Source organism: Diospyros lotus, chromosome 7 (assembly GCF_014633365.1).
Source record: "Diospyros lotus cultivar Yz01 chromosome 7, ASM1463336v1, whole genome shotgun sequence".
Lineage (NCBI taxonomy): Eukaryota > Viridiplantae > Streptophyta > Magnoliopsida > Ericales > Ebenaceae > Diospyros > Diospyros lotus.
The window spans coordinates 20,010,922-20,299,279 of NC_068344.1; the positions used below are offsets into that span (position 1 = coordinate 20,010,922).

A 288,358-nucleotide genomic window follows, 5' to 3' on the forward strand; every position below is an offset into this window, starting at 1 on the left:
CCAACACTTGCAGAGACGTGGCTTTAATCTTGCAGGGTGTGGGTTAAAGGTTGCAGGGCATGGGTATTTTGCAGAGGGATGGCTCACGCACGCACGAGATGTATATATATATATAACTATTATATAATACCCCAACATATAAGGAAAATTAAACTTTTAATCCCATAATTCATCTAATATCACCTGGGTAATTTTCTTATTGCAACCATGCCCTCAAACACTGAATTAATTTGCATTTTAATACCGAAAACGCAAAATTAATAACTTTAAAGTTACTCAAAAATGTTGATTTTGCCCTAGTGTCCTCACCGGGCTATCGTTTAATCCTGAAACTACTGAAGGGTTGTTCATTAAGAAAAACTAGAGCCCCCTCAGACTTCCGTTGACTTCCCAGGAGTCCCCTACAATGATTCGATTTTGCAGCCTAAATGGCAACTGCATTTTAGCTGTACCGAAAATTGTTCCTAATTTGATTTCTTTCGATATCATAAATCCTATCTCAGAACGCTCATCGAGACCATATCATTTTTCTTAGATAATTTCACTCTAAGACACTCTCTGTAGTCGATTCAGTACTTATAACTACTATTAAGCCAATTTTTCGGTATCCTAAACTCGTCGAAATTACGTGGTAACCTCATACGAACATGGGATATTACACAAGCCCTCTAGTAAATCTAAGTAACAAAAGCCCCTACTTTGACAAGTAGGTCCTCTAACTATACAAGCTAGGAACACAAGAAATGATACAAGAGATTAGTTTGCCCACTTAGTTACAATGTAATCAAGAATAAATACAAGACTAAAAATTATGCTTTGAAACAAATAAAATACAAGCCTTAAGAGCAAGAGTCTTAGGGCACAATTAAAGCACAATTGACGAGCACTTGGGAGCTTGTTGATGGATTTCCTTGGTGATTTGAAATCTTCAAATGACTTGTATTTATAGCCTCTTGAAAGCCCATATTTGAATAAGGCCATTGTTAGTGGAGAGAGCACTTGAGTGCAAAAGATGAACTAGCCGTTACGTGTCTCTATGAAGCAAACGGTCGACAGATGCAAGGGATTAGTCGACAAATTAGTAAAAATTCAAAATCTGATCGACAAATCATTTGAGACTGTTGACAGTTCCTTGTGCAAGCATTCTGCCAGTCGACAGATGCATAGGCATTGGTTGACCGATGGCTTGCTCACATTAGAAGCATCAAGGATTGGCATTCTGCTAGTCGACAGATACAAGAGCATCGGTCGACAATTCCTTTGGAAGGTATATGATCGGTCGACAGATGTTTGAACATCAGTCAACAAATGAAGCCGTCCTTAGAAGACCTATACAACGACAGATTCATAGGAATCAGCCGACAGATGAAAGTCAGTACAAAGGATCGATCGAAAGATAACAAGTAGTCTGTCGACAGATGAAGGTCTTTCAATTTACAATCATACTGTCGGTCAACAGATGGAAAACCATCGATCAACAGGTGATCCAATATTTGAAAAATGGTCGACAGGCCATATTGACCAGTCGACAGATGGTGTAATACCCAATATTTAATGTAAGAGAATTTTTGAAAATTATGAGGTCAAAAATGGAATTTGCAATAGTTCGGGCCTAAGTGCAATACTCAAAGCATAAACAGAAGATGAGGGACTATGTCAAGCGAGCCTATAAAGTTCAAAATTGTCCAAACAAGCGACATTCGACAAAATCAAGGGATTTTTGAAGGTTTGAAGTCAAAAACACACAAATAAGGGTGTTCGGGCAAAAGTGCAGATTTTACAAAGTATCCGAGGGAGGTCGAAACAACAAATTTTTCAGAAATTTCTTAAGGAAATGAAAAATATAGAACTTATGGGCAATAGTGAAAGTGTTAGAAAGTTTAGGGGTATCTAAGAATGGGAGAAAATGTAATTGAAAGTTGGCTGGGGGGCTAAAATGCAATTTTCCAAAATTGCTTGGTGTGAAACCGACCGGCCGCCGGTGGACGCCTCTAAGGCGTCAGGCAAGTCGCCCGGAGGCTCTAGGGTAGCCTCCAGGCGATGATGAGGCCAATAGGAGTTTCCATTGGCCGGAAAATAGCTTGATGTGATCGGAAATAATGGCCAAAAGATTTCTGATTTGGCCGAATTTTTTGAGGGTTCTAGCTCTCGATTTGGTGCTTCTCGATTGATTAGAAAGCTAGATCTAGCGTTAAGGGGATAAGAGCAACCGATTCGTGGTGGAAAATAGGGTCGAGATGGGGTATAAATAGACACACGAGGTCGAGGGTTTTTCAAAAAAATCGAGTGAAGTTAAGGGAATTTTGGCTTGAATCGAGGCGCAAGAATAAGGGGATTTTGTTCTTTGTGCTTTAAGGATAGTTTCTAGAGAATTTGGGATCATTTGGTATAGAAATAACGAGGTTTCAGTGAGTTGGCCGGAAAATCGAAGCTCGCCGAACCGCGACCTGTAATCAGGTTTTAAACCCACTTCCGGTGGCTTTTTCTGATGTTTCAAGGCACCATTGAGGTCGTCTCATCAAGGTCTTCAAGGCCCCATAGTCATTTGGAGCATAGGAAGTCGCCGGAGCCGGAGAAGACGACTGCACCGACCGCGCGTTGGCTTCACTCGCCGAACCCCTGGGTGGTGTGTGAGGGTGCGTGAGGTAGGATTTTTCTTTGATTTTAATTCTGTAATTTTTGTAAAATTATTTTAGGAATTATCATGGAAAAATATTTGGTGAAACTTGATGTTAGGTATTTTTTATGAATTTTCGAAGGTAAGAAAGGTTTAAAAATAAAGAAAAATAGAGAAAATTGAGGAAAAATAGAAATATTGATTTCTATGGTCCTAATGGTGAATAGGAGATGATTGGTGAGTTGGAAAGAAGAATTGCACGTTTTTCGAGACACAACATATTTTTCGAGACAAAATCTGAATTTTTCCGATTTGAGGTGAGTGGTTTGACTCTAGTTTTATCTCATCTTAAATATAATTTGAAGTATGTATAGAGGGTTCTGGTGAGTGGTTTTACCCTCCCGAGCTTAGCATCCACGTGACTGGACCGGTTCTAATGAGCGGTTATACCCTCCTAAACCCCAGGTCGTTTTGCAAAGGCATTTCACTTATGTATATTGTGGCGTCATATGCATATCTAACATGTGATATATTGTATCAACTATTTTTTTTTATTCTTTAAACAAGTCTGTGCATGGCATGTATTTTCATAACATCGGAGTGTTGATTTTCGTGTCATTGTTGGGTCCACATGGGACGGGATGGGGTCTTCTTGAGAATGGGGCAAGGTTAATCCTGGTAAACGAGTGACACGATAGGGCACTTGAGAGATTAAGTATGTCGCGGCAAGGTCAACCCCAACGGTGTGTGAAATGGTTCTTCCACGAGAGGTTGAGTATGTCAGGGAGATTTCTCAAGTTAGACATGTTGCATGTTGTCATTTTCTGTATACGCCATGCTCATATGTTGTTCATGCATTGTATAAACTGTTTTATGCCATCACTTAGATGTTTTATCATCTAACCTGAGTTATACCCCTGAAACATTCAACGTTCCAGCCAGGGATTTCAGCAAGGTCGAGGAGATGGCCGGTGGGGCCAACGGTGCTTAAGTCGATAATCGTTATCACCATTTTGAAGATGTTAGAAGTTATTTTGATATATGTACGAACGGTCATATGATACTGCTGATATCATTTTGTAATATTGCAACTTGTATTTCGAAGTAGGTTTGGCTAGTATGAAAATCGTGGTAGGCCACAACATTTTGTTATATTTATTCCGTTGTATTGATTTTATAACTCGTTTAGCTTTAAGTCCTTTGATCTTGTTAAATAAACGAGTAAGACTGGAATTCTCGGGGTTTTCATCTACCTGTGAAGATTGTTCTTGGAATCACCGCGGGCGTCGGCCATTGTATGTGACGAATGTTTCATCTGCATATGAAGATTGTATCCATGACGCCGCGCGTGTCAGACCTTCTTTTTAAAAAAAAAAAGATTTTCGGGAATTTCCTTATAGTGACGCGCCCGTGTAAGGCAGGGTGTTACAGATGGCCTTTTGAAATTTGAAACACAAGCTTCTTTTTGGAACGAAATGCCTAACGACTTTTACAATCTTTTGAAAAATATTATGCTTTGAAGATATTTTGATTTAATCGCTTTTAATAGAAGAGATTTTGCAAAAGCAAGAGATGTCATCATTAAAACTAAAATCTTTATATTTGAATCATAGATCTATCATGTGATTTATCAGTGAATCAATAGCTTTTCCCTTCTTTAAATGTTCTAAAGCACTTGGTTCATGTAAAGATAAAGAAAATCCCAAAGAAGCACTACTAGTCAATAAAGGCACTTACTTAGGTTATAAATTTGACATTTTGGCTGTAATTTCTCCTTTAACTTTTTTTTTAATTTTAACCATAATTTCAGGACTCACATTTTTACAAAAAGCAATCCATTACCCATTGATAATTAATATATGAGCCCTAACTCCTATGTATGTCCCAATTTTTTGTAAACCACAAAAGTTGCATGCCTACTTCCAACTACCCATTCCTTCCCCCATTTTCTCAATGTTAATCACATATTTCCATAAGGGATTATTTTTTTCATCCCTATTTTTTTTTTCTTTTTTTTTGCAATACTACTGCTTGATCTTGAACTTGAAGTTGAATGAGACATACGACCTATGTAAGGGGGACAGAAACAAAGGCAGCCTAAAATTAACAACCCTAAGCAAGAAAAACCATCACTTTGAATGAAAGATTATAACAACACAATTAAAATATCACAATGAAAGAAAAAGCATTAGCTTGCAAACAAGAATCACCGAATCAGAGTGAGAAATCGATGATAAGACAAAGCAATCGATGGTAAGAGAGAGCACGACTGTTGGACAGAGCAATCTGTTAGTGTTAGTGCTATAATACTATATTTACATTTCATCAGATATATGTAATCAACACTAATGATGCAATCTTGTTAAATAAAATTTCATATCTTCATTCATACTCTCCTCTTGTCATTATGAAAGAGTCCTTAGATTTTTTGGTATAGCTCTTATTCTTAAGTGTTAAGATCTTCAGTTCATGATTTCTTAAAGATATTCTCGGTTCTTAGATTTATCAGAAGAGAAATATGATTTATAAATCATGGATCAACATATGGGCTACTACCATTGATTAACATGAGATAATAATAATGGATGATGAGTCACATGCCATATTGCATGAGATGCAGATAGTAGATATGTGGGTAGGTGTTAGTTAAACACCTACTGAATGTGATACCTGTAATAGATCACATAGCTATCAAGATTAATGATCTGTTACTAGTTCTCGATTGTGTATTTGATCCTTTGACCAGAAGCAATAGAGTTGTCTTTTGCATTGGTGTCCAGGATTTATCGTTGAGCGGAATCATCCGGTGTGACGTGGGGATGCTCTTTGTGTGGTCTCTGTATAGTGGTGTATGGAGGCAGATGTTACGTGATGGGATCCATTGTCCTCCATCGGATAAGGGTGAACATCCTATGTGATCTCAATTGGTTGTGGTTAGAAAACCCCTAGCTAGAGTAAGATCGATCAGAAAGGAGTTTCTGATGTCGGAAAGAGTTTAAGATGCTATCTCAATCACTTTTTACTAGATTTGGCATAGTTACTGAGTCTTATGAGTTTAATCAGTCCATGAATCTCACTCGGTTGAGATCTTGGTCAATGGAAGGATTAAAGTGCACGATAGTTGAAGAGTCTTAATAGGTTCATCCAATGTATAGACTTTATTGCCATTAGGATCATCTTGAGTCCTGACTAGAGGATACTCAGGATCTTTTAGGTTGCTTTGGGGAGCTTGAGAGATCCTCTTAGTAGGTCGAAGTGTTCGACCAACATTAAAGAGTTTACGTGTCCTGATTGCTACATGGATGTGAACCTAGAAAGTCACACGCACACTGAGTAATGTATCGATTAGTGAACCTTTGTTGTTATTGTGTTCCACATCATTAAGTGTTAATCATGTCAGTTGCAGTTAAGAGTTAACTTAATGGATCAACATGTTTGGGAGACCGTTAAGAGTTAACGAGGGCCTTGGTTCCATTAAGAGTTAATAGCGGGGCCTAAGTGCAATATTATAGAGGTAACGGATTCAAGCACAAACGGTCGATAAATGCTCGAGGCGGTTGACAGTTTCCTTTGTGAGACAAAGAAATAGTCAATCGATCTTCATGAATTGTTAACAGTTTTGAGAGCGAGATTAATCCCACGTTCTTTTGATATCTGTCGCTTCGTCGCATGCATTTAATGCTCTAATGCTGTTATCATGAGTGATGAGAAAAGAAAGAGTGGGGAGGAGTAGAAGAGAAGAAAAGAAATTGAAAAAGAAAGAGAAGCAATTGAAAGAAAAATATAGGCTCTCTCGAATTCTTAGCCCCCTATCTGGTTTTCTCCATTTTCTTCTTCCTCTTTTCTTCTCACCAACTTGGTCTTCTTCTTCTTCTTACTCCAAGAAGTTAGCCATCTCCCTTTCTTGCCTCCTTTGTTGATCCTCGGTTGTGAGATAGCCATTTGCAACCGAAAAGATCCACAACAGCTTCGGTTCACCTTCATCAAGAGGGTCCTAGTATGGTTCTACTAAAGGGTTCCGATGCACCTTAGGCATGGATAGACTAGGTCCTCCACATTTGGGAAGTCAGGTTGGTCCCTTAGGCATTGTAGGAACAAGAGTAGATCTGGACAGCTTGGAGGAAGTTGGGAGCTTGCTTTTAAAGCGCGTTGGACAACTAGCAACAACCACCATCCATTGAGGTATATCTCTCAAACACCCTATGGTTGGTTGATTTTTTTTTATTTGCATATGGATGATTAATACTGAATCTTGCAAGGGTTTGTTTTTATTTTTGTTAATGTTATGCATTTGTTTTGGTTTTGAAAATATTTTAAAATCGATATATCCTTGCATAAATCCACCAAGCGTTGGCTTTTTTTGCTTTAAGCATTTATCTTTCACAATAAACACCGGCACTGAGGATGAACTTGTGAATTGATTCGTGTAGGAAGGAAACAATAGCACCGAGCACGGAAACCTCAATTTGTATTACTGATAGTCTGATGCAATATTGTGTAATTGAGCAATCGACAATGAAAGGGAATTGAGCAATCAGAGTTAGAAACCCAACCTCGCAAGCAATTGAACACCGAGAAATCGAGTAATCAAAGTTGTGAATCGACAACAACATCAACCATCAGCACCGAGCAATTGTCTAGCTGGGGGAACAATGATAAAAGGGACGGTTAGTCTGAAAGTCAAGAGTCAAGAGTTGAGAGGATTGAGTCGAGATGATTTAAAGGAATTAGGGATAGGGCGTGAGACGAGAAGAAATAAGAAATTGATAATATATGTGCTACTTAAAGATGGAAGAAATTCTATCTCTTACCAGCGTTTGGTGTCAGAAACGCATTTATGATATTTTGAGTTTATTACAAAATAGGCCCCGAAATGTTTCTGAAATTACAAAAACAATTCAAAAACGCTTTCGGACATTTTTGAAGTTTTCAAAATGGGAAACGTCTCAAACGAGCCATTTTCGTGCATTAGAGATCAATACTATCAGAGATTTTAATAAGACCTTTACCTACAACAGGTGAAACGACCATTGGTTATTCTTATCTTTTCACTACCAGAACAAATAGTATATGAATCAAATAGATTGGATAAACTAGTCATATGATTAGATGCCCCTAAATCAATGATCCATGGGAAGTTTTCAAAGAACTAGATAGGGCTAAAGGATTTCTACCTGAATGGGCCAATGAACAATTGGGTATACCAGGTAATGGATTAGACTTTAGGAATTTCAAGAGTTGATTGTTGGTTTTCCATAGATTAACCAGCAAGTTTCTTGAGTGTGGCTTGGTTTGTTACAGTAGTCACACCAAACATGAGGTTTATCTTCTTCTTTTCGCTAATTAGAGATATTCCATTCACCAGCATTAGCTTCAACAGTAACCAGTGCAACATTCTCAATCAAACCACCTGTGCCACTACTTTTCCTATCTAGCATGACAAGTCTTCATTTTTCCTCACATCATAATTCTTAAAAAGCTTCATTAATTGAAGATAGAGGATTTCTTCCAATGATCCTACCTCAGACCTCATCGAATTCAACATTAAGCCTAGCAAGGAATTTGAATACCTAATTAGCATCAACCATTTTTTGATAATGTTTGCAATCATTAGAGTTGTTCCACTCATAATTCTTGAAGAGGTTTTTTTGCCATATATACTTCAAGGAGTTGAAATATGTTGTGATGATGTCATTCGCTTGCTGAATCTCACCAAGCTTTAGGTTGCATTTGTATATTTGGGATTGATTACCCAAATCAGAGTATATTATAGTGACTTCGTCCCAAAGCTCTGTAGCTGTAGCAAAGCACATGTAGTTCAAACTGCTATCTTCCAGTAATACTCGGTATTAAATAATAAGAGAATTTTTGAAGATATGGGTCAAAATGATATTTAGCAAAGTTTCGGGCCTAAGTGCAATATTCAAAACTTAAACGAAAGACGAATGACTAGGTTAAGATGAGCCAATTGAGGAGAAATGGCACAATTGGGCGATATTTGCTAAAAATCAAGAGATCTCGAAGGGTTGAAGTCAAAAGCACGCAATTAGGAGAGTTCGGGCAAAAGTGCAGATTTTGCAAAATATCAGTGGGAGGTCGAATCGACGAATTTTTCAGAAATTCCAAAAGGAAATGGAAAATATAGAACTTGAGGGTCGTTGTGGTATATTTAGAAAGATCAGGGACTCAAAGGAAAGGGCTTAAATGTCAAATGAAGAAAATAGGGGGGTGAAAATACAATTTTGTAAAACTTGCATAGTGGGAACGCGACCACCGCACATGGCCACCGGCAGCCACCTCTGGAGGCGTCGGGAAGGTCGCCTAGAGGGTGCTAGGGTAGCTTCAGGTGATGATGAAGCTGCTAAGGCTTGCCATTGGCCGGAAATGGCCTTGATACGATCTGATTTAATGGCAGAAGTGACCGCCGATTCAACCGAAATTTTTAAGGTCCAAATCTCATGATTTAGGGCTATTTGATCGATTTAGAAGCTAGATTTGGGGATAAGGAGATAAGACCAAGCAAGATTTGGTGGGTTTTGGCGTCGAAAACGGGTATAAATAGCCAACCAAGGCCGAGGGTTTCAAAAAGAATCAAGAGAAATTCAGGGCGTTTGGGCTTGAATCGAGGCGCAAGGATAAGGGGCTTTTGTTCTTAGTGTTCTAAGGATTGATTCTGGAAAATTTGGGAGCGTTTGGTATAGATTTGGAGGGGTTTTGCAAAGTCGAACCGCCGTCGCCGCGACCTGCAACTGGGTTTTAAACCCACCTCCGGCCACTTTTTCCGACGATTTAAGGTTCCATTGGGGTCGCCTTGAAGAGCTCTACAAGCCCCTATAAGAATTTAGGGCATTGGACGTCGCCGGAATCGGGGAAGACGACTGGAGAAGACAACCAGACGGCGGCGCGTGGCTCCCACTCGCAAGACCTCTGGGTGGCGCGTGAGGGCGCGTGAGGTAGGGTTTTTGTGTGTTTTTAATTTCAGAATTTAGGTAGAAATATTTTAGGAATTATCATGGAAGAATATTTTGTAAAAATTGATGTTTGGTATTTTTAATGAATTTCCAAAGGTATAGATGTTTGAAAAATAAATAAAAATAGAAAATAATTGTGGAAAAATAGAAACGTTGATTCCAAAGGTCTTAAATGGTGAAATAGGAGTCAATTGGGTCGTTGGAAGAAGGATTACGCGATTTTCAAGGAGTGGCACGTTTTTCGAGGTGAAATCCAGACTTTTTCGAATTGAGGTGAGTGGTTTGATTCTAGATTTACCTTGTCTTGAAAATGTTTTTAAGTGCACTTGGTGAGTTCTAGTGAGCAATTATACCCTCCTAGACTTAGCTTATATTACAAGGTTTTTGCTTATGGTCATTGTGTCGACATTCGCTACATTGCATTAACTGATTTACTTTAAAATGTTAGTGCATGGCGTGTGAATTTTCATATCATTTGGGGTCTAGTTTCATTACATCGTTGGGTTCATATGGGGCGGGACGGGGTCTTCTTGAAAATGGGACACGGTTAATCTTGGCGATCGGGTGACACGGTAGGGCACCCGGGGCCGGTACTGGTGATCGGGTGACACGGTAGGGCATCCGAGACTGGTAACCGAGTGACACGGTAGGGCACACGGGGATTAAGTATGTCAAGGAAATTTCTCAAGTTTGACGTGTCTTGCATGTTGTCGTTTAGTATGCCATGCTCATGTGTCTTTCATGCATTATATAAACTGTTTCACGCCTTCACTTAGATGTTTCATCATCTAACCTGGGTTATGCCCCTGGAATATTCAACGTTCCAGTTAGGGACAGTTGCGAGGTCAAGGACGAGGCCGGAGAGCCAATGGTGTTTATGTGATAGTCATTGTATCATTTGATAGCATAGGAACTTATTTTTCTCTATGTATGAACAATCGTACGTCGGTGTTGTAAACATTTAGTAACGATGTTATATGTATGTTGGTAGGGAACATCTTGTGTAACACGTGGCAGGCCACGTTATTTTGATGGTTAAGTATTCCGTTGTATTTGAAATGTTTCGTTCAGTTGTGATTATGCTAATGTTAACTAAACGAGTAAGACTGGAACTCTCGGGGTATATATCTGCATGTGGAGATTGTTCTCGAGATCACCGCGGGTGCCGGCTGTAGTTTTGCGACAAGTGTTTCATCTGCATGTGAAGATTGTGCTCACAGGCACCGCAAGTAACAGACTTGGAGAAAAAAAAAAAAAAAGAAACCCCGGGAATTTCCTTATAGTGACACACCTGTATAGGGCAGGGTGTTACACTTCCTCCATAGAGTTTGAAAGGAATGCACCAATGCTTAGTGTATCATGCAAGGGAGTCACTATGGATTTCAAAACTTTTTCAAAAACACACACACGTAGCAGAAAAGATACAAAATAACCTTTGCAAGACTAGGTATGGATAACCATATGCAAATATAAATGCATCAAACAAAATACGGAAGTAACTTTTACCTCATTCCTTCGAGATGTAGCTAGTTGCATTTGTGATGCATTTGGACCCAAACTCCTTCAGTTATGAACAGCTTCCGCTAAGCTGATCTGTTTTGTACTTGTTTCCTTGGCTGACCAAGCCAACCCCCACAAACGTAGAGGACCAAGTTGGTCCACACCTAGGCTACGTCGGAACCTTTCATCTCATCCACATGCTAGATAAGCAAGAACAAAGGTGACTTCGAGTTGAGCTCAGTTTTCCTCGGATGAATCGGTCGTCTCACAACTTTTGGACCAATAGAAATACGGAGCAAACGAGAGGAGAACGATGGAGAAAAAGGAAGAAAAAGATAAACAGTGGCTTGGATGTCCTTCTACTCTTTCTCTCAAAAGAAACAGACAAAATAGAGGGAGAGAAATGTTGGAGGCATATCTCACACGCTTGCATCTCTTCTCTTTTCTTCTTCTTTTTAATTTCTTCTCTCTCTCTCTCTCTCTCTCTCTCTCTCTCTCTCTCTATTAATGCACCTGAGACGCAAATGATGACTTTGGTGGAGCATTTAATGCTCTATCGACTGAAACAACAGAAGAAAAGTATGCAAGATGTAATTCCACTTAGCGAAATTGTCAACCGTTCAAGCTGAACTGTCGAGAGTTCTAAACCTATCGACTGTTTCATGCCTTTCTCTCAAAGTTTTCCCAGATTTCATCAAGGCCCACCATTAACTCTTAATGACACTTTCACTAACTCTTAATGGTACCAAGACCCCTGTTAACTCTTAACAACATGCCTTATTAACTCTTAATATCTTATTGATCCATTTGTTAACTCCTAACAACCCATCCATCATCATCATTAAGTCTTAATGATGATTGAGAACACATAACAATAAAGAATCACTAATCCAATGCGTTACCCAATATGTCTGTGACCTTCTAGGTTCACCACCATATAGCAATCAGGACACACCAAACTCTTTGACACTGACCAAATAAAGGGTTCACCACCATATAGCAATCAGGACACACCAAACTCTTTGACACTGACCAAACAAAGTGTTGTGGGGTGCCCTAAAATTTTCTTGAGTCTTAAGAAATTTCCCGATAAATCCTTCTCCGAAGAGCCTCTGGGATGATAGCCTTCTGGACCCCTGATGGATCCTCCAGGATTAGTCCAGCCCAATTCATTTTGCATAAGTCCAAAAACCCTTCAGGGTCTCCTGGTGGCCTCGAAGCCCTCTTCAAGACCATCTAGAGATAGCCATCAGGGTCTCGCCCCAAAGATGTCTCCAAGCCCTCTGGTCTCTCTATGCATGCATCTTTCTGGAATAGTCTTTTGGCTCGACCGTGGGTCCCATATGTTCTCCTATAAATATTAGCCTCTTCGAAGGCAAATGGATCCTTTGGATCTTTTTGGACCTCTCTCCCAAGAACTCATCCAGAACATCCTTAACTACCTTTCAGGACACCCAGAAGACACCACATGCATACATACATTGGACACTTACATACTTATACATTTCTCATACTTCTTAGACTATTGTCTGAAGTAGGCATCGGAGGGCCTACGTGGGGAAGTCTTCCACATGCCTTTCTGATGTCTTTTGTGTCCGTAGGCTAAGGGATAGCCATGATCTCCAGGGCTCCTTTCCCCAAAGACTCTTCAAGGCATCCCTTCATCGTCGCCCCAAAGACCCCATCCGGGCAAGCTATTCAGAAGACCCCTTCACTACAAGAAAACAACAGTTTAGAGACGGATTTTTCTGTCTCAAATTAGAAATGGATTTTGAGAAGGATTTTGAGACAAAAAATTCGTCTCAAATTTGAGAGGGATTTAGAGATGGAAAAAAATTCGTCTCAAAATAAAGACGGATTTAGAGATTGAAACAAATTAGTCTCAAATTAAAAACAGATTTAGAGACGAAAAAAATCTGTCTCTCCATTTTGAGACGGATTGTTTTTCGTCTCTAATTACATACTGACCTACCTCTAAATCTGTCTCTGATTTGAGACGAACAAAATCCATCTCATAATCCATCTCAAATTTGAGAGAATGTTTTTTTTGTCTCAAAATTCGTCACTAATTGAGACGAATTTAGAGACGAAAAAAAATCCGTCTCTAATTAGAGATGGTAAAAAATCTGTCTCAAAATCCATTTTGGATTTGAGATAGATTTTTTTACCGTCTCTAAATTTGTCTCTATTTTGAGACAGATTTTTTTTTCATCTCAAAATCCGTCTCTAATTAGAGATTAAATATAATTATTTAATTTAAAGTCTATTGAAAGTTTATTTAAATATATAAATAATAAAATAAAAAATATAATGAAAAATATATTAGAAAATATAAACTAAATATAAAATTTTATAAAACGCACACTCCATTTTAATTAGTAATACACTACATTTTAATATTATAAAACTTTATAAATAAAATATATACTAAACATACACTACATTTTAAATTTTAAGGACATAAAATGGGGGAATCAAATATTAAAAAATAATTAAATTAAAAGTTAATCAATCTAAGACTTAAGATGATTAAATAATTAAAATACCTTTAAATCAATTCAAAAAAATGTTAAATAAAAATATTATAGACATGCAATAATAAATATATAAATAATTTTCTTATATGAATCAACAAAAAAAAAAAAATGGTGCTACCTATGCGACTCGTGTCACATTCAGTAGATGTTCAATTAACATTTATTCAGGGGCGGAGCTAGGATTTTTTAACCAGGGGGGCTTTAAATATTTTTTTTTTTTTTCAATCTTGAGCTTCACCAATAATTTTTTTTTTTTTTCAATAGCAGCAATCAAGGGGAAATTTAGAATTTTAACAAAATCTAGGAAAGAAAATGAGGAGGAGGGAAGAGCTGGGCTGGGTGAGCTTGGGTTTGGGAGGGGGCTTGTAATAAAAAATTATTATTTTTTAGTGTTCAAAATCTACTTTTTAAAAAAATTGGGGGGCTTCAGCCCCCCGCCTCCGCCACTGCATTTATTCACATATCTACTATATTCATCTCATGAATATTGGCATTTGACTCATTATTCTTTAATATTAATATTTCATACTAATTAAAAGTAATAGTCCATGTGTCAGTTTATAATCAATTTATCATATTTTTCTCTTCTGAGAAATCTAAGGACTGTTCATTTATATAAGGATGATAGGTTAAAGACATGTTCAATTTAGCCCTTAAAGATTTCGACAAGCATTTAGACTTGTTCTGATAAACTAATTTGTCACAATAGATATAAAAATTCTGACAACATACTTATTGTAACGAAATGACATTACAATAAAACAACAGTTTAGACAGGAATTTTTGAGACGAATTTTGAGACAAATTTAAAGATGGAAGAAACGGGAGAAAATCTTGATCTAAATAATAACAATAATATCTATATTAAAAAAAGAGATATATATACATATATCTATATTAAAAAAAGATAAGGCAGGCGGACTGGGTCAGATCCGCCTACTAAAAGGGAAGGTCGACCCGTGCCGATCGGGTTAGATATAAATAGGATGGGGTCAATGGTGGGTGCTGAAAGTTCCCCCACCAATTTTGCTCTCTCTCTCTCTCTCTCTGTGTCAATTTTCTCTTAAGAACACCTTTCTAAATCACTGATTTATGCCATGTATATATTCAGTCGTTCGATCATCAATCCGACAACGTTTTCATTGTGAAAGTGAACTCGATGTACAAGTAGGTAAGTCTTTCAGTTAGGGGTGTTCATGGTTCTGTTTGGCCGGTTTTAAACCGGTTTAAAACACCAAACCGCAAAGTCAGTTTTGCACCAAATCAAACCGATCAGTTTGATTTGGTGCGGAAAACCGAACCAAACCAAACCGCAGTTTGCGGTTCGGTTCGGTTCGGTTTCCGCGGGTTCATATTTATTCATTTGGCTCGGTCCGGGCCGGGTTGGTCCGGTTCGAGCCGGTTCGAACCGAACCGATACTAAATTCTCTGTTTTTGCTGCATTCCCTGTTTACACTGATCTGACTTAATTTAATTCATATGGTCAACGTGAGTACCTTATAATGCAGTTAAAAATAGAATTTAACTCATAATTTAATCCCTGTTTACCAACAACAAATTCCTAATTTATAAACACCACTATTCAATATTCATACCAGGCTACCAGCAACAAAATGGACAACTCATTCTATTCTAACACCAGGTTTTGATACATCAGTCCATAAGTACGCATAGGACCACCATAACTTACGTATGGTTCGGTATTATCCAACAAATCTCCACTGGGCCAACATCATCAATAAGTGCAGCTGAATCTATTGCAACCTGCAAAAGCAAATTGCCAGTAAGATAGGGGAATAGAAAATGGCAATGCCATTCATTAATTAATGGAGAAGACAAATATTATAAGAAGTTTTATATCTGGAACATTTACAAAAGGATGAAAAAGACCTAGTTTTGGCTACTGTATTGCCTAAATCTTCAAGTTATCAAATAGCCTCCAGCCTAGTATCAAAAATGAAAGTGCTTGTTCCAGCCTAGTATTAATACCATGAGGATTGGGTTAGATCTATGAAAATGTAAACTATGGATGCCAAATTATACACCATATGGGGTCTCAAAGAAATCATGATTTCCTTTGACAGTATGTCAAAGAGGTAATGGAAACTTTTGAAAGGTTTGAAGCTTGAAAATATGACAAATAAAAATTGAAACTTTCCCTCTCCAACTATCTGAATAATTAAAAAGACCCTAAAAAACACACCCCTAACCCTCCCAAAGAAAATCAAGATAGAATCCCATAGTCAATTCCTCCAAGGAGTTCTATTATCAACAATAAAATCCAGATGACTAACAACAATAATAAACCATATATCAATACCTGCTCCAAAGTCTTCAACTTCATCACTAATCAAGGCTGAGAAAATTTTTTGTGATAACGAACTTATCTGCAATATTAAGGAGAACAATAAAATTAGAAAATTAAAATGTTAAAGTTAATAGTTAATACAAATAAAATAATAAACATGTTTGATGAGTAGATAAAAAATTACCAGATTCAGCAAATTCATAAGTAGCATGCTCTTCTAATACTGGGCTCATATCCAATGGTAAAGATGTAGCTCTCAACCAATTCTGGCAACAAATCAACGCTTCTGCCATAGATGGACTCAACGAACTTCGAAAGCAATCAAGCACCCTACCTCCAGTGCTAAAAGCTGACTCAGAAGCTACTGTTGACACTTGAATGGAAAGAACATCTCTAGCAAGCAGTGATAGGACATGGAACTTTGTCGAAGATACCTTCCACTATGCCAATATATCAAAAGTTTTGTTTCTTATATCCTCATTTGGCTCAGCTAGGTACCTTTCAAGCTCATTTTTCATTTCAGTAGCATTATCTTGAAAACATTCTTTCTAAAACCGGATTTAAACATGTTAACAGTATCATCCTCATCAGGATCCACAACTGGAAACCTTGGTCTAGAAGTTGTCCCACCTTGTTCATCTGATTCAATTGATGCATAAAAATTCACTAACTTCCCTAGAGTGCTCTTGATAGAATCCATAATGGTTTGAACTTCATCTTCAGAATAAAGTTTGTGCAAACAAAATGCCACATATTTCATTTTGTACCTAGGATCAAGTACAACTGCCACATAAAGAATCATATTTTGATTTTCAATGTTGCCCCAATACTTATCAAATTTTCTCTTCATGCTAGAAGCCATATCTTTCAAGATTGATTCGTAACATAAACTCCATTTGTTTAGTCTACCAAGCACATTACAAATTTCATGGAAATAATTATTTGCAGTAACATTCAAGGAAGCACTAAACGTGAGGGTAGCATCATAAAAAGTCTTCAAAAACTTACAAAATATTGCACAATTCTCCCAATCTGTAGAATTTGGTGGCCCAATATGTTTTTTTCCATTTCTATCCTCTTCACAAAAATATTGAGAATAAAACAAATCTTCTTCTTCCAACAAGTTAAATGCATCAACATATTTTAGTGCATGATCCAACATTAAATAGGTGGAGTTCCACCTTGTTGGCACATCCAAACACACAAGAGCCTTCTCTTCTTTACATGTATTCTTCACACAAGTTTTGAATCTTTCCAATCTTGAAGGAGAAGCTCTAACATACCTAACTGCATTACGTACAGCCATAATAGAGTAATCCAATTCCTTTAAGCCATCACCCACTATCAAATTCAAAATATGAGCCGAACACCTCATGTGTAAAAATTCCCCATCACAAACAGCACTCTTCCAAATCTGTAATCTTCTTCTCATGTGCCCAATAGCCCCATTGTTAGAAGCAGCATTGTCAACTGTGATTGTAAAAACCTTCTCAATCCCCCATTCTTTCAAACATGCCTCAATTGTTTTACCAATTGTCTCTCCCTTATGATTTGAAATTTGACAAAAATTCAATATTCTTTTTTGCATTTTCCATTCAGAATCTATAAAATGAGCTATAAGCACCATATAATTAACATTTTGAATGGAAGTCCATGTATCAGTGGTAAGAGAGACTCTTTGTGAATTCTTAACAAAAAATGACTTCAATTTTTTCTTCTCTTCATTGTAGAGACTAATTATATCCCTAGCAATTGTAATGCGTGAAGGAGGATCAAACTTAGGGCATGCAGTACTACAAAATGATCTAAACCCTTCCTGCTCCACAAACCGAAATGGCAATTCATCAATGACAATCATTTTGGCACATGCCATCCTACAAGCTGCCTGACTAAATCCTGTAGCTACAAGATTACTACCTGATCCACTTCCATCCTCACTGTCACTCTTCTTTAGAAAATGTAAAATCTTTTGCTTCTTATCTTCTAATTTGTAAGGATTCTTCTTACACTGATTGTTTATATGGTTCCAAAGAGTACTTGTCCCATTTCTTCTAGTATCACTTGCATAATCTTTGCCACAGTAGTTGCACACAGCTCTAGGCTCAGAATAATCATCCTCATTTTTAGTAAAATGTTCCCATATTTCATATTGTTGCCTAGGTTTCCTTTTTACAGCTTTGTCCTTAGGTGGCAACGGAGGTTTAGAGCCACTACTTGATTCAATCGTCGTATTAGTCATTTGATTTTCATTGATGTTTCTCACACATTCAGGATCGGTATTACTAGCTGATTCCATCTGCCATTAAAGCAATCAAAAATTTGAGATATTTTCTTGAAAATTAATTATTTGGAATTCACATTAACTAAACCCTAGCTAGGTACAAGTCAACTAAGCAACTTGGATTCATTAATCAACTAAGCAACTCTTCAAACTCAACTATTAGAGACAAAGGAACAATTGAGATAAGTAGATAAGTCTATGTTGATCTCATGAGAGTAGAGACTTCTTCTTACTAGGGTATGCATGTATTCAAAAATCAAGAACTTAAGAGAAAATTAGTTACGCTGGAAATTGAATTTAAACAAGGTACTAGACATTCAACACAGCAACATGCAGCTTCATAAAGGATTTGCAAGGATTATTTATATAGGGAAATGATAAGTTTACAGAATACCTATAGAAAAAAAAGTGATGTTATTGAATAATGGAATGGAGACATTCTATAATTATGGAACATTCTGATCATAAGTGTGATTTTTTTTTTTTTTTAATGTAAAGTGATGTTCTACAAATAGAAAATTCAACCAAATTAAAGTTTATATTAGAATAAGATTATCTATTTGGATGCTATTAATTAATCTGAAACAAATTTGGCTAAATATATACATTCTACACAATCTCATTTCACATTATTTTGATGATATATATATTATTTGAAAAATTATAAATCAGATGAAAATCAGTTTTATTAATGCAAATATAGGCTATAATAATAATAATAATACAAATATAGGCATGTGTCAACATGACCATATTATTGCAGACTGTACACCAAATTAAGGATAAGAATTCTGTAATCGATATATTAAAGCTACTAATTAATTATGGAACTCCCTCATACTGCAAAACATCCATTCAAGTCGGGTAATTAACATTTTTTCCTGCGCCTTCAGGTCAGGTCCTCAATCTAGCTCTATTAATATAATTACAGTCAAGAAATGTAATTAAGAAGTCGAAATTGGTTGTGTAAGAAATGTAATTAAGAAGTCGAAATTGGCTGTGTAATATACACAAGTGTTTGACAATCTCTAAAGTCATAACACCTATATAAAATTCATCCTAAAGCATTTAAAGTACATTAATTAGATTAAATTAAAATTACACTAGAATTATTTACATTATTAAATATATGAATTAAAATTACACTAAAATTAGTTGTTATTGAAACATAATAGCCATCTCCCCTAGTTCTGGTCTTGGACAAAGATGGTTTCTATTCTGTTCAACCCAACTTATTCTGCCGGCCCAAGACTTATGAACAATCCTCTAGCAACCTGAATACTAATCATTTAATCTACCTAAAACATTCAATATAATGTGGAGAGAGTCTACCTCAACCGGCAAATCGGCGATCGAAAAGGGGGAAGAAGGCGACGGGACTGCTGCAAGGCAACGACGGTGTCAAGAGGTGATACCAGCAACCGGCGAATCGGCTATCGGAAACGATGGGGGAAGAAGGAGATGGGATGCTCAGAGTCGAACTGTTGTGAGGCAACGGTGGCGACGTCAAGATGAGCGTCTGGTCTGCTGCGAAGTGCAACCAGAGCCTGCGACGTGGGGGTCGCCACTCGCTGGTAGGTTGGCGCCGATCACTGGCGATCCGAAGGTCCAAAGGGAGAGAGACTGCGGTGGGAGGGTGGGCTCGGGTTAGGGTTTGGGGGAAAGGGGAGAGAAAGATGAGAGGAAGGAAGGACCCTAGCCATTTTATATTTTTATTTTTTATTTTTTTAATTATATTATATATATACTCGGGCGGTTCAGTTTTAAACCGAACTGCCGGTCTGCCAAACCGCGCGGTTTGCAGTTTGGCAGATTTCCAAACCGAACCGAACCACACATTCAAAAAACCGGCCGATTCGGTCCGGTTCGGTTCGGTTCGGCCGGAAACCGCGGTCCAGCGGATTTTTTGAACACCCCTACTTTCAGTTTCATCAGCACGTTTTTTTCAATATATATCCATGATATTATATTGGTCTTAGGAGGGTGAATTGGAAAATCAAATAAGAATAAATTTTGAAAAGACGACCTTTGATTGTTTGACCGACCTTCTGTTCCGTGTGAGAACCATTTCACCATCGTTTATCAGCCATAGAAGAAAGATTACATAACCTTTCTTCATTGTCACCGCCCTCAAATCCTATGGATCATTAGGAGGATCCGTTATTGTCATGGATAGATATTACATTGTATTATTTTTATTGTTCATGGACAATATGTCTTATTAATATTGTATGGATTTCTTATATGAAATTAATATTATATGGATTTAATATTGTGTATATCAGGTTTATATATTTATGCATGATTTATATTGTGTATATCAGGTTTATATATAAAATTTTGTAGGAATATTAATTATTTTTTTAATTAAATTTATAATTGAGATAGAAAAAATCCATCTCTAAATTTGTCTCAAAATCACACCAGATTAGTCTCAAAATTTGTTTCTAAATCCGTCTCTAAATATAGACGAAAAAAATTCGTCTCTAAATCTATCTCAAACAGAGACGAAAAAAATCGTCTCTAAATCCGTCTCAAAAATCATCTATAAATCCGTCTCTAAATCTGTCTCAAATAGAGGTTAAAAAAATCTGTCTCTAAATCCATCTCAAATAGAGACGAAAAATCATCTCTAAATCTGTCTGAAAATCGGTCTCAAAATTCGTCTCTAATCCGTCTCTAAATCTATCTCAAACAAAGACGGAAAAATGTCTACATCCGTCTCAAAAACCATATGAAAATCTATTGTCTCTAAATCCGTCTCAAATCTACCGACGGGGGTTTTTGCGACAGCCAAAATCTGTCTCAAAATTCGTCTCAAACAGAAAATTCGTCTCAAAATCTATCTCAAATTGACTGTTTTCTTATAGTGATTCTGAGCTCTAGTTGTTTTGGCTTTCTAAGATTGTAGCTCCAACCCGGTTCAGACCTGATTGACCTCATCAGTGACATCTCAAACCCTCAACTCTGGTAAAGGACTCTACTTTAACTGATCCTAGACAAATAAATTTAATTGTTATAGTTTGGTAATAACTTGGTCTACTATGTGAAACTCTCCATGTCCTTACAACACCCTGAAAGGTCCTGAGTGACCTCTAACATAATATTAGGACAATCCTAATGGCAATAAAGTCAATACTTCAATGAACCTATTAGGGATCTCGATTACCATGCACTATAATCTTTCCACTAACATCTCAACTTAGTGAGAGTCATGGACTGATTAAACTCACAAGACTCGATAACTTTGCTAAAATCCAGTACGGTGTGGTCTAGATGACACATCAAAACTCCTTTTGACATCGAAAACTCTTTCCAATCATGCCACCTTGGCTAAGGGTTTACCAACTATGACTATATAGGATGTTCACCCCCATAATAAAGGTCAATGGATCCCATTGGTGAGCATCTGCCTCCATAAAACACGACACATAGAGCATTCCCACCTCTCACACTAGATGGTTTCGCTCAACGACAAATCTCCGATACCAATACTCAAGACAACAATGAGTCATACGTGGATGACATGATTGTTAAAAGACTTACTAGGAAACACAATGGAGGCATATGTGGATAACATGATTGTTAAAAGTAAAAATAATGAGTCACATGTGGAACAATTAACACGAGTTTTTGAGGTACTTCAAAAATATAACATCAACTCAACCCGAATAAGTGTTCATTTAGAATACAATCTAGAAATTTCTTGGGATACATGATAACACAATGGAACATTGGAGCTAATCTAGAGAAAATACAAACAATACTAGATAGGAAGCCTCCAACCTCTATCAAAGCAGTTTAATGGTTAATTGGGAGAGTAGTTGCTCTAAATGGATTCTTATCAACATTAGTAGAAAGAAGTTTGTCATTTTTCCAAACCTTAAGAGTAGTCAAGAGTTTTAAGTGGACAGATAATTGTTAAAAAGTATTTAAAGCTTTGAAAGAATATTTGAAGAAAGTCCCTTTGTTGACAAGACTTGAAATTGGGAGCCTTTATTTATGTACCTAGGAGTAAGCGACATTGTAGTCAGTGTTATTTTATTACAAAAGAATGAACAAAAAGTTCAACCTATGTATTACATTAGTAAAGTTCTTTAAGAAGTTGAAACACGATATCCTCATATTGAAAGGGTTATGTTGGCATTAATAATAGTTTCAAGAAAGTTACAACCTAATTTTCAAGCTTATCCTATCACAATCCTTACTAATCAACCATTAAATCAAGTATTAAAAAAACCAAAATGATCTTAAAGACTCACTAAATGGGTAATAGAGTTGGGTGAATATGATATTAATTTTCAATCAAGACAAGCAATCAAAGGTCAAGTCTTCTTAGCATATTTTGAAAAGTTTGCACCAACACTTAGTGTATCATGCAAGTAGTTAGGTTGGTTTCAAAACATTTTCAAAAATTCATATAATATCGCATAAAATGGAAGCAAAAACCACTCATAAGACCCATTGTAGACAACCAAACCATCCATCAAATATGGAAAGCGGTAACAACTACCTCTTCAGATGAAAATGTTGTCGTCAGTTGCTTCCAATGCACCTCAGTCTAAGCTTCTCCAGTCTCTCATCGAGCACCCGTGAACCACCTTCACAAACAACCATGATCCACCTCTGATTCCTCATGAACCTGTACCTTAGCTAACCATACCACCCCCACATGTGTAGGGGACCAAGTCCATCGCCACCTAAGCTACCACCAAAACCCTTCGCCAAACCTTAGTACTAGCTAGTCTCGAGCGAAGGTGATGAATGGTTGTTGTGCGGTTCTAGACAAAGGATATGGAGGATTATCTCATGGTCTTGAGATAACAAGGGATGAAGAAAAAGAAGGAAATAGATGGAGCAAGCTATGGAGGAAGTAGAACAGTACAAGAAGAAGAGGAAGACAAGAGCTTCTCTCGCACACTCAAAAATCAATTGTCTTCCCATTACTAGAGTCGATTCTTCTTTTTTTCCTCCCTTTGGTTTCCTGTTTCTCTCACTGCATTAATTGCTCTAAAAAGAGCATTAAATGCACCTGCAACATAACATTAATGGCTTTGTTTCCAAAAGGAACGAGTGAATGGTCACGGATTCAAAATCCCACCTAAGGAAATTGTCAACTGGTATAGAGAACTAGTGATTGTTTCGGTCACTTGACCAAGATGGTTGATAGTTCCAAAAGAATCGATCAACTATTTTTGTTCTCCCATCTCAAGTTTCAGCATGTGGCATCTTATAGCTAAGTAGTAATCATGACATGTTAACTCTTTAACTTTGGTCGAACATTTTGATCTACTATGAGAGTCTTTCCATCTCCTCATAGCATCCCAAAAGATCTTAAGTGACAACTAACATTATGTTAGAACAATGCTATCAACAATAAAGTCGATACTTTTAAATTATCCTATTTAAGTCATTCAATTACGGTGTACTATAATCCTGTAATTGAATAACATCCTGACCGAGTGAGAGTCATGGACTGATCAAACTCACAAGACTCAATAACTATGCTAAGATCTAGTATGGTGTAATCGAGATGACACATTGAAACTCCTTTCAACATCGAAACATGTTGACCACTCCAATATTAGTAGTTGACTACATTTATCAATCAAACAAATTGGATGTCAAGAAGTGGTTTAGCAAACATGGCTTATACAAACTTGTTCAACAACAGGCTCATGTTTACTTGTTTAATAGCAGCAAACTTGTTCAACAGCTTGGAAAACTCCTAATCCAGGATTCTAGTTAACAACATTTTTATTTTAATAGATCTCCTTAATTTTAGCATTCAATCTTTATCATGTTAGTTTCTTGAAATGGTGCAACCCCTTACTATAAATAGGAGAACAATTTTAAATAAAGTATCCAAGAAAATTATCTCCTACAAAGTTTCCAAAGCTTTTTGGTAGCAATTAACCCAAAATAGCTCACATTTTCTTCACAATTTGCGAACTTAGTAGGATAAGACTTCATTTTCATAACAGAAATTTGGTATTAGAGCCATGAGTTCCCACCCACCTTCCAACTCTCAAAACCCACCCACTTCTCATACCTCCACCAACCCATCCACTTCTATACCCCTACCAAGCAAGAGATGTTTCTGTTGGTATTTAACTTTAAGAAAGAAGTTGAAAAAAAACTTGAGAACTGATGATTTATTACTCAATCAAAATACGAAGTCATACATTTCTGTTTTATCACTAGCTCTTTATATAGCAGAGCAGAATAACAAGAAAATAACCAAAACAGAAAACAGAATACATAAAACAAGCCTAAAATAAAGATAGAGATAAGCAAGGAGGTTGAAGAAAAAAATGGAACACAAACTGAAGACTCGGTTCTGCAGTTTATTGAGTGGACTTGGTCTTAAAAAAATATCTTTTTGATTTGTTATTTCCAACATTCCCCTTCAAATCAAAAAGCCTTCATCCCAAGTAGTGATCTTAATCTGATAAAGACTTCTGATGATAGTGGCTTAGTGAAGATATCTGCTACTTGTTCCTCTGTATGACAATACACTAGCTCAACTGTCTTTTGCTTTACATGATCTCTGAGAAAATGAAAACGAGTATCAATATGCTTGCTTCTTCCATGCTGGGTGGGATTCTTTGACAGTTTAATTGCTAACATGTTGTCAACACGTATCAATGTAGATCCTTCCTAAGTGTGATTTAGACTTGTCAAAAGATTTCTTAACCATATGGCTTCACATACAGTAAATGAAACTGCCACATATTCAGCCTCACATGATGATAAAGCCACAATTGGTTGTTTCTTGCATGCCCAAGTAAATGCTGTTGAGCCAAGGTAAAAAACATAACCTGTTGTGCTTTTCCTTTCTTCAGGATCTCGACCCCAGTCACTATCAAAATACCCAACAAGTTTCGTACTTTCTCTATAAGCATAAAAAAATGCCAAGATTAAGTGTGCCTTTCACATACCTCAAAATTCCTTTTGCAGCTTGCCAGTGAGATTCTCTTGGCACTTCCATGTAGAAACTCAATAGGCTAACTCCATAGACAATGTCTAGCCTTGTCATAGTTAAATATCTAAGACTTCCAATCAAGCTTTCGAATAATGTTGATTCAATAAGCTTACCTTCTCCTTCTTTTGTCAACCGAGTATCTGTAGCGATAAGAGTTGCAACAATACTGCAATCACTCATTTTGAATTTTCTCAGCAATTCATCTGTGTATTTTTGTTGGAACACAAATATTCCATCCTTGTCTTGTTGAATCTCCAACCCTAAGAAGAAAGACATCAACCCATTATCTGTCATTTCAAACTCATCAAACATATTTTGTTTGAACTTTGTGAATAATCTTTCATTATTCCCTGTAAACAAAAGATCATCCACATATAAATAGATAACTAGAAATTCACCATCAATATTTTTTTTCACATAAACACAAGGTTCATATGGGCATTGATTGAAACCAATTTGACAAAGATAATCATCAATGCGAGAATTCCATGCACGTGGGGCTTGTTTCAGACCATACAACGCCTTTTTTAATTTGTAAACCTTGTGTTCCTTACCTCTTGTTTCAAACCCTTCAAGCTAATGAACATATACTTCTTCTGTGAGAATTCCATTGAGAAAGGACGACTTAACATTGAGTTGGTATATTTTCCACCTATGAGATGCTGCAAGAGAAATCAGTAGTCTTACCATATCAAATCGAACCAAATCGAACCACTGGAGCAAACACTTCGTCATAGTCAATTCCATATTTTTGCTTGTACCCTTTTGCTACTAGTCTTGCTTTGTAGCGAGCAATGCTACCATCAGCATTTCGCTTAATTTTGTATACCCATTCGACTCCAATGCTTGTTGATTTGGTGGAAGTGTGGTTAATTCCCATGTGTCATTTTTGTTGATAGACATCATTTCTTCCTCCATGGCAAACTTCCAGCAATCTTTCGTTACGGCATCTTTGAAATTGATGGGCTCATGGTCAACATACAAACAAAACATATTTGCAGCTTCCTCTTCAATTTGTTGCATGTTCTTGTAAATGTCTTGTAGGCTTCTAAATTTGACTGGAGAGGAACTATCACTTGAAGAACTTGAATTTGAGTTGGGATGGCTATTATTGCTTTCATGAAAATTGCTATTACTCGCTTGAGAATCTGCATGAAAAATGCTGCTACTTACATGAGAACTTGCAGCTGATGTTGACTGTGTTGTAGGCGTAATTGTGACTGATTGACTCCCACCTATAGATTGATTTGCTGCTGCATCTTCATGAATCATTGTTGCATCCTCAACAATATTTTTTCCTTTATCTTTGTCACTGTTCAAGTCCTACATTGTTGCCTCATGAAAAACAACATCTCTACTCACCATTAATTTTTTTGTTAATGGATTGTAGAGCTTATATGCCTTTGACTCTTCACTATAGCCCACAAAGATACATTTTTCACCATGATCATCCAACTTCTTTCTCTTGCTTTCAGGTATTTGAGCATATGTGATACACCCAAAAATCCTCAAATGACCAACGCTGGGCTTATATCTACTCCATGCTTCTTGCGGTGTTATATTTCGAACACTTTTCATTGGACAACAATTGAGAAGATACACCGAACAAACCACTGCTTCAGCCCAAAACTGTTTAGGCAATTTTTTCTCATTGAGCAGTGTTCTTGTCATGTCAAGTATGGTGCGATTCTTTCGTTCTGCAATTCCATTTTGCTGTGGGGTGTATGAAGTTGTGAGCTAATAACGTATACCATGTTCCTTGCAAAACTCTTGGAAAGCATTTGAAGTATACTCTCCACCTCTATCAAATCTTATGGTCACAATCTTACGCTTCCTTTCATTTTCTACAAGCGATTTGCACTGTTTAAACACAGTTAATGTAGCACTTTTTCCTTTCAAAAAATAAACCCATACCTTTCAGCTGAAATCATCAATAAAACTTATGAAATATTTGTTGCCACCAAAAGAATGAGGTTCGATTGGTCTGCAAATATTTGTGTGTACACGCTGTAAGAATGCATGTGCTGTCCATGATGACATACTGGGAAAAGGAAGACAAGTTTGCTTACTAAGTACACACCCTTTGTAATACCCAAGAAATTGTTAAGAGTATAAATGATATTTAATGAAGGGTATAACTGGAATTATCGAAAGAATAAGGCTATATGACACACTAACGCAGTTTTAGATGATTAAATCAGTCGGAGGGAGTAACTCAGACCTTAGATAGCTAAAGAAAATTGTACAGTATCGACAAGTGATTCGAATTATGATTTTTAGTGATAAAAGAAGTGGGATCGGGAACAGTTTTCGGTACAACTGTCGACCGGGCTGAGAAAACCGAATCGACGTAGGAAACATCCAGAAGATCAACGGAGCGCGTCAAGGACTAGTATTTAACGTGTAGAACAACTCTTAAGTGATTTCAGGTTGAATCAAATGGATTTAGGGTCAATCTGACCAGTCAGGCCTAAGCGTAGTTTTCTAATTTTGCCCGAAGGAGGTCAAAACGGTAATTTTTCAGGAGTTTCGAGAGTCAAATGAGATGTACTAAACTTTTGAAACTTAGTGGTATATTTGGATTTATCAGGGGTGTTGTGAAAAGGGCAGAATTGTTATTTGAAGAAAACAGGAGTGAAAGTGCAATAAAATGAAAATTCATAGTGTGAACACAAGGGAGAATTCGACCGCCACACTGCCACGCACATGGCCACCGTTTCCGGCGATGGGACGGCCGAGGGATGACTGGGGGAGGTTGCAACTGGCAGTAGGAAGCTTGGGGACCAAGCTTGGCCGGCGATTGGTCGAAAAATGGCTGGGTTTTGGCTATAAAAAAACGGCCGAAACTTGAAGAATTTTAGCGTCGAATTGATCAATTTTGGGAAAGAATCGAAGGCAAAGGATAGAGGACTTTTGCTCCTTGGGGTATGGGCATCGTTTCTGGAGAATTTGGGAAGCAATGGTGTGCGTTTAATGGCCATTCGAAGCACGGTCGGAAAACCCTAGGCGGACCGTCGCGAGCCACCTGCAACTGGCCGTTTGGGCCACTTTTCGGTGGCCTTTCAGCCTGAAATTAGTGCCGTTGTGATCGACTTGCAAAGGGCTTCAAGGGGGTGCCCTTATTTCGTCCATCGGAGCGACCGCCGGAGACTGGTTCAACTAGGAAGAAGGTGGTGCGTGCAGTCACGCGCCAGCCTCCACACACACCCAAGCGCCAGGCGCGTGAGGGCACGTGAAATGGGCATTTTGGGAAGTATTGTGGCTCGAGGTTGAGTATAAGTTCAAGCATTTGGGATTTGGCACGCAAACCGAGGTGTTACACGAGGATCGAGGCGATCTGAATACATTCGAGGTGAGTGGTCTGATCCTATCTTTACCTTATCTTGAAAACATGTTGGAAGGTGTGTAGTGGGTTCAGGTGGGCGGTGTTACCCTCCCGAACTTAGGTTACACGCAAATGGGACCAGTTCTAGTGAGCAGTTTTACCCTCCGGAACTTGGGTTGTACTGCGAAAGCATTTCATTTATGTATTTATGTCATCATTTTCATATTGTACATGTGATATATTACATCAACTATTTTTACTTACAAAAGAGTCGGTGCATGGCGTGTGATTTTCATATCATCGGGGTATTGATATTCGTGTCAATGTTATTTTCTGTGTTGGACGGGTTGGGGTCTACTTGAGAAAGGGACAATGTTAATCCAGGTGAACGAGTGTCACATTGGGGCACTCGAGGGAACAATGTTAAACCAGGTGAACGGGTGTCACGACGGTGCACTCGAGGGATTAACATTAGACCAGGTGAACGGGTGTTACAGTGGGGCATTCGAGGGATTAAGTATGTCAGGGGAGTTTCTCAGGTTAGACGTGTTTTGCATGTTACCGTTTGTCTGAATATGCCATGCTCGTGTGTTTCTCATGCATTGTATAATCTGTCTCAATACCGTCACTTAGATGTTTTATCATCTAACCTGTGCTATGCCCCTGGAACGTTTAATGTTCCAGCCAGGGACTGCTGCGAGGGCAAGGATGTGGCCGGTTGAGGGCCAATGGTGCTTAGTTTGTTAAGTCGTTGTAACGCTTGGAGGCTTTAATATGCATTTTAAGTTGTAAATGAACAATTGTATAATAGCAATTTTACCATTTGATCTATATTACGTATTTTGCTATGGAAATACAAAGTAAAAACTATGGTGTTTTAGTATTAATGTATCCGCTGCGTTGTATTAAGACTCGTTTAGTTTAAGATTATTGATCTTGATAGTTAAACGGGCAAGGCTGGGGTTCGCGGGGTATTGTATCTGCATGTGAAGATTGTTCTTGATATACCGCACGTGTTGAACTGGAAGAGAAAAAAAAAAAAAAAATCCTGGGAATACCCTTATAGTGACACGCCTGGCGAGACGGGGTGTTACACCCTTCACAAACACGATCTGATAGTTCAATACTTGGCAGTCCATGCACCATACCAGTTGAAGATAACAATCTCAGTCCATTGAAATGAAGATGCCCAAATCGCAAATGCCATTTTTCTGACTCACTTTCAATTATTCCAAGAAAACAAGATGTATTCATGGTATTTAAGGGTAGAGGAAACATACGATTTTTTGACATTTGTATTCGAGAAATTAGTTGCCCATTTGCATCTCTTAGCTGGAGTTGTTTCTTTTCCATATGAATAATATCTCTTTTCTCAAGCAGCTGACCAAGACTAAGAATATTGCTCTTCATCTTGGGAATATAATAGACATCAGTAATATAAATGATATCACCATTGTTTTTATACACCTGGATCTTTCCTTTCCCTGCAACCAGCAACTTTGAGCCATCTCCAAGACTTACTAGTCCACCAGATTCTTCTTTCAGATCCACGAAACATTCCTTTCGACCACACATATGATTAGACGCTCTGGAGTCAAGATATCAGACATTAGTTTGTTCAACAGATTCTTTATGCACTATCAGCAAAGTTGGTTCTTCATCAATGTCATTGGAGGCTTCAACTAAGTTGGCATGATCTTCAAATTTGCTAGAACATTCAAAAGAGTAATATCCAAATTTATGGCAATTAAAACATTGAACATTTGCTTTACCTCTTCCATATCCTCCGTGACCTCTACCTCGTCCACGATAAGTTGCTCTTCCATGTTGAGAAGTTTGTCCTTGAACATGTTCACTGTTTGAATTATCAAAAGTGAGTTTTGACACCAAAGCTTGATCTGTTGAGTTTGACTGAGAATGCTTCTTTATACGTAGTTCATGAACTCTCAGAGAACCTAAAAGTTCTCCAATACTCATTGTTTCCAGATTCTTTGACTCCTCTATAGTTGTTATTACATGCTCAAAATTATGAGTAAGAGACCTTAGTATCTTCTCCATTACTCAAACATCTTCAAGCTTTTCTCCATTTCTCTTCATTTGATTGACAATTGCAATAAGTCGTGAGTAATAATCTGAGACTAATTCCCCTTCTGTTATGTGAACTGCTTCAAACTCACTTCTGAGAGTCTGCAATCTCACCTTCTTCACTCTTTCAACTCCTTTATAAATTGTGCTCAGGTTGTCCCAGACCTCCTTGTTGCTTGTTGCTTCAGAAATTTTCTCAAACGTATCATCCTCCAATCCTTGGTACAGCAAAAAGAGTGTCTTCTTATCTTTTTTTCGTTGGTCTCTTAGAGTATTCTTCTGGTCGACAGTGTAGAGAGCTTTAGCTTCTGAACTTGGTTCAACATAACCATTTGAAACTACCTCCCACAACTCTTGTGAACCGAACAGTGCTTTGAAATGGATACACCACCTTTCATAGTTTTCTTTTGTCAACTTAGGAACTTGAAGCTGGACCAAGTTTGATGCCATGAGAAAAAAAACAAGAAACAAGAAAGAGAACCTACAGCTCTGATACCAGTTTGTTGGTATTTAACTTTAAGAAAGAAGTTAAGAAAGAACTTGAGAACTAATGATTTTTTACTCAATCAAAATACGAAGTTATACATTTCTGTTTTATCACTAGCTCTTTATATAGCAGAGCAGAATAACAAGAAAATAACTGAAACAAAAAACGAAATACATAAAACAAGCCTAAAATAAAGATAGAGATAAGCAGGGAGGTTGGAGAAAAAAATGGAGCAGAAACTGAAGACTTGGTTCTGTAGTTTATTGAGTGGACTTGGTCTTAAAAAAATATCTTTTTGATTTGTTATTTCCAACAGTTTCAACAATTCAAAGACCACATGTTACGACATATGCAACAAATGGTCACTACTATCACCAACTCTATCAATCAAAGACCCGATGAAGAGTCTTCCAATTGATAATGTTGACATCCAGATGAAGTTCCATGACGTCCTCCTTTAGACTACACCAACCACATCAAAACCATCAAACTCGAATTTCCCAAATTTGACTGGATAAAAGACCCCATATTTGGATTGGATGTGTCAAACAATTCTTTCAATACCATCAAATACTAGATATGGAGTGGGTTGAGATAGCTTCATACCATCTCAATGAGGAGGCATACCTGTGGTTCCAAATCAACTATGACAATGACGAACCAATGACATGGGAGGAAATAAAGGACAAACTCAGTGAACGTTATGGTCTTACACAGCATGAAGACTTCTACAGCCAACTCACCAAACATACTCAAACTGGGATTGTCAATAAGTATGTTTGAAAATTTGAACAGCTATTAGCTCGAGTGTGTTATCTATCCATAAGATAACAAGTTAGTTTCTTTATGAGTACGCAAAAGGAAAACATCTAAGCTAATGTCCAAGCTAATAATCCTCTCACACTTTCATCTGCGATTAGGCTTGTTAGATTTTTTGAAGCTAAAAATCAATTCCAACGTAGGACATCAACATCTACCTATAGTGAAGTATGTTGCAGCCACTTTCAGGGTTGCCACAGTAGCACCTAATGTGCGGACTAATCAGTCCATAGTCGAGATGGGGGAGATTGCGAGGGTCCCTATCAAGAGACTCACTCCTCTAGAAATACAAGAACAAAGGGGTAAAGGTTTGTGTTTTAATAGCAACGAGCCCTTTCACATGGATCCCAAATGCAAGCAATTGTTTTTTTCTCAACGGGAGCAACACCGAAAGTAACGAAGATGAGTTAGAGAAAGAACCTTTCGTAGAAAAGCCTAAAATGGAGGAATCCCCGGAAATATCACTTCAAGCAATTTTTGGTTCCATTACGCCACAATCAATGAAGGTTACTATAACATCTCAGTATTTTGGGAAATAAATTTCTAAATTTAAGATGATTTATTTATGATTTATTGGTGATTTGTGGGCTTGCAAAATTTGATGGGAGAAATTAAAATTATTGTGTTTTTGAATAGGGAGTTGATCAATAGTTTTTGAAAACTAGGAGCTAGATTGGTATGAAATTAATTGTTGAATATATATAAGTGAGAATGGCTTGCAGCCTGGTGGTCGTGCGCACGTGTGAGGGTCCCAATAGAAGGTCGCGGGTTCAAGTCACGAGGGGAGGCAATAGCTTATTTTTTTGGATGCAACAACTTTTGGGTGAAACGAGGTTGTTTGGGACCCCACAATGGTGGCCACACATTTCTTCCTATGCACTACATGTCAGTTACTAAGATGTAGTATGTGGTTTCTAGCTGTTAATGAATTAGAGTGGCACATGGAAGAGGATTTGAGTTACCTGCAATCAGAATGTACATGGAATGGGATTAGAATTTAATTTGATTAAATTGCTCTTGCAAAGTGAATTATAAAAGCACGTGGAAGAGGGTTAAAATCTACTATGATATTTTTGAGATAAGAAACCCAAGTCTTGGGCAGCAACTAAAAACCTCTATATAAAGCGCCTCCATAGAAAGGGAAGTGCATAAGAAATAGGAATTTGACAAAGGTTGGGCAAGGCAGAAGGTTGATCCAAGGTACGAGCAAAAACAAAAGGTCCAAGATTGGATTTAAAAAAATGGTTTAAGCAATACTTAGCTAAATAGTTTTTTTAACCTATTATGTTTAATTTTTGTTAGAAGAATTTTGAGATGTGGCATCAACATTATCAACATTTTGGAGGAATTTTTCCAAGGGACTATTAAAGCATCAAAAACAAATTGTAAGGGTTAATATATTTTTTTGTGCAAATTACATGATAATAACTTGCATGTGATGACAGGGAAATGCCTAGGCATGGGGCTATGAATTTGGGACTGAATAGAACTTGTGTTGGGGACCAGGGAAAAATCTATAGGGCCACCAAGAGTCGGAAAGGGATGAGGTGGATGGGCCTACATGCATGATTTATTTCATGTTTTCCTTTCCATGTTTGTTATGAACTACAGTTTTTCATTTTATATATATATTATCTTTATTGAGTCTTAAGACTCACCCCTTATCTTTAACTAACCATACAAATAGCTTAGGCCCTAGCAAAGGGAAGGCGGTGTTGGAGGAAGGATCGCCAATGGACGCGATCAATGAACCATGAGAACATTTTTGTTTATTGGTGGTCATTTTAATTATGGTTCTGTGGTTTGTAATAAGTGTGTGAGATGAATGGGATTTTGAGTATTTTATTGAAAACTATTTTATCCGAGGTAAAAAGGCACTAAACATATAATTGGGATTTCTTATAGCTATTTTCTAAAAAATAAATGGTTTCATATAAGTTTTTTTTATAACCTCATCATGTCTCTGTAACAACTCTAAAATTTTAGCGTGTGGCTCGACTGAGATTCGAGTACCCTTCGCTGCCTATTTTTCTTTTAGGACTGGAGTTCTCAATGAGCGAAGGAGCTGAAACCTAGATGCTCCCTAGGGCGCCCAAGCTTGTGAAGGCATAGCCGACCTTCTTTTCGACAAAAGGTTGTGGTTGTAATCGTGGGTTACGATAGCACCCTAGAGGTGGGGCCGAGGCGCCACAATTACTGCATGGATTAAGGGACAACCTTTTTCCAACTTGGTTAATACTGGGAGCACACATCATTTTCTAAGTGCCTCTATTGGGAAATGATTTGGTATACATGGAAGCTTGGATAGCACTCTCAAGGTTGTCATAGAAAACAACGAGAAGATAATGAATAAAGGTGAGTGTAAGGGGGTAGAAGTGATGCAAGGAGGTCACACCTTTATAGTAGACTTTTATCTTCTTCCCTTAGGAGGAAGTGAGGCTGTGTTGGGGGTGTAATGGTTGCAAACACTCGAACCCATTTTATGGGATTTTGAGAGGATGCAAATGAGCTTCAAAGTCTCTAGGAAGGAAATATTTTTATAGGGTCTTAGTGGAGTCCAATCCAAGGAGGAAACTTGGGTAAAATTTCAAAAAACTTTTCAGAAAAATGGTGGCTACGGTCACTACTACAGATCTTCGCGGCTAATGGCCAAGAGTAGAGTCTATCCAAGGAGGACTCGATGCAACAGAAAAGCTAGGAACACCTTTTCAACGAATTCAAAGACTTTTTCCAAAAGCCCACGAGTCTTTCCCCAGCTCATACAACTGATCATGCCATCGTATTGGAACTAGGTACCAAACCAATTTGTGGTAGACCTTACCGATATCCTCGGTACCAAAATACTGAGATCGAAAGGTTAGTCATGGAAATGCTTAAAGCAATTATTCAAGTTAGTAAAAGTCCTTACTCATCACTAGTATTGTTGGTCAAAAAGAAAGATGGGAGTGAGAGATTCTGTGTAGATTATAGAGCTCTAAACCTTGTCACTATTAAAGACAAATTTCCTATACCTGTCATTGATGAGTTACTAGATGAATTACATGGCACCAAGTTTTTTCCTAAGCTCGATCTTCAATCCAGATACCATCAAGTAAGGATGAAACCTGAAGATATTGAGAAAACAACCTTCCAGACACACCATGGCCATTACAAGTTCTTGGTAATGCTGTTCGACCTCTCTAATGCTCCATCAACATTTCAAGCTCTCATAAATGAGGTATTTCATCCATACTTGAGTTAATTTATTTTAGTATTTTTTTTTATGACATTCTAATCTATAGTCGTAGTTGGGAAGAACATCTTCACCATGTCACCATGGTGTTCTCCATTTTGCAAAGCCATCGCTTATATGTCAAAAGGGAATAATGTTGCTTTAGCCAACAAAAGATCCAGTCCCTAGGCCATATTATTATTGAAACTGGAGTTCGAGTTGATCCTTTTAAGGTTGCAGCAATTCTAAAATGGCCAATTCCATCAACAACGAAGGCTTTGCAAGATTTTTTAGGGCTCATAGGTTATTACCAAAAATTCATACAAAATTGCGGGTCTATTGCAACCAGGGTCGGCCCAAGGTTTAATGAGACCCTAGGCCATAATAAATATTGTGGCCCTCCACATTTATTGCGTGGGATTGTAGCGACACTCTACTTGCACATCTTGGTAAGGGTGGCTGCTGACCTATATTTTTTGGAGCCCCAACCAACAATTGCTATATCTTTTGGGGGCCCAAAAAATTGGAGGCCCTAGGCATAGGCCTCAGTGGCCTATGCCTTGGGCCGACCCTAATTGCAACTCCCCTCACTAGTCTCTTAAAGAAGGATTCCTTCTATGGAATGAAACCATCGGCATTGCCTTTGAAAATCTCAATAAGGCCTTAACTAGTGCTCCCGTTCTCGTCCTTCTGGATTTCTCCAAGCCTTTTGGTGTTAAATGTGATGTTTCAGGAATGGGAGTAGATGCAGTATTGATGCAAAACTAGTAGCCCTTGGCATACTTTAGTCTTGCTCTGCATGGCCGGCAGTTGACACTATCTACATATGAGAAGGAAAGCCACTTGATCATTTGCAACTATACCACTTGAATTTACGTAGACCTAGGCTGGTTACAAGATATAACAAAAGTTAATCGACTAAAAATTAATTTTAATTGAATATTATTCTTTGTGGTCGAGTAACAAACTTACATAGTTGAGTGATGACATCTTTCTGCAAATCTTAATCAAATAAAATTGTTTAATAGTCAAGTAATGAATCATTTAATTGATTAAATGCTAAAAATTTAAAAAAAATATACCTATTGAAATTGAAATTAATGCTACTGTAACTACTTTTAATGTTGTAAGACAACTTTCTCTTGAATACATGATTGATTTAATTAAAATTACATATCCTAACCATATGTATTGTGCAAAAAGAATATTCTTCGCGTATACACAGACAAAAAGCTGATTTGACCCAAAAAACCTTTTGTTAAAGAGCTGTTAGAGGTTGTAGGTGTCTTCAAATTCAAATTCAAGCATCTATAAATGCCCAAGAGATGCACGAAATATAAGTGTGACGCATCTGATGGAAAAATCTTCTTGAGGAGAATGAAAAAGAAGAGAAAAGAAAAGGCTGATCTGAAAGCTTCAATATTTTTGTAAAAAGTATTCCAACAATATTTTTGTGCAATGCTTACTACTAAGTACATTAAGTTCGAATCAAATGAAAGCTAACAAGTAGGAGAAAAATCTTACGAAAATTCTGCATATAACAAGAATTAAACTTTTGAACTTGAGGATTGTAGGACCTCTGCCTTGCGGTCGAACCAAGGCTTCATTTGCAGCTTTGTTTCTTCAAACCATGCCATTTGTTTCTTTGCTAATTTAATAGCTACATTTACAAGAAGGGGGAAAAGTCCGCAGCTTTACTCCAGATCCATATTCGAGTTAACACTATGTTAGCCTTCTTACCCCCATTGTACAACTACACATAAACAGCAGGATTAGTCTTCAAAACCAACGATGGGGTATGTTCACCTCTAGGCTCTTCACCAAGTGGCTTCAAGCCACAGCCAGGTTACATAGCTTCTGAAAATCGCAATTCCGCAGGTCCTGGGCCTAAAATCCCCTTCTGCTCAGTAATCTTCGCCAGACTTGTCGATGGTTCTGCTTGTCCATTCTTCTCGTTATCCCTCCAACTGGTACCAGCTTGCCACTCTCTCTGCAACAACAGACAACAAAAAATCAAAGGAGGTCACGAGAAAGACAAAAACTCAACTTTCAATTGAATTATTACATGTTGATTAGGAACTCTGAATCATACGTTATGTAATTAGGCTGCATCAACTTATGGTGCACCAGATAAGTAAGTTCGAAGTCCTAGAAGATTAAGCAAGAAGATTATTGAACCCCCTCTCAACTGTGGCTGTTCATTATTAAACAGGTTTTTCCACGTAAGAAATGCATGTGAACTTGACCTAATTGAACTACTACTGCTCATCTTTAATTGGTCAACATCACCATCATTGAAAAGTATCTGCTCACAACAGAAACTTTTCAAGTTCAAGCAAATCTTTAGGTACTAGATAGCTTCTTCTGGTCATTTACTTTTGATGATTGTGCATTCTTGAATAATTCACAGAAGTATTCACGGAAGTATGCAATTCATACATCAGCCTTATGGAAAGAAATAAGTCAGCCTTTCTAAAAATCAGCTTTCTAAAATCAGCCCCGATCCTATCCTCCATATTTAGAAAGCTGTTCAATTTTAGAGATTTCCTAATGTTGTGGTTTTCTAATTTTGTGTTGTATCTTTGGTTTCCTTGTACAGTGTATAGTGCATCTTTCCATTCTTTGTTGCTTTCCTAAAGTGTAACTCTCACCCCTATTAATAGGGAATGTAATACCATGCATAGATATGAAAGTAAGAAAATTATTCTCGATTATTCTACATTCATCAGCCTACTTTCTACATGGTATCAAAGCCTAAAACCTTTGATTATTAGTGTGCCTTCATTGCACCAATTTTTCCCTCTTGTGAGCCTTCATAGCCGCGATCCCTCATCTGTTTTTCCCTTGTTTTTCTGGTGCCATATCTCCTTTGTCATGTCGGAGATATCTGAAACTGCTTCTCCCATGTCAACAAGAGAAGCAATGCCTGTTGAACAGGCTGCTGATGGAGCTCCAACCAGCGAACTACCGAGAATGCACCACTCCTACAGATTGGATGGTGGAAACTATCTTTAGTGGTCTCAATTGGTGAGGATTTTTCTGAAGGGCTGAGGGAAGATTGCCCATCTCACCGGACGAGCCCCTAAGGCGACGGATCCAAGCTTTGTTGCCTGGGATGTGGAAGATTCGATGTTGATGTCTTGGTTGTGGAGTGTCAGGCTTCCAAAGATAAGTAAAAACTATATGTTTTTATCTACCACTAGAGAAATCTGAGAAATCGTGAAGATGACCTATTCTAAGGTGCATGATGCATCGGTTGTGTATGAGATTAAAACTAAAATCAATAGTACAAAGCAAGGGGCTCAAATTGTAACTGAATATTACAACCAGATGAATGGTTTTTGGCTAGAATTAGATCACTATCAAGATATAAAAATGGTGCGTAGTGAGGATGCCATTATCTTAACTTCTATGTTGGAAAGAGATAGGAGAGTGGAATTTTTAGGTCTCAACCCTGAGTTTGATAAGGTAAGGGCTCAAATAATTAGCATGGAAAAAATGCCATCACTAAATGAGGTTTTTTGTATAGTGAGAAGTGAAGAACATAGAAGGGCAGCCATGTTTTCTCATCATGGCATGGAGGGATCGGCTATGGTAACTAATAAGATGCAAGGGGCATGGATGAAGCCTCTGCAAGGCAAATAGCAATCCTCATCAAAGCAGGCCAATGAGGGGCTTTGGTGCTCATTCTGCAAAAAGCCTAGACATACAAGAGATACATGTTTTAAATTACATGGTAAGGAGGCAGTAGTACTAAGCAAACTTGGAGGGTTCAGAAATTTGGAGCCAAAGAATCAGGGAAGAGCCTATCTCTCCACTAAAGAAACAAAGGAGACAACTGAAAAGGTTGACTCTACAGCCTCCTCAGACCTAGGAGAACTGAATGCAAAAGAGATTGGGAAGCTGAAATCTTTCCTTAAAACTCTCCAAGGTGAATGTTCCTTAACTCAAGCAGGTATGTGCCTTAATTTTGAGCTTTCACTTGCCTCATATGCAGCTAGGGGTGAACTATGGATTTTAGATTTTGGAGTAACTGACCACATGTTACCTAATTTGAAATTTTTTGAAACCTATGAACCAATAACCGGCTCCAGGAAAATCACTGTTGCTAATGGCCAACTATTCCTATAGTTGCGCAAAGAAATGTTTGTTTGAACCCATCTCTACCTGCCCAACATGTCCTGTATGTACCAAGCCTTTCCACCAATCTACTTTCTGTTGACAAGCTTACCCAAAGCCTTAATTGCAGTGTGAATTTCTCACCTTATGATTGTATGTTACAAGATCTAACAACAAGGAAGATGATTCGTGCTGCTAAGGCATTGAATGGATTGTTCTACCTACAAAGAAGCAAAGAGCTACCTGCAGGAGACCATTCCAGCCTTACTCATTCCTCTATGCTCAACTCTACTCACTCCGATGTATGGCTTCGGCATTTTAGATTAAGGCACCCACCTTTTACTTTATTAAAGACCATGTTCCAAATCTATTTAAAGGGGTTGAAGTCAATTCTTTTCATCGTGATGTGTGTGAGCTATCTAAACCCCATCGAGTTCTTTATGCTGTTAGCAATAAACTTTTTTTGTTTCCTTTTTCTTTAGTACATTTTTATGTATGGGGGCTTTCTAGAATTCCCAATCGTTCTAGGGCTAAGTGATTTGTATCATTTGTTGATGATTGCACTAGGATGACATGGGTATATTTACTCAAAGACAAAGCAACCATTAGCACCATCCTACCTTTGTTTCATAGGATGATTTTCACTCAATTTGGGGTCTCTATCAAAAAATTCAGAATTGATAATGCAAGAGACTATTTTAATCATCACCTCAATCACTTTTTCTAACAAGAGAGAATTATTCATAAATCCTCTTGTGTTGAAACCTCTCAGCAAAATAGAGTTGCTGAGAGGGAGATAAGGCATCTCTTGAATGTTGCTAGGGCACTCTTGCATCAACATTCAATCCCTAAATCTTTCTGGGGAGAGGTCGTGTTGACTGCAACCTACTTAATCAATAAGGTTCCCTAAGAGTCTTAAACCAACTTACCCCATTTCAGTGTCTTTCTTCCTACTTCCCAGAAATTGATCTTCATACCTCCCTCCCTCCTAAGGTATTCGGGTGCGTAGCTTTTGTTCATGTCTCTAAATAGCATGTAGATAAGTTTGATCCCCGAGCCCTTAGATGTGTCTTTTTGGGGCATTCTCCCACCCAAAAAGGGTACAAGTGTACCACCCTCCTACTCGAAAAATTCTTATGTCTAAGGATGTCACCTTTGTGGAGAATCAGTCTTTTTTCCAATCTTCTACTTCTAGTCCTAAGCGGGAGATTACAGCTATTGGTGATCACAATTTGCCTATCATGGAAGTGTCTCAGCCATATCAACCACATTCTCCTCCTAATCTCTCAACTTTACCTACTCCTAATTCAAAGACAACAGAAATAGGAGACCAACAAACTTCTCCTGATTCTCCACCCTCTGTTCAAACCAAAAGGTCTCCTGTCAGGTTCAAGGGCTCACCATTCATATACAAGAAAAAGGAACAACCCAATCCATGTGCTAAGTAGGGCCCATCATCTCTTCCTCAGTCAGGTATGGAACTCACTCAGCCATCTGATGGTTCTCAATCCATTAATTGTTCCAATCCTATACATTCTGATTTGGATCTGCCTATTGGTATTAGAAAAGGGGTTAGGAGATGCACACAACACCCTATTACCCAATTCATTTCCTATCACAGGTTGTCCCCTGACCACAAGAGTTTTATGACCTCTCTTGACTCCATAGCTATTCCTAAAATTGTAGAAGAGGCATTACAAGATCAGAATTGGGTACAAGCTACGCATGAGGAGATGAGGGCTTTGGAAAAGAATAAAACTTGGGAAATGGTGCCTAAACCAAAGGGAGTTCAACCGGTAGGGTGCAGATGGGCATTCAATGTGAAATATAATGCTGATGGAACATTGGAAAGATACAAAGCCTGATTGGTAGCCAAGGGCTACACTCAAACTTACGATATAGATTATTTGGAAATTTTTGCACCTATGACTAAGATGACTACAGTGATGATTCTACTCTCTTTGGCTAGCTATTACGAATGGGAATTGATGCAGCTAGATGTCAAAAATGCCTTCTTGGGTTTTTATGGAACCCCCACCAGGTTTTACTGATGGAGTTGATGCAAGTTATGTTTCCAGATTAAAGAGAGCCCTTTATGGGCTAAAGCAGTCTCTCTAAGGGACTGGTTTGATCGGTTCTCAAGAGCTATGAAAGAAATGGGGTATTGGCAAAGTCGAGGGGATCACACTCTATTCATCAAGCATTCCAAGAAAGGTACTCTTTAACAACCTTACTTGTGTATGTAGATAACATAATTATCATTGAAAATGACTGTGGTGAACAGAAGTTACTAAAGGAGCATTTGGCCCGTGTGTTTGACATCAAGGATCTTGGCAGACTTGGGTATTTCTTGGGGATAAAGGTTACCTACTCTAAGGAAGTTCTATTTCTTTCCCAAAGAAAATACACCATGGATCTATTGGAAGAGATCGGAATGCTTGGTGGCAGAGCAGCTAGCACACCTTTGGAACCTAACCTGAAGTTAGGTTACAATGATAGTCCAATGATAGATCAGAGGAGATACCAAAGTGTTGAATATAGTGAAGCATCAACTTAAAAATGTTGTCGTTTTGAACCAGGGATGGAAGGCCAAGTGGCAACCACACACTGGCTACTCCAAAACGCTGTCGTTTTGGAGCCCGTGTGCTTGGATGGCCAAAACGGCAACCTCCCTCGTCGTTTTAGTTTGTGGCACATATGATGCTCTAGTAACATTTTGTCATTTTGTCTGCTCCTACGGAAGCCATTGATCTGATCCCCAGTGCCTATCTCCACCGTTGCTTTGCCTCATACCCTACCTATTTGTATCCTTCTATTTCTCGAGATTTGTGCAAGCAAGAAAGAAAAGAAGTCGAGGTGTTTAGGGTTTCCTCTCTTTTTCTATACATGTTCTTCATTTCCTCTGGTTCCTTAAGTATGCCTTTTGATTTGTTTGTAATCTTTGGGCATTTTTGTTAGAAAACCAGTGTGTGTATAGTGAGGGTGAAAGTTTGTACAATGAGGGTGTAAACATTTTTCCGACTAGTGCAATGAGCTCTTCTCGTCGGAACTCAACGTGGATATAGCCCTATTTTTTAGGGTGAACCACGGTAAAATCTTACTGTGTTCGTTTTTTGCTTTCTTTACTATTTTATGTATGCGTATATTTGTGCTTTCTGCCTTCGAATATTTGTTTCAGATTCGTTTGGGTCTAAGTGTTAGAGGTGGTTGAGCCTATTGCTCGTCCCAACACAAAGGTTAGTAGGTAGGTTAATCTACCTATCTCACACTCGGCCTGACATAGCATTTGCTGTCAGCCTTGTGAGTCAATTCATGCATCATCCTACTAAAGAACACATGCTGGTTGTTAGAAGAATTCTATGTTATCTTAAAGCAACTCCGGGAAAGGGTTTATTATTCAAGTCAGGGAAGGAACTGGAGGTCCTACGCTACACTGATGCTGATTATGGCGACTCCCTTACAAATAGAAGATCCACTATAGGTTACTGTGTATTTTTGGAATGAAATTTAGTGTCTTGGAGAAGTAAAAAATAGGGTGTAGTAGCCAGGTCTAGTGTTGAGGCAAAGTTTCGGGCAATGGCACTTGGCTTATGTGAATTACTATGGTTGAAGATTGTGCTAAGATGATCTAAAGGTTGCTATCAATGGTCCTATGCAATTACTTTGTGACAATCAATCAACAATCAACATTGCACACAATCCGGTGCAACATAATCGCACTAAACATGTTGAGATTGATCGGCATTTTATCAAGGAAAAGATAGAAGCTAAGGTGATTTGTATGCCTTTTTGTCTCTTCAGAAAATCAGCTAGCTAATTTACTAACAAAAGGATTGCCTATCAAAAGATTTGAACAAATGATGGATATTCATTCACCAGCTTGAGGGAGAATGTTGAATAATTCACAAAAGTATACAATTCATACATCAGCCTTATGGAAAAAAATAAGTCAGCCTTTCTAAAAATCAGCTTTCTAAAATCAGCCCTGATCCTATCCTCCATATTTAGAAAGCTGTTCAGTTTTAGAGATTTCCTAATGTTGTGGTTTCCTAATTTTGTGTTGTATCTTTTGTTTCCTTATGCAGTATATAGTGTATCTTTCCATTCTTTGTTGCTTTCCTAAAGTGTAACTCTCATCTCTATTAATAGGGAATGTAATACCATGCATGGATATGAAAGTAAGAAAATTATTCTCAATTATTCTGCATTCATCAGCCTACTTTCTACATGCATTTCTACTACCAGTCAATAAATTAGAAATTGTATAACTCAGAAATGAACTAATTGTTAAGAGGTGTGTCCAAAAGAGGACTTAGCCCTTGGGTAGCACAATGATATGGAGGAGGATATGTCTACCTTGCAGGCTAACGCAACAGGGATCTTGTTCCTCTCCCTCCAGGAAAGTCTACTGTTGGTACAACATGAGGTAACAAGACTTTAATTTCTCAAGTTTACTATCTTTAAGTGGGGAACTCATTTGTGCAGGCTACAGAATAAAATAGGGTTAAGAAAGCAAATAAAGTAAAGAAGAAACAGAAAATTATAGAAGAAATGACTGAGTTTGAATCATTACCAAATAGAACTTTCCTCTAAAAGCACCAAAACAGTACAGTACGGGAAATATGGTCTTTAACATAGGTTTTACTTCTCTAATCCAAGAAAAATTATCTGCTTAAGAGAGAAGGCATGCCTTGTACCAAGTAACATGCTTGGTAGAAGCAGAATTCCCATTTATTTTCCTGGTTTCCCATTAGACATCAATAATAATTGCTATTCTAATTGGCACCGGTTTCTTATTTAGGAATAAACTTATTTAGCCTCAAATTTGACCTTGAAACTTTTATGGCTTTTGTAAATTTCAATAAAGCCTTCCAAGGGAAAAAGTGTCAAAGCAAAAGTATGGTCAAGCAAGCAACAGAATATCACTAGAAAAGACTGGATCAAAGCCATGAGTAAAAAACAAAACTTTTCCCACAACCATCAACCATAGCAATAGGATAGGACGTGCTTTGTAGTTTAGCTTTTACTGTTTTAATCCAAGGGATGATTAATTGGTTGTGGCAGAATAATTACTATAAGCACAGCAACAAACATTCAACACTAGCCTCTACTGTTATGACTTGCCTCATCATACTTGTGACATCCAGGTTGAACAAAAGGAGTCATCAAAGGAGGAGCAACATCTGGGTCAGGTTTTTGAAATACAAATGTGGTATAGAGACCTGCAGAAAGAGAAGATAACTAGAGATAAAATGGTGATATTCTCAAGTTTACAGAGGTCCATGCAGAATAATAACAATGGTAGTGTGTTAACCTAAGACATCATATGATCTAGGCAGTAGTCTTCCTCTTGGATCCACGAGATTTGGAGCAGCATCAAGTAGCATGCCTGCAAATGGTGCTCTTGGAAGCCAGAAAATTAGGAAACAAAAGTCAGTACTTGCAACTTATATGATGTTATAATAAAGTATTTTGGTCATTAAACAATTTTAACAATAGACCCCTTGATGCTCTTTAGATAGGTTCAAGTTTCTGTACCATTGACAAGTTACAAAAATTAAAAAAATAGAACTCTCTAAACCCTCAAAAGCTCTTTTATTTCTTACATGCCATATTAGCCAGAAAACAGAAAAGAAATAAGTAAAGTCCAACTTGCACACTGTCTAACAGACAGGCTCCACCTCAAAGCACACAAAAACTCCAATATGGGGGTGGTATAATCCACTGTACAACCATGATCATAAACACCCACTGCAAACTGTATTCCCAAGATCAAAAAACACAAAGCTCCACACTTCTCTAGTGGAAAAACAATGCAGAGAAGATAATCTGCAGACATGCAACTTTTTTGCCAGTTACATGCCAATCAATGACACCCTTTTTTACTTCCTAAGTTGTCAAAAGCAAGAATAGAAATTAGTGCAACATCTGATTGGAGAAGGCAACTCTGAGATGAGTAGAAGTACTCTAAATAACTTTCCAAGGAAAGCTCATCTCCCATTAGACAGAAATCATTATAGAAGGAACAGAAGTAAAGTTCCCATTTCTAGAGGGCACCAAATGCATCCATCCTTCCCTTGACCAATCAAGGAATAGTCATTCAGTAAATTGCAAAAAGCAGTTATAGGGTCAATTTCCCAGTCCTGAAGGCTCCATCTAATGTGCAAGGACCAGAAAATATGCTCAAAAGAGATGGGAAAGCACTCCTAAGAGATAGTCTTCACAGAGGTAACAGAAAACAAATTAGGAAAAGACTCCCTAGTGAACTCCCCCCACATAAATTCTCTTCCAAAAAAACTCACCCTTGTCCCATCACCTACAACAAAAAGGATCGGGTTAGAAAACTCAATCTGGACTATCATGATAGCTCTAGAAAGGCCAACCTCATAAGGAAAATTGATCATAGTAGTATGCCAACCCCCACCCCACAACACACCCATACTTGCCGCCACTCTTCTCCATAAACAACCATTATCCTTAGAAAACTACCAAAAGCATCTACCAAGTAAAGCTTTATTGAAGGTACTCAATTTCCTAAATCCAAAGCCCCTTCCCAACGTGCTCCCAATTGACAGGGTGGTTACTTAAACTCTGTCATCACATAGCCTACCCAACAAAAAGTCTCTTTGAAAACTTTCAATCCTGCAAATAAATAATAACCAAAATAGGAGCCTGAAAAAAAGATAAAAGTATACATTGGAAGGCTCAATAAGGAACATTCAATAAGAATACTCTACCTCCCTTGGAGAGGTATTGAGGTTTCTAAGATGTTAATCTTTTCTTAGAATGTTCCATGGTCTAATCCAAACTGCCTTAGATTTGAAGGGGGCACCTAAAGGGAGACCAAGATATTATGAAGCAAACTGCCCACCTTAAGAAGTAAGGAAGCAGCTAAGTCTCAAGGTCTGGAACCTCCCCTACCACTAGAATCTCACTTTCAGCCAAGTTGACCTTCAAACCTAAAATGACTTCGAAATGAAGGCAGGCACCTCTCAAAAAGCTCTTGACTCTCTCTCAACCACTCCATAAGGCTAGGTTTGAAATAAAAGGGAGAGCCTGACATACTTTTGATCCCAAAACCCTTGACCCATTAGAAACTTTCCAACCCCTATAACACAAGAGTCAAAGCCTCCACGTCTAAGATAAATAGGAAAACAGAATTAAATCACCCTATCTAAGACTTCTAGAACTACCAAAGAATCCTTTCACAACCCCATTACCAGCATAGAAAACTTAACTGTAGAGATACAAAAACCAATCTATCTGTAGCATTGCCTAGAAATAAGTTCTATCTTGTTTGGAAGGAAAAGGAGAAGAATCCAATTTCAATGACCAAAGGCTTTGTCAAAAGTACCGGGAAAAAAACCAATCTCCTTCCTCAAGGGTTACAAGATTATATACAGTTGGTAAAGGAGAACTAGCTAATCTTAGTCTTCTACATTAGGCAGTTTCCTAATCTAGCTCCTACTGAAATTAAAAAAGATTTATAAGATACAGTCAAGATAGAGTCTCCTAGGTAAAGGAATAGACAGGAAATATGGAAATACAAATCAAGCAAATAAATCCTTGAATATAAATGAGAATCTTGGTATTTTCCAACACTCCCCCTCAAGATTGTGAATGAATGTCTTGCATTCCAATCTTGCTCAATAACCTTCAATACACATGGCTAGGCAGACCTTTTGTAAGAATATCTACAAGTTGATCAACGGTAGATGCAAAGGGTGTGCAAATTAGGCCACCATCTAGCTTTTCTTTTATGAAATGTCTATCCACTTCAACATGCTTTGTCCGGTCAAGTTGTACCAAATTATAAACAATGCTAATAGCAGATTTATTGTCACAGTTGAGCCTCATAGGTGTTGGCCACTTAGTCCTTAAGTCTTCCAATAGTATCTTGAGCCAAAGCAGTTCACATATTCCCAGGGCCATTGATTTGAACTTCACTTTAGCACTTGATGAGACTACAACACTTTGTTTCTTGCTTCTCCAAGTCACAAGATTACCCCTTTAAAATGTGCAATACCCTGATGTTGACCTTCTATCGACCACTGGCCCTACATAGTTAGCATCGATATAGGCTTCAAGAGATAGTTCTTCCCCCTTCTTGAACAATATACCTTTACCTAGTGTCCCCTTTAAATAATGTAGGATCCTATACACTGCTTTTAGGTGAGTTTCCTTAGGATTATGCATGAATTGACTAGCCACACTCACTGCATAAGCAATGTCCGACAGAGTATGTGAGAGATAAATAAGCCTTCCCAGTAGCCTCTAATAAGAGCCTTTATCCACGGCAACATCTTCTAGAACATTTCCTAGCATGTGATCAGTTTCAATTGGTGTGTCAACAACCCTACTTCCCAACATCCTAGTTTCATTCAACAAGTTAAGTACGTATTTGTGTTGAGAGATAAAGATTCCTTACTTAGAATGAGCCACCTCAATACCCAAAAAGTATTTCAATCTGCCCAGCTCCTTAATCTCAAATTTCTTGACCAAACAGCCTCTCAACATTTCCATTCCTACCATATCATTACTCGTTATTATGATATCATCCACATAAACAAGTAATGCAGTCACTCCCCTTGTGGCCGAGTGATATATAAACAGGGTGTGATCACCCTAACTTTGTTTGTATCCCATACCAAGCATGACTTTGGTGAACCGGCCAAACCATGCCTTTGGTGATTATTTCAATCCATACAAAGCCTTTTCAATCTACATATTACATTTTCTCCTGTCTTTGGTCCAAACCCAAGTGGTACTTCCATATAGATCTCTTCCTCTAAGTCCCATGTAAGAATGCATTTTTGACATCAAATTGCTACATTCCAACCTAGGTTAGCAACTAAGGATAATAGCACCCTCGTGGTGTTCATTTTTGCTACCAAAGCAAATGTTTCCAGATAGTCTACCCCATATGTTTGTGCATATCCCTTAGCAACTAACCTTGCTTTGTACCTTTCTAAGGAATCATTTGATCTATATTTCATAATGTACACCCATTTGCATCCCATCGGGTTCTTTCCCCTTGGTAATTTCACCAACTCCTAAGTTTGATTCTTTTCCAGTGCTGGCATCTCTACTTCCATGGCACTCTTTCAATTCTCATTGCCTATTGCTTCAGAGAAGGTCCTTGGTATAGGGATTGTGTTTAGGCTGGTAAGAAAAGCTTTGTGCTTAGAAGACATGTTAGAATAGGACAAAAACAAATACAAAGGGTGTTTGGTACAGGTCCTTGTTCCCTTCCTGATAGCAATATGAAGGTCAAGGTCATTGCGATCAGGTTTGTCATAGTCACTTGGGTCAGGATTAATTGCAGGTTTAGTGGCAAGTTCTAGTCCGGGAATAGGATTACCAGGGTCAAGACTTGGTTTAGATGATGGAACTTGCATAGGTGGAAGAGCTGGTGCTTTTCTCCTTAAATATACCTGTAGTGGACAAAAAGAATTGGGTAACTACTCCCTCGATATCATGTCATGTAAGTCCTTCGCATTAGAGACCAAAGGAGAAGAAGGATTTAGAGAATAAGAGAAATCAAGAAGAAATAGATCCATGTCTTTGTCTTCCAAGAAGGCAATCCCCCCTGAAGATAAGGACGATCAAAATAGGGAGTATCTTCCACAAAAGTAACATCAGGTGAGATAAAAACCTTCTTGGTAGGGGAATGATAGCACTTATAGCCCTTTTGAGTAGAAGAATACCCAACAAAGATACATTTTAGGGCATGAGGATCAAGTTTCCCACGATAAGGAGTATGAATATGAACAAAGGATAGGAATCCAAAGACTTTAAGAGTAAGGCCACTAGAGGCATTGACCCCAGACAGAATGTTGCAAGAAGATGAATTGGACTATGGGAGTCAAGATTTCTTGAGGGTAGCCTATTAATGACATATGGTTGTCAAGACTGATTCTCCCCAATATTGTTTTGGAACATTATTTTGAAAGAGAAGAGCTCTTGTAATAGCCAAAAGATGACCATTCTTTCTCTCAATCACCCCATTTTACTGAGGAGTATGGACAAAACAAGATTCATGGATTATGCCCTTTTCATGGAAAAAATAAGATACAAACTGATTGAAGTAGTCCTTGGCTTTGTTAAACTGAAACCTCTTTATTTCAACACCAAATTGAGTTTTGACCATATTATAGAAGATTGGAAAAACAGTGCATACTTCAGATTTAGCTTTCAAAAGATATAACCAAACCACACGAGTACAATCATCAACAAAGGAAATAAACCATTAAGCTCCTAAAATGTTAGGAATAGTGGAGGGACCCCATATATCACTTTGAACTACTGTGAATATTAGTAAGAGGAAATGAGACTTTCTTATGTTTTGCGAATTCACACATCACAATGAAAATCCTCAATGTCTAATCCTTTGAACAATAAAGGAAACAGCAATTTAAGGACCCTAAAGAGGGATGACCAAAATGAAAGTGATGAAGCCATAGCTTATCTTTATTGGACTTAACTAGGAATGATAAAGGAGAAACTCCTTTTTTCTGAACCTATCCACTAAGGTCTTTGAGGTAGTATAGTCCATCTCTTTCCCTAGCACGCCCAATCATCCTCCTTGTGTTATGTTCTTGAAATTCACAAAAATGAGAGATAAAAAATGACATTATAATTAGAATCTGTAGTAAGCTTCTAGATGGACACAAGGTTTGTGAAAAGTTTAGGAACATGAAGGACATTTTTAAGGGTGAGATGACTATTAATGAGAACATCTCCTTGGCCAGCCACAGTTGTCAATGACCCATCTGTCATAGTTATTTTCCTTGTGCTAGGGCATGATATATAAGTTATAAACTGGTGGGAGAAACAAGTCATATGATTTGTGGCTCCAAAGTCAAGAATCCATGTATCTAAAAGAGTTGTATCCGAAGCACGAAATACAAGATGAATTAGACATCTTTGTTAATTACTTTTGATGAATTAGACACCTTCCTTTTCTCCCTAGGCTGCTTTTCTAAGCTGGAACCCTTTACCATCACAAGTGTTTAACTATTTGTAGATGAAGTATCAAGCATCACTCCTCTCCGTCCTTCTTCCACAAGCACAATTAAGATTGTCTCATAGAGATGACAGACCCTCCTTTCCAAGGATCTGAACACTAACTACATCAAACTCTAAGTTAAGCCCAGCAAGAAGATCATAGAATCTCTCATTTTCAACAAGCCTTTTTTGTAAAGCTACATCATCATTGCACTTCATCTGGATACATTGATAATGATCCAACTTTTGCCACAAAGTCTGCAAGAGGTTGGCATACTCGGTGATTGACTAAGATCCTTGCTTGGTGGCTACCACCTTTGTCCTTATCTCATAAATCTAAGCAGCATCATGGACTTTAGTGTATGTGAGCTTCATAGCATCCCAAATCTCCTTAGTAGAGTTTAGAAACATTATCGTGTCACTGATCTCCAGTAGCATGGAATTCCAAAGCTAAGACATGACCAATGAATCTTCTTCGTCCCAGGCTGCATATGTAGGATCATCCTTCTTAGGCCCAGTCCCAAGTAGATGACTCAGCTTCCCTTTACCCCTCAAAAACGTTCAGATTAACTAGGACCACTTCAAATAGTTCCTGCCATTCAGTCTATAAGCAACCTGAATATTCTACAATTCCCCACTTGAAGTAATACCATTATTTCCCAAAAAAAGGTACCTCCATTGTACCACTGGATTTCGTTGAATCTGTAATGGTTGTAGGGTTTTGATAGCTATGTCTTGATAGCTATGAAAGTGGATTGGATAACAATATCGGCTACAACCAACCAAGAATATGAACCTAGAGCTCTAATACCATGTCAACAGTAGCCAAGAAAAAAAACCAATCTCCTTCCTCATTGTAGGGTTACAAGTTGATATACAATTGGTAAAGGAGAACTAGCTAATCACTATCTTCTACATTAGGCAGTTTCCTAATTTAGTTCCTACTGAAATTAAGAAAGATTTACAAGATACAGCCAAGATAGAATCTCCTAGGTAAAGGAATAGACAGGAAATATGGAATCACACTTAAGGTGTCATCAATCCTTTTTAGGAAACGATGATATCCCAAAATTGGTCAAACTTAAGAGTTTTTAGTCCCTCGTGACTGAAAAATGAGTAATAGGTGACACAAATTAGGTAAAAACTGTCGTGTGTCACTTTATTCGAGAAGTCAAGAATATATATATATATATATATACATAATTGGAGAGGAATGGGAAATCTATTCCCTAAAAATAGGAAACTGACTCCTCCACTAACTTCCCCTAAAATAGGCACTAGTCTTTGACTTCCTAAAACAAGGGGATAAAGAGATAAGAAAAAGATAAGAGATGAAGAAAATATCCAAACCACCATATTAGGAACATGGATATTCAAAAATCCAAAAATCTTCAGAACTAGTCTCTCTTGATACTCCCCCTCAAGTTAGAGAATGGATGTATTTCATTCCAAGCCTGCTAGTTATCCTCTGAAACGCAGAACTAGGCAGTCCCTTTGTAAGTATATCTGCAAGTTGTTGTCTAGTAGATACAAATAAAGTACAAATCAAGCCACTATCTAACTTTTCCTCTATAAAATGTCTATCAACTTCCACATGCTTAGTTCAGTTAAGCTGCCCTGGATTGTGTGCAATATTAATGACTGATTGGTTATCATAGTAGAGCCTCATTGGATCTTCCCATTTAATTTTCAGATCTTCCAAAATTATTTTTAACCATAACAACTAACAAATTCCAAAAGCCATTGATCTAAATTCAACCTCTACACTAGACTTTGTCACAACATTTTGCTTCTTACTCCTCCAAGTTACAAGATTTCCTCCTAGGAATATACAGCACCCGGATGTAGATCTTTCATCAATTACTGATCCTACATAGTTTGCATTGGTATAGGCTTCAAGTGTTAATTCTTACAATAGGAGTCTATATCTTGCTCAGACAGCACTAGATAACTATGAGGCAGATTTACCAACTCATCAATGGTCAGGATCCTCTTATGAACAGGATGCCAAACAAAGGCTATCCTCAGAGGACCATCCAACAATATCCAGGACCACAACTGGGCATCACCAATATTCCCAAACAATGACATTGATGAAATATCACCCAAAACTTTCCATCTGAAGAAGGTAGCTAGGTTACCCTATAACTATGCAAGACTGGAGGGGTGGCTGAAAATCACCAAGACTCCAATCAAGCAGAAGTCTCTTCAAAGAACATTCAGCACCGACACCTGACCTGCTTATCAACCAACAAGAGAACAAGAAAGGCTAGTTTCTTCTGCCCTAGAGGTTATGAACCATCTACAATGCCAAAATTTCCAACAATGTCCATCTAAGCCCATGAAATTGGCCCTAAATCCCACACTTGTAGAGCAAAGTCAAATCTGGAGGCAATCACAGCAAGCAGAATCATAATTCAGCAAACTTTTCCTCTATAACATATCCCTTCACATGCAAACCTACAAATCCACTTATAATCAGTAATCACTGCAAGCAAACTTATAATTCACCAAAATGTTTCTGTATTACATATCCCTTTTCAGCATTAAAACCTAAAAATTCACTTCCCTAGACGAGCTTTGTTGGCATCTCCAATTTTTGCCCCTAAACTCCCCTCCCCCCCTAAAAGGTCCTTGAAATAAGTTCTCGTTTCAATACATGGATTTTTTACATGAAGCCTTCAGTGAAGAAATTCATGGCACCTAGATGGTCTTAGTCCATTCTCAATTTCCCTTCTAGGAAAGGTACTATTGACTAATAAATTCAATTGGACACAAATCCATATCTATATACACAAAGTGAAACTTAATCCATAAACAAAATTATAGTATATATACTACAGCATGAAATTGAAGAAGAACCAATTCCAAGAACCAAATAAAAGACAATTTATAATTGGATGGAAAGCTTTTTACCTGTTGTCATCGTAAAAGTCAGTTAAATTTTGTATCTCCATATACTCAAGACCAGCCTCCCTAGCCAACCTGAAAAACATATTGTGCAAGTTAATTATCAGATCATTTAAGAATGAAAATAAAACCAACAAACATGAAGAATTTTGTTTACCAAAGAAGTAGTAGAATATTGTAAAGGTATTCAAAATGGAAAGACAAGACAACCTAATAATTTTGTCTTCACATACAGTAATCCTCAATTTCTACACTAGCTACTTATAGCCCTGAACTAGATAAAATGATATGATACACTTCTAAGGCTGCACCTCAGATTGCTGGATATGTGTCATCTGCTCCTACTTGGAAAAAATTACTCACTCAAGTTCCCAGAAAGCATCAGTTACAAGTTGATCTTGACTTCACGTGAAAAGTTTTTATCAATTTCATCAACCTCAATATGTTTAATATTCCCATGGAACAGTTGGATTGAAAGCAATACGAACAACTGCCTAAGTATCACATAATAACTCTATAAATTAAGGATGCCAAACATTCAAGTTTGCCTAGAATGTTCTTCAACTAATTCAACTAACAAGATGTGTGCACATAACTTTATGCTCAGACTTAGCACTAGACAAAGATACCAGTGCCTCCTCTTTACTTATCTAGGAAACCAAACTGTCTCCAATAAATATACAATACCTTGGACTGGATCTACTGTCTAATAGTGACCCAATGTGTTTGGAGGAAAAGAAAAGTGATGAATATTTTGTTCATAACTAGGTGTATATATATATATATACACAGGTCTACAAAGTACAACTAAGGGAAACAAGTAACTACATACAATAGTATAAAGTTAATACTCCCCCTCAAGCAAGGGCATATACATCATACGTGCCTAGCTTGGTAGAAATGCAGTTAAGCCGTGGACCCCATAATACCTTTATAAGACGATCATTAGAGTCAAGAAATGAGGTACTAATCTCTCCAAAAATCAACTTATGTCTCACAAAGTGACAATCTATCTCTATGTGTTTAGTCCACTCATGAAACACTGGATTAGAGACAATATGAAAAGTTGTCTAATTATCACAAATAAGCTACATAGGCCCTAAATCTCCAAATCTCAACTCCTTAAGAAATTGTTTTATCCAAACAAACTCACATGTGACTAAAGCCATGGCCCGATACTCTACTTCTACGCTAGATCTAGCCACAACATTTTGCTTCTTACTCTTCCAAGACACTAAATTACCTCCAATCAAGATACAATAGCCAAAGGTAAAGCGCGTATCTACAAGACAACTAGCCAATCTCCATTGGTATATCCAACAACCTATTTTGCCAATCTACATTGAACAACTGTCCTTTGTTCTCAAACAACAAGACTTTACCAAAAGCACTATTAATGTATCTCAAGATACGAACTAAAGCATTCTAGTGGCTATCACAAGAGGTGTCCAAGAACTAACTCACCATACTAACAACAAAAGAGATGTTGAGTTGTATAACATGAGGTAATTAAGCCTCCCAACTAGTCTCCTATATCGCTAAGGATCCTCCAATGGCTCCCCCTATCCTAGTTTAAAATTAGGGTCTATAAGGGTATCTATAAGTTGGGAATCAAGCATACCAATCTCCCCCAAATATCCAAAGCATACTTCCCTTGAGAGATGCACACATCATGTACAGATTGAGCCACCTCAATGCCAAGGAAACACTTCAACCTGACCAAATCCTTTGTCTAAAAATGAGAATGCAAATGAGTCTTGAACTACCTAATACCAACCTCATCATCACCTATAATAACGATATCATCTACATACACCATAAACAATATTACTCCGCCAATAAAATGGTGATTGTAAACAACCGAATAAAATCTTCCTTAATTCATATGTACACATACATGTCTTCTTATAGAAGAGAGGATACAACATAAGAAAGACAACTTCCCCCCCCCCCCCCGGGGGGGGGGGGAGAGACTATTATGACAACATCTGATTGTTGCCCACATGCTCTAAACACATCTAGAAACAATGGTAGTTTATGCACCAACTTGACTCCTTAGTAGATTGGACCTACTTTACTTTGTATTTTATTTAATTATTGGGGGATTAGGCATGTATTTGTATTTTTTTGCTAGACAAGAACTTGAATATCTTGGTTGTTTTCTATGAAATGCTTTCTCATGTCGTTGCATACAATATAATCATGATACAATTAACTTCAAAGTAAGTATTGGATCATTTAATAAAATGCATAATTATTGCTTCTTTTGTTTTGGTAAAATACACTTGGTACCCCTGAGGTTTAGACTAGAAACAGACAATACCCTTGGCATTTGAGAAAATCCAACGAATACCCTTGCCAAGCAAGCATTATGTCAAATCAGAAAACTCAAGAGAGAGAAACCCTAGTTGAAGGAAATTTCATTCCTCATCAAACATATAGATTGTACACCTATATATACAAATACTAAATGGGTCATGACATAAGGCATTACATAAGCTAAACCTCACACATTACAATTTCCCCTTGTTGTTAGTTAACCTCAATTAAATATTTGAAAATGGCCAAAATTCCTTGCATTTTAAAATTCACAACATCGAGGTTTATACTAGTGGATCACACAACTTATTGAACAATAGGTCATTCTACAAGGGCATTCTGATCATACTTTGTTCACTAAACATGTTGCAGATTAAAGAAGTCATTGTATGGGCTGAAACTGTCCCATAAGGCATGGTTTAAAAGGTTTAGCACAACCTTAAAACCAATTAGGGTATCAACAGGGGCATTTTGATCATACTTTGTTCACTAAACATATTGCTAATGGCTTGAAAACTATTTTAATAGTTTATGTGGATGATATTATTATCATAGGTGACAATCAACAGGAAATAAAGACTCTAAAAGGTCAATTACAACAAGCATTTGAGGTCAAAGACCTTGGAGGTAGCAAGGAGTAGGGAGGGCATTTGCATCTCTCAAAGGAAGTATACATTGGATCTACTAAAGGAGACAGGTAAGTTGGGCTGTAAACCAGCTAGCACTCCCTTGGAACCTAACTGGAAAGCTAAGGAGGATGAGACAGAAACTACAATGGAGATATGTAGATAGGAAAGGTTAGTGGGCAAACTAACTTATTTATCTGTTACACAATCCGATATTACATATGCGGTAAGTGCAGTGAATCAATTTATGCATTCACCCACTAATAAACACTTTAATCTGCCTATCATATCCTAAGATATTTGAAAGGAACTCCTGGAATGGGAATCTTATTCAGAAATAATGAAGACCGAGGGATTCAATGTTTTGTAGATGTTGAATGGGCAAGCTCTTTAGAAGACAGTAAATCCACTTTGGGGTTTTGCACTAAGTTATGGGGAAACTTGGTGACATGGATGAGCAAGAAACAGTGTGTAATGGCTAGAAGCAATGCTGAGGCAGAATACCGAGCCATAACTCAAGGCATATGTGAGGTAATATGGCTGGAAAAATTTATGGAAGACTTGAAGATACCAAATTCCACTCCTACAAGGCTATATTGTGACAACAAATCTGCCATAACTATAGTAAATAATCTGGTCCAACATGACCAAATGAAACATGTGAGAATTGATACAGTTCATCAAGCAAGAGATTGAAGATGATGGTATCAATCTGGTATATGTTCCTACAGGTGTATAAGAAGTTGATATCCTCACAATGAACAAACAAGGGTTTGAGCTAATTAGAGGCAAGCTGGGAATGAAAAACATTTATTCACCAGGTTGAGGGGGAGTGTTGAGAAGGAATTCACGATGGAAAGAAGATAAAATCAGAAAAAAGAGGAAGAAGACCAGATTGAATAAAAGAAGATAAAGCCCCACTCACTCCTAAGAAATAGGAAAAGATGAAGCTTCAGCTATTCCTAAGAAGTACAAGAAAATTTCAGAGAAAATTCTCTCCTTATCTATTGTTGTATTTGTAATTTAAATTCCTAGATTTTAGGTAGATTTTTTGTATTTAAAGAAGCAGCACATAACATAGTAAGATATGAAGCTGATAATTCCATTCACCCTTTTTTGCTTAGAGTTTTATTCTCAATTCCTCTAGACTTGTTCAATTTCTGATGACAACTTATTTGGCAGCTTTGTCAGCAGTAGTGACTCTTTCAATAAGATACTTCTATTGAAACAGGTATTTACACACTGACAATGTATTAGCAATCATTGCTAAAAACTATGTATTTGCTCTGTTGAATAGCACCCATGACCATTAAATACGTGGAACCTATATATGTGGACAATTATTAAGGACTAAGATATTCTGATACCATGAAAACATATTGTGGAAAAAGACTCAACCAGCAAAAATAAAAAAATAAAAAGGAACAACTCAAAAACCTACTAGGCTTATCTCCACTTGTACCTATACCTTACCAAATATTTACATTTCTAGCTAAATGAAGAAGTATATCATAAATCATTAACAATAATAAATATGTGGAAGGAGGATATTATTTCAGTGCTGCAAGACCACATCTTATGTACCAATAAAATTTCTTAGTGATGATTCGCATGTTGAAGAGAGCAATAATTTGACATCTACAAAAAATTAAAATGAAATCAAAATATTGCAAGTAATTTCAAAAACAAAAGTTTCAAATTGGGACACATTGGAAAAAGTAAGCACATGAGATAAAACTAATACTAGGCCTCCAAACTGTTGGCACTAATTGAAGCAACCATTAATAGTATTGAACCATTGAATAGCAAGTTTGGAGATAGAAATATGACCTGAGCAAACTTGGGAAATGAACCAAGCAATGTGTTTCAGCAGAACTATCTCCAGCAAATTTCAACTGATATTTCTTCCCAAAAAATGGGAACCTGGAAATAGTTGCACGTTTGATGGAATAAGCTCAAACAAGTTCAGGTCAATTTAGGGGGGAAAAAAAGCATCTCAGTAACAAAATTGTTTATACTTCTCTTCCTCGACTTCAAAAGTGATCATGTAGCTCTCAGATCTAATGCAATTTGGGACGAGGCCAGGTTTCATGCTACTGCTCTTGTTGTGATATGCTTCAACATTCTTCTGGTACTTTGCCCTACAAATGTCTAATGGCAGTGGCACATCACATTAACAAGAAGAAAAAATGCTAACAACTGGAACTTTGGCAGAAAGACAAGTCTGTCATTGACCTGATGTGCAGGACAAATGGAGAAATGCTAATAAGTAAGCAGTTAGTTCAAGGACATTCATACAACCTTCATGACAGTTTGTCTAAAGTATTTCATGAGGTACCATGCTTGCTAACAAGTAGAGAATCACATTAAATCTCCAGACCCGAAGGTGGATACAGCCAGGTCACAATTAATGTAGACATCTACTACTTCCAATATCCAAACTATCAGGTGGCTAATTAATTAAGACTAATTTTCTATCAAACAACCTAAACCAATTGCAAAAGGCAATATACACAGAAAACAAAAGAGATTTCATCAATGGTTAAAGCAAAAGTGAACAGCTGGGTAACCAGAACATAGTGTTGAGATAAATGCAACTCCAAGGGAATAAAAGGGGTACTAGAATATTAGCACTAAGTTGCCAACTCAGTGACCACACCCCTTTAGGCCATGTCATGGCCCAAAAAGAGGCACATGACTAGCACATGACCGTTGATGAACCCTTGGCTTACCAGGGTCAAATAAGTATTAATTATCCAATTCATCATTATTATTCAATCACAAATTCTAAAGCTTGGATTGTGACCACAGCTCTTTAGGCCATGTCACAATTTCTAATGGGATTAGGGCTTGGGACTGTTTTTTTTTTTTTTTTTTTTTTTTGGGGGGGGGGGGGGGGGGGGCATACGACAATGAAAGAGGTTCAGGCACATGGAAATTGTCCTTGGCCAATAGAGAAACCCATTGATTTCGCTTCTCTGGTAATGATTAAACTATGATAAGAAACTTATAGAGTCATTGTGGTTGAAAGGTTTGATTAGTGAGCTCCTAGGAAATAATGTGAAGGTTATTCTAAAGTGTGATAGCCAAAGTACTATACACTTGGCTAAAAATCAAAGCCACCATGAGAGGACTAAACACATTGACATTAGGTACCATTTTATAAGAGAAATTCTCGAGAAGAAGGAGATTAATCTAATTAAAGTTGCAGGAAATGATAATGTAGCTGACATGTTCACTAAAGTTGTTCCCATGTCCAAACTACATCATTGTTTAAGGTTGTTACAATTTTATGTTGTTTGATTGATCATTTTTCAGGGGTTCCAGGGAGAGCAAAACAAGAATGATAAAGCTCCAGGTTACTCAAGGCAAAATGTTGTGGATTTGTTGTTATTTTGCTCGAGTTTAGTATGCTGGAAGTTAAGAAGAAATCAGAGGAGTTCATAATGGTGATCGAGTGGCAGTAGTGTGCAGGATATTTCTGTAAATATCTATATTTACTAGGGGTAGAATAGACATTTTATGGTCGGTTATGTCCCTAGGATAATCTGCCCTATAGTCTATAAATATGAGGGCAGGGGATCAGTTGTGCGATCATCAATCATTCATACTATATCTCTTATACGAGTACAGTGAAAAGAGAGAGAGCTTTGAGAATGATAGTTCTTGAATTCTTTGAGAGGATTGTACTAGGTCGTATGAGAGGGAGACGGATTCCATTGTACTGATTTCTATTCGTTCTTAGTGAATTGTTTTCTCGCTGGTGATTGCTGGATGTAGTGCCATTTTCGTGGCATGAACCAGGGTAAAAATCGGTGTGCCGCAATTATGGTTTGATCTTCTTTACTTATTTCCTTCTGTCTTTATTTTACTTTCTGATTCGTGCTTGTCTTGTGAGTGATTTTGGTGAGTATTTGAGTGAATTATTGAGTATTAACAATACTCAATTTCAACATGATCAACTAATACAATTTTAAGCTCAAGAAGCAATCGCTTTAGCCACATTCCTTCGCATATTCCATGAGCCATTGCTCGAAATTTGGCTTCCACACTACTTCAAGCCACAGTTGTTTGCTTCTTGCTACACCAAGTTACCAAGTTTCCCCATACATAAGTAGAATATCCAGAAGTTGACATGTGATCAATAATAAAACTAGCTCAATCTGCATTAGTGAATACCTCAGTATTCCTCTTCTTAGTCTTCTTAGGTAGTGTTTGTTAAAATGAGTAAGATAAGACTCTATCAAGATAATGTAGAAGCATCCGTCAAGACCAAATTCCTAATGCCTACAGAGTTTGATTTGAAGGGGAGTGTGGAAGCACCTAATGTCTTGTTGTGATTGTTATGGTGTTGTATTACATTTGACTGTGTGTTTAGTTGTTATTGTTAGTTAGTAGCCAGTAGCCTTGCATTAGTACTTAAGTTGTGAGGCGGTTCTTTTATGTTATGTTTTGAGCAGTATATATATCAACTTATTGCTCTTGTAATCTTTATCTTTTGATTCTTGATTCTTAATACATTTACTCGAGGTATTCTTCTTGTCCTCGTGTTCTGTTTGTTCTCTATACCTAGGGTTTATTACATGGTATCAGAGCTTTTCATTCATTCTGATGGCCTCGAATCAAGATCACAACTCGTTCTCCTCTCCCTCTCCTCGTTCTTCCTCATCCTTATCCTCTGCTTCTCAGGTCGATTTTGCAGCAGTAGTGAAGGCCTTCAGCTTTATTCTTATAAAGCTTGACTCCAGTAATTACATATTCTGGAAGGCTCAAATACTCACCTTAGTGAGGGCGCTCGACCTGGTCTCATTTCTCAATAAGGTGCCACCTCCACCAAAGAGTTTGCCTGATTCGGATGGAGGCGATGCATTCGGATCAGCTCTTGCTCGGATGGTTGTTCTCTACAATTGGCAAAGAGGTTTTAGCGTAGGTGATTCACTGTGAATCATTTGCCGAGGTATGGCTTTCTTTAGAGAATCTTTATGCTCGCCAAACGATAGCTAAATCCTTTCAATTGAAACAAAACTTACGTTCAATTAAGAAGGATGATCTTTCTATAAATTATTATATCCTTAAGATAAAGACAATCAGTCATGCTCTGGCAGCAATAGGCGAGCCACTAACTGATAAGGACTTACTACTTGCCATATTAAATGGACTAGATCAGGAATACGAGACTGTTATGAGCCTAGTGAGTTATCAAATGGACAAGATTGATTTGGAAAAAGTTCAATACTTACTCTTAATATGAGCAAAGGTTGTATGTTAAGAATTCATCTTCATCATCTATGACTACTTTTGATTCACTGAATTCTGGTATGCATGCACATGTTGCAAATATTGCTAATGTTCCTACACGAAATAGTATTGGCTTTGGTAATAGCAGTAGATGAAATAATACTATGAGAGGGACAAGTTATATGAATAAAGGAGGACGAGGTCAAGGACGCGCATCTAATAGGCATGTTTATTGTCAGCTCTGTGGGAAACCGGGACACTTTGTGGATAAATGTTACCATCGGTTTGACAGAAACTTTCAGCTATTTCCTAACTAGAGCTTTAGTGATTTTGGTTGGTCCAATGGTGATAATCAACTTAATTCAAGGGCTTACATGGCTGCCTTTAGTGACTAATGGTGCCTACATGAGTGAGGCTGGTTCTATGTTAGGTTCTCCCTATGGACATCCTCCTAAACCTTCTTCTGATAATCTTGTTGCTCAGTCTTCCTTTTTAGATCCCTCCTGGTTTGTTGACTCCAGGGGCAACCAATCATATCACCTCTAATCTGAGCAACTTGTCTCTGCATACTCTGTATAATGGTGGGGACAGAGTTACTGTAGGCAAATGGTAAGAAGCTGCCTATTACTCATGTTGGTACTAGTCATTTATGTACTCATCTTAAACCTGCTACCTTTCTGTCCATTCCTAATGTTCTCCATGTACCTAATATGAAGAAAAATTTACTTAGTGTCTCTCAATTAACTCGAGACCATAATACTATGGCTGAATTTCAGTCGGATGTTTGCTTGATTAAGGACAAGTGCTGCTCCGGGGACACCTTAAGGATGGGCTCTATCAGCTACTACCAGCATCTTGGCCTGCTAACAATGTTTTAGCCCAACCTCTAGTGTCCTTACCTGTTTCTTCCTCTGTGTTTCCTTTCAATAGATGTAATACTAGAACAACACGTAATTAACAGAACTCATTTAGTCATGAGCTGTCCAATGTTATAAACGTAGCTCAAAGCACCAATGTTTGTCAGGAATGGCATAATAAATTGGGTCATCCTTCTTTCCCTGTTCTAAATCGTGTGTTGAATAAAATTGGTGTATCATGTTCTTCTGATTTGGTCTTTTGTGATTCTTATAAGATTGGCAAGCTTAGCCAACTTCCTTTCTCCAATCATGATATCACAGTTACTACACCATTAGAATTGGTTTATTCTAATCTTTAGGGGCCTACACCTGTTGTTTATGCTCAAGGGTTTAGGTACTACATTCTCTTTGTGGATGCATACATTAGATACACTTGGATTTATCCCTTAAAACTCAAATCTGATGCTCTATCTATTTTCACTACCTTTCATAAATTTGCCTGAAATTCAATTTCATTCTAAGCTTAGAGCCTTACAAACTGATAATGGAGGTGAATTTAAAGCCTTCCTGCCTTATCTTCATGCTAACAACATTCAGCCTAGGTTTACCTGCCCTCACACTCATCAACAAAATGGTGTGGTCAAGTGAAAACATAGACACGTGGGGATTAACCTTGTCATCTCATGCACAAATGCCCTTGAAATTCTGGGTAGAAGCCTTTCAGACTTCTGTTCACTTGATAAATCTGCTACCAGTTGCTTCAATTAAGTTTTCAGTTCCATTTGAGTTTCTTTTTCACAAGACACCTAACTATCAGACCCTGCAACCCTTTGGTTGTGCTTGCTTTCCTTACCTTCGTCTTACAACAAGCTCAAATCTACCACGTGTGTCTTCATTGGTTATACCCAAACTGGCTACAAGTGTTTACATCCATCAAGGAGAGTGTATGTATCTCGTCATGTAAAGTTCAATGCCAATGACTTTCCATTTCCTCTATTGTTTCCTACTCCTACCATGTCTAAGTCTCTATGTCTTTCCTTGGGTTCTTCTACTGGTTTTCTTCACTCTGCAGTTTCTGCTTCTGCTTCTTCTTCACAGTGTCCTCTGACAGTACGACCTTCTGTAGTTCCAACATTGACTGACTCTCAGTCACGGTCTTCAGACTCTTCAGTCACACCTATGTCCCCACCTTCTTCAGTTCCACCTTCTGCAGGTTATGGTCCAGTTTCCAACCTTCCTAAGCCTAAAGCTACCCCAACTCCTTCTATCCATCCTATGTTTACCCGATCAAAGGCCAAACAGCTTGTGACCTCTTCCCCTCATGTCCTAGTGAGTAACCTAGAACCTAGCTCAGTTCATGAGGCACTCTTAGATTCACGATGGGTTAAGGCCATGGAAGAGGAGTTCACTGCCCTACAACGGAATCATACTTGGACCTTGGTTCCCTTTTCATCGCACATGAATTTAGTAGGCTGCAAGTGGGTTTACCGAGTTAAATATAACGTTGATGGCTCTATCCTAAAATATAAGGCTCAGTTGGTGGCCAAGGGGTTTCATCAAACCCCTGGTGTGGACTATGAAGAAACCTTCAGTCCAGTGATTAAGGCACCCACAATTCGTGTCATATTCTCCTTAGTCGTTACCTATGGTTGGGACATTCAACAGATGGATGTAAATAATGCCTTTCTTAATGGGGACCTAACCGAAACAATACACATGGCTCAGCCTGAGGGCTTTATTGATCAGAGGTTTCCTCATCATGTTTGTCGACTAAATAAGTCTCTTTATGGGCTCAAGCAAGCCCCTAGGGCCTGGTACTCTAAGTTGAGAACAGCCTTACAGAATTAGGATTTCATACGATCTACTTCTGATGCCTCCTTGTTTATTAAACGGACATCCAGTTATGTGCTTTTTGTTCTGGTTTATGTTGATGATATCCACCTCACAAGCTTAGATTCCACCGCTCTCACCTCTTGCATTCATAATTTGGACACTCAATTTGCTCTTAAAACTCTAGGCTCAATGAATTATTTCCTAGGGTTTGAAGCCTATAGAGATAACCAGTCGTTTGTATCTCACTCAGTCCAAATATGTGGTTGATCTGTTGAAGAAGGCTGCCATGTCAGATTGCAAGCCGTATAGCACCCCTATGGCTGCTGGTATTTCATTAACTGATGATGGGGAGTCCTTTTCTAATCCTACTCTCTATCGGACTTTAGTTGGATCCCTACAATATCTTACATACACACACCCAGACATAGCTTTTACAGTCAATAAACTAAGTCAGTTTTTGTCTAATCCTAAGACCCAACACTGGTTGGCTTGTAAAAGGCTGTTGCGTTGCCTCAAAGGTATTGTTGGTATGGGGATGGTTTTTACACCCTCACTAGATGACTTGACTCTAGCAATGTTCACCGACGCTAATCATGCTGGTTACAAGGTCACTAGACACTCCACCAGTGGGTTTTGTGTTTACTTTGGCCGGAATCTTATTGTTTGGGGGTCCAAGAAGCAATCGATTGTTGCTCTCTCAGTTGGTGAGGCAAAATATCGAGTTGTTGCTCTTGGAATAACTAAACTCATGTGGCTGAAATCTCTATTCTCTGAGTTGGGGTATCTTTGTTTGTCTACTCCTATTGTTTGGAGTAATAATCATGCTATCAAGAGCATGGCTGGAAATCCGATTTTCCATTCCAGAACTAAACATGTGGAGATTGATGTTCACTTTGTGCGTGAAAAGGTTGAAAAACGTGACATGGATATTAGATATGTTCCTACCTCCGATCAAGTGGTTGACATTCTCACTAAAGGGCTACCTAAGACTCAGTTTGAGTTCTTATGTGTTAAGCTTGGTATTTGGATGTCCCCTATATGTACCAGTTCCTCTAAGGCTACTTTGGCATTTGTGGAGTCTGCTTTGAAGAGGCGTGTAGAAGCATTCGCCAAGACCAAATCCCTAATGCCTACAGAGTCTGATTTGAAGGGGAGCGTGGAAGCACCTAATGTCTTGTTGTGATTGTTATGGTGTTGTATTACATTTGATTGTGTGTTTAGTAGTTATTGTTAATTGGTAGCTGGTAGCCTTGCATTAGTACTTAAGTTATGAGGCGATTCTTTTATGTTATGTTTTTAGTAGTATATATATCAACTTACTGCTCTTGTAATCTTTGTCTTTTGATTCTTGATTATTAATACATTTACTTGAGGTATTCTTCTTCTCCTCGTGTTCTGTTTGTTCTTTGTACCTAGGGTTTATTACAAATAACTTATCTGTAAAGTTCAAGATAAGTTATCCGAAATGGGGAAAGAGATAAATTTATCTTGAAACTTCAAGATAAGAAGTTATGTGACTTCTTTCCAGAAAATTTAACAAACACAATAGAAAGCACTTTTGTTCAGGATGCTTTCCATATCTCACCTTTTTCGGTCTATATCTTAGTTAACAAACACTATCTTAAAGTATAAACCTTTCCTAGGAGTTTTCTTTAGGTATCTCAAAATGTGATACAATCGGTTCATGGGCTCTTCAATGAGATTGTTTATAAATTGACTGGCTACACTTACTGCAGAACCAATATCAAGTCTTGTATGTGACAGATAGATAAGTCTTCCAACCAGTCTCTGATATCTTTCTTTGACAGCAAAAGCATTTTTCCTTTCCTCTCCATCTTTAGTTACAATCTCCATTGGAGTATATGAAGGTTTGCATCCAAGCATTCTAGTTTCCTTAGGTAGATCAAGAACATACTTTGTAGAAGAAAACTAACAACATGGTATTTATTACACTTCCTCTTCAAAAAGAATCGTTAGAATATATATAGGAGAAAGAAATCAATCAAATCCCTATAACTAAGGAAAAAGGGAATCCTAATTACATCAATTACTAATTTACATCAATCAATCAATCACAACAATTAAGTGTCAAATCTCTATTTTGACAAGGGATTCTCCAGCAATTCAGAATGAATTGCGTGAGAATTGTGAACCAAAAGAGAAGGAAATACAAAAGAAGAAAGAGAGAGAGTCAAGAGAGAATATGAGAGGAAATACAATTCAATTGTATTCAAAAAACATGATGCTCCAGCAGCATGTGTTGGCTTATATACCCTCCTCAAGGAATGGCACCAATATTTGACATACATGCGGCCAACTACCAATCTTCTACATACTTCTATCCTTCTAACTGCTTGTCTCCTTTATTACAATATTACCCCTTCTACTAATAGGCTATTACACGGTTACCCTCACCTACTCTTATCACATGACATTAAGATTGATTATAATCAATCCCATAGATTGTGGGATAATTGGGATTGATAATCAATCCGATAGATTTAGGGATCTAATTTTCCAACAAAATCAATCAACAAGAATCAATCAATCAACACTCCCGCTCAAGCTGGTGAATGAATATCTTTCATTCCTAGCTTGCTTACAAGTGCTTCAAACCGCTTGAAAGGTAAACCTTTGGTGAGCAAATCAACAAGTTGATCTTCTGAAGGGACAAAAGACAAACAAATCTCTCCAGCTTCTACCTTTTCTTTGATGAAATGCCAATCAATCTCAATATGCTTAGTGCAGTCATGTTGCACCGAATTGTGTGCAATGTTGATTGTTGATTGATTGTCACACATCAATTTCATAGGACAATGATCAAGAATTTTCAAATCACTTAGCACAATTTTCAGCCAAAGTGACTCACACAAGCCAAGGGCCATTGCCCTAAACACTGCTTCAGCACTAGACTTGGCCACAACCCCTTGTTTTTGCTTCTCCATGACACTAAATTTACCCCCAAAAAACACACAATAGCCAGTAGTCAACCTCTTATCAACAAGTGAACCTCTGTAGTCAGCATTAGTGTATCCCCTGACTTCCAACTTCTTCCCTAACTTAAACAATAGACATTTTCTAGGTGTTAACTTCAGATAGCACAAAATCCTCCAGACAACTTGCATATGCTCTTCAGTAGGGCTATGCATGAACTAACTCACCAAGCTAACAACAAAAGCAATGTCAGGTCTGGTGTGGGATAGGTAAATCAACCTTCCTACTAGCCTCTAGTACCTCCCCCTATCAACCAATGGACTATCACTTGGTCCTAATTTTAGGTTAGGATCTAAGGGAGTATTTGTTGGCCTGCCACCTAGCAATCCAGTCTCTTCCAATAAGTCCATGGTATATTTCCTTTGGGAAAGAAATATACCCTCCTTAGAGTATGCCACCTCTATTCTCAAGACATACTTGAGCCTACCAAGATCTTTGATGTCAAATTCACGATCCAAATTTCCCTTTAACAATTTCTACTCATCCTCATCATTACCAATAACAATGTATTAGGAACCAGCCAACCGTGTAGCTTTGATTCTGCCTTCTTTGATCCGTAAAGTTGCAAGCGCAAACTCCTCCAAGTCGGTCCACACGATTGACCCTTTTCCACGATGCCTCGAGTAGTACTAGCAAACCCTAGGTGCCTCCAAGAGAGATCCGAACTTTTCCTCTTCTTTTTTCAGCTTCTTAAGTGGCCTTTTTATAGAGTAAAAACCCTAATTATGCCTTTGAAAAACCCTAAACGATTTAGATCTGACCCATAATCATATTGGGCCATATCTCTCTTTTAAATTATGGAACGGGCTCGACCTAAGTGTGTAACCCCTTAGGTCCACCATTGGGCTAAATATAAGTCAACTCTATTGGGCTATATGAAGGCCCAACTCATTAGATTAATTAAACTCTTTAATTAAACTTATGGGCTTCTTAATTAGCACATCTTATGGGCTTCTTAATTAAACTCTTTAATTAATAGTTTTAGAATTAATCAAATTAATTCTAAAACCCTACATATCATGGTTAACGTCTAGCAACATGCCATGAATACCTAGCCAACGATGAAAAAACACGAACCTTTTCAATTGCAAATACCGTGCAGTAAAATCCTTTCATCAATCTATGTCCCGATTGAATTTAGGGTATGGTTTTATGACGAAACCCTAATCATTCAATAACTATGTATCCATTCCAGATTTATGACTTGATAGGTGAAATCAAAACACCTTTTGATTTCCACCTTACCTTAGCCAAGGATTTCCTCAATCATGAAATCATCAGAATACACAGGACATCTTCTCGTCTTATCGATAAGTGATGAATTCTATTTCGACATCCACAAGCCTTCATATGTGATAAGGTTACGCCCAGTGATAATTTGTTAATTACTCCATTGGAATCCAAAAAAAACCAAAGCGTAACCAGTCAAATATAAGACTACCATGATGTCTCAAGTCTAAGGACCAATCTGCACTATTGCAACACAGAAATTCCAATTCGACAATAAACAATTACCATTAGGAATTCTGTAGCTGGTCAGTTCAGTGTACTTATTCTTGTAATAAGCACCCACATATATGCACTAGTGTCCACACACCAATGTCTATGAAACAAGACATTCTCCTAATTGAGCATGCATCATATATGCTAGTCTATCCGAGTTATTAGTGTCCAATCCTAATAACTCTATGACTAGGAACATTTAAGATCAAGGCTTATAAGGAATATGTTTTATGATCGTCATCTCTATGCACGACCATATTCCATGAGCCTATTTGATCTATGGACTTTGTCAAGAATGGAAATAATAAAGACAACCATCAATGACAAATAAAACATAATGCCTTACAATAATAATTGATTGAAGATAAAGAGTCACAATGAAAAAAATATGATCAATTACATGTAAATACAATTGGCTTGTGGGGCATAACTCTAACACAATGATGTCATCAACTTAAACAAGTAGGGCTGTTAGAGTACCTTTCTTTGAATGCTTTATGAATAGAGCATGATCCCCTCTACTTTGCCAATACCCCATTGCCTTCAGAGCCCTTGAGAATTGATTGAACCAAGCTCTTGGGGATTGCTTTAATCCATAGAGAGCCTTCTTTAATCTACAAACATAACTTGCAACTTCATTAGGAAAACTAGGTAGGGGGTCCATAAATACCTCTTCCTCCAAGTCACCATGTAAGAAAGCATTTTTTACATCTAGCTACATCAACTCGCAGCCATAAAAACTAGCCAAAGATAGGAGAACCCTCACTGTAGTCATTTTTGCCATGGGTGCAAATGTCTCCAAGTAATCTATGCCATATGTTTGAGTATAGCCCTTCGCCACTAATCGGGCTTTGTATCTTTCCAATGTGTCATCAGCATTGTATTTCACATTAAACACCCATCTACACCCTACCGGTTGAACCTCCTTCGGTCTAGACACCATTTCCTAGGTATTATTCTTTTCTAAGGCCCTCATTTCTTCCTGCATAGCTTGCACTCAATTCTGATTCTGTAATGTCTCTTCTACAGTCTTAGGAATAGCTATGGAATCAATGGAGGACAAAAAACTTTTGTGTTTCAAGGACAATCTGTGATAAGAAACAAATTTAGCTATAGGGTGTTGTGTACAACTCCTCACACCTTTTCTAATAGCAATAGGCAAATCCAGGCCTGAGTTTTCAGGGTTAGAACAATTAGTAGGGTTAGGCAAATCAAAATGCTCAGTGAGTTCCAAACCTGACCGAGGAGTAGATGATGGATCCTACTTAGAACTTGGGTTAGGTTGTTCTTTCCTCTTATACACATATGGTGAGCCTTTGAACCACACAGGAGATATGGTTGAACAGAGATTGGAGGATCAAAAGAAGGTTCCAAATCTCCTGAACCTTCTGTCTTAGGATTAGAATAAATAAGAGAATCAAAAGAGTTAGGATCCAAAGAAGAATCAGGCTAATAGGGTTGAAACTCTTCTAGAATAGGAAGATCATGGTCGACAGAAACACTCTCCCCTTAAGGACCAGAAGTAGGGACCTTGAAAAAGGACTGATTTTCAACAAAAGTTACATCTTTAGATACAAGGACCTTTTGAGTAAGAGGATGATAGTACTTGTACCCCTTTTGAGTAGAAGAATAGCCAAGAAATACACACCTAAGGGCTCGGGCATCAAATTTATCCCTATGATGTTTAGATACATGGACAAAAGCCACACAACCAAATATCTTAAGAGGGAGAGAAGCATGCAAACCAATTTCTAGAAAGTGAGTAGAGACATTGAAATGGGGAAAGTTGATTTAGAACTTTAAATAGGTTGTTGTCAACACTACTTCACCCCAAAAGGTTACCCTATTGATTAAATAGGTTGTTGTCAACACTGCTTCACCCCAAAAGGTTATCCTATTGATTAAATAGGTTGTTGTCAACACTGCTTCACCCCAAAAGGTTTTAGGAACTGAATGATGGTGCAAGAGAGCCCTAGCAACATTTATGAGATGTCTCATCTTTCTCTCAACAACTCCATTCTGCCGAGGAGTTTCCACACAAGAGGATTCATGAACAATCCCCTTTTGTTGGAAAAAATGATTAAGATAATGGTTGAAATAGTCCTTTGCATTATCAGTCCTAAACCTATTAATAGAAACCCCAAATTAAGTGAGAATCATTCTATGAAACAAGGGTAGAATGTTGTTGATGGCTGCTTTGTCTTTGAGTAAGTAAACTCATGCCATCCTAGTGCAGTCATCTATAAAGGATACAAACAATTTGGCCCCAAAACAGTTAGGGACTCTAGAAGGCCCCCACACATTAGAATGTACTAAAGAAAAATGAGACAAGGAAAGTTTGTTGCTCATAGCATAAGGCACCCGATGGTGTTTGGACAATTCACACACATCACAATGAAATATACTGATATCTACCCTTTTAAACAAGTTTGGAAACATAGATTTTAACAAAAGAAAATGAGGATGACCTAATCTAAAATGTTGAAGCCAAATATTGGACTAAGTAGAAGTATGTAGAGAAGAGGAGTGACCTAAGCTAGGTTGATCTCCTGTAGGTGGCTTGCTGCTTCCTTGTAGGTAGTACAGCCCATTAAGTGCCTTAGCAGCACCAATCGCACCAATCATCTTCCCTGTGACTAGGTCTCGAAACACACAACCATGAGGTGAGAAAATTACACAGCAATTGAGGCTTTGGACAAGCTTGTGAACTAAAAGTAGGTAGGTAGAGAGGCTGGGCACATAAAGTACTTGTTGGGCAGGTAGAGATGGGTTCAAACATACATTTCCTTGCCCAACTGTAGAGATAGCTTGGCCATTAGCAACTATAATTTTTCTGGAGCTAGATATTGGTTCAAAGGTCTCAAAACATTTTAGGTTAGATTAGGTGTCATGTGATTGGTGGCTCCAGAATCTAGGACCCAAAGATTATTCCTAGTTGTATATGAGGCATTAAAGGATTCAGAATTAAGGCACATACCTACTTGAGCCAAAGAGCAGTCACCTTGAAAAGTCCTTAAGAAGGATTTTACTTTCCCAATTTCTTCTACATTCAACATCTTGTCAGAACATAAGGCAGAGACGATAGGACAGCAAACTAATTAACCCTGCTAGTAGCACGAAGAAATGTCACAAGTGGGGAGCCTTCTCAGATCTGGAAAAACTACTCACAGCAAGGTGAGTTTGAGAGAGTTCGGATAGATTTTTTCGCAAAAACTAGTCACTGACAGACTGGTTATTGATGGCGAGGGCAGCTATTGGGGGAAGAGGAGGCCCTGCAGTTCTCTTTGATGAGAAGTAGCGACGAACAGCTTGTTTCCAGCACCAAGAGTAGCGTTAGAAAGGTTTCTGGCAAACCTGCAATGCAGCAGCAGCAGCAGCAAACGATGCTGTTCCCCTTGGCTTGCAACGGTGCAAGGAGTCGGATGGCTGTTGGCGGCAGTGAGAACAGTGGCAGCTGTAGCAGGGTGTGGTTGTTGGACACTCGCCGGAGATGTCAAGGCGAACAACAACAACAAGGAAGACCAAACAGCAGCCCGAGGGAGGTAAGGCAGTGGCGAGGGTGCCGAAAATAGTAGCAGCAGCTGCACCTCCTCAATCTGGGTCAGTGATGCCAGAGATCAGAGATGGGCAACGAGAAAAGTAGTGCCACTGAAGGCCGATGAAAAGAACCCTAGGGATGATGGAAAAGAACCCTAGGAACTTGGCAGCGATGGACCATCGATGAAGACAAAAGGGACAATCCCGAGAACGACTGGCAGCAACAATGGAAGCCAACAGGGAAGAATCGACAGGGAAGAACCGGCAGCAGTAGCTATGAAGGCTGACTGGGAAGAACCCCAGGGATGGTGATTAAGCATTGGCGATGAAGGCCAAAGAATGGCTATGTAGGCTGACGAAACAGAGGGTCTTGAAAATAGACGGCAATGAAAGCCAGAAAAACAAAACTCCCTTAGGCAAGAACAGGCTCTGATACCATGTAGAAGAAAACTAAAAACTTGGTATTTCTTACACTTCCTCTTCACAAGGAATGGTTACAATATATATAAGAGAAAGAAATCAATCAAATCCCTATAACTAAGGAAAAAATGAATCCTAATTACATCAATTACTAATTTACATCAATCAATCAATCCCAATAATTAAGATTGATTATAATCAATCCCAAAAATTGTGAGATAATTGGAATTGATAATAAATCTCATAGATTGAGGGATCTGATTTTCCAACAAAATCAATCAATCAACATACTTATGTTGAGAAACTACAATACCTGTCTTGAATCTTGCAATTTTCATCCCAATAAAATATTTCAGATTCCCCAAGTCTCTAACTTCAAATTCATTTGCAAGAAACCTCTTGAGTTTGCTAATCTCCTCTTCATGATTTCTTGTTAGGATTAGATCATCCACATACGCAATAATAATGGATATTCTTCCACTATGAGAACTGTTTATAAACAAAATATGATCAGACTGACATTGTGAACAACCAAAACTTTACTACCTTAGTATATCTGTCAAACCAAGCTCTAGAAGACTGACTGAGACCATAAAGTGATTTCTTAAACTTACAAACTTTGTTTGAGTTTGTTTGATCCTCAAGACTTGTAGGTATCTCCATGTACACCTCCTTTTCTAAATCTCCATTGAGAAAAGCATTCTTGATATCTAATTGATGTAATTTCCAGTCATGATTCACTACAAGAGATAAAAGTACTCAAATCATATTTAATTTAGCAATAGGAGCAAAAGTCTCTTGATAGTCAATACCATAAGCTTATGTGAAACCTTTAGCAACTAATCGGGCTTTGAACCTTTCAACACTTCCATCTACTTTGTGCTTAATGGTAAAAATCCATTTACATCCAATTGGATTCTTTCCAAGAGGCAAATTGACTACATCCCAAGTTCCATTCTTTTCAAGTGCTCTAATTTCTTCATTTACAACTTGCTTCCATTCAAGTATCAGTAGAGCTTCTTGTATATTATTAGGAACCTGAATATATGTGACTTTAGTAGTAAAAGTATAGTATTTTAGGGACAACCTCTTGTAAGATAGGAAATTGCAGATGAGATACTTTGTGCAAGACCTTGCACCTTTTCTTTGGGCAATATTAGATTAAGATCATCTAAATTCACCTCTTCAAAATTAGAAACAATGTTACCTTTTTGTGTCTCTTTTGGAATTGAATTTGGTCCAGCTTCATGGTTTGTAGTGAGTTCTTAATCTTTCTTCCTTCTATAATAGACAATTAACTCTTTGTTGTTAACAGTTGAAGGAATATTCAAAGGCTATAACTGTTGTAACAAAACACACTGTAAATTTAACTGATTTTCAGTGACATGAGACTTCGGACTAGGAGTAGAAGGAAGGACACTAGTAGGAGATTATTCAAAATCACAAAACCAAATTCTTCTGAATGCTCACTCTCCCCCTGAATGTTAGTTCTGGAATAATAGGGTTGTTTTTTTAGGAAAGTAACATCCATAGAATGATAGAATTTCTTTGTGAGAGGAGAATAACACTTATATCCCTTCTAATTTAGTTGGAGTATAACAAAGGAAGATACATTTGATGACTCTAGGGTCAAATTTATCTAGATTTCGATGAGGAATATGGACAAAAGAAGTACAACCAAACACTTTAAGAGGTATAGATGAGATGAGACGACTAGTAGGATATGCCTTTAGAAAGACTTGACATGGAGTCTGAAATTTGAGAACCCAAGAAGGAATTCGATTAACATCTAACAAATGCATGTTTTTTCTTTTAGCAATCCCTTTTTTTTTAGGGGTATTAGGACAATAACTTTGATGGACTATACCTTCTTCAACTAGGTATGCTTAGAATTAAAATAATCTTTGGCATTATCAATACGGAGAATTTGAATTTTGGCATTGAATTGAGTTTGAACCATAATGTGGAAGTTTTTGAATAATTGACCTACCTCGGACTTTTCTTTCAGGATAAATACCCATGAGAGACGAGTGTGGTCATTGATGAATGAAACAAACCAACTTGCCCCGATTACACTTTTAATTTTAGAAGGTCCCCAAACATCACTGTAAATTAATGAGAAGGGATGAGATTCTTGATAAGTTTGATATGGATTAGAATTGTGAACATGCTTAGATAAATGACAGATTTCACATGAAACATCAATTGAATTTTTATTAAATAAGGATGGAAAGAGTGTTTTGAGATACAAGAGACTAGAATGACCCAAATGATAATGCCACAACATAATTTCACTATTACTAGACCTAAGAGTTGAAAAAGAACATTTCCCATCAACTGTCTACTGAGTTTGTCTTCTAGAGGACTCAGTCACCTTGAACATATAGAGTCCTGAATACAACTCAACACTGCCAATCATCTTTCCCAAATTCAAATCCTGAAAAACACAAAGATTTGGGAAAAATGTAGCAACACAATTCTTTTCCCGAGCAAGCTGACTAATAAATAGTATATTACAATCCAACTTTGGAACCAAGAAAACTAATTCAAGTGTAAGGTTCTTGGAAAGGATAACAAAACTTGCACCAAACACTTTTGATATGGAGCCATTAGCAATACGCACAATGTAATTTTTAGAACGAGATTGGAAATCTTGGATTGGAAATATGTCATTAGTCTATGATCAAAATCTCCAAAATCAACTATCCAAATGCCATTGTTGTCCACCTTTTTAACCTTAAATGCAATCAGAAAATTAGGGTTTGTTCTCTTTATTGTTTTCATGCTGTTTTGAGTTTTCAATTTAACAAAACACTAAAAACTTGTTTACTTTCATATTTTCAAAAACGCATTTTCGAAAACAAGAAAAAAATTTGTAAAGAAAACTCAAAACAACAAAAAGTTGTTAGTGTTTTTAGCAAAAACACTCCCAAAATCTGAAAATGTGGAAAACGATCTTCAGCACTCCTCTCCAACCCGAGCATCCATCTCACAACCTCTCCATGGCAGCAACCTTTCATTCTCTCTCAAGAACACCTCTATAACTCACTAATTTTGTGAAATCCAACCGTCTTATCTTGAATCCGACCGTATTTTCACCATGAAAGTGGCCCCGATCCACAAAGAGGTGTCTTTTAGTCTTATCAACAATTATTTTCAGCACAAATCCATGATATATATGTATGTACACACACGATTTGTGTCTAGCCAGAGGTTTAAGCTTAGATCTATGGAGATTCGGCCGTTGGATCTTGCTGATTTTTGGATATGTTGGTCGATGGGGATAAGGGTATCAAGTGGTTGTCTTTGATCACCGGAAACCACCAGTCACGATGGCCAGTGGTAACTGCCAATCAGATTTATGAAAATCCAACCGTTAAATTTGGCACATTTTTTGTGTATGTTAACCCCCTTGGCTTGGCGTTTCTAATGGTAGGCTCTGATTGTGGGAATCTCTAACCGATAGTGGTCACCAACGATCGCTGGTGGCGGCGATTATGGTTGCTCTAGGCTATTTTGGGGGTTGGCCAAGTTGGCAACGCCCAACTGGTTCATGGGCCAATCCAATGTGTTTGGGGTTGGGTTACCTTGGTTTCCCCTGTTTGAACAATGAACTTCCTGCCATTACTTGGAAGCCAGAGTTTTTATTAGTGGCTTGACTTCTATTAATGGCCATGTCCTTGACAGGTTCCTTGCACTTGCAATTCATTTGTTCATTTCTCTCTATGAACTGGTTGTTGTAAGAGGGGTTTATAGTTCGCAAGTCTTTGTTTGACAAGAGCAAATTTTATTTGAAATCTTGCAAAGAAGATGCTCAATAGCGCAAGTCCTTTGTTCTTGCTCTCTTATCTAGTTTTTTTTTTTTTTTCCAAGTAGAGCGGGGAAGGATACATTGCCTTCGTAAAAAGATGATTAAGTATAATGAATATTGTGAAGAGCATGTTCTACTAAACATGCTTCCCTAGTTATGTTTATGATTGGGAAAACTATATGTTCAAATAATGTGAAACTTCCCATGTTCTGGAGTGTTTCGTTGCATCCAAACAAATAGTTCCAATTGAACAATTGTATTTGGTGATTAATCTCTTTCTTCCCACCCCTTCTCAAAGCATGCCATGACTAGAGTTTTTATCTTTTCAAGAAGGGGTACAAGTAAAAAGGGAAGGTTGCTGCTAAGTGATCTATCAGAGAATATGGTATTTCAAGATATGCCGGAGTCAAGTCAAGATCAAGAAGTCATACATTTTGATGTTAGTCAAATAGCTCAAATGGGATGAGTCAGGGGACAAATTGCTACACAAATGTGGAATGACTACTCAAGGAGTCATACATGATTCTGTGGATTTATTTTATTGTTTAGTGTCCGAACTATGCTTATTTCTGCCATGACAATTTAAACCTGTAATCGTAGTCCACTTGCTACTGAATTGTTTGATGTAATCCTATTTATCATGAACAATCACATTTCTTCATTCTCATTGAGCTTATCTTTAATTTTTATTTCTATATTTCCTATTTTTTGCCAAAGTTAATTTATTTTTTGTTTGAATTTTATTTTTGTAAAGGAAAGAAAAATATTGCAAGATTCACCAACTTCAAAATGTATATATTATTTAATAATATACTAGCATTAAACTATTCCAATTTACTAAATAATCAAATTCATTAAATAAAATATCATAAAATAATTTTTCTCAAAATTCCAAAGTAAAAGCGTTTTCTAGTTTTCTGTTTTGAGAAACAATTTTTCAGAATGACAAAAAGAACGCGTTTTCAACAATCTCAAAACACACTCAAAATACAAAACTGAAAATAAATTCAAACATCAAAACTAAAAAATAAAAACTGAAACACGAAGAGAACACCACCTAACCTTTTTGGGCTACTGTAGCTGTTTTTGATTGCGCAATGGTTGGAGTGATTGATGTCTGTTGAGCTTGGGAAATTAATTGTTAAAGAATTTCCAATTGTTCTTTGCTAAATTAACCATTCGAAATTGCAATAGAACTCTCCTTTGTTGTAGTGTGGTGTCCATGACTTTCTTTCTTAGTTCTTGATTTCCAATCAACGGGTTTGCCATGGATATTCTAGCAAGTATCTCGGGTGTGTCCAACCTTTTTGTAGTCGCCAAGGTCTTCCTTTCTTGGTGTGGTGAGCATCCATTCCCCAACAAAGCATAGCAGAAACGTCAATAATTAGTGGTTGAATTACAATGCCCATTGATAACCTTCTTTCTACTTTCCTCAAGTTGCACTTCTAAGACAACTCCACACAGATTTAGTAGAGGTTTGATAGCCAATATCCGCCCCCAGACTTCATCTAAATTCTTGTTGAGACCCGGCAAAAACTTATAAATTCGCTTCTTCTTATCAATCTTCTTGACTTTCCAGCATCATTTTGACATTCCCATGCTGTTGTCACATACATATCAAGTTGTTGACAATATCTTGTCGGTCGACTAAAATATTAGGTGACGATGAGATCCCCTCAACAGAAATCATGGAGAATTCCTTCAATTTCAAAGGCTTCTACTACATCTTCCGTGTCGGAGTATGTCTCCTTGGCGGCTGTCTAGTAGAGAATAAAGTTTTCACTAACTTCATTCGTCATGGAGTTGATAAGCCATGACATGACCATATTATTCTCTATCTTCCACACCTTGTACATTAGATCATTGATCTTCGATTTAGGGGCAGCACCGGTGAGATAATTATCCTTTCCTTGGCCACAAATGAACATCATGACTGAATGAGACCATTGCAAATAATTATGGTCATTTAGTTTATGTCTGGTAATAAGAAGAATAGAGGAATCAAATCCTCCTGTTGGGGTCAGAACTGAGGGAATTTGAGAGAAACAAGAAACTTCGACAGTGGATCCCATTGCAAATGAAAAACACAAGAGAAACAAGACCCAAATTTTTGGCGGAATAGAAATGGAATCAGGTACAGATTTGAGAATAACAAACCGAAGTTATCAGGTGCAGATTTGTAATGAAATCAATCGCAGATTTGGAATGAACAGATCGGTGCTAGGACTGCTTTGATACCATGTAGTTTTTAACAGAAAAACAACATAGCTTCATTCAAAATTGACAAAGTCATATGTATGGTACAGATGTAACCACTCCATAGGAGTCGTTTATGTCTTAGAAACTGCTCCATAGCAGTCAGTTATGTCTTAGAAACTGTCAAACAAGACAGTTGGAAAAGAAATATATCCTAGGGATAAAATTATAACAAACTGTACACTCGAATAAAATATTTAAAACTGAATAAGTATATATTTTCTACAGATTTCATAGATATATTTTAGCATTTTTGCAAATGGCATACAATTTAAATCAACTACTTTAGGCAAACCAAAAAATGTGAATCAATCCATAAAAAACATAAAACAATCGACGCACAAACAAATTTGTACCCACTTAAGAAGGGCAAGATAAGAACAAGACAAAGTCAAGATGAGGACCAACTGAGGGGAAAGATATCCTCTGGAAATCATTCCATACCATATAGTAGAGGAGTCTGGACAAATACCAAAGAAATAACCCCCAGGTTTTAGCAATGATGCCACATTATGTAAAAGCATCCTTCCTTTCTCTTCAGTTTCAAAACAGAACTGCAAATAGACATTAAAGTATAATTTAACCTTCTTCTTCAAAGGAATGCAAGTGAAGATGAAGAAAACTTAAAGAACCACTTGGAACCTGCAAATGCTGCATACAGCAAACTATGTCAGCCATATTGCCCTTCTCCTGCAAGTATGGTTCTATATCCTCCTGCCAAAAAATATCCACTGTGAAGTCTAGAAGAAAAAATTACAAAAATTCAAATTAAAGCAGACATAACTCCTACTTCTAGTACAAACATGCTTTTTAAAGTAGCCATTTACCAAATTATCCTTTTCTTATACACCTGGCACCTTAAGTTCCCACATTAGTAACACGTAACCATAAAAGATGGGTAACAAAGATTAAAAAGAAACTCTTTTTGAAATATCCATGTAATCATGTTATTATAGCTTGTACAAGAATATTTTTAATACTTCCTGCACATCATGGTTTTCAGCAAAAACTCCTCCAAATGGATGAATAAAGAAACCTAAACTATATATGTATACACATAAATATATATTATAAATTTTAGATAATATATGAAGTTAGAGTAAATAGAAATGCACAATAGAGCTATAATTTCAGTTGACTTAACATAAAACCGAAAATTCTCAATCGGAGAGCTCTCTTTAACATTTTTGTGTCTGTCAGTCCACTTATACTTCCTAAAAGGAACTCACCAATATGACTGCAGATAATCAAAATGGAACCATTTCTGAGAAGTTCTGTATCTTCTAAATTCAACATATGAATAACTATTACATGACATACAGTGCAAATTATGAGCAAGTCCAAGTTTGTTTCCTAAAATAATTTGGCACAATAAAATTTGTTCGTTCACATTTTCTGGGAGTTGAAAGATAACCTAGAAATTTTTAGCGATGTTATTTTCATTCATGACATTTTGTGTCATCTCAATCAGAGAGGGCAGAAGCATATAACATTTCACATAACTTTCAAGTCCACATTAGAGCACTAATCATCAAAAATCTTCAGTACAATAGATACTAATAAGCTAATACTGTATTACATGGAATGTTCCCTCCCTCTTCCTTACAACATGAGTATAGAATATGCATTTCACCCTCACCTTCAAAATGCATTCTATTCATGTGATCAACATCATCACAAGCATTATTCCACCAGGCGGGATTAGCTATATGAATTCTAGCTCTCTAATCATCTCTATCCACGTATCTTCGATAAAACCATTGTATGTCATGTCATTGTCATGAACCTAGGGTTCATGACGGGCTGAAATTGGCATTCGGAGGGATCCAAGAGACTTAGGATTAGGCACAGAAAGTTTAAAGGGATATTTGGACATAAATGGGGGAAGGATGTAGAGAGAAATGAGGGAGAGATAGAAGAACAGAAGAGAGAGGAAGAAGAACGAGAGAGGAAGAATGGTAGAGAGAAGAAATTAGAATTTCAATTCCATAATTTTCAGCATACCCCAACAAACCAATAGCAGTAGCCTTATATAGGCATTACAAGCTCAATAGCGGCCTAGCACATACACCCCATGTGCTTCTAAAATATCTCCTAACTATTATTATAATACTATTACTATATTGCCCTTTAATTATTACTTGGGTCATGACAATTCCCCCCTCCTTGAGAAAGTTCTTGTCCCCAAGAACTTACAACAATTTAGCCATTGCTCCTCAACCAATACCAACTCTCTCTAGCTTGGTTGCTCTTTCTTTTATCATTCCCTTTCTAGGCCGGTTCTTCTTTGTTCTTGAATACTCCTCAGCTGAAACAAAAATGAGAATCAGTGCAATCAAAGTTGCATCTTCCTCCAAGGAGTGGCATACCATTTCCCATGGGTTAGTGATAGCTACCAAATTAAGATAGCTTGTACCCATAGATTGAGGATCCAATATGATGCCAAATCCAGTCAATATATCCTCATCTATTGCTTCCATTGAATTTTGTTGCTTCTGGTCACAGGCAACAGCTGAAACTTGCAGTCCTTCAGCCTTCAATTGATGTTGCTCCTCAACCTCAAAATTTACAGCAACATTGTGGAACATTTTAGGATCAGTTCTACACACCTTCACAACATTGGAAGATATTTCAGCTACAAGTAGGCCATCTTCATAGCAGTTCTCATCATCAATCTGATTTGTAGACTGATTCTCAACACAATTTTTAGCTTCTTTCTCTTGCAAAATTTGGCCTAAACTGATGTCTTTATAACCTCTCTTTGCTTCTTCAGAATCATTAGTTACCCTTGACAAGTTTTCTTCAGTTCCAGCCAATGGTTCTTTAGTCCCAACATGATTTATCACTTGTTTAATAACTGAATTTTCATCCACCTGAGGAGACAAATTTCCAACATGAAGCTTGGTAGCTTGCAAATCTCCATTATCAACTGATCCAGGCCTCCCATCTGGTTTAAAATCATCTGGCAGCTCATCATTTCGGTTGGATGGGGCAGAATATTCACTGCGGTGTTCACCACGCTCCTGGTTCCGCCTTTCCTTCATTTCTGATTCATGCTCCAACTCTTCCATAAAATGATCAATGCTCCTTACTTCCTTGTTTGCTTTTTCTTTCAGTTTCCCCTCCTGCTGCTCCATTTTTAGGAATTCCTCTTTGTTAAAACTTTCGTGATAATCATCAAAGTATTCCGTTGGAAAGTTGTAATAATACTTCTTAATCAATATCATTGCAAACTCTTGTAACTTCTCGCGGAACATTCGACTAAATTCCTTGCACTCTTCATGTATTAGACTTCTTGTTTCCTTGTCAACTTGGGCGATCTCCATCTCTTGTTCCCTGTTGTTGCCAACTGAAAATGCAGCCTCATTCGGCTACAATTGAGACCCCTTTTGTTTCATGTGTGCCCTGCTTCCCATGGTCGACATCTCACGGACATGACACTTGGAAGACCAAGGGATAGGGGTTCTATACATACCGCTCTTCTTCAAACAAGTTAACCAAAATTCCAAACCGAAATTAACCTTTGTTTCCCTTTGCTCACAGCCTCAAGCACCAACAATCAACGAGCTGGATGAGCTGGGAGCATCCACTTCTCACACGGAATCTACGGCTTATGGCTAGTGAGCCCCACCTCACCCACTGCTTCAAGAAGTCGCCCAAACTTAATCCGCCTCAAACAGAATCCCGCCAAGAGCTGGGTCCGCCTCGCCTTCAATTCTGGACTCAATTAAATCAAGCAAAAGGAGTTTGCGGCCAAGGAACTGCTCTCACCTGGTATTTCCGAAATCTGGTAGCAACTACAATGGGTTCAAGAAGTCGCCCAGATCCGCTTCTTACCGTCGGGGTCGAAATCACTGACCTAACAAGCGACAACACCCCATAGAACTCTAGTCGGAATTCTCGATCAAAACTGCAACACCGAGCCTCGCTTACAGGAAGCTTATCGATCTGGTCGGACTAGACTTCCGGTTTGGTTGCAACTCTCTGGGTCGTCTGCTTCACCTGTGACGGAATCACGCTTGCCTTGGACAGAATGGAAATCAGAAGGATCCGTTCGTCAACATCTTGCCTCGCCCATTCCGAATCTATTGCTGGATCTCCTTTGTAAATCACTGTTGGAGATTAATATCTCCAAACATCAACCACCTTCTAGGTCACCAGAGTCACCAGGCCTAATCACCGACCTATCAAGCAGCAACACCAGCAATGCACCAGTCGATCACTCCAGTCGTAACCCTCCTGGCTGTCTGCATCACCACCTTCGACGAACTCCCACACCAATCGTGAATGCTCCTTAGTTCGCGTCGCCTCTGGTGTTGCCCGCGTCGCCAACTTCAGTGGATCTCCGATTCCGAACAAGATTACCGAAGTTAGGGTTGGCAATTTTGGACACGACCCGATTACCCGACACGACACAACACGGAGTTAAGCGGGTTAGGGTTGGGGTTAATCGAGTTCAAGTCATAAACGGGTCAACCCGTTTATGACACGATTATTTTCGTATCTTAGGCGGGTCAACCCGTTTAGACACGTAATGACCCGTTTAATTAAACGTGTTAATGGGTTGACCTAAACACGTTAACACGATTATATACGAAATGACATGTTTAATTAAAAGGGTTAATGGGTTGATCTGAACACGTTAACACGATTATACACGAAATAACACGTTTAAAACTAAATAACACGTTTAACAGGTGACACAGCACAACCCGTTTAAATTAAACGGGTTAAACAAGTTAACAGGTGACATGACACGACATGTTTAGTTAAACGGGTCATGTCGTGTTACACGTTTAATAAACATGTCGTGTTCAGGTTTAAGGAATTTGACACGATTATTAAACGGGTCGTGTTAGGGTTAGCCTGATATGTGTTATATGTGTATCTCAACATGACACGATTACGACCCGCCAACCCGTATTGCCACCCCTAACTAGAGTCTAAGCCGCGAGCCAATCCCCTACTTCTCCTTCAGATCCGAGCCAACACTCCCTTCCTCGTGCATTGGAATCAATTCTGAGATTCAATGGCCATGGATCATAGGCTCAGTTTAGCCTCCAAACAATTGGTTCCAAATCCGCCTAAGCTGCTATCAACGCCTCCAAGAAAATCGAACTCCTCTTCCAGATCACAAGTCGTGACCACCTGTAGCTCAGCTTACCCAATCGCTTCATGTAACTCGACCGGCTCTGCAAACTATCCTCCAAAGTAGCCTCAATCAATTCCAAGGAATGCCTCGCTTGGTGACGATCTGTCCTTGGTTCCTTAGGAATCGAATCAGAATTGCTGGTCGATCGGTTATGTTGAAGCTCCTCAACAGTTCGCCCATATCACTATTTCTGCCTCAATTCCGTCTAGAATAGATTGACATCACAGGCGAGGAACCTGGCTCTGATAGCATTTGTCATGAACTTAGGGTTCATGACGGGCTGAAATTGTCATTCGGAGGGATCCAAGAGACTTACAATTAGGGACAGAAAGTTTAAAGTGATATTTTGACAGAAATGGGGGAAGGATGTAGAGAGAAATAAGGGAGAGATAGAAGAACAGAAGAGAGAGGAAGAAGAACGAGAGAAGAAATTAGAATTTCAATTCCATAATTTTCAGCATACCCCAACAAACCAATAGCAGTAGCCTTATATAGGCATTACAAGCTCAATAGCGGCCTAGCACATGCACCCCATGTGCTTCTAAAATATCTCCTAACTATTATTATAATACTATTACTATATCGCCCTTTAATTACTACTTGGGTCATGACAGTCATGTTTAAGGGTTTTCCACAAATTTTTATGTGGCCTTTGTGCACTTCTACCACAAACTTCTTCCATTCCACTCATTCGCCTCATAGATTGTGTCTATTGGTCTTCTTCTCATTTATCCAAACCATCTTAATTAAGTTTCAAGCATCTTATCTTCAGTAGGCACCATTCTAACCTTATTACAGATCCCACTTCTAATTATGCCTTTTTCTATAGGTCTGTGATATCCTCACTTCAATTATGCTCGTATTATTTGCATGTTGGTACTTAATAGCATAACATTTTGAATCATAAGACAAAAATGGTCTCATAGTTGTCCGACAAAACTTTCTTTTTAAATTTAAAGGGATTTTGTCTTTCATGTGTCTAAACCATCTTAATTATCTGATGACACATTCCTAGTTTGGATTGTTTCATTGATCTCCATATTGGCCCATAACCAAATTGTTGAAGACACTAAGGTAGCCGATCAATTATAGTTGTCTTGATATTGTTTATCATTCTGTATGTTGTGTTTGTAATTGGTTGAGTGTATTATTAGGCTGTGGTTTTGGTTGTAGAGGATTGCTAGCTAGTTATATTTGTAGTTGCGGTAGTCAAGGCTATATATAAGGTAGAATTCTATTGTAATTGTGTTGAGAATTATTCTGATCTTCTCAATCTAAGTTTGGACAAGGTTCTATTTTTCTCTCTTGAGTTTTCTCTCTCGAACTTCCATTTACGTTCTATTACATGGTGTCAGAGCCATCATGACTAGCGTCCATGGCCTCTCGTGATTCAACCTTGTCTGCTTCCTCCTTGTCTTCTACCGCTTTATCGGATTTTGCTTCTGTCGCTAAGGTCTTCAGTTTCATCCCTACGAAACTAGATTCGAATAATTACCTATATTGGAAGGCACAGGTCATAACCACAGTTAGGGCTTTTGATCTGCTACCGTTCCTAAACAAGACAAATCTGCAGCCAAAATATGTTCAATCAGAAGGGAATGAGCCGATTGTCAATCCTGAGTTTCTGAATTGGATGCGATCAGATCAACTTCTGCTAGGGTGGCCATTTTCGACCATAGACAAGGAGGTAATTGGTCAAGTTATACATTGTGAGTCTACAGCAGAGGTATGGCCTACACTTGATAGCTTATTTTCTCGCCAAACAGTTTCTTGTTCATTTCAATTAAAACAGCAACTTAGATCTATTAAGAAAGGTGATATGACTGTGAATGACTATGTTTTACAAGTCAAAACCATTAATCATGCACTGACAGCGATAGGAGAGCCATTAAATGATCAAGATCTATTAATGACGATTCTGCAGAATTAGATGAGGAATATGACACGGTTGTTGGTTTAATTACATATCAAATGGATGAAATTGATCTTGAAAAAGTTCAGTATCTTTTAATGATGCATGAACAGCGATTAGCTACAAAGAATATGAATATGTCTAGTACAGTGCATAAATTTGATTCTACTGCTGCTATGAATGTTAGCTATGCTCCACAACAAGGTCGAAATAACACTATGAATAATGGTAGAGGTGGTTTTCCAAATAGAGGTGGTCGAGAAATGGTTTTAGAGGAGGAAGAGGCAGAGGTCGTTCTTATGGCAGGAAGTTTTATTGTCAATTGTGTGGAAAACCAGGACATCTAGCTGATAGATGTTATCATCGATTTGACAGCAACTTTCAACGACCTTCTTTTGGAAAAGGTGGTAATGAGTCTAATTCTCAGGCATTTGTGGCGTCTAATGAGGCTAATGGAGCTTTCTTGACAGATTTAGGGTTTGCACCTGAGGCTCATCATGGTTTATCCTCTCAGTCTTTGAATGAACAATATCAACCTTCTTCATCCTCCTCTTTTCAGCTCGGAGATACCTCTTGGTGTGTAGACTCTGGTGCTACAAACCATATCACTTCTAGCCTTAATAACCTTTCTCTTCATACTCCTTATGGTGACAGTGACAAAGTAGCAGTAGGAAATGGTAAGACTCTTCCTATTACTAATGTTGGACTTAGTCACATACTTACTCAAACTAATCCTCCATCAGTTCTTTCCTTGTCTCAAGTTCTCATGTTCCATGTATGAAAAAGAATTTAATGAGTGTTTCTCAGCTTACCAATAATCATAATGTCATTGCTGAATTTCACTCTCATTTTTGTTTAATTAAGGACAAAGTTTCGAGCAAGGTACTACTTCGAGGAACTCTTAAAAATGGCCTCTATTAGCTGGATCCAGCATTTGTTCCTGTTGAATCACCAGCTGTTCATCACTCTCCTACTACAGTTTCTTCTACAAAGTCGTCAAGGCCTTCTATTTCATCTGTTTTCTATTTAGAAGGTTGTAATCCTAGTCAGGAAAATTGTAATTGTTGAAGACCCTAGAAGCAGCACTGCAGAATACTTTCAGGAGGTCTAAATTGAAAGGGAATGTTGAAGACACTAAAGCAGTCAATTAGTTGTAGTTGTCTTGATATTGTTTATCATTCTGTATGTTGTGTTTGTAATTGGTTGAGTGTATTATTAGGCTGTGGTTTTGGTTGTAGAGGATTGCTAGCTAGTTATATTTGTAGTTGCGGTAGTCAAGGCTATATATAAGGTAGCCTTTCTATTGTAATTGTGTTGAGAATTATTCTGATCTTCTCAATCTAAGTTTGGACGAGGTTCTATTTTTCTCTCTTGAGTTTTCTCTCTCGAACTTCCATTTACATTCTGTTACAGTAATAAGTCTTGCATGCAAGTCTCTTGTACTGATAAAATTTGTCAACAGTGGTATGCTCGTTTGGATCATCCCTCTTTTTCTATATTGAAACAAATTCTAAATAAAATCAGTATTCCTTGTTCTTCTACTGATTTGTCATTTTGTGATTCATGCAAGTTAGGTAAATTGCATCAATTACCTTTTGCACAATGTCCAATTATAGCAACACATCCCTTGGAGTTAATCTATTCAGATCTCCGAGGGCCTACTCCTATGTTGTCTGTTAAGGGTTATAGGTATTATATTGTCTTTGTTGATGCCTATACTCGTTATACATGGTTGTATCCAATGAAACTCAAGTTTGAAGCGTTATCCATTTTCAAAACCTTTCATAAGTTTGTTGAATTACAATATCAGTTTAAACTCAAAGCTCTTCAAACTGATAATGGTGGAGAGTTTAAAGCCTTTTTACCCTATCTTCATACCTATGGTATTCAATCTCGTTTTTCTTGTCCCTACACACACCAACAAAATGGTGTGGTTGAGAGAAAACATAGGCACATTGCTGAAATGGGACTTACTCTGTTAGCCCATGCTAATATGCCTCTGAAATATTGGGTGGAAGCTTTTCAGACAGCTATCTACATTATCAATTTACTTCCAGCCTCACCACTTCGATTTCTTACTCCCTTTGAGAAATTATATCACAAGCAGCCTAAGTACATGCATTTACAGCCATTTGGTTGTGCTTGTTTTCCTTATCTTCGGCCTTATAGCAAGCACAAGTTTAATTTTCATTCCTCAACGTGTGTATTTCTTGGTTACAGCCATGTTCAAGCTAGGTATAAATGTCTACATTCTTCAAGTAGAATTTATATTACCAGACATGTACTCTTTAATCCTGAGGAGTTTCCATTTCCAAATTTGTTTCCTTCTTCATCCATTACTCCTCAGTTTGTATCCAGTGCAGGCTTATCTACTGCCATTTTGCATTCCTGTTCTTCTTTTTCTTCTTGTCATTCTCCTCTGGTAGCACCGCAACCTGATTCACCTGGTCTCTTAATTTATAGTCCTGTCACTACTATTAGTCCTGATGTTCTTGGTCAGTCTTCTTCTTCTCTTGTTCCACCTATTGTTCCTTCATCTAAAAAGGCTTCAGCACTTCCTACTCATCCTATGATTACTCATGCAAAAGCCAAACAACTTTCTCTCACTTCACCTTATGCCTTAGTGAGTTCTCTAGAGCCCAATTCTGCTCGAGAAGCTCCCTTAGACACAAATTGGACTAAAGCCATGGAGGAAGAGTATTCAGCTTTGCTGAGAAATAAGACTTGGGATCTTGTTCTGTTCCCCTCTGATATGAACCTCATAGGCTGCAAATGGGTTTTTTCGTATTAAATACAATCCTAATGGCTCTCTTCTCAAGTACAAAGCTCGTCTTGTTGCTAAGGGATTTCTCCAAACACCTGGTATAGATTTTGCTGAAACCTTTAGTCCAGTTGTCAAGGCACCAACTATTAGAGTTTTATTTTCGTTGGTTGTTACATATGGTTGGGATATTCAGCAAGTTGATGTGAATAATGCATTTTTAAATGGAGATCTTAATGAGGCAGTGTTCATGGCACAACCTAAGGGGCTTTCTTGATCAGTCACGTCCTTCCTATGTTTATCGGTTGAAGAAATCGCTCTATGGTCTTAAACAAACTCCAAGAGCTTGGTATACTAAACTTCGAACAGCACTTCAAAGCTGGGGATTTGTGAGATCAGTTTCAGATGTATCTCTCTTTATTAAGAGGACATATGAGTTTGTTTTATTTGTGCTTGTTTATGTTGATATCTTAATAACAAGGTAAAACTCTACTGCCTTGCAGGCTTTTATTGGTGATTTAGATAAAAAAATTTGCCCTGAAGACACTTGGTTCAGTCAACTATTTTCTTGGATTTGAGGCTTATAGGGACTTCACTGGTCTTTATCTCACACAGTCCAAATATACCCTAGATTTACTCAAAAAGACTGCTATGGTTGATTGTAAACCTTGTGTTGTTCCTTTAAGTTATGCCACCTCGTTGACTGATGAAGGGGATTTGTTTTCTGATCCATCTCTATATAGGACCATTGTGGGCTCTCTTCAATATCTTACATATACCAGGCCAGACGTTGCATTTGTAGTAAACAAGCTAAGTCAGTTTTTAAGCTATCCTAAGGACCAACATTGGCAAGTTTGTAAGAGATTACTTCGATACCTTAAAGGGACAATTGGCTTAGGTCTGGTGTTCACTCCATCCTCTCCTGATTTGCCTCTTAGTGTTTACACGGATGTTGATCATGCTGGTTGCAAGATCACAAGGAGATCTACTAGTGGCTGGTGTGTTTTTCTTGGGAATAATCTTCTTGTTTGGGGTTCTAAGAAGCAAATGGTGGTTGCAAGGTCGGTTGGAGAGGCTAAATATCGGGCTATTGCCCAAGGGGTTACTGAAATACTATGGTTAAAGTCTCTCTTTCATGAGCTTGATTTTTCATGTTCTAATACTCCTATACTGTGGTGTGATAATTGGGCAGCAAAGTCTATCTCTAAAAATCCAATTTTTCATTCAAGAACTAAACACATAGAGATTGATGTTCATTTTGTTCGAGAAAAGGTTGAATGTGGTGCTGTTGAAATTCATTATGTTCCTACAATGTATCAAGTTGCTGATATTTTTACTAAAGCTCTGCCTAAGGATAGATTTCTATTCTTGTGTGGTAAGCTTGGACTTCAAATGACTCCTGTGTATCAGCATTTACCTGCTGCAGAAGCAGCACTGCAGAATACTTTCAGGAGGTCTAAATTGAAGGGGAATGTTGAAGACCCTAGAAGCAGCACTGCAAAATACTTTCAGGAGGTCTAAATTGAAGGGGAATGTTGAAGACACTAAGGCAGCCAATCAGTTGTAGTTGTCTTGATATTGTTTATCATTCTGTATGTTGTGTTTGTAATTGATTGAGTGTATTATTAGGCTGTGGTTTTGGTTGTAGAGGATTGCTAGCTAGTTATATTTGTAGTTGCAGTAGTCAAGGCTATATATAAGGTAGCCTTTCTATTGTAATTGTGTTGAGAATTATTCTGATCTTCTCAATCTAAGTTTGGACGAGATTCTATTTTTCTCTCTTGAGTTTTCTCCCTCGAACTTCCATTTACGTTCTGTTACACAAATTACATGCACCCATATCAAAATATTTGGTGCTATTTTTGTGAACTTTAAGACCTTCAATATATTATTATTCTAGTACAAACATTTGATTCACTTTTCATTAAAATTATGTATCCCCCAAAAGTAACTGGAAACATTCTGACTGCTCATCCTGTTTCTTTATCTTGAATCTCAAAACTACAATTCCAACCTTCACTTATTTCCCATTTCCAACCAAACGAGGTAGATGACAACCGAGAAAACAACTATCAGAGTGGAACTAGGGAACACCAAGAGAATGAAAGATAAGTACGCAGTTATCACTAGTCTCCTAAAATAGAAGAGACAAATTCCCAACACAATAAACAAAAAGAAAAGACAAATTCCTTAAAATTTTATTAGAATATAATCACTAGAAGTAGAACACTGGAACACAAGATAAGGATGATAGATTCAAAATTATCCTTCATATCCCAAGCAAAATTTATAGATATAACAAGAATATGTTATTTGTCTCTTGCCACCAAAAACAAATGCTAGCCAGAAACATGTTCCATATGCAGAAACTACTACTCTTCTATGGCGAAAACTCATAAGCCTTTCAATAACTAGAATAAATAAGGGAGTCAAGTCTCTTTTCAGATTTGTGTAGATAAAATAAAAAGGAGAAAAACTTTATCTGTATTTACCTAGATTGGATAGTCAAGGACTCTTCTCCTTTTTTCTTTTTCTTTTTTTGTGATAAGCGCGTCACGGACACCCATTTCAATATTTATTATTCTCATAGAATTTGGGCAATAGATGAATTTAATTGGAAACAAGAAGCTTTTGAGTTCAATATCTGTGTTTGTCAAAAGCTTACTAATAAATAATAAAATTACATGGGCAATTGATGCATTCCAATTTCAATTTTAGATAAACATGCTTGACTTTAATGAAAAACTGTAAATCCAATAACTAAGATTTGAGAAAGGAAAGATTCATTCATTTCAGTCAATGGGCTTGGTATTGATTATTGGGTGGGCCAAAGGGTACATAACATACGGATTAGCAACTAGTCAGGAATAATATACTTCTGTTATTATTTTCTTCCATTGAGGCAGTCTCTATCTTATATGCCAACTGAAGTTTAGATGTGAATGGACCAAATGTTGCACCACAACATATAGAATTTTAGTTGTCTTGTCCATAGGGAGAATAGACCTACAGATCTTAAAGAGGTTTTAGGGACTAGCTTACTAAGGGTGCTCACAAAGAACAAGACAATGGAGCCAGCGTGCAAGTATCAACAATTTCCAGTGTTTACTCAATTTAATATCAATTGTCCTTGAGAGTTCTCAATAAGTTTCATTAGGAAGTCTAGTTAGACTGCTACATGAAGCCAAGTTCAGCACAATAAACATTTCATTGAATCATAAACCAATATTACAATAAAAGTTTATATGAAGAATGCTTGTAGAAATTCAATACATGTGCACACCCATTATATGACAGATGTATAAGCCACATACAAAGGAATATAAAGAGAGCCATGGGCTTACAATGCAGGGATCAAGCTCAAAGAACTTAGAAGTGTAAGCCTTTCGCTGACTTTCCCATGCTTCTCGAACTTGACTTACTCCAGATTGCGCAACATCTACGAAGTTTCATCCACAGTCCAAAGTGATCAAAGCACATATTAATAAAAAATAAAAAAGCAAAAAAAAATATAAATCTTCATTTCATTTTCTGAAAATGAACCTCTAAAGGACTAGTAAAAAGTAATACACTTATACTAGAGGAAACATACATGGACTGTGTGCATGTTAAGTGCAGAATATGTGCTGATTATTTTTTCTTTTTCTTTAATTTGTTACAATTCTCCTTTTAAATGTGAAAAAATTGGAAATAAAGTACAAATCAGTTGAAGATCTCCTCCCTCCCACATTCTAAATAATTAAAAAATTGTGAAATCCTGAAATAGAGTTATCATATGATCACTTCCATGTTTTCAACAAGACAAAATAAGACGAAATCGATTAGGACTGTAAATAGCTAAAGTTCTTATTAGTATAAGATAGCACAGATTATATAAATACAGATTGGTGTTCCTCTCATTTCGAAATTGCACCTCTATTTTAGGTTATGCTGCTAAAGATTTTTAAATTATTTATTGACAATCCAATCAACTTACATTAATTTTAAACATATAAAGATGACTGCTTCTTTTTTCAACTAAACCCTAACCAACTCACAATGTGGGGAGAGAGAGAGGGGGGGGGGGGGGTTCATAATCACACCTTACCAATTGATTTTTACCCTGCTTTAACACATTTTTATCTAAGAAAAGTGAAAAATTAAGGAAGAAAAAGGCATGATCAGTCACACATTCTATCACATTGATATTTATAGAATGACATATTGAATTATTGATATAAACACGTACCAATTCCAATGTAGTGACCAATTTGGGCTTCGTCCCACTTGCTCTCATCTGGCACTCCGCCGCAGTACAAATCACACACCTTCACAGCAAAGCAAGCAACACTTCCTACTCACTCAACACATAGAGATATCAATTCGAAATAGGAGAAAGCAGAGGCGGAAAGGAATGCGGAAACAGACAGAGGCGTAAGGAGAGAGGAAAATCTTGATTAGAGCAGTTCGAGAGAACTCAAAGAGGCGCTGGTGAGTCGACTCGGCCGGCCTGTGAGCCATGCTGTGTCTGTGCTGTCTTGCCTTTTTCGTTCTCAACCCGAGTAGAAGCGGCGCTGGACAAGTGGGCTGGGAATCCTGAATCCGGATGTCCGGTTACGGTATACGGAGAACATTACAATTACTATCCCTTGTTAATGCCCTTAATTGTAGATATTATTACTTTTTATATTTTAAAAATAATAATAATTTTCTTTATCATTAAAAATTAAAATAAAAAGTCCAAAATATGCTACTTTTTCTCTCTCCTCTCTTAATTTAAGAAAAATAAAAATAACTAGTGAAGGTTTGTCGCTAGCAACTACCATGGATGAAACCTAAACCACTACCTAGATTTGATTATTGAGACTTAACCCACCTGATTCGGTAGGAAAGAATGATGAGAGAGCAAAAAGAAAAGGAGGGAAAGAAAGATAGAGAATGATGGATCTATTGTTGGGTTTCAAACAACATAACAAAGTAGAAATTTAAAATTTTTTGACTAATCAAATCTTTAGTTGATCATGAAATCCAAAAAGATCGAATTTAATTTGCGAATATATAATATTTTATGAATAGAAACTAAAGAACGAAAAATCAAGCTTTTGGTTATCTGACGCGAGAAAGATTGAATTTTTATATCATAAGTGTCTCCTACCCTCTATAAATTATCCGCATCAAAAAAAAGCTTTATAATGAATGTCACGAGCATGCCCATTTGGTCTCCTTGCACCAAGAACGCAAGATCTACGATCTGACTTTTCTCAAAAGTTGCTTATCTCTTTAACTTTTCTCAAAAATTATTATTAATTTTTCTAAAGAGGCAAAGGCTAATCAAGGCTTTATACAGGGGAGAAGACCAAACCCTAATCATACTAGGGTTGGAAACCAAATCCCAGCACGTTCTACATGTGTTGGCTGCAGCAAGCCTATTATTGGGCTAGTCGCATGCACTGGATACACTATGGATTGAGCAGGCGCACGGGTTACGAAAAGTCACATGCTAGGCCTCGCGTGGGAAAGCTTTGGGCCATGCATAGGCCCATCCCAAGCCACGCCACATGTTGTCCCTTGCCAATTTTCATCTCGTCTTCTTTCTTGCTCATTTTTGACATCCCGTGGACTTTTCCACAAGTGTTAGCTTGCCCCAAAAATTCACGAATTCATTCGGGCCAAAACATCTTTTGATCCCATTGAATTTGCCATAAAATTTCTATTTGTTTATGTATGACCTTATAGGTTCACTATAAAGATGGTAAAGAGCAATTAAAGAAGCCTTGTGACGATTCGATTTTTTTTTTTTCAATTTTTAACTACAATTTAACTAAATACATAGGCTGGGGTTCTGCCCCAAAATAATACAACGGCGGAAACCAAATAAATATAAAACACACCACTCAGGGGCTTAATCATACATAACAACATCACATCCAATCAAATCAAACAAACCACAGTGTCGAGCCCCCGATCACATTTCACACCTCACAGACTTTTTAGTGGGGATTGCCCTGTACACATAGCTATCTACGACTAACACGCCAAACAGTCTAGCCACTGTGTCAGCTCCCACACCTAGAATGATGGTAAAAACAAAATGAGCCACAAGACTCAACAAGCATAATAAAAGAATGGAGGTAAGGCTAGGCACAGATCTCCCACGCTAGAACACATCTCACTATCAACAGGTAAGACATACCAAAACCAGAAATAGCCATACTAGACATAGGCCTCACTAGACAAAGTTATTCAGAAATAAACCACAATCGGAATACATCTCGCAACATAACAATGACAATGTTAGAAATACATCCCTCACCCAGAATACTCCCGCATAAAGTGCAATGCTGCATATGAAAATGCCATGTCATATAATGCAATAGAAAATCCAGTACTCCGCATAAATATAATAATGCACATAACAGTCCTTGGGGCCCACATAAGAAATGCACATCCTGGCACCCAAGTCCCAACATATAAACCTGCCACAGCCATGAACTAGCTGACATAAAGCCCATGAGTCCGAGGCTCTCACAACATGATCCACACGAGCCCGAGTCTCTCATCACAGTCACATACTGGAGTCCTCGTGTCATAGCTATCTAGAGCCCAACTCACACTCATAACTATCGAGGGTCAACTCCATACCACAAACCACAATCATATATCAAATCAAACGGTAACCTCGCAATGCAACAGATAATAAATGCAATGGCTCTTGCAGCATTAACGTGATGGCAAAGCCCCCATAAGCCAAGCATCAGGCCATGCTACGCCCATATAAGAACCCACACAGGCAAAATGATCTAAATGCACATGTTTGCCTATCGTACCCAAATTGGCACTCAACAGGCCAACCGGGTTATGCCAATGAGCACACTTTCCCCGTACATACAAAGCATGACCCCCAATGAATGTAAGCTCATTCCCATGCACTGTAATGTCACTCAATATGCCACATAATGGCAAAGTCGATCGATAGTAATCAAGTACAGGTCAACAATCTGTGACTAGGAACAACCAATCAACAGCCGCCATCGGCCTGATGACTGTTCGCTCTAGTGTCACCAAACAGTCAACATGTTACCTCACCGAACGATAGCTCACGCAGCCTGTGATTACCACTCATGCCCACATGAAACCACAACCACATCATGATACGCGCAACACCAATAGTGGGTGTCCGGCGATACCAGCTTGCCTGACCCATCTATAGTATCTCGTAACAGCTGATAACCAGCGCCCATGCATCCAGCCATCAACTGTCACGACCCAACAATCTACGGTCAGTAGCTGTGTATCCCACACCCTACGACTCACACAATAAAATCCCAAGACTTTGGTTACAATAGCTCACCCTAGAAGGTACCCACAACCATAACTAGCTCACTAGGAACCTAGCCCAACCAGGTTCGGCATCATTCCTAAGGAAGTAGGGGCGATACAATATCTCGTAAGCATTTGCAGAATTAAACCCCGAAAGTCTTATACTTAATTTAATTTAATAAAATTCCCATAATAATTAACTATAACGTTCACAATTAATTTCTATAACCAAATCGAGTTGAGGGAAGACATAGAATTCATAAATCGAATGAGAATCACGAAGGGAGTAAAAAACTTGCCTTGAATTAACTGATTTTGGCATTTATACGCCCACACGTCACTAAATTAATATACGCTGCATAACAATAGTATATTCAATCAAAATTAATAAAATCGTGCCCTAAATTAAATTCCAACCGTACAGATTTACTTACACAATTTACCCTACTTACCTGAATAATTAAACTTTAATTAAATTGGATTTATCTAAGATTTTTACCGAATTTTCCCCCTTATTTCCACTTTTGTGCGCTGCTTCTTCTCTAAAATGTTCTTCACTGCTCACTGTTAATTCTCCACCCCAATTACACACACAATTATTACACACACAATTATAGGTTTAAAAAGGAAAAGAAGACAACTTCAGAGACTGCTGCGTGGCAGCCAATGCACGACTGCCTCTAGGACACGAAACAACGCCGTTTCTCCCCAGTGCACGCCTGCCCCGCGGTTCGATCCCTCGCCCAGCCCATGGGTCTCTCGCGGGCATGCCACTCGCGCTACTAGCCATCCTCAACCATTAAACACCTTCATTTTAGTTTAAGGTGAAACCGCCACAGTTTCTGGAAATAGCATTTAACCCCACAACTTTCAAAAATTGCTACAAACACCCCTACTTAATATTAACTCTTATACCCCAAATTTTCAATAATTAATTACCCATCTCCTTAATACAAAAATAAATTACTAATTCCTTTAAACCCACAAATATTCAATAATCACCGTAAATACAATAATTAATACTAATTAACCATTCATATTTAAATTGATAAATATTACCTATTTCTGATTAAATTAATAATTATTAACTATTCCCAATCAAATTAATAATCATTAATTATTCCCGAATTATCAGGATGTTACAAGCCTACTCCTAATCAAACTCTTTGATTATGATTCGTAATTTATGTCATCACATGACCAAAATTACCATCTTGCTCTTAGATTAAGATTAATGTCTAGTAATATATCATAGTCTCCATATCATAATGAAATGCAAACAACAATTCAGATGAACCTTTCTACAATGAGTTCCAGTGCTATTCGATCCCTCTAGCACCATAATGTCTCGATATGGTCTAGAAATATGGTGAAATGTCATACCTCTAATAACCAACACTATGTGTACGAATGCTAAGTCCACAACTCATATAGTTGAATTAATAACTCTTATTAATTCTCAACTATCTGCGTTAGTTAACAACTTCTTGAGTTGTGACTTCATTATTCACATTATGACATATACGTTTTAAGATTCTTATAAAGGTTGATAGATCACATCTTGCGTACTCAACTACCTTCATATGATTCAGATCATACGCAATAACCACTTTATTAAAGACTCATCTTCTTGGACCCCGTACAGTGGCATCAAAGCATAACGCTCCTTGCACAAGATAACAGTGGTACCTCAGGACAAAAGATTACTAGAACGTGTCACCACAAAGAACTCTCAATTGACATTTAGTAAGAGTTACCATTTGGGTGTTCTCAAGTAAGGTTATTCAGTGAACTCATTTATCAATGAGCACCTACACACTTGCATTAGTGTCACCACATAAATAGTCAATGAGATCAACTACTCTTCTTACGAGCATGTATACTGTATATCAGTCTTGACGGTACTATAGAGGCTTTACTCTATAGTCCTACGATCATGAATAGTTTAAGAATGAAGCACAAGTCATTCGATCTCATTAGTATAATCTCATCATAACCCGATTGATGTTGCTATACTCTTATGGCTTCATCTAAATAGGAAAACATAAAGAAAAATACTTTTATTAATCAAAATATGTCTGAAATTTATAAGAAATGCAGCCAATTCACAACTCTTATGATTGGCTCCAAGGTTACAACTCTATCATCTATCTTTATTGTGTTGTCATTGTCATTATTGTCAAAGAAGTTGGCATTGTTACCAATACCATTTCTTTCTTTATCATCTCTATTTATTATTTCTCAACAATATTGGATTGAACAAGGTTACCATCAGAACCTAACTCGGTGGAGTTTCCCTGTCACTACAACAAACCCAAACCCTATCAAAGCCCAACTAAGTCAATCTAACACCGACAATAAACAATAAATAGATAGATCGATAGATAGAAAAAAAAGATATGGGGGAAGACAAGAGGGATAATGTTTTTGCATCTAAACCTAACTAAAAGATTTTTACATCTTATATACACAAAACTCTTATGTTGCTCGTATCAGGTAACATAAGATTTGCCTAATGCGAGCAAATTGAGAGAGAAAAGGGGCCCAACGCGAGCAACAGATCATTCCTTCTTATATACAATAAACCTCAACAATTCAACTACTTTGGATTTTGCATTTCACAATATTGGTTGATACTTCTAAACACATAGGTACATAGAGAGTTTACCTATGCAATAATTGTCATGGAAGATATGAGAGAAAGAAAGCTGAAAGAAAAATATTGGAGAGAAATAAATAGAAAAAATGTAAAAAAATCTAACAAGTGATGAGTTAATGGCAAAAAAGAAACTACGATATTGTATTAAAGAACAAGTATAACCATTGATTGTATTTTCTCAAACGTAAAATACAGAGTTATCCCAATCATTAGAGGTACCACAAGTATTTTTCCCATATATATATTGCTTACTTTATTTATATTGTTAATAATATTTAGCCAATGTAAAAATATTTTTCATATATGTTAGATTAATTTTATAATAAAAAATAAAAATGGGGCATAATATACTACATGACATAAGAGGGTTCTATTAAATTATTTGTCATTGTATATAATTTTTGCATACTAAGATTACAATGATTTACTCTTTTATCAGAACCCACAATTGTCACCAATTAGAACATAATTACTATGTATGAGTTTGCCACATAATGCAATTATTAGTAAATAATGACATAAATTGCAACATAAATTAAAAATAACAAATGAAATCATCATACAACAACTGTTCATGTCCCAATACATTTAACATAAAATCAGAAAGTGATAACCACTTATTTTGGTTTGCCTGCCAATCTAAAAAATTGTGCTCAAGGTGCCCAAGTCCAACTTTCCAAAATTACTTTCTAAATTTTTCCATATTTTTCTTCATTTTTTTTTTATTTCCCCCTATTTTCTTACCTTCTCATGTGTCATCTCACACACCTAGCTATTGTCACACACGCCCCACGTGCTGCACCTTCCCAGCTTCAGTCATCTTCTCGAACATGTTGCTTATCGTTTGATTGACAAAAAATCAAACTTTCTTATAATCTAATTGTTATGAAATTAAATTTAGTATAAACTACGATCAAATTTCGTAGCAAATTGCTGGTATTAGAGTCATTGAATCAAATTATCAAAGTTTGACAGATCTCATCCGTTGGATCTACATCATCATCATTATTTTCCTTAGGTGGTTTCAGGTTGCCCAGCACAGTTCCTGTTGTTGTTGTCGATCGTGCTCCCTTGCCACAGCCATCACGACAGTAAGCCACCATCGACTACCCTTATCATCTGACCCCCACCACCGCTGTCAAGCAACAATTGCTTCATCTTCCTTTTCGCGACCATGATATCACAACAACTGATCGCCAAATAGCCATCGTTGATCGCCTTTAGCCACAGTCGTCGTTCAAATCACGACCTTCATTGCCTTCGCAATAGCCGCCTCAGTAGTGCCTTTGTTTTCTCATGACCTCCGGCCTTCTCCACCACCATCCAGACACTGTTGGATGCCACTATATTTTGGGTCAATCACCATAGAATGACCAATCTCGTTGCGACCGTAGTTGACCTCCAACCTTAACCTCAGCCTTCTACGCCACCATCGGCCATATTCTCCAATTGACGGTCACCAACATTCCTTCCTCACTATCTGCCATTGAAGAACCTTCAAGCTTCACCCATATCTAGTCCAGATCCAAATCCGACCCGACCCATTAGTCCATACCAAACCCGTTTCAAATTTGGTCAGCCTACAATTGACCCATTAGGGCAAATCAAGTTTGTTTTTTTTTTTTGTGGTAAATTATATGAAACCTCCCTGTACTTAGGGTCATGAGCAATTTACCCCCATGTGCTTTCGATTGCATCAAAAAACCTCCTTACACTTTCAAAATATTGCAATCAGTCACCATTTGTTGTTATTTTACATAATTTTGTATAATAATCTACATATAAAATACATAATTTCAATATATCAAAAAAATACAAAATTTTGTATTAATTAACTAGTAGATTATAAAATACATAATTCTACATACATAATTTCAATATATCAAAAAAAATACAAAATTTTGTATTAATTAACCAGTAAATTGCACAAAATTATGTAAAATAACAACAAATCATGGCTAATTGCAACATTTTGAAAGTGTAAGGGGTTTTTTTGATGCAATCGAAAGTACAGGAGGGTAAGTTGCACATGACCCTAAGTGCATGGGGGATTCATATAATTTAGCCCATTTTTTTTGTCTTGGATTTGATTTTTTTGGTCGATTTTTAATTTGGTTTCTTATTTATCAATTATTTGATATTATTTAGGATTATTTAATGGTTACGTTGAAGTACAATATTCTTTTGTTAGATCAGAATATTAGATTTTCGCCATAACATGTTAAGATACGTGCAATTTTGGCACATATAGATTTAGATGATGCATTTTTGGCCTTTGAAAAAATGCCACAATTATAGAGTATCGAGAAAAAACAACTTATGGATCGTAAGGCCTTGCCTTAAATACATCTATATTTATTGAATCAAAATTTGCAGGATATTTTTTAAAAAAAAATCATTGCCTCTCTATGGTTAAAATTAGAATAATTGTGTATGACAAAGAGCTTAACCAGTAAGTTACATGTTGGGATAAATGTTGAGCCAACTTGCTCATATTAATTAAGTTTTGATAATTAATAAAAATATTTTTATGATATAAATGTATTTTTTTCTCATATAAAAAAATAAATTTATTTTGAATTAAAAGTAGGCATAAAGAGTAAATTTATTTTAAATTAAAGGTAGATTGTCTTTAAATATGTTTCATTCTTTTGATAATTTATATCTCAAAAGTTTATGTTTGAATTTTCATTTATTGATAAATATTTTTATTACTTATGCAAAAAGTATATTTATTTTGAATTAAATGAGAATTACTTTTAGACATGTTTTCTCTTTCTCATACAAAAAGTAAATTTATTTTGAATTAAAGAGAATTGGTCTTAGACATGTTTTCTCTTACTCATGTAAAAAGTAAATTTATTTTAAATTAAAGAAGATTGCTTTAGACATGTTTTATTGTTTTAATCATTTATGTCTCAAAAGCTTATATTTGAATTTTCAAATCTTGCTTTCTTATACAAAAGATAAATTTATTTTGAATTAAAGGTGAGACATGTTTTTTTATTGTTTGAAAAAGCCTAAATATTTTTTGAATTTCAAACTTTATATTAACCTTTTTTTTAGTGGCTAAAATGCTTATAAATATCACCTAAACTCATTTTGTGAGTATCCATTGCACATATTGCACATCTAAAACTCCCAAAAGCTCTCAAGCTAATTTCCAAACATTCAAAGTCTCTTAAAGATTCATTGTTCATCTACTGAAAAGTCATAAGGTAAGAGGAGAAAAAGCGATCGCAAAGCCGAATCCAATCTTCTCCATTTAAACTGAAGTCACCGTTTATTTATTATTTAAATATTATTATCTTGTATAATTTGTTCTTAATTGTTTATTTGTGTTCGAGTGTAGACAAATTATTTGTAATATTTAAATTACTATTGTGGATTGTATAGGTTTCCTAGAACCGTTAAAATCTAGGTGAATCTAGTTTCAATGTAAGATAGGGAGAAAACTTTAGTGTTGATAGTTTTCCTAAAACCCATTGTAATATAGGAGTGTATCTAGTTTCTAATGTGAGCTAGTGTGAAAATTTTGGTGAAATTAATAGAACCCCAATAGTAGTTGAGATCTTGGGAGAGTGGAGTAGGTGTGTGTGGAGACACCTAACCATTATAAATTGTCTTGTACCTCACTTATTTATTTTTGCTATATCTTGTGACTTGCAATTTATTAATCTCAAATTTACATATACATAGTTATAAATTCTAAATTTGTTTAAAATTAAATAAAAATAATTTAATTAAAAGAAAATAATTTATATATATTCTTAGAGAAAATAACTAATCAATAATATTTATTAAAAAGGAAAAAAAAATTAAACACTCAATTCACCCCCCTCTTGAGTGGCCATGCCTTAAGGAACCAACAATAAATTTCATAGGCTATTGTCTAAATTGTATCGACCATTCTTGTGTTTTCAAAAATAATAATAGCATTCCTCAAACGTTTAGAAACCAAATCAAATGACCATTTTATTCTTATATTTAATATATTTTTCTCACATTTTCCCTTTCTTTTTTCTTTCTTTCTCTTTCCATTTTGTCACATCAACAGCAGTTAGCAGATCAAAAAATCTAATTTGGTTCGAGATCGAATAAATTCAATTTAGTCTTCGATTCAAAGAATTTGAAAATTCAATTTTTGATTTGATCCTATTTGATCTTAATTTTGAATCAAAGACCAAATAGATTTCTATATACATATGAAAGATTGCTCTCTCTGTATATACACCCAAAAACTGCACCCATACATATATATAATTAAGGCAACCACTGTATTATTTTAATAGGATTTAATAAGGTCTAACCAAACCAAATTGATCCAATCTCGCCCTTATTCAATTTTGTTGCCCAGATAAATACTTAAGATGGGGTGAATTGGATTTTTCGAAAATATTTTCTTTGACTCTTTGTTAAAAAATCTTTTTAATGTGATCTTTTAACTTGAGATTACAATAAATATGGAAATAGATAAAGCATGCAAGCACAAGACACAAAATAATTTTATAGAGGTTCAGCTTTATAAATAGCCTAATCTTCTTTCTCAAAACTAAGTTTGAAGTTCCAGCAAGAAGAAAATAACTCTAACTTTTAAGTGAAACTAGAACCAATAAAAAATTCCTTGCCTAAATAATAATAAACACTAGCTTATCACTAGCATATACAATCCCCTCACATACAAGTGAGTAAATGACAAACTTACAACCACGAGCTTCAATCAAACAAATAAATCATCAACGACAGCAAATTGTTCACCAGCATTTGAACTCTTTTGTTTGAATGCTCTTCAAAGTTTGTTCAGCATGTGTCTTTTCATAAACAGTTGACTCTTTTTATATAATGACCATTTAAAAAAATATAGTTACAAACACAAAGAGATGAGGAAATATCTGAAGACTTTTAATTACTTCAGCTTTTCAACTTCATCTTCAAATTTTCAGTAGTTGTTGGGATCAACATAAACATAAGAGTACTTTGTACACAAGGTCAAATTGACAAAGATAAGGGGACAACTTGAAGCATAATTGAGCATAAACTTTATGGAAACAAAAAGTAGCATATGTGTTAGAGTAAATTAGAATCTTAAAAAAGCTAACCAAAAGTAGCTTTCTTTCAGAAGAGAGTTTTATTGTTATGCATGGGAATGTTAGGTCTGAGTAATAGGGTACAAAGAAAAAAATGACCATGGAATATACCTCTTGGTGTGCCCCAAAAAAAAAGGATACGAAGAAGAAATCAGAGATGATCATTTAACTTTAATCGGCTGAAGTTACATCTTCAGTTGACCGAAGATCAAATGTCAACGATCTGATTGCCTTAAGTCGACTAAAGATAATTCTTTGGTTGACTTAAGTTATCCAGTGACTTTAGGCAAAACGTTCAGTTGACTTATTAGTCGATTGGAGATGGAAGCCAAACTGGTCGACTTAAGTTATCCAGTGACTCTAGGCAAAAGGTTAGGTTGACTTATTAATCGACTAGAGATGGAAGCCAAATATTTTGGTCAATTTTAGTCGACTAAAAATATTCTTCGATCGACCTAAGTTACATATAGACAAACACACATTTTCTGCCCTGCTTCGATCAACTGACACGCAGGTTCAATCGACCAAATATACTTGGACATGAAAGAAATATAGAGCATGCATACACAAATGTATACAACACCTTTGAGCATAAATTTTATAGGAATCAAAATCATTTTTGTAATTTTTGGAAAAATAAATTTTTGTAAGCATCAAAATCATTTTATTTTAACACCCTTGAGTATAACAAATTTGATATTTTGTTTGAATTTTTTTCCAATTTTAATTTTGGTATAGTCTAGAGAAATTAAACATTCCTATATCTCTCTTTATCTATTTTTTTTTTCTCTCTCTCTCTTTCTACACACGCTTGTTTCACCATCGGTGAGGTTTTTCTATCTTCTTCGATATCAAACAATTGTTTTGATATTTATCTCTCTCTCTCTCTCTTGCTTAAACCAAAACATAATCTAGGTTAATTAAAATCGAAATTACATTTTGATTTCTCAATGAAATCTTGACATCGTGGGTTTTAGATTTGTTTTGATTTTTAAATATTTTTTAATTTTTGATGAGAGAAAGTATAAAGAGAAAAAAATATTTTAAATTTTTTAAAAAATAACTATTATTGTTTGATAGCAACAAGGTATGTGTTATATTATCGTTAATTTCAAAAGAGATCGATACTATTTTTGAAAATACAAAAGTGATCAATATAGTTTAGGTAAATCCCTAGAGGTGATATATGAAATATACCCATATATATTTTATTTAATATTTTTACAAAAATCCATAAGCATTCTAAATGTTTTACATAATATATAATACAAAGAGAAAAATGAATGACAAGTAAGTTAAATTAATTTTGAATACTGAAATTAAAATAATTTTTTTAAAAATAAAAGAAATCTAAAGATTATATTTTATTATTTTTTAAAGAAAACTGTATATCTATATAAGAAATAGAATAAAAAATAAATATAATTTAAAACTATTCAAAAATAAGAAATTGTTGAGTTTCTCTAAAGAAAATAGTAAAAAAAAAAAAAAAAAAGAAGTTGAAATGGCAATTGGAAGGGGCTTCGATTCAAATCCCTAAATCCCATCTTCGTTGTGAGTTTGGGTTTGGCTCCATTACTTTCGTTCAAATCAAAGCATGAGCGAGCCTGAGACTTTGGTGGAAGCGGCTCTGCGAGTTCTGAACACGCCGGATCCAGTTGAGAAGGCACGTCTAGGCGACGAAGTGGCAACCAAATGGCTACAAAATCGCATCACGCAACCCTACGATCCTGACCGAGACTTCATGGTACCCGATCGTCCGGCCAGGCTTGCCACTGTAAGCCAAACTCATCGTAAACTTCTGTTGCACTCCAGCTGTTTGATTAAATGATTCGTTCTGGAGGAGAGGGAAAAAGAAGGGAAATTATGGAGAGATGGAAAGGGAGAGAGTTATTATATTAATGTTTTGATCTTTATTGAAGAACATAAAGAGAATCTCTCTTTCTTTATTTGATAGTTTAAGTGAAAATAAAAGGAAATAAAAGAGTTTAATATTACACTGTTAATATAAATTTGTATTTTATATTTTACTGCATGGGGGAAAGAACAAGAAAGTTAAAAGAATAAATTTTTAATTAAAAAAATTCACATATCTTCTCATACCATTGATTTGGGAGAAAGGAGAGGGATGAAGGGGATTGGATCCTCTTTTTTCTTAAATATTTTCTAAATGGAGGGATGGTTTCCTCTTCCCTCTCTAATACTTTCTTTCCCTTCCCTCTCCATTCCCCCAATCCAAAAATAGTCTTAGAAGCTTGTATGGATTGAAATTATCTTTATTTAAAGGTAAATTGTACATGGTTCCTTGTAGTTTAGGTTATTTATAAAGAGTCACTCTATGGTTTAAAAATATCTGTACATGTCTTTGTGATTTACTTTGGATTTGTGACATAATTCTTTTACTCAAATATTTGACCCGGGCACGTTTTTAAACTAATAGAGGAGTATTTAACCAAAAATAAAAAGTAAATTATAATAATTTTTAGAGATATTTTTAATTCACAAGAGATGTTAACGCAAATGACCTAAACAACATCATAGGTCAGAGTCCAATTTATTCTGTTATTTATATCTGTTAGTTTATGTGCGTGTGATTCCGCTGAATGTATAGGTCGAGTTGGTGCCACCCGGGCTCATGCCGAAGCTCGGGAAAGCTGGAAGCTTGCAGAGCAGGCAGGCCATTCTGCACAGCCTTGTCCACACTGAGAGCTGGGCTATTGACTTGTCTTGGGTAATTTTTCAACTTTCTATACTGCTTCAATCAAATGCTCATAACAGAGATATTGTGCGTCAAAGCTATTTGATGTTAGAATAAATTTTTTTTACCACTTTTGGAAGTGATGAATTGCTTTGAGTTTGGCATGGATGGTGAAAGTGACTCTCATGCGGTTATTAAAGGCGCGCCTTGATACCAGGCCCAAGCCTGGCGTCTAGCAACAAATCAGGTGGGCGAGATTTGCCCAGGTGCACCTGGGCGCACCCTAGGCTCTCAGGCACAGCCTTGGGCTTAGATGTGCCAAGGCTGAGCCTCGTTTATTTTAGTTTAATTTTAGTATTAGTTTTCAGATTTTAAGAAAATATTAAATTTGAACTGATTTCTTGCTATATTTTAATCAAATCTAATCCTAATTCAAATTATGCTTAAATAAACCAGCTGCTATTCTTGGTTCCAGCCTCCCCTCTTCTCGGTTCCAGCATGTATACATTACAACATATTTACATGTCTACATTTTCTTTAATTTATATTTTACCTTCCATTTACTTTAATACATAAATGTAAATGAGAAAATACCTTCTATTTGGATTCAATAAAAATATTTAAAAAATCAAAATCTATAACAATAAGAAAATAGAATTTTGGTTTTAGTACAAACTCGGGATTTAGCGATTTTACCACCCCCAAAATACATACCTACTATTTCTTGAAAAATTTATTACAAAACATTTTAACAACAATAAATATTATCTATCAAAATACCGGGAGATAGTTTTTCAAAATGAAAGCATTTTCTTATATGTCTCCTTATAATGCGCTAATCTTCTAGACTTAGAAAAATAACATTTTTTAAAATGAAATCATTTTTTTGATTGTGGACTTGTAGTGTTTATTGATTGTGAACTTGTAGTGTTTATGTGTTTGTTTAGAACTTTGTATGATGATTGATACTTGTTTAAGTTTGAGTATTATCTCTTTGTTTTTCTTAAGATGGTCTCTAGAGTGGTATTGTTGTTGAGATGTTGTGAATCTTGCAGAATCAAAAATTTAAAATGTCATCCAGCACTATTGATCCTAATCCTGTTAGTGGCTTTGCTAGTGAAGAAAAGATCCATGAAAATATCATAGTTAACATATGTTAAATTTTATATATTTTTTATAATATGCTTGTTAAAATATTATTAGAAATTATGACCTATTTTATACCTTTTTCTTCAACTAGGACATATTTTTATTTTATTTTATTTTATTAACTTGCGCCTAGTTCTACCAAGCTCGCGCCTCAAGCTCTAAGACCCTTGTGTGCCTTAGGGCCTTTAATAACACTGGATCATGATGTCAAATTTTATTGCTCTTATGTAACAAGCTCGTTTAGTCTTTTTTTTTTGACAGAGATATAATCAACAAAGGAAATACAATACTTGAAGCAAATCACATTAGTTACACCCACCCCTTCTATGTTGATACATGTATGACTAATAGTCTATGATTGGGATCCATCCATGCCTCGATTTTGTATTTTCTAAATATATTTACTTGGTACTTGGCTCAACTCAAGACTTTTTTAACTAGAAGTACATGGAGTTCATTGCTCAAATCAGGCTCTTTCATTGAGTTGTAGTAGTTTGAGTCGTGTGGTTTTGTAAATTGAACATTATTAGTGCTTCTTTTGATTGCCTCGAACAACTTTTCGCCATCTTAAGAAGAGTGACTAGTAGCACTCCTTTTAATTTTCTCATGTATGTGATGTCTCTTCCTCTATCCCTATTCTTAGCTGTCACCGGACTTGAGAAGTTGAGAATGGCTTTCCTTTGAGGGGCATGAAAAGAGTTTAAAGACTTGACATCTCAATTGGGAAATAATTTGCTCAACACTCTTGAGGGGACAAGCTAGGTATTAGGAACCTTGGGCACGCTTTTCTTGAGAAGTGGTTGGGAAGTTTGCTCCCAAGTGTGTTTGTCTGTGGAAGAGGTGGTTGTTGGGAAGTATGGTTTAGTTATAGAGGGATATCATACTAATTTGAATTGAGTTTCTTAAGCGCATCTAATTTCAAGTAAGTGATGAGCAAAGACTGAGACTCTAATTACCTTGTGCAGTCATAGCTCTCTTTGTTGGAGTTAGGTCTTTCTAAGATCCTTATTGCAAATTGGCCAAGGATAAGGAGTATCTTCGGGAAAATGCTTTGATACTTGTCTAGATAGCGTTGTTTGGTCCTCATTGTTAAAATGTAGATTAGAAAATAGATTTTGTGATCGCACCAAACTCACTCCACCGTGGACAAGTCCATCAAGAGGAGAAATGTTGCGTGGAAAATGAGGGCTTCTCCCAAGGTGGCCTTTTTTGTCCTAACCTGTCTCTCAAATTTCTGATTCCAGTTCTTAGTTGGTTGTAGGATATAATTGCTCGTTTTGGTAAGCAAGAGGCGATGCCAAGTGAATTCTTCACTGATTTTGTCAAGGTTGCTCAAGACGAAGGTCGACACTTCAGCCTCCTTGCGGCACAACTTGAGGAGCTGGGTTCCTTCTATGGTGCATTGCCAGCTCATGATGGTCTCTGGGACTCTGCCACTGCAACATCTCAGGACCTTTTGGCACGTTTGGCAATTGAACATTGTGTTCACGAGGTGGGCTTAAATCTCTCAATACTTTTTGGTTAAATTTGTGAATACACGCTGTATAGAGATAAAAAGCAATCCAGTTTACATTCGTAGCATTTGAGTGCTTTGATCAAATGCAAAGTCATTTCAGGTTTCTTACCATCTAACCGTGAACAGAAAAATTTGAAACAAATAAAATTAAATAAATGACATCTTTGGTATTCCATAATTAATTGCATTGGAGTTTGCTTAATTTGAAGTTCAGAAACCATAGTCAGATGACAAATGTGACAGATACGGAGCCTAATAAGCAAGCTGGTATCTTTATTTTTGTACAAAATTTATAGTTTAATATGACTAAACTGTGACTAAACACAGGCTCGGGGGCTTGATGTGCTGCCCACCACTATCTTACGTTTCCGCAATGGAGGTGATAATGAAACAGCTGATTTACTGGAGAAGGTGGTTTACCCAGAAGAGATTACCCATTGTGCTGCCGGAGTAAAATGGTTCAAGTATCTTTGCTTCAGGTCTGGAAGCATCTCAGGCGGCAACAGGTGGTCCTCTCAAGAAGTAGTTGGAGCCGGTGAAAATAACGATGATGTGATTAACAAGTTCCATCAGACGGTAAGAGCATATTTCAAGGGGCCGCTGAAACCTCCTTTCAATGAGGCGGCTAGAAGAGCTGCGGGTTTCGGTCCACGATGGTACGAGCCTCTTGCAACCAAAGGGGCCAAACCATAACGACAAGGCACAACGTAACTTCAATCTATGATTCCCAGTCAGTTGAGTTTCCGCATCCTACTCTTTAAGAGGTGCATTTCTTCTGAATTTTGAAGTGTGAGTTTCGGATGTAGTTTGAGGAAGATGGCATCCAGAAACGTGAGGATCTTTTCTGCTTTTGAACATCGTTAATTTGCTACAAGGTGCCATGTACCTGTAATTTTGTCAGGTTATGGTGCATCTTCACCATCTTTGCTAACTAGAAGTAGAGATTTTTGGCGACAGTCAAAACTAAATCAGAAGGCCCTGTGCAACCCCACCTATTTATTAGAAATGTAGAACTTCAGTCCCTCTTCTAGGATTCAAAGATTTTGAATGCTCCACATCGTTACAAGTGGTGTGGGGACTGCCTTCCATCCATTGAGCTTCTTAATTATGGAGCGAAACGAACAACAAAAACATGTTCAGGTCGAATTCACTGCAGCTATCTCAACTGAAATCCATCAAATGGCTAAAGGGCTTTGCACCACAACACACTGATTGACCAATGATCATATCCATTGAATTAGGGGCGAAGCAAATGTGCTTATTTTTTTTTATATAAAGAGTAGATGTCTAATAGACATAGAGTGAGGTTGCCGTCAAGAAAATTAGAAAACACAATGAAGGTTTGACCCAATGAATAGCAGTTTATTGAGAAAAGATTCTTCAGGTACTGCCGTACATTATTTCGTTGCAACATAGTCTTTCGGGCAAGGAAATCACGATCCCTACCTAGGCTTTCTTGGAACGTTATTTCTTACACAACGCTCATCGAAAGCAGCAGCATGTTCTCTTGGAAGAAGATACAGGAAAATCAAATGAAATGACACCCAAATCACCAAAACCTTTCCAATAGGTATCCTAAAGTTTGTTCCCATCTTCAAACAGGTGGGGCACAATATAATTGATGCCGAAAGAAAACAAAAAAGTCGATAAAAAGTTGAGCCAAAATGCCGGCGACAAAAATGCTCAAGCTTGGAGGAAACCTGATTGGGTCTGAAGACGCGCACTTCATTGCGAATCTTCTCCAGAGATACCGTGTACAAATTTGAGGGAGTTTCTCGTTCGTTACAAAAGAAGTCTTGCAATGTCACTGAAGTTTGAACGTAGAGCAGAGACAAAAGCACCTGGAAAACAAAAGTTATATTGAACTTAGCAGAAACTTTAAAAAAGCCTAAGCTCTGAATGGTGAGCCATACCCGGGGGTCTGCAGACAATGTGTGAAGGAGGGCAGATAAGTAAAGAATGCCAGTATTAAAATGGATAAAGCAAACAAAGAAAAAGGGAAAAAAAAAACTTTTATTCAGCTTTTCACATAATTAGAAAAAGGCAGGACGAAGAAATGTTTAAAAATATCCAAGTGATGCGGCCATTCATGAAAAACCATATCGCTGTAGAAGTAGTGGATACACTTCCTCTTTGTCTGAGTAATAAAGGGAGGGGGGGGGGGGGGGGGAAGGAGGGAAAGTAAGATTTCATTGGAGGAAGGGAAATGGGGGAGTATATTATTCTTATTTGAATTTGAAAATAGTATAGCTAGAATCCAGTTTGGGAGGTCAAAACTAGAGTTCACTTTGGCAATTGCTCCCTTTTCACTTTCCCAACAAAGCCTACCAGTTTGAAGAAAAACCAAAAGTGAAGTCAAAAGAGATTCAATCATCCCACTGAACCATACATCAACTAACTAAATACATATTATTTACTTCAGCAGCAACCCCCCAAAACCCAAAAAAAGTGTTGGCTAAACTAAATTAGGATCCTGATACCAGTCAGTCTACAACATATGCATTCCACACTAGTGATGTTAAAAATCATCACAGAAAAAAGTGGGGGGGCAAAAAACAAAAATCTATTTAAGTTTTATCATAGTGAATAGTTTCTTTGCCCCTTCAGATGTACTAATAACATCCATGTTTTTGTGTCCACAGGAAATAGGAGGTCTGTTTACTGAGAGTTCAAAACTTCCCAAAATATTTACTTCACAAGACAATGAAGGGGCACAACACTGATTGTCCACATGTCACCTATGAATTGTCAACTCAACAGATGATTTTCAATAACATGTTGTACATAAAGATTTGCATCTCACACGGTCAACAAAGAGTTTCAGTTTTGGAATAAAATTGAAGCCTTGTTTACCTCCAACTTTGCCATCAAAAACACGATGATCAGCAGATAATGCCAATTTCATTTTTGTGACGACTGCAGGCCTCTCAATTCCTGGACAAGGAGTAAATCAAGTCATAAAAGAAATCTTTTCAGTTATACAGCAGTTGGGTATGATGGACAAGGTTGCAGTTACCATCACTTCCAACTACAGGTTCAACAACTTCAAGTCCCCGACCAACAGCAAGAATACAAGCCTGCAGATAATGATTGACAAAGTAACATATCCAAAGCACATGCATAACTTGAAAAGATTAGTAAAATGAATGTTATCAATGAGTGAATATGTGCATTTGTGTGTACAAGCACAATAAGACACACACACACACACACAGGGAGCGAGGGAGAGTACCTGTGGGGGGTTTATTATCGCACAAAAATGGTCCACCGGGAACATTCCTAGGTTTGAAATGCTGCAACAAATTGTGGAAGACTCAAGATGACTTCTTTTCCCAGGAAGAAATACACTGGGTGACAGCTAGCATACTCCTCAGAGAGAGAGAGAGAGAGAGAGAGAGAGAGAGGGTGATGACAAGAAGGATGAATTTTACAGTGAATTCACCTGAAAGTGCCACCTTGAAATTCATTGGGAGCAAGCTTCCCTGCTCGTGCCTTCGCAGCTAGTTCCTTGACCTTGATTGAATAGATTATCCAAGGATCAGAAATTATCATGGACTCAAGCTCAGAACAAGATTTTCCTAAAATGTAAATCACTCAATAAACAAATGAAAAGCTGGGAGGGTAACTTTCAAGCCCAAAAAGAATAACCAAAATGAAAACTTCTATTATTTGACTTGTTCTGAGCTTGCTAGTCACTTCTGGACAAGACAGTCTGATGTAGCCTGGGGTACAATAATAGTAAGATTTTGTGGTTTGGGGGGGGGGAATCACATGAGAAACAAAGTAGTAAGCACATAGCAGATAATAGGGCAGCAGCAAGGGATAATTGAAGAAACTGAGAATAGAGAGGAACTTGTAGACAAAGATAGAAAAACACAGGGTAGAGGAGATGAGAAAAGAAGCGAGAATAGCAAAGATATGTAAAACACGAAGGCATTACAGAGGAGAGGAATAAGCAATAGAAGCTTTAGAACCAAGAAGAAAGAGGAGTTCAGAAGTTAGATAACCTCTGGCATGAGAGAGAGAGAGAGAGATCAGCAAAAAAATGCAGTGGAGAAAACGGAACCACTGATTTCATTCACTTAATTCGTATAAAGCCATCCAAGTCCTCTTATAGAGATGAGGATTATACAACATAGGAAAGAGAAAAACAAAGGAAAGAACTGACTATACACAAATAAGAAATTTCCTAAACCAGAATAGGAAAGTTCCCTAATCCTGAATTTAGAAATCTCCAAAAAGATAATCAGCCAAATTAGGATACTTTGACTAATCACTCTCTTTGAGAGTCTAGCCAAAAGAATCCTTTAACTCCACTGAATTTATCACTCCCCCTCAAACTGATGAATGGATATCAATCATTCCCAGTTTGCACACCAATTCTTCAAATCGCTTAGTGGGCAGACCTTTTGTCAAAAGATCAGTTAGCTGCTTTTCTGATGGTACAAAGGGAATGCAAAAGAAACACACCAAAAAAACTCTTAAAGAAAGAGGAGTATGGAGACCAACCTCTGGAAAATAGAAAGATAAACATTGAACAGGGCTTTGATGATTTAAGAGTTTAGAAGGGACACAATTGATCAAGTGGGCAGCAGTTAAAACTGCTTCACCCCAAAAACTTTTAGGAACATAATGGTGAAGCAGAAGGGCCCTAGTGACATTGAGTAAACGCCTCATTTTCCTCTTTGCTACTCCATTCTGTTGTGGAGTATCTATACATGATGACTCAGGGACTGTCAAAGAGCCCTACCTTGTACTACTTATTTTCATTTTAATGTCAAAAATCACAGATGCATCTTGCACCTTAGAGCAAGTGTGCTTTGTAATGTCCCAAATCTCCTTAGTAGTAGATAAGAACATACAATTTTTACTCGCCTCGGGTTGCATTGAACTCCAAAGCCAAGACATTATCATAGAGTCCTCGACTTCCCATGCAGAAAAACCTTGATCTTGAACATTTGGAACCAACTTAGTTAAATGAGCTATCTTCCCTCGTCCCTTCAAAAATGGCCACACAAGTTGAGCCCATTGTAGATAGTTCTTCCCATCAAGTCGATAGGAATGATGTATCCCTGGTAGGTCACTGGTTGGAGTACTCCCCATAGGCGGATCAAATGGGACACCATCTCATTGGAGTAGTAGCTTCTGAAATTTCTGACATGGTAGAAAAGAGGAAAAAATGGCTGATAGACTAGGGTTAGATTCGAACACTGCTGTGGCAATGAAGGCATATAGCAATAAAAAGAATGAACGAAAGGGACAGACTGTCTATGGCTTTGAAACCATGAAGAAAATGGAACCACTGATTTCATTCACTTAATTCGCATAAAGCTTTCCAAGTCCTCTTATAGAGATAAGGATTATACAATATAGGAAAGAGAAAAACAAAGGAAAGAATTGACCATACACAAATAGGAAATTTCCTAAACCAGAATAGGAAAGTTCCCTAATCCTGAATTTAGAAATCTCCAAAAAGATGATCGGCCAAATTAGGATACTTTGACTAATCACTCTCTTTGAGAATCTAGCCAAAATAATCCTTTTAACTCCATGGAATTTATCATGCAGAAGCAGACATAAAGAACAGCAGAGAAGAGGGAAGAAAGATGAGGGAGAGAGAGCTCTACCTCTTCCAAATTATAGGTTGTGTTTGGATAGAATTATTTATCCTTGTCATTTGGGATTTGAAATTTTCAAATCCCTTGTTTGGATATATTATTGTTGGAGTCATTTGAATTTAGGTTCAAATTCACTTTCGATTTGGGTCCAGGAAATATAAGGATTTGAAATGATATAATCTGAAATCCCTCTATCAAAATGCAAAAAAAAATAAGAATCATTAATTTTCAAAATTCATAATTTTGGAATACATCAATAAGTTATATGATGCTGGACAGAAAAGGATAGCTGAAAATAGAAGAAGAGGGGGAAGATCAGGGAGAGAAGAAGAAGAATAACCTGGGATGGGGGAAGCAAAGGAGACAGAGACTTAAGAAGGAGATTAGAGGTGAGAGAACAACAACGTATCAATAATAACTTTTTATAGGCTAAGGTCCTATCAGAAAAGGAATTCAAATCCAAACTACAAATTTAAACAAAATATACTAAAATCTCATTAATAAAAGATATCAGATCTAAATTATAAAATTCAGAACAAAATATAATTCTAACATGATAAACTAAAATTTAACAGTTCCAAATTTCTTATCATCATATCTATAGGCTTGATAGATCTTTTAAAAGTAATACCATCTAAGATAGTAACATAATACCAATTAAATTCTACCATGTGATACACCAAAAGTCCTAATAAAATTAAGATAAAATCACTCTCCTAATGGCATAAAACGAACGACTTCATTAGCTATCTTGTGGGTACCAACCATCTTTAGTGTATCATAGTCAGGTTATGTTCACTGTTTTTCTCTTAACAGATGATGGTATATGTAATTCCATAGTTTCACGTATCAGTGGCAGCAATTGATACCAACTTAATTCCGGATGCACTGATGGCGTTCAAGAATGCCGCTGCTGTTTGACAACAAATATATGTCTGCAAGTATGCTGCAACAAGCAACCTGAATATAAACCCAAGTTTTTTTAGCCCATTATAGTATTTGGTGTCCTTGTTCTAGGACTTGGGATAATTTTCTTCAGTTGGAGGTGAGTTGCGTTTGGGCCAGGACAGAGGCCTCAGCAGCCCGGGTTAACCATGACCAAAGGACAAAAAATAGTTATATATAAGTAGGTATATCCTATAACATACTATTTTTATATCAGTGGATAAATACAGGATTTTTCTTTTTCTTTTCAGACAAAGATTTTGATATTAGAGACTGCATCTGAAGCCTAAACAAAATGATAGAAGTTTTGAAACTATGATTACCTATCCAGCCCACCCCTATTCTCACTATAGAATCAGCCACTGGATTGGCTCCCATCTCCATACACACAGAAAGCTCAGTGCAACTTCAGAGGGCACATGGTATCGTATAGGATCACTATCCCTTGTGAGTTTGACCCAGTATGCCTCAGGCTTGATGTATCCTTGGAATCATTAGCTAAGCTCCAAGTTTCAGATCACACCATCACATTGTTATCGGGCATAACCCAAACCTTGCACATCTATTTTGTTAAGTCTAGATATGTGATAATTACAACAGGCCAACACGCTTATTTCTCTTTCTCCTAGCACGCTGTAGCATTCTTAAGTTTTGTGCAAGAAAAGCTATACTAAGGAGACTAATCATAAATTTCCAAAAGGGATAAAAATCAGAACTGGATGGATCATACCCAACTGTATCCTAATTAAGCAGATTTCTTGACACCATATATTTGTAGATCCATGATGACTGCTCAAACAGTTGATGTTTCCTTATTCTAGTTAGATAATGCTTAGGAGTCATACATTGGACAGTAAGCAAGGTGGATTTATTATTGGGCCATGTGGCACTTGCCTTTGTGAAAGTCCTATTGCACCTAGCAAGTCCAGGTACACCTCATGCTGGGGTTCTTCAGATGGTTAGCAAATTGACCTAATTGAGTAATGAAGTACAAAAAACATTAATTTGTATGCTCTTTTAAGAAAATGAATTTTTTAGATTTGACTTTTGCTTCTGAAGTGGTGGCAACCATTACAAGTGACTGTAACTCACAATTCTGCAGACTCCACATCCCACTGTATTGAAACAAAAAAGAAAACATAAAAACTTCACCACACAAACTGTTCAAACTCTCCCAACTGTCTGCCTTGAGAGAGAGAGAGATAGAGAGAGAGAGTGCCAACTACCTCAGAGGAGATTGATGATATGGTTTTCTGATCTGCATTTCTCACAATTGGAGTCATCAAGCCCTGTCATTCCAATTAATTATGACAAGATCAGGTGATGTCAGAAGCCTTTATAAAGATCAAGAATCAAGATATAGTACCTTCTCAGTGGCAACTGCAATTGATATGTCAACAGAATCCAATAGAACAATTTCACCTTTCTCGTCATCCCAGTAACCTGTATTGATATCACAAATTTTCAGTATCTGAATTTTTACAAATAAAGGGAAGTATCAAAGCAACACCAGACAAAAGGTAAAGTAGTAAATATTAGCTAAGATGCATGGAGATTTCTGAAATGTATGACAAATTTGAACAAAATAACTTGAGTTTAGAAGAAAAGTAACCGAAACATAACGTAAGACTTCCAAATCGTACTTCATGTTTTTTCAAAGGTCTAGAATACAAAGCATCCTAATTATGTGTAGATAAAGATAAACAACATTACACAGAGATATTATAAGTTTTTGTTCCCATCTTTTCAACTATGAAGAACACAGAAAATAATTTATTACTTTTTTATATGAAACAGCAATGTATATATATATGTAATATGATAAAATGAAGAAATACACATCATTTCAACTACATAAGAAACTACATATATATTTTTGCTAATGTGTCCTTACTGTTTTATATCCTCATCTTTTAAAAATTACCATTGGTCAATCTGCTTTGTGGATTACCCATTCCTAAGATATAATTATGCGAACATAAATATTCATGCTAACAAGAACAGTAATCAAATAACAGCAAAATACCATCATGCTTTAAGCATAACAGAAGTACACAAGGGAAAAAAAAAAACTCCATAGCGCCTTAAAGTTATATTACGAAATGGCAAGGCATCACTTAGTCACATTAAATACCATGCTCTTTTGAAACCCATCATGCTTTAAGCATAACAATGGCATAACATGTTACAAGCCCAAGATCGAACATGAACTAGAATAGGAACTCATGCTGCTAATCTTAATTCTCATCAGAAAGACAATTTCACTCACAGTTTGGATCTATTTTACACGCACAACACACATACATGTCTGAACAGAATCACGCTGGATGGAATCACCACAATTGAATCACAGAGCAACAATCTTAGAAAGGAGAAAGTGCTAGTCGTGAAAAATCAGTAATTAATGGATAGAAATTTCCATGGACCATCATCTTCACATCTCAAGTTTCAGTGAGAAGGTTAAGAAACAGTTGATTATGTCAAAGAATTTACAACAAATAACATCCACTGTTGTGCAAAACTGAGTGTGTAATCTTTCAGTAATGTATGTATACAGTATCAAATTCTGTACACACACTCTCTCTTTCTTCCAAGCGCATATATGTAAATCACCGATTTTGTGAAATCCAACCGTTCAATCTTAGATCCGACCACATTTTCACCGTGAGAGCAACCCCGATCTACAAGAAAGTAAGACTTTTAGTTTCATCAGTCCTATTTTCAGCATAGATTCGTGATATATATATATATGTATATACGCTCAGTTGGGTTTGGCTAAAAGTTTAAGCTTAGATCTATGAAAATTTGGCCATTGGATCTTCCTAGTTTTTGGATATGTTGGTCGATGGGAGTAAGGGTGTTAGGTGGTTGCCACTGATCGCTGTGGCTGGTGCCGACTGATAGTGTTTTTTTCGTTTTGATCGAAAATTAAAAACCAGATCTATGACAATCTAGCCGTTAGATTTGGCTCATTTTTTGGATATATTGTGAGAAAACAATTATGAGAGAAAAGCTTAAGAGATTAGTCTCTTAGTGTGTTATTTATAATAGGCACAACGGACCTAATAATCTACGGGCTTAGCTTATGGACTTAGCCTAATTACACATAATTATAACAAATAAATAAATAAATAAAAACACTAACAATAATATGCAATATATCTAATTATACTAATAATTCTAATACTCCCCCTCAAGCAGGAACATAGATATCATATACACCAAGCTTGTTACAGATATATTCTATCTAATGACTGTTTAGAGACTTAGTGAAGACATCGGCAAGTTGATCACTGAAGTTAACAAACTCTGTAACAATAACACCTTCAACAAACTTTTCTCTAATAAAGCGACAGTCGATTTCAATATACTTAGTCCGCTTATGGAACACTGAATTGGAAGCAATGTGCAAGGCAGCCTGATTATCACAAACAAGCTTCATAAGGGGATACTTCACAAAACTTGAGTTCCTCCAGGAGTTGCTTAAGCCAGATGAGCTCACAAGTTGCATTAGCCATAGCCTGATACTCTGCCTTTGCATTGGATCTAGCTATTACATTATGTTTCTTAGTTTTCTAAAAAATCAGATTTCCTCCCACAAGAACACAATATCCAGAGGTCGACCGACGATTAGAAGGAGAGCCGGCCCAATCTACATCTGCATAACAATAAATATCTGTGTGCCCCTTATCCTCATAGAGTAGCCCTTTACCTGGTGCTTGTTTAATATATCTCAGAATCCGGATAAAAGCATCCCAGTGAGAATCACATGGAGAATTGAGAAACTGACTCACCACACTCACAACAAAAACAATGTCGGGACGAGTGATTGTGAGACAGTTCAGTTTGTCTACCAACCTTCTATACCTTCCAGGATTTGACTAAGACTCCCCTGTCCCGACAAGAGTTTGACATTTGGGTCCATTGGGGTATCAATCGGTTTGCAGTTCACTACCAGTTTCTTCTAAGATGTCAAGTGTATACTTCTCTGAGAGATTGAGATCCCATCTCTTGATTGAACAACTTCAATACCCAAGAAATACTAGAGTTTGTCTAAGTCTTTAGTCTGAAAGTGTTGATGGAGATGTTCCTTCAGATTTTGTATACCTACCTGATCGTTCCCTATGATAACAATGTCACCTACATAAACAACGAGGTAGATACATAAAGAAGAAGAATATTGATAGAAAATTGAAGGATCAGCTTCACTTCGAGTGAGACCAAAGGCTTGAACCACAGTGCTGAACCTGCCGAACCACGCTCGTGGAGATTGTTTCAGGCTATAGAGAGACTTCTTGAGTTTGCAGACTACATTGGACTCCCCTTGAGCAACAAAACCAGGTGGTTGCTCCATATAAACATCATCTTGCAAATCATCGTGAAGAAAGGCATTCTTAATGTCCAATTGATAGAGTGGCCAATGACGCGTGGCAGCCATAGACAGAAATAGGCGAAATAGAGGCCATTTTAGCAACTGGAGAGAAGGCATCACTGTGATCCAACCCATAGATCTGTGTAAAGCCTTTGGCAACCAAGCGAGCTTTAAGACGTTCCATCTGTCCATCGGGGCTTACTTTAGGGGTGAACACCCACCGATAACTAATGGGAGTCTTTCTGGTGGCACAGGCACCAAATCCCAAGTGCCAGTAGAATGCAAAGCACCCATCTCATCTAACATAGCCTGGCGCCAACAAGGATGGGACATGGCTTCACCTGTGGTTTTAAGAATAGAAACAAAAGAAAGGCTCGAAACAAAAGCACTATAAGTAGGTGACAAACGGTCATAACACAAAAAATTATAATGAGGATGTGAATTGCGAGTAGACCGTGTACCTTTGCGGAGTGTAATAGGAAGGCTATCGGGCTGAGGATCCATGGTAGGAGTGACCACTGACGGAGAGAGTGAGTCAGGAGAGTCGCAGCCAAGAGGAATGCCGGTGCCAGGAGCAGGATGAGGACGATAGTAATAAGTAAGAAGTGGAGGAGTCGGGGAGTGTGGACAGGAAAATGGAAGTGAAGGGGTCCACTGAGGAGATAGACGGATCTGATAAGGGCAACGAAAGAGAAGGAATATGCCATACCTGGTCAAGACGCTATGAATCAGGCTAAACAACCGAGAAGAAAGACTGTTGTTCAAAGAATGTGACATCATCAAATAAGATAGTGGTTCAACTCAAGAGAGTAACACTTATAGCCTTTCTGCAACCGGGAGTAACCAAGGAAAATACACTTAAGGGATTTGGCAGTAAGTTTATCCTATCTCAGTGAAAAGGAATGCACAAAACAGATACATCCAAATACACGAAGGGGAACAGAATAAAGGGGCTGGGAGGGGAACAAAAGAGAGTGAGGAATGTTGTCCTTTAACACTGAAGATGGCGTGTGATTGATTAGATAACAAGTAGAAAGAACAGCATCTCCCCAGAATTTGGTGGGAAGATTGGCATGTAAAAGTAGTGTTTGTGCAATTTCAATAAGATAATGATTTTTACACTTGGCAACACCATTTTGTTGAGGTGTATAAGGACAAGAAGATTGATGCAAAATGCCACGAGTAGTCATAAAAGTAGTAAAATGAGAAGAAAAGTATTTAGGGGCATTATCACTACGTAAAACACGTATAGAAACTCTAAACTGTGTTTTTATTTCAGCAGTGAATGTCTGAAAGACAGAAAACAACTCAGACTGACTCTTCATGAGAAACAACCAAGTACAGTGAGAAAACTCATCAATGAAAGTAACAAAATATGAGAAACCAAGAGTAGAAGTGACACGACTGGCCCCTCATACATTAGAGTGCACAAGAGAAAAGGGAACCTTAGCCCTATTATTGACACGATTGGAAAAAGAACTATGTGCATGTTTACCACGCTGACATGACTCACAATAAAAAATAGACAACGATGACAAACTAGGAACTAATTTCTTCAATTTGGAGAGGCTGGGATGACCAAGACGAGAGTGGAGAAGATCTGGGGAAGTAGCACTGGTGCAAGCCATCGGCACAGTAAGATGATAGTGACCCTATGACTTACGCCCGACGCCAATCGTTTGCCCCGTACCCTGGTCCTGTACATAAACAGAGGTAGGAGTGAAAGTGACTGAGCAATTAAGGGTTTTAGTAAGCTGGCTAACTGAAATCAAATTGAAAGGACTCTCAGGGACATATAAAATCGAATTTAAAGATAAAGATGAAGTGGATGTGGTTTGCCCTATCCCTTTAACTGCAGTTTTGGTGCCATCAGCCAGGGTAACTGTAGGCAAGGTATCAGAATAAGTAAGTGAAGAGAAAAGAAGTTCATTACCACACATATAATCACTGGTGCCAGAATCTATAATCCAAGGACCAAGAGATGGGCTTTTAGCAACGGGATTACTAGGATGAGACTGCTGGGTGGATTGAAACTTCAAAAAAACATCATACTCAGTTGCAGACATAGGTATCAACTGTGAACCCAGTGCAGATTGGGCAAAACTAGGATCACTCTGGAATGCATGAGCTGTACTGGGAGCTGATGTAGGCGGAGCAGCGAGCCGACCATGTTTCTTCCAACACCTGTCCTCAAGACGACCCAGTTTCTTATAAAAAGTACACTGTGGACGTGTCCGATTATTATTACGGCCTCTATTTCCTCCTGAGTGAGAAGCCTGAGACACAAGGGCTGAAGATTCAGCTGGAGAAACAACATGAGAAGAAGAGAACATACCATGTGCATCGGTCATGTTCAACATCCTTTTAAAAGAGTCATTCACGGTAGGATTAGTAGAGTTGGTCAAGATTTGATGCCTGATGGCGTCAAATTCTGGGTTTAAACAGGAAAGAGCAATAACCATAAAAAACTTATTTCTTTGAGCAACCTGTTCAGTCTTGGTCATAGTAATGGGAAGAAGAGCATCAAATTCTTGCATGAGAGCCCGAATCTGTCCCAAATAAGATTCCATGGACGACTCTTGCTTAAGATTCTTAATATTAAAGACTACAATGTACAAATGCTGGATGTCATTTGTATAACATTCTTCAGCTTCCTTCCACACGTCAATACAAGTTTCAAATGGTCGAAAGAGCTGCATGATGGATGGATCAATGGACTGCCATAGGAGACTGCATAATTGGGCATCAACTTGTTCCCATCTAGCCTGATTGGCTTCCGGCACACTTTCAGACTTTGTGGTAAGATGATAGACTTGGCCTTGCCCTTTGAACCACATTTTGACAGATGCTGCCCATGAGAGATAATTGGCATATCCTATCAACTTGACAGTGGTGATATTCGCTGTTCCAAGATTGGAGACAGTAAAGGACTGAGAAGCAGCAAAGGCAACAGGTGCAGTTGCGGAAGTAGCACCAACAGAAATTGTGTCACTGAGGTTAGACATAGCAAGGATTTGACACCGGAAATAGGCCTAGGGGAGGGAGGCTAGCTGATCTGGAAAAGCTAGGAGAAAATGACCGGCGGACGTGCCTTCATGCACTAGCGCTTGGGGGCGGATGACTGTGCATGGCGGGGGCGCGTGGGAGCTTCGACAATTGCGATTTTCCGGTAGCAACTTGACCTGAAGGCGACGAACCCTCGGGTGGGGTCGGTTCTAGCAAACGATGGCCAGGCAGTGATGTTCCTGGCGTGAACAGTGACGGTGAAGAAAGAAAACTGGGTTTTTAGGCCGCTAGAAAAAGATACACAACGGTGGCTAGGGTTTTTCTCACTGGTGACTTTGATGCCATGTGAGAAAACAATTATGAGAGAAAAACCTAAGAGATTAGTCTCTTAGTGTGTTATTTATAATAAGCACAACGAACCCAATAACCTACGGGCTTAACTTATGGACTTAGTCTAATTATACATAGTTATAACAAATAAATAAATAAATAAAAACACTAACAATAATATGCAATATATCTAATTATACTAATAATTCTAATATATATTATCCTCCTTGGCTTGGTGTTTCAAACGGTAGGATTTGATCGTGGAAATTGCCGACTCGCAGTGGTCGTCGGCAGCTGCCAGTGGCGGCGGATGTGGCTGGTATTGGTTGTTTTTCTTGGATATAAAATATTAATCATTGATTGTTTATGCAATTCTTGTTTAGTTTGTAGGAAGACATGCAGAGATATTTTAAAAGAAAGTCTCTATTTTCAATTGAAGAAAATGGTGGGGTAAAGAAAATAAGTGTTGAGGTAACTGATATTGAAGAGAATGATGATGCAAAGAAAGCAAGTATTGAAGAAAATTGTAAAGCAAAGAAAACAAGTATGGAGGAAATTCATATTGAAGAAAATGAACAAGTTAACAAAGCAACGATTGAGCAAATTGATGTTGCACAACTTCCTACGAATCTCGGGCTAAAAAAAATTAATTCGTCTTGCTGAGTATTATCTTGAAGATTTTTCAAGAGTAGAGCTCATAGCACTTAATGATCAGCTTCAAACTTATATTTTTGATATGCATTCCAACAAAGAGTTTGAAAAATTACGGAGACTCAGTGAACTTGCATAGAAGTTGGTTGTGAGGAAAAAAAAAATATAATGTACCCATTAGTTTACAAGTTTGTGACTTTGGCATTAACTCTTCCAGTTGCTACTGCTACAGTTGAAAGAATATTTTCTACAATGAACATTGTGAATAATCGATTGCGTAATAAGATTAGAAACCAATGAATGAATGATAGTTTAGTTGTTTATATTGAAAATGATGTATTTAATAAAATTGATAATGAAGTCATTATGCGGTGTTATTAAAATATGAAAAGCTGTAAGGAATAATTGTAAAAAGTTTTTGCATTTTAATATTATTATTATTGTCTTATTTTTGAAATTATATTTTTTGTATTTAAGTTTGCCCCCACTGAATCAAAATCTTAACTCCGCCCCTGTATCCAACAAGTCCTATCCCACATTTCTACTCAATGATACATGTTCTTAATGACTTGTACATGAGTAATTTGAAGTCCTCTCTTTGCTAAATTCTTACACAAATCTTCTCTAGGGAATCTATCATAAGTTTTTCCCCCTAAATTTATAAATACCCATTATAAATCCTCCTATTTATCTAAAGTCTAGATCTTTTCATTATACACTGCAGTAAGTAGCTAACTTTCATTGTTGACCCAATAGAAAATAAAATTGGTTTTTAGAGATCTAAGTTTTTCTTCTTACCTCCTCCTCAATTGCCTTCTCTCAAAGTTCCATAATATGACTAGCTTGATCCTTCTATAATTTTCATGACTTCAAACATCTCTTTTATTTTTGTAAATAGTTACTAAAGTGTTTTTCCCCACCCAAAAGACCTCTTCGATTTAAGTATTACGTTAAATAATTTTGTTAACCATAAAATACCCTATTTTTCCATCCTTTTTCATTCTTCTACAATTATATTGTCTGGTTGAGTGCTTTATCATTTTCAGTCTTTTTCATAGCTTGTTTTACTTCATTTGGACAAGTAAAACGTGTAAATTTTATCTACTTAAGATGCCAAAACATCTCACCATTTGCTTCTGGGACATTTTTCAGAGCAACTGCAACAGCTTTAATGACAATATCATTAACTGAAACTTTGACATCGTGCTTCTCTGTAAATTGAACAAGTACGAAAGAGTGAATCCGCAAAATTACAAATAACTCAAAAGTTGCAGTTGGAAATTCAAACACATACCTTTGAGCTGCTTCCTGAAAGATAAAAGTGGATCCAATATAACATCTGATATAAAAAGATAAAAGTACTGCAGATCACAAACTGATTGGCAATAAAAAACTAAATACTTCTCAAAAAGAAAAGGTAAAACGCAACCAACTTTAAGTACTTTATGGAGGATTAAAACCTGAGGACAAATATAAATGAGGTGTATTTTGCTTGGATTCCAACAACCGCTTAGCTATCACCTGCAAAACAACATATAAAAATGGGTCATGCATGTAATTACAGGGCATCCATCACTTGCTGCAACTCTAAATTCTTTAACTACTTCATAGGCATTGCTAAATCCATCTGATTTGATATGGTACATGAATAATAACAAGTCAGAAGAATATTTGAAGGAAAAGCACAAGTGCAAAGGAGAATATTCTACCCTTAGCATCATTGAATGGTTTTTAAAAGATAATATACCAATTTAAATTTTATTGTTGTTGCGCATTTAACATTCAGGGTAACAGTGTCAGCTCAATGGGATGGTTAACATTGATTAAGGATGCTAAATGCAGCATAAGAGCAATGTAGAACACAAAAGCTATTATCCTCTCACAAAGGAAGAACTAAAATGTAAAGAAGGAAAAACAATTTTGATAAGCATTTTAGAAGCTAATTGACCAGGAAATCTACCAAAGAAAGGAAATGGGTAAAAAGTTGTCACTGAAGCGATAAGAATGAATATGAATTCACTATTCAAACTTTTATCCTATAGAAGAGAGATTCAGTTGCTCAATGGGCTTCTCCCTTTGTCTTTGCTCTGTTTTTTCATTTTCCACCCTAACAAATTTCATCTTTTAAGCCTAATATTAACATTATAATGTTCTTATTCCTGCTTGGCATAAAAAAAAAATTAATCCTAATAGTAAATTGCAAAAAAAGAGCAACAATCATTTTCAATTGATATACTTAAAGATGTGGAATTCTATCTAAAAGTTTAATCGGTTGTTTAGATATTGTCAACGATTGAGAAGCTGATTTTGTCCTCACTCTCGGGCAAAATCAGATCATTTTGATTGATTTCTTGATTACCGTTTCTTTCTAAATAGAATGTGTATTTTCTAGAAGCTGTAACTTTCTAAATCTTGTTGTATCCTAAATTGTACAGGTTTCCAAATCTGAGTTTGGAAACTTTCCTAGTTTGTTTTTTAGAAACTTCCTAATTTGATAGGAAGTCTTGTATATAATCTCATCTATCCCTTCAAAGGGAAATAAGATTGAAAGTAATTTTCCACGTCTTTCTTGACATGGTATTAGAGCCATAGAATCTTAGTAACTGCTCTTGGGGACTATTGTGGCCTTCATTAATCTTCTTTAATGTCCAATACCCATAACCCTATGCCGGATTCAATATAGCAGTTGGGGTTTCCGACAGTACCAGCAGTTGTGACGACAAGAGTTGTCGTCGATACAACGGTTGGGGTTTCTAACGAGCTCCCGATAGCTGTTCAACAAGAGTTGTCGGTGGTGGATTTACAACCGCAAGCCCTTTGTGATATCCCGCTTCAAGTCCATGTGATGGACAACCTCTTTTGGAGGAACAATCCCAGTTCTCATTCACCTTCGTTGAGATGGTCCTAGCACGAGTCTAGCAGAGGGTTCAAGGGCAGCCTATGGGTGGACTAACTTGGTCAGCCAAGGACAAGTACCGGAGCGGACAGCTCAACTGGAAGCAAGTTGGTGAGTCGGTATGCGATGGGATTGTGACAGCTCAACCTGGGAGACTGAAGAGTTCAAGTCAGACACGCAACGAAAGCAATCGGCATGCTCTTTGAGTCTGAGGTATCATTTACCGTTTATCGCATTTTCAAATTGTATGGTTATGTTTGACATGCATATGGCTGCTATATTGTGTCATGCAAGAAATGGTTCGCTTTCATTGTTTGTTTATTTGGTTTTTGAAATTTTTTAAAAACTAGTTTGTCTTCTTGCATCTTCCGCTAAACGTTAGCGCATGCAACCAGTTGGTTGCCTTTCAATATGATCCCATGGCCACGTAGATATTCTCGAAAGGCAGCATCCTTATATTTGAGGCCATTATCACTTTTGAGGATCTGAATTTTTTCATCAAATTGGGTAGTCACCATCTTGTGAAAGGTCCAAAAACAACTATCAGCCTCACTTTTATGTGTCATGAGATAGACCCAAGTAGTTCAATTAAAAAACAGTCTATAAAAGTTATAAACCACCTGTATCCAATAAGAGTTTTAACCCTACAAGGTCCCCAAACATCTGAGTGTATAATCACAAAAGGTTTAGGACTCTTTTTATTAATAGCAGGGTAAGTACTCCTTGTGTGTCACAAGCTTCACAATATACATCTAGATTACGGCGATGTTTAGACAAACTAGGAATAATCCTTCCTATCACAGAAAAAGAGGGATGACCTAATCTTTGATGCCACTGCACTAACTCCTACTCAGCTGAGGCTAGTTGGTTAACTCTTAGGGCTTGTTCTTCAAGCTGAGAGAATGACTTATCCAGCAGGTACAAACCATCAACCAATCTACTAGAGCCAACTCATTTTCCTGTGCTCACTTCTTGAAAAACACAATGGGTAGAGAAAAAGGTAATTTTACCCTTTAGATCCTTTGTGATAGAACTCATGGATAACAAGTTGTTTGCAAAATTAGGAACATGAAGAGCATATGACAATTTATGGTTTCTATTGCAGGTAATAGCCCTTTTTTCCAGAAATAGAAGAAAGGGTACCATCCGCAATTCTAACCTTATCTCTACCGGAGCATGGAGTATATGTCAGGTAGGATTTAGATAATCCAGTCATATGGCCTGAAGCCACAGAGTCTATGATCCAAGTTGGTTTTTCTATAGAATTTGAAGAGTAGAAAGCAGTAACAGTACCTTGACCAGGAGCAGTACCAGCTTGGGCATAATGTGATGAAGGAGTGGAGGAGAGAATGGGATATTTGATTCCATCTCCATCTGTGTCATCAGCTACTGTAGGAAAACTAATTCTTCCCTTGAAAGACCAGTTTTTCCTGTTTCTGCATGTGGCTCTTCTTCTATCTAAGCAGTTTCTGATGGTGGCAATTCCGCCAAGATCTCTTTGTTAGTTGGGGGAGGAGGGCTTGAAGACGTCCCTCCTGCCTTTTTTCACTTCCCCCTAGTAGGTTTGCCTTGTAAAGACCAACAAGTTTCCTTTGTATGTCTAGATTTCCACAATAATCACACCTCAGCAGATCTTTACTGATATTCCCTTGGCTAGTAGAAAATATGTCAGGTGAGGGTTTTACCATCATAGCAGATTTGCTTGTTGTAGCAGGCTGGAGCATAACACTCTTCCTGCTCTCTTCGCAGTGAACATGAGAGTAAGTCTCTTTTAAAATGCGAAAAGGCTCTCCACCTAAGATCTAAACCCTGACTTGGTCAAATTCTACACTCAACCTTGCTAGAAAATCAAATACTCTTTCTTTGTCTATCATTTTTTGAACTTTTGAGGCATCTTTAGGGCATTCAGCCTGAAAATCTTGATAATAATCTAACTCTTGCCATAAATTATTTAATTCAGCATGGTACTGAGAAACTGACCACTCACCCTGTTTAGTTTCATGTACCTTTTTTCAGATCTCATATATTTGTTCATCATTTCCGATTTGAGAGTAGGTTTGGGATGTAGCATTCTAGGTCTTCCATGTTGTATTGAGCAATAGATACCCCTTGGCAATGTTTGGTTGCATTGAGTTAATTAGCCAAGACATCACCAAGGAGTTCTCTATCTCCCATTGTCGAGTATGTATGTCTCCTGTGGTAGGCTTTTGACACTTCATACCAGTGATGTAGTCCTCCAATCCTTGGGCTTTGATGAAAAGTTTGCAATGGCATGGCCAGACAAGGTAATTATTCCCATCTAGTTTTATTGTGCTAATCAACAAGGATGGATTTTTAGAGGGTATTGCAGTCTTATAGTTTTACCATGCTAATCAACAAGGATGGATTTTCAGAGGGTACTGCAGTCTTAGGCCCTTCACTAGGCACTGCAATCCCGGTAACACTGGATGATCTAACCTCCTCTCGGGACATTCTTGCTGAAAAAAGCGTCTTTTCTATACCTAGCCTAATTGTGGCTCTGATACTATGTTAAAAACAGCAGGCAATTAGGCTTTTGAAATGGTAGACAAAGACACCTACCTCTTCAGCTTTCCCTTTATTTATAACTCTAGAATTTACAGTTTAGAAATCTAGAAAAGGAAAGAATATAACATTCTCCTAATCACAGCTTATATACAATAACTGCCACTTAGATTGATAGCTATTCTCCTTTTTGTCTTCCCTGATTTATGCCATAGAATCTGCCATTTACAGCCTTGCACCACCAAGTCAACCTTTCTATAATAGCCACATACTCACAGCTGTACCAGTTGTTTACCCAAGAACCCAACATAAACTTCATCAATTGCTATCAGTTTTACATAGAGAAAGGAATGTATTTACAAGGAAAGAAAGAGACAAAGAAAATAGAATAAAATTATAACAATGTAAAGAACAGGTGTTCTTAGAGAATGTAAACAAATGTCCATTAAAATGCTTCTTGTAGTTATATAGCCAAAAAAATGCTCCTTGTTTTTTACCATCAACTTCCAACATTTCCAAAACACTTTCCACTGTTCACCTCAGGTTGGCAAGTCCCTGTGCATAATGAAGTTGATTAACCCCACTAGGGCATCCTAGTGCACGAGGCTCCTTGCTTTGCAAGAGTCAAAGTAGCACTTCTAAATAGTTATTTTCACAATTGAACCTGAGACCTTCCAATCATAAGGAGCAACCTTATTGTTTTTCTTTTTTGCTAAATGGAGCAACCTTATCGTTGCTACCAATGAAGTTGACCCACCTACTAAAAAAAACCCTAGAAAGGAATTGAATAGTCCAATTTTGACATCCCCACGCTTTGTTTAGGGATATAAAGAAGAAAAGTCAAGGAAGGTGGTGACAATCGACTCTGGCATTGATTGTCTATGTGTAGAAGTGACAACGACCATCAGTCAACTATGAGGATTGATTGTGTGAAGGATCAATTGACCGAAGACAATAGTCGACGTGGCAGTTAACTATTGGCTTAACTGTTGATTGTCAAGTTGATTGTTGAAGCCAGTGAATTAATCTAGGGAAGCAGCTGAAAAAATTAGCCACTCTTTCCATTCACTAGCCCAAGTGCAAGTGAGAAGCTCTTGAGGGAGCAGAGGGTTAGTGGGAAAAAGTGATGAGACAATCAAGAAAGAGTGAGGCAAGGTTGGAGAAGTAAAGAGGGCTTGTTGAAAAGCCAAGGGTGGGCATAAAGAAGCTAAGATTTAGCTTGAAATAAGTGCACGGTTGTGGTGTTTATATATTGGTATTTGCATGAACTACTTTATAGCAGCTTGTTACGCATTATAACATTATGTGTATGGGTATTCCAAGCATGCTGCATAATAGGGTTGAGTCAAGCATGCTTTGGTGTGTGTGGGACTCCTCATGCTACAAGAATGTGTCAAATGCCAAGGGGGAGCTTCTGGCCCCTAGTGCAATAGTAAAGCCCCCTAGTGTTGTGTGATGTGATAATGCCAATGGTGAGTGAGGGCTTGAACCTTCAGGTACACCCAATGGAAAATTATTTTCAGAACCTAGAGGTGGCTCATGTAGTTGTTTATGATGCACATTGTACATGTATGTATTCCACACAATGATTAACAAAGATGTACTCTCATGCATATACATTTTACATAGTCCATACCTTGCAAAAGGCTGGAAATGATGACCAGCCAGGGGCTAGGTGACAAAAAGGAAAGCAAGTATGATAAGTTGTATGACACAGCAACATGTTAGTGTTACCATTGATGTATAAGGTAGAAGGAATGTGTATGATGATGTTACATTTATATTTTATTCAAAACCAACATGTCATAATGTATAATTGTTAGCCTATGAATTGATTTGGATTTAGTGGAATATAGACTTGTTATCGACAAATTAAGGGAGGACAATTGACTTGTGGACAAGACAATCAACTGTTGCATATTGTGGGAAGGAAAAACCACCAAAGGCCAGTTGTAGGAAGGAACAGTTGATATTAAGGTCAACTGGCTCTTGAAGGATTGATTGTGAAGAGGAACAATCAACCGTGGCCCACAAAATTGCCGAGAGATAAGAAGATATCAGAATCAAGAGTCTGCATGAATTCCAACCACCCACTTTTATTGAGTTACAGTTAAGAGTTTAACTTGTAGCCATTTAAATTAATAATAAAACCACTAAAACTCATTTAAAAATGCATTACTTTTAGCTTCCACCAATTATGATGGATATATGTTTGTAGACTGGAGCCCAACCCCATTTATTACAGGCACGCTTCAGAAAGTTCACAGATTTAAGTCCAAATTGTCAGGTATACTATTTATCAACTTGCTTGTGAATAGGCTCTTTTAGAATAGATATTAGAACTTATTCACACCTTCTGAATATTAGAATGTGTTCTTATTTTTATATGCACTTATAATCAGAAAAATGAAGACATAGTTTACATCTTGGTGTAGTACATTTCAACATATGTTTATTGACATATTTCTAGCATATATCGTTGACATACTTCTAGCACATTGTGTTCCCAAATTTTTGAAAACTATATGTCATCGTGTCCACATGGTATTATGTCATTCTCCTTTGTCCAGATCTATACTGCTTACACTGTAACCTAAACCTATGTTGACAAAACAAACATGCTATATGAATTGTCTCATAATACTTCATTATGGACATATCTATGACTTAAAGAGGCGGACTTATCTTTTCTAACATTGATTGAACTGAATTTTGATCTAACCCTTTACAGTCCATTTAACTTGACATCCCAAGCCTTAATCCCACTAGGTGGGGTCAGCTAAATAAATTCTGACTCTCCAATCAGCTCTCTCTGATGGTTATATCTTTTGTAAGGACATTATATCCAACATTTGTATAACAGTTTCTCATGAAATTCTCTTTGGTCTTTCTCTCCCTTTTTTGTGATAAGCTTCCTCCATCCCGTCCAATCATCCCATAGGTACATTTGTTGGCCTTCTCACTTGTTTAAACTATCTAAATCACATCTCATGCATCTTATCTGTTTTTGCATCTTAGTTATAATCGCAGTCCACTTAAACAGCAACAATGGAGTAAGCCTTAATCCCACCAGGTGGGATATGATACATAAATTCTAGCTCACCAATCAGTTCTATCTATGGCCATTATCTTCTATAAGGGCCTTATAACTCCCATCATGCCTAAGAGTCTTTCACCATGTTTTTCTTGCTTTTCTCTACCTTTTTTTAACTAAAGATTTGTTTCATTCCATCCACTCTCCTCACATGAACCTCTCTTAGTCTTCTTTTCACATCATCAAACCATTTTAATCGTGTATCACATATATTACCTTCAATAAAAATTAGTCCGTGTAGAAGAGAATGTTGACTTAAAGTAGCTGTTATCATTTCACTTTGTGTATTGTGTTGGTTAGTCGTTGGTTGTATTATTCTGTTATGCTTATAGCTGTAGCTGATTGTATCTCAAGTGCTGTTGTATTAGCTGTGTGAGGAGCGGTTAGAGTTAGTATATAATCTAGCTCTATTTCTGTTTTGTGTTAAGAGGTTGTAATCATTTTAATCGAGGTCTTAGAATTCTTTTCCTCCTCTGTTTTTTGTTCGACTTTTATCTTCTGTTTCAGTCCGACATTATTACAAATAACCTTATTTCTAACTTTATCTTTTTTATGTATATAGTTGCACATCTATCATAACATCCTCATCTCTATTACACTCATATTTTACACACATTGCTTTATCACCCCAACATTATGTGTTATATAACAAAATTGGTCTTATACCTCAACTAAACACAATCCACTTAAACAAAATCAATTAACCACAACCTCTGTTCCTCATTTCACCAGTGTAACTTATCAACAATTATCCACAGTACCTTATTTTTAGAAAACATAACTTCTAAAAGATGCCTTTATCTTTTATTGCATCCTCATTATATCACCACTCCATATCTCAGTACAGACATATTAGCTTATATTAATTAACTGGACAACATTATTTTATGTGAGCATATGGTTGGTCTAATAGTTTGCCTTAAAAGCAGTTCAACTTCAGTAAGCATTAATGAATCGAATAAACAATAGCAAAAGCTTAACAAGAAAATGAAAGGGGTTCTGTAACTTCTGTGTGCAACATCTTCAAACCTAATGAATAATTAACAGAATAAAGGTAAGATAAACTTGTAAATGGTAAAAACCGTGCAATATTATCCATTATTTCAATTGAAGATACCTTGCGAATTTGACTATTTGGCAAGTCCTCATAAGAATCTGGCTGTTTTACTTGAGATTTTGATTCAGGTGAAGTTGGAAGAGAAGTCCGAGAATGAACTTGAGGTGAGTGAGATATCTTCTCCTTTGAAGAAGTTTTTGGAGATCCTGTCCCTGATTTTAATGCAGCTAAAACATCTCCCTTTAACATAGTACCACGAGGACCTGATGCTATTACAGATGATGCATCCAATCCATGTTCTATTAATAGCATCTTTGCTGACGGACTAATCCTTTTAAAACTTGCTTTCCCCACTCTTTCTTCCGCTTGGGTATCATGATGGGTCGGCTTTTCCTCTTTGGCCTCCAAACCCTCAACAAAGGAAGCCTTAACAGTTTCAATATCATTTTGATCCTCAACCTACCAAAACAGACAGTATTAGTCTTCTCATCTAGCTTTAGTTCCTACACATTTATAAGATAGTATAGATAAAACCAGGGCAAGGAAGAAACTATCTAAGGTCCTCAGGTTAAGTAGTATACAAAAATGAGCCTTGTACTTCACAAGAAGAACAAAAGCAAGGTATAAACATGTTTAAGCATTATAAAAACTTACAGTCACTACAATGGGTCGTCCCACTGGGACATCTTTTGAATCTTCAGGGACCAATATCTTAGCAAGAAACCTGCAGCCAACAGTCCACCAAAAATATAATCAACTGAGTTCAATTGGCAGAGTTTTCAAATTGCAGCATCCATTACTTTTTTTTTTTTAAACTTCCACATCGAATTAACTGTCATAAAAAGCAGATGTTTTGCAGGAATGCTCATCAGGATCAGAGTTATCAGAAGGTCAAAGGAAACTAGACGGGATATAACATCATGTAGGAACCAGAAGCCATCTCTTATAAATTACTATATAGAATTGGTTATCGGTGATTTAGTACCATGCACGAGGAAGTGCTGGGACTTCCTTCTCCCATGTCAAACAAGCAGCAAAAACTTAGTGACAGAAAGGTATAACTGTCACCGTATGAGCATCTCTAAAAATTTCCCAAACACAACTTGTTATGGGGATCAATTAGCAATTACTCCAAGAATTTAACCATTCAAATGGTTATAATGAATAAAAATGATAAATGGGATCTGGACTACACTATTCTGTTCAATAACGTGATCTCTAATAAGTAAACTCCAACATGGAAAGAACGTTACCCCTCTTCAAGACTTTCAAATTCAAGAGTAGCTTTGTCGGTCTCTATCTCGCATAATACATCACCCACTTCTATCTGTCAGATAAAGTGAATGATAAAAAAAAGGGGAAGGCAGAAGCAATAGTTTAGCATTCACCCAATCAGAGGGATGAAGTAATGCAATTGCAGATTTGAAACATTATATAGAACATGACAAACCTTGTCACCTTCTTTTTTCCTCCACTTAGCAATGTTACCCTGGCTCTGCATAGTTAAGAAAAAAACTAACAATCTTAAGCTCCAACGACAGAAAAGATCTCGGCAAAATTTCATGAACAGAAACTCCCAACTTAAATCATGGACAAGCTATGATACCATTGTAGGTGATAATGCAGGCATCTCAAGAATGATATGAGGAGGAAGTTCAGATGCATTGATCTTAGTAGAATTTGTCTCCTGTTCTTTAACTTCATTTGGTGGAGTTAATTTTTCTGCTTTGACCCCTGACCCACCAGATATAGTAGCAGGGACAGGGACATTTTGGATATCATCTTGATCTTCAACCTTGTGAAACAATACATGTTAGCATTTGCAACCCTGAAGAGTTAATGCTTCAACAGAAAACGCTTATAGAGCAGCTGCATAAAGTACAAGTATCAATGTTACAGCATAAAACAAGAAGACAGTTCTAATATGGACATGTATGCTGAAATAGTTTCACTCCAAAAACAGTAACTCATGAAGAATTAAAAAGAGAACAAAAAAAAAAAGAAGAGGCAAAAGGAAAGAAAGAACTCAATTAAGTTAAAACTACAAAATGCATGAAAACAAGAATATATTTCTATCCACACTAATTCCCGAAAGTCAAATAAAAGAAATAATCAAGATGACATAAACAAATACAAATCAAGAGCTAAAATAAAATAAAACAGAAATGCAATAAATGTTTGAAAATACTTACCAACAAGAACATTTAAATAGATAAATTCCTTCTCAACAAAAAGAAAAACTATATGCACTAGTTCCTGAAGATTAAATAAAATAGTTTGTAATTGTTAGCATATCTTGAGAATATCTTATAGATTTTTACATTTCTTTATAATCTTTCCACAGTTGTTTATCACCTTTTTAGGTTAGTCAAAGACCTTATACATACCCACTGTGTACCTTCTACAGTACAATACAAGCATACTCTTCTCTTACTTTAACATGGTATCAAAGCCTCGCTAATCTACGAGTCTCATGTTTGAAAACATGAGAACAGTTATGTGCATACACAATCTCTAGTTGCTCTAATTAGTCTTCTTTTTGATTGTCTTGTTTCAATCCATCTTGTTTTAGTTGTTCCTTAGTGTCTCCATTTTGTTCCAATCAAGTTTATAGTTTCAATTTTCATTTCCATAAAATTTTCAACACCACACAATTCTGATATAATTGTCTGTCAAACCCACTAGTGAAAAAAGGTCCACTCGGTTAGCTTCCATCTATAAATCTGCCCTGTAGAGCCAGCTCCATATATCCACCTCAAAATCAGCAGCGACCTCTGAGAAAGAGCACCTCACATAACCTAACTCTCACTGATTGTGCTCTCAACCAATCATTCTCCTTGTTGTGCAGCACAAGTTGCACAACATAACTCTAGATTGCGATCATGCGATGCACACAATTCAACAATCAAGATCCTCCTTCAGCCAGAGCCGCCATTGTCATGATATCTACATCAGTCTGTAGGCGTTTTCATAAGTTGGTATCCAACTCAAGTTAGGTAACTTCTTAGCTTCTTGAGCTTGAGGGGGGATGTTAGAATATCTTTGAGAATATTTTATAGATCTTTCATATATTCTTTGTAATCTTTCCACAATTTGTTTGTTACCTTTTTAGGTTAGTCTTTATTAGCTTCTTAGGTTAGTCAAAGACCTTCTATGGTACAATATAAAGTAATTTCCAAATGAAAGGAGATAAACCCAAACAAATTTTGAGGATTATCATAGTCTACCGTAATTGCAATAGCTTGTCCCACAGGCACATCCTTTGACCCTTCAGGTACCAATATCTTTGCCAGATACCTGAAAATAACATCCCACAAAGCACCACGTCAGAGATATCAAAAAGGCGAATAGCATTAAATACACTAGAAATTGAACTTGTTAACCAAAAAATTGTGAATAACAAAAAAAAAAGGTACCACAATTGCATGGGAAATTGCAACTGTGATGCACAATGACAAAGTGCTTAAAGAAAAAGGAAATCACAGCAGAATATGCATGTCTGTCAAGATATAATATATGTAGGCAGAAACTTATAAGAAAACTATTTTTTGCAGAAGAAAAAACGAAAAAGAAATTCTGAGGAAAGATATTTGAAGAAAACATTCTTCTTGTTAATGTATGGAAAGCTTCCAAGGAAAGGAAGTTGCTAGACAGTGTGTCATTTCAATGACCGACCACTATTTAACACTAGTGAGAAAAAGATAGGATTACCCCTCTTCAAGACTTTCAAACTCAAGGGTAGCTTTGTCTGTCTCTATTTCACATATCACATCACCAAAGCCTATCTGCTTGATCAATCAATAGTTAGAAAACAGAAAAGAAAATACTCAATGATCAACAACCAGGCATCTGCTTTTCCAAGAGGAAAGCTTCATTTTCTCCAATTAATTATTATATTAAATCTGAAAAATTGATCCAACAACTAATATTATATCAATCTTTGCTCAAGCTGACCTCATCTCCTTCTTTTTTTCTCCATTTTGCAATATTACCTTGACTCTGCACAAGAGACAAGCATAACAATTATTTTATTCCAAATGAAGGAAGAAGCTTGAACAAGAGAAACTATGTCTTAAATGACTAGGGATTAATTCTTTCCCCCCATAAAATTTACCATTGTTGGTGACAAAGCTGGCATTCTAATTACAGTATGCGGAGGACCTTCTGCAATTGGAAAAATGCATTTAGCATTAGGAATTTGAGTTACATGGAAAAATTAAAAAGAAGAAAGAAAAAGGGAAAAAGCACCCAATTTTTACATGCATGGATGAATATGCCTGCATGCAAAAATAAGCAGTACAGTACTCATAAAGAAAAAGAAAGGTATAATAATTCACATTTTGAATCAGTTTTTTTACAGGGTCTAACAATTTTGTAACATAGGAATATCATATATCACGAAATTTAGACAAAAAGAAGATGGTTAGGATTGGATTTGAGAAGTGGAAATATGGTTATGGATCTTAAAAGCCTGAAACCAGATGAAACCTGAACTAGGATAACATGAAAACCTACCTGAGACCTAGCATGCAACAAGCTTGCATCATCCTGAGACCAAGTGAAGATTGAATTGCAGAAATAAAAACATATAGCAATATCATATTGTAACTCGAGGATTTCTGGCATCTACATTGCTTAAGTACTTATTCTCGCAAATATATATATATATATATATATAAGATCTCACATAATCTAACCAAACATATTGGTTGAACTTTATGATGGCAATATAAAACAAAAGAAAGGCCTCATATATATAGATATAATTACTTACCATTCCGCCCACAAATGAAAAAGTTGAGAGTCCAACTACTACTATGATTTGAAATGGTAAATCAAGATTTTACTGACCAATATACAGATTAGGCGGCCTTAAAAGTAGATGAGTAGTTATCAGCCCCTACTAGATCAGTAATGTCAACCAGCTTGAACCCAGTCTAGCTCAATGCCAAGGGGCAGAAAAGAGGTCTTGAACCTAGGGGTGCATCTGATGAATGAGTCTCGAAACCATATGGGCAGCCTTCATGAAATGCACGATGTTATCATTAAGTATGTGAATTGCATGGCATACGCTATGCCTTATTGAGAATGCATTCTCTTGCATTGCATTTTAAATATTCCAGACCATGGAAGGGAGAGGAAAGAAGACCAGCCTAGAGCTAGATGAGGGGAGCAAAGGATGCATAAGTTATTTACATATTTTTTTGGAGCACAGTGTATAATGTTCATGTATTAAAGTCAACTATAAATGATGGAAGATGTTTATGCATATGCTTAAATCCATGTTTAAGTTATTTTCCCTTATGCCATCAGTTTGTGTGACGTGGGATGAGAATTATGTATAAGCTTAAGAGTGGAGGGTAGCAGGCACAAGGCAGTAGTCGACTGGAATGTGGCTGCAGTAGGACAGTTGACTTCTAGTCTACTGTCCAATTGACCATGAAAAACATAAAAAAACACAGGCTTCAAGAGCTCGGCTGGAGGCTAGACGAGTCTAATACTGAAGGGGGAGTTGATTGGTAGACATTATTAAGCAAGCTCACATTGTAAATTAGATACTAGATATTAGAACACAATGGCAGAATTTGTACCTGTAGATGAGAAGCATCTGATGCTGGTTAACTGCAAAATCACAAGAGTCATTACAGAAAGATGTGTTAAGAAAGAACAAATAGTACTTTACCCTAAAGACTTACCTTCAGGTTAGGAGTAAGATGAACTCCAACCAAAGTTGAGAAAGGAGAGGGCCTGAAAAACATCATCAATAGTGAAAGGCAAGGAGAAACCAAAGTTTAGCACATTGAGTTAGTTCCAATCAGTATATGAGCAAACAACCAACAAGCCCCACCTTGCTTGATCACTGGAATATTTTTTCTGCTACTATAAAGGTTTCAAAGTAACAAGGCATGATCAATGGGAGGGGTCTGCCCTACAGCATAAGGACCTTGATTGGAGTTTGATTGTTTTCTAACATTGTGCTGGTTTTTAATGAAGGAAAAATATTGATGAGCTAAAGTCTCATATGTAGAACTCATAAATTTCAGAAACCATTAAGGGCCCATTTATTTATTTTGGCAATAGCCTTAATTTTCATGAATAGCTCCATCTTCAACTAGGGCTGTCAACTGAACCAAACAGCTTGACTTTGGCTCATCCAGATCTTGTTTGTATATTATTTATTACACTTCAAAATAACATAGGGGATTGTGCTCTCTCAAGACAGTTGAGTTGAGAATGAAATGGATACTAATAAGTCAAGCATCAAATCAATGCTTCCAACCAATCAAGAATGAAAAAGAAAAATGTACAATATTGAACTCAAGCTGGAGCCAAGCAATAAATACTAAATATTAACCAACCCAAGCATGAACAGGTTACATTTGGCCATCCTGGCCCATTTTGGAATCAGTTTGAATCAGCAACTCCTGAATTTGTTGATTTGCAATTTGCAATGACTTAATTCGAGTTTGTATAGAAATGAGACAGAACTAATCTTAGATCTCCTAATTTTTGATTAAGTAGCTCTATGAATGGGGAAAAGAACTATAACTTTATTGCTTCACAAAGATACAAAAACACTTTTGTAAATTTTAAGTTGAATTATTTCTTCTAGCAGCTGGACACAAGTAATCATCCAATCTGCAAATAGGCTAGTTCTCTGATTGTTTCATTCACTTACTTGGGACAGAAAAGTAGGATCAAAATCAAGGTAACCTTGTTTCAAGAGCAAAATCAGAAAACCGCTACACCATGGCTAGGATTTGAGTAACTAATGGTTTCAAGCTACTAAGCAAGGCCAGGTTGGTTGAGTGAGCCAATTTGATATACCTGCCAAGATTCTTTACAAACTGATTTCCCATCCTATTTACAAATTGATTCCCATAGATTTAAGATAAGATGGTCAAAATGAAAAAGTGCATCTCACGTTTTATGTGATAGTAGGATTGTTTTAAAGCTAAAAGAAAAATTTATAAGAGGTTACAAGACCAGCATTTTTGTATAACATAAAATATTGGACACTAAAAAACCATCATGTGCAAAATATGAACATATCAGGGATGGTGTTACGATCGATATGAGGTCATACAAGAAAAGATAAAATTAAAAATGAGGTCATTCATAATAAAGTTGGAGTGACTACTAAAGATAAGATGCCTGAAGCATGATAAAAATGGCTTCATCATGCAAGAAGAAGACCAATAGAGGCTCTTGTGAGAAAAGAAGAACGGAATGAAACAAGTCTTTAGCAAAATAGGTAGGGGAGGACCAAGAAAAAATTTAGTGGAAGACCCTTAGGTATGATATAAGGGCCTTACAAAAGATAAGGCCATCGATAGAATTATAGAAATGACTAATGAGTTAGAATTCATGTAATTGACCTACAAAGTGGTGATTAAGCCTTGATACGCTGTTGCTACAAACACAAGTAACCTATTCAAGTTACCATATTAACAAAAATGAAAAAAAAAAAAAAAAAAGTTGCAACAGTTAAATGAGGGGGAGGGGGAAACTCTACTTCATAAATATAAATAGAAGTTAGGGAGAATTACAGAAGAATAACCTTAGGGCCAAAAAGTATTCACATTAACAGATAAAGCAGATAAATAGGTGACTGATATCATGTCAGCCAGTTACTACAAATGAGAAGGCTATGGAAGCAAACCTTAATAGTGCAGCATCAGCATTAACAAAAGATTGTTGCAAACTGCATGTGCTGCAGCAAGAAGTTCATATTGAACAAGGAAGTTAATATGAATACACAAAAATATAAACACACCATGTTGACACAAAAATATATTTTAATATACAACAAATGAATAAAGGAGCAACAGCTGTTATCTTATCATAAAAGAAGAACCAAAAAAAGAAGAAGCAACCAAAGCTTATTGTTAGAATTATTAGTATAATTGTATATATTGTAATTATTATATGTATGTGTTTTATTTTTAATTAGATTAAGCCCGTAGGTGTTTAAAGCTCGTTATGCTTATTATAAATAACAACTTAAGCGAGGCTAATGTCTTAGGTTTTTCTCTCATAATTATTTTCTCACAAGATATCAGAGCCACCGGTGAGAAAAATCGTAGCTATCGCTGTATATCTTTTTCCAGCACCTTCAAACCCTAGCCATCACCGTCACTGCCCATACCAAAACCCCATTGTCGGCCAGCTGCTCCACCTGCATCATCTACTAGTGTAGCTCATATATTTCAGAGTGATTCTAGTCCTGCTCAATCTTCACCAGGTTCGCAATTGGTACCTATGTCTGCAGTTGAGTATGATGTCTTCCTGAAGTTTCAGGCCACCTAGCAGTTTCATCTTGGTAATCCCGTTGCTTGTGTTGCTCAAGGCTCATCTATTGGTCCTTAGATTATAGATTCTGGCGCCACAGTGTGGTAATGAACTTCTTTTCTCCTCACTTACCTATGAATGTCTTAAGGCCCACTTGGTTGCCAAAGGATGTACACAGATCTATGGGCTGGATTACAACAATATCTTCTCTCCTGTTGCAAAAATGGCCTCTGTTTGCCTCTCTCTCTCTCTGGCTGCCACGCATCATTGGCCACTCTATCAGCTCGATATTAAAAATGCCTTTCTTCATGGTGATTTACAAGAAGAGGTATATATGGAGCAATCAACTAGTTTTGTTGCTCAGGAGGAGTCCAATGTAGTCTGCAAACTCAAGAAATCTCCCTATGGTCTAAAACAATCTCCACAGACATGGTTTAGCAGGTTCAACACTATGGTTCAAACCTTTGGTCTCACTCAAAGTGAAGCTGATCATTCGATTTTCTATCGCCATTCTTCTTCCTTATGTATCTACCATGTTGTTTATCAAGATGACATTGTTATCACAAGGAGTGATCAAGTTGGAATACAGAAACTGAAGGAACGTCTACATCAGCATTTTCAGACCAAAGACCTAGGCCCACTTCAGTATTTCGGAATGGCGGAAGGCGATCGATGAATCACTTCGAGTCTGGTGATGATTCGAAATTGAACGTTGTTCCAATGATTCGGAAATTGAAGCGAACGTAGGGAGCGAATGTTGTTGTTCGGACGATACGGAAATTGAAGCGTACTGAAGGGACTCTTGACAACAAGGAACGTGACTAAAAGAGACAAGGTGTGAAAGCAGACCAGGTGAGTCCTTCGACTAACTTTTGGTGGACTTGAAGGCACGAAAAAGGTCTGGGCGAGCGCGGAACCCCAATGATTTCGATTGAGATTCCAGTGAGTAAGGAAGGCGGTCGATTATAGATTAGTTGTAAGTGGCGAAGCCAAGCAAAGCAATTTTGGCTCGGAATTGGAGACGAAGTAGCTAGGTGAGTTCCGACAGTGACTCTGAGAGAATCTGAAGGTAGTTCAGGGTGGTGTGGTTGGAAGTGGACGCAGGCTTGGGCGATTACAAGCGATTACCATAAGAATCCAGGCGATGCTAGAATCTGCAATGAATCTGATATAGAACATGAGGATCGTGATCTGCATGCGGCCATAGGCTATTGCTCTCAGTGACGGAATCAAATCAGGTAAGGAGGAGTTACGCAACGGAAGTTGCTTCAAAAGCAAGACGGTGGATGGTGATTGAGTGCCGACTTTGCTGGGGCTAGCCTTAAATCAGTTTGATTCCAGCAAACTCGCTACATGTGGTTGAGGCAAAAGGCAGGAGCAATTGGGAACGGAATTTCAGATCTAAGTTGCTGCATGTGAAGGGCGAGTCAATGAAATTGAGAGCTGGCAGCTTGAATTCTGAACTCGAACTCAGGGGGAAGTTGATTGTTTGTTGGCTGGAACTCAGGCAGACATCTGTTGAGACAAAATTCTCAGGCGAACTGTAGAAGCCTACCATTTCTTGAAAACTGATCGAAGCTGTTAGGTCAGAGATTTTCGGAAGTAAGTGTGCAACATAAGTTCAATTTCAGTGTTGCACTACGAAAGTGATTGCGAGGGGGAAGTGTGGGGTTCAAAAGTTACGTGGCAGGTTTCCGAAATGGCTTAGAACGGGTTGTCTGAAACCGTTCAGAGCTAGTAGATTGTTTGAGGTGGACTCGGCAATGGATTTGGAGGCTGTTGATCATTTTAAGAGGCTGAATTCGGAAGCTAAGGAATCCAAGGTAATGCAGGAGGCAATGACCCATGGCCTGAAGGACAATGCAGCCAGCAGAGAAAACATGAGGGAGGATATAGCTGCCTCTCAAGAAGGAATGCGGAGAGACTTGGAGAGGCATCGGGAGGTGATGGAGCAACATGTCCAGCGGATCAACAACATGTTTAACATGCTGTCTTCGCCACCTCAATTCCGGTTATCACCGAAGTTTCCTCCCCAAGTAGTAGCTGATCCAATTCTGCCCAGCCAAGGCACCTTTCCTATGACCTATGGCTTGCAAGAGGCAAAGGAACTACCGGGCTTGAAATCGGAAATTCAGGTAAGATGTTCATCTTCCCACACTTCCAATCATACTCCAATGTCTAGGCAAGGGGAGATTAGGTGGACTGATCTTGCTGGAAATTTACATGACCAATTTGGGATGAAGAAGAACATGATTAAGGTGACTGAGGAGTTCAACAAATTAAGTCAGGAGAGATCGGTGACAGATTATTAGGATAGATTTGAGGAGTTAAGGTCTCTATTGTAGAGTGATCAGCTAGCTCTGACGGAGCACTATTTTGTATCAAGATTTGTTAGTGGTTTGAAGGACAAACTGAGGTTAATGGTCAGGATGATAATGCCAACAACTGTGAAAGAGGCAGCCGAGAGAGCAAGGCTACAAGAACTCGCCTTGGAAGCCATTTTTAGAAAGCAAGAGTTGCAGCCTAACAGTTATATTAAGGGCAGCCAACTGATTGAGGGAGTTTCTAAGGCTGCAAATTATGACCAGCAGGAATTTGAGGAAAATTTGGAGCTGGACCGGCCAATTATAACTGAAAACTCCAGCAATAAAGAGAGATCAAACATGAATATTAGCGAAAATCACAGCTTATATTTGTAGGAAGCTGATGGAGTGGCTTCGGAAGATGAGGATGACATTGCTGATAGGTTCCATGCCAATGATGAAAGACAGCCACACAACAAGGACTTGGACCAATGGAAGAAGCAGGAGGCTGAGGACTTGCACAATCCTGCAGCGGCTATGAGTGATAGTCTTGTTGTTACTTCAAAGGATGTGGATCATTTACAGGTATTAATTCTAGTAGAAAAGGAGCAATTAAAACTAACTAAGCAGGAGAACAACCATGTGGTTCAAAGGATGAGGGAAAAGGAGGCTGCTGCCACGCGGTTCAGAAGTTTGGATATTGGAGAAGGGATAGTTGACATGGAGGTCCAGGAAGTCTCTATTGAAGATAAGGAAGGAGAAGAGGTTGTGAAGAAGAAAGAGGATATGACTACACTAATCTCGGAGTTTGAAGATTACAACGAAATTTTTGTCGAGGGGAACAAAACTCTTGTTGTTTTGATTATTCCTCTTTCAGTTGGAGAGCTACAATGCCAAATCAGATTTTGGCCTGCAACGAAGTTGGAATTCCTTTCTATGATTGGAAATGATATGGTTGTAGCTATAACGGATCAATTGGAACCATTCTCAATGGAAATCAGAATGAGAGGGATGGTTGGACTTGCTGTTGCATCAAGTCATAGTACTGATGTTTTTGAAGAAAAAGACACAAAAAGGCAAAAGAAAAGGAAGATACGAGATAAGCACAAGAAAAGGCAAACAAAAAATTAGATTGCTAAGGCTGGAATCGGCTGAGTAATGGGGTCAACAACTATCAATTCTTGGGGACAAGAATTGTTTGAAGGGGTGGAGATTATCATGACCCCAAGGAACCCCAATGATATATTAGTAATACATGTCATGTGTTTTCCTTATTGGTTGCATTAGTTGCATTTTATGTTGTTGTTGTTAGCATCTTCAATTGTAAGCCTATAAATAGGCTTGAGTAGTTAGAGAAAGGGGTTTTAATGAATGATTTGAATCTCAATTCCCTCTCTCAATACTCTCCCACGGCTTCTCTCTCTCTCCCTCAATTCTGTTCTGTACTTCCTTTCCCTCCCTTTCTGCTCTTCCTTCCTCTAATTCTTATCCAAATTCCTTCCTAGACCTTAGCTAAACCCTAGGGTCATGACAGCAATCACTTGTCTCGACATTGCTTTTGATGTGAATGTAGTCAGTCAGTTTCTCAATTCTCCATGTGATTCTCACTAGGATGCTGTTATCCAAATTCTGAGATATATCAAAAGAGCGTCAGGTAAAGGGCTACTCTATGAGAATAAGGGACACATAGATATTTGTTCTTATGCAGATACAGATTGGGCAGGATCTTTTTTTTATTGTCGATCAACCTCTGGGTATTGTGTTCTTGTGGCAGGAAATCTAATTTCTTGGAAAAATAAGAAACAAAATGTAGTAGCTAGATCTAGTGTAGAGGCAAAGTATCGGGCTATGGCTAATGCAACTTGTGAGTTCATTTGGCTTAAACAACTCCTGCAAGAACTCAAGTTTTGTGAAATGTCTCCTATGAAGCTTGTTTGTGATAATCAGGTTGCCTTACACATTGCTTCCAATTCAGTGTTCCGTGAGCGAACTAAGCATATTGAAATCGACTGTCACTTTATTAGAAAAAAACTGATTGAAGGTGTTATTATTACAGAGTTTATTAACTCCAATGATCAACTTGCAAATGTTTTCACGAAGTCTCTAAAGGATCCTCGAGTGGAATATATTTGTAACAAACTTTGTGCATATTTTATCTATGCTCCAGCTTGAGGGGAAGTGTTAGAATTATTAGTATAATTGTATATACTGTAATTATTATATGTGTTTGTTTTATTTGAAATTAGATTAAGCCCATAGGATAAGTCCGTAGGTGTTTAAGGCCCGTTATATTTATTATAAATAAGAAACAAACTAAGAGAGACTAATCTCTTAGGTTTTTCTCTCATAATTATTTTCTCATACTTATATCTTAGGTGATCATATACTTGGAAAAGAATGCAGGTGCCTAATTGTAACCTCTTAGCCATAGTTACTGGGTTTTCTCCTATCCCCCCGGAACAACAATCTGGATCGAGCGTTCTAGATTGTGGTTCTTTTTGCATCCTACGATCCCAAGGAACATGATCCAGGTCCCCGAGAATGGGGATCCCGAGCAGTACATAAGTCAGTTAAAACAATTTAAAACTAGGGAAGAAACTCTAAGTCAGAGAAAAGAAAGACTGTCTGCCTCACTTATTGCATTTGAATTATATTCAAACCTGACCTTGTTTCCATGGTAACAAAACCTTGTCATAAAAAGGAACAAAACAAAAACCAGCTTCCATAAAAACAAAGTATCAATCCAACTAATTTTGACCCAAGTACAACTATAAAGCATACCATGACCCAAAATAACAAACCAGTTAAGCCTATGCCCTTCATATCACAAAATAAGCATACTAATGTACCCCATACGTAGCACGACTCAGAACATACCGCATTCTTGGTAACTATGCTCTTAACCATGAAGGCAGCTTCACTGAAACAGAAAAAAGACTGTGGATGCATAAGTTAAACAGAGAACAATTAGGCTAGGCTACCCTCCAACTAAACTAGCATTAGTCGAGCTTCAAGGCAAGCACTCTACAACCAGCTCACCACAGAGGAATTTTGCTGAATTGACAATCATAGAGGCCATGTTTTGGAAATACCACCAGTCCGCAGAACTCAATTCACCATGCCATACAACAAAACCTTTACAAGTGATCTACTTAATTAAACTCTTTTTGCAGGCTACTTTATGTTCCCTGTAATAGTTTGCTGCTGGGCTATCATATTTAGGTTCTACTTAGAGAAGCAAACAATAAATTGCTAAATGAGGTTTTTGGATATATAATAGACATGTTTTAGGGCTTCATTATGTGTTATGAGCCAGATTGGTAGATTTGTAAAGAAGTCCACCAAATTGGATTGAATGGTTTACAGGATTGGGCCACATGGCTGGCAAGCCAAAGTCCTACACACTTCATTTATTTAGCTTTGCATTGGAACAGTCAGAAAATTTGTTTAATGGGGATGGGTAAGATAGTTTCTCTTCGGCATGAGTACCTAAAAACTGAGGTGAGGTCTGCCCGCCTAAGTTTCACACACATACTCTCATCCTCTCCTTATCTCACTCATCTTTCTAATTTCTATTTCTAGATAAATGAAGATGTTATCCATAGAATTAAGGTAGGGTGGTTAAAATGGAAAAGTGTGCCTAATGTTTTATATGATTGTAAAATTTTGTTAAATCTAAAAGGAAAATTTTATAGGACAATTACAAGAGTAGCTTCGTTGTGTGGCATGAAATGATGAGCAATAAAGCACCAACATGAGCAAAATATGAGCATAATGGAGAATGTTACGATGGATGTACAACCATACAAGGGAGGATAGAATTAAAAATGAGATTATTTGCAATAACCTTTTTTGTGACTCATATTGAAGACACAATATGATTTGATCATGTGAGAAGAAGAGTGATGGAGGCTCATGTGAGGAGAGTGGACAGAATGAAAGAAGTCTTTAGCAAAAAAGATAGAGAAAGACCAAGAAAAAGTTAGTAGACTCTTAGGTATGATATAAAATTTATAGAAGATATGGTCAAAAAGAGAGATGATTAGCAAGTTAGAATTCATGTAGCCAACCCCACCTAGTGGGATCGAGACTTGATATGTTATTGTTAATTTTCTAATGTCTATTTCTTATATTTCACTATGGAAGCACTTTTTGTCCTCTTGCTAGCCAAAAGGTTTCTAAAAGCTGCATGGCCACATTTCCTTATAGAAACCTATTCTTTTACAAACCTGGTAAAATGTTTATATTAGTCCTTCCAACATGTTATCCTTCAAGTTAAGCTTATACATAGTGCTCATATGTTTAATCCTTCAATGTAGATAACTTTTATAAGCAAACCAAGGTTTTAAACAGTATCCCCTGAGGCCTTGCAAGCCTAAGTGGCACAATATGGGAATGTGTAAAGTAACAATCAAGTTTGTCAGTTCCAATGGTCTGATTCAAATCTAACCAATTAGTGAACATGTCAAATGGTCTTACTCAAATCTAAGTCCCACCCATTTTAATCTTTTAACTCAATCACGGACATGCCAAATGGAATACACTCAAGAATTAGGATGAATTAATTACTGGGACAACTACACTTGCGTAATGAGGTTATGACAATCTATAAATTATCTTTAACTTAACCTTGCTTAAAAGAATTGGAATTAGATTATTTCACACAATGTTTGCACTGATTATTAGTCAATTGTAGTTGGACATGGCATAATGCCCATGTTGATTGAAAATTAAGAAATGTCACATGTATTCCTTTAAATTGCTATTAAGGATATCTATATTATTATACATGTTGTAATCATTTACCACCACATTTTCACTCTATTGAGATACAGATTGCTGAATGTGCTTGATGTGGATATGAGACACAGATTTATAACGTTTTGGATATGAGATAGACATCGAGCAAGTAGGTATTGTTTCTCTTTTAGGCGAAAGATCCTAAACCTTTGTATTTGACAAAATAATTTTAATGTTTGTAAAAGTCTGTAGCCACCTAGTGGGATTAGGGCTTGCTGTGTTGTTGTTTATTAAGGCTTGTAGGTTATTTTTGAGGCAAAGAAGAAATCATCCAAAAAAATAGGGCAGCTCAACAGCATGTTATGCAAGGGTGATTGATGTTTTTGACACAAATTATAACCTTGGAAATGGTTAAATTATATGCAGTTATAGCAAATTTACCCATTTGATACATTTACACAATCTATCTCAGTACCTAACACTAGGAAAGCAGATGCAAGATGTAGGATTGCAGACATAGGGTTTGCTGACATTACCTAGCACTTGATTATTTGTGCAGGCCAGTTATTAGCATAACTATCTGTCAGATCCTAGATCTGACTTGGGTAATTCTCTGCTATTTGAGAGAGAATTAGGCGGGAATTTGAGGGGGAAGGGTGAGAATTAGAGAAATGAGGGGGAAAATCAGAGAAAAAGGAGCGAGAAAGAGAGAATTTGAGGAGGGAAATTGACTGATCTGTATTATTTCCGTGACTTCAAATGGCTGGGTCAGACTCTTTTTATACTGCCTCAGCTTGGATTGGCGCCAAAAACAGTTGCCAATCTTCTAGAATCAGTACAACTTGCACTACTAGAACATTCCTCCAGTATGCTAATTCCCTTTACAAAAATAAAGACATATCAGCCTAAGTACGTGACAACTTCCCCCTCCTTCAGCAATTTCTTGTCCTCAAGAAAAGTGTAATAGGCTAAACGAGTTGAGAAACTGCCTTAGGAGATCTAGGAGATATTCCCAAGTGTTGTTGTCCGAGTGAGGTGACAACCATTTGACCAGCACCTGGGTGATGGGGGCTCCTTGCTTGTAGATGATCCGCCTATCCAGGATGGCAGTAGGTGTTACCAAATCTGCTTCCTCCCTAAGGTTAGGAGGAAGGGATGGGCTGGCCACTTGTGTTCCAACACCCTCCTTGAGTAGGGAGATGTGGAATACCGGGTGTATTTGAGATCCCTCCGATAACTGCAAATGGTAGGCCGATTATCCTACCCTTGCAAGCACTAGGAAGGCCCATAAAACTTGGGGCTCAACTTAGACACTAGTTGCCAAGATAGGGCTTTGAGGTGTGGATGGCTCAACTTCAGGTATACTTCCTCTCCTTCTGTAATTCCCTTTCACTACGCCTGCTATCTGCCATTTGTTTCATCCTATTTTGTGCCTTAGCCAAATCCGTTTTCAACAGTGTTAGGATGTCTTGTCTCTGTTGCATATATGTCTCAACAACTGCCACTGTAGTATGTTCCCCAATAGCTAGTAGAAGGGCTAGTTTGTATCTATATAAGGCTTCAAAGGGAGTCATCTTAATTGAATTGTGGTGGCTGGAATTATACCACCACTGAGCTATGGATAACCTCTTGTACCACTCTTTTAGTTGTAGGAAACATAGGCATCTTAAGTATGATTCTAGGCACTAATTGACCCTCTCTGATTGTCTACCTGTCCCTGTATGATAGGCAATAGACATGCATAACTTAGTGCCCATGGATCATAATAATTCCCTCCAAAACAAACTAGTAAATACCTTATCTCTATCAGATATGATGGACTGTGGAACCCCATGCAACTTTACCACATTATCCAAGAAAACTCTAGCAACATCTTTGTCATGACCCCGAGGATCCCCAAGGATAGAGTAGGAAATATAATAGTATTTAGCTTACATGCATTACTATACTTTGTAATTTCCTCTCTTCTTTTTGTTATATCTAATTGTTTTGGCTATAGGCAGTTATAGTCATTGTCGTGACTGCACATGGGTGCATGTGCAATGCTGTGAGGCTATATAAGCCACAGCTAGAGAGGATGGAAGGATGGTTAATTTGAATGAATGAAACTCTCATTTCTCTCGCTAAGATTTCTCCCCAATCTCCCTCTAGTTTCTCCCCCCTTTCTCTCAATATCTCTCCCTCTTTCTACTAATTTCCCCCCTTCTTCAATTCTGATTTCTCTCATAATTCCTATCACCATCCTAACTAACCGTAGGAATGTGACAATCTTGAGCTGTAAAGGGGTGAGATAAACCAAGTGACTGAATTTTGTAAACCGATCGACCACCACCAAAATACAGTCTCTACCCTCAGACTTTGATAACCCCTCAATGAAATCCATGGTCACATTAATCCATGCTTTCTCCAGAATGGCTATAGGCTATAGTAGGCTAGGTTGAGCCACTATCTTGTGTTTACATTTCTTACAAACATCACAATTCATCACATACACCATCACAAACTTCTTAAGCTACAGCCAATAGAAGACTTGCTTAACCCTTCGGTATGTATTTTGTATATCGGAGTGTACCCCCAGTGGGGATCCATGTAATAACTAAAGAATCTGGTTCTTTAGTGCCTCACACTCCCCACTCACCAGCCTGCCTTTGTACCTTATCAACTCGTTGGTTAGGACATAGCCCAGTTTACTATCTCCACTAACGCTAAGCTGCTCTAGTAGTTCCTTTGCCCATGTATCCTTCTGATAACTCTTGTCACTTCTTGAAACCAATCAAGAACTACTAGGGTGATAGCAGCTATCATACTTTCCTCTTAGCAGCGAAATAAGGCATCTACAGCCACATTGTCCTTGCCCCTTTTGAATTGTATTACATAGTCTAGTCCCATTAATTCGGCCATCCCATTCTTTTATAGGTGTGAATGTAAACTCTGTTGCAATAGAAACTTGAGGCTTCCGCAGTCTGTTTTGATAATGAATTGTCCTCTAAGTAGTGTCTCCACTTATCCAAAACCATTAACATTGCCAAAAACTCCTTATCATAAATGTTGAGCCCTTGATGCCTTAAAGCTAGAGCCTAGCTAACGAAAGCTAATGGTCTACCCTCTTGAGATAAGACTGCCCCTATCCTCACATTACTAGCATCCGTCTCAAGAGTGAAAGTCTTGCTAAAATTTGGTAGCCCAAGCACTAGCACTTCACTCATGGCCTTCTTAAGTTGCTCAAATGCCTTCTCTACCCTTTGATCCCATTTGAATCCATCCTTGTTCAATTGTTTTGTTAATGGTTTGGCAAGTTTGTTGATCAACCCATAATTCTTCACAAATTTTCTATAGTACCCGATGATCCCCAAGAATAACCTTAATGCTCCGATGTTAGTGGGCTTCGGCCATGCTGTTATTGCCTCAATTTTCTTAGGACCCGTGCCAAGTCCAACACTGGATATAATATGTCCCAAGTACTCAATTTGAGTTTGTGCAAAGACACATTTAGACCTCTTGAGGTACAACCAGTTGAATCGCAGGACCTCAAAAGTAGTCCTAAGATGCTTTGGGTGTTGGTTGAAGGAGGAGCTATATATCAAGATGTCGTAAAAAAAGACCAGCATGAATTTTTTGAGATAAGGTTCAAAAATATGGTTCATAAGGGCTTGAAACATTGCCGAGGCGTTAGTAAGGCCAAAAGGCATCACGGTAAATTCATAATGACCACAGTGTGTTTTAAAAGCGATCTTTGGGATATCGATCGGGTTCATTCTTATATGTTGGTAGCCTGACCATAGGTCAAGTTTAGAGAATATGGAGGCGTGTTTGAGTTCATCAAGCAGGTCTTCTATGATAGGAATTGGGAATTTATCCTTGATGGTAATAGCGTTTGGTTGTCTATAATGAACACAAAAGCGTCAAGTGCCATCATTTTTTTTTTTACCAAAATGACGGGTGAGGCAAAAGCACTATGGCTGGGTCTAATCATTGATTGAGACATGTCCCTAACCAGTCTTTCAATTTCTGTTTTAAGTTTGGGAGGGTATCTATAGGATTTGATATTGACTGATTCAATGATTGGTTGAAGGGGTATAGAATGGTCCAATGGTCTCTCGGGTGGAAGAGACTTAGGCTCTACAAAAAGGTCCTGATATTCAACCAGTAATAGATCAAGTAGGGTCAATTCATGTGCCTACCATGAGGCTTGAGGCTGTCTATGGCTAGTCATTGAGCTTTTCCCCTCCAAGTCTCCATAGCTTTCTAGTTCCTCCCTTGTTTCAATTGAGAATAGTTGTGCCACTGACATCCTTTTCCGAAACAACTGTTACAGCCTTGGAGAACTACCCTCTTTCCCTCATTTTCAAGGGACACTGTCATCTTATTGAAATTGAAATTGATTGGACTCACTCCCTTCATCCAATCTACTCCCTACACTACATGTGTAACACCCCAAAATAAAATAAAGTAATTTTGGAATTTTTAGGAATTTTTCAAGTGATTATGAAGCAATTCAAAGAACTGGAAGTCAGTTTAATAAGCCGAATCCACTGAAGGGATGTCATGATCCATGTAGCAAGAGGGGGTGATATAGTAATTAAATGTAATAGGAAGGGAGAAATAGCAAATTAGTAGAATATGCTATAGGGGGGTACAAAGTTTGTTGTTGCTTTGGGCAGATTGTACATTCCCCTGCTGTAAGTAGTTACTCACACATGGGGAAGAGAATCCAGCTATATATACAGCTAGTTCCTTCCACTGACGGATATGCAATTTATTCCAACAAATTCTAAACATTCTCTCTCCTATTCTATCTCTCTCTCCTTCGAACAGCTTGTTGAATGAAGGAATTACGGGTTAGATCCTTGGGAGTTGACATTTTGGTATTAGAGCGGCGTCTTGGGAAATGCTTGGAGCTGTGGTGTAACCTCGCAATGGCGGATGGAATGAGGATGAAACAAATGGAGAACCAGCTACAGCAAGTTGCGACATCCATGGCTGAAATGCAAACCAGAATGGGTACTCTCGAATCCTTAGTAGGAGTAGGGGTGGATAATTGAATTACCCAAGCAATGGAAAGATGGCGAGAAGAAAACCGGGAGCAGAGTGCTCTGTTGAGGGGACAATTGATGGAACAGATGCAACAATTTGTAAGGATGTTCGCATCTCAGCAACCAGTGAGGCTTTCAACGAAGTTTCCTCCCAAGGATAGAACAGAACCGATCCTTCTTGGGGTAGGGATGGAGCCTCCGCATGCTGGAATGTTGGAATTTGAATTAGAACCGAAGATGATGGAGGAAAGCACGATGGGGAGGAGGCCCGGAGCTCAGGCTCGTCGGAATTAGCCGAACTTCCCTGTGCCTAAATTGGACATTCCATTATTTGATGGAGAGAACTCGAGATGGTGGATAAGGAGGTGCGAAAGAATGTTTATGCTATACCAAGTTCAAGAACAACAAAAAGTCATTCTGGCATCTGCTTACCTGTACCTGAATGAGGCGGGGGACGCCTAGTTCCAAGGATGGCTTGCGACCAAAAAGGGGAGCCCATGGAATGTATTTGCAAGAAACCTCTGTACGAGGTTTGGAGACAAGAGTTTGAGGGACGTGATCAAGGAATTTAATAAGCTCAAGCAAGAGGGAACAGTGCAGGCCTATTAGCTCAAATTTGAGGAGCTGAGGTCTTTGATGGTGGTGCATCAACCCCACTTGTCGGAAGAATATTTTGTGTCGAGTTTTATCAATGGTTTAGGGGATGAGGTGAGACCAATGGTTAAAATGATGCAACCAGGGACAGTGGAACAAGTCGCTAATAGTGCAAGGCTGCAAGAAATGACAATTGAGGCACTGATGAAGAAACAAAGGAGCCAAGTTAAAAGGGTAATCACTGGCGGATGGTAGGCAAGAAACAAAGTCACTGGAAGGGATACGGGGCAAGGTGGCAAGGGAGTCTTGGCCTTGCCTCCGACAGTTACCAACCCTGCTAATGAGGGAAGATTGACGGAGCAAAGGCGTTAGGCGAGTCTCTGCTATAAGTGCGGAGATAAATACTTTTTTGGGCATAAGTGCAAGAGGCAGCTGTTGATATTAGAAGCAGAAGAGGAAGAGGTAGAGGTAACCCCAGAAGCTGATGAAGAAGATAAATGGGAGATTTTTCTACACGCCCTTAAAGGATCAGTCAACAGCAAGATAATTAAGGTGGAGGGAAGAGCCCACAATGTTCCAGTGATGGTACTTATAGACAATGGGAGTACCCACAGCTTCTTGGACGAAGCCATGGCCCAGAAATTAGAGTGTGAGATCTCCAGTGTTATAATCACTTGTATTATATTAGCTTGGGTTATCTCGGGAGAGTTTTCTTTAGCTGTTAGCATTTGTACATCACTTGTTTCAGTCTAGAAGGATTGTTTCTAGAAGGGTTAGTTAGCAGATTTGTTAATTCGGTTAGTTGTTTGTAACTTCTGATATTTTCTAGATAACTTTTTGTTACTGCCTCTATGCTGTATAAATAGAGGTTGGGTGTGAGTTTTTAGTGCCAACTTTATTCTATCTTGGGATGAGAGGGAGAGAGGAGTATGCGCAGGTTCTTCTTGAGTACTAAGAGGGTATTGTCACATAGCTAGCAAGATAGAGGGGTAGAAAGGTCCATCCTATTTTGTAACACCTTGGATGAGCCTCGGTAGGGTAGTTATGGCATGCTGAGTCACAACATGCCTTCTAGAAGGATTCTCTAACAGCCTATAAAGCTGATTGTATTGGAGCCATGCTTCCAATGATTAATGAGAATATTTTGTACTTTCTCTCTCCTTTCTGTTATCTCTCTCTTCCTTCACATTCTCTCTCTCCCTCTCTTCCCGAGTCACCGGAATTCTCTCAAATTCTACCCTCAACCTTATCAGTCTCAGCGATGCTGACAATTGGTATCAGAGACCACGGTCCAGGATCAACGAGCTGCAACCAACGACTATGGCGAAAGGTACCCGCATGAAACAAATGGAAGCTCGCTTAGACGCCATAGACGAAGGAGTGCGACAAGGCCAGGAGCTGGTGGAGGAAAGGCTGGAATGATAGAAGCGGGTATTAGAAATACCCACGAAGACATAAGCAGGATGAGGTCAGATGTTATCGAAATGGAGCGAAATTTGAGGGATGACTTCGCTCATCTCCAAGTGGAGTTTACGGGATTAAGCCAGCAGCTGAACGCTGCACTGGCCATTTTTCTCAACAACCGAACACGACCTTACCAGTGGATTTTCCACCAAGAATGGCTACTGCTCCCATCTTCCAAGGAGCACAGGGTCGTCAAGAAAGAGACGAGAGGATGGAGCCCACAGGAGAGGCGACCATGAGAGGAGGCTTAGGTGCTACAAATAACATTCCTGTCCCAAAGATGGAGATACCAGTGTTTTAAGGAGTGAAGCCTCGTTGGTGGATAAGAAGGTGCAAACGCTTCTTCTATCACTACCGGGTGATGGAAGAAAACAAGGTCAACATGGCTGTTGCATACTTGAATGATGTAGCAGATTCATGGTTTCAAAGATGGAGTGCTAAACGTCAGGAATGGAGGTGGCCAGAGTTTGTAGAGGAATTCTGTGCCAGGTTCGGTGAAAGCAGCTTGACGAATGTGGTGGAACAGTTTAATAAGCTAAGGCAAGATGGGACAGTGGAGGAGTATCAAACACGATTTGAGGAGCTGAAATCGAGGTTAGGACACGCCCACCCACTGCTAGACGAGCAGTATTTTGTGTCTAGCTTTCTTAGTGGACTGAATGATGAGCTTAGACCCATGGTGAAAATGCTACAACCGGCAACAATCAGGCAAGCGGCTGAGAAGGCTCGCCTGCATGAGTTGTCCTTGGAGGCCTTTGTTCGAAAGCACAGACTCTTACAAAAAGGGTCTGGAGTGGGGTGGCAAGGCTCGGCAAGGGAGAGTCAGAAGGTTGGCAATTCCCAAATGCAAAAGGGAAGCTACCCACCAAAGGCCCCGATTGCAACCAATCCCCTACGGTCCCTTACATGGGATCAGAAACGACAAACGGGCTTGTGTTTTAAATGTGGGGAGAAATATATAGTGGGGCACCAGTGCAAAAAAGCACTAATGCAAATGGAAGGGGAAGACGACGAAGGTGGAGATGATATGCCTGACGAGGAAACCAGGAAGCAAATGAAAGAAGAGCAGGAAGGAGGGCAGATTTCACTTCACGCCTTGGAGGGCCACATTTCGAAGAAAACGATCAAAATCAGAGGTAATGTTGGGAAAAGGAAACTTCTAATATTAATAGATAGTGGGAACTCGCATAGTTTCTTGGACGAAAGCATAGCCAAGGAACTACTATGCGTTCTCCAACCCACCATTCCTCTATATGTCACGGTTGCTAATGGTCACAAGATGATCAGCCAATATAAGTGCCAAGGGTTTACATGGAGGATGCAAGGCCATGAGTTTTCTGCCGAATTGAGGATTTTACAGCTAGGTGGATGTCAAGTAGTTTTGGGAGTAGATTGGATGAAGACAGTCAACCCTCTCATATTTAACTTCAACACGCTAGAGGTGACTTTTGATAAAGGAGGAAGAAGGGTAACATTAACCGGGAGTGGGGATGGAGGAGAGTGTAGGGCAATCTCAGGCAGCCACCTGCAAAAGCTCATTGAGCAGGATGAAGGAACCATTGCACAGCTCCATTCGATCTATGCCGTTGAGGTTGGGAGGGAAGGTTGATAGATGACACAATGGGCAGTCAGTGGTTCAAGTTACAGGCATTAGCCAATGCCCCGAGTGAGGTACCATTTACTGACTCTTTACATTCTCTATTGGTTGAATTTGAGGAACTATTCTTGGAACCCACTTCCTTACCTCCAGACCATTTTTTAGAACATACCATTCATCTTAAGCCAAACGCCGAACCCATCAATGTCCACTCTTATTGTTATTCTCCGTTTCAAAAGGCTGAGATTGAATGTCTAGTAAAAGAAATGCTGTCAAAAAAGGTCATTCGGCCAAGTCAAAGCCCATTTGCCTCCCCTGTTCTCTTGGTTAAGAAAAAATATGGTAGTTGGAGGTTTTGTGTTGACTATAAATAGCTAAACACCTACATCATCAAAAACAAGTTCCCCATTCCTATCATAGACGACCTTCTTGACGAATTATCAGAAGCTACAATTTTTTCTACGCTAGACCTCAGATTTGGTTATCACCAAATCCGAATGAATGCCTCGAACATCCCCAAAACCGCCTTTCGCACCCACCAAGACCTCTATGAGTTCCTAGTAATGCTATTCAGCCTAACCAATGCTCTCGCAACATTTCAGGCCCTCATAAATCACATTTTCTGCCCCCATCTCAATAAAATTTATCCTCGTTTTCTTCGATGATATCTTAGTTTACAGCCCAACCATGGAACAACATCTAACCCACCTCAAAACCACATTCCAAGTCCTCAAATCTAACCAATTGTATGTCAAAAAGTCTAAATGTATCTTCACAGAGGGAAAGGTGGAATACCTTGGGCACATAATCACCGAAGAGGGCGTGCTTACTGATCCCAAAAAAATTACTGCCATGGTGAAGTGGCCAACCCCTAAGACTGTGAAGGAACTGAAGGGTTTTCTGGGGCTAACTGACTATTACAGGAAGTTCATTAAGGGGTATGGGATAATCAGCAAGCCATTGACTGAATTGCTCAAGAAGAATGGTTTTGAACGGGGGGAGAAGGTAGCAGCCGCCTTCGGTTCTTTAAAGGAGGCTATGACTCAAGCTCCAATTCTAGCTCTACCAAATTTTTCCAAGCCTTTCATATTGGAAACAGATGCATGTGACACAGGAGTGGGAGCAGTGTTGGTGCAGGATGATAGGCCGATAGCTTTCCTTAGCCAGGCTTTAGCTCCCAAACACTTGGGGCTAAGTATCTATGATAAGGAATTAATAGCGGTGCTAATGGCAGTAGACAAATGGAGGTGTTATTTGGAGGGAAACTCATTTGTTATCAAGACCAACCATGAAAGCCTCAAGTTCTTAAGAGAACAAAGGTTACACATGCAATTACAAAGAAAAGGGGTAACCAAGCTGCTAGGATTGGATTACAACATCCAGTACCGCAAGGGCAAAGAAAATACAATGGTTGATGCATTGTCAAGAAGGGAAGAAAATGGGGAGTGCCGAGCAATCTCTGTACTTGTCCCCGATTGGATCAAAGAGGTGTCACGCAGCTATGAGGGGACACCCTGGGCTCAAGAACTCATGACCAGTCTCACAGCCGGTGGGGGTGAACAAAAAGGGTACACATTGAAGGCGAGGCTATTAAGGTATCGAGGGTGGATGGTGATTGGGGAAGACCCTGAACTACGGACCCAAATCCTACAAGCCTTGCATACATCCCCCATTGGAGGACACTCCGACCTAAATGTTACCTACAACAAAGTGAGATAGTTGTTCTATTGGCCGGGAATGAAGAAGGAAGTGGCGGCCTATGTATTAGCCTGCTCCGTCTGCCAAAAATGCAAACATGAGCAAGTTCCCTACCTTGGTTTACTTCAGCCATTGGAGATACCAAACCAAGCGTGGCAAAGAATTTCCATGGATTTTGTGGAAGGACTACCCCGATCCGATGGGAAGAGCACTATACTCGTAGTGGTGGATAGGCTGACTAAATTTGATTATTTCCTCAGCCTAGCTCACCCCTTCACAGCTTCTGATATGGCTAGGATATTGCTAGATTCGGTGGTTAAGATACATGGCTTGCCCTTGTCCATCACCTCAAACAAGGACAAGATATTTACTAGCAACTTTTGGAGAGAATTGTTCAAACAACTAGGAGTTGGCTTACATATGTCTACAGCCTATCATCCGGAGACGGATGGACAAACTAAAAGAGTAAATTAGTGCTTGGAACCTTACCTACGGTGTGTGTGTGTTTCACTAGACCGAAAAGATGGAATCAATGGTTGCCCTTAGCTCAATGGTGCTACAACTCGAGCTTCCACAGCTCACTCAAGCGATCGCCTTTCGAGGCACTCTTTGGGTACAAACCGCCGCTCATTCCAACAGTGATGCACTACTCCAATGTGGAAAGGGATGTGGATAGATACTTGAGGCAAAGACAGGAAGCCCCTCCAAATCATTAAACAAGAATTAATGGTGGCACAAAATCGAATGAAGCAAATGGCAGACCGGAGCAGAACTGAAAGGAATTTTGAAGAAGGAGATTTTGTTTACTTAAAGGTCAGGAGATTTCAGCAGCAGTTGTCACGGGTAAGCCCCCTTCTAAGCTGGGACCTAAATACTTCGGCCCTTTCCAAATAACGGCTAAGGTTGGACGTTCTGCATATAGATTACAGCTACCAGACGGAGTGGGCATCTATCCAGTGTTCCATGTATCTTTACTCAAGAAATCTGTAGGGTCACATGAAGTGGTAAGTGCTAAACCACCAAACTTGGAGGAGGAGAACCTAGGGGAATCTGAACCTATGGCAATTGTTGACAGGAAGGTCATCTACCAAGGGTCCTTGCCCTTGATTCAAGTGCAGGTACAATGGAGCAATCAGCCTCCGGATGACACAACTTGGGAGTACCTTCCGGAGTTACTCAAACAGTTCCCTCATATGGTTGGACTCTTGTAATTTCTTGAGGACAAGAAATATTTTAAGGAGGGGGGAATTTGTCACGTAACTAGCAAAATAGAGGGGTAGAAAGGTCCATCCTATTTTGTAACACCTTGGATGAGCCTCGGCAGGGTAGTTACGGCATGCTGAGTCATAGCATGCCTTCTAGAAGGATTCTCTAACAGCCTATAGAGCTGATTGTATTGGAGCCATGCTCCCAATGATTAATGAGAATATTTTATACTTTCTCTCTCATTTCTATTATCTCTCTCTCTCTCTTCCTTCACATTCTCTCTCTCCCTCTCTTCCCGAGTCACCGGAATTCTCTCGAATTCCACCCTCAGCCTTGTCAGTCCCAGCGGTGCTAACAGGTATATCTTTGTATTTTTGGGTAGAGAAACTCTCAGCAATTCTGGGTATAAGGCTGGTGAGGTTATTGGTGCATGTAATCCTTCAAGTTTCATTCAAGATAGTGAAGATAAAGTGCCTAGGGCAGTCTGGATGTAGGTCTTATTAAAATACCAAACCAAGATAAATTTCTTGGTGTTCTTACTTCTCGGTTTGTGCTCTTATTTTCTATTTTTAGGTCAATCTTGTGTGTCGTTAAGGTGAGTGAATTCTAAGAGAGATTTTCATTGTGAAGAGGAGTGTTATTGAGAGTTAGAAAGCTGGGGGATTATTCCAACATCCAGCTCACACCCTCTATCAGTAATAGTAGCAAATGGTAATAAGGTTTTGAGTTAGTCCTCCTGTGTGGGGTTTTGCTGGGAAATGAACGGTGAAGAATTTGTGGCTGATTTGAGACTACTTAAGCTAGGGGGTTGTGATGTGGTGCTTGGGGTAGATTGGATGAAGGGAGTTAGCCTTATCAGTTTCGATTTCAACAAAATGGAGGTAACTTTTGAGAGGGATGGGAAGAAAAAGACCCTAACAAGCAGTCAGGAGCCAAGAGTGTGTAAAATGATCTTAGGAAAGAGGTTGCAAAGGATGTTTAAGAGCAAACTCTCCCAGGTGGCCCAACTCTTCTCCATACATGCCCTGGAATTCACCCAAGAGCAAGAGGAGCAGGAGGGGGAGTTGCAGTGACGGTGAATAGCGCTCACATGAACCTTGGAAGGTACAAGAAATCAACTCTCTTAACATGCTTTTAATTGAATTTAGGGACTTTTTTTCCGAGCCATCTGCCTTACCACCCAAAAGGTCACTTGATCACACCATTAACCTAAAACCCAATGCCGAGCCTGTTAACCTAAGGTCCTACCGATACCCACCTAGACAGAAGACTGAAATTGAAAAACTCATTAAGGATATGTTACAAAAATCCATCATACAACCAAACCATAGCCCATTTGTATCTCCCGTGCTACTTGTCAAAAAGAAAGATGGTTCATGAATTCATAGTAATGCCCTTTGGCCTCACCTGTTAACCTAGATCTCACCCTTTTATATGATCACTCAATCACTCAAACTCACCCAACGAATTCTCTCTAATTTGCAAATGAATAGCAATCATAATACAATCAAGAACTGCACAACACACACAAGATTTACCCTGGTTCGGTCTCAATGAAAGACCTACATCCAGCTTGGCTCTCGCCCCTGCTTTCTCTACTATCTTGAATATCAATACAAGATTACAAGTGCACTCAAAACCAACTCTCAACTAGCCCATAAACTTGAAAGCTATATAGAGGTGTATGCCAGAAAGATATTCACTCTTCCTCACTGCACAATCTTGCCCCAAGACAGCTTGTAAACCCACAATAGAAAGCCCGCATTTACCTAACTCTCAGCCCCTATTTATAAGCCATAGAGGGCGGGAGAGCTACCTGACCGACTGCCCAAAATAGGAAGTTACAACTTCTCGGTCAGACCTAACTTCTAGAAGAAAATAACCGAAAAATACACCATAATATTTCCCCCACATTACAAACACCAATCTAGTACAAATGAACTCTAACATCACCAATGCTCCAGCAACCTTCCAAGCTTTAATGAACTAGATCTTTGAACCTTATTTGCGCAAATTTATATTGGTTTTCTTTAATGACATTTTGATCTACAACCCCACCTTTGCCCAACACTTAGTCCACCTGAAGACTACCCTTGAGGTCCTTAGATTCAATAAATTGTATGTTAAGGAGTCGAAATGTGCCTTTGCACAAAAGCATGTGGAATATCTAGGGCACATTATATCAAAAACAGGGGTGAGCACTGACCCCAGCGAGGTGGCAACAATGATTGCTTGGCCTAGACCTCATAATGTCAAGGGCTTGAGAAGATTTTTGGGGTTAACCGGCTACTACTGCCGGTTTGTAAAAAGATACGGTGTCATCAGCCGACCTCCCACCAACCTCTTTAAGAAAAACAGATTTCAGTGGGACTCCAAGGCAAAAGAAGCTTTCAGTGAGCTTAAACAAGCCATGAGTGAGGTACCAACCTTAGGCCTACCAGATTTCAGCAAGCCTTTTGTTTTGGAAATAGATGCGAGTGCTAAGGGTATTGGGACAGTGCTGGTTCAAGAAGGGAGATCGATAGCGTTCCTAAGCCAAGCTTTATCACCTAGACACCTTGGGCTAAGTATCTATGAGAAGGAGTTGTTGGCGGTATTAATAGCAGTGGAGAAATGGCGTCATTATCTGGAAAGAGGAAGATTTGTGATTAAAACAGACCACGAGAGTCTGAAATTCTTACTGCAGCAGAAGCTGCACACTCAACTGCAAAGGAAGGGGATGACAAAGCTAATGGGATTGGATTATGTAATCCAATATAAGAAGGGAAAGGAAAACCTAGCAACAGATGCGCTGTCTAGGTGTTTTGAGGGGGGAAGTTTGGTTGCAATCACCACCATCGTTCCCGATTGGTGCCAAGAGGTAGTTGACAGTTACGAAGCAACTGGAAGGACCAAGGAACTTCTTCAGCAGCTGGTGGTAAACCCATCATCAAGACCAGGTTACACTTTGAGCAATGGCCTAATCCGGTATCAAGGGAAGCTGGTGATAGGAGAGGATGAGGAGCTGAGGAGGAAAATAATAGAAGCATTGCATGCTTCCCTTATAGGGGGACATTCGGGTATTGAGAACACCTATCACAAGGTCAAACAATTATTCCAATGTCCAGGAATGAAAAGGCATGTCAAGGATTTTGTGTTAAGATGTGATACTTGCAAGAGATGCAAGTCCGTGAATGTAGCCAAGCCAGGGTTACTACAGCCATTGACTATACCCGGGGGACCATAGGAGAGTATCTCAATGGACTTCATTGAGGGACTTCCCAAATCAAAAGGAAAGGACTGCATCTTAGTGATAGTAGACAGGTTCACCAAGTATGGTCACTTCATCGGATTAGTTCACCCCTACACTGTTCAAGAGGTAGTGAAGGTGTTCTTGGCTCAGGTCATTAAGCTACAAGGCGCACCTAAGGCTATAGTATATGATCGCGACAAGATTTTTAATAGTTTGTTGTGGAAAGAGTTGATGGGACTACTAGGTGTTAAGCTTCATAAGTCAACTGCTTACCACCCTGAATCGGATGGTCAAACCGAAAGGGTGAATCAATGTTTGGAGATGTATCTAAGATGTTCCTGCTTCCTATAGCCAAGAACTTGGCACAAGTGGCTTCCTATGGCCAATGGTGGTACAACTCTAGCCACCATAGCTCCATAAAGAGGTTTCCTTTCGAAGCACTCTATGGCTATAAACTGCCACTTCTACCATCCCTAGGAGACTCCTCTACAGTAGCAGCTTTGGATGTTTACCTCTAGCAAAGGCCAATTCTCAGAACTGAATGAAGCAGTTCGCAGATAGGAGAAGGAGTGAGAGGGAATTCCAAGTTGGTGAATCGGTAGATCTGAAGTTTATGCCAGGTCACCTAAGGGCTTTACTGTAATACCCCAACTCCAAGTTGAACCCAAGATTCTATGGCCCATTTCCCATCACTGCAAAGGTGGGAAATGTAGCATACCGGCTGTAACTACCAGAAGGCTCCAACATCCACCCGGTATTCCATGTGGCACTCCTAAAAAAATCAGTGGGGACACAACCAACGAGTCCTACCCTACCTCGTCTCCCAAGTGCCAATGACAGTACTAAGGAACCTATAGTTGTGCTGGATAGGAGGGTGATCTACAAGCACGAGGCTCCTATCCCTCAAGTTCTCATCAAGTGGTCTCATCTCCACTCGGATAACAACACATGGGAATACCTCCCAGACATTGCCAATTCCCGAGAGTAGCTAACCTCCTCCACATTTCTTGAGGACAAGAAAATCTTGTAGGGAGTTATAATTATCATGATCCATGTAGCAAGAGGGGGTGATATAGTAATTAAATGTAATAAGAAGGGAGGAATAGCAAATTAGTAGAATATGCTATAAGGGGGTACAAAGTTTGTTGCTGCTTTGGGCAGGTTGTACATTCCCCTGCTGTAAGCGGTTACCCGCACATGGGGAAGAAAATCCAGCTATATATACAGCTAGTTCCTTCCACTAACGAATATGCAATTTATTCCAACAAATTCTAAACATTCTCTCTCCTATTCTCTCTACCTCTCTGTTTCTCTCTTCCCCTAATTTCTCTCTCTATCATTTCTCCTTCGAACAGCTTGTTGAACAAAGGAATTACGGGTCAGATCCTTGGGAGCTGACAAGGGTGTAACCTAGAACTTAGATACTTAGATGAGGGACATGATATTCACGAGCGTCTCAGACGAGATTTATGACGCTAAAAGAAATTAAAATGGAGACAATTTTTGATACAGCTAAAATACAGCCTAGAAAACTGAATGATTGTAAGGGACGTCTGGAAAGTCAACAAAACCCTGAGGGGGCTCTGATTTTATGTAAGGATCAACCCTGGAATGGTTTTAAAACAAAACGATGGTCCTGTAAGGACATGAGGACATAAACGTACTTTTGAGTAATTATAAACAAGTAATTTTAGACTTTAAACATTCAGTGTTAAAGGTTTATATAATACAAGATCTTGTAACTTGTTTCGTTAAATGGAAAATATATTATGTGATAATATGGTAATGAATTATATAATATGCCTATATATATATATATGCGTGATCATAGCAGAGGAATTGAAATGGAATGTCAAATGGCCAAATTAGTGGGTATATGAAATCAGGGGGTAAGTGAAATTAGTGGGAAAGGTGAGAAAATCAGTGGGAATAGCTGTGATGCCCAAGTCTCCTATTCCTATATAAATGGGTGAATGAACATGGTAGGGGAAAGAAGAAACAAAGAAATGGAGGGGCCTAGAGCACCAAAGGAGAGAGGGAGAGAGGAAATGCTCGCAGGTGACTGTCTAGGAAAGGTCGGTGGCGACCGAAGGCGGCCGCAACAATGGAAGTTTCCAATGGCCAAAGGCGGCCAAAACGACCATGGCAGCAAGTAACGACCGACGGTAGCAGTGCGAAGGTGTGCGCTGGAGGGAGAAAAAGGAGGAAGGAGAAGAGAAGAAAAAGAAAAGAAAGAAAAATAAAGGGAAATACGGAAAAATGAGGGGGAAAATGGAGAAAAATAGGAAAAGTTTTTGAAAATTTTCAAAAAATTCGAGGAATTAATGTGGGGCTAAAGGAGCATGCTCGAAGTCAAGAAATTATCTAGGCACACATTTTGAGGTCAGAGCATGTATAATGAGGAAGCCTGAGAGGCTAAGTCAAGGGAACATTGAGGCTCAGAATTTAGCATTTAAAAGCCTGACACGAAAGTCAAGGTTGAGCACGAATTTTGAGGCATTCTGAATTGTATTCAAGGTGAGTGGTTCTACCAAAAAATTGGTTTTATTGCATGTGAATGGTTTAACTTGTGAATGGTTGTTTTCATGTGGATGGTTCATCCAAAGTGGTTATTTACATGTGCATTTAATTTTGTGCTTTAAATTATATGCACGAAAATATTGGTTTTAAATGATGCATCGAATCATGGTATGTGGCATTGGCATGTTTATGTGTTGTCCATGTGGGATATGGGATGTCAACTTGCGTTGTGGCACTCGAGTGATAGCACTAGGGAAGCGTGCCAAGGAATAAGGCCCACTTGTGGCGGGGGCTGAGAATGGACACCACCCCGACAAGTCCACAAGTGGCGGGGCTAAGAATGGACACTACCTCGGATTGGCTCAAGTGGCGGGACTGAGAGTGGACACCACCCCAGGTTTCTTTAAGCAATAGCATTATTGCCGAGGTGGACGTGGATTACCAAGGTTAATATTGATCCTCTTGTGGCCAGGGTTAGTGTTGACGTGGTCCAAAATGCTTTTGAGTGGGAGCGTAATGCTTGGCATGATAATGAGGTGATACTCAGGTTCATGTGTTGAGGTTGTCCCTCTTAAACAGGATTGTGTTATGCTAATGTATCAATGTGGTTAAGTTGCCTTCAAAGAGATTTTTTTCCCCAGGGTACGAGTTAAGCGCTGTGTGGGATTCTCTTGAGCAGGGACAGGTCAGGATATGTTGATTTGGTTCATGGTCTTACAAATATTCATGAAAATGTTTTTGAACTCTCATTTAAATGATTCAACATCTAATTTGGATTATGTCCCTGAAATATTCAAACGTTTTAGGTGAAAGTAGTGGCGCTAAGGGAAATGAGGTTATCGAGATGTAGTCGTTGATTACATTGGAGACATTTAACATATATTTTGGATTATGTTTGAGGTGTTTAGTTGTGTTGTTGAGGGATTAATCTCTATGTATTTTGTTTTGAAGATGTCATGTCAAACAATGGTACGATTTCTATATTATGAATAAATGACCTACGGTTATGTATCGTTTGAGGTTTCGATCTTACTTCCGCTGATGTGATGATATTACCTGTTGTTATTTCATTTGTATTAGATTAGAAGATAGTTTGTGTATGCTGGTATTTGTATACTTCCTCTTTGCGTTTTCCGGTTAGAATAAGTATAATTCTAGAAGGTATGTTTCTAGAATGGTGGTTGACCGTTTCAATTAGTTAGTTAAATTCGGTCAACTGGTCAGTTAGTTAAGTCATTGTATCTCACGCCCCTATAATCTATAAATAGGGATCGTGGGGCAAGGCAGTGGCGTGTGTGTGTGCTTCATTACGGAAAGGTTTTCTATTTCTATCTTGTGGGTTGGGATTAATCGAGAGATTGAGAGAGAAAGGCTGGGTATAAGTCTTGTATTCTCGAGAATCCATTTAGCTTTTAGGGTATATGGGCTGGGTGTGGATTCGTGTACTCTTGTAATCCATCCTAAAGGTTGTTTCAAGATAGTGAAATGGAGCGCAAAACAACAGTCTAGACGTAGGTCTATTTTGAGACTAAACCAGGATAAATTTTCTTGTGTTCTTATTGTTTCTTATTGATTCTTGCTTGTGCTATCTATATTGTTAGTGTTCTCGAGTGTGGAAGTGCCTAGGGTGAGCTATTTGAGTTGAGAGAATCTATAGGAGTGTTGCAATATACTCTAACACCTATCTTGGCTTATTGATTATTAAGTTTGATATGCTGCGAAGGTAGAATGGGATCGTTGGGGAATGATTTATGTTAAGTGTATATTAGAAAAAAATATATTCCCAAAATCCTGGGTTAACGCCGAACTTAGGAAAAGCGGAGTGTTACAATGTGGCACCCCCTAAGTTTCAAAAGCCTCAAATCAGCTTCAAAGAGTTCTCACTACATCTCCCAACAGAATCCCAAACAAGCAAACTTACTTATCACCTTGTTTCCATTAGCCATGGTTACTGATAGTGGCTGTGTATTCAACAATTGGCACTTCATCTTCTTAGCAGTCCCCTCATCAATGAAACTGTGGGTACTCTCACTATCGATCAAAACCATCAGAGTGCTTTCTTACACCTACCTTCCACCTTAATTATCTTTGCTACTAGCCATTCCCTTGATGGCATGTAATGATATTACCCCATTGTCTTCTTCCCTCGATTCTTCCACTATTGCCAGGCCTTCCTTTTCATCCTCCCCTTCTCTTTCTAACAGAACTAACTGCTTCTTACACTGATGCCCTGGTGAGTATTTATCTCCACATTTAAAACACAACCCCACCTGTCTCCTCTACTCTATGAGCTTGTCTCTTGGCTGTAAAACTTAGGTGGATGATGGGGCTACTTGGTATCTAACTCCTGCTCCGGCCTTCAAGGGTTCCCTCCCTTGTATCCTCCCACCGTATTGTATTAACCCTTGAGTTCCTCCTTTATTCTATCCCCTTTGTTTTCTCATTAGTGCTTCTATTGTTAGCTCCTGCAAAAAGGCCCAATCTGCTGCCTCCTGCATTGTTTTTGGTTTCAACATCTTCACGGTTGATCTCAGCTCATCACTCAATTCCCCCACAAAACTAGATACAAAATACTCCTCTATCATGTAAGGATTCTGAATCAACATGAGAGACTTCAACTCTTCAAATTTCATTTGGTACTCTAGCACCGTTGCCTCCTGTCTCAATCGGTCAAATTCCTCTACTATGTCCATCATGCCTCTTTCATCAAACCTCTCACACAACCCCTTAGTAAAATCATCCCAATTATACGAATCTCTAACTTTAGACCACCCTTGGAACCACATGTCACCAACATCATTGAGATAGGCTGACGCCAGGGCCACTCTTTGATTCTCAACCACTTGGTGGATACCAAACAATTTTTCACATAGCCTTATCCACCATCGAGGCTTCTATCCCTCGAATACAAGCAATTCAAGTTTCAGTACTGGAAAACCGAATTGGTGTGGAAGAGTTTGAATCACCTGCCTCCTTTCCAACACATTCTCCCCACCGTAGCTAGATCCACTTTAAACTCCAATGATCTGGCATTTTGGTTATTGGTTCCAATTCCCGATAGAATGGGCTCCAACCTATCCTTAGGAGGGAAATCAAGAGAGATTCTTACTTGATTTTGACTAGAAAACATAAGCTTAAATTTTTGTAGTTGATCGAGCAGCAAATTACCTTGCTCCTGTATCTCTTCCCTTACGTGATCGCACATATCCCCACGTAGCCTCTCCGCAACCACCTCCAATTTTCGATCTACCACTGATTCCATATTCTCCTCTATTGATCCCACATGGTTCTGAATTTCCGCTACTGATGTTGTCACTTGATGTAACTGTGTCTCCATTTGCCTCATTCAGGTACCATTAGCCATGGTCTAATCGCTCCAAGATCGCCAACTAGGAACTTGCTCTGATACCAAAATGTCATATCCTAGATCTGACTTGGGTAATTCTCTGCTATTTGGGAGAGAATTAGGTGGGAATTTGAGAGGGAAGGGTGAGAATTAGAGAAATGAGGGGGAAAATCAAAGAGAAAGGAGAGAGAGAGAATTTGAGAAGGGAAATTGATTGATCCGTATTATTTCTGTGCCTTCAAATGGCTGGGTCAGTCTCTTTTTATACTGCTTCAACTTGGATTGGCGCCAAAAACGGTTGCCAATCTTCTAGAATCAGTATAACTTGCACTACTAGAACATTCCTCCAATATGCTAATACCCTTTACAAAAATAAAGACATATCAGCCTAAGTACGCAACACTATCCTAACAGTACTTGATTATTGTTTATGTAGCATGCATTCATTATTGGAGAGTTCCACACTACTGGCACAAAAACCTTGCTCCTGGTATATCTTGCCGTAGACTGCCCACTGGAGGGAACAAGATTCACTTGCACTAGATGAAGTCCTCAAGGTGAAAAGGATAGTATATATTTGTGTTATTCTCAACTCATTATTCAAATATAAAAAAACTTTGGAACTAAAATCAAAAGAATACAGCCAGTTAACAATTTTTTATGCATGCAAATGAGTGTTCCACCAGATAATCCATGTCCTTCATCAGGAACATGCTTAAATGTATGAAGTCACCATTCCATAGTCATATATAATTGTCCAACACCACTGTTAGCCTGTATAATTTGCACCCACTGTTCTTATTAACAAGAAAAAGGTTGCGTGTTCCTACGCTTTCTCTGAATTTATCTTTCTTCACGCTACAAAAATCAGAAGAATCCCAAGAACTTGTAATTGTTAAATACATAAGGGAGGGGGACTCAAATTTTTGACTTTTTTCTTTCGTCCATTTTAATTTTTATGCTTGAAAGGCTAATAAGAAAGCATTGCACTTGCCAGACGAACCCTAAATGCATACAAGCAGGAAGCAACCGCAAACAACATTACATCCCAACAGCACGAAACTCCAATGATAAATCAAATGTAAAATCAATTAAAGGTTACTCCCCAATCCGAGGTAGATAACCTACAACTCGGCCAAGTTACACGTAGCTGAAGCAGATGAGACACGAAGGCTAGAAATCAGCGGTTACAGCAGAGAAATGCGAAATAGAATTGCGAGAGAATACCGTAAGGTGGATCTGGCGGTGGACGAGGGGGAGAAAACACGGCGGACTACAAAGAAAGAACGAGCTCGAGAGATCGCGGGACGTCGAAGGCGTGAGAAGAGCGCCATCTCATCTGCCCTGCGGTGTTGCGATCGAGCAAGCGAACCAGAGAGAGAGAGAGAGAGAGAGAGAAACAATGTATAATGTTTGATTGTTGAGCTGTGTGTGTATTTTATTTCATATATTTTAGTTGATTGTTCAGCTCTAATCCCAAAATACAATGGGATTTGACCCACGTGCAGGGCCACGGGCAAAAGCCTTCGGCCTTTAGCCTCCGCCGTTGTGGTGGTAGGTGGCGATCTGAACTTGGGTGTGGAACATTACGTAAGCCCAATTAGATAGATAGAACGGCCCACGGTCCATGGGCTTCAAAGCCCATTTTGAGCCCCAGGAGGGATGATGCAATGGGGACACCCCGTGGGCAGGGGTTACTCATCTTCCACAAAAACGCAAAAATAGATATTTTTTAAAAAGGTAGATATAAATAAAATTCGAAATAAAAATAAAAAATATTTCAAAAATAGAAAAGAAAAATAGCTCTACCAAGCCGTTTCTATGCAACATAAGTCCCACCCACCACCGCTTATGGCACGAAGCACATTGACTAGTTTCTTCTCAATTTTCTTAATTTAGTTTTGATATATTTTTTAAGTTTAAATTCTATAACTAATTTATAATTTTTTTAAAATTAATTATGACATCTCTTGAATAGTTATTATACCTTTTGACCCTTTCAAGAGTGTGAGAGACTAATTTTGAAAAGTTTTAAAAACTGATTAAGCAAATTTTAAAAAATTCAAGAGAGTATTTGAACTAAAACTAAAAAAGTGTACAATTAATTTATCCTTCAATATATTTAAGTTCATATCTCTTCACAATTTAAGACAAATTATCTTAAGCACCCTTAAGATTTAATACAATGACACAAACACTCTTATACATTAGAAATAATATATACTTTTCTTGAAGTTATTGATGATATTTCAAATATATAAAAAGATACTCTCTCTCTCTCTCTCTCCTACTAGAAAAAAAGATAGAAAGGAACTTCATGGTATTGATAATGATTATCTAATCCCTTTTCTTTTTTCTATCTATTTTTTTTTATTTCTCTATCATTTACATAGATCAAGTCCTCTTATTTATTTGGCAATGACATCAACCTTATCTTTGCCACATTTTCCTTTTTTTATCTTTCTCTTACTCTTTTGAAAATCAAGTCAATTAGGTTTTGATTGGCATAAATGTTTCGATTTGCAAAGAATGTCTCTACAAATTGACCCCTTAATTTGTAAAAAAAAAGTATTATTTGCAAAATGGAACCCCAAATTGTTGGGTTCAATTTGTTAGTTACGACAATGAAGTGATAGATAAATAAAAGGAGAGAAAAAAAAAAGAAACTTAAAAAATAAGGGCAAAATAGTTAATTTATGCAATAACTTAATGTTAACGATGTTTGTGTCATTATGCTAAATCTCCAAGGTGTCTAGTGTAATTTATCCCAAAATTTATAACACCAAATATAAAAGAAGATTACTTAGTCTCTTCAAATTTAGTTTCATGTTTAACTTTGTACCATTACTATTTAATTTAGGTTCGAAAGGTGTCATATAGGACATTGAATTTTAAATATTATAAAATTTTTAGCAAGCAATTCAATTTGTAGACAAGGATTTTCTTTGCAAAATAGAATCCCAAATTGTTACAATTTGTTGGTTGACTACAAGAATGAAGAGATTGGTAGATAACCGAAAAAAATGATAGATTTAAAAGATGAGAGCAAAATAATTAAATTACACAATGATTTAATGTTAAGGGTATTCGTATCATTTTGCTAAACCTCCAACATACCTAACATAATTTACCCCAAAATTTGTATGACATCAAATATAAAGTAAGATTACTTAGTCTCATCAATTTTAATTTCATACTTAATTTTATACCATCTGTCACATTAGAATTGAAATTTAAAGGGCTAATAGCAATAAAAAGCCAAACCTTTATGCATTTTTGCAATTTTTTTCAAACGTTTCAATTTTAGCAATAATGTCCCGATTTGATCGATTGGGTGCAATTTTATCCCAAGTTCGAATCCAATTGAAGAGGCATATGGCTTTGCTTAGGTGGCATGCCACATGGCAATTTGGGTAAGCCCCACATTGATGACTCATGGAAAAAAAAAATAAAGAACAAAAGTCAAATTAAAACATTTTATCGGGGTTAATCCATTTGGGTTTTAAGTGGTGGATTTAGATCAATCAAACCCTGATTGAACCAAAGCATTCTAAGCCCTAATTAAAGCAGAGGAAGAGGCGATGTGAAGAGGAAAACACAAAGAGGGAAAACAAGAAGAGGAATTAGAGGATGAGGACGAAGAGAAATCAATCGAATGATGAAAACGTAAGGGACAAAAATGATAACGTGGAGGAAGAAATCAAAGGAGACAACGTTATTAGGGTTTTGAGGTCAACATTTGTAGAGCTCCGAGACGACACATTACTAACTTTGGAAGACAAAGATAAATTGGAAGAATGAGTCAAAACGTCAAATGGGTTGAAGCCAAGCATATTGTGGTTTGCACAGGCACAACACATCAATTGCAGAGTAAATTTTTTCAATTCCTAAGAATGGATTGTTATGAATATATGTTTGTTCTCAGTATGTTTGATTAGTTTGAACGAATAGAAAACGTATATGAGTTAAATTATTCTTGATATGTTTGACAATGGATTAGTTTGTTCTCGATATGTCATCAATTCCATAAGAGTTAAATTGTTGTGAAGGGAATTGGGGCGATGGCATTGAATGAGTAAATCTGGCATATCTCTTGTGACTCTTAGTAGCGATAGGGTTGTATGCACTATGCATTACTTAATATGTCGTAGTCAAGCTTCATATGCCCGAAAGAACCCAAGAAGAAGGTTTTTCTGTTGTCCTATGCCTAAGGTAATGTGTGTAAGTTTGAAGATTATAATTTGTTTGTGGCATTTGGTGAAATATTTAATATTGCAAGATAAAAATTATGGGTTTTTCAAGTGGTGTGATGAGGAGTTTAAGTCAAGTTCTAGAGAGAGAGGTTTTTAATGTCTTATATGACATAATGGAAGCCATTATTGCAATAAAAGAAGAGGTTGAGGTTGCATTCGAAACGAAGATAAGAGATGCTAAAGCAAAGATGAAAGATGTTGAGGCAAAGCTTATGAAGAAAAAGTGAAAAATAAAGCTGCTAGAGGAAGAAAGAGCTGGGTTGTTGGACAAAATTAAGAAAATGCAAGCTAAGAAAACTATTAGAGATTCATTTGTTAGAAAAATTATGATTTTATCAGTTGTTTTAGTATTGTGCTTGTTGTGTTGGGTAAACATGGTGAATGATAAAAACACCAAATGGTTATATTTATCGTAGTTGATGGAAATTGATATTTTTGAATGCCCAATGTAATATTATTTTTTGGAAATAATGTAATGTTATTTAGTGGGTTTAAGTCACTTTATCAATATATGATTTTGTATTTTTTCTTATTTCATTTTTCTCAATTTTTTTTGTTGCATTAAAATTTGTTCCCGCTTGATTGGATTTGATTGAATTCAATAGACAAAATCAAAATAAGGTGTATAAATAGAACTTTTAATTATTCAAACACACCAACTAGACTAGTTAGGAAATCCCATTGATAGTTTTGACTCATTTCCCTTCAGTTTTTTTCAAATTAGCTTATGTTATTTCAAGAGTTTGTTGAACTTCTTGTGGATCAATGTCACTACTATTCTCCACATCATTTACTAAAATAGTGATATCATTATTACCTATTATAGCAAAATTGCCCATAAAATCCATCCTTAACCATTGATCATTAATGCGTATTCCCAAAATACCTATATCTACAGTTGTGGCAATATGGGCGTGATTTGGTAATAGGCCAATATGCACAATACAATGCTAAAATTATAAATCTATTATATTGTGCACTTATATCCATTGAGTTCAATAAAGTGTCTACATATGAAACTACTCAAGAAATTTGAAATAGACATAAACCACACACAACAATACAAATCAAGTTGAGTTAACAATCGACATGCTTGATCATAATAATTCAGAAAAAGACTAACAATATGCACATTATGAAACATAACATAATGTCCAAATGTGTTGAGTGTATCTCCCTCAAAAAAGTTATCTAAATCATATATGACACCAAAAACAGAATACGCTGATAGAAAGACAAATCACCTTATATATCTAAATACTCCACAATGTATCTTAACGATAATTAACAAACAAGAACATAAATAGATAGGAAAGAATTCAATATCAATTGTGAAGTAACAAAATCACGAGTCCTTTTTTATTTTTTTAGACCATTTGACTTAAACTCTAAGAATGAATTTTTTTTTTCTTTTTTCCTTAGTAAAAGGGTAAGGTTAAGTTGAAGAGATGCTCCACATGATAACATGAGTCAATGCATTTATATGTCATTCTAATGCTCCTACCTCAACCTACTATATATGTAGAGACCATCCAATAAATTGATTAAACATCTTAACTTTCAATTACTTGGTCACTTGGGTGGACTAACAAGCTTCAAGATCACCTAGCCTACCACCATTATAGAAGGAATGTCAAATTTTATTTGCCCTAATAATGTCTAACAAATTTATATTCATTTTCAATAAGTATAGTGTCACAACTAGCTCCTGAAATCCCCGAAACCAAGGAATCCAAGAGGGAGTGCTTAAAAGAATGGTACAAAGGAAAACTCAAATACAAACAATTGCAGGCATTCCTCATATGACAGTGGAAGCCATAATCCTTTAATTACAACACCTGTCAACTAACATATACATTAGGGCTTAATCACCCAAGCATCTTAATAGAAGTACAATAAACTTAAACTACCTTCCTTTGCACCCAAACCATTCCCAAGACCTTTTGGTCAGGAAAGCTTTGTACACATTGCTATCAAATGAGGATCAAAATCAAGATTCCTTAAGCTCACTCGTAACCTTATCTATCATCTTACCTGTAATAATGCAAAGCAAGAATGAGCCACAAGGTCCAACAAGTATAATTCAAAGCAAGTAAGAAGTATTATGAATCATAGGCATGAAGTGAATAATAAGAAACAAAGTAGATAAGAACTTCTTACTACATTTGCATAAATCCTTGCCATACCTTACCGCATCATATAACAATGAATTCACATTATCAACATGAGGATCGATGTCCTTCCACGCACTGGTTTTTCACCAGGAGAGCATCTAGAGTTGAAGCTCACACATACTGGCATTCATCAGGCAAGTATCCAGGCCTGAAGCTCACACACACTGACTTTCATCAAGTGAGCATCATGAATCGAGACTTACACGCATTGACTTTCATCATGTATAGCCCCATAATGTTTGACTATGTAGGACCATAGACAACAGCTAGGGCCTAAGACTCAAAAACGGTCAACAATCTTGTCACAACGGTCGACAGCCAATGCTCATACATTCGATGGTCGACAACCATGGCACTATCGGTCGACGGCTAAAGTCCAATTCCCACAAACGGTTGACATCCTTGGTTTACTGGGAGACCGATAATGCAATTTACAACACAAAATCCATGCATAAAAGACCCTAAAACACTCACATAACATGCCAAATACTTACAGATTCTTAATCCCAAAGGTAAGTGTAACATCCAGTATTTTGGAAAATAAAAATAATTAATTTCTATATTTAAGATAATTGATTGAAAATTTGTGACTTTGTGAAATTTTATGGAGGACATTAAATTTATTATTATTTTTGAATAGGGAAGTGATTAGAAGATTCTAGAATTTTTTTCGAGAATCTAAGTATAAGTTTAGAATTTTGGGAGTTATTGTAATTATAAGTATAAAAACCAATGGTTGCAAGAATGCTAATAAGGGAGTCTTGTAGCCTAGTAGTTACTTGTGCATAAGGAAAATTTTGTAAAAGAAGGTTGCAAGAATTAAGGAATGCATAGAGCATGCAAATTAAAAATTGTTGTAAAATGGAAATTAAAATAATAAGTTAAGTGGTAAGTGCAAATTTAAGATATCAAGAGAGACGCCAATTATGCACCATGTTATTGTTGCTGCCAGTTTTTGTAATTTTTAATTTCTTTTTAAAGCAATCTTCATAAAAGAGAAGGTGTTATGTCAAAAAGCTACATCAATTGCTTTTATATATATTATATTCATATAAGCCTTCCAATTTTAATCTCCATCCTTGCTTTTATTTCCAATTGCAATGGAGGGACCTACGCACATTATGCCTTTCCCAACAAGCCATACTTTATTTTTTTATTAATATATTGGTTACAGATGGGTTGAATTCCTTGAATTAAGGGAATAGGCTCAATTAGAGATGGCAAAATGGGCCCGGCCCGACGGGCTGGCCCGTTGGGGCCCGGCCCGGGACCGGGCTAGGGCCAGCATTTTGCTGGCCCATTTAAGGCCGGGCCGATTTGGCCCGGCCCGGCGGGCCAAATGGTGGTGGGCCGGGTTGGCCCGCCTAGCCCGTTGGCCCGCTAATCGACAAAGACAAACCCCCCTCAGCCTCGCCTCTCGCCCTCGCCCGCGCCCCTCGCTCTAGCCCTCGCTCGCCGTCGCCGTCGCCCTCGTCTCGCCCGCGCCCCTCGCTCTCGCCCTCGCCCTCGCCCTCACCTCGCTCGCCCTCGCCCTCACCCCTCGCTCGCCCTTTGTCTCGCCCTCGCCCTCGCTCACCCTCTGTCTCACCCTCGCCCTTGCCCTCGCTCACCCTCTGTCTCACCCTCGCCCTCGCCCTCTGTCTCGCCCTCGCCCTCGCCCTCGCCCCTCGCTCTAGCCCTCGCCCTTGGCCCTCGCTCTCGCCCTCGCTCACGCCCTCACCCTCTGTCTCGCCCTCGCTCGCCGCTCTCGCCCCTCGCTCGCCTGCACCCCTCGCCCTCTGTCACCCGCGCCCCTCGCCCTCTCTCGCTCACGCCGCCTGCCTCTGGGCAAAAAAAAAAAAAAAATTTGAGCGGGCCCGTTTGGCCCGCGGGCCCGTGTAGGGCCGGGCTAGGGCCAGCAATCTGCTGGCCCATTTTTAAGCGGGCCGATTTGGCCCGGCCCGCTTGGCCCGCGGGCCACTTGGTGGGGGGCCGGGTTGGCCCGGCCCGGCCCGTTTGCCATCTCTAGGCTCAATCTAGGATTTTTGTAAATTAAGGAATAGGTTGTACTTAGGGGTTTTGGAAATTTATCTGTATAAGTAGGAAGAAAATAAGGAGAGATTGGAAAAGGCTGTGCGAGTTCAATAAAAAATCGAAACTTTGAGGTAAGAGCAAAATATTTGAAGTTTGATGGATGTTAATTTTAGTAATATTTCCTTATGTTTAATTTTTGTTAGAGGAATCTTGAGGAATAATATCAGTGATTTTAACATTGTAGAGAAATCTTTCCCAAGAAGTTATCTCGACATCAAGCAACAAAATTTGTAAGGGTTTAATATGTTTTATGGGCAAATTATTTTTGTCATGACTTGCATATGATAATAGGGGAGTGCCTAGGCATGAGACTGTGGATTTTTATTTGGACAAGATAGAGTTCATGTTAGAGTCCATAGAAAATCATAAGGGGCCACTAAGAGTCCGAGATGGGTGAAGTGGACGGGTTTGCATGCATGATTCATTTCATATTTATCTATGTTTGTCATGGTTTACAATTTGTTATGTTTACATATTGCTTTTATTGAGTTCTCAGACACCCTTTATAAATAACCACAGATGATTCAATCCTTAGTAGAGGGAAAGTAGTGGTAGTGGACAATTCATCGATGAACATGGTTGACCAGCTATGATAGGGTCTTTATTGTAATGCGAATTTATGAGTATTTTATATTTCTAGTTTGTAATACATTTGTGTGAGGCAGATGATATGTTAAACTTATAGTATTTCGTTGGAGAAATAATTTAATTGCAAAAAATTGAGCTTCCATCCCAAAGTCTTGTAAAACATATATCTTGGCTAAGACACAAGTGCCATTTGCTGCCTATGTTGTTTATGGGACCCGAGTTTTTTGGATGAGCGAAGACAATAATACCTAGATCCCACCCAAGGCACCCTAACCTATAGAGCATAGCCGACCTTCAAATTTGTCCAATGACCATGGTTGTACGATAGTACCCCAAATGTGGGACCGGGGGTGCCACAGTAGGTACAAAATCATTCCTTAAAAATATGGGATGAATCAAGACCCCATTAGGCTTTAGAACAAAATTAGCAAGTGTTCATGAAACCAACAAATTGTTGTGCAACAGAATAGGCACGGCCAACAAGGCTTTCAAAAGCACAAGACACAACCCGATAAGGTATTATTTAACTGAATAGAAGACAAGTTCACGAATTTGCAAATTAGAACTTGCCAAGTGGAGAAAAGAAGATAGGAACTTGCAAAAGAAAAGAAGGAGAAATAAAGGAATTTACCTCTTAAAAGGAAAATAGGAAGAAGAATTTGCTTTACTAAGTTTGAAAGCTGTCATCAAGAAGTAAATTGCAAACCGAACAATAAAAAGGAATTAGATGAAGCAACCGTTGGTACAGATGAGCTATGCTAGCTTACACCTTTCACTTCACCCTCCACGATTTTAATTGACAAGGAACGAAAAAGAGAAGAAGAAAAGAAGAAAAGGAACAGAAACCCAGCTCTCTCGAATGCTCTCTACCTACTCCACCACCTTCCTCACAATTCTCCTTATATCTTATAACACACACACATATATATATATATATTATTTTTAGATATTAAAGTAGCACATGGAGAAGAAAGAGAATGTGGAGTAAGAGACACGCTTCTGTCTTTCTTTTTCTTTATTAATCAACCTTTAAGATCATAGAATATACATATGTTGGTAGCATGTGTGTGGAAGAAAGAAGAAGGATGGAGATGGAGGCATTATCCTATCACATACAATATTTTATATATATTCAAGTGCACCTTGCTTTAGCTTCCTTCCTCCTGAATTTCCTACTGCCTCTAGTTTCTCTCCCTTATATTTTCTTTACATATATTACATTAAGTTATTTTCTCATATATATTAATATAATAAACTCCAATAGCATATATCATCCAATATTATATACATCCATATATCTTTTGCATGCTCGACAGCCTTGGAGATTAAGCTTCCAATTCCACACTCCTAAGCGTAATCATGCTCCTTGCCAATCCTACTTCCAGTTATCTCCTCCTCTCAATTGTCTCCAACCACTACTTTTGACTTTGAGCACCTATATACACATATATGATATGTAATGGCCCATTTAACAAATATCTATCAATAAAATATACATATATAATATATAAATATATATAAGTATATACTCGGCAACCCACTTCTCCCAATCCCCCAATTTGAGTTTTGAGTTTTGAGTTTTGACTTTTTCACAAAATTTTCAACTCCTCTTTACTTGACTTTTCAAACATAAAAAATAACATCACATATAATTCATCAAAATCATTTCCCAAGTCAAAATAAAATTCAACACATTGAGTAATAATAACAAAATACAATACATATGAGGATGACTACAAAACAACCTATACTCATGACAGGTCATTACATATAGACATAAAATTTTCTCATTCGAATACTTCCAACACTCATATCCACACAAAGTCATGCATTATGTATAAAAAAACTTGTAAAAATCGTTCATCAATGTCAAATCCTATTAGAATCAATTACATAACACAAGCAATTACACTTCAAAATTACATAAATTGTCCAATCTCCAACATGTCCAAATCTCCAACACCTTCAAATCTTCAATCCGTCCCAAATTACATAACTGCACAAGTAATTACACGTTCAAACTACATATCCAAATTACATAAAACATCCAAATCTCCAACACATCTAAATATCCAACACCTCCGAATCTCCAACCTGTCCTAAATTACACAAATGATTACATGTCTAACCTGTCCCAAATTACAGAATAAATTGTCCAAATTTCAATTACATGTTCACATCTCTTTTTGGTCTTCTTATCTTTTTAGGTTCAACAGCTTGTGTTGCAGCTGACTTTTGCATAATTGATGATGTCTCTTTGGATTGCCCTGTTGATGGTGGTTTGAAAGGCTCAGATTCAACTAGAGAAGCCATCAATTGTGATCCACTAGTTGCTTGACTTTCTTGTCGTTGGGAGTTCAACAAAGTCCTTGCTATTGCAAATGTTGATGCAGGTCCAAAAACAAATCTAGCCCTTTTTTTCCCTGACATCTATATGAAAAAAAAAAAAGAGTAGATAACCATTAGACATTCATAAAGTCATAAGGGCAAGCTTAAAAAAAATAAAAATAAATCAAAATATGTACCATTGCATAAAAATTCCTTGATTTGGATGAGAACATCACTTCGTAGCCTTGTCTTACCTATATATAGATAAAACATATATAGTTTAAAAATATGTTAACCTTGAGTATCCTTAGCATATAAAGCATACACATATTAAATGAGAAGATATATCTTCCATTTATCTATTGCCATTTGCCTTGTTGAGGCATTTGTATAGGCGATTGCTAGGGCAGTTGCTGAGGCACTGGTTGTGGCACATGGTCTGCCTCTCTTGGCTTATAATGGGATAATATTAATGTAAACAAAGAACTTCATTGATCTAGAATGGATAAGTGTGACAACATTCATACCTTGGGAGGTCTTGGTGCTACTCTTTTATCCTTATTTGAGCAACCCCTCTTATTGTGGTCAATTTCCAAGCAGTGTTTGTTGAATAATTACTGAAACCATCATAGATAAATATAATGATGTGAAAATGGTTTTGATTCCCATCTTGGTTCAAAGAGAAGATGAAGAATGAGAACAATGAAAACATACATGAATCCATTGTTGTAGTGACTGATTGAACATGTTTTGATCTTCCAATTTGATACGTAGTTTCTAACAAACTTTCTTTATTAATAGGGATGTAGAGGAGAAGAAAGTTACACAAAAATGGAGACCATGACCCATAGGATAACTTCTTTGGACAGTCAATAATTTTTTAGTATTTCTAAATTGACTCCTCATCAATTTAGAAATACAACTTATGTTTCTACACATTAATTCTATGATAATTTAATACCCAATAGCCCAAAAATTAAACTTTATAGATCACTTTTAATTGGCTAAACTTTAAGATAGCATTACACATTTAAAAAATACATTTGTGGCCTTATATGTTGAATCATTTATTTTCAACAATTTCCCACTGGGCCACATATGTAACCTTACAAATGTCTCCAAAATTTTGCTATCACCATTAAGAGTATTTCCAAACAATCAAGTTCATTAATCATACTTGTAACATCCCGCATCGAGCGATAGGAAGGACCAGAACAATTTACCATGATGGGGCTACTCGAACTTCCCAGGGGGGTTACTCATTCTTGAATTTTTGATACACACAATCATCCATATCATTAACCTCAAAACCAAACGAGATAATTACTTGATGAAATTTGTGGTACCATTGATGGGAAGCTTGTTTGAGCCCATAGATGGATTTCTTTAATATGCAAACCATATTCTTTAGGTCTCTTGACACAAAGTTTTCTAGTTTCACCATATAGATTGTTTCATCAATGTCGCCATTGAGAAACGTTGTCTTAACATCCATCTGATGTAACTCAAGATCAAAATATGCAAAAAGTGCCATAATAATCCTGAAAGAGTCTTTCGTAGAAACCGAAGAGAAAGTCTATTTGTAGTTGATGCCTTCATTTTGGGTTTAGCTACAAGATGAGCCTTATATCTTTTCATATTACTTTTTGAATCCCTCTTAGTTTTAAATATTCATTTACAACTAATAGGCCTCGCACCTTCTGGTATTGGGATAAGATCCCAAACTTTATTATCTTGCCTAGACTTGTACTCCTTATTCATGGCATCAATTCACTTTTGAGAGTTAGAACCCTGCATGGCCTGATGGAAGTTGATCAGATCATCATCCACCATTCCAATATCTTCCTCACGTTCTTGGAGAAATACTATGTAATCATCTAGGATAACATTTTTCCTTTCTCTCGTAGATCTCCTTAGTTCTTGAGGTTGTTCTTCTGGAATAATTACTTCATTTTGAATGGGAAGTTGTTCAACATTGTCTTGTTGAGGTTCCTGATTTCCTTATTGATCAATGATAGATATAGAAGCCTGCACATTATCAAAAATAATAGTAGGAATTGAAATTGATTCCTCCTCAAAGACAATGTCTCTAACCTTATTTCTCCCCCTAAACTCAATATCCTAAAAAAATGTTGTAGTTCCCGTTTCAAAAATTGACCTAAGTGTGGGATTATAAAATTTGTAGCCCCTAGATTGCTCAGAATAACCAATAAAGTAACTGCTTATTGTTTTTGAGTCTAATTTCTTTTCATGTGGCCTATAAAGCCTCGCATCAGCTAGACATCCCCAAATGTGAAAATGCTTTAAACTAGGCCTTTTGCCTGTCCAAAGTTCATAAGGTGTTTTAGCTGCTGCTTTAGTTGGTACTTTATTTAGAATATAAGTTGTAGTCTTTAGTGCTTCTCCCTAGAGTGATTTTAGTAAGGTAGAATGACTAATCATACTCACCATATCCTGAAGAGTTCTGTTTTGTCTTTCAGCTACACCATTAATGCTAGGGGATCTTGACATGGTGTATTGTGGGATGATTCCACATTCCTCTAAGAATTTAGCAAATAGTCCTGGACATTGTTCAACTGAACCATCATATCTGCCGTAATACTCACCACCACGGTTAGACCTGACGCTTTTAACCATTTGTTGAGTTGTTTCTCAACTTTATCTTTAAAAACTTTGAACACGTCCAGGGGCTGAGATTTCTTATGAATGAGATATAGGTACCCATAACGTGAGTAATCGTTTATAAATGATATGAAATATTGCTGACCATTCCAAGAAGTAGTAGGAAATAGTCCACAAATATCTGTATGAATAAATTTTAAGACGTCTGAAGTTCTATTGGCACATAATCTCTTAGTTTTGGTTTGTTTTTCTTTGATGCAATCAATACAGACATCAAAATCTGTAAAGTCAAGGGAATTCAAAATACCATCAGACACAAGTCTCCCAATTCTAACTTTTGAGATATGACCTAATCGCTTGTGCCATAACAATGTTGAATTTCTTTTTGTTTAATTTGCGTTTAGTACCACGTGATTCCACGTGCAAGGTTTCATTATATGATGCAACAATATCAAGTAAATATAGGTTATCATATGCACATAATGAACTAGTACCAATAACATTTGAATTTAATGAAGGATTAAATTGATTGTTTCCAAATGAACAATAACATCCAGATTTGTTCAATAAAGAAACAGAAACCAAATTTCGTCTAAAAAACGATACAACAAATATGTCTTTCAAATCCAAATAATAACTAATTCCTAACAATAACCTAAAAGTGTTTATTACATCAACTTCCATCGATTTTCCATCACCCACAAAGATGTATCTTTCACCATCATTTGGCTTTCGGTAGCTCAGACAACCCTGCAAAGAAACGCTTATGTGAGTAGTAGCACTAGAATCTAACCACCAAGTGTTTTTAGGTATTGAAGTTTTTAACCTTAGAACATACCAAAGTAAGAATTGTACCTTTCTTTGCACACCAAGCATGATATTTGGTATAATCCTTCTTCACATACCCTGTCTTATTGCAAAAGAAACAACTCTTATTGTTTTGCTGCTATTTATTTTGTGTTGGAGCCGTAGGAGTAGTTTCATATCCTTTCTTTCTTTTCTTGTCCTTATCTTTAGAGGTGCATGCCAAGTGAGCACTTTCAGTTCTATCTTGCTTCAACCTTTCTTCCTCTTGCACACAATATGAAATGAGTTCATTTAGATACCATTTCTCCTTCTGGTAGTTATAACTGACTTTAAATTGATCGAATTGTGCTGGAAACGAGATTAATACCAAATGCACAAGTCATCAGACAACTCAAGCTTTAATCCCTTAAGTTTTGAAGCAATATGAGACATTTCCATGATGTACTCCCTTATGTTGCCCTTGCCTTTATATTTTATTGAAATGAAGCGTTACAAAAGCTTGCTTATTTCAGCCTTATTGTTTTTTGCAAAACGCTTCTTAATTTCGGCAAGAAACTCCTTGGCATTAGTTATCCCTTCGGACACTGTGCCCCTAAAGGCTTCCGAAATGCTGCGCTTAATGATCATAAGACTCTTGCGATTTGAGTGATCCCACTTCTCAAAGTTCCTCCTATCATGAAGTGAACTTCCATCTTTAAGAGGAGCGAGTTGCTCGATCCTGAGTGCAAGGTCTAGATCCATGCAACCAAGAACAATCGATATGTTCTCTTTTCAATTCTCGAAGTTTGTCCCATTCAACATGGGAATTGAATTTATGTTGGCAGATATTGTAGTAGCAGACACATTAGTTGTACAGAGAATAAAATAACCAAATAAAAAAAACATGCTTATATAAATATCCATAATTAATAATCAATAAATTCAAATAATGGTATGCCCTATCTCAAGATACCTAGCACAACACTAACATCAAGTCTTTGGATAGTAATATTAATTGTAAGTGTTACTCTTGTTGTAGTGTTCAAACATTAACAATGACTCCTGTCAAATATTAAACCCATCTTTGGATTGACTTACTATTCACATGTAAACCTGATAATTGTTACATGTTTACCACCACAAATGTATATGCAATTTAGCCAAATATTAACCTTCCTTTGGGCGGGTTAATCTTCGCATGAATAAACACATATACAACCATCTAATTATTCCCAATAAACTAATCTCTACAAGAGAGGCCACTTTGGTGATATGTTGTGTCAATTAGCCTATTTAAAATATTAGACAACCATGAGTAATAAAATAAGATACCATGTATTTGAATTATAATTGATTTCTTAATTTATTCTTTATTATCAAAATTCAAAATAAAAAAAATAATAATAAATACATAAATAACTCAATGTGCAACCACTGTTAGTATCAAATAGAAATTGGAAATCAATGCCACAATGGGCACTGCACTTTATAATAACAAATGAAACTTACATGTGCTGCCCACGGAATTAAGAAAGAATCCAAACCATCCAAACTATATATTATAATATTAAATTGACACGTGAAGGCCCAAAAATTGAGAGTCCAAAATTGAGTTATAAGTAATGTGTGGCCCAATGAAACTGGAGACTCTAGGGCTCATGCACTATATATATATATATATATATAATATAATAAAAATGCATAGACATTCACAATAGGAGAAGAAGCAACTATGGAAGAATAACCAAGTGTTGTCTACAATCGCACTAGAAGGAAGAAGAGCACTGATGCAGATGCATAAAAAATTATGTAGATACGTAAATCTGATGAAAATATATATATATATATATATGTATTTTCTTCTTTTGTGCAAACATGACGCTATAAATATATATACGTATATATATATTTTCTTGTCTTCAACTAAAAATGGAGATGAACAACACAACCCCCGAAAAAAAAAAAAAAATCATCAAAAAAAAAATCCATAAGTAATCAAAAAATGAAAGAAGATCAAATAACCCACAATTGCAGAATTTTTGAAACCTAAAATTAATCTCCAAAATCTTCAAAATTCATAAATTCTCGATAAATCAAGTATGAGAAGGCTCTGATACCACTTGTTGAACAATTACTGAAACCATCATATCCAAATATAATGATGTAAAAATGGTTTTAATTCCTATCTTGGTTCAAAGAGAAGATGAAGAATGAGAACAATGAAAATATACTTGAATCCATTATTGTAGTGATTGATTGAGCATGTTTTGATATTTCAATTTGATACGTTGTTTCTAACAAACTTTCCCTATTAATGGGGATGCAGAAGAGAATTTTGATAGTTAACAATTTTTTAGTATTTTTAAATTAGCCCCTCATCAATTTAGAAATACAACTTATATCTCTACACATTAATTCCATGATAATTTAATACCCAATAGTTCAAAAATTAAACTTTAAGATAGCATTACACATTTAAAAAATACATTTGTGGCCCTATATGTTGAATCATTTATTTTCAACAGTGTTGGCATGTCATATGGATACCATGCTGACCGACCATACCATTATTTTCTTTAGCTTTAGCAACAATATCCCTCTTTTGATTCTTTTTGGTTTGCCAGGCATTTTCTTATATGGTAGAGGTAGTATAAGAGCAGTATCAACCCTTAGCCACATGTTTAACCCATTCAATAGCTTCAACGCATATTGGTAGGTCTTAAAGTATTCTGATTTACTGTAATACAGATCTACATATACAATCGAATCACGCTTTATGCAGTATATACAGGCCAACGCATGGGATACCACATAGCCTTGAATCATGCTTCATGTAGTATATACAGGCCAACGTATGGGAGTATGGGATACCACTTAAATCCCATTGTCTACAAGAGCAAGTCTGTTAATCTAGACTAACCACATAACCTTGGTCCCCAAGACTAATTTGGAACTTATTTCCCACTGTAGGTTTCACAATGCAATACTTTGTCCCTATATTTGCCTTTTCCAATCTATCCCTAATTCGTAGATAAATTTCATCCAAACACTTCATCATCATCTCCATTTTTTCGTACATTTTTTTCATTAAAGATGTTTGGATCCCTTCTAACATGTCTATAATTAGCAAACATCTGGCTTTACATATATATAACCATTGAATGTTTTAGCTAAGTTAGAAGTGATAGCATCACATTTGGGCCAACTATTGATGAATGCTCTGCAAAAATTATTTGGCTTCTGCTTCATGAAATCATCATGTGTAGTGGCATCCAACACTAGCAAGTCTTGCATGCAGCTCAAAAAACCTGCCTCATGGGTTGCATTCACCACCTTCCAAAACAGTGACTTAAATTCTTATCCTTTATGTAACTTTTTCCAATTGGCATAAATATGCCTTGCACAATTTTGATGCTTTGCATAAGGTACAACATTCTTTATTGTTTTGGCAAGGCCCTTCTATTGATCACTAACAATTGTTAGGCCAAATCCATCAATAATGTTAATGTCCTCCAACAAATACTCCAACTGTTATCATTTTCACCCTCAACCATAACCCAACATATCAGAAACATCTGATTATTCCCATATCTTCCAATTGCACTCAGTAATGCACCTCTTATTAGGGTCTTTAGAAAGCACTTATCAAGACAAATATAAGGCCTGTAAGCTGTCATATATCCCTTCATCAAGCCTAAAAATCCAACATACATTTTTCTGACAGAGGTTGCCTCGTAGATCCAGTACATTTTGTCTCAATTTCAAATTTACCTTTAGGGTCAATCCTTATTAATTTAGCTTTGTATGCATATAGTTTTGAATAGTGAGCTTCCAAACTACCCCTCGAAATGTGTAGTGCTTTCGTCCTAGCTCTATAACATGCTTACTTAGACATAGTAATTGCATATTTGTCCGTCATATCTAGGGTTATGTCTTCTACACCATAGTAAGGATTTCTTCTAAATGTTTGGAGGAATTATTTGACTAACCATGTCGAATTGGCATGCCTATTTGTTAAGACTCTTAAAACAACGATATTCCTTATTGTATCTTTTCACAAGTGTCCTTTCTTCTTGCTTCTTGGCAGCATTTATATTCCATGGACAACCACTCAAAAACCTTACTTCCACACGATTGACATGACCTCTTTCATCTAATATTAAACTCATTACAAATTCTATACCTTTGGAGACATTCCTTAAATTGTTGGGCATTCTCTAAAAGCATACCTGTTTTGAATTTAATAGTAGTACGGTTACATCGTGGGCTGTAAATCAAAGACCTTTTCTTCTTTTCTTTAGTACAGAACAAATCATTTTCATCACTGTTGTATGAAGTGTCAAAACCATTATCATCAAATTTGGACAAAAGCACATTCCTCTCCAATTGGATTTGGACTTGGAATAAAATTACACCCAATATCAAATCAAACATTATTGCTAAAATTAAAACATTTGAATAAAATCACAAAAAAAAAATAACTTTTTATTGCTATTAAGCCCAAATTTAAATGTTATAAAACTCGTGAAAAAGTTTTTCCACAAGATCAAGATAAGAGTACAAAGAAGACGCCCCCCAATTTTCATAAAGCGAGCAACCTTGTGTACAGAAAAAATACCCTTTGAATGAGTCACAACACTGTAAAAAATATTATATGTAAAATTCCAGTTTGCATATCACTATCTATGCATTTATAACACATGATAATGGGCATCAGCAGAGCTGTCACAACTGCAAAGGCTTCCCATCAGTGGGGTTTTATAAGAACAGAAATGTAAAAATTCATTCCAACTGGCTTGATTATGGTTTTTCAGGCACAGAAGCAAGCAAGGAATATGAGCTTACAACACGGACTTCACATCATGAGCATGTTACAAAACCCTAATCACAAACCAGTTGAAGGCAGCAGGTTTGGACCTTGACAAAGGCTGGTTGGTTCTACAACTTGAATCAATTTCCTTCCCAAAAAAAAAAAAAAAAAAAAAAAAAATGAAAAAAAGAGAAAAGAAAAGAAAACTTTTGGGAGTACTGGACCCTTAGCGGTGCCCGCACTCCTCTATGGTATTGTTACATCCAAAGAATGTTTTGTAAGAACCGCAAGCAGAATTCACCGGTTTTGGAGGGTCTCAATTGCCTTTTTCCATTGAAAGGCTCTTTGCTTTGCATCCTCAAATGATAAGATCTTCTTTGGCTGTTCCATCCAGGGAAACAAATCGAGCGAGTCAGACAAGATTGCCTAAAATAGATGAGGTACCAAATTGTTTCTGGATGTGGACTTCACCCACAAAACAGGAGTGATCATGTCATAATGCCTACTTAATTAAGCAGAGTAGATATGTGTGCCAGGCTGCCAGGAAATGCAAGTCTACTTACTGTGCAAATCTTGAATTGGGAGGGGCTAATGACTTGGATGCTAAGGTCATTAGGACTGTCAGACCAGATTATGTTTCCTTTAACCACCAACTTTGAAGGATCCACATAGATCAACTTTGGCTTGTTTGTTAGAATGAGCTGTACTTTCTTGTTTGTTAGTTTCTGAATTTTCTTGACTGTTGAGATCATAAGAACGGATTCACCAGGCTCCAAAAACTGCTGCCTGCTAAATGTAATAGTGATAAATTAGGTATAGTGAATTACACGAGAGAGAGAAACTAGCAAAAAGACCAGTGCCGGTGTGCCTTGAAGCCTTTCAAAGGGAACAGTGAATGTTAGGGTGATTATTTAATAACAGTGGCATATATGGGACGAAATGGCATGCACTAGATAACTCTTATGCTATAGTTTAGGACTTCCAGTTCCATGTCTAAGCATCATTATCAACAAGCTGATCAGATGTTCATATGAATGAATGATGCCTAAATTTGATGCTCATAAAGTTCACAAACCAAGAAAAGCTAAGTCTCCTCGATCATTTCTACAATGGAATGTTGCTCCTAATCACATATGTCAAAGGATGATCAACAATTACCACTTTGAATCAAAGGAGTCCATTGAAGCAAGCCTAGTTATGCTGCCAGCATCAGAAGATGATGCGGAGCCACCATTTCCATCATTTTGTCTGGCTGAACCATCACCTATATGTGAAGGGTTCCAAGAAGAATCCTGAACATCACTGCTCTCACTCGAATAAACCTACAAAAATTAGACGAGTTAAATAATTAGCAAGTGATTTACCAGAAAATAAACGTCGGTATGGAGATTTGATTGCTTGTGTGGAAAAATAAATAAAATCAAAATGAAAGCCAAAAGAAAAGGTTTATAAAGTAAGTTTTGTAGTTATGCCTTTTGCTCCAAAGCAAGTTTTGGAGGGGTTTGTGTCCTTAAATTCTTCCAGTCAATTCCCCTAAAGAAAGGATGTGTCTTGAGGGAAACATAACCATCAGGTCCAGCTCCTGGTCTTCTACCGGGGTCAATATCCTGTGGCACGGTAGCATAATTAGTTGGGGAACAGTTGGATACTACTACAAAGAAAATGGAACAAGCATTTCTATAATCTGTGATTGAAAAAGGAAATGAGTATATCATATTAATTACAATATGCAATTTCTATGTCAAATTCAACAAAATCCACCGATGCAAATACTGAGGGTTTACGCCCAGAGTAGAACTTAGAGAAGGCGTTGTGGAAAACAAAAGAGTAAGACATGGTTTGGGCCTACAATGCTTGATAAGGTTCATGTCCTAAATTGTAAAGCTCACATTAATTACAATCTCATGAACTCTTAACAAATTCTGCATATTATACATACTGTGCTCAACTCTCTTTGGGGATGTTTAGTAATACCATACTTCCCCTTTTTAATAGATATGATGAGATGAAAAAAATAGTCAGGGTGCTTTAAAGCCCTTAACAAGAGCATATGTGAATCACACTTTAAATTAGGAAAGCTAGTTGTATGGACACAGTCAGGATGGTAATTTAAAAAACAAAAAGACAAATGGCATGGACATGCAACAAGTAAACATTTATGTCAGATTTTTTACACGAGAAAGATGGAAATTTTTCATTTTTCACAGTTCAAAACCAATTTTTTATTGAACAAAACAGTAATAAATCATTTTGGCACTCTATACATAAAAAACGTAATGCTATTTGTACAAGGACTACGTACACTCAAGAAATTAGTAGTACATTTACAAGGAGTTATTGACATTTCTTCACAAAATTATCAACTAATATTTGAAAATTATATACACTTCTACTATAGTTGATAATTTGTAAAAATTTGTTGATAATTTGGTGAAGAAGTGTTTATAGTTCATTGAGTGTACAAATTCTATGTATAAATAGCATTACGGTACCCAAAATGAGATAGGACAAAATGGAAAGGGTTGAGACGGCATAATGGGGAGATTAGCCAAGTGGGAAAAAAGGGGAAAGGACAATGCTTTGTGCAAGGTTGTACCCTTGCTTAGAGCACTCACTAGCCATCTAAGTTAATTGAATACAACTTACTCAAGGTTTGCACTTATTAACCCTATTGAGACCCAAAAAAAAAAATCAATTGTCCCTTTTCCCAAAGCAAGGAGGAAGAACCTCCAATCCTTGTCACCTTGTCATGAGCATGGACACTTAGGGGGTGGAGGAAGGCCCTTTATAGGGTAATCCCTTCCATCTGAAAATGGTTCCTTTCCTTCCGTAGAAAAAGATTCCCTTCAATGTAATAAGGTCTCTTCTCCTTCAACAAGCTCATGTCTGTTCATGCCCACCATTCCTTCCAAAGGAGTTATCTTTGCTTGCTCACCAACACTCCCATGGAAACTCATATCTTTGTATGTTCTATTTCTTTTGAATTTCATTAAAAGGTTAATGCCTACATAGAAAATATAGTTTGCTACCCCTATACTTCTCATCAACTCTATACATCTTGAAAACTAGAAAGAACTTCCAAGAAAAAAAACAGGGAGAACTTAAAGCAGAGGACTGAGCAATGTTCTAAAACGTGCTAGGTGCTAGTCGGGCGCCAGACTGGGGCCTAGCGCCTAGGCGAGGCGAGGCCTAGGAAAATTATTGTTTTTTAAATTAAAATTCATATTATCCCAAATGCACATACATATATCTCTATATATAAACAGATATACCTATATATATATGTATACACTTTCCTCTATATATTATATACATACCTGCAAAGTGCAAACAAAACAATGACAAAGAGACGACAATGAAGATGGGTTGGTTTGGGTTCGGAGAAGAGAACGACAGCAGGACCGATTCGAAGAGGAGAACGACAACAGGTTGGAGGAGACTTGAACAGTGGCGAAGGGAGAAGAGAACGATTCGGCGGCAGCATGGCGACGGGGGAAAGAGACGATGGATGTAGGCTGTAGTGACAGCGGCGAAGGGGGAAGAGTGAGGAGAATTAGGGATTTTTTTGAGGAGAAGGTTGAAGTATCATGCAAAGTAGGGAAATGAGGGGATTTTTGTGGGGATCGGCGTCGTTTTGGCCAAAAGCGTCATTTTGGCCTTTCTTTGGCCAAAACAACACTCTTTGGCAACCCAGGAGAATTAGGGATTTCTTTGGCCAAAACGACGCTCGCAAAAAAGTTAGGTGACCCAGGCGACAGCCACCTAGGCGCTGATTGGGTCCAATTAATTAGACTCGACGCCTAGGAGATCGACTTCCTTGTATTCGCGGCGGCCAGGGACCGTATAACGCCTCAGTGGCACCTAGGCCGCATTTTAGAACACAGAGATTGAATTTTGATGCATAGATTAATACTTACAAAAAAGGGTTTGTCTCAGCTAAAAAAAAGTGTTTTTCATTTAAACCCCCTCACTATAGCAAGGTGAGGTCGTCACTAGCCTAGGCACTCAAGCTCCTCAAGGCTCCATGAAAATGCACTATCTAGATCTAGCAAGGCAGCTTCGATCAAGTGAGTTCCTTAGATGAGGTGATAGGAATTAAAGGCACTCGCATAGGCGTAAAAAGAAGGTAAAGAGGAATCGACCATAAACATCAAAAAGAGGCATGCAACAAGGCACTTACAAGCTGAAAACAAGGAGCAAAATAGAAGCAAATTGAGAAAGAAGGAAGATCATTGTCAAATCTATTCCATTTACTATCTCTTCTCTCTTCTTTTAAAGTTATAAAAGTCACGACAACACAAACCATAAGAAGGTGAGTTGGAGAAGAGTCATTGAAGGTTAGTCATATGTTTCGCCCAACATCAATGGGGATTGCCATTTTCGTCAGGTAACAGAGGCTCTGCCACACAGGCACCACACAAGCAATATGTGCTAATGAATGGGCGTTTTGTCAGCAATCCAGGTGACAGGGATACAACTGGGTTGTGATTGGGACATACTGCAAGGATATTGCTAGGATGCAGATAGTTGGCCACGTGGAGGTGATTGGGTGGATTGCATGGCACGATCTAAGAGGACGCTTTTAGATATTTACCATACCAAATGATGTGATTGGTGGAAGCTGGGTGGAAGACAAAGAGAAACATTCCAAAAGATAGCAAGGTTATCCAGGTGGTTGGACATAAGATGAAGCCTTTTGAATTTTGTAAATATGCCCCTGTAGATAAAGATGGACACCTATAGATAAGGATAAGTTGGGTCATTTTTGTCTTCTATACATAGGCCAGAAGGCTATAAATTGGGGTGTTGCCCTTAGTTGTATTCATTCCATCTTCAATAGAATTTTCAAAGCTTTCTCTATATTTCTCTTGTTCTCTTTTTGCCTCTTTCGTTCTTACGTTCTTGTGTTCATAGTGGCAAGAAGATCTTGAAGCGGGTGTAGTCTAGAGAAGAAGGCCAACTTAGCTATTACCAAGAGTGCAATTATGTGCTAAGTTTGACACGATTGGGTTGGTGAGTTCCAAGGCCGTGACAATTTGGTATCAGAGCCAGTTTCAAAACAGAGTTACAGAAGTGCTACTGTAGGGCCATGTTGAACCTCACAGACAAAAGTGTGGGAGAAGAGACCTTACAAGGATGGGACCTGGTCCCACCCCAAGGTGGAAGGAAGACATGGGCTTTGAGTAAAGCTCAGAAGGAATATGTTGGATGCATAGAAGGTAGGCTCACGACCTTAGAGACTAGTGGAGAGCTTGGCCCAGAGGTTGGAACTTGTGAGGTATGATCTGACCACCCTAGAGGAACATGCCATGGCTCAGTTTGATCAGGTTAAAGAAGACATTGAAGGAGGCCTACAAGAAGCAGACAATCAGATCCCTACCTAAATTAACTAGATGGAGAATAGGTTGATGGGGGGGCCAACACTTTGGGGGCCTGAATCAAAAGTCTTCATGTCATTTCAGGTTCATTAGGCCATGATGCTGACTGAAGTGCAAGTGGATCTCGTGAAGGCTCATGGGTGGATTTACCCGAGCCCAAGGAATTCAAGGGTTCTAGATATGCCAATGAAGTGGAGAACTTTCTCTGGTAAATGAAGTGCTACCTTACTGGCACTGGTGTAACTGGTGAGTCTATAAAAGTTGATACTGCTACTTATTTTCTATTTGGAATTGCAGCTCTATGGTGGAGATGGAAGCATGCCAACATAGAGAAAAAGATGTGCAAGATTAGCACTTGGGAAGAGTTCAAGACTGCTCACAAAAGGTAGTTCTACTCGAAAAATGTGGTGTATGAAGTAAGGAAAAATTTAAAAAGGGCTGAGCATAAGTCATCGATTTGTGATTATGTCCTAGAATTCATGTCGGCAGCGTTATAGGTCCCAGCCTGTTCAACGAGGAGGCCTTGCTCTTCTTTACAAATGGGCTCCAAAATTGGCCTAAATAAAAGCTACAAAGGTAAAAAGTGATGACAATGGATGAAGCTATCTAGGTCGCTAAATCTTTGATCGAGTACTAGAAGGGTTCCTCTTAAAGAAATCCAAGGACTCTTTAAAGACACTCTCATCCAAATGTGGGGGAAAGAAGGGGAAACACAACAATAAGGATGAAGGCAAGGGCAAACCTCATTGGCGCAAGGATTATGAGGAGAAGAACTTTATCCCAAGGGTAGGCTATTACATTTGCCAGGGTCCACACTAGGTGAAGGATTGCCCCAAACTATAAAAGTTAGTTGTTGTGGAGAAGGAGGCCTAAAGTACGGGAGATGATCGACCAACCATAGTGCAAGTGGGTTCCTTGACCCTCTGGAATTTTTCCAAGGTGACTTCAACAAAGAGGGATCCAAAGGGGTTGATGTACATTCTTGTCTCCATTAACGAAAAGCCACCCAAGCCATGGTCGACACAGGGGACACCAACAACTTTATCACCCTCGAAAAAGCTAAATGCTTGGCACTAAGGATCACCAATGGAGGAGGATGGCTCAAAACTGTCCACACAACTGCTAAACCCTTAGTAGGCATGGCCAAGGGTGTCCACTCAAGATTGGCTCATGGATAGGGGTAGCAGAGTTTGTAGTGGCCTTTATGGATGACTTCAGGATAGTTGTGGGCATGGATCTTTTATGGGAGGTAAATTTTGTTACTATGCCTCATCTGAACACTAGTTGCATATTAGAGCAAGATGCCACCTGCATGATCCCAGTGGAGTCAATAGAAAAGAATACAATGATTATCTAAGCCATGCACTTGGCTCATGGATAGGGGTAGCAGAGTTTGTAGTGGCCTTTATGGATGACTTCAGGATAGTTGTGGGCATGGATCTTTTATGGGAGGTAAATTTTGTTACTATGCCTCATCTGAACACTAGTTGCATATTAGAGCAAGATGCCACCTGGATGATCCCAGTGGAGTCAATAGAAAAGAATACAATGATTATCTAAGCCATGCACTTGGCAAAGGACTGGAAGAAGGGGAATGCATGATAGGCCCCCGATCCACTGGACGTACCAAAGATGATCCAAGGGACAGGAATATGAGAGTAAATTAGCTGGCTAGCATAACAGCCAGCCATGTATGGAGGGGTAGAGTTGGAAATCACTGGTTTGTGTAATAAACCAATAGGTGCGAATCCAAATTTGGTTAGAGGAGGAAGAGAAAAAAATATAAAGAGCGGAGAAAATTGTAGGTGGATAGGATGATTTTGGATATAGTTCTTTTCTGGAGAGTTAAGGGCCTCTCGAATGCCCAGTTTTTCTTTGTAATTCAGATCAAAGTAGAAGGCAAAAAGGGATAAGGGCCTATGTTTTCGTTGTGATGAGAAATATACTATAGGCCACAAGTGCAAAAATAAAGAGCTGCAAGTGATGATGATATATAATGAAGAGGTAGAAGAGGAGGGAGTTGAGGGAGAAACATTGGAAGAGGGAGAAGGAGAGCTAGGGCAAGGGGGTGAGGTCATTAAGCTTTCAATGAACTCTATAGTTGGATTGCCTACGCCACAAACTATGAAGCTAAAAGGGGACATAGAGGGGCAGCTGGTAGTGGTGCTTATTGACGGAGGAGCAACGCATAATTTTAGAGCAACTGAGCTGGTGCAGCAGTTGGGTTTACCAAGGGTGGAAATAGTAGGATATGGGGTAATTATGGGAACGGGAATGACAGTGCAAGGGGCTGAAATTTGCAAAGGAGTGAAGCTTAATCTCCAAAATTTGCAAATTGTGGAGGATTTTTTTACCTTTAAAGTTGGGGAGCTCGAATATAATTTTGGGAATGAAGTGGCTAGCGGCCATTGGAAAGATGAATGTGGATTGGAAGACCTTCATGATGAAATTTCAGATAAGAGGCATAGTTGTAACATTGCAGGGGGACCCTAGCTTGAGCAAGACCTTGGTGTCGTTAACGGCTATGGTGAAAGCCTTTAAGGAAAATGGGGAGGGAATGCCCTTGGAATTGGGAATCCTAGCATCCGAAATTAAAGAAGATCAGAAGGAAGCTCCATTGATGCTAAGGGGGGTGTTGGCCAAGTTTGAGAGGGCTTTTCTACACCGGAGGGGTTGCCACCTTGCAGGAGGAAGAATCATGCCACAAATCTGGTTTCAGGAACCACACCGCTTAGTGTAAGGCCCTACCGTTACCCATATTTACAAAAAAAATGAATTTGAGAAGTTAGTGGGAGAGATGTTGGCTGTTGGAATTGTTCAGCCTAGTTCCAACCCATTTTATAGTCCGATGTTGTTGGTAAAGAAGAAGGATGGAGGGTAGCATTTCGGTGTGGACTATAGGGCTTTGAACAAGGTCACTATTCTGAACAAATTTCCCATTCCCATGATAGAGGAGTTACTTGATGAAGTGCACGGTGCCATGGTCTTCTCCAAGCTTGATTTGAAATTTGGCTACCATCAGATTAGAGTCAAGTCAGAGGATGTTCCCAAGACCGCTTTCAGGACTCATGAAGGGCATTACGAGTTTCTAGTAATGCCATTTGGGCTAACGAATGCGCCATCCACCTTCCAATCGTTGATGAATGATATTGAGAATATTTGAGGCATTTTGTGTTGGTATTTTTCGATGACATATTGGTGTATAGCAGGAATTTTGAACAGCACACACAACATTTACGTTGTGTCTTAAAGGTACTACCGGACAACCAGCTTTTTGCCAACAAGAAAAAGTGTGGTTGGGCAGCTAAAAATTAAATATTTAGGCCATATTATATCTTAGCAAGGGGTTTCAACCGACCGAAATAAGATACAAGCCATGTTAGATTGGCCTACTCCTACAACGGTAAAGGAATTGAGAGGGTTTCTTGGGCTCACGGGGTAGTATAGACGTTTTGTGAGGGATTATGGCAAGTTGGCAAGGCCCACGGAGAGATTAAGGAAGAACAATTTCTTTTGGGATGTGGCAGCCAAGCAGACCTTCCAACAACTTAAGGCTAAAATGGTATCCCTATCTGTTTTAGCCTTGCCGGACTTTGGGAAACCCTTCGTCGTTGAATCTGATGCCTTGGGACAAGGTATAGGAGCTGTATTAATGCAAGAGCAAAGACCTATTGCTTATTTCAGTCATGCTTTCAGTCAGTTAGGGAGGAAAAAATCTGTTTATGAGAGGGAACTGATGGCCATAGTGTTTGCTGTGCAAAAATGGAGACACTACTTGTTAGGCAGGAAGTTTGTGGTTCGAACTGATCAAAGGAGTCTCAATTTAATACTTGATGGAACAACGGGTGGTGAGTCCGAAATACTTGAAATGAATGGTGAAATTGATGGGGTTCCAATTTGAGATACAATATCGGTTAGTTTTGCAGAATAAACTTACTGATGAGCTATCACGAATCTGCCACCCAGCAACAATAATGGTCTTAACAGTGCCTAAGGTGGTCCAAATTGATCAATTAGCCCGTGAGGTAGAAGCAGATGAAAGATTGCAAGGGATTATCAAAGATCTCCAAGCTGATCTTTGTTCACAACCTAACTTCCAGTTGGTGAACAACCATCTCCTTTACAAGGGAAGGTTGTATTTATCAAAGGGATCCACTCTCATCCCGTTGTTACTTCATGAGGGGCACGATGGAAGTGTAGGAGGACATTTAGGGTTCTTAAAAACTTACAAGAGGGTGGTGGCAAATGTCTATTGGCAGGGAATGAAGAGGGACATATATCGGTATGTAAGGGATTGCTCGGTTTGCCAATAAAATAAGTATATGGCCTTAGCACCGAGGGGACTCTTGCAACCCCTTCCTATCCCAAACCAAATTTGGGACGACATTGCTATGGACTTTCATTGAGGGATTGCCAAAATTTGGCAAGATGAACTCAATTTTGGTGGTGGTGGACAGACTTAGTAAGTACACACATTTCATTGGCCTTAAACACCCGTTAACAGTTGGGGAGGTGGTAGGAATTTTTATTAAAGAAGTGGTGTGGCTCCATGGGATGCCAAGGTCCATTGTATCGGATAGAGACAAAATTTTCATGTTGTAATAGTTCTCGCCAACACACACACTCGATTTCCTCTCAAGACAAACACAACCTCACACTCACGACTCAAAACAGAAAATCAGAAATACAAGAACCAACACAGAATTACAAACACTCACACACAAGACAAAGAATCTAACCTGGTTCAGAACTCTTGAAAGAGAACCTACATCCAAACTGGTATGACCTTGCTCTTCACTCTCTTGAAATCAAAAATACAAGATTACATATGTTGTTCACACACCCTCAACCCTATTACCAGACCAAGCACTACCCAGAGATTACAAAGAAACCCTTTACTCTCACATACATACACAACACATACTCTTCCCACAAGATAGATTGCAAAAACATAATGAAAATGAGACCCCCATGCCCTTCTATAATAGAATATAGAGGACGTGATTTACAAAACTCTTTTAACCGCCTGTTGTTACAAAACTACCCCTAACTAATAGGCTTCTAGAAGACTTATTCTAATTCCTTCTAACCAACATTATTCTATCGTGTCCAAGTCTAATCCTTAGACAAACATTTCAACAAATTCTCCACCATTTGCATAGGATTTGACTGCTCCAGGATAGACACCTGCATGCAAACCATACCTGACTTGATCATCTTCCCCAGCCTCTTCAGTTATCTGTAGCAACTTCAAACAATGCTGTAACTTTGCCATAGGAATTGCCTTTGTGAAGATATCTGGAGCATTATCATCACCTGCAACTTTTATTAGAAAAATCTCATTTTTATCCAATATTTCTCTAATAAAATGGTGACGCACATCTATATGCTTTTTCCTTTCATGGTGAGCTTGGTTTTTAGACAAATATATGGTACTTTGACTATCACACATCAAAGTGGCATGAACTATAGATCCTAGGAGTTCACTAGTTAAGCCTTTCAGCCACATTGCTTCTTTAATTGCTTTTGAGACTGCTATGTATTTAGCTTCAGTTGTTGATAAAGCCACCACATGTTGGAGGCTTGATTTCCAGTTAATAGTATAATTCCACAACTTAAATACATACCCAATGGTGGATCTTCTTTTATCTAAATCAGCAGCATAATCAGCATCCGAAAACCCTAGGATGCTGGCTGATTCTCCTATATTTGCTCCACCATAGGACAACACCATGTTGCTAGACCCTTTCACATACCTAAACACCCACTTAACTGCATTCCAGTGTGCTTTGCCAGGATTTGCCATAAATCTGCTCACCACACTCATTGCATGAGCCAAATCAGGCCTTGTGCACACCATGCCACAACACTAAAGAAAGGTATATTAATCATTTCCTTCATACTTTCTTCATCTTTCAGAGATTGTTCAGAAGATAGTTTGAAATGCTGAGCAAATGGCATATTAACTGCCTTTGCATCTGCCATACCAAACCTTTTAATTATCTTATCTAGATAGGATTTTTGGGATACGTATAATTTTCTATGCTGTTTATTTCTGGAAATTTCTATCTCTTGTTTCTCCTAGCTCCTTCATCTCAAATTCTGACTTCAGTTTCAGCTTCAATTGCTGAATTTCTTTCTCAAATTGACTTGCTATAAGCATGTCATCCACATAAAAGAGTAAGAAGATTGAAACACTAGGTGAAATATGTTTAAAATAAACACAGCTATCATAAGAACAACTTCTATAACCTTGGTTTAACATCACCAAGTTGAATTTCCTATACCATTGCCTTGGTGACTGCTTAAGTCCATAAAGAGACTTCTTAAGCAAGCATACCTTCTCCACCTTTCCTCTAGATTCAAAGCCTTTAGGTTGTTCCGTTAATATCCTCTCCTCTAGGTCTCCATGAAGGAAAGTTGTGGTAACATCCATTTGTTCTAATTTTAAGTTTAAGTGGGCTGTTATAGCAAGCAACACTCTAATTGAGGTATGTCTCACAACTGATGAGAAAACCTCATTAAAATCTATGCCTGGGACTTGGGTGAACCCTCTAGCAACTAACCTAGCCTTGTACCTAGGTTTTGGATTGCTCCCAGCACCCTCCTTGATCTTATAGAGCCATTTACAGCTTACTACCTGCTGTTCTTGAGGCCTTTCAACCAGTGTCCATGTCTGGTTCTTTCTCAAGGATCTTATTTCAGCTTTCATGGATTCTATCCATAATTCTGCATCCTTTGATGTCACTGCCTCCACAAATGTGAGAGGTTCTTCTCCTGCAGCTTCAGATGCACTTGACAATGCATATGCCACCAGGTCTGCAAATCCATATCTAATAGGTGGCCTTCTGCTTCTTGGTTGTCTATCCTTAGCCACACTATACCTAGAGATATCAGGCTAATCACCTAGACTAGAATCGGCATCACTCTCTTCCTCACTTTCTTCATATTGGGCAGAATCTTGCTCAAAGGAATCTTCCTGGACATTTCCAGGTACTGTTTCTTGGACTTCAATGCCTATAGACTTAGATTCTTCTCTTAAAGACTGGCTGGACTTTTGTATTTGATAATTCCATGGTTGATCCTTCATCAAATGTCACATCTCTTGTGACAACAGTCTTAGGCCCTTCTTCCTCAAGGTTCCACAGCTTATAGCCTTTAACTCCAGTGGGATATCCTATAAATAGGCATTTCTTAGCCCTAGGTTCTAGCTTGCCTTGCTTTACATGAGCATAGGTAAGACACCCAAATACTCTAAGGTGGTCTAAGGATGGTTTGTGGCCTGACCATCTTTCATAAGGAGTCTTAAACTCAATTACAGCAGATGGTGATCTATTTATCACATATGCTGTAGTTAATACAGCCTCCCCCCAGAAAGATTTAGGCATTTTTGCATGAAATAACATGCATCTTACTCTTTCTAATAGCTAATAGAGTTCTGTTCATCCTTTCAGCCAACCCATTTTGTTTTGGGTTTCCTGGGACTGTCAAGTGCCTAACTATCCCACTATCTTTACACATTTGTGTAAATTCTTTGTTACAGAATTCTAACCCATCCTAGAATAGTCATCAATGATAGATAAGAAATACCTAGAGCCTCCATGAGATTGGACTTGAGATGGACCCCAAAGATCTGAGTGTATGTAATCTAATGGAGATTTGGAAGAATGGATTGCTTTCTTGCTAAACTTAACTTTGGTAGCCTTTCCATAAATGCAAGTCTCACATTTTTCTAGTCTTGCAATCTGCCTATTACCCAGAATGCCTTGTTTAGCTCCTTAAGCCCTTGCTCACTAATATGGGACATTCTTAAATGCCACAATCTAGCCTGCATCTGGGCACTATTGCTGGCCACTATAGCTTCCCCACATAAAGTGGTTGCTTGCAGAATGTAAATACCATTCTGAAGTATTGCTTTCATACATATTAGGGAACCCTTGGATACTTTCAAGACTCCACCATTACCCCTAAAACTAAGACCATTTCTATCTAGTTCACCAACAGAAATTAAATTTCTCTTAAGTTTTAGAACATGTCTCACTGCTGTTAGGGTTCTAAATGATCCATCATCCATTTTAAATCTTATATTCCCAATCCCCAATACCTTGCATTCATGACTATTTCCTAACAAGACCTTCCCCCATTAGATTCTTGATAATTCTGGAACCAATGTCTTTTAGAGGACATATGGTATGAGCAACCAGAATCAATGATCCAGTTAGTGTTTTCTATATTTTCAGAGGCAAACAGTGCATCAACACTGTCATACCCAAATTCACAAACACTGTCTCCATTGGTAGATTTTTCTTGATGATCTTTTCTTTTCTTGGGACAATTTCTTTTAATGTGGCCCTCCTCATGACAATGATAACATCTAATAGGCCTTTTTCCAGATTTTGACCTAGACCTCGACCTACCTCTTCCCTTATTATCTTTCCTATCATTTTTGGTCTTAACAGTGAGGGCATCTCCTGGGGATAATTTTCGTTCTACCTTATTATGTAATTCTTTTGAGTTTAGGGCTCCTATAACATCATCTAAAGATAATGTATTCCTCCCATGCTTTAAAATATCAACAAAAGTCTCATAAGTCCTAGGAAGAGAATGAAGTAAGACTAATGCCTTATCTTCATCCTCATACTTTACATCTATATTCTCAAGATCAAGGCAGAGTTTGTTAAACTCATCAATATGATCTTGTAACTTCCTACCGTCTTGCATTTTAAATGTAAAGAACCTGGCTTTAAGGTAGAGGTGGCTGGACAAGGATTTCATCATGTATAGGCTCTCCAATTTGAGCCATATTTCTGCAGCAATCTTCATCTTGGACACCTCCCTTAGAACTTTGTCATCGAGGATTAGGGTTAATGTGTTGTATGCCTTCTTGACAATCTCCTTCTTTTGTTCTGTCGTGTAGTTCTTATGCATCTTAGCTTCACCTTCCAGTGCTTCCTCAAGGCCAAGATTGCTGAGGAGTGCACTCGTCTTCATCTTCTAGAGGGCAAAGTCATTTTTCCTGTCGAATTTCTCTATCTTGTGTCTGGAAGAAGAAGGAATGGACGCCATGATCACCTACTGGATTGCGCCTCCTCTCTTAGCCTTTATTGAAATCTTGAATGTGGGAAGGGTGGTGGCTCTGATACCAGATTGTTGTAATAGTTCTTGCCAACACACACACTCGATTTCCTCTGAAGACAAACACAACCTCACACTCACGACTCAAAATAGAAAATCAAAAACACAAGAACCGACATAGAATCACAAACACTCACACTCACACATAAGACAAAGAATTTATCCTGGTTTGAAACTCTTGAAAGAGAATCTACATCCAGACTGGTACGACCTTGCTCTTCACTATCTTGAAATCGGAAATACAAGATTACATATGCTGTTCACACACCCTCAACCCTATTACCAGACCAACTCGGAGATTACAAAGAAACCCTTTACTCTCACATACACACACAACACATACTCTTCCCACGAGATAGATCGCAAAAACTGAATGAAAATGAGACCCCCACGCCCTTCTATTTATAGAATATAGAGGGCGTGATTTACAAGACTCTTTTAACCGCTTGTTGTTACAAAACTACCCCTAACTAACACACTTTTAGAAGACTTATTCTAATTCCTTCTAACCAACATTATTCTACCGTGTCCAAGTCTAATCCTTAGGCAAACATTTCAATATTTCATAAGCAAATTTTGGGAGGAGATGTTCCAACTATAAGGCACCAAACTCAACAGAAGCATAGCCTATCACCATCAAACGGATGGGCAAACAGGGGTACTTAATCGGACTTTGGAAATCTACCTACGCTGTTTTGCTTCCTCCAAACCGAAGGCATGGTACATATGGCTGCCTTGGGCCAAATTATGGTATAATACCTCTTACCACACAGCTGCTAGGGTGACTCCATTTCAAGCAGTGTATGGGCGAGAACCACCACCCTTATTGAGGTTTGAGAAGGGAACTACCCCTGTTTCAATGGTGGAGCAGTAGTTGATTGAGAGAGATCTAATCCTTGAGGAATTGAAAGCACACCTGATGAGAGCGCAAGTAGTGATGAAGAAAGGAGCAGATCTGAAAAGAAGGGAGGTCAAGTACAAAGGAGACTTGATTTATTTGAAATTAAGGCCATATCGTTAGAAATCATTGGCCGCTCGTGCAAATGAAAAGTTGGCTGCCCGATATTATGGTCCATTTGAAATTGAGAAGGAGGTAGGCCCAGTAGCCAATAAGCTGATACTATTGCCTCATTGTCCTATCCATCCCGTATTCCACGTATCCCAACTACGGGAGGCAAGAGGGGCATTGAAAGCTAATGTGGAGATTCCCACTTAATGAAGACATTGAGATGCTAGTAGAATCGGAGGTAGTGCTTGGAGTTCGGCCAGGGATCGGGAAGAACTTACAGGGATTAGAGGTGCTCATACAATGGAAAGGACTACCACCGTTAGAAGCTACTTGGGAGCCACTTGATCTAGTAGTAATTCCCATTTTGCCACCTTGAGGACAAGGTTAAAGTTGGGGGAGGGGCGCGGGGGGGGGGGGGGGGGATGATAGGCCCTCGATCCATTGGACGTACCAAAGACGATCCAAGGGGCAGGGATAGGAGAGTAAAATTGGTTGGTTAGCATAACAACCAGCCATTAACAACCAGCCATTTGCGGAGAGGTAGAGTTGGAAATCGCTGGTTTGTGCGAATCCAAATTTAGTTAGAGGAGGAGAAGAAAATATAAAGAGTGGAGAAAATTGTAGGGGGATAGGCTGATTTTGGATATAGTTATTTTTTGGAGAGTTAAGGGCCTCTCGAATGCCCAGTTTTGCTTTGTAATTCCAATCGAAGTTGGTGAATTGAATCCAAGTTTTAGCGAACTTTTTCCCTGGTACCCATTAATGTAACCTTCTCACACAGGTGAAGGGACGGAAGAAGCCCTACCCTAAGCAATTGAGCAATTTTGGAGGAACACCAGGACGTAATGCCACTTGAGTTACCCAGGAAGCTTCCACATAGGAAAGAGGTGGATCATCAAATCGAGTTGGTGCTAGGGTCTAAGCCACTTGTCATGGCCTTGTTGAAGAGAATGTTGTATTCAGATAGCATTCTCTTTATGTTTGTTTCATTCATTCTGTTTTGTGTTGCTATTATATTTTAGTTTATGTTTATGGCGATAGTTTCAGTTTATGTTTGTGGCGGTAATTTCTCTATGGGTTATAAGATTGTATATATACAGCTTATGTATAGTATTTTTGTCAGCTGTTATTATTCATTTCAGAGAATAAATTCTTTAGTACATTTTTCTCTCTCTCTCTCTCTCTCTCTCGTCTTGATTTCTAATCTTCTATACCCTAGGGTTTATCTTTCACATAGTATCAGAGCCAGTAACCTGCTAATGGCATCTATTCACGAGAATCATTCTTCCTCTACCTCTCCTCCTATTCGATCTACTTCAAGTGTTTCATCCATGTCTCAATTCGATTTCACAGCAGTATCAAAAGCTTTTAGTTTCATTCCTTTGAAACTCGATTCAAAGAACTATATCTTTTGGAAGGCTCAAATCTTAGCCACTGTTCGAGCCTTCGATCTAGTGTCGTTCCTGAATAAAGTTTCTCCTCCTTCGAAATACATAACTGACTCCACAAGCGATAATGCAGCAACGAACTCGGAGGTGAATCCAGAATATGTGAACTGGCTTAGATTTGATCAGCTGCTTCTCGGATGGCTTTTCTCTACAATTACCGAGGAAGTATTAGCGCAGGTGATTCAATGCGAATCATCTGCTGAGGTATGGCTCTATCTTGAGAAGTTATATGCTAGACAAACAATTGCCAAATCCTTTCAGTTAAAACAACAGCTGAGGTCTGTTAAAAAGGAAAGTTTATCAATTAATGACTATGTCTTAAAAATTAAGATTATAAGTCATTCTCTAGCAGCCATAGGAGAGCCACTCAGTGATAATGAAGTGCTTCTTGCTATTCTAAACGGTCTAGATCGAGATTATAATACTGTGGTGAGTTTAATAACATATCAGATGGACGAGATAGATCTAGAAAAGGTTCAATATTTGTTGCTTATGCATAAACAAAGATTGGTTGCTAAAAATGTGCCCCAACCGTCTCTACAATTTGAGTCAATGTCTTCTAATATGAATGTTAATGTGGCAACACATCAAAGTAATGGAAATTTAGGTTTTAGTCGAGGCGGAAATACACAACGAAGAGGAGGTAGAGGTCGAGGCAAGTCTTCAAATAGAAAATTCTATTGTCAGCTATGTGGTAAACCAGGACATTATGTGGATAAGTGCTATTACCGGTTTGATCGTAACTTTACTCGAATGAATAATCAGCATCAGCCTACTGGAGATTTTACTGGTGGAAGACCTACTGGAAATTTTAATCCTGGAAATCAGTTTGATTCAGGTGCTTACATGGCAACTTTTAGTGATCCTAATGGAGCCTACACTAATGATACTGGCTCAATGACAGGCTCACAGCTTCATGGATCTTCGGATCAATTTCTTCCATACCATGTTGAAGAGAATGTTGTATTCAGATAGCATTCTCTTTATGTTTGTTTCATTCATTCTGTTTTGTGTTGGTATTATATTTTAGTTTATGTTTGTGATGGCAATTTCTCTATCGGTTATAAGGCTGTATATATATAGCTTATGTATAGTATTTTTGTAAGCTGTTATTATTCATTTCAGAGAATAAATTCTTCAGTACATTTTTCTCTTTCTCTCTCTCTCTCTCGTCTTGATTTCTAATCTTCTATACCCTAGGGTTTATCCAGCCTTATATCGAACTATTATAGGCTCTCTCCAATACTTGATATATACAAGACCTGACCTTGCATTTAAGTTGAGTCAGTTTTCTTCCAAACCTAAGAGTCAACATTGGTTGGCTTGCAAAGATTGCTTCGGTATATCAAGGGTACAACTGGTCTTGGTTTATTTTTCTCATCCACACCTAGAAATTTGAATCTAACAGTTTTTATTGATGCTGATCATGCTGGATGTAAAGTCACTAGGACTACTAGTGGATTTTGTGTGTATCTTGGTCAAAATCTTATTGTTTGGGGCTCTAAAAAGCAATCGGTTGTTGCTCAATCTGTAAGGGAAGCTGAGTATAGATCTGTTGCTTTGGGTGTAATGGAAATTTTATGGCTTAAGTCTTTGTTTGTTGAGTTGGGTTATCCGATTATTTCTACTCCAGTTCTATGGTGTGACAACTTAGCAGCCAAAAGCATGGCTGAAAATCCTGTCTTCCACTCGAGAACGAAGCATGTTGGTGTTGATGTGCATTTTGTTAGGGAAAAGGTTGAAAGAGGTGAAGTAGAAATTTGCTATGTTCCTACATGTGACCAGGTGGCGGATATTTTAACCAAGAGTTTACCAAGGGATAGATTTTAGGTGTTATGCAGTAAACTTAAACTTGCCTGGTCCCTTGTCAATACTGGTACTCAACGGTTTACAGCAATGACAGCATTTCACAAAAAGTTTTCTCCTGAAGAGCCAGTGAAGGAGCATGATTTGAAGGGGAGTGTTGAAGAGAATGTTGTATTTAGATAGCATTCTCTTTATATTTGTTTCATTCATTCTGTTTTGTGTTGCTGTTATATTTTAGTTTATGTTTGTGGCGGTAGTTTCAGTTTATGTTTGTGGCAATAATTTCTCTATCGGTTATAAGGCTGTATATATACAGAGGCTGTATATATACAGCTTATGTATAATATTTTTGTAAGCTGTTATTATTCATTTCAGAGAATAAATTCGTCAGTACATTTTTCTCTTTCTCTCTCTCTTGAGTCTTGATTTCTAATCTTCTATACCCTAGGGTTTATCTTTCACAGGCCTTGTATAGAATGGCACCCCAAAGTTGGAAGAACTTGCAAGGTAGTTAAGTGGCTAGCTGGAGGTTAGGCACATCAGACCCTCCGAGGCACCTTATGGAGTGCCGATATTGTTCCAGAAGAAGCAAGATAGGTTGTTGTGCCTTTGTATTGACTATCTGGTGCTAAATAATGTAATGGTGAAGAACAAATATCCTATTCCTTTAATTGAGGATATCTTCACCAAGATGGACTTGAGATCCAACTACCACCAATTGTGAATTGTGAAAAGAGATGAGATGAAGACTACTTGAGTCACTAGATACGGAGCCTATGGATGGTCAGTTATGCCCTTTAGACTAACCGTTGCACCAACGACATTCTGCAAATTGAGGAACAAAATCCTGGGGACAAGAATTAGCTTAAGGAGGGGAGAATTGTCGTATACCCAAGGTTGTTAAAATCAGGATTTTAAGTGGGATCGAAAAAGTGTCCATAAAATCAGATCGTAAAATCGAATTGTAAAATCGTAAGATTTTAGAGATAATTAAAAATACCCTTCATTTTTGTAAATATATGTTTATAATAACATAATTTTGTAGAAAATGAATTAATATATTTTAATAACTCGATTATTCCTTATTATAGTTCAAAAGATGATACTTCCAAAATATAGCTCAAAAACTAGCAGGTTGGTATAGGCAATTTAGAGGCAAAATATAGGTAATTTAGAGGTAAAATATAGCTTAAAATTCTTTAGAGGATTCTTTTAACGTCTTCCATTAGATTTATGTTGCATTTTTTTCTTGATTTAACATTGATTAAATCAAGTAAAATCCCGATTTGGGGTTTGGTGGTCCATTAATTAATTACTTGTTTGTCTTGATTTACTTATGCAATCAATGTTAAATCAAGTAAAAATTATAATTTAAATCAAGTAAATTGGAACTTATGCAATTAATGTTAGATGCTATGTGACATTGGAACTTATGCAATCAATGTTAAATCAAGTTCCAATTTAGAGGCAAAATATAACAATTTATTGCATAAGTTCCAATGTCAGATGCTATGTGACATTGAGACGTTGGAAGCATCTTCTAAATTGCAACTTAAATCAATGAAGGTCTTTGAATCGTAAAATCGTTTAGGAATCTCTGAAGCGTAAAATCATAAAATAGTATATGTAAAATCGAGATTTTATAGGATTTTATCCCAAATTGGATTTTACATGGGATTTGAATCATTTAGGGGTCTTCGAATCGTAAAATCGTACGCATAAAATCGGGATTTTAACAACAATGCGTATACCTATGTGGGGGACTACTGTAATAAGTATAATTGGTGGTTGTAATAAGAGTAATTGGTGAAACTTTTAAATTTGAATGCAGGAAGTGGTAACCGTTTATTGGCGCCAACTACCAACCGAGACAGAGTATATATAAGCTCGTCCCAAATTCATTGTGAAGCATGGAAAATACAATTTGAATTGCTTCTCAACTTAATTTCCCTCTCTCTCTCTCTCGTTCTCATTCTCAATCCTTCCCCCTCAATTCTCTAATTTTCCCCCTTTCCTCTATTACAATTCCCGCCTAATTCTCTTCTACAAAAAGAAGAGAACTCTATTGGATCAAGGGATTCGACATTTACAATAATCCCTAATTTGCAATCAATCAACAATCCCTAACTTACAACAATTAGGAATCAATCATCAATCCCTACTTTATAGCAATCTGGAATCAATCATCAATCCCTAATTTACAGCAATAAGGAATAATTTAGTAACCCCTAATTTACACCTAATAAAATATTTCCTTCAAAAATTTTTGCTTAGTAAATACAATTGAGTCTTTTGTTTTTTTTGAACAAATGTACATATGATTTTATTTAGATCTTTCTAAGATATGATAATAGCTTTTTTTGGGTAAGGACTCCATACGAATAGCCACACTATTGCAAAAATTTAAAGAAATCCAACCATTCATATTGTTTCATAAAAAAAATAAAAAACCAACAAGTGTATTTCTGAAGCGTGTTGTATTGTGCTTTGGAGCTTAGGTAAAAGCACAATTTAAGTGCACTTTAATCGCCCTCAGCTAAAGTTGTTGAGCTTCACACATAAAAATCCCCAAGCATGTTGTGCTTTGAGCTTTGCACCTAAAGCACACTTTTTTAAACATTTCTTTATAATAGATTACATTTTTTAATTTTTTATAATATTGTTACTATTGCTACAAAGAATTACTTCTAAATTTGTTTCATTAAGTGGATGTGGAAAAAAAAAAGATTCATCCTAGAAATATATATATTTTTTCAAAATCCCAAAGATGTTGGCTTGAACATGATTCAATTTTTGCAAGATCTCTAAATCATTTGTTTGAACAATATTAAAAGAACTTATATTTTGGAGTATTTTCAAAGGCTTATATACATTTTTTGATTATCATTTCATGTTAAATACATTTATTAATTTTTTTTTTTTTTCAATTTAGCTCCTTGGTTTAGTTAGGTGAGTGTTTTTTTTGTGTGTGTTGAGCACATTAGGCAATATAATGTCATAGCACCTTAAGGGTGCCTTTCACTTGTGACTACCTCGAACCCCTTAAGGTTTTCCATATGGGCATGTAAACCCCAAGAGTTTAGAAAAGAGGCAAAGACTTCCCTCAAAGTTTGATCTATTGGAATGTACGCCTACAGTTAAAGCCTCAATAGACTAAATGATTATTTTACTATCATTTGAAAAAGCAAAAAGTAATTTTCAAACTTTTGAACTTGGCTTTTGTCCACTTTAAAAATAGATTTTTATTTATTTGGCCTTTGAAATTAACTATTTTAAAAAAATTGTAACCTGTATGTACTATAGCTTTTAGGTAAATTACACTTGACACCCCTAAGATTTAGCTTAATTTCATGGTACCCCCCACATCATGGAAATTACACCCACTTCCTTTACTGTACAAAACTTATATCACTTTCACCCCTTCTTGTTAACTTCTTGTTAGTAACTTTACACTGAGCACCCCCAAGGTTTCACAAATTGGGTGGGTGGGTGGGTGGGGGGAGTACCTTTGTTATCCAAAATTTACCAAAAATGGACACCTACAAACCCAATCATATTTTGAGCAATTTTTCCAATCTTTTGTCATTTTTGCTTCCTTTCTGTCTATACTGCTAAAGAGACAGTTTGCAAAATCCTTATTCTTCCTAAATCCAAACAACACAAGGTTTCTCCCCCATTCTTGCTAGGTTTTGAGCGCAAGAAGTGATTTAAGGCACTGGGATGGATAGGTTCAAGCAATCAAGTTAGAGTGCATGCGCATACTTAGAGCAATTTTTGGTCAAGAATTGGTTTCCCTTTCAATTCTTAGATAAAACTAAGACAGTGAATTAATATGTCCTAAAAGTATACATCAAAAGAATGACAAAGGGTATCGGGATGGTGGGGGGAGGGGGAAATGAAGCTCAAACCACAAGTTTTCATGCTTAAAAAGAAAAGGGAAGCGATGGATGAGTTATAGATTACCAACAACTGATCAATGAGATCTCTAGCTTCGTTGGAAAAAAAATTTGGAAATCTGATATCCCTGGCAATAATTCTTTGGAAAATGAGCCACTCACTAGCATCTTTAAAGGGAGAAGTTCCTGAAAGCATCTGATATAAAGTGCAGCCAAGTGCCCAGAGGTCATTTCTGTTTAAAAGCAGAAATAAGTCATCCAATAAAGAAGACACATGAACATATAGAAATTGATATAAACAATAGGAACTATCCATATGCAAACTATCATAAAATTTTTGAAGAATCAAATACACTAAGATATGTTCCACAGTTCCAGTGCCAGTGCTGGACCACCCACCCAATGAAACCATCTGGATCTTTTTATCAGTGCAGTAATTTGTAAGAACATGCTCCTTTAAGAAAAGAGTCCCTTACCCGAAAGTTGCTGGAGAAGAATTTAGAACTTCTGGGGGGACATAAGCAGCTGTTCCAACAAAGGTGCAAGTTTTATCATCTGAAAAGGGCATAGGTGAGAATGGTTTAATATATAATCATAGTGCACCAGGTCTTAAACAGCAGAAGACTGCACCGCATTGCTATATTCCTGAGAACAGTATGATAACATTCACCTGATGCTGCATTAGGAAGGACTGTAATCTGAGTATCCTGCATAGGCTTCACACTACCAAAGTCCGCAATTTTAACATGTCCTTCTGCAGTAAGTAGCAGGTTTTCTGGCTGCCAATGAGTAACTATTAGAACATCCATATTGCCAATAAAGCAATGCATCCATGGGATAGATTACCTTGATATCTCGATGTATTAATCCCATACCATGTATGTACTCAAGAGCATCCACAACTTCAGCTGCATAGAACCTAGCTTCATCCTCAGACAAACGGCCCTTCTACAAGCACTCAAGTTTAGCGGACAAGAACATCATGCAATGATAAACAAGTAAACAACAAAAAGAAGCATCATGGCAAGAAAGATTCTAATTGACGTTTGGACTGATGCATGTCTGCACTATCTGCTTTCACTGGAACCTCATATTTACTTCCAGAGGAAAGAATGTTACTTGTTACAGTTGCATAATAGAAAAACAATAAACATGAAATATGACTTACTGGGATGACAGTAAGATCTTTTAAGTGATACAGGGTATATAGGTAATATACCACAGTCATCAGCAACTAGTGAAGAACTAAACTATACAATTTACCAAATTATACTCATATTTTTTTCTACAGGTAAAATATCATATTATAGTTAAAGAAAAATAATTGTTATATAGAAAGAGAATAGTTGCTAGAGGACATTAGGAAGTTCTGATGAAGGTTACAAAAAAAAAAAAAATACATATCTTGAAATTTGCTTACCCTGGTAATTTGATCAAAAAGTTCGCCACCTTCGCAAGACTCAAGTGCCATGTCTTAACAATACAATCAAATGCACCAATGTCAAATGACAAATTGAATTGGCATGAATAGCCTAACAAGCAAAGGGAAAAATTCCAACTATTTCTTGACAAAAATACCTACATAAAGAAAAAGTATCTTGAAATGTAAAAAAGAGCCGCACAATGCCAGGATGATCCAGCTGATCTAGGACAATTCTCTCCAATTTCACATAAGAGGTTTTGTTTTCTTTTGTGATGAATTTTTTATCCATGATTTTCAAGGCGTAAACCACTCCCGTATCTTTCTTTGTGGCCCTCACAACCTGGTAATATCATTGGTTGGAAGTACCAAATGTCAGAACATGATTCAGTGTCAAAGATGCCAAATAGTATACAAGATAAGGGTAGTAATACAATAAGTCCTAACACAAACTGATGCTCATCAATTGGAATTAAAGGTCTGCATCCACAAGAAACAACAGAACAGAAATGGGAAGCCTGGAACTTTTGAAAAAGTAACCATAAAACCTTTATGTTCGGCCAAGCACAAGCACACCCAACTAGCTCCCAGGAACTTCCTATGCTAGCTACGAGAATCACAAAGAGGTTGAAGCCAATCACACCTGCTGCCCTGCTCCCTCGCATGGGCAGCCCAAGTATAGTTTGAAAATAAGGATTCAGTGGCATGAAAGGAGACAGCAATATTTCCTATAAAGAGCCCAACGTGAACTCCCAAACAAACAAAAAGGAATTCACATCACCAATACTTCAGGTTTATCTTAAAGGGATATGGGAACACTTTGACTACAATGAAATGGATATCGGACAGCAATAGTGTTCTTATTCAGGAAACAATCTCATGTAATCTATCCAATTATTAGATAATAACAATTTTCCAAGTCCATGTCCATACAGACATCCTGGTGCTACAATACAGGGAATTGTACAAGACAACCTCTTGCATCATTCCTCATTTGTATAATTTGGTCGTAGGCCAAGTATCTTACAGATTTGTAGCTGTGAATAGTGTGAATATTTCTAATAGGTAAATTTGTAAAGTATCACCAGGCTTACCCATACTAAAAAAAACCCCAATAATGGTAGTAGCTAATTCAGGTTTGTATCATTATGGAAAATCTATTAACTGTTTTAGGAGAGTTCAAAATGTCTTTCCATGTTCGTCCCATTCTAGATTAATTAAAATCATTTAGCACCAAGCAATCCTAACACCAATTTCTACTGGTATAGATTACGTAATTTGGAAAGTTTTGCAGCATAAATTTCACATTAGTGTAGGCAATATCCGTTAATAATATACAAAACCAGATAATTAAGAGCACAAGTTTCAAAAAGGGTTGAACACCTGACAAATGTATTCCATTAAAATTATCAGGGAAAGATAGAAAATAAAAAACAATATCATTATGGTATTAAAGGAGATTTAAGTTCCAGTAGAATGAGCATTTTAACTCCCTATTGTTCTCAAGTTCCATGAGTGATAACAAGCATAAAATTAATGCAGTCATATCCAACATCATCATTAGGAAATTAATACAACTGTGTAAATATGGGATTGGTTAACAATTATAAAGCCTTAAGAAACATTTAGAAATGCAAGGGGAAAAAATAACATAAGAAGTAACCATGCAGATTAAATCAAATTTATCTAAAACCTTAACTTTTTAGGGCTCCTGCCAACTAAATAATATAATACACTAATCTATCTGGAAAGAGGAAGACAACATAGACATAAATTTAATCAAGGCCCAGACAAATTTACAAGATCACCACACTAAAAGATCTAATCCGATTCAACGTGAAATTCAATCTGGAAAATCATCAAAACACCAAAACCCATTAACCTGCAGTGAACATAACACTATCTAATCCAATTAAAGAAGAATGAAGAACAAGAAAGTTAATCCAATAAAGGATTAAGAAAAGGAACCAAAAATTTTAAGAATGATCAGGAAATTCTGACCTTGGAATAAGAACCCACGCCATAGATCTTGCCCAATTCAAAGTCTTGGATGGTGAAATTCTCTTGTGGTGCCCTGAATGCAAAACTCTTAGATCTCTGTACATTCCCACCAGTGGATGAATTGCTCTGAATCCTCAGCTTGGAATCAAAATCTTTCTCCATACTGGCTGCTGCTGGTCCTCCTCCTTCTCCCCCAAGCAGAACCAGCATATCTCTCTCCAAAAGTCCCACTGTTCAACAGTAACTAAATATCCTTTTCTGTTAATATGTGAAATCAGTCTCTATCCACTAAAAATAGGAACTTTCTCTCTCGAGAAATCTTGGAAGAAGAGTAGGGGTCATTAGTCATCACAGCGTCCAATGAAAGGGAGAAGCAAGACCGTTGAAACCCAGATCAGATTCTCTTTAAATATTCCGTCTTTGAATGGCAGTGAGATAAAAAAGGCAAAACACTTGAAACCATCACTTCAGTAAAGCAAACGATTCACAAGGCTCTGCATGATTATCAGCTTTAGTTTCAGAACCCTAGAAAGCAAAGCAAGCTACTTGGTGGTGAGATAGAAGGGATCAATCGAGGGGTGGGGTGTGGGCCTATGGGAATTGAAGAGAAGGGTTATCTGGCACATGGGTTTGGAATGATGGACATCTCTCGCACTACCCTCTCTCTCTCTATAGGCCCACAAAGCAGGACGGAAGGAGCGAGCGAGGATTGGATCGCTGATGTGATAAGCCCAGCAATTTATCTAAAGATTTAAAATTTGGATGAAGTGTTAAATTAGTTATGAATTGGGCTTAAATTGTTATTTTATCTTAGAATAACTAAATAAATTATTATATTTTTAAATTTAAAGATATGTTATTTATTATAATAGATATTATTATAATGTTATAAATGATTGTTTAATTCTATTAAGGGTTAGTGTCAAATTGGTCCATATACTTTAAAAAATGAAATAAATTTTGTATTTTTAGATTCAAAATAACATTAATTATTATGATAAATACTATCTTAATGTGATTAGATGGTCCCATTAACAATGTCAATTATATTTTCAATCACCATAATTGAAAAAATTCCATCAACATTTCAAACATTTGTGATTGTGATATAGAGTTATTGCATTGTAAGTAAAAAAAAAAGGGAGATATGAGTGTTTATTTTAATTCTTCAAATAAAGTAAATGCAAAGTGACTAAGGTTTGATTAGAGATAAAAACAACATTAATAATGAAATTAAAAAATTGACCAAACGATGTCAAAACGATATCTATCGTAATGATTAATATGGTTTTATTATAGAATTACAAGGATTTAGTTAACCATTATTTAAAGAATAATGGTCAATTTGACATTTTCCCTTAATGCAATTAAACAACTATCTAACACCGTCAACACAACATCTACTATAATGGCTAACCTAACCCCAAGTTTAAAAATATAATGATAAGGGAAAATACTCTCGAGTCCGCAATTACTCCAATACCCCAGGAATATAGCCAATGACAGTTGTGACACATGCTCACTAAGGAGCCACTCAACTGACGTCATCCTACTCAACCCCAGAGAGGACATGTGGCAGAGGCGCCTCACCACACTGGCTAGCCCGTTACTTGGCGAAAATTCTCCGGATTCCTCGAGATCAACCATCACACTGAGAATCATGGAGATAGGAACTACCCCGAACCCTTCCGAAGCGATTATGGAATCCATATCGATAAGATCACAGCTTTGCGAAAAATGGGATAGGGATCCCGACAATTTGAAAAAGAATCCTCACCTTAGCAGGAGGATAAAAGGAAAGGACTAATGACAGGTAAGAGATCCAATTTTGTCTTCTTTCTCTAAGTTTGATATTGCGTACTTTGAGTTGAGATTAATCTAGTGATCTGACTTGAACGTCGGAGTAATCCCGGGGAGCAAGTCCCCGACTCCATTCCAGGTACCTGGCCTGAGGCAGAGGAAGGTGATCGGCCATCGCATCATCAATTGGCACCCACTGTGGGGCCCAAAGCATTTTTTTTCTGTCTCTCCGGCTCGATTTACCGCGACATTCAAGATACCTCGTCGTCTCAATGGCAATTAGAAGGCACTAGTCTAGGGCTGCCGGTGGTAACCCCACCCTGGAGTAGAGCCAAAATAATCCTCCGATGAGCCAACAAGGGAGAGATCGTAGCCCAGATAATCCTTCTCCTCTGCCTAATCAGATCACACTTTTGGAGAATCAGGTCCAGCGCCTAACGGAGCTTTTTACTGACTTCTTGGACCACCAGCACTAGCAGACTCATCATTCTCAAGCGGGTGGGAGGTAGGAGCCCTCGCAGAAGGAAGGATCTTACCCGCGTAAGGTGAACCCTCGAGGGCAGGGTTAGGAAGATGGACATGCGGAGGCCAAGAAGTCTTCCAGCATGTCGTATATGTAGTAGCAGCAGGAAAGGAGGTTGCATCAGTTGGAGAAGGCAATTGCGGCCCTGAAACCGAAGCAATGAGAGTCTTAGAGGGCGGTGGTGAATCAGGCCCTTAGTCTTGAGATTATGGCTGCGGTACTGCCTGAGCGCCTTCGCATTCCGGCTATTAAGGCCTAGGTATTGGTAGATTTCATTGCTGAAGAGGTTGGGCTCTAGGAGGCTTTGAAACGGGACTGATAACCATGGACGCTGGCTGTAGATGGAAGCTTGACCTTGAGTGGTGGCGGAGCGGGGCTAATGATCAGAAGCCCTGATGAGCAAACCTAGCTGATGAGCAAACCTAGCCCTATGCCTTGCATTTCGAGTTCCAAACGTCTAATAATGAAGCTGAATACAAGGCCTTGTTGGCAGGTTTGAGGCTGGCTGAGCAATTGGGAACGCAATGAATTGAAGTGAGTTTGGACTCTAATCTAGTTGTGCAACAAGTAAATGGAGAGTATGAGGCTCGGGAAGGTCACATGGCAAAATACCTGGCTATGGTTAAAGAGCTGATGGTGCGCTTTCAGTTAGTGAAGGTGGAGTATGTTCCTCGGGCCATGAATACAAAAGTAGATCTGTTGTCCCGGATTGCCTCATCCTCTTTTCCTACGAGTTCCAGAGAAATCTGGATTGAATCTTTGCCACAGAAGAGCATTGAGGAGTTAGTTGAACAAATGTGTGTTGATACTGAGCCCAGTTGGGTGGATCCCATTCTCTTACACTTAAAGGTGGGAAAACTTCCCAATGACGACTCAAAAGCTCGAGAAGTCAGAAGGAAGGCTCGAAGTTTCGTAATAGTTAACGGAGAGCTTTATAAGAGGTCATTCTCGCAGCCATTGCTCAAGTGTATTTGGCCCCGGGAAGCAGAATATATCCTAAGAGAAATCCATGAAGATGTGTGTGGAAGCCACATTGGGGCCTGGACCCTCATCCAAAAAGCTCTTCGACAAGGGTATTATTGGCCGACGATGGCAAAGGACTCAGAGTAGCTGGTTAGGACTTGCAATAGATGCCAGCGAACCTCCAACCTGATTCATGTACTAGCTATCACTTTAACTCATCTGGCTACACCTTGCCCTTTTGTTTAATGGGGCATCGACATTTTGGGTCATTTTCCCCAAGCGACAGGTTAGGTTAGATTATATTATTGCTGCCATAGATTATTTCACAAAGTGAGTTGAAGCAGAACCAGTGGCCTCAATTACTGCTTGACGAGTAAAGCAATTTATGTGGAAGAATATGGTATGTCGTTTCTAGATTCCTCGGGTTCTAATTTACAATAATGACACTCAATTCACTAACCAATTTGTGCAAGAATGGTGCCAGGAGTTGGGAATAAGGCAGCATTTCACTTCGATGGCCTATCCACAGGCCAATGGCTAAATCAAGCTCACTAATCGAACTTTGTTGCATGGTCTAAAGGCTCATATGGATAAGGCGGATGGCAGCAGGGTAGAGGAGTTACCAAGTATTTTATGATCTTACTGAACCACAGAGAAGGTGTCTACGGGGGAGACTCCGTTCAACCTATGTTATGGTTCAGAAGCTTTGATCCCAGTCGAGATAGGCGTGCCAACTCTCAGAGTGGAACTCTTCAGCTCGGAGGTTAATGAGTAGAATCTAAGAGACAACTTAGATATCTTTGATAAACTTCGTGATCAGATGAAGATTCGACAGGCTACGTACAATCGACGTATTGAAAGGTACTACAACCGAAGGGTAAGAGCTTAGAGTTTCCTTCCTGGAGATTGGGTACTACGGCGGGCAGATGTTCGAGGTGCCCGAGAAGTTAAGAAATTGACACCTAACTGGGAAGATCTCTTCAAAGTAGTGGAAACCCTCAACCTTGGTGCTTATAAACTCTAGATCGCCGAGGGTGTCATGTGCAAAATTTGAGAAAATTTTATCAGTAATGTTCTTTATTAACTATGATTTTTGAAATAAATATATTTTTCTCTCCCAACAGTTAAAGCTCCTCACAACAAAAGACCCATGGGGACCACCCCTGACCAAAAACAAGGTTAACCTCGGGGGATCAAAACCTCAATCAAAAGGGAAAAGGATAAGATATGATCATCGGGGGGCCTCGAACCCTCGATCAAAAAAGAAAGGATCGAATGTGATCCTCGGAGGGCTTTGAACCCTCAATAAAAAAAGAAAGGATCAGATGTGATCCTCGGAGGGCCTCGAACCCTTGATCAAAAAAGAAGGGATCAGATGTGATCCTTTGGGGCCCCGGAAACCTCCAATAAAAAGAAAATAAGAAGAAAACTCCAAAAAGAAGAAAAAAAGGGTTCAGATTTGATCCCCATGAGATTTTTTGTCCCTGATAAAGAGTGAGAGATATCCTCTAAAGTGTAAAATGGGTTAGTTGCGACCCCTCAGTTTTGAAATTATGGTCTTCTTTAAGGGGTAATTAACTAATGCAGGTAACGTTCAAATGAAGATGGTAAAACAAACGAAGAATCAAATTTTATTGAAATATCAACTTCAAATACAAAGGCATCTATTCTAAGGAAGATAAAGTTACCGAGATATCGAAGGGGATGGAGTTCACATCTAGGTTTGGGAAGCGCTCCTTCGTGAGTTTCTTCATATGCTCGAATCCACCCCGAGTGACTCCTTCTAAGTCTACAGCTTAAGCCTCGGAACTTTGAAAATCCTCGCGGCCGTTCTGAAAGGCCATGCAGGCATCCTTGATGGTGGATTGAAGCTGGGTATGGGTGGTGCGAAGGTCTTCCTTACATCGAGAATATGACTCCATTACCTCTGCCTACCCCTTTTTGGCCTCATTCAACTCCAAGGTGAGTTTCTTTACATTATCTCAGAGCATGTCATTCGCGCTCTTCATGGCATCTAACTCATTTCCGAGCCTAGATTTAGCTTGGTGAGCTTCCAGTATATTCCTCTAAGCTAGCTCCAGATCCTCGTGAGCTTGAACTTTGGCTTCATTTGCAAGCTTTGCTTCCTCCTGCACTAGCTCAATGGACTTGGTGAAAATATGTATACTGTGCTCAAGATCTGCCAGCTTAGAAGATAGGGCTTCAAGCCCTCGGAGCCTCTCAACTTCGAACTCCAAGGAAGCAATCCGGGCCTAGAACTCTAATTCTCGTCAAGTGATCGAATCTTGAAAACCCGAAAGGCTCTGGAAAATAATAATAAAGTAAAAGTTAAGGCCTACTCGTGTGAAAAGAACTCGAGGGAAAAGATAAGTGGTAAAGGTTACCCTTAGAATCTCGGCGTAGTAATCTGGCTCGCCCGTAGCTAGAGAAGTGCTGGAAATGGCCAAGATCTTAACAGGGGCCTCGGCCACTTTAGGAGTGGGGGTCGCTTCGGTCGAAGACAGAGAGGGGGCTATTTCTATCCTTCGTCACTTTGTCATTCGGGCTAATATCTCCTTCGTGGACAGCACAAAAGCCTCCTCTAACGAAGCTTCTCCTGTTAATCTTGGGCGCATTTCTGGTGCTAGAGACGTTAATATCCACTTAAAAACAAAAGGTATAGGAATGCTGGGTTGCATTATGGTTGGCTCCATACCTTCAGGCAGCCGACCTCCTTGAGCCTCTGCCCTAGACACCTTAAGTGCCTAGGAAATGGTCTCATCATCACATTTGGATCGGTCTTGCGAGGGGGCGGGCGCTGCTGTAGCCAGTTGCTGAGAAGGTTAGGAGTCCCTTTTGTTCTTCGGGGCTCGGGATCGCACAAAAGGACTCTTCGAGAAAGCCTCAACATCGTCCTTAGGGGCCTCTTAGAAGGTCTGTAGATCCCTTTTCGTCATTTTCTTTGATCTGGAAGAGGCAGAGGGTCCTTTATTCCTGGTGTTCTTCGAAGCTTTCTCGGGCGGCACTGAGAGCCCTTTGCTTTGAGAAGGCTTGGGAGCCTTCTCGGATACCTTCTTGGTTTTGGCGGGGGCCCAATGTGCTTTTCTCTCGGGGAAATCCAAGATCATCCCCTGGGTGATAGGAGAATAAGTTATCTCCCAGAGATTTTTGACTACGTAAGAAAAATAATGAAGATCAATATCCAGTAAGAATAAGGAGATAAGGAAGAAAGTAAAACGCAAACACTTACAGGTCTCGTCGTCTAGGCCCGCCTTGCTAAGTGTCGGATTGGAGAGCCATCTCTCTTCCTAGTTCCGACTGATACCTATGATCCTACCGGCTGATTCTTTGATATCCTCGACATTCGGACGTTTGTGTTTGGTATCCAAGGTCCACCTATTACATACAGACTAAATTTCTTGTGAGGAACTGGATAATCTGGGGTGGACGAAGACGAAATGCTCTTTCCAGTCATCTGAGTCTTTAGATCCACCAGAGAGCATGAGCGTTGAGGCCTTGATTTCAAGTTCAGGATGCTCCTTGGATGCAAGGAGGCAACCATCCTTCACAATTTGGGGTGAGATGGAAATCCAGCCCCACAGATCGCTGTTGGTGGTAAAAAAATAGTTGAAAAGATCTCCCGAAGGTTCTATTTTACCAAAACTGCAGATAATGATGAAGCCTATCAGGTATCTCCACTCGAAAGGGGACAGCTGGGCTGGAAATATGGTGAGATGTTGGAGAAGCGACATGACCCTCCCTCGGGGGGGGGGGGGAAGGGAGGCGAAAGCCCTTGTCAAAGGCACACTTATAGACACAGAAATGGGCGGCGACAATGTGACATGCTCATAGATTAGTGTTGAACTTGACCTCCTATTCTTTGGGAATCTTGTTGTAATACCCGAGAAATTTGGGTTAATTAAAAATAAGCAATTTATTAAAGAAATGGGATTTTAGAGAAAATTATTATTTGAATAGCTCGAAAAATTGACCAAATCGACTACTGGGAGTGCCCTGGAGCCAAGATGCCAAAGGAAAATGATGTGGCATTAACAAGCATCCCGAGATAGAATTTATGGTGCCGAAAGAAATTGGATCGGGAACAGTTTTCGATACAGCAAAAATGCAGCTGCCAATTAGGCTGCAATACTAAATTGTTATAGACGACTACCTAAAAGTCAACGGAAGCTTGAGGGGGCTTCGGTTTTTCATAAGGAACAACCCTCAGTGGTTTCAGGAAGAAACGAAGAGATTTAAGGCCAAAACAAAGATTCGGGCTTAAGTGCAGTTTTTGGAAATTTCTAGAGGGAGGCCGAAACAAGGTTGTTTTGAAATCTTCAAGGGTTAAAATGATGTTTTAGGACTTGAGGGACTCAATGGAAATATTGAAAAGTTCAGGGGTTAAGTTGAAAAGGGCCAAAATGAGAATACCAAAAGTTGAGGGGCCAAAATGCAATTTTTCAAAGTGGCTAGCATGGGCGAATCTGAGCAGTCAGCCATGGCCGAAATTGGCCACAGGGATAGCATGAGGGTGGTTGTGGGACCAACTTTTGTAAAGGCCTGGCCGACAACAACTATCGTGGTGGCCGGAAAAGGCAGAAAAGCCACCGAAAGTGTCCAAGCGATCAAGTGCCTGCAAAATGCTTTTGGTTGTCGGATGAGGCTTGTTCAAGGTCCATCCGGGGTAGGGTTATGCTCTAAGGCTCATGGGCTAACTGATCTAGGGCGTTTGGAGCATCAAAGATCCCTATAAATAGGGTTTTCGAGATGGCAAAAAATGGGGAAGTTGGAGCTTCAAATCGGGCACTTTAATGAACGAATTAGAGGCTTAAACCATAGGGCTTTGGTTGCCCATGGTCTGAGGATCGTTCTTGGAGAATTTGAGGCATTTTGGTGAAGGATTAGAGGGGTTTCGAAGCTCGCTGGAAAATGGTGGCGGTCCGCCTGGCCGAGGCTTCGAGCCTCCGGTTGGGGCACATCCGGTGCTCCTTTTGAGCTCCAAGATAGCCCATGAGGATCGATTAGACCAGAGGAAGAGGATGGTGGAGTCAGCCCCGATCGACGGCACAGCCGTCGCAGGAGAAGACGACCGGCGTGTGCTGGTTACGCATCCCTCTCCATGTGCGCCCACTCGTCCTAGCATGTTGGGGCGCGTGCGGTCGCGTGGGCTTTTGGAAAAATGTGAAAAAATGTCTAAAAAATCCAAAAAATTATTTTATGGAGGTTTGTGCAAAAAGATTGGGATTTGGGATTCCCGATGTCTCAATTTTTGCACCAAAGAGCCTCATTTTGCATGAAAACGCACCATACGGGTAAGTCTAGTATTTTTCCTTTAAATTTCATAGCATATTATGAATTGTTATGAAGATAGATTTGAGGAAATAGTCTCGATATAATTATTGGGACTTTTAGAAGGAAAAATGAAGGAAAATAGGAAATAAATGGAATATTGAGGATATTTAGTGATTAAATATTATTTTATGTTTGAGGTGATCGAGATGATGAGATTGGTGCAAATTTTGAAAGTTAGTACGAAAATCGAGGCTGGCACGCATATCGAGGCGATGCACGCTTTTCGAGAAAATGCACGTTTATCTCAAAAGATGAGTTGTTCTATCCTAAGTATGATTTGGTGAGTGATTTTCTCACAAGAACTTATATTTATATGATTGTTATATATGCATGCTATTCATGAATGTAATGTTCATTTTGTCATATTACATTGAAAATCGTGATAATTATATAGCATGATATTATTGTCATATTGATATTTGTGCATGGGAATGGGATGTAGCCCCCAGAGTGTAGCCGTAATTCCCCAAGAGCGTTGAGGGAATAACGTTAGGCTTATCCTACAAAAGTTCAAGATTTGCCTAGGATTCCTAGCCGGGCTTGCAGGTCAGGGAAGTTACACTAAGGGCAAATGTCGTTCATGTTATTACATCATGCATTCGTATATATGTTTTGGACCCTCACTAGAAGTTTCATCTTCTAATGGGTTATGCCCCTAGAACATTCCACGTTCCAGTTTTAGACTTGCAGTTAGGGCAGGGAGCAGGTTGAGATATGACGGCACGTGATGGCGTAGCCGATGGATTCAGCGAGCTAACTCGAATATATTTTAGCTTCTGCTTTATTGATGTTTGGCCTTGTTAGAATATTATGGAATCTCCATGTATTTATGTATTTCAATATTGAGGATATGATGTTAATTATGGTATGAATTCTTATGTTATAAATAAAGTGAGTTGATTATGTACCATATCAGGTTTCGATTATCGCTTCTGCATTTTTAATGATTTGCTGGGGGTTTTGTTCGGGACTCGGTATTTAAGGTTTAAGTTATGTACCGGGAAAGAAAGAAAAAAATAAATTATGTATATTTTGGGCCCCAGCATAGTGACACGCTCGGTAAGAGAAAAATGGGGTGTTACACTTGTACTTCTCCTTGAACTGTTGGCATTCTGATTCGCTCATCCATTGGTAAGGAATGGAGGAGGCATGGTTGTTCTCCTACTTAACAAGCTCCGTGCCGGCCGAGTTAAGCTTTCCGGACTTAGTAATCACCATTGAGGAAAGTTGAGAGAGAGAGCGAAGAGGATGCTGGAAGAGAAGGGAATACACGCTAAACACGGTAGTAGGTTGGGCAGGAAGAGAGTCGAAAGAAGAAGTAAATAGAAGGATAAGAGTCGCCTATTAAAGCCTTAAGGATGGAGAACCTGAGGGCAGGTAATGATGAGCATTAATTGTCCAGAGATTGTGCGGCTCGAGATGGGAAAGGCTTGGACAGTGTCTGGGGAATAGATATGGACATCGGGACAAATTGGTAACCATGCCCTATGAGCATGTGCAAAAAGAAGAAACTCCCTAGCTCCTTGGACTTGATGGATCTCGACCCTCGGGGTAAAAGAGAGTGTGAACCTTCAGAGACTTCAACACTCCTTGAGCCATTCAAGCTAGAGTGCTCGAGGAGTGGGGGTGCAAGTGAATAGGGAAAATACCCTCGGGTCTGCAATTACTCCAATACCTCGGGAATATAGCCAATGGTAGATGTGACACGTGCCCACTAAGGAGCCACTCCACTAACGTCATCCTACTCAACCCAAGAGAGGACACGTGGCAGAGGTGCCTCACCACACCGACTAGCCCATTACTTGGTGAAGATTCTCCGGATTCCTCGAGATCAACCATCGCTGTGACACCCGTAACTTACTTATATGCTTAACAATAAATAATAATATTCGAACTAACTTTAAGGTTTAGCGCAGAAAAATTGGAGAAACCAGACTTCTATAAACTTAAGTAAAGTTTAGAACATAATAAAAATTCAAAGCACGTTTTGTATAAATATAAAGTTTGACATGGAAACATGGTTTCAACAGAAGAAACGAGACTTCGCGAAGATTCTTTATAGCAATAACATATATAAAAATATCCGGAGCTTAAAGCCAAACTCATACTTCCTTGAAATTAGATAAAAATCCAAGACATGCTTTATGGCATACATATAAGAAAAGATCAGAGTTCAACCCCAAGAACTTTGTTTCAAAAGGAAACTAAAACTTAAATTCTTGAAAAATTCTTTTTCATTGATCCACCACGCTCCACGTCCCGATCTCCTCATTCATAATCACTTGGGGGGGAAATATAAGGGGTGAGATTACGCAAATCTCAGTAAGTACAAGAGAACCATCATATGTATTTAAACAAGTCATGACATAACATAACATATCATATGGAGACATGAGAGGTTCCACCAACTTGCAGGGGTAAGAACCCTTGTGCGTAGCGCTACCGAGCTCCGGTCCCGAAACTTGCGTGAACATAACATAACATGAGGGACCACATAACATAGTTCATGGACATGCTTAAACATCATAAATAGTTCATAATGTACTTACCTCAACTTGGTTTGATGAGATTTGAATGTTTAAGGCTTCACCTTTACACCTCTCAATATGGCATAAACTTAGCTTCGATTGATTTGGAATACCCAAAACTCACCCAAAGGTTCTATTTATAGAATTATCCAACAAATCATAACCTGCCACGTGTCATGTAATTATTTGGGACTCATCATGACTCCCAAGTGTTCACATTGCCAAATATCCTATATAATCATTTCTATCCATGTGTTCTTATCAAATGGTGCCATGTGTCCCATATAATCATTTATATCCATGTGTTCTTATCTTATCTTTGTAATGACCAGTGGAAGCTTGCCATGTGTCCTTGATATTTTGAACCTCACATGCTTAATTACATTTTCAACACTTCCATCATTACATCTCATACGATTTAATTCATTTTTCTACATTTCCCATCATTACTTCACATGGTTAATTTATTTTCTACATTTCCCATCATTACTCCCACATGGTTATTTGATTTTCTACATATCCCATCATTACACCTTTAACTAGTTAGCTATATTTGGTTACTTTAACTATTTAGTTTGAGATATTTTGATGAGATATTTTTAGCTTTCAAGAATTGCACCTTGGCCCAAAATTTTCGGATAATTTGCACTTAGGCCCTTGCAACTTAGTCATCGGGCTATTTTTTAATTGCATTTTAGCCCCCGAAGAAAGGATAAATTACGCTAATATCCCAAGATTTTAGGTAAATTACATTTTTACCCGAACTTCAATATTTACGATTTTACCACTGGCTCAAAAACTGATCATTTGTCTCAAGGTTTCTATAATCCCTTGAAAGGACATATTTCCTCAAGTATTAGAAGCTAAAAATCCCAAGTATTACATTATATTTCAGTTTTAAAATATTGGGCGTTACAATCGCACCGAGAATAATGGAGATAGGAACTACCCCGAACCCCTCAGAAGCGATTATGGAATCCATATCAGGAAGATCACAGCTCCGCGAAGAACAGGATAGGGATCCTGGCAATTTGAAAGAGAATCCTTACCTTAGCAGGAGGATAAAAAGAAAGGACCAGTAATAGGTAAGGGATCCATTGCAGGTACCTGGTTTGAGGTAGAGGAAGGTGATCGGCCATCGCATCATCATATAATGATTTATTTAATCATTTTTAAAGTGCAATGACTAATTTACTTCGAGTTAAAATATAGTGATTAATTTGACACTTGGCCAATGAGCACTTTATTGGGTTCAAAACAAAAGATACAAAAGCTACAGACATTCCAATGAACACTTATTAAAATTGGACAAAGATGAAAGAGGTAAGCTAGTGGATTAAAAGCTATATAGAGGAATGATTGGCTCTTTACTTTATTTAACTATCTCTAGCCGATTTTCTTTTTAGTGTAGGACTTTGTGCATGGTTCCAAAGTGCTCCAAAAAAGTCACATTTGGCAACTGTAAAGTGAATATTGAGATACTTAAAAGGCACTCCCAATTTAGGATTATAGTATTCTAGAAACTCACCTCTAGCTTTTCATGCTTATTCTAATGCAAATTTTGCTAGTTATATAGAGTAGATAGAAAAAAGTACTAGTAGTACTTGTCAATTTTTAGGCAATATGTTAATATCATGGTCTTCCAAGAAACAAAATTGTGTAGCCACTTCTACCACAAAGGGAGAGTATGTATCTACTGATAGTTGTTGTGCTCAAATTCATTAGATCAAATAATTGGAAGATAATGGACTTTACGATGATCATATTCATATTAAGTGTGACAACCCTAGTGCTATCAACCTTTCTAAATCCAATGCATCATTCAAGGACAAAACATATTAAAAGTAGGCATCATTTTATCAAAGACCATATCATTAAGAGAGATGTTGTTCTTGAATATGGGAGTACTAAGGACCAACTAGTTGACCTTTTCACTAAGCCACGAGAAAGAAATCAACTCTTCAATATTAGAACTAAGTTAGAATTAATTCATCTGTAATGTTTTATGAGTGCTGTACTTATTTCATGTAATTGGATTAAGTGCTAAATTGTTTTGTTTACTGAATAGTTGAATTCTTTTGGCCTTTACTCAGGTATTTACTTGAGTACCACAAAGTCATACTTGATTATTTTGGTGAGATACATAAATCACTTAGTTTGTAATTCATAAATACTAGAGTATCAAAATTAAACACTTGAGTATCAAACCCAAATATAAAGTACATGATTCAAGGGCTTGAAATACACGAATATCAAAAAGTAATACTCAATTATTGTAGTTTCCACTCAAATATAAAGCTCGCATAAGAGACCTAAGGTTCATTTTCCCCCAAAAGTTAGTTGAGCCTTTTCCTCTCCACACCTCGTATGTCTTGCATCATCTACTAACCTAATCTCAACTATTTTACACTTGTTTTCCATTCGATAAGAACGTTTTATTCCCTCTATTCGTGCATTCATCTATTATTTTTCTAGAAATGACTTTGAAAGTATACAAAGAGTGTTTTCCCAAGAGAGGGTGAATTGGGTATTTCAATATTTTTGGTTTAATGAATGATATAAATAAAAAACTATTTTAAGATATTGCTATGAGCATAAAATGAAGACTGAAACAAGAAAATCAAATGCAAGTGCTGAAGTAAAACTTTGCTAAAAAGAAAATCAAAATGCAACACACAATATATTTATAGTGGTTTGTTTGACCAATTATCTACATCCACTACCTTGGCTCCTCACTAAGGATTTCAACAGTTCACTTAACTTTTACAAGTTTAGCTATAACCTCAACTTTTTCTAGGAACAATTGTAACCTCTACACAACTTTTACAAGGAGTAGTTGAAACTTTTACAAGTGCTTTTTAATAGCTCAAGCACAAACCGTAGAGCTTAAACAAGAAGATAAGATAGTTGAAATACTTGGAGAAGCTTGTGTAGTATGACACACAACAAGAAGTTACTTCTCACAAAGAAATGAGAGATTGTAAGGATGTAACAGTTACAAGGCTTACTCTCTTTTTGATAAAAATGTATGACATTGAAGGCTTTCTTGGCTTGAGAATGGTATTGAGAGATATTCAGATCTGTTCTACCACTTTGTTTCGTGTCTCAACTCCCTTTATATAGCTTTTCCCTTCTTAAATGCTTTTGACTTCTTATCCGTTGGATAAAAGCTTCATACTTGAAAATCTGAAGAAATATTCCTCTTTTCTTGGAAAAATAATGTTTAGAATATGATTTAATATTTAATTTTCATGCCACAAATATGAGAGTGTTGTTTTTCTTTTGATGATGAAAAAATTTATATCTTTGGAATTTGAAAATGAGATATATTTTATCGTTGGAAATCGAAAATGCAAAATCCAAATAATGCCAAAGGATAAATGAACTTTTCATAGTTAAAAACTGTTAATAGTCTTACAAACTATCGACCGTTTTAGAAAAAAAAAAAACACTATTTTTAGGCTTAGATAAATGAGTTATGCAAAATAGTTGATTGGTCTTGTGAATTGTCGATAAGGAATTTTCATACTCCTTGTATTTTTTTGTAAGTTCTAAAATGTCGAACATCACTGTAACATGTCGAAAGTTTCTTAAAACTATTACCCTGTTTACTAAAACAATTAACCATTATTGTGAATCTATCGACCGGTTGCTTAATCCGTCAATTGATTAGCCAAAGTCATAAGAGGGTTTTAGGTTTCTCAATGGAAATAGTCAACCATTTTGAAAGACTGTCGACAGTTTCTTCATTGACAAGTTTAAACACCTAATTTTTTGCAAGCATTAAATGCTCCAAAGGCTCTTGAAACGATTAAGACCTCAATACATAGGTTCCTATGATGGTCATTTCTAAATTTTTTGGGATTCTGTGTGTGTGTGGGAGAACTAAGTGTAGGATTGGATGGATGTTTGGTTCTAATCTTCTTAGAAGATGAGGGAACACTAGGTGATTGTGTAATACCCCAAGTCAAAATAAGTAATATATCAAAATATCCCATATTTCATGATGTTAAAGAGTTAAGTTCTTATTGAGTAACTTGGAGTTATTAATTTTGAATTTTAAGTATCATAATACAAATTAATTTAATATTTGAGGGTGTAATTGCAATTCAAGAGATACCCAAATGAAATAAGGATGGAATTTGGGGTTTAATGTGTATTTTTTCTTATATCATAGTGTATTATATTATATATATATATGTTCGTGTGTGTGTGGTGGCCTAGCTTATGCGAAGCTTCATTGCCAAGTTTGCTGCAAGAGTAATGGCTAAGGTAGTGAAGTTAGTGGAGAAACTATAAATAAATGGAGAAGTTGAGAGATTTTGGGAAGAGATTGAGAGAACCGTGGCAGAGGAAGTAACGACCATGGCTAGGTAACAAGCTGCGTAAGGCGGTAGGAGGCCGTGTACGGCCGGTGGTAGCCAGGAGGGTGGTCGTGGTGGTGGCGTGCACAGGAGGTGGCCGGTGGAGGGAGTGGCTATTGCAGCAACTGGGTGCGACCATGGTAACAACGAAGCTACTATTACAGTAGCTGGATGGAGAGCAGGGGAGGCCGACGGTGGCCATGGTAGCAACTGACGAGGACAGTGGTGGGCACGTAGGAGGTGGCCGACAGCTGGCATGCACAAAAGATGGCCGGCGGTTGGAGTGGCAGTGCGGGGAAGAAGAAAGGAAAGAAAAAAAGAAAAAGAAAAGAAAAGGAAAAAAGAAAAGGGAAAATGAAAGAAAATAGAGAGATTGAGGGAAAAAAATGGAGGAAAATAGGAAAAGCTTCTGAAAAATTTTAGAAAATTCTAGGAATTAATTTGGGGCTAGAGGAGCATGCTCGAGACTAGGAAATTATCTAGGCACTTGTTTTGAGGTCAGGGCATGCATACTGAGGAAGCCTGAGAGGCTAAGTCAAGGGTACGTTGAGTTTCCAAACTAAGTCAAGGGTATGTTAGAAGCCTGACACGAGAATCAAGATATTCTGAGATACGTTTGAGGTAAGTGGTTCGATCCAAAACTCGGTTTTATGTAAATGGTTTTGTCATATTATCATACCTTGTTATGCTATGCATCATGTAGACTGTATACAGATGTTATGTTGATAAGAAATGCATATATTCATTGGTGAAGTTTATTTGTCATGCATTGTATGTTTATTTGGTAACATGGAAAATCGACAGTCTATTATGGATGTTATATGACTGTTAGTGTAGGTGCTCTAGATCCAATCAGATTGGACATGTTGTACACTGACAATTGTAATCATGTTTTTTATTTGAATAAGGAGTTGTTCAAATTCACAAGAAGTCATTCTATTAGTTTCTTGTTATTATTGTAATAACCAAATGAAACTAGATAGAAGTCCATATGATGCATACTGTGATTAATCTATAAAGATGTGAGATGATGCATCACAGTTTCTAGACATCATTAAATGTCACAAGTCGTAGTAATGTCAACAATGAACATTGACAATTGCGGTAAGACTTGTATGTGCTATGTTTTTACTATATGATAGCAATGGGGATCTCACACCCATAGGCATGGGGATGCCTAGAGAAGTACATAGGTGACCAATGTTGGAGAACGTGTCACTGAACATGACTCGCCATGAGAATCCATTTTGGTTATATGTTGATGGAATTCTCATACGAGATGGGTGTAACTAATCCTTGGACCTGAGGTTGTCACAGTCATCTCATAAGAAGACCGGTATGCTTTGACATTGTTTTGATGGACTTAGACATAGGCTGCACGTGGGCGATCATTGGGTATATCGTGAGGCTTATGGAGATAGGTGTATAACTAAGATGGAACTTGTCTATCCCTTGATAGAGGATGATGTATCTAAGGCACCTTCGGTGGATATTCACTTTAAATCCATGGCCATGGTGAAAGAAATCAATAAGGAGTTATTGATTCACTTTCTATTAAGCGAAGATATCCGGATGACCGAAGAAAAACTCATGTGATCATAATCAAGCAACACATTGCCAGATTTGAGATCTTATAAGATACATTGACGAGAGAATCGAATTACACGGTAACCATGCTCGTGAAAGGTTATTTGCGGATTATGAATCCTTCTGAATAATTGGGTAGGCACGACGCCTTGCTAGAGGTCAATCTTGTCTTATGTGTTCGTACCGACACATTGCCAACATATTTGAAAGCCTAATGAGTCATGCGCAATAGCCACGGTCTCTGGCTTAAACCAGGAGAGCAGACGTATGGTTAAATGGGACACTTCGGCAAGAAGTTATGCCGTTGAAGATTCTTATGGAAAAAGAACAAATAGACGTAATAATGTCGATATGACGAGGAGTCGTCATAAAGGAAAGAGTTTCCTAAAATGGCAATTGATTAAATTAGGAAGGAGTTTCTAATTTAATAATTTTCTAATTTAATAATTTTCTATTTGTTAGAGTGGCAAATAGAAAATAATATACATTTGGGTTTAAGTTAATATTTGTACTAAATTGTATTTGGGTCAAATATTAAATTAAATATTATATTTGAACTAAATTAGATTTGGGTCAAATATTAAATATTATATTTGGGCTAAATTAGATTTGGACCAAATATTAAATAATAAATATTTGCGCTTGAATTAGATTTGGGCTAAATATTTTATAAATGGATTTGGGCCACTAATTATATTTCTAGTTGGACTAGAACAAACTCATTTAATTAAGTTCCTAATTAGACTAAATTAAATGGGCCGGCCCATATCCATTAGGGTTTAAAAAAACCCTAGAACTCCTTATAAATACCTCTTTATGGGTTGCCTAAACTAGAGAGTTTTTGGTATAGTTTTTCAAGAGTTGAAAAACGTATTGCCATTCATTCTTCACCGTTTCTTTTTGGCATCGATTTGAAATGTGGGCATTCTTTTCCATCCATACACAAGCCGTATAAAAGAGAACGAGCTAGCACTCCTATTCCGCTATCTTTGCCAACGGACGCGTGCCGCGTATCACGAGTTAGAGGCCGGACACTTGGATAGCACGAATCCGCGAACGACTGAAAAATCTAAAGGTTAGATTTATTTTATTTGTATGTGAATAATTTAATTCTGACGTTGATCCAATTGCCGGGATCGGGGTAAGGTTCAAAATTTTGAATTACGTTGCTTGCGCTATAGGGATCTTGCTTTTCTTTCAATTACATCCTAGCCTCGGAATGGAGGTTACCTCAGAAGGAAGGTTGTAACATGATGGTTAGAATGCTGTTTCATCACGGACGTTGATGAATGCCCGGCCTTAGAAGGGAGGTTGAAAAATGATGATAGTAAAGGGATTCCCCGTGGTCACTAAAGGAAGGTGAAGAGACGATGTTATTATTGCATTTTTCATTTATACTCAAATTATGTTTATTATGAATCCCTTACTTAGATGATTCAACATTTAACTTGGGCGATACTCCTAGAACATTCAAACATTCCAGTTGGGGCTTGCAGCAAAGGCAAGGAAGTGGTTGGAATGTAATAGCATGAGATGTCATGTCCAGTGGGTTTGACAAGTTGTCCCTATATTTTACTTTTTCATGAAGATTTGGTTATGTTTTAGTCATGTTGAGAAACTTATGTTCCGTTGATGAGCAGTCTTGTAAAATAAAAGAATGTTATTTACTACGAATTATGTTTGAGGAACGATTATGTAATACTGTTATGGTTTAATGCTATTTTTGAGGTTCGATTCTTAGCTTCTGCATTTGATGTTTATGATAATTTTTATTTGAGATAGATGAATGAAAATTTTGGAATGGATATGAGGAATGATATGGTTTAGCATTAGTTTTGAAAAGGAAAAATTTACTATCCCAGAATTGTTCTAAGTTATAATATGCCCGGGAAAGTGGGGTGTTATAGATTGAGTCTCATTTTGTTTGGGTGCCATTTGGAATGGTTCGAATTGGATTCGAAGAATATTGAATTCTAGGGTTTTGATGATAAAATGATTCGAATGCAATGAAGATGATGGAGAATGACTAGATTTCATGCAAGAACAATCGAAATTGAAAGAAAAGGACCAATAGGATTACTTGGAATTGATGGCCAAGAGCTAGGGTTTGAGAGTGTTCTTCGTTAAATGAAATATAATTGAGTAGCTAGGTATTTATACTCACATGAAATGGTCGATTGGAAACCCTAATTTTAAAATGTGTAAAGATTTTTACTTGACTATATTTGGATTTTAATCGAGTATGGTTTGATGATTAGTCGATTAATATTTGTTTTTACTCGAGTAAGGATTCAATTTTTTAACTGCTTGACTTATACTTGAGTAAGGATTTTTTTTTTTTAGTTGATTAAAGATTGCTTTTTAGTCGAGTAACTTGCTTGTTACTCGAGTAAGGTTCACCCTTGAAACTACATTCTCTCTATTTTGAAAATTACTCGATTAAACTCTAATGTACTCGATTAAGAATTTACGATAGTCGATTAAGATAATTTTTTACTTGACTAGATCATGACCTAACTGAGATATTCAAAATCTACTTGATTAATAATTGTTTTTTACTCGATTAACACATGGTTTTTATTCGATTATTTTGATTCAAGTTTCAACAACTCCTAACTCAGTCTTGATTTTTATGAACTAATTTTTCTCTAAAGGATTAATAAGAATATCAGCCAATTGATTTTTTTGTTGGCACATAATACAAAACTATATCTTCTTTTTGAACATGATCTCTAATAAAATGATGCCTAATTTCTATATGCTTAGTTTGCCTAATTTCTATATGCTTAGTTTTAGAGTGATGCATAGGATTTTTTGATAGATTTATAGCACTGGAATTATCACATTTGATAGGAATATGATTTACCTTAATTCCATAATCCTTTAGTTGCTGTTTGATTCATAAGATTTGCACAACAACTGCCAGCTGAAATATATTCAACTTCAGTAGCAGAGGTAACTACATTGTTTTGCTTTTTGGATAACCAAGAGATCAATATACTTCTAAGCAATTAACAGGTGCCACTTGTGTTTTTTTTTTTATTCACTTTGCATCTAACAAAGTTTACATCAATATAGGTATGAAGTTCTAAAGTATAATTTCTAGAATACTATAAACTTAAGGAAGGGGATCCTTTAAGATATCTGAGAATCTTGTTTATTGCTGTTAAGTGAGATTCTTTTGGGTCACTTTGATATCTAGCATAGATTGCTACACTAAATAAGATATCTAGCCTAAAAGCAGTGAGATATAAAAGAGACCCTATCATACCTCTATACATCTTTTGATCAATTGATTCCCACTTTCATCCTTGTCCATCTTGATATAAGTACTCATTGGAGTATCTATGGACTTTTCCTCATTCAGAGTATATTTCTTTAGAATATCCTTGATATATTTAAATTGGCAAATAAATATTTCATCCTTTAGTTATTTTATTTGTAATCTTAGAAAATAGTTTAGTTATCCTACCATGCTCATTTTAAATTCAACTTGCATTACGAGAAAAAATTCTTTACATAGGTTTTCATTTGTTGAACCAAATATGATATCATCCACATATATTTGAACTATACGAATATCTTTATTATCCCTCTTAATGTATAAGGTTGTGCCTACATTGCCTATTTTGAAATTGTTCTTAATGAGAAAATTATTTAAAGTTTCATACCAAGCCCTAGGTGCTTACTTAAGTCCATAAAGAGTCTTGGTAAGCTTATACACATGATCCTTAAGAAGTGGATCCTCAAAACCTGGGGGTTGTTTTATTTCATGGCTTCAGATTGTCGATAATATTGCCAAGCCGTTGAAAATTTATTGTGATAACTCTGCAATAGTATTCTTCTCTAAAAACGACAAGTATTCCAAGGGTGCTAAGCATATGGAATCAAATACTTGGCTGTTAAAGAAGAAGTTCAGAAACATACAATGTCAATAGAGTATATTAGCACCAACCTTATGATAACAGATCCTATGACAAAAGGACTGCCATCCAAAATATTTAATGAACATGTTGAAAAGATGGGTATTTTGAGCATTATGTAATTTGACTTTATTAAAGTTTATGCATTTGACACTTTGATTTCATATATTTCTTAAATTCCTGTTTTCTATTTGTATACATAACCGTTTAGAATAAAGTTGACAGGAATAATTAAAGTTAGACCGTTATGATCATCTTCATTAAAGGTCATGTTAAGTTGGAAGTTAATGTTGTGGTACATGGAAGGGACTGGGTTAGAAAGAATTGGCACACAACTGCCATGATCCGCATTAATATTTTAACTTAACAATGACATTATGATAACTAAAATAAAGAGAATTAAAGTATGATTGTTGTTTCTTATTAAATCATAAAGGTAATATCATATGAGCCAAGTGGGAGAATGTAAGAATTATCTTTTTGTGGCTCACATGATAATTAAGAATTTATCTCATCAGCTAAATCAATAACATTATCTGGTATATTACAATAATTAATATTTATAAGATATTGTGGTATTTATCTGATAAAGTAACCAAATCCAATATCAGATATGATTGTGTTAATCTGATGAGATAAATATAAGAATTTAATAAGATAATGGTTAATCCTAATTCTATTTGGTTTAGAAGATGATGATAATAACTCCTAAGAGTCTTGATGGGAGACTGCTTCTACTATTATAAATAAGGTGTTTGGTCCTCTCCCTATCCAACACAATCAAAGCAATTACAGTTATATTGTTCCATCATTACGGTTGAGGTGAAGAGGGATAAACCAGATTTCGACATTTCGTCCTTAGTTGGTATTTCTCATTACGACATATTCTTTTATGGATTCAGGTACGCATTTAATTACAATTTTATGTGATTTACATAAGTTTTACGATTATGGGCATAATGGTTAATTATATGTTATGTATGTCATATAATATTATTGTAACTTACAACTTAAACCCTTTATTGCGAGCATAGGCTAGTAAAAACCTAATTGCCTCAAGTCTTGCTATGGGTGAATAAGTTCCATCAAAGTTTATCCCTTCTTCTTGGCTATGTCCTTAAGCGAGAAGTCTAACTTTATTTTTGAATATTATTCCATGTTCATCCATTTTGTTCCTATGGCTTACATATCTTTAGTGAAGGGAAATGCCAACACTTGGTGGTTCATACAAGGGTTTTAGTCGATTTTCAATTTTTTTTTGAAAACAACGTAAAATAGACAGTGAAAGAAAACAAGAAGGTAAGACCCGATATCTAACAACCATTTGCAAAATGAAACCATCCATAGGGCATTTAGGAAGTATACCTCACTAGATGATCTCATTGATGCTGTGAATGCAGAAATGCAATCGAGGCAACTACCGTTCTCTCCAAATACTCTCGAAAAGTCACGTGTTACTTTGAATGTAACAACCAGATGACCAGTCCACCCTTACTTGCATAGGGGACTGAGTTAGTCCACGCTCCAAGTAATCGAATAACCCTACATGAAGCGTATATGCTAGAGAAGCTTCCTTATAGGTGATGGATGTTTTAAATGGGCTTAGAAAAAACAAAGACCCAAGTCCAAACAGTCTTACTGTTGGAATGGGATTGTTACAATAGCAAATCATGAACGAGCAATACGGAGTAAAGGAGAAGATGAGGGAATTAGGCTTTTTGGAAATTAAAGAGAGCTATTGGTCGAGAGAGAAAGCAAGGTTACAAAAACTAGCAAAAGCTTTTACTTTCTTATTCACTTCCTCTTATATAGCCAAACCTTAGCTCTTACTCATGCACCAAATCAGACAAAACTGACTAGGAGGGAGAGGGGAAAAGAAGAGAGAGGGAGAGGAATGCCTTCTGCATGCCATCCTTCCCTTCGTGTTTCTCCAGTATGCTATTGCTCCATTTCGTTACAGAAAACAACAAGAGAGCGTTGCCGATCTTGACCCTCGCTGTAAGAAACAATCAACCTATTTTGAGGAAATGGTCGACCGATTTACACCAAATCAACAAGGTTCAGCTAAGTATGAAAAAGCCTTTTGATATAATTAATTGAGCATATGCTCATATTAGTCGAGTATTCTATAAAGCTTTTGAAGACAAAGTAATCGAGTAATCCTTTGTGATAATCGAGTAAAACTTTTGGACAATATTTTCAATCTAAGTAAGTTTTTGATTAAATCGATTATTTGCTTAGTATGCTTTTGAAACAATTGAGTATTGAGGTGATTCAATCGACTATCATAAAATCCCTACTCGAGTATGTTTTTATAAAGCTCTATTGTTGAGCCAAATAGCTCCAATCAACCTATTGTGTATTTTGATGTTTAACAAAACATAATTTTAGTAAAATTATTTTTGGTATATTTAAATCCCCTAATGGATTTTAGATATATCTTATGGTGAAAAACTATTTTAAGTAGTATAGTATTTTGTGTATCAAAATAAACCAAGAAATGCTATTTGTTCTAAGTAGAAGATTAACGCATTATAAGGGGGCATATAAGAAAAGGTTTTCATTTTGAAAAACTATCGCTTGGTATTTTGAGAGCTAATATTCATTGTTGTTAAAATGATTTTTAGTGAATTTTTCAAGAAATAAAAGGTATGTATTTTGGAAGTGATAAAATCATTAAATTTTGAATTTATTTTAAAACCAAAATTCTATTTTCTTATTATTATGGATTTTAATTTTTTAGATATTTTTATTGAATCCAAATGGGGGTACTTTCTTATTTACATTTATGTATTAAATTAAATGGAAGGTAAAATATAAATTAAAGAAAATGTAAATATATTGTACTGTATTCATGCTATGGATTGTATCTTCAAAGCAAATCTAATTTTTCTGAAATTTTGGACTGAGAGTCAACTCCCAGTGAGGGACAATCGACTGTGTGTTATGCAGAGTTGAGATAGCCAAGAGCAGATTTTGGCAAGTTGACTGGAAGTCGACTGTAGGCCAATGAGAGTCGACTGTCGTTTTCGAGAGTCAACTATGGGTGTCGTGGAGTCGACTTTCTGTTAGAACAGTTGACTCTCAGACTCTAACGGTGGGATTTTTTTAGTCGTTACAAATTCGTTGGAAGCTCAAGTATATATATCTTCAAGAGATTTTCGGAGAAGGCTAATGCACTATTAAGATCTATCATTCTAAAGCACACCTAAGCTCAAAGCAATCTAAGGCCCAAAGCGTTAAAGATACATCATTTGGAGCCTAAGGCAAAGCAGAATAAGATTTCTTCTTGTTGTCAATTCTTGTATCATTTGTTCATTTTCCTTGTAATATTTGTTCTCGTATTAATCTAGGTGTTTTGTTGTATTAGTTTTCGGGGTGAGCTAAGGGGAAAACCTCGGTGTTGTATAAAAGTTTTCTAGGTGAACTTGTTGGAAAACCTAGGTGTGGCTATAATGGAACCTCAAGTGTTGGGTTTGACCTTGAGAAAGTGGACATAGGTGTTGGAGACACTAAACCACTATATATCTTATGTTAATATTTTGATTGTTTGTGTACTTATATTGCTATCACTCCCAAACAACATATATATTTATAACAAGTATTTTCTTTGTATAAGAAAAGCTTAAGAGTTTTCAAAAGGGAAGAATTCAGTTTAATAAGTTTTTTTCTCTTAATTCCCCCCTCTTGAGTGGCCATTGTGTGTTAAGGGACCAACATCTATTTCCTAAAGCTAAATCAAGTATGGTACTTTTATAATCGAGTATTGATTCCTCACCACTCAAGTAAGCTTTCGAGAAAATTGAGTATTTCTATAGCTATGAATTCTAAGCATATTTTCAATCAAGTAAATGGTTTGTATGCTTTTCAAAATAGTTTATTATGTGCTTTAAGCAAAATCATTTTTCAATTGACTATTAATATCCTTATACTGGAGTGCTTAGTGCATCCCTCTGTTATATCAAATTTAATCAAGTAAGGAGTCCTTTTTTAATCGAGTATCAATATTTTGTACTTGAGTAAATCTTTATGAAAATCAAGTATCTTTTATACCAAAAAAATTGAGCATATTTTTAATCGATCGAATAAAGCTTATTTTCAATTGACTAATGTGTTTAGTCAATCGAGTAAATATATGAGTTAGTTGAGTAAAGAAAGATTGGTCTCTGGCAAAGTCTTTGATCTTAAAGTTAATCGAGTATCTAATGTTTTTACTCAAGTAAATCCATTTGTGTATCTGGTCCTATGACCGGAAGCGACAAAGTTATCTTGTGCATTGGTATCGGAGATTTGCCATTGAGCGGAACCATCCGAAGTAAGATGTGCGAATGCTTAATGTGTGGTCTTCGGGCAGTGGTGTATGAAGGCAGATGTTTACTGATGGAATCTATTATCTTCCATCATATGGGGGTGAACATCTTATGTGGTTTTAGTTGGTTGTGGTTGGTAAAACCCTGACCAGGGTGAGTATGATCGGTAAAGTGCTACCAAAGTCAAAAATTGTTCCAATATGCTGCCTCAATCACACTGTACTAGATCTGACATATTTACCGAGTCTTGTGAGTTTAATTAGCCCATGACTCTCACTTGGTCAGAATGTTAGTTAGTGGAAGGATTATAAAGCATAGTAATCGAAGAACCTTGATAGGTTCATCTGAAGTTCAGACTTTCATTGCCGTTATGATTATCTTGAGTCCTAACTAGGGGATACTCAAGATCTTTCAGGGTGCTATAGGGATTTAGAGAGATCTTCTTAGTAGGTCAAAGCGTTCGACCGGGGTCAAAGAGTTGACGTGTCTTGTCTGCTACGTGTCTATGAACCTAAAAAGTCACACACACACACACCAAGTGTTGTGCCGATTAGTGATCCATCGTTGTAAGCATGTTCTTCTTCATTAAAGTGTTTAATGATGTCGGTAGCGGTTAAGCGTTAACCTGTTAGATCAAATTGTATGGGAGACCGGTAAATGTTGGCGAGGCACATCGTTGAGAGTTAATAGGGCCTTGGATTCACTATGAATTAGTGAAAAGGCTATTAATTGCGAATATCGGGGCCTAAGTGCAATATCGAAAAGCTATTAGCACGAACTGTCAACCGGTTGGATCTGTCGACCGTTTCCTAGATGCTGTCGATTGTTTGTTTTGGAGCTCAGCTTCCCAGGACACTCACTATATAAGATAATGGAGATGGTGGAGGGGGCACCGAGCTTGGACGTTTGGAACCTTGGAGAATTTGGAGAGAATTCCATTAGCTCATGGCTACTTCTTCTTTCTCATTCTTCCTCCTTGTTCTTGCCACTCCATCTTGTTCCTCCATGGCCACAAGCTTCAAGGTAAGTTCTGTTAGTGTAGGTGCTCTAGACCCAATTAGATTGGGCTTGTTGTACACTGACAATTGTAATCATGTTTATTGTTTGAATAAGGAGTTATTCAAATTCACAAGAAGTCATTCTATTAGTTTCTTGTTATTATTGTAATAACCGAATGAAACTAGATAGAAGTCCATATGATGTATACTGTGATTAATCTATAAAGATGTGAGATGATGCATCACAGTTTCTAGACATCATTAAACGTCCCAAGTCGTAGCAATGTCAAGAATGGACATTGACAATTGCGGTAAGACTTGTATGTGTTATGTTTTTGCTATGTGATAGCAATGGGGGTCTCACACCCATAGGCATGGGGATGCCTAAACAAGTACATAGGTGACCAATGTTGAAGAACATGTCACTGGACATAACTCGCCATGAGAATCTATTTTGGTTATATGTTGATGGAATTCTTATACGAGATGGGTGTAACTAATCCTTGGACCTGAGGTTGTCACGGTCATCTCATAAGAAGACCGGTATGCTTTGACATCGTTTCGATGGGCCTAGACAAAGGCTGCACGTGGGCGATCGTTGGGTATATCGTGAGGCTTATGGAGATGGGTGTATAACCAAGATGGGACTCGTCTATCCCTTGATAGAGGATGATGTATCTAAGGCACCTTCGGTGGATATTCACTTTAAATCCATGGCCATGGTGAAGGAGATCAATAAGGAGTTATTGATTTACTTTCTAATTAAGTGAAGATATTCGGAAGACCGAAGAAAACTCATGTGATCGTTATCAAGCAACATATCGCCATACTTGAGATCACATAAGATACATTGACGAGAGGATCGAATTACACGGTAACCATGCTCGTGAAAGGTTATTTGCGGATTATGAATCATTCTGAATAATTAGGTAGGCATGATGCCTTGCTAGAGGACAATCTTGTCTTATGTGTTTGTACCGACACATTGCCAACATATTCGGAAGCCTAATGAGTCATACGCAATAGGCACGATCCCTGGCTTAAACCAAGAGAGTGGACGTATGGTTAAGTGGGACACTTCGGCAAGAAGTTGTGCCATCGTAGGTTCTCACAGAAAAAGAACAAATAGACGTAATGACGTTGATATGACGATGAGTCGTCATAATGGAAAGAGTTTCCTAAAAATAGCAATTGATTAAATTAGGAAGGAGTTTCTAATTTAATAATTTTCTATTTGTTGGAGTGGCAAATAGGAAATAAAATATTTTTGGGCTTAAGTTAATATTTGGACTAAATTAGATTTGGGCCAAATATTAAATTAAATATTATATTTGGACTAAATTGGATTTGGGCCAAATATTAAAATAAATATTATATTTGGACTAAATTAGATTTGGGCCAAATATTAAATATTATATTTGGACCAAATTAGATTTGGGCTAAATATTAAATATTATATTTGGGCTTAAATTAGATTTGGGCCAAAATATTTTATTTAAACCTGTAAAAGGATTTGGGCTATTTAATTATATTTCTAGTTGGACTAGAATAAGCCCACTTAATATTCTAATTAAATTAGAATTAATGGGCTAGCGCAATCCATTAGGGTTTTAGAAACCCTAGGATATTTCACTATAAATATCCCTTTATGGGTTGTCCAAAATTGAAGGGTGTTTTTGGTGTCGTTTTTCAATAGTTGAAAAACGCATTGCCGTTCACTCTTCCTCGTTTCTTTTTGCATCGCTTTGAAATGTGGGCGTTCTTTTACTGTCCATACACAAGCCGCGCAAAGGAGAACGAGTTAGAGGCCGAACGCTTAGACGGCTCAAATCCGCGAACGACTCGATAATCTAAAGGTTAGATTTATTTATTTGTTTGTGAATGATTTGATTTCGACGTTGATCCAATTGCCGGGATCGAGGTAAGGTTCAAAAATTTTGAACTACGCTGCTTGCCCTGTAGCGATCTTGCTTGACTTTCAAGTTCTTGATCCTTTTCTTGGTAGCTTGCTTTCCCATCTTGGACCCTAGCTGTTAGACAACGAGATAACAACTTATGGAGTAGCTCTAGCTTCGGGTCACCTTCTCCAAGTAAGTGCTAAACGTACTCTGGGAAAGGGTTCGGTGGCAGCTCAGACACTGACTAGGACATCCACATTTGAGGAGGCATGTTGGTCACCTAACTTGCAGGTACATGGGAGCTTCTTAGAGCAACTTCGTGAACAACTAGCAGTAGCGAAGCTTGGTCAGAGGTATTTTTGAAAACTCCATATGGTTGGTTTTGCATTTTGGGTATGTGGATGACTTATACCAGGTCTTGCAAGGGTCGTTTTTGCTTCCGTCATATGTTTGGTTTTGAAAATGTTTTAAAAATTGGTATCCCTTGCATTGATCCACCAAGTGTTGGTTTTTTGGGACACGCCCTTTCATTTGTTAGTCTAGTAAGTTTAGCTTAGTAATCGAGTGAGAAATGCATAGTCTCTATAGCTTCTAAGTTAATCGAGTAATGACTTGATCATACTCGAGTAAGCCCTATAGATAATCGATTACTTAAAAAGTCCAATCGAGTAAGCGCTATATTAGTCGAGTATCCTTAAATGTCAATCGAGTAATTGGTGTTGAATTTTGAAAAATATAGTCATTACTCAGAAAAGAAAAAGATGACAGTTTTGATTGTTAGAGCTTTATCTCTTTATTTTATGAAGTTTAACTGTGTTTTCATATAAAAGAATGATAAATATGGTTATACATGGAGTGTAAAAATGCTTATCTTTATAATATGCATATCGTTCTTAACTAATTTGACTATTATCAGTCAAATCAAAGAAGGTGTGAGTATGTTCAGGTATCAAGGAAAATTCCAAGTCTCAAGCTTATATAAAAGGCTAAGTGCTGCAAGAGATCAAGGTTGATTAAGAAAGTAAAGTGAGCCTAGGTTGATGTCCGAGTAATGCCAAGTCAATCCAAATTTAGACACAACAAAAGCTATGCTTTTCAAGCCAATGATTCACTACTTGAGTGATTAGGCCTTCATGATCATCTTTCTCACTTCAAGCCATTATTTGGTAAAGTTTTCATTTAGATATTCTCAAACTAGATATTAGATATAAGAGAGTTGAGTGCTTTATTCATTCATATTCTCAAAACTCTCTTTTGTTTAAGAGAATGTTTGAAATCATTGTATTATTCTATATTTTCTCTTGAGAAATCCTTTAACAAATTTTGTGAAACTTGTAAGTGTTGAGTGTAGATTTTGATGATTGATGATTGATGATTGGCATGTGTGAATGTGAATGTTCATTTATATTTTATGTACTAACAAAGCATGAAGCCTTCATAAGGCTGACAAAGCTATTCTCTAGTGATTTCATGATACAGGTTATATATGGAAACTTTTTATATTGTTATAGAGATTTCATTGTATATGGAAACAAGTTTTTAGAGAGCTTTCTAGAAATTTGAGTATTTGAGCTATGTATGGAAAGTTCTTCTTGGAATGGAAAGTCTAGAAGATATATATATGGAATCATTGTTCATATATGGGAAGTTCAAAAGATCTATATGGAATGTTTTGAGGAGATTGGAGTAGTCCACTATATGAAGTTGCCATATATGTAACTTGGTGACATGGCATTGTTAACATGGCATTTTGATGACATGGCAGCCACGTGGAGCACACTCATCAAGGCTACATCATCTCGTTGGTCAAGATATGGTAAGAGAATCATGGAGTAAATTTAAAGGTTCCTAGAAGCTTCTCTACTCAATTAAATATAGAAGAATTTTTTGAATTGCATTCAAATGGAGAAGTTAAAGATTCAGCATTATTGTTCAACATTAATAGAGGAAATTAAGGTTTGAAAATTAAACTTTGATTGATATTACTTTCCTTTATTGCTGATTCTCTCTCATTAAAAGGATACGAAGACTCAAATCATGGAATCAAGTATGCTACTCATTATGGCTAATTGATATCTTCATTATGGGAGAATATTCAAAGGATATCTTGCATATATTCAGCTACACAAATTGATTCTCTACTTGTCAACATTTTTTAGTATGGAAACTTGATCAATTATGAGCTTTTGAAGTTATAATTGATATCTTCATTGTTGGACAAATTTGCTTCATTATTTGAGAATATTGGTTGGATTTTACACCATTTGGAGGTTTAAATTCAAATTTCAAATTAGCTATGCTTGTTATGGAAGCTAAGGGGCCAATTGCACAATCAAAGGAGTTTGAAGATCAACTAGAAGTCAGAATTGATCATTTTTTATTTGATTTCGATTTTGCAAGAATTATGAAAGGTTTTGATGATATTTTAATCCTTAAAATCAGCCATGCATTAGTGGAATTGATTTGCTCATTCAAGGCTGATTGGAGATCAACAAAAGTTAAAGGTCTTTGATGATCAATCAAGTTAGCTGATTATGGAAGGTAAATCAAGAATTCAATATGAAGGGTTGAGATTGGCTTGAAGACTTGCCACATGGAGGGCTAAGATTGATCAAGAAAAGCTTACTCTAACACTATATAAAAGGATCTCTTAAAGGCTTTGGAACAACTTTTGGAAGCCCTATTATTTTCTACTTCATTGGCCAAGATTTTCATTCTCTCTAAGTCTTTCTTTTCCTCTATCTTCTTGAGAGAAAACTAAGAGAGTTCTCTATGCTTCATTGTATTATTTTGAGAGAACCCTATTTCTCAATCTCTACTATTCTTGTATCTTGTAAAGAGCGTACAAAATCCAAACTAGTGAGTGTAAGACTCCAGAAGTAGTTTGGTGGCGGTGAAGCCAAGTGAAGGCTTTGGTGGTTGTAACAAAAGTTTCATATAGTGGATTTGGTTGAAAATCCTAAGGAAGGAAATCCTTAGGTAGTGGATGTAAGCCATAAGGGCCGAACCACTATATATCGCTGTGTTCTTCTTCTTTTCATTCTTACTTATTCTTGCTTGCTTGATTGTTTGTTTTTGTGCTATCTGAACTGGCCGAATCCTTAGGCTTACATTTTTGTTGGTTATTATATTCTGATTTGCTTTAATTGACCATTCTTTGTACTCATTCAATATTCCATTTGGTTTATTTAAAGTCTTGTTATTGTGTGCATTCAAATCACATGCTTTCACCAAGTTGTAATTTGAAGAGTATATTGGATCTAAGCACATACTAGCACAGCTGGTGGATATCATATTATCCATCTAGTATTTAAGTGCTTCCGTACTCTCAACTACAATTTTGGTTTGTATTAAATTTGTTTTCTCATATATATACGTGCATAAGTTTTGCATTAGAATTTTTTAAAAGGTGTCAATTCACCCCCCTCTTGACTAGGTTAGAACTCAACAGTAAGAGGTTACGCCTCATATTTTAAAAGGCAATGGTTGTGGCTAAACTTAGCTATGAAAATGTCTCATGTAAAGGTTATAGCTGCTTCTGTAAAAACTGAGGTTCCTACTTAACCCGTGAAAAGTGGAGGTTATAGTTGAACTTGTAAAAACTATGTATGGGTTATAGTTGAGCCTTAGAAGCTAAAATCCCATAGTGGATGTTTTCAAAATCCTTAGCGAGGAGTTAAGGTAGTGGACTAGTGATGTAGGCTCACCTACAACCCTTAATGAACACACTCAAAACTCAAATTGCAAACACGAAAAAGAATCCAATTCTTATTCCCAAAGCAACCAAAAAAAACCTACAATGACTGAAAAGTGTTTAAAAACGATGCCCTTGCGAGCTACAGACTCCAAATAGACTGGACCTTACAAAACAAGCCCAAAACAAAAACATAACCCAAATGTAAAATAAAGAAATCATAAATAATCATAAAAGAGAATTTCAAATGGCTAAAACACGATATTTCAATTCAACTTGTCAAGATACCCCAAAAGCATATATTATGGGCTGAAAACGAATACTGTATGCGAATTCTATGCCTATAATACCGAACACCGACCTCTACGACCATATCTTCGAATTCTTTCCATCGTGCTTGTCCAGATATGCTAATGTAGCTTGATTCACATCATTGTCCCTAGGGGAAAAGTGATTTGTCCTCAAATCTGGAACAATAATGTTAAAGCCATCTTCTTCGTCCTCGTAAGGAAGCAAATGTTGCACATTGAAGACATCAGAAGTGCGGATATTACTGGGCAGCTACAATCTATAAGCATTGGGATTGATCTTCTCGATAATCTCGACCAACCCAATGGTGCATGCAGTTAATTTAGAACACTCATGGGCAAGAATACGATCCTTTGTCAGAACTATCCAAACATAATCCCCCACCTCAAATTCCACATGATGCCAATGACGATCTTCGGATTATTTGTACTTGCGGGCATACTCAACCAAACAGGCATGAGTTTTGTCATGAACGTGCTATAGATCATTAACAAAATTAATAGCCAGACCATGTAATTGGGTTTTTGAAGGTAGAGTAAGCAAGTCCATCGGAACACATGGTAATACATTGTAGACGACCTGAAAAGGACTAAAGCCCATGCTGCGATTTTGAGCATGATTATGAGTAAACTCTGCCTGATTGAGGCACTGATCCCAAGAACGGATGTTGTCACCAACCAAGCACTATAAAAAATCACCCAAAGACCAGTTCACGACCTCAGTTTACCCATCATTCTCTAGGTGATAGGCACTATTGAAATTAAGTGAAGTATTAACAATCTTCCATAAACTCTGCCAAAAATGATTGAGGAAGCGAGTATCACGATTTGATACAATAGAGGTTGATAGACCATGAAGACGGTATACCTCCTAAAAGAATAACCATGTTACATTAACTGCATCTGTTGTTTTCTTGCAGGGAATAAAATGCACCATTTTGGAGAAATAATCAACCACCACAAAAATAGAATTGTAGCCCTGCTACGGTCGTGGCAACCTTAACATGAAATCCATACTAATATCCATCTATGGTGTAGAGGGAATCAGAAGAGGATGATAAAGACTTGTATTAGTGGCCTTTCCCTTTGCCATGTGACAAACCTGACACCATTCTACAAATCGTCCCACCTCACGCTAAATAGTCTGCCAGAGAATGATGCAGTGATGAGGGCTACAGTTCTATCATGCCCCACATGACCCTCCCCATGAAACACCTCAATTAATTTTAGCTAAAGACTGTAATTAGGAACACACACCTGAACTCCTTTGAAAACAAAATTGCCCTCTAGAATGAATTGAGGACGTGGGCACCAAAATAGATGGGAGTAGATAGGACCAAAATACGGATCATCAGCATACAAAGAAGCAAAAGTGTCAAACCCTTGCATTGCAACCTAAAGGTGAGTTAATAGGCCATGATGATGGCTCAACGCATCTGCCACCTTATTAGATGACCTTGCCTGATGTTTTATAACAAAATTGAACTGTTGCAAAAAGGCTATCAAGGCTGCTTGATGGGTGGATACAGAATCCTGACTACCCAAATGCTTCAAAGCATTGTGGTCACTGTACAAGATAAACTCTCATTGAAAAAGGAAATGCCTCCAATGTCGAATGACCTTAACAATGACAAAGAATTTAGCATCATAAGTGCTATACCTCTCTTGAGCCCCTGTAAGCTTTTGACTGAAATAATCCACAGGTCTGCCATCTTAACTAAGAACTGCTCCAATGCTCAATTTTGAAGCGTTATAATGAAGAGCAAATGGCTTAGAGAAATCAAGCAAGGCCAAGACAAGTGCAATAGTCAACCGTTCCTTGATCACCTCAAATGCCCTCTTAGTTTTCGGTGTCCACTCGAACTTGGCAGCTTTCATATAATCAGTTATGGGTGCCATAATAGTATTGAAGTGCTTAATGAACCGCCGATAGAATGATGTTAACCCATGAAAGCTCTGCACTTCCGTGATAAACTGAGGACGAGGCCACTACCGAATTTCCTTTTTTGAATCCATAGCTATGCCATTAGTAGACACAACATAACCCAAAAACAAAACCCGATCAGTGAAGAAAATACACTTTTGAGGGGTTGCATAAAATTGCTCGTTACGCAAGACTGCAAGAACCTCTCGCAGGTGACAAGAATGAGCCTTTTCTGATGCACTGTATACCAAGATATTGTCAAAATAGATAATCGCACATTTACTGATGAATGGATGCAAGGCTTGGTTCATCACACACATGAATGTACTAGGAGCATTGGACAACCCAAAAGGCATAACCAGCCACTCATATAGACCCTCCTGTGTCTTAAAGGTTGTCTTCCATTCATCCCCTAGTTGTACCCTAATCTGGTGGTATCCACTCTTCAGTTCTACTTTCGTGAATACAGTCACTCCCGCCAATTGAATAAACAAATCATCAAGTTGAGGAATGGGAAAACGATAGCCCACTGTTATCTTATTGATGGCTTTGCTATCCACACACATCCTATAATTGCCATCATTTTTCAAGACAAGTAGCATAGGTACTGCCCAGGGATTGAGGCTTTCCTGAATGTAGACCTTACTTACCAACTCCTCCACTTGCCTCCTTAACTCTTCATGTTCTGCGGGGCTCATACGATAATGCGGGTGATTTGGCAATGCAACACCTGGAACTAGATCAATTTGGTGTTGTATATCTTGTAAAGGAGGAAGACCTTCTGGTATATCATCCAGAAATACATCACGAAACTTAGCCATCAAAGCGACAGCGTTGGGGTGAAGACTTACCCCCTCGGCGGCTATAGGAACCGCCGACACTCCCGCCACCTTGGTTCCCACCAATAACAAAACCACTCTCGCCTCTAACATCTCCCAAACAAACAATGAACGGGAAAGAAGATTGCTACTATCCCCAATTGAAGGCATGCATGAAGGCTCCTTAGAGGGTAGTAACACAATTTTCTTGCCTGAAATTGAAAAGCTATAAGCATTACGCTGGCCTTTATGCTGCACATCCCAATTAAATTGCCACAAATGACCCAACAGTAAATGACACGCATCCATAGGCACCATATCACACTAAACTGTATCACAATATACATTACGAATGGAGAAGGTAACCGACACACGCCGTGTGATAGAAATTTCATTACCTTGCTTAAGCCACGAAAAATTGTAAGGTGTCAGATAGGGCTCAGTTGGTAAGTTCAACTTTTGAATAGCTGCCTCGGACATAACATTCTCACAACTGCCTGAATCCATGATAAATCTGCAGACATGCCCCCTAATAGTACAAGTAGATTGGAAAATATGATTCCGCTGAAAATTGTTAGATGGATTGTGCGGTGTGAGACACGTTCGTTGCACTACCAAAAGGGGACCCAAGTGTCTAGTCAACACTTCTTCAGTTCTAGGCTTTCACCTTGGTGAATTGTTGACCGAAGGTAGAACTGTCAATCGTTCTGAGCAAATCCTAGAAAGGGTCGATACGTATCCTTGAAGCTGTCAACCGTTCTCAGCAAAATCAAAATTGATTGATAGCTTGCCTTAAATTGGTCAACAGTTTCTTTGAATTGTCGACCATTTTGGGCGCTGTCAGAAAATTTTATGTTTTTCAGTTACTATTTTGATGCAGTATGATTACTATGTTACAAAACTGATTAATACTCATGATATGAGATATCACTGACTCAAAAAATGATGCATATTACATTAACATGGATATTTTTAAAAAATCACCATTATATTTAATGAGATTGAATGGGTGGGTGATCATAGACTTGATGCAATGTGATTGTATGAATGAATGGATGCATGTTATAGGTTGTTGCCAAAAATACAACAATTAGAATTTCGATAATGTAGGGAAAACCTGTGTGCAAGGTCAACAGGGATAGTCTCTGAGAGGGTTGTTACTAGAAGGACTGTTATCAAGAGGATTGTTCTCGAGAGGGTGGTCTTCTGAATCTTGAGGTTGTCTTACGGGCATAGTCTCTCAGAAAGGAAAAGCAGGGGCTGCTGAAAGGATCTTCTGGAAAGGAAGGGGATCTCTTGGAAAAGGTCTCTCGAAAGAACTAGATTTTTAGGCAAATCAAGTACATGAATTGGCTCTTAGAAAGGATCTATTACTCCTTTCAGAAAGGATGAGTTCAGATTCTAGAAAGAAATTAATATTTCTTTCGGGAATGTGTTTTGATGGACCCAGAAAAGACTTAAATCTTCTCAAGGAAAAGGAGTTTGGCTTCTGAAGAGGGCTGTAACACGAAACAAGATGTTAGAAGGCTCGCGTGGATGTTTACCAGCAAAGACCCTCCGAGGCTCAAGTCAGCATCTTAAAGAAAAGTCTTATGGAAAGAACAAATGGGTGCTTTATAATATGAAAAGATAATAGGAATTACTAGTCTTGGAATCTAGTTTTGGACCAAAATAAAGATTTTGGGTGATCGTGTAATAACTTTTTTCTTTTAATTCATTCAAAATATTATGTGAATGAACCCACTATTGAATCTTGATGGTCCCCAAATTCCATTTTCATGACTATAGCTTGGCTTTTATTTGAGCTTGGATCTTGAGATCTTGATGGGGACAAGTGTCAAGGATCTGGAAGGGCACGTCTCCTTACATATTATTTTCTAGAAAGAACCTATTTCTGAAAGGATCGATTTGGAACTCACCCAAAAGGATACTCGCGGGTGTCCCCTAAAAGACTCATTTTCGAGAGAGCTGGTTGTTTCCTGCATAAAGGGATGTTTTTGTTGAAAACCTTCTTCCCGAGAGATCTCTTTCCTAGACAACTATCTCCTAGAAAGGTGGTACAACACATGTATTCACTTGGTCTGTAATTATTATATTCATTCTATTTTTTGGGACTGTAATGAGACATAAGTCTCCTTGCAAATTTTATTTTAGTAGAAAAATGTATAGTACAAATTCTATGTAAAATGAAGGAGCCATCAAGAGTTGGTGACCCAAGGAGTAAGAAGGCCGAGAGAGATCCACCCATGAGATGGGTGTTGCCCCTTTATGTGTTTATCCCTAAAATGCTATTGATTAAGTCTAGAGGCTCGGATTTAATCAATATGCATCCATGATCACCCCATATGATTGTAAAAGTTTATTTATGTATGAGATACATGATGGAAAACTTAATGCATTTGCAAAGTGAAATCTCAAAAATAAATTATGAATTTATTTTGAATGCATGAGTTTATTTATGTATAAGATACATAATGGGAAAACTTAAAGGCATGCGCAAAGTGATACCTTATAAAATAAAGACATAAATCTTTCCAAAGTGATACTGTAAAGAAGGTTTATCGTGACCCTCCACCATCGTGGGAATTCGTCGCTCGATTGGGTGTACCCAACATACCACCAAAGTGTTGAGGGTGCATTTCATGAGAGTTGACTGAATTTCCTATTTAAGCATTTGATGTTGCTGGTTACCCCATATGGATATAGCCAACATACCACCAAAGCTTTGAGGTCATATACATTTCAAGTGGATCACTGGCTGAGACGGTGGGTCTTGTTTATGTATGTTACTCTCTAACATACCATTAAAGCATTGAGGAATAGGTGGCGTATGGGTCAGTGAATTGAACCTCACATGAGACGTGATAAGCAAAAGTTTCTTACTCAAATATGTGGGTATCCCAACATACCACCAAAGTGTTGAGAGGTATTCATGTAGGATAAAACTCGAACACTTGCCATGAGTCCCCTTAGGGATTCGTGTTTTCCACCATGGGAAGTGTGGGATTTGAAAAATTGAGTGGGAGGTACCATTTGGTTTGAGACTGAAGCTAAATGGATTATGCAAGATAAATCAAACTGACAATCACTTATTTATTTATGCAACATTTTCAAAATGACACTTTCAAAGCCTATCGAATGTCTTTTGGACAAAAATACTTTAATTGGGCTTAATTTCAAAGATTGGCTTTGTAACCTAAAACTCATTTTGGGAATGGAGAAACTTCTTGATATCTTGGATCGACATGTCCCTGAATCTCTTTTTGAGGGCTCTAGTGAGGAGGAATGAGTTATATGGGAGGAAATAAGGGATCATGACTTGAGGGCTAAGATGTATATCTTAGCGTCCATGTCCAATGAGCTCCAATGTCAACATGAGCACATGGTTGATGCTCTAGCATGATTGTGAATCTGCAAGAGCTCTATGAGAAACATAGTCAAACAGTGAGATATGAGATATCCAAGCAATTGTTTAAGGCCAAGATGGAAGAAGGTACTGATGTGGGAGACCATGTACTCAAGATGATCAGTTTGATTGGTTAACTTGAAGTGCTTTGAGTGCCTGCTCCCAGAGTTGTTAAATATGTTGACAACTGCCCAAGCCCACATCAAAAGAAAGAGGCAAGAAAGAGTTCTTGCAATAGCCTCATCTTTAAGACCTTCTAGGAGGAAGAAGAGTTCTTCCACTAAGAAGAAGAAGCTCGGGCCAAAAAGGAAAGTCTCCAAGGGCAAGCACAAAGAGAAGAGATCGAGGGGAAAGTGTTTCCATTGCTAGAAAGATGGGTATTGGAAGAGGAACTGCTCAGAGTATCTTGCTAGCTTGAAGGTGAAGCAGTTTGAGAATCAAGGATCAAGTATATCTTCCTTATATGTTATTGAGTTGAGACAATTAATGTGATTGGTCATTCTCTTATCTATTGGATTCTTAATTCAGGTGCAACTTCTCATATTTGTGTTTGCTTATAGGATCTTGAGGAGAGTAGGCCTCTTGGGAAGTGAGAAATTGTCCTTAGAGTAGGGAATTATGCTTTAGTGGAGCTATTAGCTATAAGGACATCTTTTATTACTCTCAATTCTGGGCATGTACTTAATTTAAAAGTTTGTTTGTATTTACCTAATGCTTTCTAGAATGTAGTGTCTATTTTGAGGCTTGTAAGAGTCGGTTATGAACTTTCTTTTACTTCTTATGCATGTCACATTCATTATGGTAATGATGTAGTTGGCATGGGTATTATGGTGAATGGTTTCTATATATTAGAGTTGTATGAGAGTGTCAGATAGAAGGATGTAAATGTTGCATCCACTAGTAATGGGAAGCGTTCTAGTAATGATGACGTTGACCTTAAACACTTATGGCATCTTAACGAGAAGTATCAGCGAATTTGGTAAAAGAGGATTAATTGATTCAGTAGGTTCTGAACTGGGGCCAACTTGCGAATCTTGTCTCCTCGAGAAAATGGCTAAGTTACCCTTTGTTGGATAAAGTGGGAAAGCCAATGAAGTATTAGGGTTAATCCACACAGATGTATGTGGACTGTTCTCTGTAATGGCAAGAGGTGATTTTCACTACTTCATAACCTTTATTGATGACTTGTCATAGTATGGTTATGTGTACTTGATGAAATACAAGTATGAATCCTTTGAAAAGTTTAAGGAGTTTAAGGATGAAGTAGAAAACTAGACTGGAAAGAATATCAAGATACTTTGATCGGATCGAGGTAGCGGATGCTTGAGTATGGAATTCAATGAGTACTCAAAGCCAATGGCATTATATCCCAGTTAACTTCTCCTACAACCCCACAGTTGAATGGTGTTTCTAAAAGAAGAAACCATACCTTGTTGGACATGGTACGATCAATGATTGCCTTTGTCGATCTACCATTTTCTGTGGGGTTATGCTTTATGCACCACAATCTGTCTCCATAATAGGGGTCCAACTAAGTTTGTCGAGAGTTTTCCATATGAGATATGGATCGGAAAGCAACCCAATTTGAAGCATGTTAGGATATGGGGTTGTCCTGCCCATGTAAAGAAACTCAAGACAGATAAGCTAGAATCTCGTTCTAGTAAAGGAAGATCTGTGGGGTACCCTGAGCATTACAAAGGGTACTACTTCTATTTTCCTAGAGACCAAAGAGTGTTTCTCAGTAGGGATGCAACATTCTTGGAAAAAGAGTTTCCTCAAAGGAGTGGCACCGAGAAGAAAGTGGAATTAGAAGAAGTGTCTTCTAAACCACAAGTTGAGCCTAATGAAGAAGTTAATCCAAAAGAAGCAGGTCATAGTATTGTCATTCCACATGAGGCACATAGATCTAGTAGAGTATCTTGTCCTCCAAAATGATATGGTTTCGTGATGGCTGAGATACATGAAGCGTTCATGTATGGAGATAGTGGTCAAGATGTTAACCCTACTAACTACAAAGAGGCGATGTCAAACATCGACTCTAAGAAATAGCTAGAGGCTATGCAGTCGGAAATGGAATCTATGTATTCTATCCATGTCTGGACTCTAGTAGATCCACTTGATGGAATAGTTCCTATAGGGTGCAAATGGATCTACAAGAGAAAGATTGGTCCGGATGGGAAGGTGCAAACCTTCAAAGCACAACTGGTGGTGAAAGGATATTGTCAAAAACATGGTATTGACTATGTGGAGATGTTTTTTTTGGTCGTGATGCTTAAATCCATCAGACTGACACTAGCCATAACAACACACTATGATTATGAGATTTGGAAAATGGATGTCAAAATGGTGTTCCTGAATGGTTATCTTGAGGAAGATATATTCATGGAACAACCACGTGGTTTTGAGTCTTCTAATGCCAATCAAGTGTGCAAGGTTAAGAGATCCATCTATGGTCTTAAGCAAACCTCAAGGTCTTGGAACATTCGCTTTGATAATGAGATCAAAGAGTTTGGTTTCATTAATTCGGATGAACCTTGTATATACAAGAAAGTCAGTGGGAATGTGCGACCCTCCTTGATCTTGTATGTGGATGACATCCTCTTAATGGGAAATGACATTGGCATGTTGATGTCAATTATATTGTGGTTATCCAATAAATTCTCCATGAAGGATCTAGGAGAAATGACCTATATCTTGGCTATCCGTGTTTATAGAGATAGAGCAAGGAGATTAGTAGGTCTCTCCCAGAGTTTGTGCATAGGTAAGATGCTAAAGAGGTTTAGTATGGAAAATTCCAAGAAAAGTTTTATACCTTTCAGACATAGAATTCATCTCTCTAAGGGGATGTCTCCTAAGACACTTGAAAAGAAAGAAAGCATGGAAAAGATCCCTTATGCCTTGGCTATAGGGAGTCTCATGTATGCCATGCTATGTACTAGATAAGAAATCACATATGCTGTGAGCGTCACTAGTAGATATCAGTCCAATCTAGGTTTGGAACATTGGACAGTAGTAAAGAGTATCTTCAACTACTTGAGAAGGACTAAGGATTTGTTACTGGTGTATGGAGAGGGTGATCTCCATGTTGATATGTTCACTAATTCATATTTTTAATCTGATATAGATGATAGAAAGTCTACATTTGGGTTTGTATTTGTTTGTAATGGAGGGACAGTTAGCTGGAAGAGTTTCAAGTAAGAAATAACTATGGACTTTACTACGGAAGTCGAATATGTTGCGGCATGTGATGCTACAAAAGGAGGCTGTTTGGATGAGGAAGTTCTTTACTGAACTTGAAATGGTCCCATCCATTGAGTTACCAATATCCCTATCTTGTGACAACAATGGAGCCATTGCACAAGCAAGGAAGCCCAGGTCTCACCAGAAGTCCAAACACACTGAGCAGTGCTTCCATTTGATCTGAGAGATCATAGCACGTGGAGACGTGTAGCTGCAGAAGATCATGTCATTAGAGAATGTCACGAACCCACTGACCAAAGCACTACCACAGAGTTATCTTGATCGCCATCTTGAGAAGATGGGTATTAGATACCAACTGACGATGCAATGAGTACCTGTAGCTTCTAAATTAGCATTAGTGCAAGTGAGAGATTATTAATGTTGGTGCCCTAATATTAGATTTAGATGGCATCTAACAATTGTAATAATGGGACTAATGATGTAAATCTTGCATACATAATAAAACGTGTTTTCATATTTTAAGGTCATGTCTTCATTCATAGTTCTCCAATCATTATATATAAATAAGTCCATAGATTTCCTATTCAAAGTCGTATTCTTAAGTGTTAAGAATTTGTGACTGAGGACCTTTGTATTAAGGATATCTTAATGATAATTCCCAGTCCTTAAACTTCTTAGAAAAGGACTATGATTAGTCAAGTACGGATTGACACATGGGAGACTACATTTGATTAGTATGAGATGCTAATGATAAAGGATGGTGAGTCATATGCCATTATCCATGAGATGGATATAATATACATGTGAGTAGATTCTAGTGGAGTGTTTATTGAATGTGACACATGTGATAGATCACATGGATAAGAGGATTTATGATCTATCATAGGCTTTGATTGTGTTACTGGTCCTTAGACCGGAGATAACACAGTTGTCTTGTATATCGGTATCAGGGATTTGCTGTTGTTAAGAATAATCCAGTTATTGGGTGGGAGATGCATTGTGTGGTCCCTATGTAGTGGCGTATGGAGGTAGGTGATTGCTAATGGAATTCATTGAGCTTCAATGTGAGGTGAACATCCTATGCAATCAATGGTGGTCTTGATTGAAGAAATCTCTGGCCAGGGTACACTTGATTGGAAAGTGTTCCAATGTCAGAAGGAGTTTTGATGTGTCATCTCAATCTCACCACACTGATTTTAGCACAGCTATCGAGTTAGTGAGTTTGATTAGTCCATGACTTTCATTCGATCAGGATGTTATTCGATAGAGGGATTATAGTACATAGGAATTCAAAGAGACAGAGAGATCCTTGTTGTAAGCCCAAATATTTGGTCAATGTTAAAGAGTTTAACGTGTCCTGATTGCTACTTAGTAGAGAACCTAGAAGGTTACACACATATTTGGGTGTGGTGGTTGACTAAGCAATTAAAGTTGAAATTGTCAATAAGAGTTAATGATGACACCGTTAAGAGTTAATGGATTGAGTTCAATGATCAAATTAATGAAAAGCAAATGTTAAGAGTTGAGAGGCATGTCGTTAAAAATTAACAGGGGCATTGGTTTCATCATGGGATGGTGAAAGGGTCATTAAGTGTTAATGACGAGCTTAGATGCAATTTATGGAAACTTGGTAGAATGGAAGAAAAACGATCAACAATTATGTTGACTAATCAATAGAGGGTCGTATTGTCGATCAATTTGTCATATTTGCAAAGAAAATAGGGGCACATGGCACAAAAGGATGGTGGGAGGATGAGAGAGGTGACGGCATGTATCATTCTTTTTCCCCTTGGTCTCTTCTCTCTCTCATATGACCGATTTGTTCTATTATGCAAAGCAGCTCGAGTTTCCATTTTTGGGCATGTATATATGTATGATATATGAGGATGGAGAACGAGAATAGGTCTGGCTTGTCCTTCCTCTCTCAGCCTAAGTTGTTCTTCTCCTTTAAGGGAGTCCAAAAACCCTATCTCCTTACCCTTTCCTCCATTGCTCATTTTTGTTCATATTGTTATAGTAGCAATTCCACCATAATAGTGAGATTATTATTGGGTTGGAATTTTCCTATCCTTTGAATCCATTTTTCAGCTCAATCTCCCTCACTCTCTTTGCCTAGCACATAAAGTAAGTTGAGGGATTCAACTATTCACCAAATTGTGGACTGATTAGGCCTTCTGTGCTTTTGGTGGTCGATTTGGTCTAACCAAAATTTTGTTTGGGAGCTGTTTGGGAGCAAGGTGTTGCTGTCCAGTGAGGATTCCAGTCTCTACATCAACCTTCTAAGTGTTGTGAGGTATATATACTAAACTCCTTATGGAATGATTTAGTCTTACATTGTATATGGTCATTGAAAATGTGTCTTGCAAGGTGTTTTTGATGTTTATTTCTGCTACCTATTTAGCATTTTAAGATTATTTTTTTTTGAAAATCGATTAAACCCTTGCATTGATACTCTAATAATTGGTTTCCCTTCATTTGTGCAACCAATTTACTTGGGTAGCTTCTAAAATAGGCTTAGTTACAAACTCTTACAAGCAATGGCTTTCTAAATAGGATCAACCACAACCAATGCCTTTTACTAAGATCAAGATTTACCTTTATAAGATCACTATAAAAATTTAAATAAGAGATACAAGAGAAGGAATGGAATGAACAGGATTTACAAACTCTTCACTTGTGTTTAGAATGAGATGAAATAATGTGAAAGAGAAGCTCAATCTATATTTTCTCTTTTGATCAATGTGAAGAGTAAGGCCCTTTTTGAAATCTTTTGAATACTCGAGATTTCAAGTTTACAACATTCTACTTGTTCTTCAGGCTTCAACTTCTTTATATAGTGTTTCATCACTTGATGCTTCTGCTGAGCTATCCATCAAGGTGAGAGAATGTTTTTTATGTCTTAACTACCACTTTTTATCTTTATAACATCTCAAAATTCAGTTAGAAACATCAAAATTCATGTACAATTTGTTTGAGAAGAATTTAATCTTTTGATAATTAAAGATAGATTGCATTTAATACTCTGTAATGACTATTTTTTTTAAAATTTTGCCAAGTATTACTCGAGTACAAAGTGGTGTTTAATTGGCTATTTTTGTGACTTCCTCGATTACAAACTGCCTTTCACTCGATTAAATTTTTGACTGAAAAATTCAATACATACTCGATTAGAAAGCTATATTTACTCGAGTACAGTAAGATCTTTACTCAATTAACAATTTTAGTACTCAATTAAATTAATGGTTCAGAGACTTGACGTATTTCTAATAGATATCTACTCGATTAAAATAATGATTTGCTAGAGTGCTCTTGATTCATTACTCGATTAATATGTCACGTACTCGATTACAAAAATGGTCTAGAGACTTAACAACTTTCATGAGAATATATACTCGATTACAAAAAATATTTACTTGAGTACAAATGAATCATTACTCAATTACAAAAACTAAATACTCGATTAATTTTGCATTGCCAGAAACTTGTATTATCTACTTGAATATAAAGACCTATTTAGTCGAGTACACTTGATCTTTACTTGAATACACTAAGATTTGTAATCGATTATCTATTATATAGTTTTTGTCTACTCGATTACAAATAAGATACACTCGATTAAAATAACATGCCTACCTTGAATTAGTCTTAAGGCTTTTCTAATAAGAATATTACTTGAGTATAAAAGATTTTTACTCGAATACAAGAATTAGATCACAAAATTATTCAATTACATTGAGCATTTTACTCAATTAAAAGAACCAATATTCTGACCTAACATGAGATATTACTTCTTTACTTGAGTAACACAGATTAGTGCTCGATTAAGAAGCTTGACTTGTTTGATCCTTATATATTACTTGATTATTTTTTCAATCATTCATTAAGTTTAATATAGTGTTCTAGTCATCATCACTTAACAAATTTTTCCTATTTCCTCATCAAATTAAAACTTTAAAACTTTAACAACTTAATAGATTACTTAACAGACATTTTTGAGAAAACTCATCATTTCATAGCCGAACGTCTCATCCACTAGTAGGTTGATTCAGGTCAGTGAATAGGAGTCTTTGGGGTAAGTCTTGTGAGATCAGTGAAGTCTCTGTTAGTGTTATTGCCTTAAAGTTAGATTTAGATGACATCTAACATATGTAAATTAGAACTGATGATGTATATTTGCAAATCTAATGAAATACATTTTCATATTTTATGGTCATATCTTCATTCATTCATACATCTCCAATTAATATAGATGAATGAGTCCCTAGATTTCCTAATAAAGATCATATTCTTAAGTGTTAAGAATATGTGACAAAGTCTCTTGAATTTAGGATTTCTTAAAATGATTCTCAGTTCTTAGATTTCTCAAAAGGGGAATATGATTCATCGATTATAGATTGGCACATGGGCTACTACATTTGATTAGTATGAGATACTAATGATAAAGGATGGTGAGTCACATGTCATAATTCATGAGATGAATATAATAAACATGTGGGTGGATGTTAGTTGAACATTTGCTGAATGTGACAAATAACATATCATGTGCCTGAGAGGATTAATGATCTATTACTGGCTTCGATTGTGTTACTGGTCCTTAGACTAGAGGCAACACAGTTGTTTTATATGCTGGTGTTAAAGATTTTTTGTTACGTGGAACCACCTATATATCACGATGGGAATATGCACTGTGTGGTCTTTGCACAGTGAAGTATGGAGGTTGGTGATTGCTAGTGGGATCCATTGACCTCAGGCTTGAAGCAACCATCTTATGTGATCAGTTATGGTTTGTGATTGTTTAAAACCCTGGCCAGGGTGCACATGACTAGAAAGGAGTTTCCAATCTCGAAAGAACTTTCAAAGTGTCATCTCAATCACACCATGCTACATCTTAGTATAGTTATCAAGTTTTAGGAGTTTGATTAGTCCATGACTCTCACTCAATCAGGATGTTAGTCAGTGGAGAGATTATAGTACACGAGAATCGAAAGCACTAATAGGCTCACTTGAAGTATGACTTCATTACTGATAGGATTATCTTGACATAATGCTAGTTGTCACTCGAGACTTTTCGGGATACATCGAGGAGATGGACAGATCCTTCTTGTAGATCAAAGTGTTTGACGTGTCTTGATTATTACTCAGTGGTGAACTTAGAAGGTCACATGCATATCCGAGTATAGTGGTGGATTAGTGATACAATGTTGTAATTAATTATTGGTCATCATTAAGAGTTAGTGATGACACCGTTATGTAACATCCCAAAATTTTGGAGACCAAAAATAATTATTAATTCCAATATTTGAGGTCGTTATGGAATATTTGGGAGTTTAAGAGAAAATATTTATTTATGTTGTTTCGAGGAAATAAGGGAAATATTAGGTAAATTCAGGTGTAAGTGTAATTATTAATCTAGGGATAAGTGGGGTTTCCAGGAATTTTGGGGGCTTAACTAAAATTTCTGGAAGTGATGGAGAAGCGCTTTAAATATATTCAGAGGTGTATACATATTAAGGGAAGTTGTAGCCCGAGCGATCGCGTGCGTGCATGTGTGGGATGGTTGAGGTCACGGGTTTGAGCGAGGGGAGATGTGCGCGAGGGAGAAAAATGGCCGATTTTAATCAACCAAAGAGAGGCCAAAACAGTGTCGTTTCGGCACCAGAGTTAGTGGTTGTGTGTGCGGCCCAGCAGCCACCACGTGGGCGCATTGGAAGCTTCTCCTCCCTTGGCCGCCAAGCTCTCTTTTTGCCCAATTTAAATCCAATTTTGGCCATTTCAAAGACAAAGGAGATAGGGAAAGCTGGGGAAGAAGAAGGAGACGCACACAGAGGTAGAAAATGGGGAAATTATGGGAAAAATAGGGAATCTTGGCATTATTTAGTGTCTAAAATACGCAGGTAAGTGGGTAAAATTGCTGGAAGTGTTATATATTTAAATTATGATTTTTTCATGGTTAAAATATACAATTTATGCAGTTACATTTAATTAATTTAAGCTACGATTTTAGTAATTATAGCAAAACACTTACTTCGTAGCGAGAGAGCCAAGAATGCGAGAAACGACCTTTTAAAGGCAAGCTCCTAACCCTTCCTTTTGTTAGACAGGGAGGTGCTATGGCACACACCAAGAGGGGGGTGAATTGGTTATTTTAAAAACATGATAGAACTTTGAAATCCTTTTGATTGAAAATAAAAATTCAATGCAAGTGAGGATAATGAAATGCTAGCAATGATAAACAAATCAAATAACATAAGCAAGAGAGAACACAAACATTTATAGTGGTTCGGCTTAACCCAAGCCTAATTCACTATCTTAGCTCCTCACTAAGGATTTTTCAAATCATCCACTAAAACCCCCTACTTAAACCAAGTAGGTCCTCTAGTCCGAGACTAGGAAAATTACAAAACCTCCCACTCAAATGGGCCCTCTAGCTACACAAGCTAGAAAAATAAAAATAATACAAATCAAAGAGAGAAGCTAAGAGTTAACACTCTTAGTTACAAGATCTCTCACAATGAAAACAAGGCTTAAGAATATATTAACAATCATAAAACGAAGCCTTAGAGAGAAAAATATAACAATGAAAGCACAGATTATTGTAAGGTCGAATAAAATGATTTACAATATTTAGATCATCTCGTTTTTGTCCATTAGCCGTCTCTTGATCCTCCTTGAGTTGTATATATAGGCTTCCCAAAATATTGAAGAGGAAACTAGTCGTTGGAAGCTTTCTGCAAAAGAGATAGTCGACAGATTCATAAATAAAAGTAAGCATAGTCGACTATCTTCTCACACATATTACCCATAGTCGACAAACACAATCACATAGTCGACAGATACAAAAATATGAAGAAGATTTTGAAAATCATATACAAACATAGTCGACAGAAGAAAAACCATAGTCGACTATTCTTACATGATAGTTGACAGAGTGAAAAATAGTCGACAGAAGCCTTATATAGTTGACAGATTAAACCAGCATAGTCGACTATTCTTAATAACATAGTTGACTATTATGTAGTCATAGTCGACGGCACTAAACAACATAGTCGACTATCTATTTGGAAAATTTGAACACTTAACAGATAACATGTAGAAGCACACTTGATTGATACAAAACATCACAACATATTTAAGTAAATGTCCTCATTTTGTTTAATTTATATTTTACCTTCCATTTACTTTAATACATAAATGTAAATAAGAAAGTACCCCTCATTTGGATTCAATAAAAATATCTAAAAAATCAAAATCCATAAGAATAAGAAGGTAGAATTTGGGTTTTAGTACAAATTTAGGATTTTGCAATTTTACCACCTCCAAGATATACACTTTCTATTTCTTAAAAAATTTGTTAAAAATCATTTTATCACTAATGAATGTTAGCTATTGAATTATCGGGAGTTAGTTTTCTAAAAAGAAAACATTTTCATATATGTCTCCTTATAAGGTGCTAACCTTCTAGTCTTAGAAAAATATGAATTTGAAATCTCGATACTTGAAATTCATTTGGTTTTCATTCTCACAAAGTAATACTTAATATTGAAATTGATTTATGTTGAAAACCACAACCTTGATTCAATATTATTTTTCATCATCAAAACTAAGAATACAAAAGTAAAACAACACCTTTATGTTCTTTAGTTCCTACATGAGTCTTCGTGTTTTTTCATATTTTAATCCCTCCCTCACCGTGACTCGGTTCCACGCATTAATAATGATAATCCGCTTGTCAACCACTCTATGACTGATATGTTAATAATGAGTCTATTAGTGGTGAAATAAGCTAAGGAAATGATTCCTTGGTGTCATTTCTTATGCTCGTCACAAGGCTTTGTATCACTCTGCTTCCCTTGGGAATATTTCGAACCCATTGGGGGTTAGGTTCTTAGAAAAATTGACTATGGTTTAATGGAGCTATGTTAAGAGTCTTGATGAGGAAAGGGTAATGATCAGTAAAAAGTCTAATGAGGCAATTTTCTATGATTGAGAAGAAGCGAGAATGAGAACGGTGTTATGATGTCTATGTGGTTGTGTATGAAGAGTTATGGAGAAAGGTTATGAAATGCTATGTCTAAAAGATATAAATTTAATGTTGATTATGTATGTCTAAGGGTATGGGGTACAGAGCTACTGACTGTCGACCGTGGGTCGTGGCAGTAGATGGTTAGATGTATGGGCGTCAGTCACCAACTGTTACGATAAGCGATAGATTGGCCAAAAGAGCTAGTACTTCCAGATTCCTGCCTTGACTTTATGCATGTCATTATGTGTGTGTTGCATGGGGTTTGGTTGCATTCATTGGTGAAACATATTTTGTGTGTGATGGGGTGTGTGAGCATTTGCATGACCCGGTTGGTATAAAAACCAATTTTTGGTTCCATAGGTGAGCTGGTGCATTTAGAGCATTTCACATGTGTGCATTCTTATGTGGGAGTAGCATGGCCTAATGCTCGATTTATGGGGGCCTTGACATTATGTTTATGCTGCAAAAGTCATTGCATTTCTTATGTGTTGCATTACATGGTGAGCGAGAGTGGCTACAGGGAATAAGAGATGTTTAGTGATGTGATAAAGATCATGTTTCAAGCTCAAGTGGGCCAAGGGCTGGACTCATGGTATATGTTTCAAGCTCGAGTGGGCTAGGGGCCAGACTCGTGGTATATGTTTCAAGCTCGAGTGAGCTAGGGGCCTAACTCGTGGTATATGTTTCAAGCTCGAGTGGGCTAGGGGCCGAACTCGTGGTATATGTTTCAAGCTCGAGTGGGCTAGGGGCCAGACTCGTGGTACATGTTTCAAGCTTGAGCGAGCAATCTACCGGACTCATGGTACATGTTTCAAGCTCGAGTGGGCAATCTATCGGACTCGTGGTAAGTAATGCAAGCTTAAGTGGGTTACGTGCAGGACTCGTGGTATGTTATGATGATGTATTATGTTATAATGATAGGAAAAAGCATGATATGACAGGAAAAGCCAATTGATGAATGATAGGATAATAATTGGTTATGAATGATGTTATGGTAGCCTATAGTGGGCTACTATTAGGTTTGTACGTTGGGGTGGTGCTAGTGTGTATTTTATGTGGGCCCCAAGGACCGATTATGTGCAGTTTGCTATATGGTTGTGCATCTAGAAAGAAGGCAGGTATTAGTTATGGCATGGTGTGATGTTGTATTGACATGAGTTGCATGGGGTGTTATGGGAAGAGTCTCTCGTTAACCTAATGCCTTCCTTTCAAGAGCTTGCTGAGTCTTATGACTCACGTTTTCTTTCCATCATTCCAGGTAAGAGGATCGCCTGAGTTGGCAGGTACGTTCAATGAGGTTGGGTCCAAATCGCTTAGTCATGGTAGCAAGTGCAGAGCTCTCATGAACCTAGGTCCTAGGTGTCATGTGTTTGGTCAGAGTAATACTTTTATGTTCATGAGTTAAGTGTATGTTATGTAAACTCAGGTGGGCTCATGTTAGGAATAGCTATGTAAGGATGGTAATTAAATGTTATGTGATAAGAAAAGGTTATGGTTTTAATAAGGGTTGTGTGTGAGTTTTGGTTTGTGTTAATGTTCGATATCATTCAAATAATGACCCTCTAACAGATCTTCTTTGTGCACGGGGGCTCCGAAAGGTGGGCCGTTACACGTTAAGAGTTAACGAAACGGGTTTAATTAATGGAGCAAGTGTTAAGAATTAATAGGCATGTCGTTAAGAGTTAGTGGGGGCCTAGATTTCATTATGAGATAATGAATGGGCTATTAAGAGTTAATAGCGGGCCTAGATGCAATTTATAGAAAGTTGAGAAGAGGGAATATAGGTAGTCGACCAACCATGGAGGCGGTCGACCAGAACTTTGTGTCACCCTGAACTAGTTGACTGGTCCTTGCTGATTTGGTGTAAACCAATTGACTGTTTCCATGAAACTAGTTAATAGTTTCTTATAGGATGGTCGATTTTGGGAATATTCTCTTATTGTCTTCTGTAATTGAAAATGGAGACGTATCTATGGGGAGGATGAGAGGAAGGATGGCATATAGATGGCTTGCTCTTCCTTTTTCTTACTTTTCCCTTCTATCTCTTAGTTAATTTTGTTCAACTTGGTAAATGGGTGAAGGCTAAGGTTTGGATATTTAAGAGGAAATGAAAAAGAGGGCTGAGATTTTTTCCTACCCTTATTGTTATTGCTCTCTCTCAGCTATTAGTATTCTTCACCTTTTAGAATGCAAAACCCCTCCTTTTTTTTTGCTCCCGGTTGCTCCTTGTTGCTATTTGCTATTATAGCAATTCCATTACAATAGTGAGACTTTTTGGATTTGGATTCTTGTTTGTTTTAAACCCAATTACAGCCTCATCACTAGCAAGAAGCTTAGTTAGAACATAAGTTTCTTACACGCTTATTCCATTGCTTGGAGCATGGACTAACTAGGGCCCTTGTGTAAGCGGGGTTGGACTGGTCATTCAATTTTTCCATTCGAAGCAGTTGGTGACTGTTGGGGAGCTACCTTTGGGAACCATTTGGTGAGGACGGGAGTTGCCCTGGCTGTGTTTTGGCATTCACAACATCTACGGGATCATCTAGTGAGGTATACTTTCTAAACACCCTATGGATGGTTCAATTTTTATTGCATATGGTTGTTAGCTATTAGGGTAATGCAAGGTGATCTTATTTTCTTCCGCTGCTAATTTTATGTTGTTTTCGAAAAAGTTTTGAAAACCTACTAAAACCCTTACGTGAACCACGAAGTGTTGGCGTTTGCCTTCAGTCTATGTATACCCACCACTACCCATCATGCTTCCTTACCATCACAACATTGGCTATCTGGTTTGGGCAGTAAATGTCATGAATAAATTTATCCTTAAGAAGCTTATTAACCTCTTCCTTGAACACCCTGTCAGGTGTAATATTTCGCTTCTTTTGATAGGTCTGGCTCTGAGCCTTATGTTTAGGCAATGAGAGATGACTTGAGGGTTAATGTCGGGCATGTCAGTGGGTGTCCAAGTGAAGATGTCGATGTTAGAGCATAGACACTATGCTATCTCTTGCTTTTCCTGAGGCGACATTGGCTCCCCATGTAAATAAGCTTGTCTTTACTGTTTTCGTGTAGCTTCACTAGATCAAGGGCATTGACTGATTGTGCCTTAGCTATGGCTTGTTTAGATATGGAAAGAGTATCGACATTCACAACCACCTCTTTTCCTTTCGGGCTCTTAGTGGAAGATACATAACAAACATGAGCCTTCTTCTAGTCACCTTAGACCTGTTCCATTCTATCGGGGGTGGGGAATTTCATTAGCAAGTAGCTCGGGGATATGACTATCCTCATTTTGTTGTTAAGTGATCTCCTAAGAATGATGTTTTAGGTTGTGGATAGTGTTCTTATTACTTTAAAGTTAACCTACTGTGTGGTGCTCTAGGGTGAGTACCTAAAGTTATCGGGAGTTGTATAGAGCTAGTGACAGGTATCATCTTGCCCATAAAGCTATACAGAGGAGAGGAGATAGTTCTCAATTGATCATGAGCGATGTGTATTTGTTCAAAGTAGTTATAGTAAATCAAATTGATGGGGTTTCCATTGTCTACGAGGATCCGATCCACAGGTGCTTGGCAATTATGGTAGAGATGAGCATGGGGTTGTTGTAAAGCATCAGAATGTTCCCTTAATCTGTGGGAATAAAGGTAATGGGCTCCTCATTTGGTGTGGCATGAGTTACAAAATCCACATGCATGGCTTGGTGTGCGTATGCCTTTCTTGTTGACGAAGAGTCACCGACTAGGGTATTCCCTCCATAAATGACATGAATATGCTCTGGCATTGGCTCGTTGTTTATGGGAGCTCCCAAGCTCTCTTTGCCATGCAGCTACAATTGACCTCTCTGTTGTTGATTGCCATCATTAGTTTCATTCTTATTGGGATTCTTCCTCTCCTGGTAGCCTTGGTTGTTCTTGGGAGGTCTCTTTGGCTATTGGTTATTCTGACATGGCCCTCATTTCAGTAATTGAGGGATACTTGACATGATTTGGTCCAACTTTCCTTCTCGTATGAGTTGGAGGTATTTGTTCAATTCATTGCATTGCTTTATTGAATGGCATGAAAACTAGTGGTACTTACAGAAAGGCCTTGCGCCATCATCCTGTGGCTTGTTGGGGGGTGGAGGAAAATTAATCATTCCTACATATGCCATGGGAATGGCAGGCTAAGGGTTTGGGAAATGAGAGTATTCATGGAATTTGGCTTTGAAAACATCATCTAGCTTGGGGGCCTTAGCTTCTCTCTTTGCAAACTTTTCTCCAACCGATTTCTCTCTTTTTCTCTTATCCCTATCCTGTTGTACATCAAAATTGTTGAGGATCTCCATCTGAATAATAAACTTATTAGCGCAGTTGAGCAACTTAGCTAGTGATGTTGGCTAGTCAAAGGCTAAGAATTCCCTTAATGGCACAAAAGTTGTGCCTTGGGGGAATGTTGCAACTATTGTCCCAACTATTAGGTCGTGAACCTCTAAAATGGTATTCTTGAGTCGATCAATGTATTATTTGAGCGACTCCCCTGACTTTTGGATAATATTAAGCAAGTAGGTGGAGTCTTTCTTTTGAGGGGTGTTGACGATGAAGGCAATGATATACTCTTGTTGTAATTGATCATATGAGAAGATTGACCATTTAGGAGTTTGTTATACCAAGCATGGGCATACTCAATCAATGTTAGGGGAAAAGCTCGACACATGATAGCATTTTTCCATTCATGGAGGAGTGTAGGGACTCGTAATATTGTACTTGGTAATATGGGTTCCTTTTTCCCAAGTAAATGGTTAACGTTGGAAGATTGGACTTTGGGGGGACAAGTGGCCTCAATATCTCGAGAAAGAGAGGGACTCATTGACAGTGCACTTCATCATGGGTTGTCATAGCCCTATTTTGCTCGAACATCTCCTTCTCAAGTCGTCTAACCTCAGTGAAGGGAAACACTAACTATTAGTGTATCAATACAAGGATTTAATCGGTATTCAAAAATAATTTTGAAAAATGAAAATAATGCAGCAAAAATAGACATAAAAAACACCTTACAAGACCCATTTCCAATGACCACATGCAATGTAAGACTAAACCATTCCATATGGGGGTTTAGTATATATACCTCACAACACTTAGAAGGAAGATGTAGTGGCTGGAATCCTCACTGGACAACAATACCTTGCTCTTGAACAACTCTTGAATAGACTTTTGGTTAGACCAAATCAACCCCCGAAAACATGGGAGGCTTAGTCAGTCGATGTCATCTTGATCAAGTGAGAGTCATGGACTAATCAAACACACTAACTCGATGACTGGGCCAAAATCACTATGGTGAGATTGAGATGACACATCGGAACTCCTTCTGACATTGGAACACTTGCCAATCAAGTGTACCCTGGCCAAGGTTTTCTTCAATCATGATCACCATTGATCGCATAGGATGTTCACCTCATGCTAGAGGTCACGAATCCTAGTAGCAATCACCTACCTCCATACTCCACTTCATAGGGACCACATTAGCAATCACCTGCATCTCCCACCTGGTAACTGGATGGTTCTTAACAGCGTTAAATCTCTGACACCGAGATATAAGATAATTGTGTTACCTCTAGTCTAAGGACCAATAACACAATCAAAGCCTGTAATAGATCATAAATCCTCTCAGCCATGTGATCTATCACGTGCATCGCATTCAATAGATGTTCCACTAGAATCTACTCACATGTATACTATGTCCATCTCATGGATTATGGCATGCAACTCACCATTCTTTATCAATAGCATCTCATACTAATCAAAGGTAGTATCCCATGTGCCGATTCGTACTCGACTAATCATAGTCCCCTTCTGAGAAGTCTAAGGATTAGGAATTATCATTAAGATATCCTTAATATAAAGGTCCTCAGTCACATATTCTTAACACATAAGAATAAGACCTTTTACAAGAAATCTAGAGACTCATTCATATATAGTGATTGGAGAGTTATGAATGAAGATATGACCTTAACATATGAAAACACATTTTATTATTATATATATATGCAAGAATTACATCATTAGTCCCATTATTACAATTGATAAATGTCATCTAAATCTATCATTAAGGCACATATCCTCAGACTCTAAAAGGACCTAGGATGTATCCTCGACAGTTTCTTAACGAGGACCTTAAGGGGATTCTAAACATATTTTCTAGAAGTTGTTGTTTTAGCAGTTTCTTCTCATGATACTTCCTTACTAGCATGCCTATGCCTTTTAATGTATAGCTTTTCAGGCATGAGGTTGCTGGGGGGATATCCTCATCGGGGCATAGTCGGTGCATGAGCTTACCTAAGAGGTTGGTCAGTCTAGGTTCCTCTTAAAGTAGCGTGTTTAGTTTATGCAAAATGCTTCATGGTGGGTAGAATAATGTGTAATAGGTCTTTAAGAGCATTCATAACTTTAACATTCTCCTCGTGGCTCATCCTCTACTCATATTTCTTTTTGAGTTGCTAATGTTCCACTAAAGAGATAGTCTGTGGCTTCTTTTCCCCCAAAGGTCCCAAAGCTCCTACCTATATTTTGGTATTTCTCCTAGGGGCTGTAATTCATGAAAGTTAGTTGTGGGGGTTTGCCCAGGGGCCATACCTTCTAGGGGTTGTTGTTTAGTAGACTGGTCCTCAGGAGATTGACGGTGTCGTAAGTTAGTCTTTGGTCTCTTTGCCTAGGGGATCCTTGGCGTTGCGCTATAGTGGGCTATGTTGGAGAAACAATGGGAGGAGTGACTTCTTGTGTGGGCCTCCAGGCGCTGGTGGATCTCTTCATCACCATCCTCTGAGGCTTCTTTTCAGTTTCCCATAAACGATGCCAAATTGTTACTATCGGAATAAAACAATTAAAATTTGTTTGTTCTAGCAAAACCCAACGAGTAGTTGGTTGGGCTTGTTAAGCAATGTAAGCTACCTTGCCAGAGTACCAATGCAAGGATAAATTGGAGGAAGGGCTCAATTTTTTGTCGAGGAAAGCTGATGTGGTATCAAAGAATAAATAGAGACTGTAATGATTAGGGTGGATTAAGAGAACATTCATCCTCCTTGGGAACAATTGTGGCATTGATAAAGGGGGTCCTATAAGACCAAAGACAGTTAGAAGGCATGCAGGGATTTCTCTTGCACATGCCTTCTAATGCTTAAGTTAGACGATGTCCTGGTGATGAGGTAGAAAACAATGTGTAACAATGCACCTAATAATACAAAAAATGATGTACTGGATGCGTGATGGTGTGTAATATCTAGAAAAAAAAGCTTGCAGAGGTAGGAATATGTTAGACCCAATGGTCTAAAAGAGCCTTCAAATTTGGGGGAAGGGCCCCTAAAATGGAGGGGTCGATGGGTCTTTAAACTCATCAATCAGTGGCAGGGACATGTGACATGCATCTGCGAGGGTTCGGTGTGCTTCCCAATGAAAGCACGGTGCTTCTCCCATCCCACATGATGTGGTCTCGAGGTTAAACTCGGAAGGGCCTTTGGGAGAAACCCTCGTCTCAGTAGAGAATGTGTTAGTGATGTGCCCTAATATTAGATTTAGATAATGTTTGACATATGTAATAAATACATTTGATGTATCTTTGTATATATATTGAATAAAAGGCAAGTTTATCTTCATTCATTAAACTCTCCAGTTTGTTATATGAATGAGTCCCTAGATTTCTTGTTTGAGGGTTTTATTCTTTAGGTGTTAGGAATATGTGATAAAATTCTTTGGTGATGGGATTTCTTAAATATTCCTAGTCCTTAGATTAATTAGATGGGGACTTTAAGCAGTTGAGTATGGACTGGCATGAAGTTTACTGCTTTAATTAGTATGAGATACTAATGGTTAAAGGTGGTGAGTCACATACCATATAATATGGTAATGTCTGTAGTAAACTCATGGGTGGTTGTTGGAGAATAACCCATTAAATGTGACACTGAAGACTGATCACATGGCATTGTTGGTAATGATCTTGTCATCGAGTTACAATTGTGTAATTGATTCTTAGACTTAAACTAACATGGTTGTCTTGTGTATTGGTGTGTGGGATTTGCTAATGCACCAAACCATCCAATTGTGAGGTGGGAAGGCTCATCTATGTGATTCTGTATTGTTAGTGTATGGAGGCAAGTGTCCAGGGATAGGATCTGTCACCATCATCGTTACTGATGAGGTGAACGTCCTATGTGGTCTAATGTTAGTGTGATGGGAAAGTCCTTAGCTAAGGCAGTATGATTAATTAGGAAAATGTTTTCTGAGGTGTCATCTAGTCACACTGATAAGATTTGACACATAATTACTGAGTTTGTAAGTTTATCACACTATAACTATCGCTCAGTCGAGACGTTAGGTGATGAAAGGATTATATTACATGGTAATCATTAACTGTAATAAGCTCACTTGAAGTTAGACTTCATTGCCTTCTATATTGTGCTAGACCGCTACTAGAAGCTTCTGAGGACTTTTTAGATCGTCACCAGAATATAGAAAGATTCTCATGATGGGTCAAGGTGCTCAGCTAGCGCCGAAAGGGCTTTGACACTATCTATTTGCTAACGGACAGTTAACCTAGAAAGTTACACACCATATAGTATAGCATCTGGTATAGACACTGTGCACTTGTAGTGTCTTATATGTTCTTAAGTGTTAATGACTTGGTTTGCTAAAAGTTGGAAAATAGGATAGCTGTTTCTTCAAAAATAGCTAGGGATGTCAACTGCTTCATCATAGGGAGAGCAGTCGACCATTTTTTCCACTTGGTGGAAATCGATCAACTGCCTCTAAGAAATTGGTCAACTATTTTTCCTACCTCAACCAGTTTCAGTGGATTACACTTGGCACAAAATTGGAGGGTGTTGGTGGCAATTGCTAGAGCCAAAAAATTGGGAAGAGATGGGAGATTTAAGAGATCTTCTCTTTGCTATCTCTTTTGCTTCTCTACATCTTTCTGTTTCTGCTCTTGAGAATTTAGAAAGCGTAATAGTTACACGTGGGAAGACATACGAGTGCTGGTGAATCAATGTCCTCAGGCTAGCACAGGATGTGGACCGGGATGTGATGCCAAGTAGCTTGCTAGGTGGGGACAAACTAGGCCTTCCACGTAGTGAGGAGAATTTAGTCTTAATGTAGAAATAATTTCTAATCTCCACCTGACATTGGGCTACAGGTATGTAATTTATTGTATTTTATATGATGAAATATCGTGTTGCTTAAATACCCAAGCTATGTATAGTGTGTGTGTGTAAGTGTTCCGCTGTGTATCTCTAATGTGAAAAAAAAGTAAATTTACCTACATTGCCATACATGTATTCCAACAGTGGTATTAGAGCCTTAGCTTGGAATTTAATGCATATACAATGGTTGTATGTGTCAAGCTTTATGGAATGCAAGCCTTTGGTGGTTGCTGCAATAAATTTAATTAACTGTGCGTGGGATGTCGTTGACTGATTTTGTTAAAACCCCACAGAATTGGTTGATATGTGTTGCAACCAGTCGATCGTATATGTGATTCTTAAGCAAATTGATCAATAACTCGATAGACATGGTCGATAGTTTAATGTAATGCAGGATTAGTCGATCACTTGTATTGTTCCGATTGACCATTTCTATTAATTATACCTTGACAACATGCTTTTACACGCCACATGTTGCTGGTTGTGTTGAAGTTCACATTGGACGGAGACATAAGGATGTTAAGTGTGTGGTCTTGAATGCTCATATGTAATTCTTGACATATGCAAGGATGTTTTTTCAAAACTTATTTTGCAAAAGCGGAATACTTGATTGTGAATGAATGAATGTTACAAGAGCTTCTTTTAGTTTTTGCTTTACAAATGTTGTAAAAAAAGATGACATCAAGGAGTTGTTGGGGAAGACATCAAGGGTTGATGGATTCTCAAGCAAGAAGCAACAAAGCCAAGAGGATCTTCATGTCATGTGTGATGTGATTAAAGCATGACTTAAACCTTTGAGGCTCGAGGTTAATCTGTGCTTAGACCCATGATCATTCTAGTTGTTTATTTTGTTTATTCTTGCTTATTCATTTTGTTATGCATGAGATATATGATGGAATGAATGGTTGTATCAATGAAACCGTTAGTTTATAGAAGCTCCATAAATCTTCCCATGTGCAAAAGAATATTAGATTTAAGCGGTAAATTTGATTCATCGTCGCTTTCCACTGTCGTAAGGGTTCAACACTCTGATTGGGTGAGTCTAATAACTAAAATGTGAGATTGCATTTCATGAAAGATTGTTTGACTCTCCTATTTTAACCATATGATGGGGTGGTGTTCGACAGAAAAACTAAAATATGAAGGAGGGTGATGTACAAATCATTGCACTTAGCCAGACAATGAGTATGATCTAACTAGTCCATCAAGCCAAAAACTAAAATGTGAGGTTTATGGTGGATTAGAAACAAAAAATTGAGCTCCATATGTGATGTGGTGGTAAATGTTGCCTACTTAAATATGTGAGTACCTTAAAAACTAAAATGTGAGGGGTATTCATATGAAAGAGAATTTCGATCACGTGCTACTGGATTCTTCTAAAGGATCACATTTTCTACTTGCAAAGTACAGGATTCGAAAAATTTAGTGGGAGCATCCATTTTGTTTAACGTCCTTAATTAAATGGCATTTTGAAAGGACGAGGCCCAAAAACCAATGCTTGGTGGATCAAAGCAAGGGATACCAATTTTTAAAACATTTTTCATAACCAAACACACAGCTGAAGCAAAATGACCCTTGCAAGACCCGGTACTAGTCATCCACATGCACAAAAATGCAAAACCATCCATAGAGGGTATTTAGATATACCTATGAGGAAGCTTTGCCACTACTGGTTGTCCACGAAGCCAACACCAAGATGCTCCAAAATGCTCTAACCAACCTACAGGCCAACCGGGTGACCAAGCCACCTCCACAAGTCTAGAGTGTAACACCCCGCTTTCCTAGGTGTGTTATAACTTAGGATAATTTTGGGACAATAATTTTTTTTCCCTTGCTAAACGATATCATTCACCATATCTATCCCAAAACTTCTGTTCATCTATCTCCAATGAGAATAATCATAAACATTAAATGCGAAAGCTAAGAATTGAACCTCAAAAATAACATTGAACCATAACAGTATTACATAATCGTTCCTCAAACATAATTCGTAGTAAGTAACATTCTTTTATTTTATAAGACTACCCATTAATGGAACATAAGTTTCTCAACATAACTAAAACATAATTGAATTTTCATAAAGAAGAAAAATACAGGGACAACTTGCCAAACGCATAGGATATGAGATCTCATGCTGTTACATTGCAACCACTTCCTTGCCTTTGCTGCAAGCCCCAACTGTAACGTTTGAATGTTCCAGGGGCATTGCTCAAGTTAGATGCTAAATCATTTAAATAAGAGATTCATAACAAACATGATTTGAGTATGAATGCAAAATGCAAAAATAACATTATCTCTTCACCTTCCTTTAGTAACCACGAGAAATCCCTTTCACTACAAGAAAAATCAGTTTTAGTGACGGGGTTTTGTGACGGGGATGCTCCCGTCACTAATTTGTGACGGGTTTAGTGATGGAAAGCCGTCACTAAAGTGGTTTAGTGACGGGTTGAAATTACCGTCACAAAATTGCGACGGGACATCTATTTCCGTCTCAAATCAGTGACGGGATGGTGTATCCCGTCGCAAAATAGTGACGAAATTAATCTCCCATCGCAAATCAGCGACGGAAGCGAGCTATCCCGTCGCAGTCATCCCTTTAAAAAACCCCCGCCCCCTCCCCTCTTCCCCACTCTTCCTCCACAGCTTTGAAGGTTCTCATCCCTCCCTTTCTCTCACTGTCTCGGTTCTTCTTCTTCACAGTCTCCTTGGTTCTTCTTCTTTAGTTATTTCAGTGCTCTCAAGGTAAGTATTTTATGTTTTTTATTTTGTTTTAGTTTTAATTATATTCTGTTAGTTTAATTATAATTTATTTGTGTTAGTTTAGTTGTAGTTATTTTATTTTTGTGTTAGTTTAGTTGTAGTTTTTAGTTAGTAGTTATATATTAATTAGTTTAGTTTTAGTTTAATTGTTTATATTATTTGTAATGCTTAAAAATTAAAATGTAAATAACTATAATTAAATAATTAAACTACAAAACTAATTAAACTAACACAAAACTAATTTTATTTTGGACTAGGAAACTCGTGCATGTGTAAATAATGTTTATTTTTTTATTTTTAAGTTTATATATATTTTTAATGAAAAATATTGTAATTTTAAATATAATACGTAAAAAATTATATACTAAAAATATACTTACTATTTAAGAAAGCATATATTTTATTGTCATAAGAAAATATTTAAGTGTATACATTAAAAAATTAAAAAAATTCTATTAAAAATATAAAATAATTCTATTTAAAATATAAAAAATAATAAATAATAAATAAAATTTTAATTAAAAATTTTAAAACTAACATATGAAATAAATTAGATAATTATTTTTAAAATTAAAAAGGTATAGATTAAGATTATTATTTAAAATAAAACACTAAAACTGAAAAATAATATGAGAAATTAATTAGATAAATATTTAAATTAAAATATATAAGAAATGCAATATTAAAAATAAAATACAATAAAAAAGTAAACACTAAAAATACACTACCGAATTTTAATATTTTCTTAAAAATTAAGGACTAAAAATACAAAATAAAATTTTATCGTGAAAAATTATTAGTTTTTATAACAATAAATTTAACTATAATATTTTTAATAATTCAATGAAAATAAAATAAAAAATGTAAAAAATCAAAATTTGAATAATTGTTTAAGTAGTAAAGGAAATAAAAGTTTAAATTGCGTTAGTTTAGTTTAATAGTTAATTTATTTTTGTGTTTAGTATGTATGTTGAGTTTAATGATTATTTTATTTAAATTAGTTTGGGTTTTATTTTAATTGTTTATATTATTTGTAATGTTTAGAAATTAAAATGTGAACTTTATTAATTGTTTATAAATTATTTCTTTAGTTATTTTATTATGCAATTGTATTAATAACATTTATTTTTTTATTTTTAATTTAAAACATATTTTTAATTTAAAATGTTGTAATTTTAAATAAAATACGTAAAAAATAAAATACTAAAAGTAAATACAATATTTATGAAAACATATATTTTGTTGCCATAAGATTAAGTATAGACATTAAAAACTAAATTTTTTTTGTTTAAAACATTAAAAATAATAAATAAAAGTAAAATTAGAATATTTAAAATAATGTACGAAATAAATTAGATAATTATTTTAAAAATTAAAATAGAATTTAAAAAGGTATAAATTTTAATTTTTTATTTAAAATAAAACACTAAAAATTAAAAATTACATGAGAAATAAATTAGATTAATATTTAAATTGAAATATTTATTTATTACAATATTAAAAATAAAATACTATTAATGAGTAATATAATTTATTGTTATAAAATAAAATAAGTACACTAATGGCTTTAAATTTCAAAGTGAGACATTTATAACTAACTTAGAAAATATATTAGATACATTATTTTAACCATATTGTTCTTAATTACTCAAATCAAAATAAAATAAAAAATGTAATAATTAAAATTTTTAATAATTGTTTAAGTATTAAAGGAAATACAAATTTAAATAAGTATTTAAGAAAAATTCAATTCAAACATGTAGAGTTAAGTAAAAATATTAAAATTTATCTTAATTATTTATTATCTCAATTTATAAAAAAGATACAAAATTTATCTCAATAAATTATTTATTATTATATTTATTTTTTGTTCATATTTATCAATTACTTATGACAGTCTGAAATGATGAAATATAATTTGGTTAGTTTTCAGGATAAAATATCTATTAGGAATCGTGCTTGTTATACAATTTTGAATTGAAAATGGAAGCTCCGTTACATCGTCGATGGATTGATAATTGGTGTATGCCAAGAAGGGGTGGGATCACTTGTAACGCCCCGCTCCCACTTACGGGTGTTACTCGTGGACAATTCGGGTGATGAAATGTCCTTGTATGAAATATGAGTGTTTGAAGTTTAAACCAGTTAATGATGTGAAAATGGATCTTTGTAAGCATGGGTTTATGAAAGGGTATTATTGTAACGCCCAAGATTTTTAAACTGAAATATAATGTAATATTTGGGATTTTTAGCTTCTAATACTTGAGCAAATATGTCCTTTCAAGGGATTATAGAAGCCTTGAGACAAAGGTTCAGTTTTTGAGCCAGTGGCAAAATCGTAAATATTGAGGTTCAGGTAAAAGTGTAATTTACCTAAAAACCAGGGGTATTAGCGTAATTAGTCCTTTCTTCGGGGACTAAAATGCAATTAAAAATTGGCCTAGGGACCAAGTTGAAAAGGGTCTAAGTGCAATTACCTGAAAAGTTTGGGCCAAAGTGTAATTCTTGAAATATTTTTCCTAAGGGCATTTGGGAGATTCAAGAAAAGCCTCATAAATGATTTTAGAGATAAGGATGAAGCCTCATGATGATATTAGAGATAAGGATGAAGCCTCATGATAATATTAGAGATAAGATGAAGGCTCATGATGACTTTAGAGATAAGATAAGTGTTCATGATGACTTTAGAGATAAAGATTAAGCCTCATGATGACTTTAAGGATAAGATTTGATAAGATCTTATTTGGATAAGATTTGATAAGAATGATTGCAAAATATCTTAGAAGATATGGAATGATTAGAGAATATTTTAAAAGATTTGAAATGATTGGAATATCTTGAAAGATTTAGAAAAGATTTGAAATGATTGTGACTTACTTGGTGACCAAGTTTCCAAGCCTATAAATAGGGCTCATGGCCAAGAGTTTCCTCATTCTAAATTGGGATAAATTCATGCTAGACGGGAGTGCTTCGAGCTTTTTGTAAAGGTGAAGCCTTCAGCATTCAAATCTCATCAAACCAAGTTAAGGTAAGTACATTATGAACTATTTATGATGTTTAAGCATGACCATGAACTATGTTATGTGGTCCCTCATGTTATGTTATGTTCACGCGAGTTTCGGGACCGGAGCTCGGTAGCGCTACGCACGAGGGTTTTTACCCCTGCAAGTTGGTGGAACCTCTTGTGTCTCCATACGATATGTTATGTTATGTCATGACTTGTTTAAATACATATGATGGTTCTCTTGTACTTACTGAGATTTGCGTAATCTCACCCCCTTATGTTTCCCCCTCCCCTAGGTGAGCATGAATGAGGAGACCAGGACATGGACGTGGAGCATGGTGGCTTGTTTAAAAAGGATTTTCAAGAACTTAAGTTTAGTTTCCTTTTGAAAATAATGTTTTTAGGGTTGAACTCTGATCTTTTCCTATATGTATGCCATAAAGCATGTCTTGGAATTTTATTTGATTTAAAGAAAGTATGATTTTGGTTTTAAGCTCTGAATATTTTTATATGAATATTATTATCATTAAGCATGTAAGTAAGTTACGGGTGTCACAATTATTATTGGACGAACCATGGGGAAGAAATGCCAATAATGCCTCCAAATGTTATTGTAAATGAATATTATAGAGAAGATAGTTTTAGAGATCAGTTTAATCCGTATGAGCAAATGGTAATGGATGCAACAAGACCGTCACATGCGCCTGCTACAATGCAAGGAGCGTTTAGTGAAAGTGGTCATCAGTCGTACAATATTGAGGAACCACCTAATGAAAATGCAAAAGCATTTTATGAGATGTTATCTGCTACACAATCCCCATTATACTTGGGTTGTGATGCAGAGAGTGAACTTTCTGCTGCAGTTAGGATGTTGAGCATTAAATCTGATTACAACATGTCTGAAGGTTGTTATAATGAAATCATGCAGTTTATGCAACATACAATGCCAACTGGTAATCGTGTGCCCGATGACTTTTATCATACTAAAAAGTTGGTTTCTAAGCTTAGACTTGGTTGTCAGAAGATTGATTGTTGTCCAAATAGTTGTATGTTATACCAAGATTGCAAAGAATCTATGCTTCAACCGTTACTGCTTCGAACATGAGGTGGCACTATGAAAATCGGAGAGAGTTTGGGGTATTATCTCACCCGTTTGACGGTGAAGCATGAAAATATTTTGATCGGACACATCCTGACTTCTCTGCTGATCCTAGAAATGTAAGGCTTGGTTTGTGTGAAGATGGGTTCACTCCATATGGTCAATCGGGTTGCCCGTACTCTTGTTGGCCAGTAATTGTGACTCCATATAATTTGCCTCCTAGATTATGTTTGAAAAGAGAGTTTATGTTTTTAACGGTTATTATTCTGGGTCCTTCAAATCCCAAAAGTAAGATAGACGTATTTTTACAGCCTTTAATTGATGAATTGAAATTGCTTTGGCACGAAAGAGTGTTGACTTATGACATATCCACAAAGCAAAATTTTATGATGAAAGCAGCTCTGTTGTGGACTGTCAATGATTTTCCTGCATATGGAATGTTATCTGGTTGGATGACATCAGGTAGATTAGCATGCCCGTATTGTATAGAAAACACAAAAGCTTTTAATCTCAAGTACGGTGGGAAAACATCATTTTTTGATTGTCATCGACAATTTTTGCCAATGGATCACCCTTTTCGAAGGAATACAACTGCATTTCGAAAAAATAAAGTTGATAATTCTTGTCCACCTCCTCATTTAAGTGGAGAAAACGTATTTGGTAGAGTATGTAATGTCCCGTCTATCTTAGAACAACAAAATTGTGTTATGATCGGATATGGTGTGCAACATAATTGACAAAAAGAAGTATTTTTTGGGACTTGCCATATTGGAAAGATAATCTTATCCGACACAATTTAGATGTCATGCACATCGAGAAGAATATTTTTGATAATCTTTTCAATACAATCATGGATGTGAAGCTAGAATGGACTTGAAAGAATATTGCACGCGGAAGGAGTTAGAATTAGTAAAACGTGGTGGGGGTAAATATTGGAAACCTAAAGCTCAATATACTTTCACAAGAGAACAAAAGTTAAGTATTTTGAAATGGATAAAAGAACTTAAACTCCCTGACGGGTATGCATCTAGATTAGGCAGATGTGTTGATATGAAGAATGAAAAATTGTTTGGCTTGAAGAGTCATGATTGTCATGTTCTTATGGAGCGGTTACTTCCAACGGCATTTTTAGGATTACCAGATCGAATTTGGAGTCCAATAACTGAATTATGCCAGTTTTTCAAAGAAATATGCTCAACAACGTTAAGAACTGAACATTTGGAAGTTATGGAACAGAACATCCCAATCATTTTATGCAAAATAGAGCGTGTATTTCCGCCTGGATGGTTTAACTCAATGGAACATCTCCCGGTACATTTGGTTTACGAAGCAAAGGTCGGAGGGCCAATCTAATATAGATGGATGTATCCATTTGAACGGTAATAAATTTTATATTCATATAATTTATTGATTTTGTCGTATAGTTTATTATGTTATTTTTCATAAATTAAGATAACTTTAAAATGATTTAGGTTCTTCGATACTTTAAAGAAGAAAGTTCGGAATAAGGCTCGCATAGAAGGATCTATTTGTGAGGCATATTTAATTAAGGAGACAGCCACATTTAGTTCATATTATTTTGAATCAAATATTCAATTAAAGAGGATGAGAGCCCCTCGAAATGATGATAGGAGAGAATCTTCGCATCCACAAATTTCTATCTTCAATTATCCGGGTCGTGCAGCTGGTCCAATGAAAAAAAAATGGTTGGATGTGAATGAGTTCCAAACAGCAAAGTTATACGTCTTGCTAAATACGCCAGAGGTCGAACCTTATATTGAGTAAGAACCCAAACTTAATTATATTAATATATTTATGACTTCATATTAATAATTTTTTCATATTATGTTGATATATATATTTTAATGTTTCAGCATGTACACAAATATGTTACGTGAATTATCGCTAGTAATCAGTGATGAAGAATTAGACAAACAAATCGAGGAGCATTTTTGTGTTTGGTTCCATAATCATGTAAGTTTGTAAAGTTTAAGATATTTCTTAATTTAATATTAATTATGTATACATAAAGTGATGAAAATATTTGGTTAGGTGAATTTGAGTGGCGAAGTTATTGCAGACCCACTCATTCAGAGCATAGGGTGGGGGCCAACTCTCAACGTGAAACATTGGCCAATGTATTTTGTCAATGGATACAAATTTCATATTGTTGAATGGAGTCAGAGTAGGTCGACAGAAAATTATGGTGTTTGCGTGTCTGCGTCAGGAGGTGGAGCTTCACATATGAATTATTATGGAAAACTTATAGACATACTTGAGTTAGAATATGCAGGCTTACCAATAAAAAGAGTAATTTTGTTCAAATGTGAATGGTATGATCCAAGTCCACGAGGAACTAAAATTCATGATAAATATGGAATTGTAGACATTCGATCATCAAGAAGATATAGGAAATATGATCCATTCATATTTGCCCAACAAGCTGAACAAATGTATTACGCGCCTTACCCTGATTATTGTCGTGAAAAAAATGGTTGGATGGTTGTAATTAAAACAAAGGCACGAGGTACAATAAATGCTCCTAAAGCTAATATGGAAGAGCCTTTTCAAGAGGATGAAATATTGCAACAGCCTGTAATTGATGTAAATATTGACCTTGGAGGCACTTTACAAGATGATAATGGGCTATAGAGGAAGTTGATGTCTCCAATATTGTTGAGGAAGAAGAAAATGATATGTATGAAGAATCTGTTTCAGAAGAAGACGAGGAAGATATATTATCTGATGACAAAGATAGTGACCAGGAAGACATTGATGAATATATAGATGAAGATGACTGATAGTTTTTTTTTTGTGCATGCTAATTAATAACCTTTGTATTTTTAAAATATGAATATTAATAATTTGTGTACCTGTACTTTTAGTATGATGACTTTGATGTTAATGTAATTTTTTTTTTCATATATATATATAATTATCGAAATAGATGTCAGAACATTCAACACCTTCGGATAGGGGAAGAGGTAGAAGTAGAACATCTTATAAGACCACACCTTCTCTAGATGCCAATTCTGGTTCGCAATATTCTTCTCCTGACACCACACTTGTTGTCCAATCCACACAATTCAATCTCCAGTCACCACCCTCACAACCTTTTGCTCCCATGCCTCATCAATTTCCATATCCTGGAACCACGATGCCGCCATGGGGTTATTATGGTGTTCCACCTACTTTCTACCCACCAGATATTGTACCACCGAGTGGCCAATATGTTGGGGGAACTTCTCATATGCCAGACAGACATTCCCCATACACATTCATGCCGACACCGCAAGGACTCAATTCATCATTTGCTTCTGCACAACACTCTGAGCTCATTCCAACTGACCCGGTTGGCATCAGCCGAGGAGATGGTCGAAAACACTTATCTTGCGATGAACAGTGTAATCAGTGAGTATCGTATTTATTATTTTAAACTTATTACTTGCAATTATATTATACATTCAAATGAATATATATATATATTGTGTTTGACAGTTTTATCCCTGAGAGTGGCCCACCAAGCAAATGGCCCATATATATATATATATATGGCTCACATGGAATAAGTCTGGTAGACGAAGTTTTAGGAGCCATTTGCATCGAATTAGAAACGGGGAAGATGAAGCAATGTGGATGGATCCCGACGTGCGTAAGGCACTTGATGCAAAGTGGACAGAAGAAAGCAACAAAAAAATTGCCACACAAAATAAAAAAAACCGTGCTTCCGAGACCGGTGGGTCTCTCCACACTGGCGGGTCCATTCCATTCTCCTTGACTCGAAAAAGGCTGGTAATTACTTACGCTAAGTTATATATATTTTTTAATTTATTTAAATTATAAGTTTACTATATTATTTACTATATTATTTATTAATTTCTTATACAGGCAACTGAATTGAATCGTGAGCCCAATGAGTTTGAATTCTTCAGGAGAACCCACACCAGGAAAGATAATCAAGAAGAAGAAGTGTGGGTCAATAACAGATCTAGGGCCGTCGCTGTAAGTGTGTTTTATAAATTAAATTAAAATTTTTATTTTAAAATAATTTTTTAATTCATTTACATGAATGTTTTAATTTTATAGGAAAAATATGAAAGATTGAGTGCGGAGGCATCTTCATCATCCGTAAGTACCGGAGAGTCCTCATCGCCTGCAGTTAATGAACACGACATCTTCTATCAAGCTGTTAGTGGTCGGAATAGAAAGGGTCGAATATACGGGCTGGGCTTCCAAGCTAATTTGTTATATCCATCTACCACCAATCGTTCTAGCCAATCATCTTCACATATGTCACCAGAGTTTGAACAAATGAGACTTAAAGTCACCCAATTAACTGATGAGTTGCTTGAATCCTGGGCTGAGAATCGGCAATTACGACAGTGGCAGTCAGAAATGAATATAGTAATAAGTAGATTGACAAAACAATCTACTACAGATGCTGGACCGTCGACTGTTCTAGGTGGATCTGACCCGGTAGTTGATCAAGATGAAAGTGACAATGATGAAGATGAAAATGCTAATAATAATGACGATTGATTGTAGTGGAATGTTGTAAACATTGAAGTAAACGTGGGTAATCTTAATATTAATATTAAATTTTAATTTTCTTTTTAATGTTAAATTTGTTTTATTTTTAATGTGAATATGGGTAATATTAATTTTATTTAATGTTATTTTTAATATTTTTTTTAAATTTTTTATTCTTATAAAAGAAAATATTAATTTTAATAAATATAAATTTTAATTTTATAAATTTAAAAATTAAAAATATATTTTTTGAAATTAAAAATATATTAATTTCATAAAAATATATTATTGATTTAAAATAATATTAATTTTCTTTTTAATGTTAAATTTGTTTTATTTTTAATGTGAATGTGGGTAATATTAATTTTTTTAATGTTATTTTAATATTTTATTTAAATTTTTACAAAAATTCTTGTTATTTAAAATTTTTTTATTCTTATAAAAGAAAATTTTAATTTTAATAAATATAAATTTTAATTTTATAAATTTAAAAATTAAAAATATATTATTGATTTAAAATATTAATATTAATTTAATATTTTTTTTACTTAAAAAATATCTGCGACAGGCTGTCCCATCGCAGATTGATCATATTAATTTTATTATTTTTAAATAAAATTATTTATTTAATATTATTTTTTTTATATTTAAGAATATTTGTGACAGGGGTACTACCCGTCACAGATTGTTCGTTTTAATTATTTTTTTATTTTAAGAATGTTTGTGACGGGTAACGCTCGTCACAGATCTGTGACGAGGTCATTCCCGTCACAAATCTGTGACGGGCAGTACTTCCCCGTCACAGATTTGTGACGGGTTGAACTTCCCCGTCATAAATCTGTGACGGGTTGAACTTTCCCGTCACAGATCTGTAACGGGTACTAATGCCCCGTCACAGATCTGTGACGGGTGTCCTGTCCCAAATCTGTGACGGAATTGCTATTCCGTCACAGATCTACGACGGGTAACACTCACCCGTCACTAAAATTCTGTCACGCCCCCTTTAGTGATGGATTTTACCCCGTCACAGAAAAATTTAGTGACAGATTTTGTGTTTTTAGTGACGGATTTTTTCGTCACTAAAACTAATTTTTCTTGTAGTGATTTGCTATCACCATTTCCCAAACTCCTTTTCAAGGCCGAAACATTCATCACGATTTTCCAACCTCCCTTCCGAGGTTAGGATGTAATATAACATCCCTGATAGACTGTCGATTTCCCGTGTCACCAAATAAACATACAATGCATGATAAATAATCTTTACCAATGAATATATGCATTTTCATCAACATAATATGTGTTTGCAATCTAAATGATGCATAACATGACAAGGCATTAAACATGATAAAATCATTTACATAAAATCGAGTTTCGGGTGGAACCAGTTACAAGTCAAAATCATTTGCATGAAACTAAATCGAGATTTGGGTAGAATCACTCACCTCAAACTGTTAGTGTAGGTGCTCTAGACCCAATCAGATTGGGCATGTTGTACACTGACAATTGTAATCATGTTTATTATTTGAATAAGGAGTTGTTCAAATTCACAAGAAGTCATTCTATTAGTTTCTTGTTATTATTGTAATGACCGAATGAAACTAGATAGAAGTCCATATGTTGTATACTGTGAATAATCTAGAAAGATGTGAGATGATGCATCATAGTTTCTAGATATCATTAAACATCCCAAGTCGTAGCAATGTCAAGAACGGACATTGACAATTGCAGTAAGACTTGTATGTGCTATGTTTTTGCTATGTGATAGCAATAGGGGTCTCACACCCATAGGCATGGGGATGCCTAGACAAGTACATAGGTGACTAATGTTGTAGAACGTGTCACTGGACATGACTCGCCATGAGAATCCATTTTGGTTATATGTTGATGGAATTCTCATATGAGATGGGTGTAACTAATCCTTCGACCTGAGGTTGTCACGGTCATCTCATAAGAAGACCGGTATGCTTTGACATCGTTTTGATGGGCCTAGACAAAGGCTACATGTGGGCGATCGTTGGGTATATCGTGAGGCTTATGGAGATAGGGTGTATAACCAAGATGAGACTCGTCTATCCCTTGATAGAGGATGATGTATCTAAGGCGCCTTCGGTGGATATTCACTTTAAATCCATGGCCATGGTGAAAGAGATCAATAAGGAGTTATTGATTTACTTTCTAATTAAGTGAAGATATTCGAACGACCGAAGAAAACTCATGTGATCGTTATCAAGCAACACATCGCCATACTTGAGATCACATAAGATACATTGACGAGAGGATCGAATTACACGGTAACCATACTCGTGAAAGGTTATTTGCGGATTATGAATGCTTCTGAATAATTGGGTAGGCATGATGCCTTGCTAGAGGCCAATCTTGTCTTATGTGTTTGTACTAACACATTGCCAACATATTCGGAAGCCTAATGAGTCATACGCAATAGGCACGGTCTCTGGCTTAAACCAGAATAGTGGACGTATGGTTAAGTGGGACACTTCGGCAAGAAGTTGTGCCATCGTAGGTTCTCACAGAAAAAGAACAAATAGACGTAATGACGTCGATATGACGAGGAGTCGTCATAATGGAAAGAGTTTCCTAAAAATGACAATTGATTAAATTAGGAAGGAGTTTCTAATTTAATAATTTTCTATTTGTTGGAGTGTCAAATAGGAAATAAAATATTTTTGGGTTTAAGTTAATATTTGGACTAAATTAGATTTGGGCCAAATATTAAATTAAATATTATATTTGGACTAAATTGGATTTGGACCAAATATTAAAATAAATATTATATTTGGACTAAATTAGATTTGGGCCAAATATTAAATATTATATTTGGACCAAATTAGATTTGGGCTAAATATTAAATATTATTTTTGGGTTTGAATTAGATTTGGGGCAAAATATTTTATTTAAACCTATAAAAGGATTTGGGCCATTTAATTATATTTCTACTTGGACTAGAATAAGTCCACTTAATATTCTAATTAAATTGGAATTAATGGGCTAGCCCAATCCATTAGAGTTTTAGAAACCCTAGGATATTTCACTATAAATATCCCTTTATGGGTTGCCCAAAAGAGTAGTGATTTTTGGTGTCGTTTTTCAAGAGTTGAAAAACGTATTGCCGTTCACTCTTCCCGTTTCTTTTTGGCATCGATTTGAAA

General features: G+C 37.5%; 4 protein-coding genes across 8 annotated transcripts; 1 reads left to right on the forward strand and 3 right to left on the reverse strand.

Annotated features, from left to right (window-relative positions):
- Window positions 1-36,532: 36,532 nt before the first annotated feature.
- LOC127806745 (mRNA cap guanine-N7 methyltransferase 2) lies at window positions 36,533-92,995 on the reverse strand. Of its 2 annotated transcripts, none has more exons than XM_052344230.1 (11): window positions 92,789-92,995; window positions 92,610-92,688; window positions 91,726-91,820; window positions 79,199-79,270; window positions 79,029-79,110; window positions 58,126-58,258; window positions 57,938-58,030; window positions 53,169-53,237; window positions 44,560-44,648; window positions 44,370-44,467; window positions 36,533-37,116 (listed from the first exon to the last, which is right to left on the reverse strand). In XM_052344230.1, the coding sequence occupies exons 1-11, from the start codon at window positions 92,879-92,881 to the stop codon at window positions 36,973-36,975; spliced, it is 1,047 nt and encodes a 348-aa protein (XP_052200190.1). In that variant the 5' UTR covers window positions 92,882-92,995; the 3' UTR covers window positions 36,533-36,972. The 2 variants fall into 2 exon arrangements, with proteins under 2 accessions (XP_052200190.1, XP_052200189.1); XM_052344229.1 differs by having other exon boundaries at window positions 58,126-58,248; window positions 79,001-79,110.
- An 11,909-nt stretch (window positions 92,996-104,904) lies between these two features.
- LOC127807008 (uncharacterized) lies at window positions 104,905-109,844 on the forward strand. Of its 2 annotated transcripts, none has more exons than XM_052344669.1 (4): window positions 104,905-105,203; window positions 106,038-106,157; window positions 108,535-108,765; window positions 109,117-109,844. In XM_052344669.1, exons 1-4 carry the CDS (start codon window positions 105,024-105,026, stop codon window positions 109,480-109,482), a joined length of 897 nt encoding a protein of 298 aa, XP_052200629.1. In that variant the 5' UTR covers window positions 104,905-105,023; the 3' UTR covers window positions 109,483-109,844. The 2 variants fall into 2 exon arrangements, with proteins under 2 accessions (XP_052200629.1, XP_052200630.1); XM_052344670.1 differs by having other exon boundaries at window positions 108,601-108,765.
- A 286-nt stretch (window positions 109,845-110,130) lies between these two features.
- LOC127807007 (dihydrolipoyllysine-residue acetyltransferase component 1 of pyruvate dehydrogenase complex, mitochondrial) lies at window positions 110,131-170,727 on the reverse strand. The gene is made up of 23 exons (XM_052344668.1): window positions 170,534-170,727; window positions 140,945-140,995; window positions 138,978-139,029; window positions 138,873-138,903; window positions 137,396-137,445; window positions 137,236-137,280; window positions 136,993-137,066; window positions 136,509-136,578; window positions 134,888-135,076; window positions 134,732-134,776; window positions 134,535-134,608; window positions 133,936-134,005; window positions 133,342-133,740; window positions 125,172-125,232; window positions 125,006-125,050; window positions 124,839-124,922; window positions 116,719-116,795; window positions 116,579-116,641; window positions 112,232-112,302; window positions 112,022-112,082; window positions 111,806-111,866; window positions 111,643-111,723; window positions 110,131-110,630 (listed from the first exon to the last, which is right to left on the reverse strand). The coding sequence occupies exons 1-23, from the start codon at window positions 170,638-170,640 to the stop codon at window positions 110,572-110,574; spliced, it is 1,920 nt and encodes a 639-aa protein (XP_052200628.1). The 5' UTR covers window positions 170,641-170,727; the 3' UTR covers window positions 110,131-110,571.
- Window positions 170,728-188,853: 18,126 nt separating this feature from the next.
- LOC127806215 (3-phosphoinositide-dependent protein kinase 2-like) lies at window positions 188,854-215,686 on the reverse strand. 3 transcript variants are annotated; one of them, XM_052343357.1, is made up of 11 exons: window positions 215,034-215,686; window positions 213,195-213,375; window positions 213,033-213,085; window positions 212,459-212,557; window positions 212,283-212,391; window positions 212,089-212,167; window positions 211,680-211,845; window positions 190,413-190,547; window positions 190,099-190,262; window positions 189,504-189,729; window positions 188,854-189,321 (listed from the first exon to the last, which is right to left on the reverse strand). In XM_052343357.1, the coding sequence occupies exons 1-11, from the start codon at window positions 215,241-215,243 to the stop codon at window positions 189,238-189,240; spliced, it is 1,506 nt and encodes a 501-aa protein (XP_052199317.1). In that variant the 5' UTR covers window positions 215,244-215,686; the 3' UTR covers window positions 188,854-189,237. The 3 variants fall into 3 exon arrangements, with proteins under 3 accessions (XP_052199317.1, XP_052199315.1, XP_052199316.1); XM_052343355.1 differs by having other exon boundaries at window positions 212,459-212,560; window positions 215,034-215,685; XM_052343356.1 differs by having other exon boundaries at window positions 189,504-189,726; window positions 212,459-212,560; window positions 215,034-215,683.
- Between the last annotated feature and the right edge of the window lie 72,672 nt (window positions 215,687-288,358).

Bases quoted from the DNA above. Each gene is read 5' to 3' on its own strand.
- LOC127806745 (XM_052344229.1), bottom strand. From the start codon at position 92,881: ATGGCTCACAGGCCGGCCGAGTCGACTCACCAGCGCCTCTTTGAGTTC. The intron at 79,271-91,725 runs GTAAGCCCATGG...ATTTTTTGGCAG, and splicing joins TTGAGCTTGATCCCTGCATT to GAGGATATAGAACCATACTT. The intron at 53,238-57,937 runs GTCATATTTCTA...TATGTTTTTCAG, and splicing joins CATTTCCCAAGTTTGCTCAG to GTTGGCTAGGGAGGCTGGTC.
- LOC127807008 (XM_052344669.1), top strand. From the start codon at position 105,024: ATGAGCGAGCCTGAGACTTTGGTGGAAGCGGCTCTGCGAGTTCTGAAC. The intron at 105,204-106,037 runs GTAAGCCAAACT...CTGAATGTATAG, and splicing joins GTCCGGCCAGGCTTGCCACT to GTCGAGTTGGTGCCACCCGG. The intron at 106,158-108,534 runs GTAATTTTTCAA...AGTTGGTTGTAG, and splicing joins GGGCTATTGACTTGTCTTGG to GATATAATTGCTCGTTTTGG.
- LOC127807007 (XM_052344668.1), bottom strand. From the start codon at position 170,640: ATGGCGCTCTTCTCACGCCTTCGACGTCCCGCGATCTCTCGAGCTCGT. The intron at 138,904-138,977 runs GTAAGTCTTTAG...GTGATTTTGCAG, and splicing joins ATCTTACTCCTAACCTGAAG to TTAACCAGCATCAGATGCTT. The intron at 110,631-111,642 runs GTAAACAAGGCT...TTTGTTTTCCAG, and splicing joins TTTTGATGGCAAAGTTGGAG to GTGCTTTTGTCTCTGCTCTA.
- LOC127806215 (XM_052343355.1), bottom strand. From the start codon at position 215,243: ATGCTGGTTCTGCTTGGGGGAGAAGGAGGAGGACCAGCAGCAGCCAGT. The intron at 213,086-213,194 runs GTAGGTATTTTT...TGTATTGTTAAG, and splicing joins TCAAGATACTTTTTCTTTAT to ACATGGCACTTGAGTCTTGC. The intron at 190,263-190,412 runs GCATAACTACAA...TAATTTTTGTAG, and splicing joins AACTTGCTTTGGAGCAAAAG to GTTTATTCGAGTGAGAGCAG.